Source organism: Falco rusticolus, chromosome 11 (genome assembly GCF_015220075.1).
Source record: "Falco rusticolus isolate bFalRus1 chromosome 11, bFalRus1.pri, whole genome shotgun sequence".
NCBI classification, from domain to species: Eukaryota; Metazoa; Chordata; class Aves; order Falconiformes; family Falconidae; genus Falco; species Falco rusticolus.
In genome coordinates, this window is record NC_051197.1 from 15,279,807 (window position 1) to 15,550,061 (window position 270,255).

Genomic DNA, 270,255 nt, shown 5'->3' on the forward strand with positions numbered 1-270,255 from the left:
TAATCACTTCCATAATATAGAGAGTGCTAAGATCATGTACTAGGAGTACTCTAAATGTTAGTTACAGAATCTTGAAGTCTATTCAGTATTACATAAAGAATTAATTCAATGACCTAAGATCAGATGAAATATGAAAAAGCTTCTTAGTGTGCCTTTGTACCCTGATGGAGCACTTTCAAGCGGAAATAAGTATATTCATTTACTTATAAGGAAGTTATTCAAAAAGGGAATTCCACTGTGAATCATCTATGGACAAACTAATCTGGTGTCTTTCCAGGAGAGGCAACCATCTAATGTCTGGAATTCACAAGATAAAAGACATTTTTTTGCTGATACATAGATACATGCTGATGGTGATTGACTATTAAGAGATATAAAGGAACAAAAGTTTTACCAGAAGCTTTTGGTGCTGATAGAACATATGTCAGTTCTGGGGAAGGACAGGGGATGTAGGAGGAGCAGGGCAAATCATAAAACCACAGCATGCATGTTATGGATAACAACTGAAATACACAATACAATAAGAAACAACCCAGAATACAGCAAATATTAAAAATTCCACCAAACTTCATATAACATTAAAGCTTTGAAATTATCAGTGAATTTCCCCTAATCTGCTGTTCATACAGTATGATCTCAGTCTTGCCAGTGATTTCATTAGTTTAAAGCAGATACGTTTTGTAACAGCATTTTGAGTATTATTCTAAGAGCCCAGCCAAGCATCTTCATTTACCTTTTTCTGCAGTGTTTCTGGATTATCTTGTTCTGTGGAATAGTCCAAATGAAGCTGCGATAAGCATGAAGTTGTAGAAATCAGATATAATTAAGGGATTTGTTCCATTCACCTCCCATGTTCATCCAGTTGAGTTTCACATTGAGCTCCCATATTCAGCCAGTTTGTCAATGTACTTGAGAAGACCTTCAATATGTCACTTTGGCATTCATTTTAGAATACAATCTAGATCTCTTCTAATGTCCTATCTCAGTACCCTCAGCAATTTACCTGAAGAAAATAAAACCAGGAAGGAGACAGTGTTGGCAAGCGGGCAAAGCACAGAGCAGTGCAGTTTCAGGTTTTGTACCCGGCTTAGTGGCTGAGCACTGCTTTGCCTTCCTGTGGTGCCATTTCTATGAAATTTCAGTTAACTGATTTCTTCAATTAATTGTTCTTGGTGATCTACATGTGGAATACACTATGAAAGACAGATAGTATTTATTATTAAGGATATGTCTACTCAGAAATTAAATATTTTCATTATAAATGCAAGTTTATATTGTTGTACAAAAATGTTTTCAAATCCCTTTTTTGATGTTCTTGCATTGATCTACAAGTGGCTGTTTTCAATTTTGCTTAAATTGATTAAAAACAAGTTAAGAAGCTAAACCAAAACAGAACATTCTTTAACCTGGGTTGTACTTTTTTAATCAAAGCAGTTCACTTTTTTTTTTTTTTTTTTTTTTTTTAACCTATTGAGGCAGTTGATGAACATGAAGCAGAAAGAAAGAAGGCAGAGTACAGGACAGTAAAGAGGTTAATGACAGGAAAGACTGAGAGACTGATAATGGCAGACCAATGTAAGTATGGAAAGAGAAGTTTGTGGGCACAGTAAGACATCAAAAAGTTTTCTATTTAGAAATATAATTTTCTTCTTTTTGTGCATGTGTAAATGATAAAGGGGAAATATAATACTCAGGTCTAAGCTGTTGAGAGCTCAAAGTATGCAAAGCACCATCAGTAGAAATTATGTCAAATAAAAAATGATAGAAGGAAAGGATGTGATGAAAGGTGATGTGAAACTCAAAGAAATTATATGACTGTATATTTATGTTTGGAAACCCAGAAAGAAAACAACCAAACAGAAACAAAAATAGTATGATTGGGAAAAGCTGTTCGTACTTGCTAAAATAGAGTGAATTTTGAAGGGTTAAGTATTTTTTGTTGGTATTTTCTATATAAGCTGAGTAAACTAGTTCAAAGGGAGCAAGAATTTTTTAGGAGTAAGAACTTTTCACAATCTTTTTTTTTTGCTGTTTTGTGGGTTTTTTTCTTCCTGGTCTAGTATTTCTTACCTCTTTAGCTTGTGTAGATTCAGAACAAACGTTTGCCATTTCTCTGCCTTGAAAGTCAACATAGCTACATTTTGATAGGAGTTTTTTCATGGTACATAGGGTTAAAGAATGTTGTTTTGTACGGAATCATGAAAGGATATAAATGCTGGAAAATAATTCTGTAATTAGATAAGGGTTATACTTGTTCTTGAATGGAAACATATTGTTAGCATTTTCTAAACAAATTATTGCGCTGCAAACTACTGGGAATCTATCATCAGCACAATGTTTACCAAGAGCTCCCTGGAAACACCCCGGCTGATTACTGGTATTCAGGGTGAGGTTTACAGCACTGTTTCTAGTCTGTGTGCCTTGCTGTGTACCTGGTCGATGCAGCAAATGGTCACTGCTTAAGTTAGACTCGTAAAGGTTCTTTGCTTGTTTGAGATTTTCCCATGGAGTTAGCAAATAATTGGCAGAGCCTTTTATGTATTAGGCAAACCACATCTCAAACCACATTTCATATACAAAATTTTCAGCTTTTCATCATTCCTATATGCACACTGTTTCTGCAATATGATTTGTCTGTATTGATACTGCTGTGATCAGGAGGGGCTGTTTGCTTCAGGTTTCAAAAAGAGGATGTGATTTTCCTTTTTAAATGCTCTGGGATTCTTCATAATGAAAGGTGCTTTATTACAAGAAGTTTTTGTATAGCTAGAGCATTGTATGTAAACATAAATCACTGTATTATATTGACATGTATAGGTACGTTAGGTATAATCCTCTGTCCACATCTGAGCAAAAAAGTAACAATATATCTGTGAGTTATGTTGTCATTGGGACAGATGTAACTGCAAACACATAGCCATAAACATAATTTTCTTATATCAAGGAAAAGCCTGGGAAAATTTATGCAGCTCTTAACCACAAAGATTTCAATAAGCCTTCACTAAAGTTACCTCAGGATAACTGAGCTGTATGAGTTTCTATCCTGCAGGGACTTACCATGTCACAACAGTGTGTGATAGAGCAGTTCCCACAGATGTGCTGCAGCCTTGCCTGTGTAAGGCAGCTGGCAGCGAGGGCAGAGATGGGCCTTCCCACCACCGTGTCCCGCACAGTTCAGATCTGGATGATATGGGTGCTGCTCAGGTCCAGCTGCAGGCTCTGTGGCTATTTACTACATCTGCGAAAGAAATCATAAATCGTAACTGCTTGTCTTCGATAAGTGGAGAAATAGCAAGTATGTATACTATCTGTATAAGAGATTGAAAAATTCAAAGTAAGAAATTTAGGTTAACATTACTGTTCTTAATTCAAAAGATTCTTTAAAAAGATTGAAATTTCTACCGTAGTGTGCATATTTACAATATTCCTTAATGTAGCACCTGTAACATAAGAAAACCAACCCAGGTGAACAGAACAAAGTGTACAGTACTTTGGGGTCATTCATGCTTCAGTTTCAAGATTTCTTGGTGATTGTGTATAAGTTTGTTTTGAATTATTATTTGATCAAGACAGGACTTACACTGATCTGGATGCCTTCTCCGCACTGAAGAGTTTACATACCTTGTAATTGCCTCCAATGTATTCCAATTTTTGTGTGTGTTTGTAACTATGACATCCGGGGTTTTGCCAGACTTTTTGGGTGGCATTACTATAGGCTTCATTCTCAAAGTGCTGAGTGATACATTCATGAAAAATACCTCCTCTTTGCCCATAAAAAACCCCAATCATATCAGAGATATTAAAATTTATGCTAAGTCTATTCAGTGAAACATAAATAGTCATCACTTGGAGAACCTGCTATGTGAGGCATGATCCTGCAATATGCCAGGCTCTTCCCAGATATTCTCAGCACCCTCAACTTTTAGTGAGTTGCCTGATGCTCAGCACCTTGTAGGATGTGGCCTCAGAGGAGCATGTACAGACCCAAAGCAAACTGGCATACATTCAGCTCTTCATTGTACTTTTCTTCTCTCTCAAAAGCAACAGTTCAAACAAAGGATTAATTTAGAAAGAAAAAAATAATTAAAATTGAAAGAAAAGGGATGTGTGAAAAAGAATGTTAATAAGAGTACTTGAAGAGGCAAAGAAATTAGAGAGATGGAAAACCTAATTTTTCTTTTAAATAACATTAGGAAGGTTGTAGATGTTGTTTAATGCTGTCCTTGAATATGTTGCAAGTGGCACAACCACTTCATGAGATGCCAATTGCTGAAATACAGAGTTGTGATTTAAAGTGAGTGTCACCTTAGTTTTAGTCCAAGTGATGGATTTTGTTTTGAAATGGGTTTTACCAAACCTAACATCGAGAGATGTGTTTTCATTTGTTTTAATTTCAATTAGAATTACTTTGGTTAAAAATACCACTTCCATAACTTTTTATTAACATATTGTATCTTCTGATGTGAACTCAGATTGGCCTTACAAAATACCAAGTATTCAGGAAGAGAGCTGATACACCTAGAAAGCCAAGACAGACACCAAAAATCCCAATCTGTGTAGACCACCTTTGGACATTTCTTTCCCTTTTAACTGAATGGCTATAAACAACACAAAGAGGTTTTAAAAATTGAGGAAGCATATTCTTAATAGCTTGCACCTGGTTTATGTGAAAAGTTAATATGGAATTCTGCAATACTGACTGATATCACTTTCTTTTCATTTTTTATTATGATAAAGTGTAAAAATGGCAAGGTGATGGAATAGGAAGCCTTAACTCTTTATTTCATTTGTTTTTAAGTAGCAGATTGCATAGTAAATCAACTTAATTTATGTACCACGTTCATTGTGAAATTCTCCAGATTCATTAAAGCCCTGGAACTGCATTCATATAACAGAATATGACCTCTTTTCCTGGCTGCTTAATTCATTTTCAAGCTGCATACACCTCTTTGAATATGTGTTAAAGTAGTAGTCTCATTTGACAGGGAGATTTCATAAAGCTTTGAAGTGTATCATTAAAAGGGACGCTGTCAATTTGAATTTTTTCAAGATGACCAATTAAAAAAAAAATCTCTTGGGTGTTGGGGGGTTTTTTTCTAATTCCTAGAAAATGTTTACAGGTTTTTTTTCCCTGTGAATGTTTGGAAACATCATGTAGAAGGCCAGAGAATATTACTATCATAGCCATCATTATTAATCATGAACACTTTCATATTCCCCCCAACACACGTCCTTTTCTCTAACAGGAATTAGCCCAGTGCATACAGCCAGCCTGAGCCCTGTGAATCATTTCTGCATTATTTTAAAACTTTGAAAGGGGACTTTGCTACAACATTGCTTTGCCCTGTGCACGGAGGCTATTTTCATTCTTTGCTGCCTGTTGTTTGAGGAGGTTTTTTAGGCCTGAGCTTTCCAGCGCCTCTCTCCAGCAGACCCCTGCCTGCAGAGACCGCGCTGCCAACCAACCTTTCAGTCATGGGTCTCTGACAGACAAGCTCTGCCAGACGTAGCTGCCATGATTTCAGATATTCATGCTCGCAGCTGTCCATCTTACAATTCTGCTGGAAATTACTGTCAACCTACAGGGACAAGAGAGAGAAGCATGTGCCTGTACTTGAGCCACTACATTCACATCACTGGTTAATTTAAACTGCCAGTGAAAGAGCCCTTGCCCTAATCTTCTGGGCTGTCAATGGGATTATGGCCTTCCAGCGGAGGGGCAAGGCATAAAGCTGGGAAGTGGTAACATCCAAAATTGTGGCAGCTTTCTACTTCAGTTTATGTGAGCCAGAGCACAAACTACCTGCACTAAGTAAACAGGGAAAAAAATTGAGAAAAAAGGTCTTTAATCTTTCCCAGCTACACCGTATGACAAGTTTTTAGATGAGAAAGTGGCATTTGAGTTCCCAGTGTCCTTTTAATGACTCCGTGAAATGTATTTTATTTTCCCAGTGAAGTTTTTAAACTGTGAATATTTTATCCAAGCGATTAAAGTTACTTTTTACTCTTACAAATTGGGCACAGAATATTTAAATGTAAGAGGGAGAGGGAGCACTAGATATGATAATATCTGACAGTTTATGGGAATGTGTTTCAAATTACAAGCAAAGCATGTGCGTGCACACATGAATATAGCTGTGGTTTATCTTCGGCATTAGGTAATGTTCTTTCATAAAAGAAAGGAGTGAAGGCTCCTGCTATTCTGTTCAAAGGGAGGACATTTATATATTTTATATAGCATGCTTTATACTGCTGTGTTATGGTATGTAATATATTGGAAGTTCTTAGTCTGTGATAGACCCCCAAAGGGTAGACATGTAGGTCTAAGAGATGAAAAAAATCAAAGACATGATCTCTTGACAGAATTATATAACCTTCTCACACTGCCTCTGAACTTCACTGAATCCTCGAGGTGACAGAAAGCTGGCAGGCTAAGTAGAAGCAGCTGCTTGTGATGGCATGCCTAAGATATATGAATCTGTTCGGTGTGATCAATGGCTGAATGCTCAACCGCCCAAGTCATTGATCACCACGATGACCCCAGTTCCTGCTAAGTCCATCAGGTTGCTGTGGAGGCTTTAAGGAGGAGGGAGTGAAAAACGGAAAGCAGGGCACAAACAGCAAAGGAAGGAGAAAGACAGAGGCAGGAGCTCTCCTCATAAAAGCTATTCAGGAAATTGCAAAGCTCTTTACTATGTGTGTGGTACTGATCACACTGAAGTTTTGCTTTAAGGTGCATACCTGAATAAATGCTGAGCAATTCTGTTCTATACATAGTCTGAGATTACCACAGGAGCCTGCCTTCCATCAGGTCTAGGGGTCTAGGTTCTCCATACTCCTTCAGCAGTCTCAGCTACAATATGCACATTCACCTTATTTTTTATATCCTTTCCACAAAAGTTCTTTTAAATATTGCATGTAATAAACAAAATATCAACCTACATTACATGCCAAATTATGCCAAAGAAAGCAACAATGTTATAGCATAAGCAGGACGTTTATTATGTGAACGTGTTATGTGTAAAAAGGGTACAAGTGAGTTTTATTAAATGTGTTCTACTCATATGCAAAAGCAATTTAACAATTGAACTGTTTCACAAAATGGACTATTTTAGTGTGGTTGCGTCATGAAAAATTACTTTGGTAGAATGGCAGAACAGGTTTCCACACATGTTGAGTCTCAGAGGATTTATCTAATTTCCTCAGTTCACTAACAAGTATCTTCTACAGCTTTTAAATACAAAACTTGGAAAACTCAATTGGGCTGCAAAAGGGCAGGCTGGGTTCCTTTTATCTCATGCATCTCGTTATTACTAAAGATGCTCCCAGTTAAACTTTAGCAGTTTTTCTGCTACCCTTCATTGGGATAGTTCAACTTTAGTATAGCACAGAATCTAAATGCACTGAGACTGCATAAATCTCATTGTTGATAAAGTAAGTAATGCCAAAAGAGAATTCAGTTCACTCCATCAGAACTAGGAATAAAGCCACTTTTTCCACTAAATCATATGTGAACGTGAATATACACAAGGGGCCTGATCCAGAATTAAAAATCTCTCCCAATAACTTGGAATCTGGATTTAGTCTGAAAAGCAGATCTGTTGAATGAAACCAGTACATTTCACATTGGCACTTTTAAGCTTGGAATTGTCCTATAAAGGCAAAGGTCTTTGAGGCTACTGTTTAATGTTAAGATTTGCTTCACAGAGCTCTGTTCTGAAGGAAAGATCGTCTCACATATACAAATTGTTTAGTTTCATATACCAAAAAGTTATATGAATGTCATCTACTTGCATTTAGTATTCATGAAGTGGTGGAAGTGGTCACCAAGCCACTCTCAATCATTTACTGGCAGTCCTGGCTAACCGGGGAGGTCCCACTTGACTGGAGGTTAACTGATGTGATGCCCACCTACAAGAAGGGCAGGAAGGAGAATCTGGTGAACTACAGGCCTGTCAGCCTGACATTGTCACCAAGGAAGATTACAGAGTGGTCAGCTTGAATGCCATCATGTGGCATGTATGGGACAATGAGGGGATCAGGCCCAGCCAGCATGGGTTTATGAAGGGCAGGTCCTGCTTGACAATCCTGATCTCCTTCTATGATAAGGTGACCCACTTGGTGGGTGATGGAAAGGCTGTGGATGTTGTCTACCTGGACCTTAGTAAAGCCTTTGACGCCGTCTCCCACAGTGTTCTCCTGGAGAATGGCTGCTCATGGCTTGGACAGGTGTACTGTTCACTAGGTAAAAAGCTGGCTGGGTGGCCAAGCCCAAAGAGTGGTGGTGAGTGGAGTTACATCCAACTGGTGACTGGTCCCAAGTGGTGTTCCCCAGGGCTCAGTGCTGGGGCCGGTCCTGTTTAAGATCTTTATTGACAATCTAGATGAGGGGATTGAGTGTAGCCTCAGTAATTTACAGACGGCACCAAGTTAGGTGGGAGTGTTGATCTCCTTGAGGGTAGGAAGGCTCTGCAGAGGGATCTGGACAGGCTGGACCAATGGGCCAAGGCCAATTGTGTGAGGTTCAACAAGGCAAAGTGCCAGGTCCTGCACTGGGGTCACACCAGCCCCACACAGCGCTACAGGCTGGGGGAAGAGCGGCTGGAAACTCCCTGGTGGAAAAGGACCTGGGGGTGCTGGTCAACAGCCAACTGAACATGAGCCAGCAGTGTGCCCAGGTGGTCAAGATAATGGCATCCTGGCTTGTCTGTGAAACAGTGTGGCCAGCAGGACCAGGGCAGTGATTGTCCCCCTGTGCTCAGCACTGGTGAGGCTGCACCTCGAACACTGTGTTCAGTTTTGGGCCCCTCACTGCAAGACAGACATTGAGGTGCTGGAGCGTGTCCAGAGACAGGCAATGAAGCTGGTGAAGGCTCTGGAACACAAGTCCTATAAGGAGTGACTAAGGGAATTGGTGTTGTTTAGCCTGGAGAAAAGGAGGCTCAGGGAAGACCTTATCATTCCCTACAACTGCCTAAAAAGAAGTTGTAGGCAGGTGGGTGTGGGTCTTTTCTCCTAAGTAACAAGCAATAGGACAAAAGGAAACAGTCTCAAGTTGCACCAGGGGAGGTTTAGATTTGACATTTGGAAAAAATTCTACACTGAAAGGGTGGTCAAGCATTGGAACAGGCTACCCTGGAAGTGGTTCAGTCACCACCCCTGTGGTTTTTAAAAGATGTGTAGATGTGGCACTTCGGGACATGGTTTAGTGGTGGACTTGGCAATGCCAGGTTTACAGTTGGACTCGATCTTAAAAGGTCTTTTCCAACCTAAACGATTCTATGATTCTGTGATGTACCAATTAGATTATATGACTCGAGCTTAGAGTCAAAGTGCTCAGAGCAGAAGAGATTAATTTCCATTTTCACCAGGAAAAAGCCATATCCTTATTTGTTGTATTATTCTGATGCATGCATTAATATTTCTTTTGTTTTCATGTTCACCTGTTTCCTTTCATTGTATAGCAGTTGGGTTATAACCACAGCCATTAGTAAGAGAGAGTTTCCAAGTACACAGAATCAGAGGAAGTCCTGTGTTTTTGTGGGTTTTTTTGGCAAATTATTTGGCATAATTTGGAGGTTCTGGAAGACCAGAATTTGTTCTGGTGCAAATTTGGAGTACTTCCAGTGGCACCGTTGGGATTACAGTATTGTAAAAATGAGACATTTCCTACCATGCCTCCATATCCTCATCTCCAGGTCAGCAAAACTACCTGTCATCACATTTCTGACCTGGGTAGATCTCTGTCTTATTCTTACCTTTTCTGAGCTCTTCTGTTATGTATTCCCACCCTACCTCTCCATTCAGTCCTGTAGCTTAATGCATTTGACAGAAATTCCCTCCATTTTTATCTTAAAGGCAGACAAAAAAAAGTTCAAGTCATTTTGCTTGGAAGTCACAACACCTATATGTATTTTTTTTGAAATTGCATCTCCTGCAGCAGAAATGGGAGCAGTCAGTTGGCCCAGAGGAACTCCTAGACACACAGCTGGACAAATTCATGCTGTTCACTTTCGTCTTATGCCTGTAGGCATTTTTTAACAGTTTTCAGTTCGAGTGCACTTTTACCTCTTGTTTAGTTTTAATTTGTCTAACAACATAATAATACCTTTAGGGAATATTAGTCCTACAGCAAGAACACACATAAATTCTGTGGATACATATATGTGTGTGTGTGTATGTATAACATATATAAAAACTGAGCAGTGCCTCCTCTGTAGTAGTGCCACTCTCCAGCTTTGTTAAGCTGTAAAAAAAATAATAATATAGTCACTTGCATAAACAAGGGAAATGGACTTTGTATTGATTAGGCTTTATAGAAAGTTTCCTTAAACTTGAGTAGAGTCAAAACTAAGTGGCTAGAGAACTGAGTAGAAATTTCTCCATGTAATATACCAAGCAGTGAGTCTTTACCCTGGAGAGAGGGAGAAGCAGAATGTGTTGAGCACCTGGGAGTGGGAATAAAAAAAACATTAAACTCTGGAGAGTTTTACTTAGCTTTTGAATCTTACTGTTGTGCTATCCTGTCTTTCTGTCACACAAAGTTCTCCCTTCCTTGGCAACCATATGAAAAATGGAGCTGCAGCAGCTACCTGAGCCAGACTCCACGTTCTCTTCTTGAAGCAAGACATTCAGGCTGCAGAGAGCTGGGGTCCGGGGAAATGGGTGGCTCTCCCAAGAAAATGTCGGGTTTGGTGGCTCAGGAAGAGGCTCTCCGATGGATAGCTGGAGTGCAGCAGCTCTTGGAGAAGGCACCTGCAGAGAGCAGGGTGGTGCTGGGCAGTAGGAGGGTGCCAGGAGCTCTGCTGGTGCCGCAGGGAAAGGGGATGCTGCCAGACTGCTGAAGTGAATTTTTGGAGGTTAAAAAAAATGTAGGCTACTATACTCAGTGAGGGAAGGTGTGGAGTTTTCTTAAAACAGAGACTAAGGGAAAACCTACTTGGAGAAGGAATGAAAGGAGGGAAGGAGACAAACTGTTACTGAAAATTACAGGCAACCCATGGCAAAAATGTGCAAACTGCTGATCAGAAACCTAACAAGAACTGTGTGTCCCCTACAGAACTGTGTGGCATGCCATAGTTTATAGAGATTACATTGTACTGTACTCTCTTGTACCCTGCAGAAAGCACACCCTCACCAAAAAACTATTTTGAAAAAGTTAACTTTTGCTTAGTGCAAATATACACAAATGGGTAAAGAGCTTGATAAAATTTATAATTCTTTGTCTCTAACAAATCTGCTTTTTTTTTGTATAGGTAACTTATTCTTAATATTTGTTGGGTAGGACTTCGGTACAATCCTACACAAGAATCAAAAGGATAGGAAAATATTTTCCAGAACTGGAATATTGATACTGGAAATGTACATGAATATTCCCAAATATATCAGCCTTTAACTCAGTTATTTTTCATAAATTCATAAAATTAGCAAATGAAACAGGAATGTGCACAGGGGAATATATAACAACTCTGTCAATTTCTGTATTGTCTGATCATTTTTATTCCACGCATCTTTCTTCATATGGTCTTTGAGCCCATAAAGTCAAATTTCTTCTCTGCTGCACTGCAGTAAAATCCCACAAGGTCCAAAAAGCATCCTCTAATAACAAGGCACTGTTCTGGGGGCAGGAAGGGTGTTTGCAATATCTTTTATCAAAGTCTCCAGTTTATAAACTATTCAAAGAAGGAATATATTGTTTGGAAGAGATTTCCAGTTGCATATGGCATAGATAATTTCAGCACTATTAAATCATTATTATAAAGACTATGCACCAGACTCTCAGCTGGTGGAAATCAGCATAGTTCTTCCCATGTTACATGAACTAACTTACGTTAATTCTTTAAGTGGAACAAGTTATTCTACAAACATTTTGAAATCTTTAGCAATGCATGCATATTGGATTTTTTAGACATAAAGTTTCGGGGGTTTTTTGAATTTTAATTTTAGTGGAGAACAGCAAACTCTGTACTGTAAATGATCTTTGCAACCTCTATGGCACAAATGTCATTTGGATACATTATTAAAGCTTACAGTTCTATAATTATACATAAAGCTTATATTATATACAGAAAGCTGCATGGAAATACCTATTTTAAACTACTGGGACCAGCCTTGCAAACATAAATAGTTTTCATTTATAAGATCAGACCCATTGATTTCAAAGGGTATATGTGTACATCTTCCAAAGTACTAATGTGAAAAAGCATTGTAGATTCTGTAACTTGTAGCTTCTCCTTCAGAACTCTAAAAATACAACAGCTTCACTGATGGATTAGGAGACGGTGCTGTCATATGACACGGGCCCACAGATGTTAGGCTTTAGCACCTCAGTTGGAAAAGTCTTCCCAGATCCTCAACAGACATCCCATGTAACATGGACTTTCATGTTATATATGATCAGATGCCCCATCATGTATGGAAAGCATACTGAGCACATTTTTTCCTGTATTTTCTTAACCAGGCAAGGCTTTTACATTTTTTTAGTATCGGCAGTTAGGAAGCCTCTAGAAAAGCTGCCTTGGCTCACATGGAGATAAACTGCAGAGAGTGACTTTATACTGCACCGTCAGGGGGGCTGATCAGACTTCATTACCATTGACAAGATGTAGGGTGGTTCTGACTCTAGCTCCATCATACCTCTCTGGGACAACAGTGGCCCAAGTCAATTCTGTACCTACTCAGGGTTTCCAAAAATCTTTAAGACAGCAGTAGTCTGAGACCTTATTTGAAATGAGTTGTGATAGTTTTCTACATTTGAGTAGATGAACAGCTATGAAAAATGCACATAAAAGCAAAAAGCAGTGTAGAATATTTTCTTTAATGCAAAAAAGCAAAATCAACTAATTGACTAAAGACAATCTTCAGAATATGCAGAATTATGTTTTAATGCCTTATGTTTATCATTTTTTCCTATATGTCTGACTGTAACCCAATCTCATTCAAGCTATCTAATGCATTTCTGATGTGTTTTTTACCATAGAAGTTAGGCAACCTTATGAACTTACCTCTGTTCCCACTTTACCTTGTGGGTGATGTGTTTTCAAACCAGATGATACTCTATGCCAGAAATATCAAGCCTTGCCATAACCTGAATTTAGTAACCCCCATGTACTTCTAGCTTCCTGACTCCTCTTACTGTCTGCATTTCAGTACGGAGTCCCCAGTATCTGCTCATCACTCCTAATTACTTTTATTTTAGCCTATGTTCCTGATTTCTGAGCCAAGAAGTTTAACGAGCTATGATGTACTCTGACGAAGCATTTAATCAGGGCTGAGTAATCAAACAAAAAGCTTTTCAGGGCAGGGTGCAATATGGGAGGAACCATACTGTCTGCCTGATTACGGTGTTTCCTGTTCTCAGGCCTGAAAGAGTCCCTGCCCATGGCTTGACGGGAAGAGCTCCCCAGTAGAAGCCATGTAAAAAGGGAGCAGTGGCAGAAAACAACATGAAATCAGTGAAGTAGGAAAGATTTAAAGTATACACACTTTTCATCTCCTAAAGCCTTTGTCATCAGGGTGCAAAACTCTCTAGAAATATTTGTGGCTATGGGTGAGGGGCAGGGGAAACCTAGCCATTAATTCCTAAGAGGTGTTATCAGATGCATCAGGGTTTGGCTGTAAATTTGACTACATTGCTGTGGTGCACAGAGAAATGAGTGAGGAAATATCTGATTAAAGTGTACATTGCTGCTGAGGCAACTGAATGTTGCCATAGCAATTGAGATGAAATGTGCAAAGAAGTGAGATAATTAAATCTAACCCCTTTAGTAGTTTTGATAGTCAATGCACTGCCAATAGGAAAAGTTATCTACAGTGTTAAAGATAAAACATATTCCTTGTGGAAGTACTCCTTGCTGGTATTTTGTTGCTCTCTTTCTAAATGCATTGCTTCAGGTAGCTAATTTGAATGTTCTCTTTAATAATCAAATACAGTTTTGACCTTGGTCTGTAACAGCCTAGAACTTTTGCTGACATTTTATCATGGGAACTGTCTACACAAAATATCCAGAAAGTTTTTATTCCCCCTTCCTCTGTGTGCAGTACAGTAAAGCCCAGGTTGTCATCTCAAAGCTTACAGTTCAATAATATCTAGAACGTGCTGCCCTCTTCAGGAGCTAGCGATTAAAAATAGGTGATTTCATTTATTGATTCAAAAATTGTAGTGAGCAAACGGGATCTACAGAACTGAATAAGCTGGGGGTGGTGGTGGGTGTTGCCATTTGCAATGCCAATGCCAGAGACACTGAAAGAAGTTGCAACATTAACATACAAATCTGATTTTAAAAAAGTAAACAAGTAAAAAAGTAAACAAAAAATGTGTTAACATTTCTTCAAATTTGAGAACCGGGTGGTCATACTCGCATCCACTCAGGTTATTTATTTCAGCCAGTGAAAGCAAAACCTAGGAGAAGCCTTGAGTCACTTGTTCTAAAGTAATAATTCCATACTGTACATACCAGCAAATAGCCTGTTATTAAAAATTATTTGTGTCCCAAAAGAGCTCCTACAGTACAGTCACACTAAACTTATTTTACTTTCAGCTGCTATGCTCATCTGAATCCATGTAAGAATTTAATCCATGATTTAGCAGAACATTAAAACGTACACTTAACTTTAAGCACAAACATTGCCGCAATGACTTCAGGGGGATACTCGTGTGAAAGTATTGGACAATTTGTGTATCAGCCCAGAGGCCTGCATACATGGCTGCCAGGTAGGTGATAGGCACACAATTTTCAGTTCATATCTCACAAAATCATAAGCCAGGTTGTAGAATCTTAGTTAAGCAGTGAAGAACTAGAGGCAGAATCTACCCTTTTGTGAACGTAATTCCTTTCGAAGTCAATGAGAACTTCTGTTCATTTATGAAATGGTGGTATTTTATTGGTTTACAAATAGCTTTTGAAAAAAAATTATTATGGCTTTGTGGCAGGGGAATTCCAAAGCTGTGTGGAGGAAGGACAACTACTACTTTGCTGAAATGAATGGATTTTTTTTATGTAGCAGTTCTGAACAGGCAGTGGATTAATGATCACCTCTCCCAAACAGCAGTTTGCAAACTGTGAAGGCTGAGGAGCAAAGATCTCTAGGAAGGGTGCAGAAGCCAGTGCCTTGTGGGAACATGGCTCAACTGAGATGGATGTTCAAAGGTTTCTTTTTAAGTTTACATGAAATACTGTTTCTTTGGCTGAGGGGGACCCTATTTTCCTGCATTTCATAAATGAAACAAAAGAGATATTCTGTGCTACATCTCACATGAAGCACCATGCACAAGATTTAGCCCACAAAGAATAGAGCAAAAGTGTCTTTAAGACATCTCTGTAGATGCTCAGATTCAAGGCTGGATACAGGCCAATGAATCTCCAGTAAATTAGAGCAGCCCTCAGGGGTTGCTCTAATTTACATTAGCTTTATCCAGGCTTCCCTATATCTTGTGCTGTGCTGCAACCTAGATTAAGTCTGAATTTCTGCAGCACTGAACACCCTGGAAACTCCCTTTTTGCCCAAGCTGAACTCCTTGAACGGAAATAACTCCTGCACCGTACTGGGGAATTCTTCTCTATCTGGACACTCCCTTACCTGTAAATACCTATATTTCATCCAGCAATATATGCAGTCATGGTGAGATCCTGGAATCAATCTATCATTTATTTTAGCTTTTAGGTTTTTTCTTTAAAGGTAATAGCCCTACCTAGCTAGACATTACATTTTTTTTTTCTAAGTGGTTTGTGACTCTATCTCTTGGTTATAGTACCATTTTCTAAACATACTTTTTTAATTGAACACCTTAATTCTCTCCCTTGTATGTTTACTTTAGGTTTTTATGCATGTGTATTTTTCTCAAAGAATTAAACTAGTTAAGAATTAACAAGTGGGTTTTAAGTGTTGTCCCTTCTTTGGCATAAATCTCTTTTACCTCTGAAAACTATGTATCAGGCAGATAGGCAGATTCTGTATCTAACTGGCCACTTCAGCAGGAGTAAAGTTGTATTCTGTGTGAGAAATGATCGCAGACATTAGCCTATTGTCCTGAAAACTTTTTATTCTCAAACTGCACAGTTGGGACATACAGCACAAGATGTTATAGAAAAGTGAAAATCCTCACTGGGTGAATATTGAGTGAAAGAGATCATTCTGTTCAGCCTTTAGTTAAAGGAACTGGTAGCAGTGATTTATTTCTTTCTAAAGAAAACAGAATAGCTACAATGTCAGGCATAAAACAGACTGAAAGGGATAATAGAAAAGAAGGAAGAAAAGGACAGTTAACTAGTATCCATTTTTTCATTTCCACATCAGAGTTAAAGCACGCTGATGAGGTGTGTGGTGTACTTAGTACTTTCTCAGTACCCTAGTCTAACCACTGCAAACTTACAACCCATGAGTAATTTTTTTCTAAAGCAAAATGTAAAGGCAGTTAATTATTTTAATAACCGTGAAAAGATTTTTTAAGAAAATCATAATACAATTTTTTTAATGAGTTAAGAAGGAAATCTTTAATATTTCATTGATTATTGTCTCTTCTCACCTTAACCCCTTATGCACATGCCTTACCCTGTTTTCTCCCACTCTGTAACAGTGACAGCAAGCCCATGGTTTTATTTTCAAAAGCACAATCACAAGTTGGATGCCAAGATCCTATGTCTGTATTTTATGAACACTATGCAAATAAATTCCAGCTGGTATGCAGTTCTAACTATGGATATACACAATAGCCTGTGCTTTTTTCTAATCCAGTACCTGTTAAATACATGTAATGTATATTCAGAACTGCATTAAAATATTGATCTATGATTTGAACAGATATTTTCATTTTTTGTTTTGATGCTGATGCATTTTTTGGCACCTAGAATCCCTGCAGATAACAGTATAATAACCAATAACATTTTCTTTGCTTTCTAGGGTCTTTATGGCAGAATGATGAATTCCATCTTTTCCAGAATGGTAAGCAGAAAGCTATTTCTGTTTCTGATAACACAAAACATAAGGTAAATTCTTGTAGGAAAAGATTGCCAAATTGCTTGAGAAATAACTGTACTGAACAATTTCATAATTATATGGCTTATACAACTGAAAATATTTGAATATTCAAATCCTGTAAGCTACCTAGAAAAGATTTGCAGAACATTATGCTAATTATTCAAAAGAAAATAAGTTAGGATTTAACATCTTTTTTTAGAAATGCTGCTGACCCTGGCATGCTCAACTTCTTATTTTTCTTAACAATTTATTATAATGTATAAATTCTCATAAATACAAATACGTTGTTTTATCAGTGAAGAACATAAATATGTCTTGTCTTTGGGCTGGAAAAGGGTGAGTCCCATAGCATGCATTACTATTTGAAATGTATAAAATTGGTCTTTATTTATGTTTCACTAGGGCTTTGCTGTATCTGTGAATTTAAAAATATGTAGTTTCCAAACGTAGACATCACTTCTGCACGCTATTGTGTTGTTTAAAAAAGATGGTTTCATTTGTCGTTCTTTTTTTTTATGGCTGAAAAAGGCAATATTTATTTTTCCCCTTGATCATAACATCTTTACAATGAAATAAAAAGAAAAATTCATCATACTGTATGTGTAAAGGTCATCCTAAAATAACACTTCTGAGCAAACTATACTGAATCCTATGAGTACGTTGCTAAGGAGAAATGTTTTCCGACAGGTCTTGGGCATTCACTTTACAAAAAAAAAAAAATTCTTTCCCACTACATAAAAATGTAGTCTGAAATCAACATGATGAAGACCATCATGAAGTGAAACTACTGTTAAAGTGGAAAGAAATATTACTCAAAGAGTATCCCATCAGAGCACAAATTCTGACTCAAAATGTGACTGCTTCTTAGGGTTACACTTGAAAGACCTTCCCTCTAATCCCAAAAGGAACTCAAGACCCTTTAAAAAAGGACATTATTCACAAACTTTAATGCATAAGAGCTTAAAACAATGATAGATTTAAAATACGTGGGACTGATTTCTTGTTGTCTTTGATAGAAACAGTATCAAAGTTGCCAGTGTTCAAGAAAAACCAATAGCAAACCACAAGTTTTATGATTAACTTTAAGAATGATGACTTGATTTCTGATGAACATGGAAAGTCAGAGTTGTTCTTTGAAACTTTTTTCTAGGAAAGTAAAACCTGCAGGTGAAGCTGTTTTGAAATACTTGTTTATGACTTGTAGATCTAGTCCTCTGACAATAACAATGAGGTCTGCTTTGGCAAAGTCTGCAATGTATTTTGACCTGCCTGCTAACAGAGGGAATTTCAGAAGTATCAGGGCTGAGGATCCTTCAGGGGCATATCTATGATTAAAGAGAGGGAAAAGTCATGTTGAACAAAGGGGGGGGACGGGGGACGGGGGGGACTAGGGTTGGGGAAAAAAAACAACAAACCAAACAAAAAAACAATCCAAACAGGCATGAGAACTACATTTAACCTCCTTCATCCACAAACACAAAAATGTTCGAGAAGAACTCGAGAGTCATTTTTAATCAAAAAGATTAACTATGTGACAGTTAAGTATGTTTGGGATTACAGCATCAAAGGGCCTGTCTCTTGTGTATATTTGCCTATTAGCAGTAGGTACTTGGCACAAGGATCGTTTGTAGGTTGCAGCCACAGACAGACACTTGGGCTGCATACACCCTTTTCTGCAATGTTCATTAGGCAATAATATTGTCAAAAGTAAGTGTTTACCAGCAGATTTAGTCTACTTAAAACCATTTTAGCCTGAGGCTGATCTTGTGAAGAAGGCTTGGGGGAAGGGCAGAAGAGAGACACAACATTTCATTTTTCATGAAAACAAATGTATTCACCCAGTATCCTGATTTGAGGTAATTTACACCTCTAAATTTGCACGTTAAGTGAAATTATTTTTATTTTGAGGCCAACCGTGTGATTTACACTATAAGCAAAGAAGATAGGACAAAAGGCTTGGACCTTAAGGGTTGCTACAACAAAGACAGTACTAGACTATTTTGGGAAGAATTAATTCTTGTCTGTATAAACATGTACACCTAAATGAATTTTCCCTGACTTGCTCCAGAATACAAGGTTACTTTGCCAATTATGGATTTCCTTTATGTAAATATTAATTAAAATATAAATATATTTTCAAGTCGGATGTCTTTTGTTTATGGAATGGGAAACTGAGCTTCCTCATATTACTCCCTTTCAACATTTCAAGGCTTTTTTTAAACTTAAAAACAAGATAAATATCACAGAAGAAAATAAATTGTTGAATATAATTAATATCACTTTAAGAAAATAACTTTCCCTCTCGTTTCTAACTCTAGCTATGTTTAATGAATAAAGATTAAATACACATTACTATGAACAGTCACAACATCTAGATTTTAATCTAAAAATGGACTTTTTTCTATATATGTTAATAAATTATCTTTTACCTCAAATTATTCCTAAATATGTAACATTTAGCGGTAGCATTTCATTATATATATCATCATATAACCATTTTGTCATGAATTTTTAATTCCACAACTTTTAATATATGGAAAATCATGTTAGATCAACTGAGAACATAAAAGACTTACTAATGTGGAAGACCATCTTGGCTAAAAACTGAAGAAGACAAAAAGTAGTTCTCATTTTCCTCTCAATTAAAACTCTGTGCAATTATTATTTTATATTATAGATCACTTTTGGGATTCTGGTTACACAAAACTTTTTGGTTCATTTCACAGGAATAATATTCATCTTAATTAGCAAAAACAATTGATGGGCTTTTCTCTTTTTTACAAGAGGGAGTTCACTCAGTGTACTGATTACAAGTAGTAGATTATCCTGATAAATGAAAAGTTCTTGTCTTTCTGAACAGCAGCTGAATATGTTATCTGTCTTCAGCCTTGTAGCTTCTTTGTTAGACGTCACCTTGTTGAGACAGAATGACTTACTTGGTAAGTGGTTGACCCGATTTTTTGTCTGGCACCCTAACGTTGCTGGGCATTATGCCAAGCTGGATTCTGTAGCTATTTATGACTGCATTCAAGGTTCAACTATGCAAATCACAACTATTAGCCAAAAAAGCATAGCAGATTTGTTTTTTAAATATTTCCATAGCTCACAAGGTCAAAGCATTTGTTTTCACAATTTTAAAATATAGTTTTGTAAGTAATGATCAGTAATGTTTAAAGAGATTGTCACCCTTTAACATTTTATTTAGACTGAATTAGACAGAACATAAACATTTTTCCTCATGTGCTACAAAATAATTGTATGGAGCACAGGAAGAAGAGACATGAGCTGAAGTGGAAAAATAGATATCATTTTGTCTGGTTATGAACAGCTTAGCTGCACCATACAGAATTACAATAAAATGAAGATGGACTATGACAAAAAATCTTTGGGGAGTGCAGTGTTCCTCCCGAAGGCCACCCTGATAAGCTGGCTGCGGGGAGCTGCAGGGACGGGCAAGCTCTAAGGCTCACAGCCTGGGCAGCTCCACGCTACCTGCACATCTTCTGTTCCCAGTTGGTATGAAATCAGACCCAAAGCCCAACTGAATCCCTAGTCGGTATGCATTCACAAATATTTTTGCCTCTGTTAATTCTCAGGCCTAAATCCATCCAGCGCCTTGTAGGTGGATTGTGGTTGCAGGCAGATACAGGGTGCAACGGCCCCGCAGACCCGTTCCTGCCTGAAGCTGCGGTGGTTTGTGAGCCTTCCTTCAGCTTGGGAGGCTTCTGCTGCCTTCAGCGCTGGCTCCCCACCCCTGCCCCCTGCCATTCCCATGACACTTGAGCAACACCGAGGCTGAAAAGGAAACCTTGTGCAACTTCAGACGGAGGCAGTACTATGAAGTTCTTTGGGTTGGGTTTGCCCTTTGCTCTGTGCGTTGTCCAGTATCAACCCTGATTGAACCCTTTGATAATCATACGCACAGGCTGTCCTTGCCACTGTCATCCTGCAGATCAGCTGTTGATTTGTTTCAGTTCTTGTAAGTAACAGTGAAAACATGTTTACAAAACTAGCAATGGTATATGTCAGGTATTAAGAACCGTCTACAGAAAACTGAAATGTGATTTAAGCACATACAAAATGGTTATTCATAAGGAGAATTTGAAAAGAGGTTGTGTGCACAAGGTGTCGCAAGACAGATTTGAAAAAGACATACATCTCTACCGTATCCTAATTTCCTGACAAACTTAATGAAACTATTAAGAAACCTTACACACATATCAACAGGCTTATCTATAAAAACCACACAATTAAACATAATAATTTACTAACCCAGTACTTAAAGATTATTTGACAATATAACAAATAGGCAATAGATAACATGTAATATGTAATATGTAATATAGAATATAGAGAGGCAGGTATAATGATAATATAGATTATATATAGTAGACAAGATAGTAAATTGATACATTTCCTCTTAAAGAAAAGGGAAGTAGATTTAAACACGAGCAGGGCAGATTCTGTTTTCTAATACAGATTCAGGTATACTTTGGATTAGGTCCACATTTTGTGACAGAATCCAAGGTGGGAGCACATGTTCCTTCATCAGGTGAGCATCCTTCACATCACACCAAGTGTGGATAAAGGCTGGTTAATTTATTGATTGTAACATGAAATTATTAACAAGGCTGAACCTCTGGTTCAGGGTATTTCTTTGTATGAAAATCAAGGATTAACATTAAAAAACCAAAATAAAAAGTTTATCTGTTTTAACATCTTGCTTTATCAGTTTGCAACAGTTCTCTTCATAGTTGTAAGGCAAAAAGCATTTTGTTAAGATTCTATTGACTAAGAAAAACAACCTGAGTGTGAGCTAACAGTGGCTGAGTGTAGTTTCCATTTGTGAGATACTTTTTATTCATCATCTGAATTTTATGGGTTGTAGTAAAATAAGTTGTTTCATCAAAAGTGAAAGAATTATGGGAGAAATTATGTGAATGAGTGCAGAATAGAGCCAGTTAAGATACACTAATCGGTCAAAGCCTGATTTCTCTGTTTTAGTTACCATCCACTCAGAGGAGAAGGATGACTCATTGATCTTATTAAGGTTTCTTCCCTTACTTACGAACTGAGACTGTAGGGCTTCCCTGAGTCATCTATAACAGTATTTCCCCACACTTCACCTAACAAGGTGTGAAACAGTCTTCCAACAAAGTAGGGAAAATATATTAAAGTGGGACAAAAAATAAAGGTTGAACTGGGAATATGGAGATATTCCATCGAATTCATAGGGTTTGTACAAAGAAGTAGAGTTTGAGCCTTATTAATACAATACAAAGCCCCAGAATTTATTCGTGGTTAAATTTCTGAGCTTTCGCCAATCCTTTTTTAAAGATGCCCTTCTCCAATAAAAGGTACACGACACTGTGTAAAGGTAAACACTAGCAACTCTGTCCACAATCAAATCTAAATAATACTTTAAGAAATTAAATCCAAAACATTACCAATAAAAATACCTAGCATGTATTTCTTTCCTGGGAGCCTACATAGAAATTGAATTCTACTGAGCTGCGCTTACACAGAACAGAATTCAATTAAAAAAAATCCGCCTGGATTCCATGCTGTGAAAAGCCCCTGCAAATTTATTTTAGGGACTCTGGGTGTGGAGCCTGGACATAGTTTTATTTTATTTTTTAATGGAATCAGTCTTAATGTCTAAGGTTATTCTTTACTTGCCTCTGCTGCACAGTTTTCACATACAAGCCAACTGAGGACAACTCGTTATTAAAGAAGTCAGCAGGTGTCCTGTGTTCTGAAACATATTAAATAAAGAACTCAACGGGATCATGTTGACTGTAAGCTCCACAAAGAAATTAAATAATGAAGACAGAAGCTCTTCAACAAAGCCCAGTTCTGCATAAGTAAAAAATGTCTTGTCAGAAGATGGAAAGTTCTCCTGCCGATTTTTACTATTGTTTTTCTGAAAACAAGCAGCCCATAGATTTTAGACACTTAAACCTTCTGACCTGAGTCTTATGCAGTAGAGAGCGATCAGAATGATGGGAACTGAATAGTCAAAATATGCCCTTCTCTACACAGCTTCATAGCTCAACAAAAGAGCCATTGCAAAATGGCCTTCTTATCGCTCTGAAGTTTGTTGCATTGTCTTGCCCATGTCAGTATTAATATGAAACAGCTCCAGTAAATACAAAGAAAAGAGTAGAAAAGGGTCTGTTGTATTTTTAGTTAATATTTGTCTAATGTATGAAGCCTTACAGCCACAGAAACGTTTAAAATACCGTTCCATTTAAGATTTAAATGTATTTTGGGATAAGGTAATTTTAAATCACATTATGAAGGTTTTAAACTAATATAAATACAGGTTTGAACTTCCCACTTATTCTGAGTTGCTAAGTAATTGCACCAAACAAATGTTTTTAGAGTGGGCTTTAATATAAGGAATCACAACATTTATTGGATTTTCAATTTTTCTAAAACGTCATGAAGCAATTGTTTGAAGAAAATTGACAATTAAGAAATCTAACCAAGTCTGGTTTTGAAGAAAAATTAAACTTGATTTAATTCTCTTTGAAAAAAAAAAAAAAAAAAAAAGAAAAAAGTTGACTTCAATAGAAGTAGGTCTGGGCAACTCAGAGTCGATTGGAAAATAAATTATGCTAAGTACATCCAGACTCACCGAGCATCTTTAAGAAACAGAGTGTTCATAATGAACCAAAGTCTTCCGACAGCTTAATATGACTTTAAAATAACTAATATGAAAAAATATTACAAAACCTTTGTTGACCAGGTGTTTTCCCTTTTTATCAATACAATATATTCCTATAATGGCCATCCCATGCTCTGTCATTAAAATGTGAGCTTTCCTTTCAGGTGCTTTGCCTCAGACATATGGAATTCTCATCTGCAGTTTTTACTTCCAGTCTCCAAGTTAGTCACACAGGGCTCCTTGAGCAACAGTTTGCTGCAAACACAATTCCATACTTTGGGGCTCAGTGAGTTAATATGTCTTTACCAGAACAATTAAAAGCTCCTTCTCCAAAACTCACCATCAATTTTAATGCAAGACATAAAGAGGACACATTTTCCTATATCTGAGATTTCCAAATTAATATTGTTGATAAGATTTAACAGGCATATTTATAGGACTGGGGATACAGTCTTGGTTCAGCAAAAGTTTGCTCACCTAAACCTGTGCATTTGCAGAAGTGGGGCCTCAGCTTATGTTAAGTTACAGGTAAAAAAGTAAGTATGAGGTTCCAATGTCCTGATGCCATTCATTCCTATCAGTAATTTATTCCATATACATATTCATTTTTTCAAGAAGGAAACAATTCTATAATATTAATTCTTCCCTAGACACAACTTAAACTTGAATTAGTTAATATGTTTGCCAATCTCTTGTTGTCAGCCTAACGCCGCTTGTATGGGTAATTATGTGTTTAATAGAAATATTTCCCAGAAAGTTCACATGAGACCACAAAACTAGTCCAGTTATATGCACTTCAGCCTCCCATATATGATGGAAATCTTTTCTCCTACCGTTTTTTCATTCCAGTTGCTGTTGTCACATGCCCCAGCAAAAATTCATAGTGATCCTCATCCTTTCTTAAAATGAAATATGTGCACATCAGTCTGCCTGGGTCAAAAGTTGTACCAGTGCTGCATTACGCCAATCCACAGCCAAATGCAAAAATACCTGTAACAGACCATATGCTATAGCTATCAGGGGGTGCACTGGTAAAACTGAAAGCTGAATTTGGAGCAACACACAGGCTGAGAGCTATGCTTGTGGCTCAGCCTGTACAATTGTCTAACACTGAAATCCCAAGTCAAAGAACATGGCAGGAGGGTGGGAGCTTACCCTTGGAGATCTCTTGAGCAAAGCACAAATGGCAGTCTGTAAGTGCACTGCAAGAGTGAGTGACCAAACAAACTGAATGCATTCAATCACTTTTAAGACATCTCATCTGTGTGTAGCGTTTTGATCCCGTGCATGAGTAAATGTATGATTAAATTTTTATTAAAAGGTAGTGCTCCTGTTTTAATGATAGTTAATTAAATATAATTAAAATGAAAGGATTAATAATATTAAACATTTCATCAGAGGTAAAGATAAATATAAATACATATATTGTAGTATGATTCAATACGAATATATAATACTCAGCCTATATTATCTTCAAGGCATTATGTAAAATAGCAAATTAATAACACAAAGCATGAAATAATATAATATTCCAGGTACTATGTAAATTAAAGGCCTGGTTCAGTACTTCTACATTCATAAAATCTATTTGATATTTGGGGGAGCAATATGCAAAGAATAGTTGAGGTAGCCTTAAAAATTATTATAGAAAGTCTCTATGAAACAGATGCTTACACTTCATTGCTACGTCACCTTTCCATGTGAAAAGTAAATTACAGTGCTGAATGACATATATTTGGGCCACAATAGAAATCCTTTTTAGAGTCATAGATTAGAATTTGGAAATACTTAATTTCTAGCTAACCCTGAACCCATACATTTTTATGGCCTGACTTACTATTTTCAGAATCTTTGAATCAGGCCTTAACTCTTCATACACAAGGTATTCCTCTCTCATGGCACTTACTTCTATCAGATATATCTAGTCTCATTTTGCCTCTGTTTAAAAAAAAAATCAGTATTTAGAGCAGCAACATGTTATGTCTACCCATAGATACCCTGTGTTTTAAACTATAACACTCATTCCTGTTGTCATTTCTGCCATTACATACACCAAACCCATATTTCCAGATGTATATCACTATGAACCTTTGACCTGTAAAATTTTGTGCATTAACATATTATAATAAGTAGAGAAATGTGTTAGCTTTTCAAGCAGATCTTTAAATTGTGTAGTTTCAAATCAGAGACATTTTTAGGTCTCTGCAGACTATAAGGAACTAGTATTTTTCTAACAAGATCTTAAGACCCTCCGAAGAATTTTAAGGATTTTTATGAACCTCTGTATGCATTCTTTAGCTAGATTTTGGCATTGTTTCAGTGTAACTCCAGTACAGCTCAATCAGTTTATTTTATAATTAAAAACAAGGAAATAGTAACAAAAATACATAATATATGGTACTCATGTTTATAATAGAAACATCCATAAAGAAAGAAACATGTTCTAACTCTTCTCATTACCCCAAAGGGAATTGCATCTTTAATCACACAAAGCACAACGGCTTTCTAATTTTGTTTAAAGTGTTTCAGTACTTACAAAAACCAGATCAGGTTATTGTAAATCTAGAGCAAATTAGAATCATTGGCCTCTGCTCAGCTGTATTCAAGAATACTATGTAAATCATAAATTTAATGGCATACTAAGACACACATCTGTTTCTATTTTGTAGAAGTTAATAATCTAACTTCAGAGTATTTAAACATTACTTTCATTAACTGGAAAATTGTGAAAAATAGAGACTGCTATAAGTCACAATGTGTTGCTGCATTATGCTAAGTGAAATATAAAAATTGCAAGTCTGTACAGTGAAGCATAATTTTCTGAGAGATATGTGCCATTGTCTGTTTCATGACCTTGCAGCTCCTCTGTTTACTAGGGAAAACATCACTTACACAAACAGAGCTGCATTGCTAAGTAGAATCTGCACCTGCACCTTGTAGATTTCTATTTATATTTTTAGTAGCAAATGTCTTTCACAACAAGGAATAGATGATGCCTTAATTTCCCAAACCTATACAGATATTGACCTAATGGCTTCTGTTATAGCTAGCGTTGTATAATCCAAGTAAATAATTAGGCTTAATATGCATATTACAACCTATTTTAAAGATATTTTTGTCACTAGAACTGATAAAAATGTTGTGCTGCATAGATCAGTTTTCAGTATATAGGTTTTTTAATAAAATTTACTTTTTGGTCCAGGGTGTACACTATAAGTTGCTTCCTTCTATAATTCTTGTTGATAAGTTTAGTTTATTAACAGATTAATACACTATACTATATTACACTGTATCATAAATTTGGCATCATGCACAATTTATAGGACTTGCAAAGAACCAATTGTGTGCGATTTGTTGGAGAAATGCATCACAGTTTTCAACTTTTGGTTGTAAACACACTAGTTTCCCCAAAGGAAACAAATCTATTACCATATATTTACTAATCTTTTTGAAAACATAGTTGAATTCAGTTGCAAGGCAGAATGGAGTTGGTCTGCCAACTTCAGCACTGTAATAAAAGGTCTAATTTGTAAGGTTTACTATGATAATGGACTCTAAGGTGATAAATTTTGACCAATAAATTCCTTGAAAACTCAAAACTGGGTTGCACTAAGTAGTGAAGTTAAGATATGCAGAATATTTAAAGTAAATCTTTATTCATAAAAATTACAATGTCAAAAATGTAATTTATTATAGAATTTTTTTCTCTTCCAATAATCTGTTTATTAAAAAGACTTCCAGTCTTTGGGAAGTCAGATGTCACTTAAGTGCTGTTTTGCTTGTGCTAAAATTACCTGCAGTAGTAGATGCTTTGCATTAAAGCTTAGGGTGCATAAAGCTGAATGGGATTTATGGAAATGACTGTATGAATATGTATCTCACCTTTTACCAGTGCTAATTTCAATGAGCTGTATTTGAGAGAGGAATTACATTAATATATACAACTGATAGGGAATTTGCACATTAATTTTAGTATCAACAAAAATTCTAAAGAAAGCAAATTAAACCAATGTAGCAATATAGAGAGGTGACGGGAAAAGAAAACAGAAAGGCCAAATTGGGCACCTCAATGGTACAGTGCACATTTACGGTTTATTCTTCTGTAAGATTCGGTGGTTGCATATGCAGGAAATTCTCCCATTCCTGTGTAAATGCATAAGGAGTTATCACTTTGCTTTCCAAACATGCAGTAAAAGCTTAAGTGTGTTGTCTTAAGGATATATTAAATGTAGTACTATGATTTACCAGATAGAATACGAAAAGATCATATTTTGGTGCTGATTATTCAACAAACGGTAGCCAGTGCTCATAGTAAGGTAGGGAATAGCATCCTAATTAATTATTGACTGTATTTTAATATTTATAATTAGCAGTAGTACTAAGCAGTCAATCGATGTTCCTCACAACAGGAGTATGGTAGTAATATCATTCTCTGACTGCAGTGTTTTTACAAAGGCGTAACCATACCTTCAATCAGATTCAAATACTATTTGTCAAAAACATTGAGGTCTGTCAGAAGTAAATGATCGTTTAATTAAAGAAAAAAAGGTGGAATATCTTTGATCCCTATACTTTAGTGATATTAATTCCCATGTGCTGCAGGTGTTTGTAATGTATAACAAATCATTACTGAAACAGAGGCTTTTATATGCAGTTTCAGTGAAGGAAAATGACTGTTCTTACAGCTGCCAGAGTTACACCTGGCATGTAACACAAGCATGACAAAATGTGAACTAGAAGATGTGAGCCTGGAAACAAATCTGGGTATGCCCCTCCATGCTCTGCCCATGCCAGCTGAGATGGATTGCAAAGCAGTGCTGATGTTAAGAGTTGGTGGGGAGGGGGGGAGACTGAATTTGCTGCTGTTTCTAGGCCCTCTGACCAGTGATCCATGATGCATCTCTGGTATCTGCTCCAGAGGGAGCCAATCACATAACTGTCGGCATTTCAATGGCAATCAGTACCAAGAGGCAAAAATACATTCTTATAAAAAAATATAAGGGACCAAGTCCTTGGTTTAAACTCCAAAACAAAATCAAAGCAAGTATAACCAATCAACTCAGGTTATGAGCACTTCCAGAGTTGGATGGGAAACTGAGAAGCAGAACCAGATGAATTGTACAAAAAGCACAACTTATACGTTGTCTTGATTAAAGGTACCAATTGAGTATTCTAAATTAAAAAAGAAAATGACAAAAAACCCCACTTATTCTTACAGATTAACACCTAGTAGCACACTGGGAAAACAGTAAATGGGAACTGAAATATGCAAGTTTGGAAGCAAATATGGCTCTCACGCCTTGCCATTTGATAAGGGAATTTGAAAGTTACAATCATGACGTGTGGAAGTCCCAGTGGGAGATTCTTTTCTGTTCCTGATTGATTGATCATGAGCACCCTGTTCTTTCTGGTTCATAACCTACTACCGTATCTCTGAACTTGATTATTGTGACTATGGACCAGATTTTCATGTAGGCATCGTACAGAATTCCAACAACAAGACTCCTAAAGAGAAACACGGAAGGAATTTAAGCTCTTAAGTTGAAAAAACCCTGTTTCAATGCTGCCTACCTGGGAAGATGCCTCTGTTCAAAAGGCACTTCCATGTTTTACATTAAATTTTCCTACAGTGGTAATGCTCATCATGCCAAATATGCTTTAGGTCAAGATAAACCAGACTAAGGAGCTCTGCACCAACATCATTGCCAATGAGCTGTAAAACAAAGCTGAGCAGTTGAAAGTGACAGTCATACTGTAAGGGCACCTGACACGCAACAACACAGTTAGCCTGTCACTAAACCCAGTGGTAATCACCACTTTCTTTTGAAGGTGTAGCTTTATTCTACAACAAGCAGTTAAGAGACTTGTCCAAAGTGTGTGAAACAAGATCAGTTCTCTCCTCTGCCTGAAAGGATTCAAACGTGTATTTCTCCCCAGCTAAACAGTTCTCTAACCCACAGCCTGACTGGAGATGGAGATACTCTCCACTTCTGCTAAACTCATACACCCCGCAGAAAATTATTCAGGATTCACTGGGCTAGAAAGAGAGAGCACCAGAGGGAATACAACTCTGTAGCTCAATGATTTGGGCAATCAATTGGAATGGGGAGGCCTGTGTTCTGGTTGGTGGTCCAAGAATTTGATGTATTTTATCCCATAACTTCTCAAAAAAGTAAATTTAACCTCACCCCCAACGTAGGCATCTAAGTCTTTATGAGTTTGTACAGCTGTGCAGATAAAGATTAATATCTCTTTAAATCTTAGCCTATGTCATCAAGGACATGGATTTTAATAGTGCCTAGGACGATTGTATTAGATGCTTGGGTAAGAAACGAAAAGCCTTCATGGATTCATACTTGCAAATACAATGGTTTGCCTTTGAATTCTCCATTTTCTGTTCATCTGTTTTGCATCACCTTCCAGTTTGCGGCACACAAACAACAGAAGAGTGGCCAAGGACCTGGGTAATATTATAGTTAAAAGCAAGCTAATGAGTATAAGTTCTAGATCTGCAACTGGAGTTTGATAAAGGAAATCATAGGAGGTATAGGGGTTTAGTGTAGACACCCGGTCTTTCTCCCATTATGTTATATCAAGCAGCTGTGTAGCAAGAGCTGAGGAGAGGTGGTGAGAATACACAGTGACCTCCAAATATGCCAGTCTGAGATATCGGGTACTTCTCTGGCTGCAAATTACCAGGTGAAAGAGATACAGAGATTTAGCAAAGTCATAGCAAAATTGTGTAATATAGTTGTGTAAGGGGGAGGAGGAGAAGGACCTCCCTACCTGCCAGGCAAAATTACATTTATTTTAAATAGAAAAATCTATTTAATTTGTTACTATTCTCTTGAGCTTTGCTTCTTTCCTTAAAAAACATTTGCTGCCGAAATGCAGAAGTAATGCCTATGCAGATACAGCAGTTGGAGAAAAGGGAACCTAGAAATGTGCAAAACTATTTGGAGAATTGGGATCTCATGACATATCTCTTTCCCCAAAAGCTCAGCACTGCAGTTCCTTTTCTGGTATGATCGTTTCAGCTTCTGTGCTGAGCTTTTCATATGAAAACAGGGAATTGTACTCGTCTCTTTTTAAACGTGTTCTGCTACGTGACTCCTAACAGCTCAATCTTGAAAACTCTTTGGCCTTTATAAATGCCTGCAGCACTAAACTGTAAACTTTTCTCCACCAGCATACACCCATAAATACCCAAAGCCCAAAGTAAGGAATGTACTTCTTCAACAACACTGAGCTCCAGCGTTATTGAAGCTCCCCCAGATTCACTTTTCAGAGTAGAAAGGCAACTGCAGTGTCTTAGCATGAACATAAAAACCTGTATCTAAAGTCACTGGTAAAAATCACATTGATCTCTTAAAATTATTAATTATAATTTTAAAAAATAGTTTATTAATTTTATACAAAATTTATTAGCATGATACAATTCTGTTTCAGAATACCTAGCTAATATGGCATACGCATGCTCTTGTTTCCTAGCTGCATTTTCTCTGAACAAGGTTGTTTCTAATGTTACTTAATTAACCAAAATCAAATTAATTTCTGTCTAAGAAACAAGAAACAACAGCTTTGTTGAATGAAATTATCTTCATTTTCTTGAAGCTATTTAAATTAAAAACATGAGTTTCTACAGTTGGGAAAAAACCATCCATGGTTAAAATCTTTGAAGCCCATCAATCTCTTTAACCACACAGCTAATGTGTTCCTTCTGTTTTCTTTGAATGAAATCACCATGAGTGGTTAGATGTTGATTTAACATAAAGCAAATGGAAATGGGTGTTTCCTTAGTCATGTGTAGAATTTATTTTTAAAAACAATTACCAAGTGTTATGAGTAAGTCAGTGATTTTGTCATTTCTTAAATAATGATATAGATTATGAGTTATTAAAACTGATTACTGAAGTAAACTATGTAAAATGCAAATTCATGTTACATTTATTTGTTAGGAACAGCTGCAGAATTCTCTTCTTTTATTGATGGGTTTCATTTTTTTCCCAAGCGACACTAAAATCAATTACTTAGTTTAAAAGACTGGTAATTGTCAAGATATTTTTCCAAACTTTTAAGACAATACACTGGATATTTTCTTTTATGGGTTGTATCATTCACACTTTATTTATATAAATTTGTCCACAAAATTAATTGGGGGTTTTCCTAAATAAAAAAACCCAAAATTTTGACTTTTCAGTTTTGTGTTGAAATGGTAAAATCATGTAATGTTTTGTTACTTTTCCACGTACCATGGAAAAACCCCCATGTCTTTATGCTGTACCAATTAAACCGCATCTTTATATCACACCAACTTTAGCTGATGCTACTGCACTACATACATACAACCTCTTCTGTCAGTCTTTGCTAACATTATGTCTAACAACATTACAACTAATATCTAATTATAAGTTCATTGATACGCTATTCAACAGGGTATGCACAGATAGGGAGGAAATGTCAGTTGCTAGTATTTAAAGTTCAGTCATAAAACTCCAGTAATAAAGAAATAGGTTGCATAAAATCTGTGTAAACCATTTCTCATGGGAGAACTGACACTTACGGCAATACAAAATATTATTTATCAAGATATTTAAACGTTTAAATTAACCTTTTTAAAAATAGGCAGATGTAAACTGCAATTCTATGGCAGAAAACCTCTAGTTGAGTCTGCAAGTTTGTATTACAGACTTCATAATTTGGCCAATTTTTTTCTGCAAGTTAAATCATCTTTATCAGATGCATCTTCTTCAAGTACAAGCTGACAGTGAAATTTTTTCCAGTTCTCAGTGTCCTACATGTTGGCCCTAGAAATGCTAATTGATACACAGTTCTTGTGATTATTTAAAAATTTACTATGAATTTGCTTTTATTTTTTCAAGGACATGATCCAGCAGTTTCACCAAAGCAATTTGAGAGCAATACACAGAACATACATGAAAACAAAAATTTAACATTAGTAAAAGGGTCAAATAAAATACTATCAAATTATTTTGCTAAGCTTATAAGAGTTCTCACAGTGTTTTCAAGCTAGCTATTTTGCACTGTTGCAGCAAAGCAAGGTTTTAAAGGAAAATCTACTTGTCTGTACTTACTTGGGGAGTATGTATGGAATGAGATACACATTTTATAGGGATATGGCAAAAAGTAAATAGGCAGCTTTAATGGTGAAAAGAAACTTGATTTGTTATAATTCTTTTTTATGTATTAATATGCAAATCTTGCAATAATTGTGGCCGGGTAAAAACTAAAGGATGAGATTCAAGTATGCCATGGGTGTATGTGTCTACAATTTTCCTGTTCTAAAGAAACAGATGCTGTTTCATGTGAAGCAAAATTAATCACTTGAATAATACTATTTTACTTGCCAAAGTAACATACACCTCTGCCAGGTATTCTCATATCTTAATCCACATTTAATGAGAATTAATGGGAGCATGTGTTTTCGAAACAATGGCTGAAAGGTCTCTGTCTGCATTTTTCCCAATTGTTTAAAAATCAGTTTTACAACTTGGAGCTGTAAAACTTACAGTTGTAAAACTCAATTTCTGCATGTAGAAAGAAATATGATTCCAGAAGTTTTTGATGAAAAGGGGGAAAATAAACCTCAGTCCTGCCGTTGAATCCACATAGGTGAATTCACTTCCACTTCAGCAAATATTAACACAAGGCCTAGTTCTGCAGTTCTTTTCAATCTTTTTGTGGGTAAAAAATTTCTACAGAAACCAACAGACATTTTGCTCGAAATAGAAGAATTCCTCTCTCTCACACCCTCTCAAAGGGAAACTGCCAACCCTATGTAATTCTTGTACTCTCAACTGTTTTGTGGCTAAACCCTGCTCTCATCAACTAAGCAAAAGGCTGTTACTTCCAGGCTATCACTGCTTATCTGCAATTACATTTATGTGACATTAAAAAAAAAAAAAAAGAAAAAAGTAGGATTTGTTAATGATATGTTTTAAAACTCTGGTAAAATGATAGCCAATCAATATGTATGTCTTTCTATTTCTGTGACCCTCTTTTAAAGAAGCATGTTTCCATAACAGATGCATCCAACCCTTTCAATGAAAATCAGTTTCTAATATAACACATTAAAATACCTGTATGATTTAATTCCATTAGAAATGCGTAAGAGGTTATTAAGGGTTTATAGAGATATTTATGAGGATATTTTCAGTAAGACAGGGCAGTTAGCTATACTAGGGGTACACAAAGGACTTAAAGAACTAGGGAGAAAATAGAGAACCTGCTCTTTTCTACATTTTGCTCTCACAGTAACCTATATTTTAACTATATATAGTAGGTACAAACTATCACAGGGACACAGGATCTCCTGCCCTGGCATGCTGAGCGTGGCTGCCAGGCAGCGTGCAGGTTTAACCCCACTGACAGCAGCCCCAGGAAGATGCGCCGCCCGCCATGGCCGAGCAACCTCTCCGGGCCCACAAGCCTGGGAGTGCTCTCCCCATTCCCGGTCCCCTCCACAGGCACGGTCAGCGGGGAAGGTCAGTGAGGCTATGGCATGCCCATCTTGCGGTGATTTTTCAGTACTAATCCCTGGGATTATTGCTAGTGCTGTTGAAAGTTTAATGTGCTCTCACAGAGGCCTGGGCCAAGGCTATCCTCCCCACTAACACTTCAGGTCGCAAGGGCTGATAGATCCAGTTTCCTTTTAACCGTGTCACGTCCCTCTTCATACACATTGCATTTTGCTAAGCAGGAACGTTAATTGCACAGGTATGCAGAGCAGTCGAGGTAATTATGTTAAAAAGTAAATCTTTGCCATTAACAAAGGCAACGATCCCGATTTCCTGCAGTGGTGTGGGGGATCCGAGCCGAATCGCCAACGTGCTTTGGACCCGGCAGAGCCGATGGGGCCCCATTGGTCCCCTGCCGTGCGTGCCACGCTGCGGGCAGGCGCAGCCCAGCGGATTTCATCCCAGCGCCGCAGCCAGGGGAGGGAGGGGGCGGCTAAAAAAAGCCCCAAAGGGCGGCGGGGGCAGGGGGGCGCTGCCAGGCCGGGGCCGCACCTCGGTCCCTCCCCGCGGCCGCGCAGCCCGGCCCTCGCCCCGGCCGCGCCCCCGCCCGCCGCGCCCACCGGCCCTGCCTAATGCCCAGCTGCTTCTGCCTGACCTTGAGAGCTGGGGACTGGGCATGTTGCGAAGCCTGAAAGGTCAGCGCGGATCCTCAGTATTTTGCATCAACACGGGGGGGGGGGGGGGGCGGAGGAACAGACCGAAAAAGCCTGCCAACAGTCCCAAACCTTGGTTTCTAAGAGCAGATTTTTGCAAAGAAACGCAACAGCGCTACTACTCTGCGTTTTGTATCTGAGCGCAGGAATGAGTCAACTCAGTATCCTTTAAATCGTTTCCAAGTGCCGTTTACCCTGTCCTGACACGCTTTCCCCAGCGCAGCGCGGTGCTTAGCAGCGCCGTCCCTGCCGGCTGCTGCGGGCGGGCGGGCGGAGCGGCGCAAGGAGGTGGCTGGGCAGGTGGGCGCCGGGCAGCCTCCGTGCGGGGAAAGGCGGGGAAGGGGCCGAAAGAGCCCTGGAAGCCTCCGGGAGCCGGGAGCCCCCTGCCTCCCGCCCCTCGCCTGCTCTGGCCCGCTGGGCGCGCCGCCCGGTGAATTATTTTTGGGTGCAGACGCCGGGGGGGAGCACGCACGGTGGGTGCAGCGCGTTGGCCCGGCCCGGCAGCACCTGAGCAGGGCCCGGCGCACAAGTTGGGGTGCGCGGTGGCGGTGCGCGGGTGGCGCGGCAAGGGTACGGCCAAGGAGAAAGTGCCGCGGAGACGCCTGCCGGCCTGCGGCGCGCCGGCAGCCGCCGGGAAGCGTGAGGGGGGGCGGCAGGCCCGAGGGCCCCAGGCCCGGCGAGCGCCGGGGCCCGAGGCGCCGGGCAGGGGCGCCCGGCGGCTCCGCGGCGGCGGGCGGGCGGCTCCGCGTCGGTGCGCGCCCCGCGGCAGCCGCGGCGATGGAGCGGGGAGCGGGCAGCGCTGGCGCGCAGCCCATCGGCTCGGCCTGTGGTGCCGAGCGGCCGGGCGTTTGCTGTTAGCCTTCACCCCCCCAGCTGGAAGAAAGGGAGGAGGGTGCGCGGGGGGGGGGGGGGGGGGGAGGAAAAATTGTCCTTCGTCGGTGCTGCTCTACGTGATAATATGTTTATATGATTAGCTGAGCCCAGGGGTGGGGAGCGGAGGGAGAGGGGGTGGAGATTGGAGGGGGAGGAGGCTGGAGGTGACTCCAGTTCAGCGCCGGCGGAGAGTCTGTGTCAGGACTTCGCAATCCCCAGTCACACACGGAGAGGTGCATGAGCAAAAAGGAGGCTGCGATACAATTCATTGGGATTTTTTTTTGTGTGTGTGTATGTATTGCGTTTTTCCCATTGCTGCGCGCGTTACTAGCTCAGCGGCCGGCCTCCAGTCGCTGGCGGGGCAGCAGCACCGGGAGGAAGAGGAGAAAATCCGAGGAGGGGCCGGACCCGCACCCCGCCAGAGGCCAGAATGTCATCCCGGGAGATGTAAATCTAGTCGGTGCGAGCGACAGAGACACAGAGGAGGGGGGGTCCATTGTAACATTTTCGAGTTGTTCCCCGCTACTCCCGCTGCTGGCATCGCCTCCCGATCGTTGCACAGAAAGGACTCCGAAGGCTGGGCACACACTGCGCGCTGCGCCCGTCGTCCCCTCCATTTCGTTTTTTTTTAAATTTAATTTATTATTTTCGTGCGTGCGGGCGGGAGCCTGGCTGCATCGTGCGTTTCGTGCGGAGCGGAGTGTCGGAAACTGCAGGAAAATGTTGACTTAGCCCCAGAGAAGCCTCCCGGCTGGCTGCTTGGAGGAGAAGCCGCCTTCTGGTCTGCGCTGCCCCGGCCCGCCGCGCCGCAGAGCCAGCTGCCGCCCGCTCCCCGCCCGAGCCCGGCGCTCGCCCGCCCGCTCCCCGCTCCGCCGCCGGAGCCCCGGGACTAACTCCGCCGCGCTCCCCCGCAGCCCTGCGCTCGGCGGGGTCACCCGGCTCCCGGGTCCCGCCGGGGCGAGAGATCCCGGCCCGCCTTCGGCTCCCAGACAGAGGTAAGCGGAGCCCCGCGCTGCAGCCGCGCCGCTCGTTTCGTACGGCGCCCGCTCCCCACTTCGGCCGGTCGCCACCGAGCCGCCGGCGGGGAAACGCTTACTTCGGGGTCTGCCTTGTCTGCCGGTGCCCGAGGCCTCTGCCCACCCCCGCTCGCCCGCCGGCCCCCGCCGGAGCCGGGGCGCGCCCCTCGCCGAGGCCGCGGCCCTGGGGCGGCAGCAGCGCGGCGCCGCCGACCCGCACGGCCGCTGTCCGCCCGCGCGGAGCCGCCCCCCCGCAGGCCGCCCCCCCACCCCCACCCCTGCGGAGGGGCCTGCGGCAGCCGCGGCGGGTCTGTGCGGCCCCCGGCCGCTGCCCGCCCCGCCTTGGGGCCGGGGTGACCCGCGGAGCAGGCCCGGCCGCCGCTCGGCTCGGCGCGGCGCTCCCCGGCGCGCAGTGCGCAGCGGGGAAAGTTGCATCCGTTCGGTAAATAATTACCTGTTGCGGGTTTATTTTTGTAACTCGGCCCCGCGGCTGCCCACCGGCCTGTGCGGGGCGGGGGGTGGCCTCGGGGAGAGCAGTAAATTGCCCTTTGTCGGCTGCGGAGTGAGAACAACTTTTTTTTTTTTTTTTTTTTTTTTTTTAATTTTATCTCTATTTATTTTCACATGTAGAAATCTGGGGCCATCTGGAGACAGAAAACAAGAGTGTGTCATGAGCCTCAGTTGCTGTGTCTGGCTCTAAAAATAACATCTCCTTGTTAGTCTGCGCTAGCACTGCTGGGCTTCGACGGTGGCTTGTCGCACCGGGACCCGCCGGTGCTCAGGTGCGGGTCTCCCGGCACGGCGCTGCCCGGTGCGGGGTGGGGTGTGGGGGGGCGCACAACAAATGTTCCGCTGTTTGGTTTCCTCAGACGCCCCGGCTCCCTCCTTTTGTTGCTTTGCCACGAAAAGAGGTGCCATTTCGCATCATTCCGCAGAAATTGTTTGAATTAATGCAAGTGTGAATTCTTACCGTTTGAAGGAGGGTATTAGCATATCAAAGGTTTCTCGGCTCCGGCTCAATTGAGAAAACTTCAGCTTGTCTTCCATTTGCTTCCCAGCAGAGGCCCAAAGGGCAGAGGGAATTGTAAAGGGGTAAAATGGGGAGGTGGATGCGGGCTATGTTTCTCAACTTTCGCTGTTTGGCAATTGTGCGAGCGAAAAACAAGGTCCCATCGCTGCAGAGCCCTTGCGAGCGCTGGGACAATTACACTCCATTGATTAATGGCTTGTTCCGAGGGGAAAAAGTGACCTTTTCCGCCGGGCAGGGCTGCGTGGCTCCTGCCGCCCCCCTCCCCTCGCCAGGGGGGCTTGGGAAGCCCCTTCCCCCGCGCCAGCGCGCTGGGCACGGCCCGCACGGTGCTGTGCGGGGGCTGGGTGGGGAGCACCTTCTAATTACTTCGGAAAACAAATGCAATCTTGTAATGAAAGACCTATCGATTCCAGACCTTTGAAACAAATACGCTTCCCTCCTTCATGGGTGGGTAGGCTGGAATAATAGATATTTTTATGGAGAGTTGTAGAAGAAGTTTTGAACGCCAGCGGCCATATGCTTCCATGTCCTTTCTGTTCTAGAAAAAAAGTGAAAATGAGTGATTCTTGTAATCTCATTTAATCAGGGATAGAGTGTTTACAAAGATAACCTAATTTGCGGTTAGTATTACCCTGTAATAAACAATTTGAAACCAAGTATGGAGTGCTGTTCTGGTGGCTGTGTAGAACATCTATTCCATTGTAAGTTGTTTTACACGACTACGTATTTGCAGGTTTTTAGTCTTTTGTTACTATTTCCTTGAGCCTGAAAGGGGATGTGGCCCGGCCTGCCCTTTTATTAGCTTTGCAAATCAGTGTTCATAATCTGGCAACCCAAAAGCCAAGCAAAATCCACTTACCTGTCAATAAGTTGGGACCTTTTCCAGGGACCAGATGTTTCTTGGGGACTGTGTTCTGGTGTATATCTCGGGCAAAAAAAAGAACTTTCTATCCCTTCCTTGCCAATGCTGTCCTTCCAAACCTTTTACTTGAATGATGCAGGTACTAAAACATAAATTTTGTGTTTTTAAAAAGTTGGTTTAAGTGCTTGGTATGTAGTGTTTGGTCTGTTTATCTTTTTGGGGTTTTTTGTTTGTTTTTTTTCTTCCGGTTCTTCATTTGATGGTTTGGGGTGTGTGTGTGGTGGCTTTTTCTAAGCCATGAAAGTGATGTGCCTTTAGAGTAGGTCGTCTTCACTCATGCTTCAATTTCCTTTCATTTAATGAAAGAACTGAGTGTATATGGTATGTCTGGCAAACCCCGTGCAGTTAATTAAATAACTTTTATAGATTTCTGTTGTTCTTAAGTGGACACGACCATTTTTTTAGTGGTCCTAAAATCGTGTGTCATTACTTTCCAGGTAATTTCCAGCAGTTTATTTACCTAATGTCTTCAGCTGTCTGAAGTAGTACCTTTTGGTGGTATAAAAGGAACATATTGATGTAATTGCCATTATCACACTTAAGTTACTGTTAACTAGTGTGCTTTGAATGTAGAGTGCTATAAAGAAGGTGCTTTCTTTCAGCTATTAGGGATAATCTAAAAATTGTCTTGCAAATGTTGCTTTTCGGTTTGTATGATGGCAACCTCAAATTCGGCAAATCTCTAAAGGTATATATAAAAAACATTTAGTGGAAAGAAGATTTTCAACATCCAGATGACAAAATTGGACCACTTAGAGAAAAATTAATGTGCTGCAGCAGCACTTCAGCTGCCATTTTCAATCACTGTGGGTTACTATGTGTTGGCAACAGCAAAAAAGCATAGACGTTCAGATAGCTCAGGGAGCTGGTAGTTGGGGGAATCAGGATATTGAATCATGTGGGGTAGAACAAACCAATTACTTCAGATTTTGACTTGAGAATTTCCAGTGAACATTATTTTCTGGCTTTTGGCTCCCCTGCTCATTAATAGACCAACATCAAAGCAAGCAACCAAACTTCGAAACGTTATAAAAACTAATGTAAAGATACAGATCTCACATGTAGTCTTGCAAGTCTTAATTTAAGACAAGCAGTTGGAGTTTTTATTGCTGCAATTTTCACAATCAGCAGAGACATTAACACCAGACTTCTGGGTGTTTCCCTTCTTCAAATGAGCAAGAGGAGAGCTTTAAAAAGACCCAAAGTTTGCTTAGTTAGTTCTTATTTGATCGCTGCTGAAGCTTTCTCAATGTTTTATTTATCTCTTACTGCTTTTAATGCATAAAGTCAGGAAAGGGGGTTACTCAAGAATTCTAGTTTGTAGTAAGGAAGCACCTTATTAAAATTTAAATAAGCAGGGTAGTGTAGTCTTAAGAGTTTGTAGTCTTTATGGTTAATAATACGTCCTAATATGATGATTTTTATTTCTTAAAATGCAATATATAGACATGACATTTTGATTTATGTCTTTTAAATGGAGGTAGTTATGATGAAGAAAAAATGCTACAGTCTTGAATGACAGCTTCGTAGAAAGGTCCATCATTTTCACTTAAGGCTGTTGGAAAGAGAAGTTAGGCAAAATATTTATCAAAGTTACATTTGCAATACATTTCTATATCGTGTGTCACAAATTCATACAAATAATAATACCCATCCAGTATAAATAATTGTTTAATGTTTAGAGAGGTAGAAACATAATCATAAGTTTTAAGGAATTTTACCAGTCAAAAAAGTTTTATGTATTTCCAAGCCCTTGCTCATCCTGTGTCCGCCTAAGATGTTGACATACATGGAAGAAAATACTGTTAACTTCTAGTATGGCTCTTGCTGAGGGTAGCACCATGCCTAATAATAATAATAATGATGAAGAAAAAACTACAAATAACCACTTGGAGATATTTTATATCAAAAAATGCTTTATGTCTCCTCTGCATTTCCACTGAGGAATATCTGTGGATGACTGATAATACAAGGACTGGAAGCAATGATTAATGATTTTACCTGGTCAGCTGCAAGAGAAGAAGTTAAACTGCGTCTGGTATATAATTGAAATCGTATTAATGCATAGGTAGACAAGCAGTCAGTTATAAAGCAATATACTTTAGAGTGCAGGCTAGTGAAATTTATAGTCAGGCATGTTACTTGGAGATGTCATGTTAAAAAGACTCTTTCGAAGCATTTTTTAGGATTGATGTTTGTGATGTACAAAAGCGATTTGAAATCGCAAGAAATTCACCTTTTAAAGTATTTATGTGCAGCTTTTAAATTTAAAAGCTGTCTGTTATTTTTTTAAAACCCTCAATTTGAAACAAGTAAAAGATTTAAACCATCATAGTTATAATCTGATGTCAAGAAAACTGGAAAAAGGAAAAGCTATTTTAAGGCCATTCTTGATACTCTTCACAATCATGTTTAATATTTAAATAGTTTTCAAAGATAGCTGCATTCTGTTTCCAACAGTTCTTAAAATAAAAGTAGTAGGTGGAATATCGGTAACTTGCAATTTAATGTGCATATATACCTGGTTTAGAAAATACTTCCAGTCTTTATTTAACAAATATGATTCTTTCTAACCGTCTTCATTTAAAAGGTGAAAGATGACAGGCTTAAAGCCCTTTTCAATAGATCATTTTCTTGGAGTTCATGTTTTTTTCAACCTGTAGTGTACAGAGATGTATTTCTACAGCACAGGCTTTGAAGATTGTGTCTCTTTCTATAAGCGATGTAGTTATAGAAATATACTTACTGAATGTTAAAGTCTTACAGCATTCTCTAGATACAAATAGGTAGCTGACCAGAAATTGATTCCTTAGGAAAAGAAACCCAACAAACAACCCAACCTTCAAATGCCAAATCATAGCATCTCCAGGTTATGGATCATTACATTAAATGGATTATTTTATGGGTTTCAGAAGATTATGTAATCTGCATATGTCATGATTTCTTTCTTTTTGATTTTCATACGGTATTGTAGTGATTCAATTTACTCTAGCCTGCTGTTTACCCAGATTATTTAGAAAGGCATGATAATCAAAAACATTGCAGCCTGACTGAAGCAAGCACAGTGCTTAATACCTGGAGGTGGAGTGCAGTCCCCAACAAAATGCTATTGATTGTTACCCTAGCACAAAGCAAGTTTAAATACAGCTTGCTTAATTTAAAAAAATAGGTTTTATGAGTGATGTACTTCATGTTTGGGGAATGTTTTGTGTGTTGTCTGCTAAGTAAAATCCCATCACACTTACATAAATTCGTTCAATTATCAGAGCAGCTAAGGGGGAGGAGGGGAATCAATTTACCCTGAAAAGCACCAGAAATAAGATTACCTTGGCTAGTAGGAACTTGCCAGCACTGTTTAAATTGCTTAATATTGTCAAACGTTGCCATTTTTTATGTTCAGCAAGAAGGATATTTACTATTCTACATGTCCAGGTCTGCTATTCGGCTATTTCTTTATAAGGTATAAGCATGTCTTATTTTTATTCCTACAATAGCAGTTACAGATAATCGGAAGATCTAACAATAACTTTATAAAATAGATGGAATAATACCATTCACTGGAGAAATAGTATTTACTTGAGATAAGTGATCACAACTAGTTTTTTCTCCTGTCTAGCTTGTTGTTCTTGTAACAGACAAATGTAAATACCTTAGCAGACATTTCAGAGTGAAAGGCAGGAGATAAAATGTAATTACTTTTCAGGGTGGCCCTGACGATGCCCGTGTTCTTGTCTGTAATAAAAAAAAATAAAAAGTATCTTTGCTCATCACCTTAGAATATGAAGGCCATTGTTACTTCTGAATATAAAACTATTTTCTGATTTTTAATATTGACCTCAGTATTTATCTTTAGCTCTTCTGTGTAAGGTGGAATCCTTGTAGCCATAAATCCTAGTTGCTGGTGTCCAACTGAGCATTTAATAGAGCACCTAATGGACTCTGCTCCTGTATTTTTCTTGAATGCATAACATCTTGCTTCATTCAGTCACCAAAACTAACTTTGCCACAAGGACAGGCAACAGGACAAGTTAGAATCAATGGACCATTTGTAGGTCACAAAGTCAGTTTACTGGAATTTCAGAGGAAACTGGTTGAAAAGAGAGGACAAATGTCACTTTGAATAGAGATGTTTGAATCAGGCTTCTGCCTTAGGGTAAAATTTAGGTCTGTTGTAGCCTAGATGTAATGTCTCCCTCTACAGAGCACAGCATTAATCATGGCTTGACAAGTGATCATGGACTGAGAAAAATAGGGCCTGTCGTGGTTGTGTGTTTTGTGTTTTTTTTCCACCTAATCTTAATCTCTGAGGACCACATTATAAACACTAACATTTACACAAAAAGATTTAAGTGTCAATGTCTGTATTTCAATACTGAAAATAGCTAGCTTCATAGAAAATCTAGTCATAGCTGATAAGAAGCTATTTGGGTTTCTTACGTAGATACAATATTAAGAATGTTTTCCTTTTAATGTAATGCAGTGTTTTGTCATAGGAAATTTGTCTTACGCCATTTCCTCATACAAATATGGTAGGATGTAGGTCTGCCTGTTTTGGCCTTTGGTATGCTAAAGACCTCTGCAATGACTGTGTTTTTGCTTTAACAGTGTTTTACAGTGTGTTTACCACCCAAGGAAGAGAATTCCTTTTGCTCAAGTGGCAATATAGGGAAAAAGTAGAATAGTTTTTAAAATGTAATGCAGATTGACTTGACACTGATCGATGTATCTGAGTGTTTTGTACTATGTTTGTATTTTAATGATGTGTTACTTGGCCACAATGAACTACAAAAGCTGGAATGAAATAACAGAAATGAAGATTGCTATTTAAGATCCTGAATTCTGATACTGTACAAATAAAAGTGTGTTTAATATGTTAATTTTTAAATTAGGGATGGCTTGGTGCATAAATTAGGTGTTGGGAGTGTTCATACCTTTTACGGCAAAGAAGGGAATTTTCATATTTCTTGGGCTTCTTCACTGCTTTGTGTGGTGGGGACAGTGCAGGGAGCAGCTGAGCACTGTGCATCACCGCTAGAGAGGTGCATCTCCTTAATGTACGCTTAGATTTCTATCTACAACTGTTGAAAAAACCCCAGATAAAATCAGCAAGTAGCAGCAAAACAATTTATCACTGGAGAATCGTGCTTTAAAAATTAGGCTCCTTCTGTTTATTTAGTTGCCTCTGGACATGATAAAATCCCAAATCTCTCATTTGGGGTAAGCTGCTGCTTTCCTTTGTGCCCTCTGTTGGTATTTTCCTACCAGTCGACACCTCAAACCGATTATTGTTCTGTATCTAGATGGCAGAATGATATAATGCCAGTTATGATTAAAAATTGTTTCTGGAGGCTGGGGAGGGGATGACCGACCTTGTTTCTGACTATCATACTTGCTTTGCTGTTGGTGGGATCCGGTGTAAATAGAGTGCGAGCCTTACCCTGAAATGAGGCTGCAGTGCTGGAGAGAGATCACATACCAGAAGGAGACTTTAGTTCACCTCCCCATATATTCTCTTACAGTATCATATTTGTCCTTTTTTACGGCATAGCAGTCTACGCTGGTGTGAAGAGTGTTCAGAAACAACTCCCTCTCCATAGGCAGCGTTGCTTCTAAATAAAGTGGCGCTTTAAGAAAAGATTCCCAAGAACAAGTTCTGCTGTTGACTCTGCATTTCTCTGGGAAATTCCCGATGTCTGTGTTGACAGTAGGCAGGATTCTTTTCATCTGATCCAGGCATACTTGTATTCATTCTTCTAAGCTTAATTTAGACTTCTACGCGAAGCAACCAATGTGGAAAACTTCGCTTTCCCAGAACGAACAAGGATTGCATCCTCAGTTTGAACAAAGTGAGACTTCTCCAGAATACCGATCTGTAACTATTTCGTTGGTAAATTCGTCATTTCAATATTGAAGGGCAGCGTCTCCTGAGGCTTTGATTCACTTCATGCTAATAAGTATTTCTTAAACGCAGACTGTCAGTCGGTGAGGCTGATTCTTGTGTCAATCGGTATAAAAGTGCTTAAAGGAGGGAGGTTGCCTGGGCAGTGGAGGCATTCCTGGCTGAGCTGCTGTGCCGGGAAAATGGGCTGAGGCTGGGAGTTTAGAGAGGGAGTGGAGTTGCATGCTGACATAATTTGAAAGTAAGAAGAAATCCTTTTGCCCTTCAGGCAATAATCTTACCAGGTGCTTGAATAGAGCATCGTATCTTCAAAATGTTGCCTTTTTTTTTTTTTTTTTTTTTTTTTTTCCCTCTCTCCTGCTTTCTTTACTTCCTCATTCTTTCCCTCATTTGAGGAGGTGTATAATAGTATATGATAATAACTGGTTGTTGAGCCAACTGTTAAAAGATATTCCAGCAGCAAAGAAGAGCTCAGTGTGGAGCAGTCTCATTGTCTTGAAGTGAACACCCCAAATTTATCCTACATTTGTCCCATGTAATGGCTGTAGCCATACTAGAATATCATGAATATTTTTCTACTTTTTTTTAAAAGCTGACATTGAAACCTTTTGGGGTTTTTTTTGGAGTTTTTTTTTTTTTTTTTTTTTTTTCCAAGTGGAAAGTCAGGTCACATGGGGCATATGTGACTTTATGCCCTATACATGTGTATTTATTTTATGAGTATTCTTCATGAATCTAATGGCACTACTTGCAGAAGTAAAGAAAGTGGGATTTGGCTCTGAAGAGAAACAAAACCACAGGCATACTTTCATTCTTTCCCTGTTAGAAGGGAAATTAATGTTGCCTGATGGCTTTCCAGTTTTTTGAGTGTGTGCTAAAGGTTAGGTAAGACGAAGGCTCAATTTTGATCTGCTTAATATTTATAGCTTTATTCATTGAAGCTTTTTCCCATTTGTGTTGGAGGGATTCTTTTCTAGAAAGCTCATGCTATTATGGCGAACAACCTGAAGACATTTTAAGGTAAGGGTATTTTGGAAGAAAAGCGTTTTGCCTCCAATTGGATGAAAACTACATTGTTACTTCATAATTTGATATAAATGGATAGAGACTTCTTTAATTTTCAAGATAACTTACCATTCAGTTCAATTACTTTTTAAACTTTTATGGGAGTGCATATGTAATTGTATCTCGAAGTGGCATTGGATTTTATCTCCCAGCAGTAAATAGAATGAGGGATGCTGCTGTTTGTTTGGTTTGGGGTTAGGGAGATGCATCAGATAGGATGAATTTGTTTTCTTGTTTGGGGTGGTCTTTCATTTCTATTTGGTGATTTTTTTCCTTTCTTTCCTTCTCTTTTTTTTTGCTGCCTTGAAAGCATTTAGGGGACTTTGAAAAAGAAATCTGTGTATTTTTATTAAGGAGAGACTAAAGCTGAATATTTTAAGTTTTCTGAGGGGACAAGAAGAGACACAGGGCTGGAAAAATGTTTTTTATGTGAACTCCTTATTTCAGATAACATTGGAGAAGGATTTTTGGGGGAGTTTCTTTAAAACGATGATTGATTATTTGCGTTCCTATGCTGACTTTACCCACATTTTCCCCATATTTTTGCTCATTCTTCTTATTACCTGCAGAGGGAGCTTGTATATGAGATAATCAGAGTAATCAAGGCATTCAGGGCTGAGCTGTTTCCAGTAAGTACAATTCCATTTCACAGTGCCTTCTCTGTTATGCAGAGCAGAAAGGCTCCGCAAGATAGCTTTTAAAAAGCCTGTCCGTCAGTAACAGTAAATAACGATGGGCAAAAATGATAAAGTGTCAGTAAGCAAAAGCTGACTTTAGAAATACTTCATATTTCAAAGTGCCTTTTTATTGGAAGTTTAAAAAGAAACTGTGGAAAACAATTCTTATGTGTCGAAGTGCAAGAGGACAGTTTTGGTACTCTATGATGGGAAGCAGATTTTTCTTGCATAAACTGTCTTCTCTGAGTCTAAAAACGTCATGTCAGCATGAGAGAGACAACACAGTACTTTCAGGTCTTCAGTACATCTCGTGCAGTGTAGTGTGCTAGCAAAAAGCAATAGGTAAGTCTTTTCTATTTATGCAAGCAGTGTTATCATAATCACGTTGATTGCAGATGCAAGGCTAATTCTCAGTTTTGCTTTTTCTCTATTAAAAAAACATAAAAAGGTGAATGAGCTTTCATCCAGATATAATTGATGAATTCATACAGTCGGACTAAAGCAGACAAACAGTGGTAAGGATAGCTGTCTTGAGTTTTTAAAAAAAACATTGACAACAAAGAGCAAGGAATATCATAACCTAAGTTTATTTGTAAATTGTAGCTTAAAAACTAGCTTGAAGAATCAGAAGCATTTTAGATAATGATCTTCTTTAATCTAGTGCAATGAAAGAAATGATCTGGTGTATTGCAGGTTTTGTAATCTGGATTCTGGTTATCTGGATGATGAGAGTGTACAATCCTTCAAAAAGTTAAGACTTCAGAGAAGAAAATAATTCATTTATAATACAGTTTTGCTTGCTGAGCAAGAAGCATAATAGACAGTACTTAAATGAATTCTGCACTATTTATCTCTGGAAAAATGGTGGCAATCCTTTTACTGTAAAATATTTCAGTAAATTTAAAGATGATTTGCTATGATGCTGTTAGGAAATAAAGCAGTATGCATGCACATTCCATAAAGCAGAAACAGCTCTCCATAACATACTGTTCTGTAATAAATCTGCCCCATAAATTGGTTTGAGAGTTGATCCCCACCCCACCCACCCCCCTTTTTTTTTTTTTTGTTAGTTTAAACTAACAGAACTTTACACTTAACACATGTTCAGGCTAACACGGTCTTAGGGTTTTACTTTGGATTCTCTTTTTAAACACCAAGAAAGATTTACCATATCTAATAGAGCAGCAACTCTGTGTCAATTTATTATTTATACTGGCTAATCCTTGCTAATGTGAAAAGTCAGCTTGTTATTGTAACACCAAATGGCCCTCTAAGTAGGCAAACAGTTAAGTAGATCTCCTGTAATAGGTTGTTGTCTAATAAAGAGATTTATGGTATTGGCAAAGGCTATTGTATAGGTATTACCCTCTCACAGCATGATCATGTATTATCTTAACAACTCAGTGCCACATTTATGTTGAACATTTTCATAACAGGGTAAGAATATTAGCCACAGCAATTACACTCCAATAGGATTATAATGGTAAGATTTACAGAAAATACATAAATTATGTCTTTTGTAGAGATTTTGATAGGTGCTACGAGTTGAAAAGTTGCATCATCCTTTTTGCGTGGGAAAATACCGATGTATTACTTGTGATGAAGAAAGAGAGGTTTCTCAGTTTAATCTTGTTGAGGAATTATGGGGAGGCACTGGGCATAATCTTTCTTTACACAATGTGTCTTTTTCTTTCCCAGTGAGGTAAAGATGTTTCAGAAATTCCATTCAGTGGAGATTGCCGTACAATGTGAAAATCAAGACACGAATGTAACTTTAATTCTGTTGTGAGGATAGTACAGCTGGGATTAAGATATATTTTTTTAAAACCTTGTATTTTGAAGGTAGAACAATGGTAATTTACTTGCTACATTGGAAGAGCCTGCTTGAATAAAATCATGTTACATTGTTTTAGCTGTAGCCTAACACACTTTTTCTGTTTCATTAGCACCAGGTTTTTCTGGTGATAAGTAACTTGGATACTTTTAAAAATTACTACAAGCAACAAAAGTGACAATAATGTCATACTTGTACAGTTTTCATGTTAAGTGACATTCAAGCTGTTCCTTAATTCTTAAAATTTTCCATCTGTTTTTGTTTTTTTTTTTTTTTTAAAGCAAGAAAGCGAGACATTAGTACTCATTTACTTGGCAGAAACAATGTACCAGTAACATTTAATAAAACATAATTATGTTTTATCAATAAAAAAACCAGTTATGGGGTCTGACTGAAGAAAATATATTAGGTTATATAGTAATTTTTGAATAGATGCATTGAGCAGCAGTCTGAATGGCACAGTGTGACAGAATAGCCACATGTTTTAGGATGATACCTTGAGGTATAGTTCAGTAAATACTGGAATAATGAGTGCTTAGACAAACAAAATACTTTTCTTTCCCTGATTTACTGTAACAAAATGATAATTAGGTCATTCCAAAATTCAGAAAAGGTATAGATGGCAGTTCTTGCTGTAGAAGAACTTCCCAATACGTATTCCATGCCATGTATAGTGTACAAGCATGAATAGTGTTAGTTAAATTTGTAAGACACAACAGTTCCTGGATGTTTTGGATTAATTCTATGTGTAAGACTGTATGTAGAAAGGTCCTGTACCCATCTGTTTTAAATTGTTATTAATTACGAAAAGCCAGAGGAAGGGTGCACCTGTTTCTTTTGACATGAAATATTCCACTTCTGAAAATGTGCTAATAGAAGGTAACGTTGCACATAGTTTCATGTTCTCTGGTGGATTACTGGAAAATAATTGGGGCCTCAAAACTGCATTAAACCATGAATATTCAAAGCTTGAATATTTTTGTAATGATGACAGCAGTGTATGACTTCATCTGTCATCAGTAACTCATACACCTTGTATTTACACAACTAGAGCGAAATTCTGGATCTTTGTCTTCAGTCTTGTGTTCAGAACAAGAATTATGACCTATAGAATAACATTTTCTATTTTAGAAAAGCTCCTGTATGTTCTTAGATTGGCTTCACATTTTATTTATTTTGAACTGTGGAAAACGATTGTATCTTTTGTCTGTAAGTAAAAAGAAAACACAAAAGGACGAATGTTACCCCCTGATGAACGTGGAGCTCCAGCCGATTTAAGAGCGTGAACTGTGACTGCATTGTTGAGGGCAGTGCTTGTCTTGTATACCCTAAGAAGAAGCCAGTACTTACAATAAAAGGATGAATAATGCATAAAAAAATCAGTAAGAGGTAAAGCATTTTTATCAATGCTTTAAATATTATTTCTAATTTTTTTAAAATTTATTAAAAATAGGGTACAGTGGATTTGTTTTACACATTTATCTTTATCAAAAAAAGTTTTCTAATGCTTGGGAAGGTAATTTCTGTGTTTGAAAGAGGAAAATATATGCAGAAATATTCTTAGCAAGTTGTTAGCCTTATGTGCTGAAACATTTTTTGGAATACGTATATATTGCTGTAAGGTAAAGGTAAAGATGAACCATTTTTATTTTTGTACAAATGCCATAAGGAATGGATTCTTAAAATTAGTATTCTTCTGTTGGCAAGACAATAAGTCAAAGCACAAATCCACACTGTAGTCATTTTACTTGTAGTGTGCATTAAAAATGAAGCCACACTAAGTCATACTTAACTGCCCACAGACAACTAACCCTGAAGAAGGAATAAGTCTGTCTTTCCCCCCCGCCCCGTCTTTTTTATTATTATTTATATCTCTTTGTCTGTTTGGAACAGCAGTGCTGTTATGACTAATAAAGCTTTTGTGTTTGGCAAATGGGATGCAAGAAATCAGCAGTTCTTGGCTCAGGACTGAAGAATCTGCTGAACAGAGCACATAAAACCAGTATAACCTTTGAAGTATACCTGTGAATGAAATTCTTTCTTATACTTCTGTCATCTGTACAGAATTCCTATATTTTTAGTACAACTTCACTTCTAATGATATTATTTCTGATTATAGTGACATTTAAAGCAGTTTGGACAGACTCATGATTAGAAAGTACTGTTCTCAGCTTGCTTCTGAACGTATAGTCCCTTAGATTATTATTATTTTTTCAAAGGTACTAAGATAGGGACTTACAGTGAAATCAGCATCTTTCTATTGCCTATCTAAATAATGAAAAAATTATTTGGTTTATTTTAATTATAATTAGCTTAATTTTTTGTCCAACTTTGACTGATCTTTGTATGTGATAGATTTCTAAGATTCTGTAAACAATTAATTTCATAGTTCTTGTGTATTTTTCACAGAAAAACACTCTATATATGAAACAGTTATTTAAAACAATTCTTCTTGTGCAATATAGGTTGTGTGTATATATATCTATCTATATATAGAAGTTACCAAAGTAGTGTATCTTAATTGAAAGAAAGTGAAATAAATAAAATTGTATAGTAAGTCTGCTGGAAGATAGGCAGTAAATTATCTCTATTTGTGTTTTAGATAATAATAACAAATACAACAAATAAAGCTGCAGCATTAGCACATTATTGAAACTAATCAGTAAGGATTTCTGAAAAATACGTGGAGCAGTGGGAAAATCGGTTGCTGTTTCAGTGCTGTGGTTAAGCAGTTTGCACAACTGTGTTCGCTACTTTGGCACAGCTGAGAGATACGATTAATATCTCCTCAATCACTTAATTACAACCATTATTTAAGTTACCTAACAGAACAATTGTTCAGGTATTGTACATATAGGAGATATTAGCTGCTGCTAAAGCAACAGAGCAAATATGCTCAGTGGAATTTTATTATGGCTCACAAATGGTATGAAGAAATAGCTCCCGGATTGTGCTCTTAAAATTCACTCAAGTCCATCTGATGATTGTGCAAATTCTGTTTGTACTGCAGTGTTAGTGAATAACCGTGAATGACAATCTGTACAAGATGTTTCCATCCAAAAAACCCACAACTCAAACATCCAGAAACCCCAACTTTTTTACTGTAGGCTTGTGATTCGGAGCTCTCTGGTGACATGGTCTGGTACGGAGCTGTCACCACCCTGCCTGCAGTGGTGGGCTCTGTCATGGCTGCCGCACAGGTCTGGGGAAGCGCGAGTCCTGTGCCACACATCCAAATTTGTGGCTAGATTCCTTCAGTTGTTTCATAATGAAAAAAAAGGTGTAATTAGGGCTAATTTAGCTAATCATCAGAAACTGGAGGTAGTCTCATCTGCCCTTACCCCTCAAAAATTGTCTGTGATATGAAAGCGCGATCATGGCAAGACAAAGAGGGGAGCGTTGTATGTGCTGTCTGCAGGTGAAGATCCTGGGAAACAAGGTTTGTCCTTTTTCTGCTATTCACAGCCAAAAAGTCAAAATCTCCATTTTAATGAAGACATTTCAAAGAACAGACGGGTTGAGAAAGATATTATTTCTTTAAATGCTCCTGCCTCTTAAACATGGAAGTACCCTTAAGCTATAAATTAGAGTATTTTACCCTGTGCGGTTGATCTCAGGCTGCCCAGTAGCAATGAAGAGTTAAAGTTTTAAAAAAAAGAGTTGTCAATGGCTTGGTGGTTTCATGTTTTTCAGTCTGTGGTTAGCTTATGTCCCCCTTATGTCCTGTTTTTGTCAATATTTTCCTTTCACCTAAGAACTATAGCAAGTGGGAGGAAAAGTAACTTGAAAGAAAATAATTATCCCAGAGATGCATTTTCATGTGGGAACCTTTATAATGCCTTCATGTAAATGACACTCACTATGGAAAACGTAAGAGCATTTATGAGTAGAATGGTTCATCCTGTGCTCCATGGGAAACACCATTTTGCTTATCTCTCTTCCCGGAAAGGGCACACCTGTGTGCCGGGGCTGGGGGAGGCTCCGACCAGCTCCCCATCCATGGCTGCTGGTGAGCAGTGCAGGGACCCCAGGAAGCTTGCAGGAGCATCTTGAGTAATGGCGTGTCCTGAGTCCGTGCAGTTTTACGAATGTGTAGGAAATGGAGCCACCTTAGAGGATAGTTTTATTTTGCATTTTTAATTTTTGCATGGTGGGTTGTTCTTTGTTTGGTGTTTTTTTGGTGTTTTTTTTTTTTTTTTTTTTTTTTTTAAGCTATGTGTTCTCAGGCATCCTCACTAACATTCACTTTAACTGAATGCCTGCTTCTGGTGGGGGAACCTACAACAGAACAGCTTTAAGATCAAAAAACCCTTAGAGTTGTGTTGACAAAACCTTATTAAGCGGTGTAGCACAGTATATGGCACAAAGTACTCCAGTGCATACTTGGAGCAGCAGCCTGGGTCACTCACTGGTGATGCTCATAGCTTTGCTGGCTGGATTCCTGAGTTGTGGTTCCCAGAGTCCAGGCTTTTTAACTTGGAACAAGAAGAGATACAGATTTATTTAATTCAAAGGCTTTGTATTTGTAAGCTTTGTGGATAGTTCTTGTAAAATTTAAAATTGTTCTGTGATGGTTGTTGCTATCCTCACCACCATCTTAAAAATTAATTGTTTTGTTGAATAGTGTTTTCCAATCAGCTTGAATTATTGATATTTTGGTCCTTAGTAGAAGGGTAGTGGTACTTTTCCTCCTATACCATAGCCTGTTCCACCACAGTTTAATGAGTTATATCCCTGTATCTGTAATAGAATAACAACATGAAAAAAAATATGTAATTGTGGCTTATTGAATGGGGCTCAAAATGAAAAAGCGGGAGATGGACTTTTGCATTAAGTCCAAGTTTTAAGGAATTGGTGCTTTGAATGCTGAAGCAATTGGTACCTGCTGTTTGGAAGTTAGAGCTGTTAGTGGTAATTGCAAGATAAACAACTTCGTAGAGAGGAATGCATGTTTAGTTGGAATATTTGAAACTATGTAGCCAAATATATTCTTAGCTATCTTAAGCTGCTATTAGAGACTGTGTTTTTTGTAAATATTTTTGAAAGTGACGGAAATAATAACAAACGTTGGAAAACAGCAAGTGAATGTCTGCTTATGAATATGTGTACGGTTGAGTACAGGTGTGTGGGAGTGTTTATTTATATCGTACTTACTCATAAATGCAAAGTGTCCAGTTTATCATGTGCTAAAATTGTGAGGCAGAGCAAAAGAGGTTCTTGTCCGGTCATGGCCAAAGGGGCTGCCAGCCAGGAAGAGCCTGCTTTCCTTTGTTCTGCTCCCGGCCAGCTGGACTGTACCTGTACATGTTCTAGTTAGTAAATAACAACACTGTGGAAAAGCTAAAAAGTGGTATTTACTTAATTGTTATAAAATAATATTGTAACAGTGAATTTGGTTTTTATTTTGGTGACCTGAAATCATTGAGGTGAAGTGTCTGGCTGTTGAAATCTTAAACTGTGCTTGCTGCAAGCTCTTCTTGTGTTGTGCACCATAGTAGTCTTGAGTTAGATATTTTTATTTTCAGAAGATCTATAAAGCTGCTATTTTTAGGTCAAAAACGTCAAATCGCCTTTTGACTGAAGAGATGTTAAAGTAAAACTGAGCAACTTCTGCAGAGTATGTTGATAACCAGACAGCATCAGGTGAAGTATTCTGTCATGCCTGTGTCTGTCGCTTCTTACGTATCTGAGAATATGCGCCTTTAGGTAGGGTTGGTTTTTTTTCCCCTTCCATTTTTGTCTGTGTTATTCATCCTTCTGTCTGTCTTTTTCTCTTCCAGAAACAAAATCTTAGTTCAGCCCAATAGTGACCCATAAATAAGCTGTACATTTATTACTGTCACAACCTCTTCTGTATTTGATTTTTAAACAAAAAAAAAAAAAAAGAAGCCTGGAATACGCAATAGATGTGTGGAGATTGTGGTCATCTTTTTAAAATTAGTATTATTATTCTGGGACTGTGAAATCATCAGTCATTTATAGAATATGATTACTTGCAGAACAGCAAATGTTTCTAAATAATTGTATGCAGGTACACATGCAGACGTGCATCTCAGTGCACGTGTGTGCTGGCCCCTCTTGTAGCATTTAGTGCCAGCGTTGTCTTTTTCTGTCTCCGCATTTATTACTCCTTTGACTCATTCTTCAAACAGATTTGTGGCTTCTGATGTGTATTGGTGGGCCTTTCATATGGATTAAAAAGTGAGTATTTGCAGTTAGTGTAGCTTGTGTTTGTGTCCCAGATAGAAGAAAGCCTTGTACGTTATGTTATGAGAGTGCGGCAACTGATCCTAAATGCTGACGGTCCACTTGAAGGAAATCAGATTACACTCAGATATTTCATAATAGCAAGTCCTTCCCTTTTCTGTACTGTGCTGCATATTTTCTGTTCCCTGTTGACTTGCATTCCTTCGTTGTCAGTCTTCCTCCGCTCCTTCAATTGCCTCTTTATTTTGCACAGGCTCCCGGACACATCCACCCATGGCACGGCAGGGCGGGCCTGCCCGTGCTGCTGCATCTTTCCTTGGGCCTTCCCTTTTCCATCTGCCTGCTTTCCTTCTGTGCCCTACCCAGAGGCTTTCCCACTTCCACTGCACTTGAAACTAGCTAGGGGGGATGCCATCTTCCAGCTCTGCCTGCTCCCTTTGCCTTTTTTTTTTCCCTTTTCCTTTTTTTATTTTTTTTCACCCTTTCCTTTTTTTTTTTTTTTTTTTTTTTTTCTTCCCCCCTGGTATTTTTTCCCCCCTTTTTTTTCTTCTGGCCCTATGGTGTGACTCTCACTGATTTCTGGTGAGTAACTGACAGTACGGGGGAGTCTACCTAATGATGATGATTTCATTGTGCATCTGATTTGTAATCTATTGCAGAAGTGCCTGCAATGCAGAAGGCTTGATAAGTGTTATTTAATGTTAGAAATCTAAAATTTTAAAGTACACAGATCACCAGTTAAATCAAGGTATCTTGTTGACTCTATGTATAACTTGCACGGTTTTGTGATTGTGAAGGTTTTGTGCAGTACGGTACCTTTGGGCAAGCTGCGAAATACATTGATCCAGACTAAATCTGGAGTTTTTCAGTTTGCTGAATGAGGAGTTGGTAAAATGGCATGCATTTTCTAAACAGGGACAACTTCTCTTAAATTTACTATCTATCTGTTGAGCTGTCAGCCACTCTGTCACTTCAAGGCTTAAAACTATATTCATGAAAACAAGTTTTCTGGATTTCAAAGAAAATTCTGTTTTTGTTAAAAGTAGCAATCAGACCAAAAGGTTAGACTATCATCAAAGTGTCTGTAAAAATATGTTTAAGACCTTGTTCTGTTCATTGCTATCACAAGAGAAGATGACTTGTAAATTGCCTTTCATAAAAGTGAGCTTGATTTAAGGTATTAATAAAATCTAAATTTGTGCATTCTTGCTGTAGGGACTGAAGATTTTAATTTAGTGAAATGCCAGAACAATTTTTTTGTGCTCAGTTTGATGAGTGTTATGTGAGAATTCCATCTTACTAAATTAGGGCAGACATATATATTACACTGTTTACAAACTGTTATGATTAAAATCTGTTAAATTTCATATTGAATATTCAGTCATCTTTGAGCAAAAAAGAGACACCTCGTTTTCGTCTCAGGGCTGTTGAATTCTTCTGTTAAAATAGATTAAATTGCAAATGTTAATCTGAGTAACTGTGGGAAGTTGTGACCTGGATTTGAAATAGCCATGAGACTACTACAGCAGCAGTAAATCTTCAAGAACATGTAAGGCTAGCACATAACAGGGGATATGTCTGATGCGAGAATTAGAGTGCGGGTGGAGGAATAGCCTGAAAACAAAGTCGTGTGCCAGTATCACGTTTTCCTATTCTTATTTAAAAAAAAAAAAAAAAAGAAAAAAAAGGTAAGAATTTTTCACTTTAAAGCTGTTTTTTTTACAGGCAGTGCACAGGAACTTCACAAAATTTTATTTAAAAATGGTAATCTAAAATTTAAGCTGTATTTAAGGAAGACTGTTTGTGGCACTCAAGGCATCTGGGTTCTTAATCCCCATGTGCTTCCTTCAGTGACAGTGATTCCAGTCTTTGAAATATCTATGGGAATTGCAGGTGCAGACTTCAGCCTAAGGAAAGCATCTGAGGAAGTCTGAGGAGGAAGTAGATACTAAATGTACTTACCTTTTGTTTTAGGTTTTTTCCTTCTGTCCTTAAATAACCGGTTTATTTTTTCTTGGCTAAGGCTGGCTTCAGCCCTAGTTCTGGGTACTTTAAAGCCTAATAGCATCAAAAGGTCCCAAGTGTTAGTTATCAAGCACTGGCATTGCTGGAATCTTTTATTGTCTTATTACTTTTGATTTGCTTCATCGCTGTTATAACATGTCAAATAAGAATGTAGGCGATGTCAGGAGAATATGATAATAGTAATTTTTAAAGCAATGTTTTGACTTAAAAAATAATGTTAAACCAATCATTTTTAAGCAATTCTTAATGAAAAAATCAGGAGAAATTAATTGCTAATTAAAAAAAAAAAGATTAAATATTTTTGACATACTTATTTGATCCAGTTTGCTGTACTCTTATATCTCTGGATATATTTGATACAAATTTCATCTTGCGTAAAAGAAAGAAACGAGCTTGCAGATAGTTGCCCACATGTGTCCACGCACCAAAATTATCTTGGAGTTCTGTACGAGGGTATTGTAAGTGTTACAATATCTATTATTGCAAAATTGACTTTTTTTTTCTTTTTTAGTTTCTAAAAAATACTAAGATTGTAGGGCTTATGAAGTAAGCCTGTAACACTTTACCTCTCCATTTTAAAAAAGTCTTTTAAAAACTGCTTTATGATAGAATGTAACACCAGCTAGACTATGACTTTGTTCATTTTATTTGCTGCAGAGGAAGGGTGATTGGCAGGCTCTGGCATTCAGCTGTCCGTGGCTGAACTGCAGGGCTTGAGTTGCATTGGCAGGGCCGCGCGTAAAACTTTGTACCGTGTTTGCCAACTGTGTTCTTGGCTCAAGTTGATGTTACATGTCTCTCGACTCCAAAGCATGCTCATTTGCCAAATTCTATCTAAAAATGTATGCTGGAATTCCTAATTAAATAAACCCCTTGATATTTATTTTATGCCTTGGAAAGGCATGCATTCTTTCAGAGTAGATGCTGCTTTGGTAGAAATACAAATAAGAATTAAAAAAACCCAAGGTGGATTAAAAAGCTGTAACCAGGGTTAGGAGAGAAATGGTCTCTTGCAAACAGATTGGAAGCTTTGGGTTTTTGTGTTGAAATTTTGGGACTTTACCAAGTTCTTACCTGCAATTTTTTGCATACCTACATTATTTGTTTATTTCTCAAGTGTTTTTAAAATTGTTCCACTACAAATGATAATTGCAGTCAGTATATAGTGTCATTGTTCTTTCCTGCTACATAGCAATATAGCTACCTTATTGTTGCCGTAAGCTAAAGTTACCAGTTGAACGGTAAAGGTATAATTTATGCCAAACCGGTCTAGAAGCTGTTTCAGAAGACTGATAGCAACTGCTTTTATACATATTGCTATGTAAAATGCTTATTAATGTTAGCAGATGTTGCACTTTAATCCCCCAGAATGATTGTTTGGTAGCAGCGGGAGATTTATTAAGCTTGAGTTGTGTGAAATTGTGTGTGCATAAGCTGCTATTTAGATTGTAAAAATGCCATTGAAAACTGTTAAAAAGTTCTGACTGTAATTGGCAGAGAGGTATTAGCTGTTCTAAAAGAAGTATATGTGTACCGTTGGCCCTTATGCTGTAACCTCTTTATCATTTATCTTCTTGTATTAATGTCACTGAATTATTAATTCATGAGCAGGGTTGGATAGGGTGAAGGCACTATTTAAATGTGTGGCACATGTATCCTTATCGCTGGAGACATGAAAAGAGTCATTTTGTGTTATCTATAAAATGGAAAGGACATTTAAAATTTCATTTATGGTAATCCACTTCACTTCCCAGTAAAACACCTAGATTATTGCTACTATGATATAATGTTCTTATTAAAATTTTGTAATCTTTCCACTCTGTTTGCTTATAAATATTGTTGATAGACAAATGTAGGCTTACTTTATTTTTCTTTTTAGTTGCAGATACAGTTCGTGAACTGCAGCAGAACATATGAAGAGCAGGTTTTTTAATACAAAATAAAAGCCATTAAGTGTATGTAATTGTGAAAGGGGAAATATATTATTTAAAATCGGAGCATAGCCTAAATAACGAAAAATACAATTTTTTTCCAAAGTAGCAGTGTCATTGTCACATTGAGCTACCAAGACTTACATTATTTAAAAGAACTGTAAATGAGTGACGCAGAGATCTTCGTATGCCTGATGAAACCACAGAATATCAGAGGTCATGTTGCTGTTAAAATATGTGTTAAAAATGGATCTTAAATTTCATCTATATGGATGCTTTAAAAATGGTTTAAATATGGTGCTATATGGATGATTTAAAAAAAATTAAAGTATATGGGAAATACAATGTATTCAGTCACTCCAAAAGAGTAAACTCTTTTATTCATTGAATACTTTAAAAAGTATTAGTTCTTTCTTAAAATTCTTTGAAACAAGCAATTTAGGGATACTTTGTCCTCAGGTGCTCACTGTGGCTGGTGTGGCAGTGCTGGAGCTAACCCATATTCCATTTTGTTTAATAGTTAGAAAATAACACTTCACAATTCCCTTTTCACAGTGCATGGAAAAGGCCCTTACTGTTTCTACAATACATTTTTGTTTTTCTTGTTTTGTCTTTCCCCCCCCACCCAAGGAAGAGAAAAATACTGTGTAGGATGCTAGGGAGAAGAGCTTTAAACAATGGTGCGTGCAAGTAGAAGGAGCCTTTCTTTTGAATTACAATTTAGAGCTCTTTTTGTTCATAACTTCTCCAGATGTAATCGTTATCTTTTTCCGACTTAGCCTTTTTACAAAAGGAATAAAAAATGAACTGAAATACTTTTATATTTTTCTATTATAGTTTGAATAAATAAGAAAGCCCACAGTTCACGCCAGTTACAGGAGCGGTACAGCTCTGATGAATGACTGGTAGTCATTCAGCTGCCTTGCACAGTTAAGGGTAGCCAGCTGAATGTTCATCGCTTATTAAAATGTACAAGAAAATACTCTTGACTATAGTTGCACCATTAGATGCCTAGGCAACTCGTACGTCTTTGCAGAGCCCATCACCCTGTAACAGAAGTGAGTTCTGTGTTTTGTTGCAGAGTCAGGCCCTTTCTGAATAGATACTGAAGATTTATTTGCCATATTTATTGCATATGTTTTGCACGTTCTTGGTGACATGCGAGCAATAGTTACATGATTTGGCCATGTATCTGTGGGCAGGTGCGAGGAAGAGAGTTAGTGCTGTCTGTGCAGTACTGTCATGTATGGCTTCTCACCCTTGAGTTCCTGTTTTCACCATGAATATGTGCATGAGAAAAGGCAGTTACAAGGGAAAAAACCCAAAATCTTCATGATATTTGAGTTTTCAGCCTTCTACTTTTAAGTGCTACTGGTATGTAAAATTGGTGAACCTGAAAGATATGGCTTCTGTCAATGTGTGCTGCTTATTTGTACTTAATATACATACAGAACTCCTCCAAAGGGTTAAGTAAGTTCATTGAAGTTTCTACCTGTAAGTCATACTTGCCTGGAGAATCTCTTGTATGCTTAGAAAGTAGTTAAGGACTATTCTTAGTTGATTATTCTTCCAAAGGTGACATATCTGAGGGTCTCCATCATGCCTTCCCTTCTTTTGTTGTCAAAATGATGAATTTTGATGTTGTTTATGGCCATGTGGGCTGGCAGTGCACAGCACTTCTTGGGTTTCTCTGCAAGACATGATCCACTACCTTCTAAATAACTAGATGGTTGGTGAATGGTTTGGAAAGTAAAGCTTTACGGCATTACTCTTAGGCATTTGTTTGTTGTTGTTAATTTTTAGTGGAACTAAAATGTGGTCTTCTGAAGCTCCTGACTGTCAGGCTGCTTATAAGAAAATCCTGTTCTCTGATCACTGTAATATTTATTAATTGTGCTTCAGGGAAAAAGAAACTTCTTGAAAGTAGAAAAAAATGCTTAAGCACAACATGTTTTAAAATGTAATTAAAGGCATGCACTATTGATATGGTCTTTCATAAAATGCATTATTGTGAAGCTATTGTAAATTTTAATACTTAAGGTTACAATGGAAGAATAGGTATTTCAAAATATATTTCTCCTGCTGTCTCTGTATTTAGTCACAGGTTTTTCACATTTCTTTGCACACTCATCTGATCTATTTTATCCTAGATTACCTCATTGCTCCCAAGAAATCCCTTTTGGTAATATTGATAACCTAATATGTGACAGATTTTGGTCATTATTATTTCATTTAGTGGTCATATGTATAGACCAAGAGGGAATCTGAATATTGATTCACTGAATGGCTAGTAACAATGATTTATGAGTCAAGGATTCAGTGCAGTGAGCCAAACACAGCAGAGATTACATCTTATGTGCCGCCATTGATTTTGTTTCATATTTCACTGCACAATGATTAGGCCATGGTCTCACAGATGTTAACATCAGAACCATATTCTTCTCTAAGCAAAAGATATGCAACAAATTATACCCAGTGCATTGTGTGTATGTTCCTCCTGCTTCTGCTTTTAAAAAAAATATAAATATTTTCCAGTTACTTTTTAAAGAATTGGTATTTCTCTGGTAACAACAAAGGGTTTTGATACGATTTTTAAAAATAATCAAAAGTGACTTTGCTGCCCACACAAGCTATGTCATTTATATTGAATGTAGACCACACAGACCAATCTCAAATAGAGCTGATAGAAAATGGGATGCTTTAAGGCAGATGCTAAAACAGCACCTTCATGAATCTTTCTGATAATATGCTTTGGCACATGCCTAGAAAACAAGTCTCCAGTGCAGTAGTTTCCAGGGGTTTCATGCTACCAAACTGGGGTTTCTGCATGAAAAGCAGATGCCAAGGCTGCAGCACAGCCATCCCCGACCGTGGCTTCATTGAAGATCCAATGTATTAGGGCTGTACAGCCCCCATTAACCCCGTTACAGCATGGGTACAAGTGCTGTAAATGCATACATAAAAATCTGGGGGTTTTCTACCCTTGTCTGTAACTTGATTTTGTTTTGAAAGTTAGTACATCACGGTTTTTGGCTGGTGGCTCTGTGTTGGTCTGGTGAAGTTGTCTTACTTCAGTGTGTCAGCTGTGAAAGGCATACCATACTAGAATCATAGTGGTTTCAGTTGAAAGCAACCTTAAAGATCACCTAATTCCAAGCCCCCTGCCCTGGGCAGGGACACCTTCCACCAGACCAGGCTGCTCCAAGCCCCATCCAGCCTGGCCTTGAGCACTGCCAGGGATGGGGCAGCCACAGCTTCTCTGGGCAACCTATGCCAGTGCCTCACCACCCTCACAGGAAAGAATTTCTTCCGAATATCTAAGGTAAATGCCCACTTCCAGTTCCTATCACTTCACGCCCTTGCAAAAAGTCCCTCTCCAGCTTTCCTGCAGGCCCCCGTTAAGCACTGGGAGGCTGCTATAAGGTCTCCCCAGAGCTGAGCTGCTCCAGCCTGAAGGGCCCCAGCTCTCTTGGCCTGTCTTCACAGCAGAGGTGCTCCAGCCCTCTGATCACCTTTGTGACCTCCTCTGGGCTCGCCCCAACAGGCCCATGTCCTCCTTATGCTGGGGGCCCCAGAGCTGAGCGCAGCACTTGACATCTGAGTTCCCTGCTCAAGCCCAGCGGTAGCAGCCACGAAGCAGACGGGGTGCGCTGAAATCCTGGCAGTCAGCTAGAGAAGCACCACGCTGCTGCACAGGTACGGGCATGTCTGACCACAGTCCCAGGATTTAGTTCTGGTTGTTTTGTTTTTCGGTCTACTTCCACTTCAAACAAGTTCTTGGCTGTGAAAAACACTGGATAGGAGGAGAAAAAAAAGAGATCAGCTAAGTGGCAGAACAGCTTTGAGAAATATGGGCCTTTGCAAAGCCTTGTCAAGGCTGTCAACAAACAGTTTACTGTCTTACAAGACTGCAGTGTCTTTGGTTGATGTTAGTCTAGTGATTTTTTTTTTTTTTTTTTCTTCCAAGGGAAAGGAATGATCTCTTCTAATACAAATAGATTATTTTGAGGATTTCTCTTCTTTGAGAAGTCTGAAAAGCCTTTGAATTTTCTCAGCTGTTACGATTGCTTCTTCTGATTTGTCATATGGTTCTCAGTGTTTTTTATAGCTATTCATTATTTTCTTGTTTATTTTTGATGTTCGTATAATCTGTCCTATGTAGGTTTGAAAATGAGAGCTATTTGTTTTGTAGTTTAATGAAGGGAATGGCAGACAGCCTCAGACTGTGCCTCTGGTGTCCAGAGTGATCAGCATATTTAACATGCTCAGCGTGACACTAAGATATTAGCTGATAACAGTTGTAATTGACTTACAGCCTCTCTTTCCCTACCCACTTTGTTGGATGCTGGGGATTTATCTTTGAGACCCCAGGAAGATGTAGCGCACAGAGGGCAGAAGTGTTAGAGGGGTTTTACCTGCTCTGTTGGAGCGGAGGTGGTCTGATGTAGTGGCACGGTGTCGATCCGGGTGAAATGCAGGGAATTCGCAATGAGGACTGAGTGACAACTCCCCCCACCCCCGTTGGTTCTGAGCATTTAGCAAACGCAAAAAGAAATTCAGACTTGGCAAAAGGAGAGTGCCTGGAGCCAAAAAAAGCCATTCTTATTAGCGTTAGCAAAGGTTTACTTTGCTGGCTTATTGAATGAAAACTCCCTAGAGTGTCCAGGCTTTATCCTGTGTTAACAAGAAGGGGCAAAGCTGGCTTGTCAGGAATGGACTGCCGTGTAAGATGTCTGTAAAACACCAGAGTGAGGCCAAGCCGAACTGGAGTGCTGATGAGAAAAGAAAATCTTCGTCTTTTCCTCTCAAATCCTATTTATTTTCTCTGTGAATGATTGCGGTAGACCACTGGGCTGCTGTGGACTGGTGAACTGAATTGTGATGTTGCACTGTTAAAACAGTGTCAGTGAACTGTTCGGTGCCATGCCTTGCATAGGTGGGTCTGGCATTTTGAATGATCTGCTGCACTAAGGAGCTGGGAACCTGGGCTGGGCTGGGCTGGGCGTTCCTGTGGCCATTCTCTATTGGGGGTTCACATTCACTGCACACCGTTTCAGGTGTTCCTCAGACGTGAGTATGTCACTTCAGAGCACAATGCAGCTGAATGTATTGAAGTAATTCTTTTTGTTGCAAGATTGGATGACCTTGGTCAAGTCTTGTTCTTACTGTATTATTCCCCTCTCTGGTACTATATTCCTTCCGTGCGACTTGGGAAGAGATGTTTTGGGTTAGAAATTTGTGTTCAAGGTGACAGTTAATAGGGACTGTTGAATACAGAATTGAAGGTAAGACTCTGATACATTTTAAGCATTGAATTGCTTTTAATGGAAAACAAGCTTTTGTTAACCAGTTTTAGACAGAGCAGAGTAGGCTTTCCTTTCTTCTTGCAATATGCAACTTGGTTTAATTGGAACAGATGAGGCATTGATTTTTTACCATAGGTAGTAGAAGGATGATAACTAAGTCAGCATGGGGTCTTGCTTGTCTTCAGTTTTTCTTGTAAAATCTTTTAACTTTGCAGATTTCCTAGGATATGGTGCTGTTACATTAATAACTTCGCATTAGTGCTAGTCAGTTTTTGGATAACTATATTGAAGGATTAGGAATAACTCAAATGCATCTGAAGAGATGTTCAATGTTGAAAACTAGAGCTGGGTCTTATTGCAGGTACATATAAAACTGTAGCTGTTGGATCATAGTATTAGTCTCATTCTAGTATTTTACTAATGTGGCTTAGTTTTACTAATCACACGGCACTAATTAAATTCTTATGTTACAGATTATGGGAAGTTTAACTTCATTCTTTTTTTAAATTGGGAGAGCCTCATGATGGGAAAGCACGTGGACACATGATTTCTCTGGAGACTAAATAGTCTATTATATTGTATGAATATATACCTACTCACCCTTGCCTCTTCTTCCCCCTGCTTTCCTCTGCAGAGCGTCTCAGATATTACAGAATTACTTAGTTTCATAAACTGGGTTATGAAAGGCAGTGGGGGTGCTGCATATGTGGCAAGATAGGTCATACAGGATTTATAAGAAGGACTGACTGGGTCATGCTGGTTCCTCGGTGCGTCTGAGCTATGCAGCTATGACTGATGTTCCTTACCTCTCTCTGCCTCATCACTGTAAAGCTAGTGTAAATTTTATTTCTGTAGTAGGGATGCTAAAGCTTGACCAATGTCGCAGGTGCTTTGTGGTGGTGTTCCTAAGATGATTCGGAAAATTTAGCATCATATTGTAAAAAATATAGTTATTAATTCAGTGTTAGTCTGAAAGACTTTCAGCTAAAGAAAAACATCCTTGCTTAGCTGGAAAGATCTCTGCATTCCCCTCTGTCTTAATCACCTGGAAAGCTGGATGGAACAGGAGGAAAAAGGCAGCTCTTGAGCATGCTGTGTCGGTTGCCCGGAAGCTCTTAAAAGACCCTTTTTTGGCTTTTGAAAATAAAACCTTGGGAAGGTTAAACAGTAGAGTCAGGACGTGGCAGTCTTTTAGAGGTCTTTCTCTTCAAAGATGAAAGTATATCAAGGAGCATGCTTGGAGCAGCTTTCTCTTATCTCTGGGGTGCTCTTGAGCAATGTTGCGGGGAGAGGGATGGCCAACAGTGGCATGTATTCTGCAGCGCTTGTGTTTCCTCTGTAAGAAGTTTCAGAAGTACAGAAGAACAAGGAAGCAAGGCAGGGGCACTAAGATATTTAGAACTTGGAGCACAGCTTATGAATACGGTATGAAGAGAGAGAGGCCCAATGCCTTTGCAGTGTACGGGTTTGAACATTAACATTTCCATTACTGATCTAGTCATCTTTAACAGCAAATGGGCAAAGAAACTTAACAAGGTGAACTGCTCTGTTTCCAGCGGAGGGCTGGCTTTTTTTTTTTCTATGGGAGACTGCAGTATGGCCCAGAGGTAGGGATTTAAGTTACAACTGAGTTTTTTCTGGGCAGCTTTTATTGTGCTCTGAAATTCAAGCAACCTTTTGCTCTAGGGAGTTTCTGCCTGCCCCACCCACAAGCCCAAGCAGTCAGTGATCCAGAGAAAAAGTTTATTAAGGTCTGAGGGGAAGTAAGTTATTTGTGCAGGACAGCTGCTCACCATGGTCTCCTTTTTCTGTTTACAAAGAAGTAACTTAACACAGTTTTTCCTGGTCTTACTTGTTTAGTTTGGGCTTTGTTGTTGTTGTGAGATGCCACTGACAGTCTCCGTATCGCTGATGGATGGATGGTCAGAAGGACGTGGCTGACAGCAGTGTCTGTGGCCCGAGTGTTCTCTGGCTCCAGCTCATGTCTGGGTACCTTTTTCAGCATTAGCTTTTGTCACACTGATGATTAGTTGGTTCAGAACTGCACTGTTCTTTTACTTGGAGCCACACAGAGTTTCGTAAATATGTAGGTTGCATTAAAAATTGTTCACTGTGAAGCTGTTCATTTTTATTTGAAAGAAAAGAAGCAAAGCCAAACCCTGTTGCATTAGTTTTCAAACATTGCTTAATGTTTTCTTGCTTTTTTAGAAAAAACATGTTACTGATAATCTGGTATGGGCTGGTTAGTTTATTTTGAATTCTTTTTGCAGCAGCACACTGAGTTAAATTCTGAGTCTGTAGGCTATGACAATAGAGAGAACAATATATTGCACAAAGCACTTAAATTTGTTCTTAAATTGTTTTGCATTTATTGTTGAATAGTTTCTGCTGGTTTTAGTATCACAAAAGCATCAACATTCTTTCAGAAACTGTTTTTTTATTAAAATAGTTAAAATAAATCCATTTACAAGGTCAGGAACTCTTACCGAATTTAAAAGAAAAAAAAAAGTCTCTGCCATAAAGCTTGTAACTGTTTCCTAGAGACACATTGGGTACTGCAAGTGGTGCTTGATTATTGCTTTTGTTTTTAACAAAACCCTTCCCCCCTACCTCCAATTAAAAAAAAAGCCCAAAAGGAAGCGATGAATTTAAGCATGATAAAGCACAGGTACGTCGCTATCCACTTGAAGGTGAAGGAAGATGTCTCAAAATCCGGGTGTGCAGTGATATGTTATGGAAATAATGATAAAACTTGAGTCTCAGGAAGTCAAAATCTTCTGGACAGACTGGGAGCAATCAGAAGGCTGACTTAATTTCCCTTTTAGCCATTATTGTTCCTCATCTATTCTCTTGGATTATTCTGATTGCTTACTGAAATTATGCTGATTAGTCTGTAGTGTCTGTGAAATAGTTTTATGATTTTTCCTTTGGGTGCTACAGGTAAAAAATTAATCCAAGCTTGTCCCAAGCTTTTAGCTGAACTATCTCCAGGTTTTTTTTTTTTTTTTTTTTGATATATCATGGTGGCAATTTTTCCTTCTTTACTCGGCAGGAGCTCCTTTGCAATTGTAATTTCTCCTGAATGCAGTGCATCCTTTGTGAATTTTTAGATTTATTTTTTTTTTTTTAGTTGCAAAACTCTTATCAGCCCAGTGTGAAAGATCTAGTGATAAAATATGACTGTCTCTTCATAACTGCTTCTGGCTTGTCCTGTAGCAGCTGGTGTATCACCACCTAAATTGAGGGCACATCTTTTACCCCTAGGCACATGGGTCTGTGCCAGGGAGAGCCGTGCTCTGGCTGTCCTGCACTGAAGCACTGTGTTTGCTGTTGCATGCCCTTTGTTGAAATATGTGCGGATAAAAGCGCCTGTGATTGAAGAGCACCTGCCTGTAGCTGGAAATTGGGAAAAGGGTTTGTTTTTATGTATAAATAAACATAAAATCAGTCAGCCTCAGATGTCGGTTCTCTTTCATTTCCCCGTGTGAGAAATCACAAACACGCTTGTGTTGTGTGCGCTACACTGAAATGGCATCACTCCTCTTAAAGAGGAGCCAAGTAAAGAAGCCTACTTGGCTATTTAATAATCTCCTGCCACAGTCACATTACCTTTATTGAGAGCCAGAGAAATTGTTCCATAATGTTTTCTGTTAATTCCCATCTTTCTCTCCTTGGGGAAAAAAGTGAGTGTCAGTCTTGTTGCTGTCTGTGTGCTCAGGGAACAAACTTATAATTGATTAATATTAACAGTGACTAATACAAAAGTTACACATTCTACTTCTGAAAATGATCTACAGTTCACAGAATTTCTTTGTCTGGCATTTTGTGCTCTTCAGCATTTCTAGTTCTCCTTGTCAAATGGGTAAATGTATTTTTAAAGCTCTCAACATGCTCCAGTACTCGTAAGGGTCATAAGTGGCCCTTGGATCCTGCCACTTAAATGTGTACATAGTCATTGTTATGTTTTTAAAGTAATGTTAATTTCAGCTATCTCAGAAATACTTCCACACAGTTCTGTCTGTTGGTCTTGGAGAGACCAAGCCAACGTGGCACCAGACTCAGCTCTCTGGATCTGTAATTGCTGCAATGAGAGTCATTCTTCCAGAGTTGTTCACACATCTGTAATATCTAGAGCCAGCTTTGTAGTTAAAAATAATTTGGGTTTGTATGGATGTTAATTTTTCTCTGTCTCCCCAAACTCTTAATAGTAGGGGCTGAAGCATGATCTGGCCTCAAACAGTGAGATGTAGAAGAGGATGTATGTAGTTACTCAGTTGTCTGGTGAAAGAATGAAGTCATTAGCAAAAGGGAGCACTCTGCTGTTGAATCTTCTATCACAGCTACTGCACTCTATCACTGTAATTACATTTTTCAAATGCAAATGATAGCTTTAAGAATTCTTCCTTTGGTACATCGTTTACTGGAGCAGTGCAATTCATATTTCTCAGTCTGGGACAAATCTCGTCAGAGGCTAAGGACAGGCGAGTCTCATCCATTGTCTGAAGGTGTTTATTGGGTAGAAATATGGCAAACTGTAGAGTCATATGAAGAGGATTTCTCACCAAGCAGAGTATTATGCAAAGTTGCTGTTAACGCTTCTCTTCAGAGGAGTGACCTACACGTAGCAAAAGGGAACGCCAGAGCCGTGGCAGGGAGGAGACCTGCAGAGCCCTACTGTTAAGTGGTGTTGCTCTGTTGTTCTTAGCCACTCCATGTTTTGAATCCCTAAGAGATAAGGCAGTGCCCTAGATTTAATTTTGTTGTTCTTTGAGGTAGAGAAATGCAGGTTGTGTCAGATTTGGGGAGTGGGAAGAGCTTAGCCTAGTCATCTGCAAATCCAGTGCCTTATATTCAGAGAGAATGTTATCTTCCCCCACCCACCCAATGTGTTTTAGTGCAAGTACGTCACTAACATTCATACTTCCAACTTTAACACGTATCATTATTTGGCATTCTGTTTAATGATCACTGACCTTGCGTGATTACATCCCACAAACCTGCCAAATTCCCAGCTACAGTACAGGTGTACTGTCAGTTTTTATTAAAAATGTCTGTCTTCATGTCAAGTAAAATTTGGTATTCCAAATTATTGGTGTTCAGCTATTGATGGATTTTTTTTTTTTCTCCTTTTCTTCCAAACCCTCTGCTTCTCCAGGTATGAAGATGAATAATGCAGACCGCTGGTTTCGATGATGCTGGGCTTTTATAACTGGATTCATTAAGGAATACAAAGAAAATTCTTACAGGGATCAATAATGGTGTCTTCTGGCTGCAGAATGCGAAGTTTCTGGTTTCTGCTCATTATCAGCTTCCTGCAGTGTACTGAAGGTAAGCTGTAGTTTATTTTTTTTTTTACTTGAGTTTGCAGATGTGATGAATGGTCTGTACAGTTAATTTCTGTTAGATGATTTGAACTTTTAGGATGTTAAACTAGAAGTATCTGTAGTGTGTTCTGGGTTTAATTTCTAAGAATCAAATTGTCTCTTTTAGAATGAAAAAAGAAAATACATTTTTTGGTTTTGATATAGTGTGGTATGTTGAAACTGAGATGCAGTGTTCAGGCAACTGAAGTGACATTGTTAATATCCTTGATCGGTAGGTGCCTTGTTTTTGGACTTTCCCTGTTAATTCGTTTTTCGGTTCTCATTGTGCAGCCATTTATCAACAATGTATAGATATGTTAAATGTGATATAAAATAACTAAAAAGTGGAAATGAAATACCCGTTTTACTTTTGTAATTTGGCTGGCTGAAAATAAAATGGAAAACACTTCATTAAGATTAGAACTATGCAAGATAAATTTCAGGAAATAAAAATCTAAGTGCATACAGAAATAGCATCTACTTAAAAATATTTTTGCTTTTTTAAAAAAATGGGGAAAATGCTTCATTGCTATCAAATGTGGTGTTTAAAATAGCTCTTAAATTGAAGAGATGAGGAAGGAAAAAGCTTTTTTAAAAAAGTATCCTCTATCTCATTTTCTTCATAAACTTTATTTCATCCCTTTAGTCTGTCTCCCCAGCTGTTCTTGTGGCCCTTTTAATAGACAGAGAAACACCAATGAATGATCAGGAAAACATGGTTTATGAATTTTTAATTACAATTATTTGTATAGAACTTGAGGTTGTTCCTGGGTGTAATCATTTTGATTGACTAGATTGCAGGTGAAAAGAGTGGTTGAGTAATAAAATAGCATCTCCATGCCTTATTACATTATTCAGTAGTCAGTATATAATACATAGGCTTCTTTGGTGCATCTGTGGTGTGATCACACCATCTTTTAAAGCAGATCCATACCTTACCCTGTTAAAATTCTTTGAATTTTAAGGCTAAATTTTCAGAGATACTTCAGGAAAGCTGCTCTGCCTCCCCCTCTCTTCTTTCTGAAATCTATACAAACATAAAGGATCTAGTCCCCAAAAATGGCAAACCCCAAGATTAAAAATTTAAATATTGTATACAGTCTTCCACATTCACCATGTAATTTCCTAAGCATTTATTCTAGACTAACACAGCTCGGGTCTTGTGTCGTAATGATAGACAAGCTTTACTGAAATAGGGTGTTCATATCTATGTGTGAACGTACACATGTACCAGGGAGTGAGTCCTAGGCGTCTTCGTGGAGGTTTCTGAATGTGGGGAAGTCTCATTTCACTTAAATAGCATTCACAGTCAGTTTTTCCTCCCTGCCCTCTTTCTTCTTAAATATTGCCAGAATATATTAGAAAACTGGCATTTCCCACAGCACACTGCTGATCTTGGATGGTTTCATCACTGGTGGGGTTTCTGGTTTGCTAGCTGCTGTACTGACTGCTCTCTTGGTGTCTGTTGAGTCAGTGGACTTGTGTAAAATCTCACTTTTATAGGAAAGTAAGTGCCAACAGCTGGGAGGCAAAATGCTTTTCAGCCTCTTTTCACAGGTAAGGAAGGTAAATGTGTATTAGGAGAATAGGATTATAAATCTTAGAACTGGCTGGTTAGGTAATCACTTCTGTTAATTATAAATGCACTTACATTGCAAAAGTGGTTGCACTCCTCGAAACCAACGGTATAGGAAGTAGAGGCATCTGTTTATGTATTTTCTGAAGTTTTAAAATACTAAGGATTTTATTTGTTATTGCAGTTGTTTCAAATCCTTATGTCTAGTACATTTTACAAAGATTCACGTACTTGCAGTTTCATGCTATGTGGTGGTTGAAAATATTTGAAAACAGAAAGGAAAAGCAAACAAACAACTCTTGGTTACAGTAGCAAACAGCATGCTGCAAAGAGTGTTTTATCTGCTGAGTTTGGAAAGGAAAAAGTCAACTGAGAACTTCTGCAGATTGAATTTTTGCCATTTCAGAAAGCTAATTTTCATTGTCATCTGTAATATTTCAAGTTCATTTTGTTCTGTCCCTGTTTTTTTTTGCTTTTAGTAGCCAGTAGCAATCTTTTGATGCTTCAGTTGTGAATTTACTTTTTAAAAGTCTATACAAGAGCTGCTTTTTCAGCTAAAAGAAACAGGGAAGGAAATTGGGAGCAGATATCAGAATCGTACCAAATTAATTGTAAATTCTTAAAATAAATGAAATACTGTGTCTGTGTATACTGGAAATGAATATTAATATAGAGTTGGCTTCCAGCCACAGAAGCAAAATGAATACCGCATTATTACACTTTCTCACAAGATTACATTGCCTTCTGCTTCAGTAATAAGAGATGCCAAGTGTAACGTGCTTTAGTAGCACTTCATGCCTGGAAGTATGAACATGAACAAAGGTTAAAATAAGAGCAACTAACTTTTGCTAGAAATAAAAAAAATATCTTTAATTCTCTCACTTGCAGCTTAGGGGTTTTTCTAGAAATCTTATGTATATATGCAGGTTGTTGTAGTTGGTGGGGGAGAGGAAACGTGGCTGAATTCCCTACTGTTCTATTTTAATGTTTCTGTGCAATTAGATGGGACGGGGGGAAGATCCTGGATGTGGACAAGTGAATCGTTTGTTCACATAATGAAACATTTTCCAATCAAGATAAAGACTTTGTTACTTTCACAGTGCCTTAACTTTAACTCAGCAGGGAACTAGCAAGCAGGCACAGTTATATGAAGGCTGCAATTTTCTTTTAGTGTCAGCTATCCAAACAGGGATCGTATCTTCAGTTAAGAAGGTCTTGGTTTAGCCTTTTTTTTTTTTTCCTGGCTAGTGCAGTCCAGGTAGGGTTGTCTTTGAAGCAGTCCACTTGTTCAGGTAGAAGGAACCTGGAACAGATGAGTGCTAGCAGCTGGAGGGGAAAGCTGCACCGAGTTATATACACTGCTGGTATATTGATCAACAACAGGTCAATATTGTTGTGTAGAGAGCTGAAAAACATCATTGCTACCATCATCAGCAAGCATTGCAGCCTTAAATAAAGAAAAGATGAAAGGCAGGAAAAAGGAATGAAAAGCTAAAGTTAAAAGCTTGAATATGAATGTCATTTCCGAAGGTATCTTCTGTCACTTTTTCTAACATACTCTACTATAGGTATGTCTTTAAAACTACAGTTTTATTAGAAAAGACAGACTGAAAGAACTACCTTGGGAAGTAGTTTGAGTTGGAGTTACAGAGGTAGCTGTGCGCAGCCTGGCCTCGTGCTGTGGCTGATGGCCTGGGGGAGACGGGAGCTCCCGCTGGCGCAGTGTCCGTCCCCATCCCTCTCCCCGTCCCTGTTCCATGCCACCCTGGCTCTACGGTCTGGCAAAAGGAGGGTGCTCGTATTCCTGTGGGTTCCATGCAGTTGAGCCCCGCACCTTTACTTACCTGTTTCCTACAAACTGTAGGAAATGAATTACTTCTGACACCATCTTTTTTTTTTTTTTTTTCTTTTCCCTTCCTAATTAGGTGAAATCATCCATCAAGTTAAAAATTATCTGAGAAAATACAGAAAGTCAGAGAGTGAGATCACACATGCCTTGTTTCCATAGCAAAGCAGAGTAAAAAGCTTATTATACATATTATTGGTTTCTCTTCCAGCAAGTTAAGACAGATAGACTAATATGCATATGAAAAAAAGATGTCAGAGCTAAACATTCTGATTAAGATTGGTTTCTGGACTGTACAAGTTTAGATATTTTAAGTTTTTATCTTGCTTACAAAGTCCACCTTTTTGACTAGCTTTAGATGCCTTTTGTTCTTATTGTCTACTACTGCTTGAGAAGCACAAGTGCTTGGGAAGCACTGAAATAATTTTAGTTGCTTGCATTTTATTTTAATCAGGTTTTAATATAATTTTATTCATTTTATTATGAATTATTATCTAGACTTTGTCCAAAGAAGAAGCATCATGCTGTCATTATCTATTCTGTTTTCCTAAATGGCATTCATGTTTTTTAAGAAATCCATCCTGTCTTTGCCTCTGAATGTACATTTTACTTAACGTTATGCCAAGAAATACATGTTCTTGTAAATTCCGATTGTGCCAGCCAAGGAGCTGAGTGTTAAATTGGAAGCAGTTGTAAGTGTATATCCAATGTTAGTGCATTTACTGAAGAAGTCATATTAAATACAGACAATATACACTGGGCCACTACAAAGGTATTTGATATTTTAGTGTATTGCTTCAGGTCTTCAGCCTCCTGTCAAGCCACCCAGACTTAGAACATCTAAGACATACAGCACAGGTACTCACATTTACTAGGAAGTATTAGTAGGATTGCCCAGGATAAAAATTTAAAAAATCTTGTACCCTGGACTTGAGAAGAAATCAACTTCTGTTAATTAGTGGATTTAAGTTCTGCAAGGGGTGAAACCCATTACGGGGTCATGCAAGAGCAAATAGGAGCACTAATTTAATTTCTAGCCAGGGAATTTGTCACAGTGAGAGCTCTGTGAAGCACACAGTTAGCAGGCAACTACTTGGTTTAACAGAGGTTGCAAAGCATCCGTAAATGCAACCCAGCGTGCTGAGGCCAGCCAGTTATTGCTCACCCTTTGGAGAGTCAATCTAATAAGCCTTCCGATACTGTCTTAATTTTTATCGTGTATACCTAAAGTGTTCTGTGATTCTTTAGCAAGTGTTTTTTCTTAATTGGCTGGAACAGATTATGCAGAAGAAAATATCTGGGTGGAAGGAGCAGTTAGGTTTCTGCAGAAAGCAACTGCTGCGCTGAGTCCTGTTTTCTTTCTGGGAAGAACATGCGATTTTTCACTGGGATATTGTGGTGCATACTTACCTGGGACATCTCTTTTTTAACTTTCCTGAGGGGGGTGTAGGCCCAATGTATTTTCTAAAAAGGAAATTGATCTAAACAGTGAGACCAAACTTCTTGAAGAAGAGTGTCTGTTACACTTCGCAAGTGCATTTGCAGCTAATAGAGACTGACAGACTGCCTGGAAAAGCCAGAGATTCTTTAACATGCTGGCAGTGAACATCCTTTTGTATATTCCCTGAACAGTGAGGTCTGCAGGATCCTGTGCTGTAACGTTACATTTTTGAAACCAAAGCCAAACCACCACTATTTTAAATTGAGAAGAACTGTGTACAAGAATGCGTGAAGAACTATTTTAAATATTATACTAACATTTCTATGAGAATTGCTACAAAATGTTAATGTAAGGGTCTTATAATTTAGACAAAGGAAAAAAGCATAAATGCAGAATAACTATGCAGAATTACTATGAGGTGAATAATAGTACTACTATTTTGATATGCTGTCCTTTTTCTCGGTTACTTAAAAACATTCTCCTTTATGAGGGGAGATTTTGTATCTTCTTGAGCTCTGTATTCAGAAGAACAGAACCCTGTACGGTGTAAAGCAGTAGAAATGCAGTTGTGTTGTGCTAAGGGCAGATGCTGTATTTTCAGAGCCCTCTAAGCTATTACTTCAGTTTACCATCTTCCGTTGCTGTAACCTTGGTGAGTCTCGTGGTGAGGCGAGCCATGCCGCTGACCACTGCAGTGAGTAGAGATTGACTTAACCTTCAGCTAATCTGCACTGACACCACTGCCTAAGGGGCTTTTCTTTTATTAAATATAAATTCAGGTATATTTTAGATTAGTTTATTACGGGAAGGTGCCTTTCCAAGAACACAACGGCAGAATTTGGACATACATGTCTTTTAAAAAACAAATAGGCTTCATTAGTATTCTGTTACTAAATATAGAAAAAAAAAACATTTATTTTTATTAATAGTTGTATTTTAAAGTGTTTAATTATTTTCATTTCTCTTTTCTGTTAAGTGGAAGAATACTGTTTCTATCATAAAAAGGTTTTTTATATAGCTTTAACAACGTCTGTCTTCATATTGTATTTTTAGGTCATGGTGTAAAATGGAAGTATAACTGCCTGAAGCATCTGCTATCAGTGAATACCGCAGCACTGATTTCTTAGTACATTTAGTGTCCTTATGATCAGATTATAAAAATTACCATCAAGTATAATGATTTTAGATTTAGTATTTGTTGACAAGTTCTGCAAGCACATAATGCGTTTTCTACTTGCAAGTAGATTCATTGATGTTCATGGTCTACCTCTGTGAGTAAACGGTACATAAAAGTAATACGTTTTGTGCTGTGTGTTATACAGATGTCTTAATAGCAGCAAGTGTACGTAGGATGAAAGGGCTACAGAAAAGGGACTTAGGGGAACAGCTGTAATATGTTTCACATACGTGTTACGTGCCTGCCTCCATGTTTGTAATAGCATTCCAGGTCGTGTTATGTGAGGAAGAGGAGATAAAACAATTCACAGGGAGGAGTTTTTGGCTTGTTGTCCATCCATACTCTTGCATAAATGCACTTAATAGTATAGGAGCTCCCAACATGTTGTCATGCAGTTGTATATATTTATACAGTAATCTTCATGGAAGAGACACTTAAAAAATGCCTGGCCTTTTACAGTGGCTAAAGAAGTGTTGTATTTACTCATCAACATTGGTTGGTCAGAAGAATATTTATAGTTATTCCCTCTTATTATTTTTTTATTATATGACTTTCTACTTGGATAATACGGCTCTAAAGCAGCACTTCATTGTATTACATGCCGTCCAAGTATAAAATGAGAAGAAAGGAAAATAAGGAAATAAACCACACATGTAGTTCAGGTTCATGAAAAATTTTGTTGTACTTTCAATTTTACATGGTACTTCTGTATCTGTGTTGGTAGAATCAGTGCTGGTGTTTTTTCTTTCTAATCACTTCAAATTTGATAAGATCTCATTCTGTCAAAGCTGGATCAGCTCCAGTTTTACTCACTTCTATAAATAGTACTGGTTTATGCATTGATGGTTTGTTTGGATTGACATTTTGAATGAGACACAGGAACGCTGGGTATTTTTCCAATCATTGTTCACTTTTTTTCCAGGAATATTAGATTTTTTACATTTTTAACCCAGGATAAATATTGTATGTGTGATTCTGTAAATAAGCTATACCTCAAATCCAAAGACACCATATGATAAATTGAATATGCCGTTCTTTCTGATAGATAGGAGCTGAAAAAATCCTTTTGCTTGAAGGTGTCCCCAAATTGCTGCCTTTCCAGAAAGAGTCTTGACTACCCCACTGGCTTTCAAAACCCAATTGTCTAAAGCTCTTTGTGTTTCTATAATCTCTGTCTCCTGGCTTTCTTTTGAAGTGTAGGGAAACAGAGATGTATGAATGTTGGCTCGGTTCGTGGGTCCTCTTCTCAATCAAGGAGACAATTCATCCGTGTCCTGGTGACATTAAGGCAGCCCATGTAAACGTACGTGAGTGTGCTGGTGTTGGTAGGGGAGAATCCCTGGCTGTTCCTCCTGAGCTTGGACCAGTCCGTGTGGTTGGGAATGTTTTGTTCTTTTTGTTTTCTCAATTCATACTAGTATAATAATCACTGATGTTTTCTCGGTGTATAAAATGTGTGTGTGGGAGACTAGTTGGGAAGCAAAATGAAATTTTTTTTCATCTGTTGCCTGAGCAACACATACATGTGAGAAGCCCAGGGGGACCACATAACTTTCAGTTGTTGGATACAGCATTTGGCAAGTTTTATGAGGGATCTTGACAATGGAAGGAGAGCTGGCTTTTGTGTTCTCCCTTGTCAGGGATTTTGATGTCTCTCTCAGGAGTTTAGGTAGTTTTGTTCTGTTCTGGCAGAAAGTACAATTAATGCAAGGTGCTGTTTGAGCAATTTTCCTGTTAAATTTGAATTCAGTAATTCATTTAGTAAACCTGAGAGGAAGTTGACACTGAAACCGGATTCTCCTTTCTACTGCATTTTTAGTTGGAAAAGCAATCAGAAATGTTTGCTTTTTAAAGACTTCAGTGCTCTTTCATATCACTTCTGTTTTAACCATCTTCCTAGTGAGCTTCAGTTGCATTTGCCTGTTCACCACTGATCCTGTTTGACTATGCATGTGACTTGATCTGCCTTTCACAGTATTTCACATTAATTTCTCCTGTTTCTCCCCATTGAGCTGCCCCAGTTCTTTTCTCAAACTTAGGCTTGCGGGTTGCCTTTAATATTTTGTCTTTTTTTAATTATTATTATTATAAAATGTTACTGCACCATTGTTAACATTTACCATTGAAAGTCTATTGGAAAAATGTGAGTTTATGCCTTAGAACTGATCTTTCTTTTTAGTGGCTTAAGATAAATACGCTTTTCGTAAACAAAACCGAACAGTTTGCTGCTTATGCTTTTGCATCATTTAATTTGCAACAGATGAAGCTGGTGTGTGTGAAGAGTGAAGCATGGAAAGTACTAGAGGGCAAACGGGTGGTTTGTGATGTGGATTATTACCCGTAAAGATGGATAGAGTCCACAAAGCATCACTTCATGTATTAATGTACCAGCTGGAAAAAAAATTAAATATATCAGCATAGCATGTCATGCATAAACTGTTTGGTTTAGGCCTTCAATTCAATCCCACTCAGTAATAAAAAAAAAATCAAATCTTCTATTACTTTATGCTAGTGGAAAGAGATAATATATATCTTCATATGTATAAAAAGCATCTGTGCAAATACATTTAAAAAAATTCAGAATACAAAAGTTGGGAAGTCATCCATATGTAAACTGTCTTGAAGGTTTTAAAATATACAGTATTTTGTTCTGCAGTGTAAACTAAGTGCTGACAGAAAAATGGTTGAGAAATTAATCTAACCACCAGTGTTTTCTTTACTAGTTACACTGTAATCTAGTAATATAACAATTATTTTGTTATATGTATTTTATATAGCAGTGTAACAATTAATTTGTTGTATAAATTATTTTGAATTTCACTCTTTTAAATCAGCAATGTCCTAACTCAGTGGTGGCAACAACTCTAGTCCCAATATATAATCTTACTTTGATACATTATTTTCTATTCCTTGTTTTTGTTATGAATCCATTTTACAGCATTTTTATGTTGCTTTCTGCTTACAAAAGGTTTTTTGAAGTATGAGGAGAGACTTTCTGAATATTTGCTATTAAAAGTTTGTCATCGTGTTGATGCCATTTGTAAGACTCAATATTTACTCCAAAGCCTCATCTGTTTTTACTCTTTTTAATGCCTTTTTTTTTTTATTTGGCTGATTTTAAAAAAATAAAAATCTGGTGGTGATAATATGGAAAAACTTTACTAAAGAAAATCTTTGGTGAAGGTACAAATGATTGTGACCTGACCAAAATTTATTCTCTTGATCCTATTTCCATTTGGAGTAAGGGATGAAATCTTAACTGGAGTGGGGTGGGGGGTGTGTGGGGTGTGTCTTGCATTTCAAAGCATTCAAAGATGTTAAGCAACAATAAAACTCTGTAACTATTTAAATGACAGCAGCTGACTATTTGAATTAACTTTGTGTTTGGCTTAATTTGGGGTTCTAATTATTCCTAACTTACGTGAGTAGATTTCAATTATACAATACTGCAGGGATTTGTAGCTAAGGCAACTGAAGGAATCATTTTACATAAAGTACTTTTGTTCAACCGATTTGGCAGGTTGAAATGGAATGATAGAAAGTGGGAACTCTTGTCTGATAAGGCCCAATGAATTGTTTCTAGTGACACGATGAAGAAATGAGTAAAGCTTACTATTGAAGATTTTGAGAATTTTTGTGCAACATGTTTGTATTTTGATAATGTGGCATTAGTTAACCACTCATAAGCGGGTGATTCTCATGAGTATTAATAATATATCTGTCGATAAAAAGGCAGTTCACATTTGTGTGGTACCTTAGTTTGGTCTTCCTGAAGTGACTTTTCCTAGAGCTTATTAACTAAAAATTTCATTCTTAAAAAGACTTTAAATATGTATTTATGTATGACAGCCTTTTAAATAGGAAAACAGTTTACTGCATGGTATTTCATGTTTTACACATGAAAGCATTTTTAGACATACAGCTCTCATCTCCAATAGCCCATTTATTTGAAATTGCCGTTCCATGAAAATAATTCTCATTTATGCTACATCCTTAAGATAACCTAGGGGAATTAGAGGTAAAGGAGGTATTGGAATAAAAGACTCCGGAATCAGTTTCTGTTTGTATTACCCACATAAATGTATACTCTTCATTTGGACTTAATTTTTGAACAAATGACCTGCATAGTTTCAGCTTAAAACCAGGTATTTTTAACAATGTGCACATACATGCTCAGCTAATATTTCATTTTTGTTCTTTGAGCATTCATAAAGTCATGCTTTCTAAATGAGATCTGTGGCACAAGTTAGGTGTCTCCTTTTGATGATGTAGATTCACATCGCTAGACTTAGAATGCTTGGTTTTGTTTCTCTCTGGGTTTTCCACACTCACCTTTTTTGGTTTCTTCAACCAGAGTATTGAAGGTTACAAGAATGCTTATTCTGCTGACTCAGAGGAACAGGCAGCACAATAGCATACCTGCAACCTAAACTGATAAGTCTGGTTTTAGAGCTGTCAGATTTGCCTGTGTCATTTGACTTTTCACCTAAACCTTAGAGACTTTTAAGAGAAGCATGGCAGTTGTTTTCTGTGTATGTTGAGTTTAGGAGATCAGATCTTGACATACTTCTGATGAGGTCAATATAAGACTTTGATGCTGTTTAAAGGGAGCAACAAAACCTACTTAGGAAGCATATGGTTAGAATGTATAACAGTAATTTCTAAATTATATTCCAAATAAATACTTTGGAAAAAAAATATTTACACAATAAATAGATCCACATGCATCTCTCTCCCCACCCCACCTCCTGGCCAATTTCAGTTTTCTGTGGAAAATACCTATTTTTGATCATATGTCTGCTGTTAACATATTAACACTACACACTTTCAATTAGTACTGCTGACAAGTTATTTGGGAAAGTCTCTGGAGCATGTGGAGGTGTGCACAGCTTCTCAGTGTCAGGTGTTTGCTTTCCAAAGTGAAGGTATTAAGATTTAATTCTCAGATGTTTGCAGCAGACAGTGTGCCTTTGGAAGGCTGTGAAGGGCAAGGCTGCGGTTGCCCCCCGTGCACCTGGGCAGGAGGACACCTGCGCCCGCCCCGGGAGCCAACGTCATGGCAGCTGGGACGGCTGCGCTGCTGGGGACACGCACATCAGCGGGGTGAGCCAGATAACACTGAGCTCCGGCATCCGTGTGGTGGCCCGATACGGGGAGCAGGGCTGGCAGGAGACAGTCTTTCTTTTAGGGAGATGTTTCCCCTAGTCACCTCCCTGAACAGTGTCACCTGGGCGCTGGGAGAAGTGTAGGTCATGGGAGAGCTGTCAGCGTGCTCCACCCTTAAGTAGATGATAAACACGGTGAGATCTGTGCGTGCACTGGAGCCTGGGAAACCATGGCGCAGATGAATGGGCCTTCTATTTTCAGGAGGGAAAACAGATGTAAAATGTGTCATTCTTTGGTCTAGTACCAGTTTGACTCTTCACAGGATTAATGCTACTTGGTGGGACTCTGTCATCTACAGTTAAGAGTATCTAGTGCCTGCATCTCCTTGATTTAGTTACAAAGGTGGTGAAACGTATCCCAAATTGTCAGCAAGTGTTTAAAAGTGTATATATGAAGGCTGTCTTTGTGGCTTCATAAGGGTGTGGTTGGGTAGATGTCAGAGTTATATCTGATTTTTGTTCTGAAGAGGGAAACAAGATTTTTCCCAAGGTGTCATTTCCCAGATTAGCTAGTCCTTTCAAAGGTGCATTAGGGCTTTTAAGATTGTGTACAGTTTTACAGGAACTGAAATTGCCTTATTGTATCTTGGTCCTTCTAGTTCAGATTTTTTCCTTTCACTAGTGGTCAGTATTGGAAGCTTCTGAGGAAGGTGCCAAAATACTAAAATGTGCAAAGTAGCCTGCTTACAGTGGACATTTAATTATCCTCTGTCATTGAGTCCCAGTAGATATATCCTAACTCATTGCTTAATTAAATACTTTTTTTAAATATCCTAAGTTGTATCTTTTAAGTTTTGGAGTGCATTACTGTGGTCAGGAGTGCCCTTGTCCTTTGTAGACTTCACTCTTTAAAGACATTATCATGGAGCAGATTTCTTAGTCTCTCTCTTCTCACCTCATTTCCAGATCATTTAAGGAGCATACTAATACCATTGCCTTGTAAATTTTGTCATCCTGGTTTTCTCCCCCCATACTCTCTATCATCCTTTTCTGATGATCTATGCCACCTCACAAGCCTCCACTGTGCAGAGGAAATCATTTAGCTTCTCTGCATTGTCTTCTTTAGCCTTAGCTGGTCACCTAACTCAGCAAACTCGTCACTTCTCACACAAAAGTAGGCTTCCTACTTTTGTTGTACTTGAATTTCTGGTTATATATAGAAAATGTTTTGGAAAAACACCTGTGAGTTTAAGATGTGCATAGAACATAGGAGTAGAAAAAATACAGCACAGAGTCGGGAGACAAAGCAGTCATATTTTGCTGGTTTGGTTAACATTATATAGCAATAGAAGTCAGACACTTTAATTTTGCAGCACAGTTATAAATTTTGCTATATCTAATTGCAGCAAACTCTTCCTGCTCAGCAGATTTTTCTTCTTGCTGAGCAAGTAGAGTGTTTATATGAATGATACTTGGGTATATAAACTTGGTTTATGGATGTTTAAGGACTTACAGTTTTCTCTGTAAAGTCAAACTTAATTTTTTTTTTTTTTTTTTTTTTTTTTTTTTTTAATGAAAAGACTTTATGGCCAACACATACCCCGTGAGAAAAGGAAGAAGTTACAGATGGTCCAGAGGAGAGGGTCTGCTTCATATATAAAACCTTCATGTCAGCATTTCAACAGAGCATTTTCTTAGGAGATCTCTGTTACCACTGACACTTTCACATTGACAAGCATATGGGATGTAGTGCTGAATGTGTAAATTGAAATGATCACATCTAGCATTTCCCTCTACCAGGTGCCAGCTTGCTGCTGCAGCTCTGCACTTAATGCTGAAGGAGGAGTGCTAAGAGTAGTTTCATTTGCTAATTACCTCTTATCTCCAGTACATAGTCCTTGGGCAAACAGCTTACCCAGATGTTTTTGAGAACACCTATCTGGACAGTGCAGGATTGCAGGTGGTCCTGTGGTGACAATACAGTGTGCAGAACATGGAAGAAATCTCCATCCATCTGTGGTTTTTTTTATTTTTTGTTTTTTTGGGGGGTTCTTGTTGTTTGGGGTTTTTTTTAAGTCTTCAGTGAAGAACAGAAAACAAATTTGAGAGGTATATTCTGTATTTATCAAATTTGTCAGTGTGAAAAGCAGAAGGCTGCTATTCTTCATCCCAAGAAAAATGTGTGCACGTGTTTGTTATGTTGGTTTTTTTGATAACAAACCTGATTTTCCTGTCGTGTAATTTCAGCAGCAAGGAAAGTATGTACATGCCAGTAAGAGTTTTGCAAGGACCTGCAAGTTAAAATAAATAAATGTGGTGGTTTGAGGAAGTGGTAGACTCTAAACTGCCTTTCAGTACTCCTTTTCCAGGAACCAGTTTAACAGGATTATATAATTTTACTAATACCACTTTGATCTGTCATTTATACAAAAAGGCAGGCTTTCCGAAACATTTGCCTTACATGTTCTTTTTGGGCTAGACTTAATCACTTGCAGAACTGATAATATTTTCTCATTCTTTAAGAATTCATATTACAGTCTTACACTTAATACGACTGTGGTTTGAGTACAGAATGGTAAAAGGAGCCTTTTAATTCATAATCCAGTAATTCAGACAGTTAAATTATGCCTCCCTTTACCTGATACTTATTAAAATGAATCCAAAGAAACTTTAGAAGTGTTGATGTTATCCAGTTGCCCTTTTAGGTTTCTTTAATGTTGTTTATAGAATTGTACATTCTTTACTATGAGTAAGTGCAACACCTGTTTCTTTATGATTTTTCCTTGCATTTTTCTCACACTTGCCATAAGTCACAATTTTTATTCTCAGGCGTTTACTATAGAGTCCAAAATTCATGATGTTCACTTAAGCATCTCAGCTACATATGTATATGCCCAAGATAATTTTATTAGTAGTTGCACCTTCACGCTTGTTTTATTTCTTGCCTCTAGTTTGCAAGTTAATATTTACTAGCACTCAAGAATCATTATATAGAAACACATCCAAAGAAACAAAACCAAGAAAAAAAAATAGAGAAAACAACCCAAAGGAAAAAGGAAAACCACCACAACAGTACTGGGCAACAGTACCTTCCTCTTGAATGGAAAAACTCAAACCAGAGCTTAGAATCCTGGTGAGGACATTTTAGGTGCTAACAATGCTCTTTTTAAAATCAGTTATAAAGAGTTAATAAATACTTTAATACATTGTTAATTGATAATTACAGAATCTAGCAAATGGACAGGATTTTTTTAAACTAGCTTGAAAATAACTCCTACCATATCTTGATATACTCTTGTTGAGCTCATGCTGCTTTATAATTATATATGGTTTTAAACATGTACTCATTTATGTCTAAAAGTTATGGTCTTAAGTGTATTCAAAAAACATCAGTATCAATCGCAAAGCCTATTTTGAAGGATCTCTGGTTGTTTAATTCTCATATGTTTCTGTGAAAACAAATCCACGCATATCTCTGTCTTCCTCTCTTTCATTTCTTCTGTAACCTATTTGGTTTGTAATGTTACTGCAAGAAAACAAGGAAGTGCTTTTTCAACAGCTGGAAAAAAAATTGCCATTTCATTATCAGTTTGAGTAGGAGTAAAACTGTTCAAGGTAATAACTCTAGTTAATAGATGAGGCAAGGCTGACAATTATGGGTGCATTTCTGAATGTGTTAGGTGCCTAACTTCTGTGCCAGTCAGGGAGAATGAGGTGCTTTAGAAACCTTAAAGAAATATAGCACTTGTGAATTCTCACTTAACTGAGAAGTGCATCCTCATAAATGGATGAGCTTCCCTCTGCCTCTCTTTAGATTAGGAAGACCAATGAAACTTGGGTTGCATTTGTCATGCACAGGTTATGCTGAATTAATAATTCCCTTTCACTCTTGCCTTGGCTGTGTTCATCCCCTGCTACTCTTGTGCTGGTCCTGGTGCTAACCTTGGAGGGGTGTTGGCGGGGCTCAGCAGAGGCAGCGTGCTGCAGGGTCAGGTTAGCTGTACTGAGGACCTAACCCCGCAAAGGGAACTGAGCAGGTTAGCTGAGCAGCAAGGTTTCTGGAGCTCAGAAACCTTCCTGTGCGTGCTCTTGTTGAACCCATTAGCTGGTACGTTCCTCTTCCCTGTTTCTCTGTCTTCTGCATATGTCTCTGGAGAATAAAATAAAATTTTCATAGTAGAAGAGAACAGCTATGTGCATCCACTGAGATTTATCTCCCCCCTGCTAAAGCCTGGTCTTGTATTAGCAGGTTCTAAATTCTAAGTAAATTTCCTAACAAGAAAAACAAAATCCAAAGGAAAAGAAAAACAAACATAGCTTGAAAGCTTGGGAAGATGTGCAGTGGAGTAAAGCACAGCTCTCCACTTCATGGTGTCCTCAGAACATTTTATGAATGGGTATCTTCTTGTACTGTTGTGTTAACATTTCTTCATTTTATAAATGAATAAATCATGGAATTAAAGGTCAAATTACTTGCCCTAAAATACAAAGGGAGTAAACACTGGGACCCTGATGAGCGTTCAGAGGTCCTTTCCTCTCAAACTAAGGATGTTAAAGGAAACGTTATTTTAAAAATAAACAAATTCACTTACAGTCAAGTCATTTCCTCTGGCATCTGTTGCATAAAATATACATTTATAGATTAACAGTTTTGACTAAGAACTCAGCGGGTACCAAAAGGATGGTTATAAATATATGTATAGATATAGATATCTTTTTGCCTCTTACAGGTGGGAAACAACCCTGACTGTAGTCCTAAAAGGAATGAGTCTGGAATAGTACCTGAGCGTGCAGTTACTCTATGCAAATCAGACTCCCTTAAAAATCAGTGTGTGGGTTTTGATGTCAAGGATTAGATCTTTCTCTTCTCTTTGCATATCTAAACTGTTGGCAATGCATGTTTCTGTTAAAGCCAGTCTAAAGTAAAATAATTATTCATGATAATTGGATCCAGCTCTCTAAAATTAATTTAAACATTCTTCATGTGCTTAATCTGTATTGTTTTCTGTCTCTGAGTTTGTAGGCAGCAATTCAGCAAGCTCAGAGAACAATTACTTTTTCAAAGGATTTTTTCAATCAATTAACTAATTTATAATCTTAATCTGATTCTAGAGGTAGAATTTTCTGGCTAATTTGTGAAGACTGGAACTTAATTGACACGCAACAGCAGCACTGGTCAGTTTGCTTCATGGGCTTTGGGGACGTAAAATGGGTATCCTGGATTCTCCATGAATTCAGTGGCAGCAGTGGTCTGCCCTGCTGTTGAATGAGGGATGCTCCCCCTCCACCCCAGCCCTCTCCCCGGTGGGCACGGTCGCCCCTGCAGCCCTGTGCTGGCAGGAGCCGGGGTTCAGCCCCCAGCACGGTGCTGACCCAGATGGTGTCCCTGCCCTGGGGGTGGCACAAGTGGCTGGGCATTGATGGGGACGTGGAGGAGAACACAGGGCTACCCAGCGCAGTTTTATGATGGAACAAATGAACTCTGAAACTATTTCCTTAATCTCCTGTTGATGGCCTAGTTTCCACAAACCTTCAGTTTTCTCTCCCAAGAGCAAGATATTTTTAAAAGTGTTGATGTGCTTAGAGATGGAGGTGACCGCTTCATTGTAGGTGCACGCTGTAGGTTCCTAGGTGTTACAAGAAGGATGTTTATGGATGCCGTTAGGCATTGTATCTGTATTTTTGGTGCATAGGATGTAGTCATGGGAGACTACGACAGTGGCGTTTTCCAACTCGTGTTTCTGCCGAAGTGCATGAACCCAAGGGGAATGGGTAAACTCAAATAGCATCTCGCACCTAGGAATTTATTTCAGGCCTCTGAAGAAGTCCTTACCTTGTTTGAGGGGTCACTTCTCTAGATGACTCCTAGATCAGGAAAACCAGTATTTTCAGCAAATACCTCCAGGCTAGGTAAGGCCACAGACCTTTTAACTCTGATTTTCATTATAATGGTCTCCCCAGTCCAGGCATCTGGAAAACTGATCTGTGCATCATGAAATAGTCTGAGCAGAAAGTGAGATCAGCCGTTTCTTGTCTTTCTGATACCTGTAGCTGTTTCATAAGTTTCAGTGTGAGATTTATGAGCTCAGCTGGGATTGATCATGTAGAAACTAACTGAATTTAGAGAAAACTGGACACTTCCATAAAACCATGATTTTTTTTCTACTCCTTTCCAAAATTCACAGCAGAAAAAAGTGCCTTCAAATGAAAAAAATAGGAACTATTTGTAGTGAAATATTTCATCTTTGAAAAAAACCGAGTTATTTTAATAGTAATGTTTATGACATCATAAGCTAAACAATAATTCTTGAAAAGATGAACTTCAAATAAAAATCAATGTATCATATTAACTGAATTCAATTTCTATATTCTGCAATTAAAATTTACTATTTGTCTTTAGTACTATACTGTGTAACTACAATATAATGATTATATGAAGAATAGTTTTGTTTTTTCCCATTTTTTTGCTACAGTGCTTGTTTCTTTTGGGTCAGCTTCATGCCATTAAGACCATGTTCACGCACTATTTTGAAGAATATAAATATATATAGGGAGATAGAGGTTGAGCTAAATAAATAAACTCACTGTTTTCATCATGACTGATGTTTGTGATGGTCAGCATGTAATCTCCTTTGTTACTTGGTTTGTTGATGTATTTAAACATGTCATTGTGCAGTTTGATTTCTAAGTATAGTTGTCACTATTCTAGACTATCTTATGATTCGATTATTCATAAGGCAAGCTGTTGGTGCCAAGGCGTGGCGTTTTTGATGTATAGGTTGCCCTGTACCATGCAGAGGAGGCTAGATTCATGCAGAAGGCAGTAGATTTTGGGATGTGCAGGAAATATTTAAAACAGTTCAAAAAGAAAACCTTGCTGTTATTTTAAGAAACATGGACTGTTTCTTTCACCTCTTAACATGGAATATTTTCTGTTATTGGAGCTTAGCAGATCCAAATCTGAACAAAGAAATTGGATGTTACAACAATACCAGAATTACAGGTTTCTTATGTTTGGTGGTTTTGCTTAAGATTCAGCTGGACGTAACTGCGTTTTGTAGTGTCAAGACTCCCAAAACGATACAAAACAGTAATGGACAGTGATCTGGAAAAGGCGTTGTAGATGGTAGGCATATTATCAATATGTTGCATGTGGCCTTCATAAAACACTAAAAAGAGGTATTAGGTAATAAGCCATGTATATGTTGAATACTTCTAAATACGCATATGATTTATAATCTGGAGTTGTACGTTACAGTAAATCTTGAATCTCATTTGAATGAAACGTGATTCCCTAGTGCAAGGAGAGTGCTGTCCTACTTAATTGCATTTTTTTAAAAATATATTTTTACACCAGAAAGCAGGCGGGAAAAATACAAATTTCCACAGCCACATTTGATATGACTAGTGCAGGAAATTGTGAAAGGCAGAGATGCCTGATAGGAGACTAAGATACTCCACTTTGATGGAAGGGAGAGGAAGGTAGCCCTGAGCAAGTGCTGTGAGCAGCCCTGGGGGGACTCCATCTTTCAAAAAGGAACAGAGGAAATGTAGCTCGGAGTGACTCTCTGGAAGCGAGTTACAGCTGTGGGTAAAGGAGGAGCTCAGAACCTGCCGAGTGAACCAAAACAGTGCAAGAGCTAGGAAGGGTTTCCTTGGGAAGCAAGCTCTACAATTTTGCTTTTATATTTTACTTTTCTTTCTTAGCTCTTCCCAATTGTGTAATCAAGAACGTGACCTTTTCACAGTCCTCATTTTTTTTTTTTTTTTTTTTTTTAATTATCTACCTAAACAGGGAGTGTCCAGAACATCAGACCAGCAGCAGTGGGATGCATTTCATTCTAAGTTGCCAGTGTCAGCCTGGCAAGTGGTATTGTGAGTGTCAGGCAGGAGGAAGATGCTCCCCTGGCTGATGCCCTGCAGGCAGCAAGGTGTCCTGTTTGGTGAGAGGCAGGCAGCAGCAAGGCAAGATATTCCTGCAGGATGGGAGGAAGAAAATACTTCTTATGCAGGAAAAGCTGCAACCTCTCAGTCCAAATAATTATGCGCAAGAGACATTTATAATGAGTAATATGCAATTTCTCACATGGAACAGGAAAATAATGAAAAACAAATTTTGTACAGATTTTCTAGTTATTTTTTGTCAGGTTGAGAATATTTGGAAGGTGTCAGAGTGAGAAAACCCAGTCCAGGTTTCTCCACAGTGATGAGCTAGAGTGGGGCTGATGCAAAAACCTCCCAAACAAAAACATTTAGCCATAGGAACACAGAGTCCTTTTGAAACAAAGAGTAACTTTGTATCACTATAATGAAAATATTTACCTGGAATGTTTATTTTTCTACATTGTAGCTCATTGGGTTTGTTGATGCTATAAAGGGTTAGAAATGGTAACATGTATCTTGCATCTCCCTGAATTGGGTTGTTAGCCATAATAATCTCATGAGAGATCTGAACCCTCTCAATTCCTTATCATCTGTAGTAGTTTCATTTTCTTTCTAATTTCCCCTTCAGCTGTTGTTCTCTATTTCTGGCTTGTCTACAATTAAAAAAAAAAAAAAGTTTTTAGAACTGTCTTCTTGTTAATCCCTTTCTTTTGGAGTGTTTCCCTTTGGGGCAGTTCTTAATCTCCCAGAAGCATCAAGGCATTCAAATTAATGCTGGTTTAGTGGCCAGTCCGGATAAGAGAGCATTCTTTAGCACATGTTCTTGTATCTTTTTTTCCTCTCCCTTCATCCAGCAGGATTGTGGATTTCTAGAAAGGTTTGGAGTTGAGGCTGCAGATGTGTTCTGCTGCTAGTCTCTGCCTCCCACTATCCTTCCTTGTTTCCTTGCCAATTCAAACAGCACTTTCCAGATTTTCTTAATGAAATTCAGTTCACCTTACTCAGCCTAAAGTGAGTAGTAGTGGGATGTATTAATTTAACCTGGAAACTTGATCTGTGAGTTATCTTGGATCTATCAGCCTAGGTGCTTGTTGGGACTTGGATTCGAGTCGCAGGAATGAAAATTTGTTGCCAGAAATTCTAACTGCAGTCTCTAAGCATAGCTAGCATTATCCAAACATGAAACAATTAAGTTGTCTCATTATTCTTCACTTTGCAGAGGTGAGAAGCGTGTCAGCACCTTCCCACAATGAGTAAAAGTATTTAAGATCAGGTATATATTTTTCTTATTACTTAAATTTAATCTCTTCCCCAGGTGCTTACAATTTTTTTGTCGTCTTTGCCTGTTTAAGACTCACACTGAAATAAATAAGAAGCCGTGCTGTGCATCTGGGGACAGTGCTTGGCCCGTTGGAAGTGTTTTGCTGTGTAGGGTTTCTACTGCTGTGGTACAGGTCTCATAATTTGAAATATCTGCTGTGCATATTAAACCATAAGAGAAGTGGGGAGAGGGGAAGAGGAAGACATGGTTATGTTGGGGTTTTTTTCATCTGTACAGAAAATGTGGTTCTCTCATTAACATTGTTAACACAGTTAGTAAGGAAAGAACCTGGCTGAAACAAAAATATGTATCAGTAAAACTCAAAATAATTGGCATCAAGGTAGTAAAAGAAAATAGTCACTGATATATAGTTTATTTTTTAAATCAAGGCATCGACTTTTTTAAAAAATTGTGAGTTTAATTTTGACATAATTAGGTAGACGTTACCAGCATTTCAGTGAAGACGACATTTTCTGAAACAAAACACACCATTTATACAGGCTGTTGAAAACTCAGCTCTCAAGTTATTCTGACTTCAGCGGTATGAATTACGCATATAAGCAGAGCCTTTAACATAAGATGACTGCGGCACCAGCATCATCTTTCAACTGCTTTCTCTCCCCTGTCTCAGACTTACTCCTTCATTTTGAAAAGGTCATATCTGTTAGTGTAAATGGTCTTGTACACCAGTACCAGTCATAATGGAAGGTAAAGGCAAAGGAATCCCTATTGTGGAGAATTGTCAGTACTTGTTGCCTTGTCTATATTTCAGTTATTATTAATTTAAAAAGTCCTTCAGCTGCTAAGAGTAACAGAAAACTGAGATTATACTTATTTGTGATTAAAACAAGCCAGTGTGACCACTTAAAAAAGCATCCTACCCTTCTCCCCCACCCCTGGGTACTGTTTCCAACTTCAGTTTGCCTCTCCCTACAGAAATGTGGTCTGAAGCTCTGATCAGTTATGCAGCATGGGTGATCCACTTGCACTATGACAAAAATCAAAAACAAAGCACCACATCACAAAACACCTAGCCAAAACAAGGGAGGAGCAGCAAAGATGAAAGGCAAACTATTTTCTCCCCCCTTTTTGTGGTGGTGCTCGTTACACCATTTGAAAAGACAGCCTTGGTCTTTTTACACTCGGTCTGTAGTTGGAGAATCGGATTTTCCCAGTGCAACAGGATATGAGAAGACAAATTACAGGATAGAACCCATGATATTTTTTACTCCCACTTTTGGGAGGAAATGAGAGATTTTTATGACCCTTTTTATTTAAGGAGAAGAATAGAACCCAGGTTGGATTTGATGTTGTAAGTATTCCCTTGCTTATACTTTTGAGGTATTATCAGTTTTTATTGGTGGGTTTAATTTCCATGGAGTAAAATCGGTGCTAATTTCAACATGTGGCAGGCTACTGTAGTGTTATTTCTTTTGCTGTTTTACAATTTCTTTTTCTGTTCTACTGCTTGATTACTTTTATTGTAAACCCACAAAACAGCTGGCACAATGTGCAGATTAAAATTATGCTTTTACAAGAATGATGAAGTATTAAACTACTTTTACTCTGACATTTGGGGCAGCTAGATTTTTAATTATTTGTCTAAAGTTGTTAATTCAGCTCAATAAAAGCCATTTCCACATGATAGATGTAGATGTCAAAATGCCACAAAGGGTTCTCTGCTTTTGATTAGAGGTGTTACTATGAAGTTAAACCCAGATTACAAGAGCATCTTAAATTCTATTGATTCTGTCATCCTTCTTTTTAATGTGCTGTTAAAAATCAATATTTAGGGGGGGGGGGGGGAAAAAAAAAGAAAAAGGCAAAGAATGACACTGTATTCCCCCCTAGACCTAGTGGTTTCTCAGTATGTTACCAAGAGACAGTCTCCACGTCTTTCAGTCAAGAAAGGACTCAATGAAACAGGGATTTAGTCTGACTCGGCTGTCTTGCTTTAAGTTTCATTTTGTTATACATGCTTCACCCATCTTGGGACGTTGTGTCGGAGCATGTGCTTGGGGGATGCAGCTGTCAAGCATTATTCCAGATAAACAGAGCCCAAGCTACATCCTATCAGAGGAACTGTCCAGAAAATCAGATACTGCTTCTTTTGGGGTTAGCTTGACTTCTGCTTACATGCAACACAAAGGAGCTTACAGAGAGAAAACACAGTCCTTGGCACATTTTGACTAGTTGCAAATTCATGAATACTCTGTATTCTGTCTTTGTTTAAGGCTTAGTCCTTATGACCCCAAGCGTTCAGTTATTCCCTTCCCTTTCCATTACCTTGCACTTCTTTTCTCAGGGAGATAACAATGGTAATTCTCCTATGCAAATGACACAATTCTTAATGGCAGTATTCTTTAAAAAAGAACTGGTAGTATTTTAGGAATAACAAGAGAGTAAAGAATGAAAAAGGCTATCAGTATTTATGGGAGTAATCCTGCAGAGGACAGGTCATACAAAGTGGTTGAATCTTTTGCTTTAAGTATGTCTTCCAGTGTGTTTTGTTTGAACCTTAAGGGCATAACCTTTTTAGAAGTTAAAGTTACAGTTTATAGGATAAATATACATATCAACTTTCAGCATTTGAAAGCAGAAGTGCAGTTAGGAAATGTGATATTTACTGTATTGAGCAGAATTTTTTACTTTTAGTGTATGTGGTTGTAATCTTAAATTTCTATATCCTGCAGAGAAGACTAAAAATTGGAACCAAATCTTATTCAGTTCACACTATCCTGCTTAAAATGAAAATTTCTACAATCTGATTTTTTTCCTAAAGACAAATACTAAATCACCATGCCTAACTTTTAAAATTTCTTTTACATAGGAATTCTGCAGAAACATAATGTACATGTTATGTACTGTGACTTGGCATTTATTGCATTTCAAATTTTATGCCTCAAATGGATGGTTTCAATAGGAATTAAGACTTTTTTTTTTTTTTTTCTTTCCATTTAAGTAGTTGCTGGGAAAGAGGGAATAGTCTGAAAATACCATCTTGTAATCATGAATTAGAAGGAGTTATGCCAAGTAGCTGCAGAGGCCATTTAGTATTTCAGAAACACAGCAGGGGAGCTTTTTTAAAAGACATAATTAAAAACAACAGATGATATAGGCTGTTATGGATCTTAGGTCCCAGGCTTCCAGAATAATTTTAAGTTCCCCTAAAATACCTCTTGCTGTTGTTGCCTATTAGCATTTATCTGCTATTTCCCTTTAGTCAGTGTATTTGAATAGGGAGATTTCAGTAGGTCATACCTGTGTTGGTCACTTCCATCATATTTTGGTCAAATACTGTTTGTTTGGTTTTAGGCAATGGACCTTCTGAGTATTTGAATAACATTCATAAGTTTCGCTGGTTTGAAAACCTTAGCTTAACTAGGAGAAAGATGATACCATACCAGTGTAGGTGAAATTATTTCTATTGTTATAAATGACAAAGTTGTTTAACTGACTAAAGGTCAGTATTCTTCTTCACTAGTTACCAAATTGTGCGTGAATTGTTTGCAATCGGCTTTCTAGTGATTTATGCTTTAATACGATTCTGCATTAACTACACAGGCATATATCTTAAATTTCCTTGTAGTATCAGCATTTTTTACTAGGGATTTCAGTATTTTCAGGAAAAATGCTTTGCCACTAACAGTGAAGACTGATGTGCATTTTTAAAAAATATGGAACATAAACCCATGCATAACCTTTTCAATACTATAATGATATTTCTGAAAAAAACCCCGTTAAATAGGATTTTGAATTGAAACCATATTCTTTTCTTATTGCAGTGTTGATCTGTAATCATTACATACTGTCCTCTAAATTCCAATGACATATTCACCACCGTAGACGTGGGTCAGTAATGCTGTGACATCGACCATTGGCATCTTTAAACAGGATATTGTCTAATACAGTTTATAGCTTCATTCCCTGTACCATTAAATAAATAAAGCATTCAGTGTGTGCATCAGTGCCATCAAGCATGAATACCCTGGTGGACTGGGAATTAAATGCCAAGTGAGGGTCAGAAGCAACAAAGGCTGAATAACACTCAGCAAATGTATACATATTAGGTAAGGAACAGTGCTCCTGATGCAGAAGAAATTGAATAAGCACCTTGCAACATCTAGATGGAGCATAAAGGCTTCTTTTGTTTGCCTGAGCTGCCAGCATTGACCCAAGTAGAATATTCCATTACTGAATGAACTGAACAATAGTTTATTAGAGGTAGAAGGAAATCTTGGGATCCCAGATTCCTCTATGCAAAACAATTAGGCCTTATCGTTGTACAGTCTGAACATGGGCTGGTAAAATATATTTCGCAATATTTCTCTTAGCAGGCAAAAAATATTATAATGGTTTTGCCAGACGTTCTTTCTGTCTTAAAATACACACCTATAGCTTTATATTCTTACAGATTAGGAGTAACTTTGACTGTGCTAATTGTCCTGGTTTCCCTGTTACTAGTAGTTCAGTTTTGGTTCTAACAAGTACTTCGCTTTTTGCAAATACAAAATGTATATGTAGGTGACAGTATTGCATTCTGGTTGACCAGCATGAGCTTACAGCTGAAGCAGCTTTTCCTCATCAAACTTAAACATTTTTTCAGAAAATATCAATTACGTTTTATGATCTAATATAAATGTAAAACAATGTGTCTAGCAAAAGTTCCCAGAGGCTGAATATAGTTTTTTTCTTTCTTGGGTTATGTTTGAGCGGTTCCCATAAAGAGACATATTTTTATAAATACTTAAATTGGTTATTCTTCATTATTATAGTTTGGCTTGCTTCATATTACTCTGTAGTATACAAATATCCTAGAAATATTATTTTTTTTCCTAAGATTTAACAGGACTGAGTGCTTAAAAGAGTTACCTTCTTTGCTCTGCTTGCCTGAGGTACGAATAATGAGCTTTTTGGCTCATCTAGTATAGATCATTTTATTTTAGCATTAAAATATCCTTTGTAAGCAACTGAAATGAAAAGGCAGAAATTGTATTATGAAACCTTCATTAAAACAGAAGGACAAAAATTAAACAGGTGACTTCCTGGTAAGCTGAATCAAGGGATAATTATTGCTTTGGATGAGTAGTAACTAGGAATGTTGGAGTACTGATAACTGTCTGTTCCTGTAAATTTTTTTTTTTCCAGTTTTTGTATATAAAAATTAAGTTGATTGTAACGCTGTCAGTGTGTTGGGAGAATAATTGCCAATAGTTAGAAGGAAAAAGTGTGGTTATGACAGAATTTTCCACTCAAGTTACTTAAACGTGTTCTGCACAAAGAAATTCAACAACCAAAAAAGTTTGTGAATTGCCTGGGAATTAAATAATGAAAATTAAATGAAATTTGTTTTGGAAATAAAAGTGGAAAAAAAATCAATAATGCATCAAACTGTCATAAGAGGCTATTCAGTTTCTTGCATAGTTTTAGTAATTTATCTCCTGAACTAAACTGGTGGATGTGCTGATATATGATACTACACACTTACCAAATTCTGTAATTTAATCCACACTGTAACTCAATAGCCTTCTGCCTAAGATGTTGTAATCTCTTTAGGATGTGCTTATCCATGAAAGTAGAGCCTCCCAGCCTCTGTGAGACTATATGTGAGTGCAGAATATAGTGCCCATTTAAGTAGGCTGATGCTCTTTTCTTTAGGTAGTTTAAGAGATCTGATTTTGTAAAGTTTTGTTTCCTTAAAAAAACCCAAAAAACAACAACACCACCTGAAATTAAATTAAATCAAAAGAATAAAATTAAAACATCATGTTAGTTGTTTATTCCTGCAGGTGAAATATTTCAGACCAGATCCTCATTAAATTAGAACAAGTTTAATTGCAATGACTTCACTAGCCATGAAATCAGTGTTAGCTTTCTCTTATTAAGATTCATTTTTATGACTTTGTGTAAATATCTCCTGTTTTCCTGAGAGCCTGAAAACATTCATATGAACCCTAGAACTGACAAGCATTTCGTGCCTCCACTAATTCCTACCTCTGTTTATGTGTTCAGAGCTAACAGAAACATAAACAGGTATAATGCTGAGGACTTTCAGGCTTTCCTGTAATCTCTTTTAATGCTCTTTATTTGTGAATTGGATAACAGTTCGGAAAAGGTCAGGCTATTGTCTTTTGATTACTCAGTAGCACAGTGACTTCATCCAGAGTTACAGTAGGTTGGCATCTGGTCACGCAAAAAAGGTATTCAGTGTTCATCACTCATAGCAGCTGTGAAAGTTTGATTCAGATGTTGAAACACAGTTATTTGTGTGGTCATAATGAGGGGTGGGTGGTGTTGAAAATATAATAAACCAAGACTTCTATGTGATTAGGACTGCTCACTGCCTAAGCAGGAAAAAAATTCAGGTCCTCCATATTCTCCCATTTTAATGATTATATTAACAGTTTCATGGAGTAACTGGACTACTGGAGTACAGACAATTATAACTACAGTAACTGAAGTGACTGGAATACAGACACATTTGTATTTGAAAGTAAATTCAGAGAAAGTAGATAATGAGGTTTGACTATTTTAATCTAATGAATAAATTAAAAAATTACTTAAAAATGTAGCAGTAAGAATAGACAAAAAATAGACAAGAAAAGAAATTATCACTTGACTGGATGTAAATGCAAACTGCAAAATCATGTAAGATTATTTTTTACTCTGTATTTGCAAAGTCCTTAAATTTATGAAACAAGTAATGCAGATGTAAAATGTTTTGTGGGAGGACATCATCAGGGTGAGTTTGTGGACGTGTCCCTTCTCCATCTTCACCAGGGTCCATTGCCTCACATGGCAGGGCTCAAATGTTCTTTACTGTACAATGAAACTCTGAAGAAAGACTATAAAATGGATTTTTAGGCTCTACAGTTGTGGGTCAATAATATTAAAATGTGCTATGTCTTCACTTAGAAAGACATTTTCCTCTTAATTTTCAACCTCTTCAATCTATGTGTAAAAGAAGGTGCCATTTTTGGAGCATTTTTGTGGAGCTAATAACTATAAATAAAAAAACTAATTTGTGTGGGTTCTCAACAGCATGCAGTTTGACCCTATTAGATTCCTTAGACCCTTTTGTCTGTCTACCTCCATTTGTACCTGCAGTTGTTAGTCTGTAAAATGATAATTAAGATTTTGGCAATTAATTTTTTTTTTAAAGTTCTGATAAGTGTATCGTACCACAATAATGAACATGCTCAATTTGTGCTTGTATGGCACATTTTTTCTTAGGCATCTTATAATCTCTGCTTCATTATCCAAACAAGATTTCAACTTCCTTTTCAAGTACATCCTCATGATTAATTGGGCTATTAGCTCGAAGGTACCTCATGCAACTGAAAGGGTAATGTAGCGCTGATGTTTTGGGCTGTGTGTGGTGTCGTCCAGAGACCAGAAGAGGCACCCCCAGGATTATGTCTATGACAGGCTTGAAGATACCCTGTTCGTGCTTTAATAAGCAATTGGAATGGGTAATCCAATAATGCGTCATTCTAAGTAGCAAGTAGTAATTGCTAGAAAATAAACGGAGATCTTACAGAACAACTGCTTGCATGCACTTGTGGATTTTCAGTGTAGATCTGGAGCCAGGTGTTGAGGCAGTCCTGTTCATAGAAGTCTCTTTCTACTGAGAAAATAGAAATAAACGTAAGTGACTAAGCTTTGTAAAAACAGTGTTGTCTCTTTAAGATTGATAGTCTGTGTCTGAATTTACATTTTTTGTGAAAAATAATGTAGAATAACAATAATTTTCTCATTTATATTTTCCCCAATTTTAGGAATAATTGAAATGCTCATGCATACATTTAAAAAAACAGATAACACTAAAGTGTATCAAAAAATATTTTATGAACACTGATTGGTATCTCTTAAAATACTGATAGTGTTTGAATTACTTAGCTGTAGCTATAAACTATACTAAAATATGTCTTATGTTAAATAACTAAGGAAAGGTAATTCTGATGTTCTTTGCTATTTTCTGCTGTCTTTTTTTTTTCTTTAACTTCATTATCAGGAGTGGTGGGCTCCACCACTCCACTGAAAGATCCTTAATCTGATAATTTAACAAAAAACCTCTGGGACTGTCTAACACTCGCTCCCCAAAAAGTAGCCTTCTCGAATCCTGGATAAGGCTGACTGGTTGGTTGGTTGTCCTCTACAGAGAAGTTCAGGGATTTATATTATACATGCATATGTCAAGCGTGTATCCTGGATGGACTTTGAATTTCAGAACTGGTCAGAAGGAACTGCTTGTTGTGTTCAAAGGACGGTGAGTGTTCCTCATTGCTTGAAAGCAGGATGCTTCTAAACATGCACAGCTCCTGGTGTCCTTGTGCTGTGTTGTGCTTGCCTCTGCCTTCGCTTGCTGTGTTTATGAGGATGGTTATTAGCAAGCTTTTCCCTGCTGTAGGTACTTACACATAAATCACCTCTTCACCCTCTGTTGGATTGATTTTGGTACCCCATGTGATGGAAATTCATAGATTCTGAGCCATTTCTGTACTGTTGTAATAGACGTTTCGTCTCAGAGGAGCTGCAGGCTTCCCAGGCGGAGCCCCTCTGCCTCCGGATGCTCCCTGCGACTCGCAGCAGCCCACAAGCTCTTGCACAAACCAATTTTTTTTGGTGTGGTTTTTTTTTTGAGAGGGGCCTCGAAACCCATCGGCATCCCAGCAGAGGACAGTTCTGATACTCTCTCCTCCCTTGTTTGAAATCCTACCTCCTGGCTGGTGTGTTCAGCCTTCTCTGATCAGAAACTTCAGTGTGGATCCAAGAAAACTTTTCCAAAAAAATATTTAAAAAAGCCCAACAAACAAATCAGTAACGTTTACAATAAGTAAACTGTCGCAGCCCCAGCTGCATACCTGCGTCCCGCAGTCCTGCCCTTCCCAGTGCAGCAGAAATGCGGCATTGCAGCCGGCCTGGCCAGGTTTTCTAAATGTGGGCAAGGTTTACTTTGATGTTGACTGTACAGTTTTATTTGTCTTGGTTTACATAGTAACTTGAACAGCTGCTGGAGTATACTATGGCATAAAAGTTGAGTGTACCCAGAGCTGCCCAAGTGTGTAACTACTTGATGTTACGTTGTGCTTCCTCACCCTCCTTCAACCTTGAAGAAAGGCACTATAATATTTTATAAGCTAATTGTGCTTGATCTTGTCAAACTGTAAAACAATAAAACATAAACACTGATTTTGGAATCCGAGCTGAACAACAAGCAGTTTAAATACTGTCTGATTTTGAAATGGGAGCCGAAGAACAAACAGTTTTGCCCAGGCATGCAACCTGGAGTGCCACATTAATTCACCCGATCTGTTCCCGACTGTTCCCTCCTGAGGTGTTGGGGGCTCTTGTCTGTGTCATGCCAGCTGGTGAGGTACACTTGTTGGGTTGAAGATGGCTCTTGGCCAACCTGTATCGCTTCCAAACATGTTGAAGTGACTAAAATTTAGATTTGAAGTATTTAGTTACTCTGAGCCAGCTCTTTAAGGTTTTCTTTTTCTCGTCCCCGGTGACACACCCTTTGTTTCTTTGTGCTGGAAGATGCAAAATTTGTGGGCTGCTGCTTTGAGACTTGAGCAAAAGTTTCTGATGAACACCAGATGAAGAAAAAGTCATCTTTTGTAAATGTTTATGTTACAGTTAAGAAATAATTTCTTCCTAAGCACCTGCAGTTTTAGACAGTAGAGTCTACTTACAGCTTGGGGATTTTTTTTTTTAGTGCTTATTTGTGCTGTTGTTGTGACTCTTGGGCTCTCATTAGTTTGGCAGATGCCTTGCTCTGAAACTGTGTGATGCCCTCCTGGATATATAATCGAGTCATATAAAAACGACTGTACAGATTGTTTGAGATACTGTATGGGGTGTATTTTTAGGTTTGGCCTCTTTTTGGGGCATATATATGTATACAGTTAATCTTTGCATTTTTTCTTTTCAATATCACTTTATCAGTAAATAATTGATAATTCCAGAAGCCGTATTAGACATTTTCAACATTAGCATGGGAGATTGTGTCATTATATGTTCAGTTTTGTTCTTGCTTAATGTTAGGTATGTGGTCCCACACTCTTAAGATCACTGTGCTCCTTGCACATTTGGTGGTACTGCAAGTGGGATCCAGAGTCACTGGTGGCCTGACCTGGAGCTGTCCACTGCTAGCCAGTAGGAAAGGTGTTTTTCTGGGACTTAGATCTGAGTTAGCGCTCAGGACTACTTGCAGGCATCTCCTTCCATCTGAGATCTGGAAGTCAACACTTGTTTCCTGGACTTAACATCTTTCTAAGGTGAACCTGCTGGGAGTGGTTCTGGTTTCGCTGCTGGTGCCATCTCCCACCTTTTACACAAAAATACGCCTGTGCAGGTGTGCTTACACAAGGAGCTGGAAACTTGGGGAGTGTCTTCTGTGCTTGACAGAGGATAGGTGAGTGTTTATCTCTTCTGAGGCCACCCTAAGCTTCAGGCTGAAGGGGTCTGCTCTGCCCCTCCTGTCAATAATTTGCTTGGGGAAGGTGCAAGAAATCCTGCAAAATGCTGTTCTAGAATAGCCTGATGCTGGTGTTAGATACATATCCTCCAACCTCAGTCAAATATAAATTGTCCTAAAGCATGAAGACCTGCTGCCAGTGATCTCAGAAGAGAACAAAAGCTTCTAACTAGGTCGCTCAGTTCCTGGTCATGCTCCTGATACGATGCAGTATTCTGTCTGTGCTCAGTTCTAGGCCAAGTTACAGCAGTAGTCATAGCCAGAATTATTTCTTCAGTCCTAAAATTAATGAATCCTCAACTGCCTTTGGGTTAAACTTGTATAATAAGTCTCTGGAACAACCTGGTGTTGAGAACTCACAATGGTATTAATGTGTTACCGAGGAAATGCTAATTAACCCACACATATAATTTCCACGAAAAGCAAATGCTGAGTGGTTTATTAACCTTTTGTCTGAGGGAGGTGGAGAGAAAATGTAGGCCTCACCATTGATCTACCCTCCGAGAGAGATGGGCAGAGAAGAGGTGGAATTGCAGAGTGTATTATTTCTCCCCAGTAAGAGTGCCAGTGCCATACACAGAGTTTATTATCAACTTCTGCCCACAGGGAAGTAGGAGAAGGGGGTGGGGAAAGAAAAAAGTCATTAGTGTCTGCTTAGCAGTAGTGATGTCAGGTGTCAGCGCTGGGTTTGTTAATTCCCGGGTGCCTGGGGAGGGGGGAAGGTGGGCAGGGGGAGGCCAGGGAGCGGCGGGCAGGCACTCCACTGTGCCGCTGGCGCTGCTGTGGTTCTTGCAGGCACCTCTTGGTTTGCATTTAATAAGAAATGTTCAAGCGCTACCAGTTTGCTTCTTCCTTCCCTAAGAAAGAGGAATGGTGAAAGCATCGATTTCATCTGGAACAAGACTCTGGGAGGTGCTAAACTAGCTTTAGCCATGAGTACTGCGGTCTGCAGGCATGGAAATAGTGGGGGATTTATTTTTAATTTCCATTTATTCTGTTTTTCCCACTTCTCTGACAAGTTTGTTAAAAGTTAAAGTTTTCTAGGAACACTGAAAGCAGACAAATCTTTTTTTTTTCTTCTGATCTCTAAATTTTTGGATGTAAGAGGATGAGATTAAATTGGTTCTCAAATTTTGCATGACTTGGTCACCAAACCCAGACAATTCAGATTTTTTGTTCCAGAAAATGCTGTGCTTTTTTAGTATGTACATTTGTAATGTAAACAAGTTGGATAACTTAATTTAAATGGCAATAATCCACCAGATTTGAAGAAGTACATGTTTAGTTGAATTCCAGTATGCTTTTCCCTGAAAAAGGTCCAACATAAGTAAGGGTAAGATTTTATACTCATTTAATTAAAAGGAAAAAAAATACAGTATAACAAAAGAGGAAGAATGTAAAAATCTCAGTGGAAATATCATTGAGGTAGATGTATCTACAAATTGGCAAAGGGAAGTGCAAATTCAGTTTAAAATCAATGTTTATCAATATATTTGGTAATCGGTGAGCTATCCTTTCTTCAATAGTAAAGATACAGATGTAAGGAAGGATAAATTGGTTGTCTAAATATAGGTTTCTTTCTGACAATTTAAGTAGTTGAACTTTGATCTAAACAACAATTAAAATGATTCTAAACAGTTTAATTTACATTCATCTGTTCTGTTTTTAGAGGTGTGGACGGCAGTGGCTCTGCATGCCACCCATTCTTTGCCCATGCAGTTATTCCTTGGCTTAGCATTTAATTATTATTGTATCAACAGACTCTTCCCAAATCTCCAGTATGTAAACAAGCACAAACAATATTGCATATCATACACAGAAGCACCATATGGTAATCGAAACCAAAGACTTCTCTGAGCTTTACTCAAGGTTTCCACCTACGTGAACCGGTAAAGCAGAAGACCTTCTGTCCATCCTGGGAGTGTGAGGGATCTCTCAGACAATCCTGTCTCACTGCTTGCTAAGGAATTTCTGAGTAATGCTTGTCACCAGAAGGGATCTCTTTTATCTTGGTTGCTGCCAGCGGAGCTTGGTGGAGGAGTTCTGTTTTCCTGTCAGGTACTCTTGGGAATTTGCTAAGCAGCATGGAAGTGACCTAAATCTCTGCTTTTATCATACAATTAACATCATAACTTAGGCACGGAACATGCCTCATTGTTTGGCCCTTGCTTTGAATTCACCTTTTAACACCAAAAGCTAAAAATGACCACAGGATGTACTTACCAGGAGGCAGCAGATTTACTGTACAGAAGTAAAATGAAAACATTGCTTGTGTGTACCAGTAATTTAGATAAACTCTAAAGGGGTTTCTCTTATCTGTCTCAAGCCAGTGGCATTTTGTGCAGCCCTGTGACTGGGCATCAACCTTGCATACATTTGCTCAGTCCTAAGGTTTCTCTTCGTGGAGGAAGACCCACATGTGAGGATTGGTACTTAGACTGGGGGATGTCATTTAAATTTACATTCCATTCCCCTCTCCAAATTTCTGTGAGTGTAACTTAATTAGTAAGTTGATCTTAACCTTTTCCTGCTGCTGTTTAATTCTTAGAAATGCTAACAACCTTTGGGAATGGTTAGGTGGAGCGATTCCTGTCTAGACAGTAAATACAGCTTAATGACTGTCCTGGTCTTTAAACAATCTTTAACTCATTGTGAAGTGCATGCTCCCTTATGCTTGGTTGCACAGGGGGCACCTTCAGCATCCTGACCTCTTTCCAAACAGGAAAATCCCCTTCATATAAACAAATATGTGTGTGTATTAGCAACGGAACCTTACCCAAATCTTTAAATGTGAATCGTGCGTGCCAGTTTTCACTGATGGTTAACCGAGGCCAGATAGGCTAGTAAACGAACCCTCCCAGGCTGTAATGGATTTGTGGGGACCAGCCCTGGCTTCATCTGTCAGGGATACTGGGACAGTGTACTACGCTTTCTCCACCCGCTCTCCAAAATCTGGGAGCTAATTTAGCATAATCTGCAGAGTCTGGGGAGTTGTTACTGACCTCTGCGTTTGCTTTCAAAAGGCACCATTCTTTATAGAAGTTTGAAGCCAGACATCAAAGTATTAATCTTGGCGGACACTGAATTGCACAGAAATTCTGAGGGAGTTGTCAAAACGTGAAAGCAAACATCACAGAGGAAAAGCAACCGAATGCTGGTTTTAGTTACTTTAATCTATTCTGGTTTTGTATAAACACATTTGTGATGTTGCTTACTGCTGGCTGTGTACTCTTTTGGGCATGAAGATGTCCTTGATTCCTGTCTTAGGCAGTGTTTCTTCTCACATCATCAGAAATCGGTCCTGATTGACAACAGACATTTGTGTTTTTAAACTGGCTGTTAGGAACAGTCACAGCGCCACAGAGAAAAATAGGAGACATATGTCCGCGGATGTGTGTAGTGAATGTTATCTATTCAGAGTAGTAGCTTCCAGTGGGCTAGCAGCAGGGAAACTTAAACACATGTACTGAAGGATTCAAGCGTCAGTCTTCATCTGCTTTTCCTAAAAATGTGTGCTTTTTTAAAAAAAAAAAATCATCCCTAGAAATCTTTAATAATCTACTGCGGATTTTACTGAAACCTTTGCAAATAAACTTCTGTAACTGGCTTTGCTGAGGTGGTTATGTCTGTGACCGTCTTTGCTAACGTTCAAGATTAAGGTGTCTAGGTTTATGTATAAAACTTATTTTTTAATGTAGATTAAAATATGAACAAAGTAAGTGCCGTACTTATTCATGTTCTATTACAGCCCACACAAAGAAAACAGGAAAGTTAAGACTCAAGGTCTATTCTATAATTCAGGGTTTTTACTGAAATTTGAAGGCAATTTAAACCACCTACTTATTTCAAAGGTAGTATCGATAGACCACCTGCTGTTGACATGCACTAAGAAAGATGGAAGGATGTAAATGAGTTTTAGTGATTTGCCTGCTTTTGAATACTGATGAGGCTAACAACCTCCCATCCTGCACTCTGGCAGTCAACTACCAGGATTCAGCATGCCTTATTGGAAAGTGAGTGTTGTCATCATGAGCTATCATTAGACTTTGTTGTTGTTGATGTCTGCTTGTTAGCAGAGGATAATTCAAGTGTAATTCAGTTAGAATATTTCAGGTATGTCACTAACGATGTCTTTTATAACCGGCATTTGACAAGGGAAACTACTTGCAGCTGAAACTTGGGAAGACTTCTCTTCCCTGCACGTAGGTGGCTGTTGAAGGATTTGTTGTGAAGAGCGAGGTTTAAGCTGAACTATCTGAAAGAGGGAAGAGAGGAGAAGGCTGCCTATCCCCATCCTATGGTCATAAATGTAGTCTTCCAAGCTCAGTCAGAGTTTTCAGTCTATCCAGGGAAGATGTGTAAACTTGCCAAAAGGTTGTCGTGCTTTTTTGCTGAGAACACCAGGAGACGTGGAAATTAAATCAAAGATTACAGAAATGTCTGTAAGTTTTTCTTTCAGTGCGGATGCAGAGGCCTTTGTGATGAAGACATTATTTCTTCCAGTGGCCTAACAAAAAACTAGGAAGCAAACGATTAAGAGCAGGAAGAGTTCAGTCACTTTTTGGGCTGATGAGATAAAAGCCTGAACAATCGGGTGGGACTGTCCCTTCGGAATAGTGCAGTTGGCTGCCGGGGGAGGTTTTTGGATTGATTTCCATTCATTGTTTTCAGTGACCCTCCTTGAAGAGCCTGAAAGACATTTTTAGAGTTAGCACCTATTCTGTCTTCACTCGTAAATTTTGAAAGTGCTCCACTGTGATTCATCTGTGGTTGCAGACAGCCACTGGCTGTCTCCTCCCCTAGTATCAGCCATCCCTTTGAATATTTACCACCTATTCCTTGTTCCTGTATGGCTTCAGAAGCAACAGTTGTCACAAAGAAGCAGGCTGTCCTAAATGACAGCTTTCACTGTCTTTAAGATCATAGGTCAAAATGTAAAATGAAGGTTCGGGATGATTTGATAGCACCAGATACTATCCTAATGTCTTCGTCAACTGATTTTACAGTTTAATTCAATGCTATAAAAGTTACAAGTCAAAGAAATGTCTGCTTGTCCTTAAATGGGCAGCTATCATAGCAGTAATTTGCTTATGAAATGCTTTTCTTTCTGGAAGACTAGTCTGTCTCAGTTCCCATCAAAAATAAATCAATTTCCTGTGGAAACGGGCATAAATCTTTCAGATTGTTTCTTCATGTTTTTGCAGCGTTTGTCGGAGTTGCTGTTAGCTATAGCTGGGTATTGTCTCCTGATGAATTGTAGTAGCGGATGAACAAAACAATATTAATCTGTTTTTGTTAATCCTGTTTTGTAATTAAATACATCTTTCATATAAATCCTGTTAACATTTGAATGAAAGGGGATTTATGGAAACATGACTTGCTTTTTATAAGATAGTTTTAGGATTATGAAATCAACACAGGAAAAAGAAAAGTTTGACTTGCTCACATAGCAAAAGATTTTCTCTTTGTTATTCTTGCTTTGCTGGTGCTATGAAAAAAAATATAATAAGAGCATTCAAGCTGGGTTGCCTGTGGTTTAACTCTAATTCTATAGGCTGCATACTCTTTCTCCCCAAAATCCCCACAGCAAGTGACCTTGTCAAACAAAAGTGTGGAATAATGGGAGGCAGCCCAGGGACTGTGGCTCATTTACAAGCAGCTGTTTGCTACTGTCAGAACAAAGGCAAATCAAAGTTGCATTAACGGGGTATGACAGGCACAGTGAGCAACTCCCCAACAATGTTCGTCCTCTCATGTTGTTCTGGTTATAATATTGGTTTGCCTGAAGGAGAAAATGGTCATAAGGTCAAGTCAGACATGTATGTTTTCAAAAGCCTTTCAAAATTGCACATATTTTTCAGCTGATCAACTATTGACGTTTTTTAACAAAATTAGCATAACGGCAAGTAAATACTTATTTATGTGTGTGTCTGGCTTTCTGTATGAGAATTAGAGCCACACAGAGAATTAATAATGCTGTCTTCACAGCAAGGTAAGTTTGTGCGTCATCTAGCCTTCCCCTCTTGTCTGATTCAGCCAGCCCGAGAACTAAGGCAATCGTAGGTAAAAATTGCTTTTGAATTCCTACATGGCATCCAAGCACGTTTGGAGGATCACTCCATCTTCTGCATAGCTTTTGCAGTTTACTGCTTGACTAGGACTTTTCTCTGCACCTTGCAAAACACCACCCAAATATCTGACCCTGTGGTAAAGAAGCTACATGAATGATGTACAGTCTTCCTTGAATTTCTATCAGTAGTGTACCCTGAATCCCAAGAAATGTTGTGAGCAAGGTCTACTCGACTAGTTGAAACCTGGTAATACATAGTTATTGGGAAAACTCAATGCCAAGAAAAGAGCACAGGAAATTTCTTGTGGAATAGTGCAAATTTTTAGGCAGAAAGGGCCAGAATCCAGCATAGGAGTGAGCAGTACTCCGTACTTGTGACTTAACGGAGTACAGAGTAGGTGAGTTTGTAGCCATGTGAATGAGGCTGTTGCATAACTTGAGCCTGTACTGCTCAGCACCAATCTGTCATACAAAATCATTAGGAATCAGTTAGACTTGCTGAGAACGTGTCTGAGAAAGGCATGGGAAGAAAGGAAATTCAAGCAGAAAGGGCAGAATTGCTGGACAGGAGCTTTATAACAAGGCACACAATAGGCAGCACATTTCTCAGTGTTTATTGTACCTCACGTAGGGTGATAAAGGCTGAAGGCAGAGCGACTTTTAACGGTCCCTGAAGTGCAGTATTCCCTGAGAAATACACAGTTTAAAGTGCCTTACTGCCATTATGAAATTTATAAATAAAAATAAGGAAAGCGGTAAGACTTACACATTTATTGGGCAAATAGATATGACTACATCATTAATAACTGGACAAAAAGATCTGTGTGTTCCAAAAAACAGCTGAGAAAGTCTTTTATATTTAGCAGGTATTTTACTACTAGTGTAAATTCCTGAATTGCTTGATTATTTTTTGATAGGGAGAGAGAGACTAGGAAGAGGAAGAAGAGAAAAATGCTTTTAAAGTAAAATATACTGCAGATTTAAGGCAACTGTGGAATACATTTTGGTAATGGCATTTGACATCTGCTATATTTCACAATTCAAGATACTATAAACTCTTTTAGAATTTAACAATTTGAAGTGCAGTTACTTCGTTTTCAGCCTAATTTGCAGTTCAGTTAGGTATGTTGAGAAAGTACAGATATGAATAATGTGGATAAAGACCGATTAAGATACGGCCGGTGTATCTCCTAACCTTTAGAGACAGTGTGCTTGAATTCTAAACATTTAGGGTAAAACTTTCAAAAGTGCAGTGGCTTGCATGCATGCAAAGTTGTACTGACAACATCTTTTAAAGTGCTAACATGAATGTGAATTTAATTTAATTTATTCTCACAAACTTGCAGTTCTAGCTGTATGTGTTACAGTATCATGTACAGGTGCCAGCCAAGATTATGGCTCCATTGAGCTCTACTCATCCAAAAAGTTCTATATTTATCAGCCTGGAGAGCTTGCCGAGTTCCCTCTTTCACTGCCATTATCAACTGTTTTGAAATATTCAAAACCTTAAGTGATACTGAAAACTTACCCGGTGTCCAAAGCACATTGTGTATTGTGAAGTGAGAAATAGAACTGTACTTGTAAAAGTGTGCTTGCATTTAGCTGAACGCTCAAAATAGAAGAACACAATTTGCATAGGAAATTTGATAATACTAAATTATTTCTTGGAAAGGTTCAGATTTCTTGTACTGCTCTAGGTGTCACACAATACACAGCAGTTTTGTATCACCAAGTATATTTAGCAGTAATTAAAGACATTGAGTTTTTATTTTGTTGCAAATCAATCTGTTAAACTCACATGACAATATCCTAAATTTCTCTCAGTTAATGGTCCTACTCTTGCTGGGAAAGGAGGACATTTTGTGCATTACTTTGCTTGAATAGTGCTAAGAGACTAGCAGATGGTCACTTTCCAACTGGTTTGCCTTGAAAAAAGAAATTAAAATATTATAGTGCCGGGGAGAGATGTTGTAATGTGTCCCTTTCAAATTAACAGGTCGTTTTTTCTACTATTTTATGATTGTAAAATAGCTCAATGTCACATAAAAGGTTAAAAGCTGGAGTAAATGGCATCATGGGAAATTTGAAATAAATAGGGTCTCATATGGTTTATGGCTCTATACTTGAACACACAAGGAATATATTTCTTTCCTTGAAAAGGCGTTCTGTAAAGAGCTTGCCATGTTAATATGAATTGTGGTCACAATGGATTCTATTTAAAGTAGTTTTAATTCACAAGGTATTTTTTTTTTGTTTACTAAATTACTCCTTGTAAAGGCCACTTGTGAAAACTGTTTGCAAGCCTAAGAGAAAATATGATATTTTCAGAAAAAAAACTTGAAGCCACAGATTCCACTTCATTGAATTATTCTGCTGGTGTCTTAGTGGTTACTCTTCATAAAGCACAGACCTTCAGAACTGATTAAGTTTTAGACTCCAGACTGTCAGGTATTTCATAGTGGTGCCAAATTTGTTTTTTGTGGCCAAACTGCCTCGACTGTGATGTTCTGCAATGTCCTAGTTCCAGCAACCCTACTGAGCAAGACTTGAACAAATTTAGCTCCTGTCTCTGTCCCATGGGCTGGTTTATTGCTATGCAGGTGAAGAAAGCTGGTGGGAGAGCCCTCGTAAAGCTTCTCACTAGCTACCTGGGTGAGATGACCCTCGTTTCTTCTTCTGATACTGTCACCTGTGGCTGTTACAGCGTTAGTGTCCAAAGACTAAGAGAAGATGCTTAAAGCTGAACTGTAAAAATTGAAGGGCTTCTGATTTATAAGTCCGTACAATTCTCATGACAATGGGAAACATTTTGTCTTGCAAAAGCATTAGCAGTGGTAACCTTTAAAATTATCAGTCCTGTGTATCTAGGATGTTTTTGTGTTGAATCTGATACAAGGAAAATTTTTAGGTTTGTTTTGAATGGGGGATTGCAAACTATATCTAATTCCATCAGGGGCCTGGAAGGAGAATTGGGAAAGGAGAGTCACTGAAACATTGCCCTGTACCCAGAGCTTGTTCCTGAACATAAAGTTTATGCAGTTTTCACAAAGGGAAATGCTGTGGTTTGCTGTTTTGGAGTTTTCAGTCTTGTCCTGTTCTCCCAGAAAGAGGCCTATGGATAAGTTGCCTATCAATGAGCATCACAGCCAGTTTGTTTCAAAGTGCCTTTAATTTTTAATTTCTGTTTTGCTTCCAGCCATCTTTGCTTAATATAGTTGGTAAGCTGTGAGGAAATACAGAACGTATTGCCTGTATTTCTTAATAGGTGAATAGCAATGGTAACTGCAAAAAGAGGCTATTCAGATAGGTGATGAAGCCTGAAGATATAATTTCCCTAAAAGCTAGCTTAAGCCAATTAAAATTAATAACCATTTCTCATAACTACTGCAGGAGAGAGTTGTGGCTATTTCTGAATGATACTGTACAGGGACATATTAAAATTGCATTTCAGCTCAGAACTGTTTAGAAACTGCTTATCCACGGCATAGTAGTACCTCACCCAACCTAATAAACCCAGGTGTGGCCACAGTTGGTCGGCTTGGCGCTAGCTCGCAGCGCAGCTCTTGGCCACTTTGAAGCACGAACGGTGCACTGGAGCTTGCGGCAGGCAGGGAGGCACCGTGCCCGCTGCTGCACCGTGCAGGCTGGCACAGCCACCAAGGGATGGGACGCCCTCGGTTTTCACCGCGACAGGACAAACTGCCTCTGTGCCGGTTCATACCATACGAGTAACAAGTTGGTTTCAGAGTAAGACCCAATAATGCCTTACAAAAACTCCTCGCATAACAGCAAAGTTTATTGAAGTCCAGGGATTAGTGTTGCAGAGAGTAAGAGGTTTGAAGGCTTTTGTTCAAAATCGCAGGAGTCTAAGGAAAAAAGGTGAAGACAAACGATGATGGATAGAGACTGCTCAAACAGAGGACATAAAAATTATAAAGAACTGACAAATCAAATTGACCACCTGGAAAATTGTTCAGAGGAGAAATACCAGGTTGTTATGGCTTCCTACCAACAGAAGAGATGGAGGTATTTTTTTCACAGTGGATTATGATGGAGCAGGGTCTGGGTAATATTGAACTCCTTCTCCAGCATGTTGTGTCACTGGGAAAGCCGGTTACACCGTTCTTTGAATCTTGAAGGATGCAAAAACTCTTGGATGACAGAAATAGATTGTCACAGAGATGTTTAGCCCTAAAGGTTCAAGATCAGTGAAATTTAGCAAAAGACATAAAAATAAACTGGTGCTGTCACTGTGCTCAGGAATCTAGACTAATTTTTCAAATAAGAATAAAATAGTGGTAAGAGTGTGCCGTAGTAAATTATCTGTAAATCAGCTAAAGGCCTTTTTCCTTCTGATGGATGCTACATGTGTATTTTGCAAATGAGCATGTTTATACCCAAATGGCATATTCATTTGCTTTTGCATTATCTTTTCTAATGGAAACCTTTATTTATCTTTTTCATTTTTTTTTTCTTAAGGTGATCGAATTTTAGAGGCATATACAGTGATACAGATATTAATAGGCATTATTGTAATTTGCTATAATTAATCCATAATTGTGCCTTTTAAACAGGGATGACAAATATAGGGGCTTCAATTTTTAAATTATGTAGGAATAATTCTTCCTATATGTAATTTAGGTTTTATACCTGGATGAGGTATTTGGATTAAAGAATATTCTGAGCTAATAAGAAGAGGCAGGAGTCCATTTCAGCCTGAATTATCTCATGATGAACTATGATCCTATGAATTGTTTAGGAACAAAGATCAAAGATGAATTTGCTTGAGCTCTCATAGCTACAAACACCTACACTGTGCTTCCTGGGAAGAGGAATATGGATGGGATTTGGGTTGGGTTTGGGGAAAGGTTTATTGTGTTTTGACTGAGACCGCTCTGCAACAAGCATTTATTGCTTTTTACGTATTGCTTGTCTACAGATCTGAGGAACAAAGGTTTTTACTAACATCCTTAGCTTGTGTTGGGTTGAATATTACAGCAGAAAAACTGTGTGGCACCATACATTTTCTTGAGATGCTTGGTTTATCTACCAACCAAAATCAAAAAAGGTACGACAGTTGCTAGAGTCAATAAAATGAAATAAATAGCTTTCTTTGAGTAGTAGCCAGACAGAAGGAAGCGCTGTTAACACGTTATACCCCTTTGAGTAATGGATAAAAAATAAATTTGTAAATGACATTTACCCAGGTGTGATGTCAAGATAAAGTTCAGGAATTATATAGCAGATATCCAGAACGTTCCATTGAAATGTGGATCCTGAGCTGAATCCTTTGCATTCTTTAAGTACTGAAAGAAACAAAGATCATTGGAATGGCATACACCAAAGTATTAAAATCACCGGGATTTATCAGCCTTGTTACTTTTAATGTATTTTGCTAACACTGAATTTAAATATATTAAACATTTAAATACATTAAAGAAATTGATGGTGGTGGTGTTTTGCTTGCAGTAGGATTAGGATTTGAAAGAAGATTTATCCATTGGTAAAATAACAAGGAGACAATCAACTAGTTGCAGCATTTCAAACAAGAATCAGTTGCAATTCTTCCTTTAGAAACCTATCTGATAATCTTTTTCTCTCTGTAGTTCCGAAAAGGAGATTTTAATTTCTCTTCTTTCCCGCAATCCTCTGTCTCTCTTGATTTTCTTTTGCTTGAAGTCAGCTGGGAACATAATGTACTTGCCTGTTGTTCCTCCTATTTCCTTACTTTGAAGATACTTCCTTTAAAACCAGCTTCAGGATTTCTTGAAGGATGAGATAGAGACACTAATATAGCTTTTCCCCCTTTTTGGCCTTCCTGGTGTTGAAGTACTGGGAATTGCTTATGCTCAAAGTTTGGTGCGTGTCCAGCGGTGATGTGTGATTACACCAAAAACAGAAGGAAAAAACAAGTTTGGATATGTTTATAAAAGGTAATTATCATCACAGAGGAAAAAGACAATGATGCAGTAAGCTATCTGAACAGCTTGGCATGGAGTCAAATTTTAATCTATGTTACTGTGCTTTTGAAAGCATTTATTTTGTCTTGTACTTCCCTTTCCCTGTTCGTCTCTTTCACAAGCATCTTACGTGTCCATGAGTGAAACGAAGGGCTGTTTCTTGCTTCCAGAAGGATGTGCTCTGGGGAGCAGGGGTGCAAGGGAACTAGAAATTCCTGGGACTTGTGACAAGCTGCGATAACGAGGCTTAAGACGTTAGCAACAGTGGGTTAGAAGTGCCTTTCTAGTAAGCACAGCTGCTGAGACCTTCCAATGCCATGGCCAGGCTGGCCGGTCCCATTTCTCATCCCCGGAGGTGATGGCTGTGTGCCGGCGCTGCCTGCTCTGGTACCCTCTGTGGGCGGGAGGCGGATGGTGCTGAGCGCCGCCGTGGTGCAGCCCTGCTCGGGCGAGCTCCCTGCTGGTACAGGGCTGCCTGAGAGGAATGGAAAAGCTACTTTCTCAGTCTCTGACCAGAATGCATGATAAGGCTTGGTGTCAAAAAGGGCAAGATTGGGCTCACAGCAATTATGGCAGAGGCATACTGGTTTCCTTGACAACCAGATTGAGGATTCTTTGTGATTTATTATTTACCACTTCAAACTCTCATTCTCTGATTTAATTAAGGAGAGAGATTTCCATAACCCCCCTCCTGTCCAAATTTTAATACCCCCGTGCTATTGTTACAACCAGCTACACCTATCCCAAACTGATGCAGCTTTAAACCAGCTACAAATTAGGCTGGGAATTTAGCATTTGGAATTTTAGGCAGGTTGCTTAGACAGCAGTTAACTGAAGTTGTGGGTATTATGTTGGGTGATGACTTGTTAATCTGCCCTTACTAGCAGCGATAATAGACATCTGCACTCACCACCTGCCCGTCCACCCTCCCTACCCCCAGTTTTTCAAAGGCAAGGACTGCAACAAGTGATACTTCTCGATTGTCCTTAGAGCTATGGGAAAGATAAAATGGTACCTGCAAGTGCTAGTTTCTCTTGCTTGGGCAATTCACATTATTTTCTCCTTGAAGGCTTTATTAGCAATACATCAGCGACTGTTGTGTAAACAAAGATACTTGGGAGGTTTTTTACTACTACCGGTTGGATAGCTATTTGAAAACAGAAATTCTCTCCTAAAATGTGGCTAAAGGTGGGAAGTGCAGGTAGTCTGCTCTGCCTTCACATGTATTTCAAATATGCGTTTCCCACATTTATAAAGCATTGACTGAATCGTGATCTACAGGGCCTGTTCTAAATTTAGTAATTCAGAATAGAATTTTGAACACAATAATATATATAACAGAGATTTTTATTCAAATGTCATAGGCAAATCTGTGTCATTATATATCAAGACTGAAACTGGGTTCTCCAAAGGGCATTTTTTCTTAAAGTACTTTACTGGGTTGCATATTTTTTATTTCATATTCAGCACGAGGTGTCTGCTGCATTTAATAAAATAAAATGAAGGTCACAGAAGATCACTAGTTTTCCCATAATGTGTCCCAGTAGATGACTGGAAAAAAGGTAGTGATTGAAATGGGTTGAGGATCCTGCATGCAGACCATATAGAAAAAATGTGTCATTTTTTAATTATAGGGAAGAATTTTAGTTCTAATTGTGTTTATTTCACTACATGTACTCTTTCAGATGTACCACCCCAGTTTTAATTTAAAAAATTTATACACGTTTTGTCATCTTTACCTCGGGGAGTTCCTGAAGTGAGTCAAGAGGTGTTGCTTATCCCTTGGTGGGCTAAGCATGAAGCTCATTGAGCTTGCTGAGTCAATAAAAAGACTTGCAGTGACCTAGCCACTCTTGTGTCGAGTCCCAGTTCAGAAATGCACCAGTGCCCCATTAGGCTGTTGAGGGAAACTGGCTGCTGAAGATGCATCTTTAAAATGGAGTAGTCTAATGAAGCTCGTTAATGCATTTTTCATTAGAACAAGAATATTGAGTGTCCAGGTTAAATTCTAAGGAATCTATCCTGCACTCATTGAGGTTAATGACAAAGCTCCCAGTGACATTAGTGATGCAGGATGAGAACTTAATTGGGGTAATTAAGATTTTGCTTACCGAAAATTCCCTATTATTTTCAAGTAGATAAAATATTACGAAATTACTACTATGAAGAGTTGTATAATGTTGGATCTCAACACATCCTTCAGAGATGACAGCATTTCAGTGAGAGATAATACTATTTCTGTATTTTGCATTTGATTCATAAAGTATCCTTGTAATCCTCTAGAGGCTTGTGTATGTGAAAACCATTGTGAAAAATAGGGTTCTTTGGTATTTTGGAGTTCAAACGTTGTCCTTATTGTGTAATTAAAGATAGCATGCGCCCTACATTGCTGAAAGCCGGTAAAGATCTGGACTTCAGGTTCAGCAGTGGCAGAGATGGAAAGGGCACTGCAGTAGTACCATGGGATAGTATAAGTCGCAGAGAACAGTTTCATTAAACACAGCTTGCTTTGTGGCAGTGTAGACTTACTAAAATTACTGTTTGTGCCGAAAGAAATGCAGCTTGCTTACTGAGTAGAGTAGATAGGATATCCAGCTTTAGTGCCTTCCAGGGAATCTAAAGCCTCCATTATAAATGATTATGTCAGGATTCCTAATTTAAATAGTTACCCTAACACCTGCTCATTCCTGCCTCCTTTGGACACCCCTAACCTTTTCCTTCCCTCCTTGGCATCCCCAGCAGATTAACAACTCCCTCCTCAATTACGCTGCCATAACGACTGCTTTGATCACGCTCTGAGCTCGCTCTGGAAATTATCTTGATTAATAAAACTCACCGCTGTAGAAGAAACAACAATGTAAACGGATCGATGAGCGCAGGGACCCGGTGGGTTCGAGCAGAGGCTGGCAGCAGGCTGGGCAAGGCTGGCTTTGCTGCTGTGGGGTGGCAAGGAGGCGGCAGCCCGGTGGGACCCGCAGCTCCTGGGCAGCCCCGCTGCTCCCTGCCGGCCCGGCGGTGAGATCAGGAGCTGTCCCCCCCTCTGACTTGCAGAAACCGTCTGTCTGTTTGTACGCCTAAATAATGTATCACGAGAACACGGTGCTTTCGGTAGGAAAGTGTTGGTTTAGTTGGTGTGGAAAAAAGTGGAGCAATCAGATCTTTTATACTTCACAGCTGCCTTCTCCTCAAACACTTGCTTTAGACACATAGGGAAAGATTTTTTTAAAAAGAGAATGGTGTGACCTGGTACAGTGAAGCACTATGCAAAATACGTTAATTACTGAGGAAATTACCTTCCATGTCTGTAGTAACGGTGCCGTACTTCTGTTTTGCTAGTTATTGAGCTTATACTTGAGCACCTAATGACGATTTTTCTGCGGTCTGGTGCAGAGCTTTCCTAGTCCTTTATTATTGGTGGTATGAAGATCAATGAACAACTTTGGAAGCACAGTCTTTCAGCTATTAGATTTGTGCTGCTAAATAGAAGTAATTAGCAAATGCAAAGTTTTCCTTTCTGTGTTGTTTTACAGTGTGTATTCATCCCTTTTGTTACTTTCTAATGTAAATAGCATTAATTATGGAACTCTTACGACATAATTATGGAAAATTGTTTACTTTCTGTCTTAGTACTCGGAGAGAGATTTTGGGGATTGTGATTTTTCATTTCTTTCATCTGAGCTCTCCTTAGCTAGTTTGCTAAAAGCTGAGAGCATGCTTACATCCACATTGCGACAGCTGGGGTGGGAGACACAAATTCCAGGATTAAAAACCAGAATCCAAATTCAGAAGCCCTGAATTTGAGTCCAGGTGGAATTTAGCTATCCTGTCACTTTATCTCCCTTGTCTTTCACATCTGCAGTGAGGCATATGGATATGCAGTTCCTTTATAGGTGATTAACAGCAGTTTGACAGGGTTGCTGAGGTGCATATTTCCATTATTTACTCAGGAAATGGTACCTCGGTTGCCATTCTTGCTCCCTGCTGCCCAAGAAAGATGTTAGAACTGCGTATATTCCTTAGGACTTGTTGAATTACCTTTTTATTGATAAACAAATAGTTTTCCTTTCTTCATGCAATTTATTATTTAGAGCATGCTGTCAAGTATCAACATAGGATTATTCCACAATTCCTGGAATGAGCCAGAACTTAAAGTATGTTGTAAAAACTATGCATGGTATATACCTCTCCGCTCTATAACAGTCTTTCAGAAATCCACAAATGTTTCAGAGAAGGTAAGGTCAGAAAGAGAGCCTTTCGCTCTGACAGGCATTTTCCAAGATTGCTTGCTACTCTTGTCTCATATCTATTTGTGGGAATATTTGAAGTGACGGCACATTTACCTGAAAGTACGTTCATCACATTGCCCTTCTTGTTTTCAAAAGGTGATGGCTGTGTATTTTGGTTTAACAGTTTTCGCCTGCAAGATCTTGAGCCTTTATGTTTCCATGGGTGGTTCGAGTCCTCAGAAATGTTTCAGAAGCTATACTGAATGAGGAGGGGGATTGCTGTGCTATTTGCATACTCATAAGCACTCTTTAAGTGGCTTGCCGTCATTAAAATTAACCACATAATTTTTCCACTGTAAATTATACTGTGACAATTGACTCCACCCCATCATTTCATTGAAATAAAAGGGAGTATATGAACTCTTACATTTTTGCTTGATTCCATTTCTAATGTCTGTATAATTCTGTTTGTAAACAAGTAAATGCCCCTTTGTAATTTTACAACTGTGATCTCAAATATTACAATGTGGTAGAAATCATCCAATATTTTTAATTAAATCTGTGTTAATTTTTTTTTTAGCATTAGGTCTGTATTTGGTATTTTAAACTCTGGCACTTTAGAATAAGATTTTCTTTAAAATGACCTAGAATTATCAGGATCTAGTTTCTACATTCTAGTGAGATCTAATGTTTTGCTTTCATAACACAGGTTAGGGTATAACCCGTTCAGGAAGGCGATGCACACAGCACACCAAGGGTTATTTATTGGCACCCAGTGTGTCACCTGCTGGAATGATTTAACTTTCACCAGTGCACATATTCCCAAGGAAATGGTACACCTCTGCATGGTTTCTATCAACTGCTGAAGTGACAAGGCTTTGGGTTTCTTAAAGATGAAGCAAAAAAACCCATGTTTCTTTTGTCAGCTGTTCACCCTGAATGCTGCTGATGGAAATTCCCCTTTCTTCCTCTTCCTCTGCCCCTCCTCAACCCAGGGTTTCCAATCAAAAATGAATAAGATAACTGGAAATATAAATTGTTGTCAAAATACGATTTTATAGAAAATAAAAGAATATTTATTTTTATTCTGCTACCAGTATCCTGTGCAGAGGAAATAATTCAATGGGAAATCCTGTTGACACAACGTTTCTGACACCAGCCTTTGTGTGTCTTACCTCCCTGTTTCAGAGGTTGTTTCTGATTCAGAAGCTTCTCCTTCCTGACAGGTGGTGTGCTCAGAGTTCACAGTTGGTAAACTGGAGATAACCTCCGTGAGGGGGATTTACAGAGACCATGGGACTTATTTGCCTTGAGAAATTTTGAAGATGCAATGTGTTTAACGGCAAGAAAGAAAAGGGTAGAGTGCTTTTTGCAAGCTGGCATAGGATCAAGCGTGTATGATCTGAAGGAAAAAAGGAAGGAGATTCTTGCAGCCTGAGAACAGACATCTGGCTGGCAAAAGAAAAGAAGTATCATTGACAGATGAATACTGTTTCAAACTGGGATAATTTTAGATATGAGGGCAAAGTTTTGCTCTCATGCATAGAGCTCCCACTGAAAGGGATGGGAAAGGTGCATACATATGAGAATAAATTTGGTTCTAAGTGAGAACTGAACAACACACATATTTTTACACTAGATATTTAGACTTTCATGTTTAGATCACATGGTTTCCATCTGCCTTATGTAGGCATTGCTAAAACGCTGCCAGGAACCAAGCTTTGGTTTGGTGACGTTCATTAAAGGAATTACTGGTTTCTGTCCCATTTCAGTGTGGCCGGTTTCAAAGTGCAGAAGCCTGTTTTCACGTTGAGCATTAATTAGCACTCTTGTGGCAGCCTCAGCAGGCAGGTGAAAGATTAAATGGGTCTGAAGACCAAACTCTCTCTTTTCCCATAGGCTTGAGACATGATGGACTAATGTGGGGATGTGTGCATGGCTGCTGTCTGGGCTGTTGTTGTTCCAGATGATTGAAGGACTTTGGTGTACTTGTCTGTCAATGTAGCACTCTTTTCTCTTCTGCTATTAACAAAAAAAATAAATAAACAACCCCAAAATCCCGATCACCAAAAAAATCCCAACAACAAAAAAAAAACCCAAACACCAACAAGAACCCACAAACCCCAACAAAAACACAATCCAGAAATCCCCTTAATTCTGCTACCTTGGAGAGGCATGTTCTTGCCCTGTTGAATGAGAGATGAGAGCTGTTTAGGAGAATTTGAATGAGATCCTTGCCAGTCGACGGTGTTACATTAAAAGGCTGAGGTGCTGCTGCTCACTTCAGGCTTTGCTGAGTCATTCAACAAGGTGCAGAAAGCAGGTAAGCCCTGACTCGTTTTTTGCTGAAGAGAGCCTCACAGGGATGTTTTTGAGAATTGCATGGAGACTGGAAAAGGTAAAAGGAAAATTGTAATAAGTTTCAGTGAACCTAGAAGGCAGGAGCTGTCCTGGGGTGAGTCAGAGGGCGTAACTCAGAAGTTTGTCCTGAATTTCTTTAATCAGACATACCTTGCTGTATGTTTATGTACTCCGAGTATTGAGTATGTAATTACAGAAAATTACGTACAGTTGTAATTCTGCTGCTCACACTGAATTTGAAAAACACTAAAATTTGACAGATTTTGAACATCGTATTTTTTTAAAGGTTAAATCAAAATCTAATAACATGTAAAAATATTTATAAAAAGCCACCATTAATTACTTAAAATTCCTAAAAGCTTTTATTGATAGCAATTCCTATTTCAATCTTTTAAGAGACAGGCTTCCAGATTTTAGCTAATTAAAATATGAAACGGGATGTCTGAGAAATTGAATTCTAGAAACCAGTGTTAAAAATCACCCCTCACAGCTGATTTGTTCAATGAAATAGTTGTTTTGCTTCAGTGCAATTTAAACTGTGAAGTCTGTTCCTTAGGACTTTGGACCTCCTTGTTGAAGTTCAAATAATGAGCATCCTTTCATGTACCGTGTTTTGAGTTAATTCCATTTCTACGAATGAGTTAAAATGAGGAAGATGTTTCTTGCTAGAAAATAATTTCCTTCACTACATAATCCCTTTTCTGTAGTTGTCCCCTCCTTCCAGCATCTTAAATGAAAATGGCAAAGAATACAGCTGCAGGAGAATATTTTGGAAATGATCGTTTCCTGCCTAATTTGACCCTGACTGAACAGTGGGGTTTTGTCTGCCGGGCGGCAGCTCGGGCTGGCTGTGCGCTGGCTGCCGGGTTTCCCTGAAAGAAGAGCTGAGTGCTGTGAACTCCAGACCTCTGTGCAGTATCAGAAGCTCTTACTGTGCCAATGTAATCTTTTAATAGACATGCTTGCCAGGATGACTTTTTTCCTTCAAAGATAGAATTAGAAAGCACAGTTGTCATTTAAATTGCCTCTATCTTTGTAGTATTTGGTAGTGATCTGTTGACCAGGATTGGATAATTTAAAAGCTGTTTAACAAAATAACACGCTTGTCTGTGTGAAATTTATACAGTGCTGAGAGATGGGGAGAAAAGTCTCCCTTGACAGAGTTCATGGGTTTCTTTAGAAACTGCAGGGTGCTAAGGCTTTTCTGCGGAATTATAAAAGCTTTGTGGAGCCCATGTTGAGCATTTGCATGATTTTCAGATGGCAAAGTATGTTCAGCTGTCTCTGCACCCTCCACGCGCTCACGTACGCGCTTCGTTGGGAAAGGGAGGGGATTCTCAGCAGAGTTTTCATCGGGCTTTGCGTTTGTTGAACATATATTATTGAAATGCTGCCCCAGATGCAGCACTTCATCTTGTGTAGAACTTGAATCATCATGTTGCATGATTTCGTAAAATAAAAGAGATTGTGAAAGAGACAACTGTAAACATTCTGTTTGAAAAGATGTGCTCTTTTCAAAAGACCTTTCTGTTAGAGCCAAGTAACACAAGAAGTACTATTTCCTTGCTTGCAGAGACATATATATTTATTTCTGCAAAGATTTGTTTTGGATTCTCAGTTCTTCCAGTATCTGCATTCTTTGAAATAATTTTATATTTCCATGTTGACTTTCTCTGTGCTTTAAGTTTTAATCAAAGGTTCCTTGCTTCTGATGTTGAGGAGTACTGATGTTAGCCTGTTTACATTCCACTATTTTTCCTCTGTATGGGGTGAACATTCAGATGTGGTGGTGCCTTTTTGCTTTTATCTACCAAACTTAGCACACACTCTTAATATTGACAGCTCAAAAAGATGGCATGCTAGTGGGCAGGATGCTGTGAATTATTAACTTTTCTTTGCACTTTGACAAATTTAGGTTATCTTTCTAAAGACAAATCGTCTCTATGAAGGAACCAAGACAGTAAAATAGTAAATAAGGCATTGCAAACTTACATGAAACAATTTTTAGCCAAATGTGAATTTAAAATATCTCTGAAACACGGTTCTGAGCTACATTTCTTTCATGGGACTTGTGTTTTTTCCTTTCATGGACTAAAGTATAAGAGGAAAGAGTTTTGTTTGTGATGTTTCATTTACATTTTTTTCCTCTGTTTTTCTACATGGATTCTACAATAAAGCATTTAAGATTGTATATTGCCACTAAAAAACCCCTCTACCTTTTTTTCTTAGAAATGTGATTTTGCAAAAGCAGTTTATTTTTTTCTTGCAATAAAGAGTCTGCACTCAACCAATTTGTGAGCAGATAAAATGTGCAGGAAACATATGTTTGCCAGGAAGCTTTTCTATAATCAAAATAGTCAGCGGGACAGAAGCCATGCCCTTTTTCTCATTAGGTATTAATCTTCTTTCTTTTTTTTTAAAAAAAACAACAACACACACAACACTGATTAATATATACAAACGCAAATGAATCAGAGATGGCATATGTTGCATCTGGTAATAGATGCTTACTTGAGTTAATGTTTAGGTTGCGCTGGAAGTCCCAGCCCAGGCACCAGAAAGGTCTTTGCAGTCGGGAAGCACTTTGGGTTTTTTGGGCGGCAGACAGCAGGGGCCGTGTCATCCATGGCACAGTTTGCCTTGAAGCAATTAGCAGGAAGATGAGGAATGTTGACTTCAGCTGCAGGAGGGCAGCCAAACAAAATAGGTTTATGCAAGGTACAGTAAGGCAAGCTGCAGGTTGAACGCAGGATGGTTAGAAAATACAGTATTGAAAATATTCATGAGAAATTGCACTGGAGATAGAAAGTTACCAGTGACAACAGTAATTATTGACAGAGCCACATACTTACATTGAAAAAGCTCTGGAATGATGCAGAAGCCGGCAATAGCATTCAGATGCTGGTCGTTCAAACTTCCATCCTGTGGCAGTGCATCTGTTTATCAGGAATTATCTCCTGAATGTAAATGAATTTCAGTCCTAAGTCATTGCACCTGTTGCCAAGAGGTATTTATTCCAATCACTTGCCTAAAGCGCAGGGAGTTATTGCTTGATGTTTTATAGCTCCAAAAAAAGCTGTCGTTTCAAAATCATTTGTTCAGAGAGGAGAAAATGGAGCAAAACAGTTCATTTTACCCTAAGCACTGCTATTTGGCAGTATTCACATTTGCACGGCACAAAGCTGCAATATTGATTTTTCGCTCACAGGGCCTCCCACTAGTTCTTTCTTCGATTGTCAGGGTTGCAAGATGGATTGAATTACACTTTGTTGATACGCTTATTTTTTCTTTGTTGATAGAAAAAAATTACAAATAAAACTTCACCATAAAGATCACGGCAGCTTTGTTAGGAGACTTTACATTTATTTCGTTTATTTAGTTAAAATTCTTTTTGTGCCATAGAGATTCCTTAGAGCAGTCTTCCCACCTAGCGCATGCTGCACTGTTTTGCTTTACTGCTTGCTGCTTTTGCAATCTAACACCTGCATTACAATCTCAGGTGTGTCACCTTTTGCCTGCGAAGCGATCTAACCTTGCTCTAGTATTTTTAATGTTTATCCTAATACAGAACTTCTCATGGATGTCTGCAGGGAGGAAAATTGCAGGATAAACCACATTTCTAGTACTTTTAGCACTTGCCATAGATGATGAAATAAGGTTTACAGGCAGCGGATCTCTGTAACGAACTGCGGAGGTCTTGTATTTGAATTCAGGGTATTTCCTAGCAGACATGGAGGCCGTGCTGCAGGATCTGCAGTAAGGGTTTTGTGCTTGTCACAGGTAGCTCGGTGTGGGTCTGTCAGCCCCGGCCCCGTAACGATACATACGTCTGACCTGCTGCTGCAGCCGCACTGCATGCGTAGCCACCGACACCTCGGTAGCTGCATCCTACCCACCCTGCCCCTCCCCGCCTGCCTTCTGCAAAACTCCCCTTTGGACAACCAAGGCTGCTGTTCCCCCCGCTTGCTGCCCCAAACCCAGCAGTCTGGGGGGGCATGGGGACTCCCCCGGCCAGGTCCTGCTGATGCCGGAGGAAGCCCTGTGGAGTGCAGGAGATACAGGCACCATTGCCGCGCGATGGAGGGGTGAGCTTTATGTGGACGGCATTAAATTTGACGGGAGTGGTAGGATGTAGGAATGACAGTCACTAGCAGCATTATATTTGGTCCCACCACGCCTGTCGTGATGGTAATTAATGAAAGGAGCTGCTACATGCATGCGTGGGGGGGGCTTTTGTGCGTACCCCTCTCTGTGCCCATTTCACGCCCTCACTGAGCCGTGAGCAGCTTCTGTCTTCATTGTATTAATTTGCTGCATGGGAGGAACATGTAGGGTGTTAATGTGGTGGATTCGTGTTTTAGCTCTTTCCAGCTTTCTGCTCATGATACTTCAGCAAGCCTCTAATAACAGTGTTTGCGATTGCACACGGCATGTGCAGCCAAACCGACAGCCAGGAGTGATTTTGAGATGGAACTCTGTGGTGCTTTCCACAGTGATATGGCTTCTTCCCTTATTAACAAATACTGAAACATATTGGCAGAGTGACAGTACTGGTTTCATGTAGGATATGGTTCCATGAAATGTAAAGTAAAGGCAGACCCGGTTACTGCGCTCTGGTCTTCACCTTCCCCTTGTGCTGGGGTGGATTCCTGCCTGGCCAAGGAGCTGGTCCTGAGAGACCTCATCGGTTCTTCTGCAGCAGCGGGAGGTTAGTGTCAGACCAGCCCCTTGCATTAGTTTACTACACAAGTCGGACAAAAGCTGGTGCTGGTGCAAAGGGGAAGGCAGGGCCATGCAGGTAGCGGAGGGGCAGACGGGAAGACGGGCTCTGGCTGGCAGGGAGCCACATCCCGACACTGGCGTGATCTTTTCCAACAGCTCGTCTTTGCAGTTCTAACAGATAATCGTCTTTGTACGGTAGGCGTTTTAATCCACACATCATTAATTCAATAGAAAAAGTGACAGCCTCTGGTTCGTGTGAAAGTTTACTATCAAGGGGTTAGTTATCTCAGGTTGTTCTTGATCTTTTTAGATGCTTGCTTCCTTGCCTTTTCTAATGCATCATACTTTTTAAGAAAAGTTTATTTTCTTTGCCTTCAAAACACTGTAGAACTCCAACTTCCCATACTTACTAGCTGTTTGGTGTCACAACTTGTCTTCAGCAGCCTGCACTGAAATATTAATGACCTTGTGCTGCTGTATTAGGATGATTTTTTGTTAAAATAGGAAACATAGGTAATTCTGCTGAAAATTTAGAAGGGGTTCACTGTTTTAAAGAAATAGGTATTTAACACTACCACGTTACCCAATTTGTCTTCCAAAAGGCAGTAATGCACACATTTTGTGAGAAACAGAAATAATCTATGTAATAATAATCCACCAGTAGCTGTGTACAAGAAAGTGTGGTATACAGATACATTGTTCTAATGCTATGTATTTTTTGCATAAAGAGGTGTCTGTAAAAGACAAAACATTGGGATGAATATCCAAATCATTGTTTTCTTTCTAAAGTATTTCATACAGCTTCATTAGAGAAGGTACCTATTTTTAGGAATTCTCTCATGCAGAAAAACATGTTAAAAATAAGAATTCTATGAAACACATCTATCATTTTTGGGAGGGACAGGGAGATTTAATATAGTACACATCTGCAGTTTGCGGTACTGATCATTTATATATTTGTTCAAAATCTTACCTATCTGTGGTTTAATTTATGTAAAAAGCAACAGTAAGGAGCACTGAAGTTCGACTAGGTTAAGTTACAGCATGTGTATTAGATCTAGTGGCACAAACATGTCCGTGCTGGGGACATAAAATAGCTATGCAAAAGAAACAGACTCTCCCTGGAGAAAGTAAGATACAAATTAAGAAAAACTAATGAAGTTGGAACTGTGGCTTTGGGTTTTTTGTTGGGGTTGTTGTTGGGTTTAGGTTTTCTTGGTTTTTTTAAAGTCATTCCTGCATTTGCAAATCCTGCGTGCTCTGCTGCTTCCTGCTTTCAGACACAGCCTGTCTGGCTGTGCCCAAAGAGGGGAGAAAGAAGTAGAGAGAAAAGAGAGGAAAGACGAACATGCAGTTTAGGCATGCAGACAGGTATTGCTGTCTGCCCTGGCCAGGGTTAGAAGAAGTGAAGAATTTCCTCCTTTCCCAGAGTAAGGACACAGCAGCAGCAGTGTAGGGATGTGACGGTTTCAAGAAAGATGCCTCACTTAACATGGTACCAGGTCACAGTGTTTAAAGGTGTACTTCCTTTAGCACACTGGTGAGAGTTAGTGCCTATGTGACAGAAAAGTTCAATGCAATATATCCTTTAGGCTCAGTTCGATTTTTTGATTTTTTTTTTTTTTTTTTTTTTTTTTAAGGTTTCAGTCGAGCAGCACTACCGTTTGGTTTGGTTCGGAGGGAGCTCTCCTGCGAAGGCTACTCCATTGATCTCCGGTGTCCAGGAAGCGATGTTATTATGATAGAAAGTGCTAACTATGGACGGACAGATGACAAAATTTGTGATGCTGACCCTTTCCAGATGGAGAACACAGAATGTTTCCTTCCAGACGCCTACAAAATTATGACACAAAGGTAAATATATGTTGTTTTGAGAACTGAAGAGGGAAAACTTCTACATTCCCTGGCAGAGTTAAACATTTCCTATGAATGCCGTAGTTCCCACCTGTAAAATGCATCCAGTGGAAAATGCCAGAATTATTAAGTGCCAGGGTGATTATATGTCATTATGTATGTGTACAGAAGCATATATGCATATAAGCACAAGTTACATTATGCCTTAGTGACAGTGACTGTCATTCAGAGCAGACAATCAGTCAGAAGAGCCAATAATAGAATCATAGAACTGTTTATGTTGGAAAAGATCTTTTAAGGTCATAGAGTCCAACCATTAACCTAACATTGCCAAGTCCACCCCTAAACAATGTCCCTAAATGCCAACACAAGTGGTTTTAGTACAAAAGGTGCATTGGAATGAAGATTCACAGGAATTACTGTGCTCCAGGCCACACACGGGCAGCAGTCACCAGTCACCTATACTGACAGTTGTGGAAAAGCCAGCACAAATCAGTCATGGGCATTGCTGCTGGCTTACACTACAAGCCTGAGTAAGTTCAGGATTGGTGGGAAGTATTCTTCCCAGTGCATTTTTCCTAGGGTGAGGAATCTGAACAGAAAGGGGATGGGAATAACCTGGGAGTTTCCTGGTGCATGTGCACAGAAGTGTCAAGTGAAACACGCAAGCTGTCCTGCAAGTTGTGCTCCGTTTACTGTGTTCGGTTTGACTGTGGTAGCACTCAGTAACATATAGTCACGTCTGAAAAATAATCTTCCATATTGATTTCCCAATTCACTCAAGTTGTCATGAGTGTGACTTTAAACTTTTTATCATTTTCCTGTGAATATATGGATGTTCTCTATGGTAGTCAAATATTTGGGCTAAATCTCAGGCTTCAGTTTCAAATGCTGGAGGGAAATTAAGGGTATTGGGCCTTTTATTCGTGTTCTGTGTTCAACCTGTGACTTGTTCTGTGATCAGTAAGGGAAAGGCTCCATTGCTACACTAGTAAAAAGATAATATAACTTCTTTAAATCATGTTTGAATTATCTTTCTGTGGTTCTAGTTCGTTGTTAATTAGATCAAGCCAGATTTCCATTGAGACTGCAGCAGCAGTGTCATCATCCTCTAATCTGTCAACTCCCTTTGAAACCACCTTCAATTGCTTTTGTAAATGTAGTGCCTCTCTGTAGACTTCCTTGTTGTGTAAAATGCATGTTGTGTTTTGATCAAAGTCCTCCTTATGTTCACTGCAAATATACAGATTAAGGTAGTCAGAGACAAATATAGAGGCACAATCTTGCTTAAAGTGACATCGAACTGTTACTGGAAAGCTGAAATTTCAGTCCTCCCCTTTCAATTAATCAACTGTAAGTTTGTGATAGGAGAGAGTATTTTTTAACTTCCCCAGTCTTCCACTCCTACCCTTTTTCAACAGATTAAAATGCATTTGTGATCACATGTGTGACATTGGTTCAGTATGTCTATGCTGAGAGAGTTTCTCATTTTTGTTCCTTTTTTTTTGTCATGAACAAATGGCAAAGATCATTTGACACTTTGCTTTCTATTTTTGTCTGGCATTTATAGTAATTTGGAAGTTTGCTTTTGTAGCTCGCTCTCTCAGATCCTGTCATTAAGTAGAAAAGCTGTCTCTTGCCTTGTTTAATCTTTTCTCAAAATTGCTCAATTTGTGCTGTATTGCAAGCATAGAAGAACGCTGCAAATTTCTTATGAAAAGTTCTTGTATCTCATTTATTTATAACTGCATTGGTGATCATAATTTTTTGTCGTCTAAGGCAAACTGTTGTTTGGTACTCAGCACATGTCCTTGATCTGCTATCTAAAAGTATCACATCAGCTGTATTTTGATGGCAGCAATTCCATAGAAAAATCTCACCTGAAGGACTATCAGATTCACTGGGTTTTTTCTTTTCTTTTCTTTTTTTTTTTTTTTTCCTCCCTAAACTGACCAGAAAAATTATCTGTTAGAACATTTGATCACAGGGGAAACTTTTCTAACGTACCTTCAGCAATAAACAGCAGTAGTTTCTACGTTGCTACTTAAAATCTTACAGTGTTTAAAGACTGATGATATGTTTTTATCACTTCAGCCAGCAGTGTTTTTACCACTGCGTTGGACCACTCAGTTCAGTTTACACCTACATTTAAATGTAGTTCCACAGCAATTATTAAATACTCATCATTCATTTGTGACATTACTCCACAGCTTTTGTACAGCAACTACATTTGCTGCAGTTCCAACGTGAAAACACCAGCTTAATGAGATCAATACTGTGAAATCTGAAGACTGAAAAATAAGATGAGGTTTCCAGTTTAACACAAAGTCGTGTAATCCAATGCCCTGCTCCCCTTCCAGAGAATCTGAGATACTAGCATACAAACTTCGCGTGTCCACTTGTGCATCATCTCTGCTTTCTCAGAACAAGCTGCTACTTAGCCTTTTCTCCCTCCCTTTTCCTTCTTTCCTGCAGTTCTCAACAGATTTTTAACTTAATGTTTTCCTAGGAATCCTGACTTCATTGCTTTGCTTTTACCTTTGTAAAGTAGTTATTAAATTTTTAGTTTCTGATTGAAATTACATCCCAATTATTCCAGAATAAAGTCTTTCAGATGTATTTAGATTCCATGTCAACTTCAGACTGGCACGGTTAAAATTAAAGCTTTGAAGAAAGAGCCTAGACCTTTAGAAAATCTGTCTCCCCTTTCACAGTTCTCTGATAATTAACCCTGGTATTTGCATACAGTCAAGTCTGAGAGATCCTACCATGCGTATAGATACTACCTTGAGTATAGAAATAAGCTTATTTCTAGAATATTTGGTGAAGGAGTGCTGTGTGTGGCAGAGGACCCATGTTTCAGGCAGTTAGATCTTAAAATAGCCGCTCCTTGGTGCTCCGCTGTCCTTTAGCGGGGACAAATCTCCTCTGTTTCCTCTTTGTTTAAAAAGAAATTAAACGAACAGGAAGCAGAAGATGCAAAGGAGCCTGAGGACATTGCTCTGGTAGTTGCGCTCTTATAAAGTGTGTTTGTTTGGCTGTAGCCAGAAACTGTCACAAGACTTTGAAGTTGATAAGGCTGACTAGTACTACTTTTTACAGGTATAGCAGATGTTTGAAAATTAACATGATAAAATTTACTTATGACCTAGTCTTAAGTCCACGTCCATTGTAAGCAGATTGCAGGTGGATTGTGTAAGTTATATTCAAACCACCTGTGTGTTTATAAGGACTTTCTGCTTCCAGTGTCAACTTCAAAGCCCTGCTCTGCAACTGCAGTTTTTGTTAGGACGGGCACCAGGGGTTACATAGATACCACGTAGTCTTTGGACTTCTGTTTTATTACCTTAAAATAATAACACATATTTATAGGTACTTGTAAATACATACTTAAAATACATTTCAAACACAAAGGCATGTTGTGTATGTAATTTTATAGTGGAACAATAAGGTGGCAGGATGCATTTTTGCATGGTGGGACCTTTCTCTTCTGAATAAAAATAGGGTTTTTTTAGTAGGAATCATTTTGCCTAGACCTAAGCTTTTTCTTCAGGAAAAGTTCCGGATTATTTTAAAAAGTAGACACCATAACTATCTTTGTGTTTTCAGTACAGTACAATTAGATGGATTTTTTTGCCTGTGTATTTAAATAAATACTTGGGTAGTATGGCAGATAATAATTTTAAATAACCTAATTCTAAATCTTGAGAAACCCTATATTAAAAAAAAGTCAGGTCCATTCCAATCTATACGCATTATTTCTTGAGTAATGTACAGTTAGAGCTGTTGGTGGGGTTTAAAGAAAATTAACATTTTGCATTTAAAGAAAATACAGCCTATTAACTTGGAATCTATGGAATCATTTACTTAGACACAAAATTCAAGCATTTATTGTTGACAGCCAAAGTAATGTTAACTTCAGAGAGGAAATACCATTTCCCTCCTAATAAAGGCTGAAATTCCTTGAACTTTTAGATTGGAACTTCTGATCTGTGTTCTGATACTGAGAACATAGTTGTAATCATAAAAAAGAGGAAAAATTCAAAATGTCTGATACTGCAGTCTTTGCCAACCATGCAAACATCCACATTAAAAAGTATAATCTTACAGCTGGTCGGTTAATTTTTGATCTGCAACAGAAAGGAGGTTACATCAATCCTGCACTGAAATGGCCTTGAAATTCAATTTTCATTTACAATTTATACTGTAATTGTAGCTTTATCTTTACATCTTTACCTAAACATATTTAATCAGTATCAGTTTGCTTTTTAAATATGCACAAACAAAGCAAAACTCATTATATTATGTAAGCATAAATAGAAAAATCTGTTAGGTATAATAGATGAACTTAGGGAGCTAATTTTTTTAAATACCCTTCCCTTTTAAAGCATTGCTGCAGAAAAGGAAAAGTATTAAAAGAGGAATAAATCTTCAGCAGTGAGTGTTTTTTTCTGTTGTACATATCCTGTCCTATCTATAGCACATGCAACACATGTACCTTCAATTACCGTGTCCATCATGACACCAGTGAAGAGTTCATGCCTGGTTTTTTGTTACCATGAGCATTTCTCACGTGGTAATACTCTTAACCTGTTACGTCCATCATCCCTCTGCAAGACAGCTGTGCTTAAATGGAGGGTCTTCAAAATGTAAGCAAAGTGCCTCCTGCCTCACAGAGCGATCAAGGGAAAATGAAGGAAGCAGCATACCCATTCCTTCTCCTGAGATTCTATTTTTTTCTTAATCCTTCCCAACGGGAGAGTGGGAGAATGGAGACGTTCATTCTTTTCCACCTATTCACATGTCCAAGAAATATGTCATTTTGAAAGATCCCATATATAAATGACAGTGAGGCATTTTTGAAAGAAAACAAAATGAGTTCTCCTCTGAAGATGACACATCTCTCAAGCCCTCTGTCTTGTTCCTGCTTGTCAGGTCTGCCGAGGAACCACTGTCGTGCCGTATTAGTGTCCTTTCAAGAGAAAACAAGTTTGGTCTGTTCCATAATGTGAGTGGATAAAGAAAATCTTCCACTGGACTCCAGGCTTGGATGGATAGGGGGTAAATCTCCTGTAACTGATTAATGTCACATCAGAGTGAAAAGGTCTAGCCAAAAGCAAAGTTTGTTTGGGGTGTCCTTGCTGGTAGAAGGCAAACCCTGCTGTGGGGTCACTGCAGAGCTGAATTGGAGCCTTTGCAAGACTTCCATAAAGAAGCATTCTAGTGCCTCAAAAATAGCTTCCTCAGACAGAGCCCACGGTTGATGCAGTGTTTAAACTCTAGCATGCTTCGGATTTGCATGTCTAACGTGACTTGAAACAGTTTTCACGGGCAGGATTTTATCCTCTGCCACTCACAAATGACTGTGATTGTGGTAATGGCGCACTTCACTTCGAGGGGCTGCCAGGCTTAGTCAAGGGCTCTGCTGACCCCTGCTGCTATTCTTGCTTTTTCCTTTGCTTTTCCTTCTGCAGCCAAAGATTGCCTCCTTTTGCTAAAGATATTATGCAGTGAAAAGTGTCTCAGAATAAAAGATACACCTGGCTTTTTTCTACTTTCTGGTCATTAAGAGTTTGCATATCTGCCCTTTTTGTATCAGAGAAATACTGGTGTTGATGATGGCACGGGCTGATGTGGATAACGTGCGTTCTCGGAATTTATGCACACTGGAATTGCTGTGGTGCTGATGCTGATCTCATGTACGAGGTCCTTCCTTTGCTTTGGCGTGCCAGCAGTTTCTCTGTCAGCCTCCTGACAACTGCCTCACAAAACGTTTACCGTACAAAATTATCAACATTAGATATCTTTCTTTAAGCATCCTGTAAAAATGAAAGCTTCTACTCATCTGAAACAGACATAGGTCTTAGTACAGCAGTCACCCCCATGAGTGTTTTGACGTAGCAGAAGCTTAAAATGCTCTTTATTTTTAAACTAAGCTTTTCACAATACCAGGCCATGACCCAATTGATTTTTTTTTTCTGTTTTGTTTTGTTTTCTGTGTGTTAGTCACAAGACTTAGTTACGACTCAAATGTAAAGAAAAAAGCAGAAATGCATGTAGCCTGTTTTCATCAACTAGGCAGAATCACAGAGCCTAGAATATTCATGAAGCATACCATAGTCCTTGGCTTTATTACAGAAAAACACAGTAACACCCATGACTGAGAAGCACCTTATCTGGCATTTTGCATTTTCACTATCATTAATTCTTAATATGAAAGTAGTAGGTCTAGTTTACTCATTAAAAATAGGGGGTTTTATTCATGGCGTCGTTCCATCATGACATTACTTAGTAAATTAAATACAAATCCTTGTATTACGAGACTCTGAGCAGTAAAGTAAGGTGCAATAGCTGTCAGTGGTACTTGATCATCTTTTTGCAGTATGTTCTATTATTGCTTCCTGCAGAAGAGAGTATATCACACACACACAAGCACATAACACGTGTGGTGCTGTAGTCACAGTATTGGACAAGCCACAAAGGAAACAACACAAGGGTCACTGATACAAACTAATGACATATAAAATTTAGATTTAGTTTAAAAAAGATTTGATTCATTATTTTACTAGGGTGTCGCTTCGTATTTTATTTAGTGTTTTCATATCTTTTATTTAAGTCGGGTTTTTTTTCCTTCATTTTTGGCAAAACTACCATCAAATCCTTTTTAAGTCAGTGTGTATCTTATCTGGCAGGATAGTATATACATATTCATCAGTCTTTCCTTGTTGTTCATGTGTGAAAATAAATATAAATAACTATATATATATATACATAAATTCTTAAGTATTATACACTGTTTCTTGTATATTTGAGCATCATATATCATATAAAATACATGCTTCAGCCTGTGATGTTCTTGGGATTTTTTTGTCTGATTTCTGAAATGGGTTCTATTAGGTGCGCATAGCCTATAGTTAATCATGTATGTTTGGGGTATGCAGTTACCTCTCTTGGTAATTTACTAATGTTTTTAAGAACTTGACTGAGACAACATTGCTTAACCTTCAACACCTTTCAGTTGAATTTTGAGTTCTCTTGGACAAATTTCTATGAATTTTGTATAGTTTTTGGATTTCTAGTCTAGCCAAGATACATTCCTGGTTCAGTTGCACTCAGAACTTTATTATGAAAACCCTCTGATTTCCTTACTTATTGCTGCACCAAATTTAGTTCGTATAGAATAATACTGTAATAATTGAAGCCTATTAATTCCTCCTACCCCAATATATCCTCTATAATACTTAGCCAATACAGCTACATTATCTGATAAGTTGATTTAGGGCTTTATACATGTGTTCATATAGCCATTTATCTCAACCCTTGCTGAGGAGACCTTTATTAAGCTGTGATGACTGCTGAATATGAAATGTAACCAAGATTATTTTTTTATTCAAATATAATTTAAATATTCATCAAAGAGGAGTTATGCTTGAAACTGACAGAGACTATTACCATCAAAAAATATAATTAACTGCACTGGGTATCATGAAGCAGAGTTAGCCAAATAGCCGAGAGGTCTAATTGCTCTAGAGTCTGAGAAGCAATAGTTTTATTTTATACTGTTGCTGTGGAATTAATAGTGATGTGGTTTCCTATGCAAGGCAATTAAAAGCTGCCTGTTAAGGTTCATTGCACTATAGGAAATCTGTTGAATATCACTTAGTAAACAGAACTGACATGGAAAAGGAACATGAAGACGGGCAGAGCAGGGTATAGATCATAAATTAGGACAGATTAATATGAATTAAATATGTGTAAGTAAATTATGAGTACTTTCTAGTGTTGTAAAGTCAGCAGTAGCGATGAAAGTGAAAAGTTTTCATTAGTAACACAAAGGAAATAGAATTTAAAGATTATTACAGTGAAGCTATTTAATTCAGAAGAAAGGAGTAGAAGAGTAACGTGGGTTTAAAAATTTAAAAGTAGCTACAGACCAGTATAGAAATGAGTAGATCTCATATACTGGAAAATTCCTTCTGCCACAGAATAATCTCCTACTTACAATAAAATGAACCTTCTGACCTTTCTGGCTGAATTAAGCTTTTTAGTTGAATTCAATGAGAAAAAAAATAATATTATTAAATCCCATAGATTCTGCCTATGCCCAGGGTATACAATCTAAAAAGGGGTGGGCATATTCGTGGCATTTTGACGTCAATGACGTTGCTGAAATGGAGAAGTTTAAGGATCAAAGATACAAGCAATAACAGTATTTTACAGCCTTTCCTTTTTTTCTCTCTAACAATAAAATTGCAATCTAATTGCTTAATAAATGGTCCATGATTACTGAAAGACATAGATAATTTCCCTCATTGCATTTCCCCTCTTTGCATTTTGTTTTCTACATATTGCAGAACAATAATTAGCAAAAATGAATTTTTTTGTTAGGCCACAAATGAAAGAAATCTTTTGTTTCTTTTTTTTTCTTTTTTCTTTTTTCTTTCATATAATAACTGTGAATGAAAAGAGTTTATGTGTATGTTCTTTAATTTAGTATGGTAGTCAACTTCTATGTTTTTTAAGAAGCAGTCTTAAAAACTAGTGTCATACTACTGGTAAAAAAAATAATCAAAGAATCCAACTAGAATTCCTGTTTTATATAAAGATTGGCTGCCTGTTTCATACATTATTTAACATGCTTACCCTGTTTATATCAGTGACATAAGAGTGCATGCTGCTTTCTCAGAAGAGTACTGTCTTTGCCGCTTCACAGCACAGCGTCTTGTACTCCCAGGCTTGCACATGGTGTTAGCAGATATTTAAAGCACTTCAGTCTAACATTTTATAGGTCATGATGAACTGAGCCTATAAAACAAGCTACTGCAATGAAGTTAATGCAGTCTTAAGAGTGTTACATAGACCAAATACTCAGTATTCAGTATATTTTTAGCCTGCTGTAGACACATCAATGGGGAGGAAGGGTTCTCACCAAGTCAAACCTGTTTTGTAGTACATTTGCAGTGCAGAATCTTTAGTACAAATTTACTGTTGAAAGACATATTTTTCTTCATGTTTTCACTATAATACAGTAACTATCAGAACCCCCGGATTTCAATTTCTTCTAACACACACGTAAACACACAAAGCAGAAAAATAAAAGAAATTAGGTAGCAGAATCATTTCATTGAGCAAGCTGCCCTGACCAGAGTCATACGATTTGAACACTATGGAGGAAGGAGTCTAATCTTACTAGTTGTTAGTGACACCGAGCTGTATAACGTTTCATCTGGCAAGATACATATTTTGCCATTGTATGTGCAATGGCATCTATATTCTTTTCTTAGTAGTAATCAGTGATCTTTAACCTTAGTGTTCGTTGCTTCTCAGATACCTTGCTTCTTGTGATATATAGCTATATGATCCAGCAATTTTGAAATGGATTTAATATACACATTTTTCCAGCACTGTAAAATTGTTGTTTCACCATAACTCAGTTTGTACTCTTCTTCCTCTATTTAATACATTAATTTAGGCTGAGTTGTAAGTGTAACAATAACATAACAGCTCTGAATGCATAATCTTTCCCTGTTTACTGAATTTCTTAACAGCATTGAACTCAACTGTGCTGTTACACTCATGAAGCTGTAGGTGTTTTCTCATCTATGATGTAGTAGGACTGATACTGCCTTCAGTATATTATTCTAGTGCCAGCATCACTGGTGGGTATGAAAAACATAATTTACTTCATATATTTAGCTTTCTTAGATAATTTTGCTGCCTTTGTGACAGAGATACAGCAAAAGAACACCTCCTGGAGTTGCATTTAAAATAGGAGCACTTTGGGTAATGTACTGTGGACAGAACACATATGAGTTAGTGCTCAGTTATCATGAATGCCATCAGCAATGCCTTGTTGCTTTCTTATCAGCCACTTCCTGCTGTCAGCCCAGTGCTTATTTCAATAGAAAAGGATTTGCATCAAATGTAATACAGTATTATGTATGGCTAACATGGGGTTTTTAATTGTGCAGGCACATGAGACTCCTTCAGTGGGAGATAGTTTGATAAAAGGATTAGATCATGAATATTTTTGACACAATTAAAGATTATCTGTGCATTGATGGAGTCAAGCCAGTGAATTTTCTGATGTGCTTTTTACAGCAGTGAATCCGCTTGACTTGGGTAAAAACCAGCTGCAGAATACACAGGATGTTTGCAGATAGAAAAAACAAGCAAACAGAAGCAGCCCCCTAAACTTTGTTGGACTTAAAACTGGAAGTTCCAGAAGTGCACAGATCAAATCAGGAACTTAATCCTTTTAACTCTGAATCACAAAGAAGAAAGTGGGATTGTGCTTTCCAAGTTAGAGCAAAAGGATACTTTTTCAGGGGAAGTCCTATACCTGGAAGCCCTGCAAACTTTCCAGATGATAATTAGATCCAGGCATCACTGTGGGTAATGAATAACAGTGCTTTTGTGACAGGCGTTCCTCTCAGAAGAAAAGAAAGTACTTGTAGCGAGGACTTTCAGACACATTTTAATAGGAAATGACACCACTGTTAGAGAGTTGATTAAAGACCTACCAAGGGACAGCACTTCTGGAAAAAATCAGCAGATGAAATAAGAAAAGTTGTAATTTTATTATTAGTTATCAGTTAAATATGTATAACTTTAAAGCCATGAAATCTGCATTAAAAATTACGAGAAGGAAGACTGTACCATCTTGCTAACAGATTGCACTTTTATAAATCTCATAAAATAACCAAGTTGTCTTTTGCCTCTTGCTCAGCATTTTGCTTTGAGATCTGTTCAGCCATAGAAGCCAGTCACTCCGTAGCCCTGTGGAATTGGTAGATACGCAGCAGTGGGCACATGGCCTCTGTTGATGAAAATTATAACCCAAAAAGGGGATATTCCCTGAGGCAAGTTTACAAAAAACAATTTATTCTTTTTCACCCTGTAAAACTCATCTTACATGCAGGATCTCTTGCATTATTACAAACTCTAATCCTCTGAGTGGGTAATTAACGGACCAGAAAAGCCATTTGTGGAAAGGAAGAGCCATAAGGGTGAAAAATATTTCTCCACTGAATGATCTTTAAGGAGTAAATAATTACAAGAGTGAGAGGTTTGGGATGACCAATCTAAATCTGAACATAATTAGGATGAACACAGTTTGAAAATCGAAGCAGTTGGCATGTGCAACAATTCTCATATCAGAAGACTAATTAAATATTTAAAAGCCCAAACCCCCTCACTATTCACAGAAAAATAACCTGCCACAAAAGGGTCTGTAACTTTGCAGATAATTAGGAAGGGTTACAGGGGGAAAAAATCACAGATTGGCTCCAAGGTTCTGCAAGGTCACGTCTTATTATGGTGTATCTTTTATATGGTCTGATAACGTTTCTTGCTAATTTAATCTAAGTAGGGCATCCCATAGCGATTTCCCATTTCCCTTGTTAAAAATGTGATCGTTTTCCTATATGAAAACTGCAATAGGTGAACATTTTTATAAATAATTGCTCCTAATTGATACAGGCTATAATACTTTTAATTATTCAGGGGGAATGCATGTGTAAAAAGTTCAGTTAGGGTTGCCCCAACCACACCCCCCATTTGAAATTGTCTTCATCCTCTCTGTTGTAGAGGGAAAGCAAAGTACCCTATGAAATCATGTTGCCTCAGCAGCCAATTCTGTAAATTAGTAAGTCTTACTTCCCTGTTAAGGCTAAGATACATTTATGTTGCATATGCATTTCTGCAAGCAGAAGAGCTGTGTTAAACTCAGGAGACCCATAGTGAGTCAAGCTGAATTTGCATTGAACTGACCTGGAGGTCCAGGCAAAGCATGAACATTAAAAGTGTACCATGGCTTCTACATTTCAGAAGCTGCAGTAAAAAATCACAACTGTCATTTGAAATACCTTGTTTTGGTAATTAAAGTGGGTGATTTTTTAAACCGTGTTGAAGATCTGTGCAAATTAACGTGAGGGGTAAAGCTACTTATTTTCAGTATTGTAATTCTTCAGGTTACTCATTTAATAATGACTCAGAAGCTATCTTAAGTTACATAACTTTTAACTACATTATGAATATGCTGCATGCCAAGCCATGGATAAAAAAGATTGACAGTGCTGCAAAAAAGGGTTTTTACTCTTATCCTATGCTCTCTAGCTGGGAGTCTCTTCTGCTGCAAGTCTGTTGCAGTGTTATGCCTGAGGATCAGACACTGTGATTTAGGATTTTCACTTGGATTTTCTATACGCTCCACTCTCGCACTGCGCCTCAGAAATAAATGCCCCTTTGTAAAGCTGCGGTATTATTACCAAACCCTGCGTTTCTCCCCTGAAACCTGCTCAACCCACAAGGCATGACACTGTGCTCACGCTCATCCAGTGTGAATAATCTGTGTAAATCACTCAGATGTTATGATGCTGCACTACTAAAGTTTTTGTTAGTAAATAAGCATAGCTGCAGGCTATTTATTTTGTCTAAATGGTGAAACATTTAATTGGATCTTTTTAACTGATTACTTTTCAGCAGTGCGGATCTGCTTGGCTTAGTTGGTGTACGAAGGCATGCGCTGCCTGTAATCCCATGCTGCATTTTGCTTGCAAATACACATGCACATAAATAGTATGATAAAATTATGAATATGACTTTATTTCCATTTCTTCTTCAGGCGAGGTCGCATTAGAAATGTTTTCTCTAAAAAGCACGTCTCTTCTGCTTCGTACTGTTACAAGGTTTGGGTCTGCAAACCTCACTAGGAGATTTTTCCATTTACTACACACACATCGTTGCATCTTTTGGTACCTAGCTTTCCTGTCCTTGCTTTACAGTCATCTCCTCACAGGCTCGGGCAGTTCTAGTAGGCCTTTCATCCATGTGGTAGAAAGTAGCAGGGATAGAAAGAGGGGATTATAAAAGCACTCAAAAATTTACTGTGAGAAGGCAGGAGTTATGTATCCCGCTGGAATCTAAATTTCCTTTTTCTTTCCCCCCCTCCCTATCTTACGTGATGCTTCAGTTTCAGGTTAGTAATAACGCCATAATAATAGCATTTGCACCAATAAACAAAGTACTGGAAGGAGGATCAATGGTAACAAGAAAAAGTACCTCTGACAGCTCAGATGTGAGAAGATTCATCTTTTTAACAGTGACTGCTTTGAACTTGGAGAACACAACACTAAAAGGCAAATGGGTCGTAACTAAATGTATTAAAATTGTAAGAAGAATTCGTAAGCAAGAAATACCCCATTAAATTAGTTTGCCATATAAGTCTGATACACATTCATTGATAGTAAGTCAGACTGGGTAATCCTAAGAAAGGGATTTCCCGTTGTGTTTTCTTGTCTATTTGGAGTTTTCATCCTCAGTGCATACCCCTAGACTCCCACAAGATTACACTGTGTAAAGAAAACACAATTAAATATTATTGCCTATTTATCGGGCAAACGGAAACAAACGCTGTGGTGCACCATCTACAATTAATTATACACTGCTCGGCTTCCTTATGTCATGTTTACTCAGTAATTAGGAAGATTCAACAAACTATCAATATTATGTTTAAAAAGAAAATAGAAACAATTTTCTCAGTTCCCCCCCCCCCCCAAAAAAAAAAAAAAAAAAGAAATAAAATATTTTTCATCTGAAGCCACCAGGTTTATTGCTGTAGCGGTCATGTTGCCAAGTGCATAGAAAATCCCAAGACTGGGCTGTGAATTTTCAGACCGAGTTCCAGCATGCCTTACTGTTTTAGCAGTCACAGGAAGATCGCCAATATCTAGACACAATTCTTGTGGCCAAATTCTGCTTTCATATGTGCTTATTTATCTCCCATTGTTTTCTTAGATATGAAAACTACCACCACAGCACACTAAATCTGTTTTCCCTTTAAGCTAGGTAAAATTGGTGCTATTTTCTTTTTGCATGCTCATTTCCCCATAATAGTTTTGGGGATTGTAACTTGAAAATATTTTTCAGAAACGCTTACACGAGTAAGCAAAACTGCCAGTGTGGCATCCTGGGTTTTTAAAAGGCCGGTTGCAGGATTGTATGTCTGTCTTCAAGCAAGTGTAGCTGTGTAGGGATGCGTGTGCTCACTCTTCCTGCGTGGGTAGGGCTGTGTTACTGCTGCTGGAGCACTATGAATATTGCAGTGATGGCTGGCCAATGCTGCTCCAAATTAGGGCTTTATAGCAAGGCTGGTTTTTTTAGTAGGTCTTGGTTTTTTTCAGGCTTTGGTTACACCCAGTTTACTTACTCATTAGGTTTCAGTATGTAATAATGTATTTCTTTTGATTTGAATTTGAAACTCCAAATTTAAATACATTCTTTTAAATAATTTTATCTACTGTGGGGTGTGCGTGTGCATAGGTATGTATCTACACACCCCTGAAATAGAATCTCTGTTCTGTGGCTATTTTGTATGTAAGTTTTGTACACACTTTCTAAGACCAAATTAATAAAACATAGCATTTAAGTAATATCTGACATCTTCATACATATGTAACTTTCAGTTTAATAACAGGAGTGGAGGTCTAGTGAATATGCATACAAAAGCAGAAGCACATCTCATGTGGCTGTTGTAGACCATTAGGAATACATATGTAAAGACAGCCATTTACACTGGGTAAAGAGGTACAGGAATTTTTCAATTTAAAACATGCTGTTGTTAAAAGTCAATACACGAAGCATAGCTATCCGACATTCCCATCTCTTTTTACTCAGGCTGCAGCTCACCCAGGGTGATTAAGTAACAAGAAGACCATATGGAGTATGTGGTGTTACAACTCAGAGTTTACGTGCTTCAAGTGGTGTTTAAGCAGGTTGCTGCAGGCAATATGCAGGAACATGTCATCGTGCTAGCTTTTAAGTATTTAATCAATATGCTGAAAGAGAAATATTGTCAGATCTGACTTAAAAGTTTCAAAACATTCCAAGATAGATATTTTTAAATGTATTGACAGTTTTATTTAAAATTAATCTTATTTATTAAGCGTGGCTTTGTATTGTATCTTTTTTTTTTCTTTTTAAAGTGAAATACATGACTGTTTTCTGTGTTTTCCCATTTTACCTTACTTAATGAAACACTTCATTCACGGAAATGCAGCGTTAGGAATACCCCAAATTATTTTGATGGCCCATTTCTGGTTAGACATGAACCCCTACCCTTCTCAAAATAACACGATGTTTCTTTTATGTTACTATCTTTGTCAAAGTTATGTATGCAAAACAAAAGCATTTTGAAGGACAAATTGTAATGTTGACATTATTTTCTACATAGCGTGATTTTGCAAAATACGAGAACCACTTGGAAAGGACCTGTGTGTATCTTCATGTGACGGATGTGACTGAACCATAAAGATGACCTCTTCTCTCAGTCAGCCGGTTTGATCCACATAATGCCAATGCCTTTCCAGAATCTGCTGCTCAGATTCCAGTACTTTACTTTCTGGTCCAGTCATGATACACTGTTTTTCATTTTAATGCTGGAGTATTTGTTCAAGTCCATAGATTTTGCATTTTTAATCTTCCTTAGAACAGTGGTGAATAATGGCCCTTGGCAGGAGATAATGAAATTTTCTTAATTTATATTTTCAAGCAGAAGCTTCAATTGAAAATGGCATCCTATGGCCTGGAGACATAGCTCTAGTGCAAGTTTCAGGGGAGCTGTAATAATAATGCAGTGCCAGCGGTGACGGGGAATGATAGGACAGTGAAGAAGTAATTTAAGAAAGAAAAGAGAATGTACCAAAGCTTTATTGTAGCATATCTAATGATCTGCTGAAGATTCCCAATAGCTTTTGGAGCATGACAGGAGAAACTAATGTAATCTTGCCAAAACAGAAGCCCCTGCTTAATCAGCAGAACAAGATTATTGATTAAAACACCTCACACAATAGATTGCACATGGAATCTCATCTCCATACGTTGCACGTGGAAAAGTGCACTAATGAGCATACGATAATAAAAAACAAGCAAAAGCAATTTGTTGGGAATTGTACAAGTCAAGATTAGAGTTGAAATGCAAACAAATTATCATGGCAAGTGCAGCTGTCCTTAAAGCTGAGCACAGACGGAATGGATGCAGCAGGGACACGGCTACGCTGTGAGCAGAAGAAGGTACTTGCTAACAGGCCTGCTGGAGCTGCTTTACTTTCCTTTTTTTCTGTATTCATCTGAAATGTGAAAGGGCCATTCCTCATTTGCACAGTCTTCTTCCTGAGGTGAGAGGAGTTCAGACATTGTACTGTAACTGTTAATTAAACACTCCATTTGATTTTTAGATTAGTCTAAGTGATGCATCTGCATTATGAAAATGTAACCTTTCTTCATTCATACTAAAATACCGAAGAAACTAGTGTTACGAGTACACAATTGCTCCTTGCATTTATGAGAACGGTGATACTTTCTACATTTCCACTTGCAAAACTCCTGCCGCTGCTGGCACAGGAACCTGAACTGCCATTCCTTCAGTGCTACAGTTAGTCTTTTGCTAAATAGGGTTTCAAATTTAATTCATGTATTACCTTTCCTAAATCAACTGTTACTGGGTTTGATTAGAGTTCTTTGCAGATCTGCTTTATTTCCTTGTAAATGACAGTCAGTGTATCATAAATCTTTGTGAATATTGTGAATGACTTAAGTGTGAAGACATTTCTCAGTGTGAGAACATACGAATTATAAGATTGGATATAAAACCTGAGAATCTGAGTATTTTAACATATGCTAGGGAAGTATGCAGTTAAGTAGATTACAGAACACTTAAAAGGTACTTAAAACCTACAGAACACTTAAACACCAGATTACAGACACTGATAAAGTATTTGTGATTTGACTTCTTAAATTTGCAGAAATTAGAGCTGGTTTGTATCATGTTTTCATGGGAACAATTCTAAAAGCATTTGAATAGATGGACCAAACTAATAGTATATTATGTAGAAAAAATAATGTTGGTTAAAATTAATGAAGGACTTGCCAGTTAAGGTTTATGAGGTTTGGATTATATTTTTCCCCCGATGGTGTCTAGGCCAATTTTGCAAATCGCCAGGTACTTCATTTCCACTATAGTCTGGTTTTGGATAATACCATGAAGTGGGTGCACTCAGAAAGGCCTTGCCCCTTACAAAAAAAAGTGAAAATGGATCACAGGATTGAGCTGAAGGCTGTAACAGTGTAATATCCTCTTCTTTGGGCGTAGCGTAAAGGTTTCTCAGAATTAGGAAGCTCTGCTATGGCAGTGATGCAGTTGCTTTAATAATCTGTAGCCATGTAGGATATTCTGCTGTTTAGTGCTATTTTATGGAGAATGGAGTATCTTTTGTCCGATACACCATGAAATTCAGTGCCTCTTATCTTAAAGAAGCTAAACGGAAACCTTTATCTGTTTGTAAAACGGTCTTTGCAGGCAGCAGCAGAACTGTAGGCCAGTAACTAATAGAGAAGTTGCTACCCCTGGTTTTACAGGGGAAAAAACCAATGCAGCAGGCAGAAGACTTTCATTTATTCAGAGAACGAACTGCAGTAGTGTAAATTCCCTGAATTACTTGTCTCAGAACTACTTCTACCAAGTCCACTTACTCTGCATCTCTTCTCTCTAACCCAGGAATTGGGATTGACAGCTGCTGTAGTTGCTGGTGGTGGTTTTTGAAGGTTTCCCTGGAACTGAAATATGACCACTTAACTATGAAACAAATAGTTACCTGAATACTGACTTTTTAAAATGTGAATATTTTAATCAAGCACCTTTAATTTGAAATCTTAAAAGTGCATAAAAATCAGAACCTTATGTGGAAATTAACTCAGATTTTATAAAACACAACCAGCAATGCAGAAAAATCAGTGATTTGAATGTAAAACCTGCAGCTTAAAGCACGAATCCTTCTGTTCCTCTAGTTATCCAAGTAATTGCACTTCTTGGGGAGGTGTTGGTGTGCTTTGTAGCACTGCTGGGTGCTGCAGCAGTGGGCGTAGCTCATTGTTTTGGAATAGGAGTCTCCTTCATTTTGGCAGAAGGTGACCATCTGCACAGCAGGTGAAATCTCGCATGAAGAAATAGTCAGAAATTTTCAGACAGTCACCAACTTCCTGTAAACACCACTCAGTGCCTGAAGTTTGATGCTGGTACTTACTGTACAAAGAAAAAAAATACTGCCTTTTCTTCTGATTTACTATTATGCAACCTTTTGGTACAAACATGAAGCTCTTCATTTCCTGACTGACGGCAACATTATGAGTCTTTCACTGGAGGAAAATGAAAGGGAAGAAAACAACTTTTTGTATGGAAACAACCGTCCATCTTTTTCATAAGATTTACAAATACTGCTAGTAGAACTTTTTTTCCCACAGCTAAATATGACCTTCATGAGTTTCATTCTCAAGCAATTTCTCCCAATATGTATCCATTTTATTTTGTAACAAATCAATATTTCTCTCTTAATTGCCACTCATTCAAGTGTAAAATGAAATTTTTATACAGCTCAAAGCTGTGGAAACCATTATACTGAATGATGCACTATGCAGTCTTTTTGTAGGAATTATTTTGGCTTCGGTGTAAGTTTTTCATTAAAGAAACAAAAAGAAATTTAAGGAAATTACTTACAAAATCTTAAATCTGAGGTTTTCTCATGCTGATTAGTCTGGCCTGAGATGTGTGGCATAAAAAATCCCGTACAGGGTTTAGAACAGAGAGACCTATGAGGTTTTGGGCTGTGTTGCCTTCTGCTTTTACAGCCTCCTCCTACACAACACATGAGAGCAGCACTTTGACCTTGGTGTGAGTACAAAAAAAGGACTGGATTGTGCATTTTCAGTATTACAGATTCAGTACAGTGATTTTCTCTGCAACTTGGGTGCACATCTCATCACTTCAGCACGAGTCTGAAAGCCACTGGATGCATCACACTTGTTCCAGACTGTAATAAACTGCACGAGCTGTTGCAGTGAATGATGGTGTTACTGGGGGTGGCACGGTGTGACCTGTGCGATGGCTGTACAGGGAACCTGCCTGCGCTCTCTGGAAAGTCACTGCCACAAGCAGCACAGAGGTGATAGGTGGATTCCTCACCATCTATCTGTATCCATGGTTGTTCATATATATAGAAATACCTGGCAATTTCCAATTAGTTCTGCAATTATGAGTCTTATGAGGCTAGAAATAAGTAGCTTAAAAAAACAGGGGGGGAGGGGGGGGGAAGAAAATAATTAACTGATCAAGTCAGAAGAGTTGTTGTTCCTGTGTTTGCTCAGCAAGAGGCACAGCATAATCTGACCAGCTGTATGCTAGTTTGATTAGTATATAAAAAGGAAAGTGATTTATATCAGAGTTCTCCAGATGCACTTGCTCTGCCTTTTATGAGGTAGCATGAATTATTCTTATACCTGTTGACAATGTACAGCTGTGGAAAACCGCTGATACAAGATAGATTATTTTAGCTTGGGATGTGGGGATGTGGTATTCAGGGCGTGTGGGAAGTAGTAGAGTAATAGAGAAGTTGATGTACAGCTGGAGTCAAAGGCTAGACTATTACTTTGGTTCAGACTTCTGTTACTCAGTTTGCTGACAAACAAAACTAACCCCTGAGAAGACCAGCCAAGCTCTCTTTTTCTTTTAGTCACCAAACTCTCTGACCTTCTTTTTTTTTTTTTTTCCTTCCGTTTCCTTCTGACTATATTTTCTATATTACATTTTGACCATCTCTTCAGGGTTAGGTGGTTGTTTTTCCACTCTTGAAATTCCAAGCTTTTTTTTCCCTTTTTTTTTTCTTTTTTCTTTTCTCCATCCCCCCCCCCCCCCCCCCCCCCCGAATAGTAGTCTAAAATATCTTGGTGGTTATTATTATTTTAAAAAAGAAAATCTTCAAAAACCATGACATTCAGTGGACCCTTGTGGTTAGAGGCTTTGTTATCAAATTGTTCTCTGTATCAAAATGCATTGGCTTCCATTGTTAAGCAAATAATATATATGCTTCTGTGTCTTCTCTAAAATACATTTTCATTAATTTTTTTGCATTTCTTCCTTTTAACTTTTTCTTATATACTCAGATGGTCATTCCTTACTTCTTCCTGTAACCTAACAGAGGAAGCTTAGAGTCCATCAATTGCTCCTAAAATAATTGAAATGGAAATGCTAATGCTCTTTGTCTACGGTAACTATTCAACCAAAATAATTTCCGTGAATCACAACAAAAATATCTCTGAGATGTAAAACCATTCAGCAGTATGTCTATCTCTGAAGATGGAAGGAATTGCTCATTTCTGTTACTGTACATTTTTCAAAAGTACATATTTTTTCATTTTGTATCATCATTACATTTTGTTTTGATTTTATTGAACACTAGTATCAAATCAGTATATGCTCGGAACAACTGTCTCTACCAGAGGGAATGAGTAACATCTCCTCCAAACTTAACAGTGAAAAGCCTGAACTAAGATACTGTCTTGAAGTCTTATTTATGGACTTTGATGTAGTATTAATTAACTTCATTGTCGTATGGGTTGGACTGGCCAAGTGTAAAGAGAGTTAGCACTGCATATAGTACTTTAGTATGAACTTGCAGATTCAGTGTAATTTTAAATTAATTGGTTTGCTTTCTTTTCCCATTACAGGTGCAACAACCGAACACAGTGTATAGTAGTTACTGGGTCAGATGTGTTTCCTGATCCTTGTCCTGGAACATACAAATATCTAGAAGTTCAGTATGAATGTGTTCCTTACAGTAAGTATAATCTTTTTATTCTTGTTCACTTCCTCTGGCCCTCACAATTAAAGCTGGAGTGCTGTTACATGGAAAAGAAGCATATGTTTATGGCCCACAGACCCATTATGCATGCAGAGCACTTGCAGACTAGGGCCTCCAATTAGCTTCACGAAGTGTGGAAAGAAGCCATGGTGTGGTGCTGGCCAAGTGTCTGTCTGTGTTCTTAAGTGTTTGGCTTTTAAGGCTACTGTTTTTCCAGAAAACAAACTCAAATTAGCTATTCAGTAGGCCAGATAGAAATTTGTACTTTTGCCCGCTACCAGTTGCTGACAAATTGGCTTGGCTCACAGACTTCGAAAGCAGGAATTGACTTCAATTTTAATCATGATCTACTTGAAAGGCTACCTGCTGTTGTGCTGACTTTGGGTGCGTAGCAAAACCCAGCGCTGACACTCAGAGGCGAATGCCCCAGTTGTGGGACATTGTAAGAGGACTTTGTGCTTCTGGGGCACATTATAAGTGAATGTAGATTCAGAGTAAATAATTCATCAATAAGTTACTGAAAGTTGATTCTTAAAAACAATGGGGAAAAAAGCAAGAAAGAAAGGTTCACTTCTGATGTAAAGAGAAAATATGAACCGTGCCTTGAATCAGCTGCCAAAACAGAATTTTTCACTGAAAACAAAGTAAATACTGAAATCATATTGAGATAGAAAAAAATGAAGTTACGGCTACTTCAGCAGTTTTGTACAATATTCTTTCTAATGCCAGAATTCAGTAGCTTTAGACATACTTCTTATTTCCTTGCAATAATTGATGGTTTTTTTTCATTGACATGTATGCATGTTTAGAAAAGTTCTGCAGATTCAACAATTTTAACTGGTTTTGCTTTCTTGTAAGGTCATTCTTTGCAGTGACTTCTCCCTCGTCCTGTAACTCAACAGAGAAATAGCTGTGTTTGCAATGGAATTTGAGCAGTGCACTGATCATTCCCTTAAGTTATTATTAAGCGTGAATTTCTTGATCTGCAGTAATCCTTAACCAAAGTCACATTTTCTGTTGATACAGGAAACAGGCCAAGTCTGAGATGCAAAAACACTGTGGTGACAGTATATATCCAAAAAGGAAGGAAATGAGTTCTGGCATAAGCAAAGCTATGTCAAAACTGTCCATACTGTTTCCTGCACAATTTTAAAATTTAGACTTCTTACACCGAAAAAATAATACTCTGTACTGTTTCACCACATTGAACCTTCACTGTTGTTAAAGGCCAAACACAGATCATCTTTTTTCTTCATTTCTGCTGTGTCACTGTGAAATGGTTGCTTGCTGATTTTTTATTTTTTTTCTGTACCATTTGTAGGATTGGAAGCCTACTGCATACAGTGATCCCTAGTACCATTCCTCCTGTGTGTAGTATCGGTGGCTTGTTGTAACTGTTCTTCTCGTGCCACTTTTGAGGAGTGATGATGTCTTACTCCAATCTAACCAAAGTTTTGTTCCACAAAAATCACTTTTGCTTTAGCGCTATTTTCATTCCCAAATTCTCTGAAAGGGGACAGTGCATCTGATTCCAAACCATGAGGTCAGTCAAATGGCAAGAGGTTACGTTTCCAGTTCCAGTAGGCTAGCTCATAGAGAAAAAGTGTAATGTGAATAATGTTCAAACACAACTTTTTATGCTGTTTTAGGAAGAGAAGTGTGGATATGTTCTACTGATTGGGTATTGCTATCTACAGGAATCTTTTCTTTTCCAGTTTTCAGAAGTATAGTGCCACACCGCGGCCTACCCTGTGCTCTAACATGTAGTTATTCTACTTCTAAAATGTTTATTTTTGTTTACTGTCAATTGCATTGGCCTACCATTTGTAATTCTGTGTCTATCATAACCCAGGATTCTGGATACTTCTTGCTTTTCAAAGTCTGTAAGTTTTGGAGTTCGTCAACTGCAGCATTTACAGTGGTGACACTATGCCCAATTCCAGGACTGTAGGAGGCAACACCTGTCATTACCAGCAGTCATTAAAAAGGTTGCTAGTTACTAAAATCAGTTTTGAAGTTTGATTTCAAACCACATTGTGCTTCAGTAGCAGTTTTGACTGTTGACCGTCTTTCTTCCCTGTCCCACAAAGCCTATCCTGGTATTTTTCCAAGTTTCTTTGACAGAAACTCCAGTTATCAAGTCTAATTTTTTCCTCCCTTACTTGTTCCAGTGCTCCATATCTAAACGTACAGAATGGCTGAAATCATTAGGTTTACAAATAGCAGCTGTCCCAGCATAAGAGACTTATTAGGAAGGTGGATAGGCTTTTGTGGGTCTAGGAAGGAAGGTTTTTAGTGATCACAGCACTTCAAACGAAGATTGAGTTCTGGTTCTTACTTTTCCTGAACTTCATTCAGTTACTGCAAGAATGCAAAATTTACTGTGTTGCACTGTGGCACCTTTCAGTCCACGAGAGATTACAAATAGCAATTGTACAGGTTTTGTGGTAAAACTTGGAAGTTCTTACACACTGGAGTTGGTGTCACCCTTGTACAAAATGCAGTTTATGAGCTCCTCTTATGGCTTGCTGGCCTCCAGAAATACATAGCTGCTTTGTTGATCATACATATTAATTGACCTTTCTCTGGGTTCCCTATTCATCGCCCTCATAAGAAATTATTTAATAAAAAAGCTTCCTTTTTTGCATCTGAAAGTGTAGACAAAAAATATCTATTGAGATACTCAGTTGGATCTCCAACAAAACTAAAATTCTAGACAAATTTGATAGGCATTGCTTTGTCCTAAAATAACAGTGTTATTGATTAAGTTACAAAGAAATTGAGAGTACCATACTTGACATTTCTCTCAATTACGCTGCACAATGTATGTTGACACTTCGACTGAATAACAGAAGTCAGCCCTTTCATAAAGAAGAACATCAAAAGTACCATTTTGTACATCTGTGCATTTTTATTTTAAGCCTTTTTTGGACTCAGGAATTCAGTAGAAAACATTTTAAAGTGTTTTATTCTCTCTTTGTCTGCATTGATTGGACTTTGCAGCATTTGTTTATTTCAATAAGCCCATCTGTCCCTGAAAAATGTACAGCTGTACACCAATGCAGGCAAAGCAGACATGCCAGTAATGATCTGAGTTATCCCTATCTTTTTCCTCCTCTCCTGTTATTAATTCTAAGCAGGTACATTATCAATATTGCTCTTTGGCAAGGAATAAACTCATGCATAAAAGTTCACAAACAGAATCATCTGAAAGTCATTAACACTGATTGTGGAACCCAGGAATTCACCTCAGAATACATCTTCTGTTTACTTGGATAACTCAAGAATTACAAATTGCAGAAAAACAAGTATTATACCTAAAGATGTATAAATGAACAAAGGCTAGGAGAACTACTGCTCATTTTGAGGCTATTAACCGCCTCCCACTCCCCCATAAAGTTTTGGAATTGTTCCCTGAAGAAACACTAGATCAGCTCAGCCAATACCATTCTCTCAAAATAATCATATGTAATTTTGTTAAATGAAACTGAAAATCCAAAACTTTATAGGAAACATACAAATACATTCTTCAGGATAATACTGTAATACTGAAACTGTAATAGCTGTGCAAATAGTTTTGATACACTTCCTTGGTATCAGCAGCTACTGTTACACAGATCGGTACATCTGTCATTTTCCAGGTCATTTTATGTAACTAAGGGAGCATACTTCAAAGGCTACTGAGTATATGAAATAGATTTTATTGCGAATAATTATTGGAAAGCTATTTACTAGCTGGACTTCAGCTATATGTCTTCCTGTAACATGTTCCTTAAAACTTCCTTGGGGAAAAATTGCTATAGTAATGTAACTTCGTTAATCAGGTTCGGTTTATATTTTCCATGTACGGTAGTGGGATGGATATTTGTTTTAAACACTTAGTATGACTGTTCTTGCATACTAGCTTGCTGTTTCGGGCTTAATCGATGATGCTGGAGAATATCTGAATGATCTTAATGTTAATTTTTTCTTCTCTTTTCCTCTGGCTTACTGTGCTTTTGCTTCTTTTTTTCTAGATGATTTGCTTATTCCTTCTAGTCTGATTTTACAGTTACAGACTAAGAAGTGGCAAAAGTTCTCAAGAATAACATTCAGGAAAACAAATAAAATAAAGCCTAAGGAGGGCTAAAGGATGCAAGCTGCTTTCTTTACAAGAAAAAAAAAGCAGAGGGGTGGCTGGGGCGAAGATGGGAGAAGGTTTAATAAGCACACATACAAACCTATAAAATTAATATATTGCATTTTGAATTTATAATTATCTAATTAATATGTATATGTGCACTCGCACATATATGATAATGTGTCACTTAAAAACCAACTTGATAGCATTATACTTTGAGAAGAAGAAGAGTATGTATAGCATGCATTAGTAAAGCAATTCATTATTTATTCAGGTTCACTAAGTGAAACTACATGCCAACCTATCTGTATTGCCTCCTTAATCTACTAAAATGATTGATCCATGTTCACTTGTGTAACCGTAGAATCTCTCTCCTGCTAGGTTTTCCTGTTGTCTGTTTCTCTTTATCCAATATAGTGCAGTTCTTATTCTCCCTATATTTAGCGTCTGTTACTAATTTAATCTTTAGATTAATAGTCAATTTATGTTAATCTTCTTTCTTTTTTCCTTGCACTTTTTTATTTTTCTTCCGATGCTTAAAATAGAAGTGGAGCAAAAAGGTAAATAACGTATACAGTCCAAACCCCAGCTCCTTGTTATGTGCCTTATGGATGTTAACCTCTTCCCTTCCCCTCCCCACAACACTCTTATATTATGATAATCAGCAGGATCTCATAAGTACACCTCATAAAGAAGTCGACTGTTTGCAATAAAGTGACTTGGCTGCTTAAAGTAGGTGGCGGGGTATAGTGTCTGAAATACTTGGGCTGGAGGGAAGACTCCCTTGCTTTTTTCTCTCCCTTTCTCTTTGTCTTTCTTTCCCTCTCTTTCTCTCACCCTTGGGTAATTTCTTGTTAATCAAGTGTCATCTTGCCTGGCTTCCAGAACCCTCTCCATAGCATGCCATGGTTACAGGGTTTCCTGGTCTGTTTCATTCATTGCTTTGGTTGTGTTTTGTTTTCTCTGCTCCTAATTGCTTTCTCTATATACCTGATGATTTGTTTTGTTCCTTTATTTATAATCGAGGCACCTCCTTTTTCAGCCTCACCACTTCTTAAAGTTCTAAACAAGTCAATGTGATATTTTTTTTTTTGACTGAAATGACCTAGCGCACTGCTGCACACCAGTTAAAAGCTCTGGAGCGTTAATGCGTACTCACTAAAAGTCTTAAGACGAAAATGCAAGAGTAGCTCTACATTTTCAGCTGTCTGTGTATGCCATTGAGCCTTGGTCTGTACTAGTGAAAACAGTTCCCATCCACTCTCCATACTGGTACAGCAAGAACATGGTAACTTTAAGAAAAGTGGATGATAAAGGGTGATAATTGCATTAATTATAACATAAGGTATAATCTAGTGCCAATTAAATTGATTTTTTTTTCTTCCTGACACAGTCATTATGATTTACCTACCTTTTTTTCTTTTTTTTTCCCTTTTTATTATAAGACAATCTTAATTTGACGTAATTCTTGTCTTACTTCTCTCTGTGACTGTTAGTTTTTGTTTGCCCGGGGACGTTGAAAGCAATTGTGGACTCACCGTATTTATATGAAGCTGAACAAAAAGCAGGTGCTTGGTGCAAAGATCCTCTCCAGGCTGCAGATAAAATATACTTCATGCCATGGACTCCATATCGCACCGATACTTTGATAGAATATGCTTCTTTAGAGGACTTCCAAAACGGACGCCAGCAGACAACATATAAACTCCCAAATCGAGTGGATGGTACTGGATTTGTGGTGTATGATGGTGCTGTCTTTTTTAACAAGGAAAGAACTAGGAACATAGTAAAATTCGACTTGAGGACTAGAATTAAGAGCGGAGAGGCCATAATCAATTACGCTAATTACCATGACACCTCTCCATACCGATGGGGAGGAAAGACTGATATTGACTTGGCGGTTGATGAAAATGGCTTATGGGTAATTTATGCTACAGAGCAAAACAACGGCATGATAGTAATTAGCCAGCTGAACCCCTACACCCTGCGTTTCGAAGCCACCTGGGAAACGACATACGACAAGCGGGCAGCATCCAATGCTTTCATGATATGTGGTGTCCTGTATGTAGTGCGGTCAGTGTATCAGGACAATGAGAGTGAGACCGGTAAGAACGCCATCGATTACATCTACAACACCAGGTTAAGCAGAGGCGAGCACGTGGACATTCCTTTCCCCAACCAGTACCAGTACATCGCTGCAGTGGATTACAACCCCAGAGACAACCAGCTGTATGTGTGGAATAACAACTTCATTCTGCGATATTCTTTGGAGTTTGGCCCACCTGATCCTGCCCAAGGTAAGAATTTGTTTTTTCTCATTTTTAATCTTTTTGTACTTCCATTCAGATAGCTATGTTATGATATCTTCGGTCCTAGATTTAGCTCTTGGCAGAAAGGTGAGGAGGGGTTCTTTGTGCCATGCTCAGCAGCACAGCGTTACAGTGATGCAAGGCAAATTTGCAGAACCTTTGAAGAGAGATACGATTATTTTATTTGGTTTACAGGCTTGTGCTTTTTTGTTTGGTTTTTTTGTTTTAATACAGGCATGCAGCTTTTCTGTGTTTGAGAATGAGATGGGGAATTGTCTATTCACTTTACACCATTAGTCAGTTTGACTTCTGTAGCTAAACTAAGTTTGAGTTCATTCACACTAAGCCAGAAGCCTGTTCCCATCCGTTCAGTGTTACCTGACTTCTGAATTGATTACAACATATATGTAGACCTTTTAACTTCTTGCCACCAGCAGCTGAGAGCATTGTCTGCTGGGAGGTCCCAGAGGAGATCTGTGGGGTTAATGTGCAATACCAAGCATAAGTTTTTTCCCACAGCCCTATTTTCATGGTTCCTAATGCCAGGATAGACAATTCAATTATTATTCCATTGGTTATTATATATTATTCAAATGATTATTCAACACCTTTTTAGCAGGTTTCTCAATAAGTCCATTACAATTGCAATTCAGCTCACTTTAAGTTTGGAACAAGTACCTAAAAGGAAAGACACTGAAAAAAGAGGAAAGAAAAACGGAGGTCTTTAGGTCTCAGAAATCCCTAAAAATTATATGAACAGGCACAGCCACATAGTAACATCTGCAGAGAGTAAATACCAAGAGCAGTGCTCCGTGGCAGAAGATGCTCGCAGGAAGGAACAGAATGTTGATAAGCTGCTTTAGCAATGGAGGTAATACTTCACTTCTCTCACTGGTATGCGTGTTTAGCAGCCATTTTTTTCTACCTCAAAAAAAGTAGTAATAATGGCTTCTCCACATGAAAAGTAGCTATCCTGCTTCGGCAAAGCTGATTCATGCACAGCAGGGCGATCTACATAGTGTGCGCACAGTTATATCAGCGTACACACCGCTTCTCCAGGTACAAAAGTACATAAGATGCAGCAGAATGAGGCAGTTTAGAACCAATACATTAAGGATCTCCAGAGCCAAGTGGCAATCTGTCCAGTCTGTCTCCCAAAGACCTCCCTGGCAATACATGGCCAGGGTTGAGGCAGGTTCCAGGTGTTTGAGGACCGAGCTCCAGCTGCGAGGGCAGCCGTCTTGGCAAGCTTTGCTCACTAAGTCAAGCTAGTCCGTTCCCCAGGGAGGCTTAGGGGCTGCACTTAGCAGAGACATACCCACCTAAGTAATTAGAAAAAATGGAAAGCTTTCGTGTTCATACATTCTCATCCATGTCATTTTCATTCGGTTTAACTGTGATGAAAAGGCATTTTAAATTCTCCAAAGCTTTAATAGTAAGAGGGGAGAATGGAGGTGCAGGCTCTAAGTAGCTTTTGCAGTACAAGCAGCTGCCATGAATGTTGCAAAAGCTAGTCTTGAAACCATTGCATTGAACGAAAGGTATTAAGGAAGAGCAGGGAGAGAAGAAAAGGCTTTGTGGAATGCTTCCTTTGCTTTAGCAAACCACCAAAGGTCTCCAGTAAGACATTGCATAGTGTTTTTATTATGAGAAAATCTCCAGGATCCTAAGTTACAGCACGTGTGCTGGCCACATCCCATCTGATACCAGAAAGAGACCTGGGCATCCACCAGCACCCCATCACGTTCCTATGTTCCTTGCTGGCACGCAAGACAGGGAGAAATAGTTTGTTCCAACCAGACCTAGACGAGAAGGGGTCCAGGACACACTGCAGGGTGCTTGCCTCTCAGCTAAGCTTTTTGCCCATTCACCCGTGAGGACACAGAAGGAATATTTTTTGAGTGATTTATGAGCTTGGGTTTTAAATGTGTTACAACATCAGTAAATGTATTTTGATTATGCCTTTCTAAAATATAGAAACCATATGAAAACACCAGGTTTGTGTGAATATGTGATGCATTTATTCATGAAAGGTGTTTTTCCTGATATGAAGCCAATGCCCAGTATTTCAGTGTTGCATGGATCTGTACATAGCAGATCTAAGAATACGTTTCAGTTCATTTCCTCTTTTGCCTAGGACATTTGCCTGTAGTTAAAGACTACTACATTAAAGGAAAAATTACCTAAAATGATTGTCCTTGAGATGTACTGCTATAAAACCAAGAAGAGATTCTGTACGGTTTCTAACTCTATATTTTATTTGTATTATATTCTCAGTTCCTCTTTGTTTCGGCATAAAGTCTGTATAAAATGAAGATCAGTCCTTCTGTTGTTAAGACAGTTAAAGGATCTGTATGTGTAATAACACACTTGAAGTTTTTTTCATATGGAATGAGATTAGATTTTCAGCACATTCAATGAAGGACATTTTTGTGTTTCTTTTGTTCTGGTTTGGTTTTTTTTGTGGTTCGCTCAGATTTCTTAATCATCTACTCAAAGACACAGGTGTTAGGATAACATTCTTTAAGTCACCTAACACAAGAACCTTCTTTTAGTGTCTTTTGCAATGGTACTTTAATATCAAGTATTTAATGGTGTCATAAGGTCAGTGCCTCAAAATTGGAAGTCATGGCCTTTTCTGTTCGAATGGTTAACTTGGGACCATTGTGGGAAACTCAGCAATCTGTATTCCTTCTGTTGCCGTGGGAGCAATAATGATATATAGACACACACTGATTCTTTTTTTTTCCCTCATCTATCTGTCTTGGCTATCAGTTCTTCTCTACACCATAGCACCCAACTACCGAGCGCTTCAAAAACAACAGTCTTTCTTCCTACATGAAAGATGAATTTGTCACATTTGAGTCACACTTTCGAGCTCAAGGGTTTACATTTGCTCCCAGGGCCAAAATCTTGGATTCATCCATGACCCCAAACCTGCCTTTTTTTCTCTTTGTTGTTTCTTTCATTTTAAAATCTGCCTATTGAAACCTCTGAAATACCACTGTAATTAACCTAATGTTGACCTTGCCCTTGCTGCAAACCTACACCGTTTTCTCCTTTTGCAACTGTCCATGTTATGTACTCCCCATATTCTTATTTTCTTAATCTTCAGGAGAACTCTTCAGATCTCTAGAACTGCAGATGCTGCAGCCTGGCTACTGTTTTACCCTGACAGTGGGGTCTGCTGCCCTTAGAATTCCCCCTTAACCTCATTCTTCATGTGTTGTTTTTTTCTTCTCTCTTCTCATGGGAATTATAGTACATAGATGTAGAAATGGTTTTCAGACATACAGCTGACAAGTACCACTCAGGTATTGCAGAAGAGCACATTTTCTAAGGGTAAGTGTAAAAATTGCATTTAAAAGTGAAAACTTTATTTTAGAAATAAAATAAAATATATTAGGCCTTGCAAAAAGCCACTATGAAAATTTGAAACAAACCTGAGGTTTTATATCCTTGGTAAATTTACTGGATATGTCCTGTAATTTTCTTTCTAAAGGAGGTATCTGAGGCACCAAATGAATCCTCACTGAAATAGGATTTTTAAAAGGAATTTCAAGTTAAAAGACCAGGAAGAATGAAGGGAATTTTCCCCCTAAAAAGTGAATATGAGCATTACATTGTAAGGTTTCCTTGGTAACAAAAAGAAGATAAATCCTTTTGTTCTGTGTTAGTCCGTTAGGGAGAGATTTCATCTACACTCATCCCAATTTGCGCTAACTGTGCAAACTGTTCAAACTGAAGTTGTCTCCCCCTTTGTACCATGATACCCATCATTAAGTTTTATTGGATCACTGCAGGAAAATATGGATGTTGTGAGTGTGGACAGAACAAAAACTCAGAGAATACTATCACCAAGGGCTTGAAATAATAGGAAACTAGTGCGACTAAATCTTTGTAAGACCAAGAATCTACGACCAAGTCATGCAGCAAATTGTTAAGTAAATTAGATCTTTACTGTTATATCAAATCTGATGCACTACAGGTTGATTAAAGAGTGGTTGTACAAGTAAAGACAACATAATGGGGACCAGATAGCACAGTTCTTGATCATAGATATTTTGCTAATTTTGTGGTGTATTTGTTATAAATTTCAGGGTGTAAATTTATAAATGGCTGTGTAAACATTTGGCTTTTGACTAAATGGAATTTGGCAGGGTCAATGGAGTACGGGCTAGCATAATAGCTGGAACCTATAGGTAATTAGGTGAGTCCTAGCAACTTCCCTGCTATTCACTGAAGCATGAAAACAGGCACACAGTGGTAATAAGCAGAAAGCAGGGAAGTCTGGATTTGCACAGGCTTCTGGTCGCCATTGCTTTACATGGCAGCTCAGTGTATGACACCTTTTGAAAACGAAGGCGGGCACATTGATTTTCACATGTCCAAACACAGTGAAATACCTCGCCTATAAGAGCATATACATTTAACTGCAAAATCCATGTAGCTGATTTCTAATATTACCTAGATGCCAGAGATGAAAATGGGACCATTAGTGTTTTCAGAAGTGGCACATTATCTGGGCATTTCAATACAATTTTAAATCGAAGGTTAGAGTTGTATTTTGGGTGCCGATTTTTTTTTTATTTGGCTTGGTTAGGGGTTGTTAAACTGTATTTTATGCCAGTTTAGAATAGAAACCTGTTGGCAAAGAATACTAGATAGCTTGTGTGCATTCTCAACGTCTGCTCTTCACTGTCAGTTGGGGAGACAAAGTTACTATTCCCCTGCTGTCCTAGGCAATTGTGTTATGTTTTTTATAGACATCACACTGTTAAACAGGTGTTAAGTTTTACTCCAGTGGTGTCTTCATTTTTAGAAACAGATAGTGTGCATAACTGTTTACATCAGCTGTTAGGAACTGCATGAAACAAATGTAAATTAATTACCCTCAACTTGAGTCTTTGAATTTACTTCCTATGGCTCTTCTTTTTTTTTTTTTTTTTTTTTTTATTTTATGAAGACTGTCTTCAGCGATAATAATACACACTTATTCTTAAAAAAAAAAAAAAAAAAGGAAGAAGGCACAAGAGATTTTCGTTTTCTTCTAGGCTTGTTAAGCCTAATCAAAAAGTCCAAAATAGAATCTCACATTGTAAAAGTGGCTTTCTTGGTGTTGGACAAAAATTACATATCTTCAGCCTTGTAGAGGCTCACCCCTGCTGCTTGGAACAATAGGTTAATAACCTCAACATGGAGTATGTTCTTCTTTTTAGTTTCAGTATATTAATCATCACTGCCATTATCTTATACTGATAAAGCACTCCGCAAGACAGTGCATGGGAGCTCACAGATGCCACCACCCTCAGCTTTCGGAACAAGACACATCAGGTGGTGGCAGCTATCATGTGTCTTCTTGCAGCTTAGAAGAACAGCCTTGCAGATTAAGTTCCCCAACAGGTCATTAGAAACAAAATGATCTGCCTTTTAAAAGCTACATGTATTCCTTAAAGTGATGTGTTGGATCATTTCTTATTTTTTCAACCTTCTTCTTCCCCAGACTTCCAGCGCTGTCTGAAGTTTCCTGGTACATTCTTAAATATGCTAACTTGTCCATTTTAAAATTTAATTCAAGAGAAAATCTCTTAGAAATTATCTGTATTTATTTCAGTTTTGTGGAAGAAGTTGTCCTTCTAAAATGTGAGATTACAAATATATTTCTAAAATATGTACTACTACTAAGCTATGCAGGTCATTTTTGAATCATAGGTGATATTCTTTGAAATTTATTTCAATGGGTAGCATTAAAATTGTTCTACCTAAAGTTGTGTAATGACGGCAGGATATTTTAGCTCAGGGTGCAGCACAAAATATGTTCTGAAAATGGTTACTTCAGAACTTCAGAGAATTGTTATGAATTCTTACAGTGAGATTTTGCTCATGAGATAAAGCTATCCTAAACATTATAGGTTTTGAGTAGTAATTGCAATAATGCTAATACACATTTCAGTGATTAAGTATGTACTAATTAGCACGATATGTTAGGGGATGGATAGTAATAATTGGTTGTCCCCTGCATCGTTCTCCATCCCCAGCAGTCGCCCATTCTCCAGGACCTGATTCAGCAGACTTTGCCTGACACTTCTGCAAGTGATTGCAAATGCTTTTGACAAATGTTAATTGGGAAAGCACTAGAAGGCTGAATGCATTGTAATCAAAAGAAAATTACAGCAGTTTCACAAGATGTCAGGCAAGCACCTGCAGAACAGATCCGAGGATTTAAATAGGTTTCATAGTAGCTGGGCTGCACCACAAGTCCGGCACAATTACAGAGTTTTGAAGCAGCCAAGAATGAGACTGAAGAGAAGACAGCCGCTGAAGTTGCTTCTTGTTTTTGAGCAAAAGAAGGATGAGAAGCACATTGTTACATTTAGTCTTTAAAAACAAATCACGATGTTCAAAAACTCCACTCTAAATTCATATGAAAATAAATTCAGATTTGAGACTACGTATTATAACTGAAATACAATTGAAAAAGGATTTTGAAATAAATGTTATCTGCTGACCTGCTGAAAGTTAATCTTATTCAAAACACTAACTTTAAAAACATCTGCTGAAATGAAGTGAGACAGCTCTCCTTTTGTTTTTTGTTTATGATTTAATTTGGAGAAGTTGCATTGTCCAGTAAGTCAGGGTTCAAGGGCCTAGCAGAAGAACGAAGAAAGAAAAAAAGAAGCCACTTCATCTACTGAAGTTAATCCTAAAAATAGCTTAATTGATTTCTATATCAGTTAGGATTTAAAAAATACTTGATATGATCTTTATTCTCAGCACAAGGATCTGTGCTTTTGTGTGCCTATAACGCACTGTTAACACTAATGAAGATTTGGAAATAAATAATGATAAGTCTTTCAGTTGCTTTGCTCACTTGCATTGTTTCAGTCATTGCTCAGAGTACATTTGAAGGCCATGAATAGGAATTCCAGGCCGTCATCTCCACTAGCATTAACTGGTATTCTCTCTCCAAAGCCCGAGCCCTTGGCGCAGCTGGGGCTGCACCTCGGCAGCGCCCGCCATGTGCCCCTGCCGTGGGTCACTGGAGTCCCAGGCAGAAATGATTTGGCCTAAGCTGATCCTAGTGTTCTATAAAAGATTAAACTAGGCACTTGCCACTGGCTTGAACAAGTTGTGTCTTCATACCTGCTTTTATCAAAAAAGGATGTTAAGGCCTGCAATGTTCGAACATGAGAACACCACGTACATGCTAGCGCTGCCTCTGTTTGGAGCTAATCGGGCATGCTGCAGCTTTCTCAAGCAGAATGACTGCCGGGTAGGAAGATGTTATCGTAATTATTTTCCTGGAAGGTGTGTACCGAGTGACTTGAAGTTTTGGGGTCTGTCTTTTAAAATGTTCTCATTAGTTACAGCCCACTGCCTTTGTTGTTAAAGCTGGACTGCATTGTTTACGGCACACTGATTCCAATGATTCTGTCTATTGAGTTACTCCTGCAAAAGTGATTAAGTAATCTTTAATTGCTTTAAATGTGCTTATTATATACTGATAGCTCACTAGTACTGCCTTTCAGCCTTTAGAAATGTAACTATCAATTTTTATTATGGAAGGGATTATTTGGAGAATGTGCTGAAACATCATACTTGGTATGAGCTGGGAGTATAAAAAAAAAGGAATCAAAGTTGTATCTTAAGCACCCAGAATAGCAATAAGAAAAGAGTAATTTTAAGATAAAGGAAAGGAGACACCAGAGAGTCCTTTAAAACTACATAAATAACATGTAAAGAACCTTTTTTTATATAATTCTGAATTCACTGACTTTATTATTACTCTAATTTTCTCTGTGCAGTGCCTACCACAGCAGTGACAGTAACTTCTTCAGCAGAGCTATACAAAACCACAGTGTCAACCACTAGCACTACATCACAGAAAGGTCCCATAAGCACAACGTTAGCTGGAGGAACAAAGGAAGGAAGCAGAGGACCCAAGCTGCCACCACCCGTTTCCACAACCAAAATTCCTCCTGTGACAAGTTTTTTCCCTTTGCCAGAGAGATTCTGTGAACCGACTGAGGCCAGGGGGATTAGCTGGCCTCAGACACAAAGAGGAATGATGGTCGAACGCCCTTGTCCCAAAGGAACACGAGGTATTGCCTTTAAACATATATCTTGATTTCAAGTAGACATTTCAAAAGCAATGTGCCGCTCTCTCATGGTGAACTTTTTTTTTTTTTAAATCTCAAACTGTCTGTCACATGATTCTTTTGTTACTCGGAGAACGCAGTATCTACAGGCAATGGTCAAGTTTTAATCTGCAAACAGCATTTGAGCGTAGCCGCAGAATTACCTCGTGCATGCGCTTTTGAGAATCCAGGTCAAATTCTAGGGCTTTGCTTGAAGACTGTTGTGAAATATGCTTACAGCTGCCTTTCTCATTATGAGCTCCCCTCTGGATGAGCTCCAGGAAAAATCAAGGGCTTTTTGTTTGTTTGCAGAAAACGTCTGGTACTTTTCACTGACTTTTTTATTGCTGTTTGTAATCTACATTATTTCCTTACGTTTTTGTCAATTATTGTCAACTACTGCCATTAGCAGCATTCAGAATTTAACATTGCTTAGGAGCACAGTGCAGCCGATTTCCTGAATGCATGCAGAAAAATGGTTTCCATTTCACTGTAGTTTTCTACATCTGTTGTAGGAACTGCCTCGTATCTCTGCGTGGTCCTAACAGGAATGTGGAACCCCAAAGGCCCTGATCTTAGCAACTGCACCTCGCATTGGGTAAATCAGCTGGCTCAGAAGGTTGGTTGAAACCTTTTCATCTGGTGTACGCTGGTGATTAAGGATTTTAACTCTGAGCATTAATAATTTGGTTTATTGAAGCCGTCTTTATTACTCTGTGTTCATTTAAAGTAGGGGTTATGTGTACTTTGTGTGCAAAGCCCTGGCCAACAGTTGGGCTTCTATGTGTGTTTGGGTACACTCTCCCTCTAAGTTCGTGTATTGAATCTGTGATTACATGGTTTTATCGCTATTTAAAGCAAAGGAGCCTTGCTGGTGTTCAAAAATCAAAAGGTATATTTGCTTAGTAAATCAAATATTCTAAATCACGCAGCAAAAACTGTGGTATACAGCAAGGTTTTTTGGTTCAGCAAAAATTATACTGTAATAAATGGATCTTTGTCTGAATGCGTTAACAGTATGATTAGAGCACAGAGCCACTTTCTGTGTTTTCCCTCCCTACTGAGATTTACTAAGTTTATGAAAACTCGATAATTTGTTGTCAGTACCAGGCTACTTGACTTTCAAATGCCTCAAGCGCTAGTATGAACAAATAGATTTCTTACTGTCTGATAATGGCAGTAAAATAAAAGTGAGGATGAATAGAAGATCTAGCCCAAAAGTCCCAGTCTGATTTCTGGGTTTGATGGCTGTTAAGAACTGCTTTTGTGTGTCACAGATCTAAGAACCTTTAATCTTCTGAGATAAAGAGAACGTTATTGGTCTCAATTAGTTGCAGATTTCAATGTATGTGCAAATGGTTATTTCACCACAACAAAGGTACACGGGGAATTGGAATTAGGAGCCGCAAGCAGAACAAGGGACCCTGCTGAGATAATATAAATTGTCATTTCAGATCAGAAGTGGAGAAAATGCTGCTAGTCTGGCCAATGAACTGGCTAAACACACCAAAGGACCGGTCTTTGCTGGCGATGTTAGTTCCTCAGTGAGGCTGATGGAGCAGCTTGTGGACATCTTGGATGCTCAGCTGCAGGAACTGCGGCCCAGTGAAAAAGACTCGGCTGGAAGGAGTTATAACAAGGTACACACCTCCTGTCACCTTCTCCTGCTGGGTAACCATTGCCCTCGGGTTTTTTTGTTTTTTTCCTTTCAGAAGTATTAATCTATACTTTGTTCCCACATGCTTATAGTTCTGGAATAAACATGTAAGAGAAAAGAGCAGTAAATATACAGCAGGAAGTTGCAATTACCTTCTTTAGGGAATAAGATATAATTCACAATAGCTGACTAGTCCTAAAATACATAGCTGTGTCCCTTATTAAAATCTGGAATGCGTTATAACTAGCGTGAGGGAAATAGGCATTAGCTCTCAGAAATTCTGTAACAAATCAGTGTGTTTATCCAGTGGTCCTTTTAACCCTGAACATATAATAAAATCAGTGGGATTCTGCATAGGTGCAGGGGTTTATTTTAATCTGACTTCCTGCAGAATAGTAGCACTTCCTTATCTTTTTAAAGACATCAACATCACTTGCAATTGAACTTTATGAATATGCTTTAATACGCATATCTAAAAAACACAAATAAGTGTTTTCTCCAGAATGATGTTCAGAGAAAACTTACGTCTTTGTGGTTTAAATACAAATCACAAATGTTACTACCATTCCTCATTTTCTCACAGGAAATGCTGTATTTCTTGGCCTCTTTCTACATCAGCTTAGTCAACAAGCTACAAATAAAACATTTTTTCAGCCTCCTTTAGAGAGAGAGCTCCATGCACTCCTCTATTGTTTTGGCAGTAGTTCTACGTACAATCCCTAGTGGCCCTTAAAAGAGTTTTCCCAGAGACAGATCAACTGCACATACAGCGATTTTCTCCTTTGACCTTTTCACACAAATCCCACCGTTTTGGCAAAGATACCTGGGCACTTGCATAAAGGTTGGGGAGAAACGTTTCCTGTGTGGTGTTTTTTTATAGTTGTCACTGGACAGAAACTAGCTTAATGTCCAGGCTGTAGTTCAAATTCGGGATTTGAAACACCAGACTAATTTTTTGATATTTCTGCAGCTTTCCAGAATGTGTCTAACTTCTGATTTTCTTTTTTCTTACTAAAAAGCTCCAAAAACGAGAGAAGACATGCAGGGCTTACCTTAAGGTATCTCTCCTGTGCTGTCACCCTGCTTTCTCCCTGCTTCAGCAACCTGCCACGCTTTATCATCTTGCTGCATGATCCTATGTATTTCAGTCTTTGATAAATGTGTATTGTGCCCCATATCAACTGTACAAATGTTGGCTTTGCACAGGTACAACACTCAGAAAAAAAAAAGATCAAAGTTTATACCTCTTTTACCTCAACTTGTTCAAAACTAAAGAGCTGAAATGGTTATTATCTGAATTGGAAGTAACATCTCTCTCTCATAATACAGCTTTGGGTAGAGGGAAAAAGCTGGCAACTTAATAGAAATTATTTCAGCTTGGTAGTATTTTATATCAAAGACTGTTTAGACTTAATTTGCTTGCATGAAAAATGTACATTATACAGCCTGCTTTGTTCTTTGTGTATTGTTATACCTAGTAAAATCACTCTTTCTTACAGTTTTAAGAGTTGTTACAAAGGCCAGATTCAGTGACTTCCGGATAAAATGTAAAGACAAATATTTCTCTAACTGTACTAGTAAAATGTGTGCCACATGTCCCGTTAACCAGGCTGTACGGAAGGCACGCCACACATTGCTACCCAGCTTTCAGTTTCTTTCATCTGCTGTAGAATGGTTGTCCATAGTGGCCAGCTCCTGCTCTGCAGTACAATGCCAATAATGCTACTTCGTGCCTGTGAAGAGGAGAAAAAAACTCCTAGAACAGATTGTGTGTGGCTCTGAAAAATTTTATTGCACATAATTTCAGAGTTTCTTTTAAAATACTGATTTTTACTTATACCCTCTGTGATAAATGTTAGAATGATTTTTGAAAAGAACTTTGAAATACGTTGTAACATAATAAAATAATTCCGACTCCTACTGAAGAAAAATTTCTCTGTGCAGGGAACTTCTGTCTTTTATCCTGCAGCCCTGGAAGTGGATGGGAGATGTCCAGTTAAGCAAAAATTTGACAAAAATAAACAAAGATCTGGGGAGAAATTTTCTTCTCAAATAATAATAATTGTAAAATGGTTTTATGAGAAAATATTTTTTAATAGTAAAGGGAAATCCAGCAGGTGTGGTTTGAGTAGGCTGAGCTTTCTTACTTCATTTTCAATGGTAAACATGAACGTCAGAAGAGCAGTAATGGGCTTGTTCCAGTGGCTGCATCACAGGGCTGTGCGGTCTTCCCACTGCCCGCTCACCTCTGTCTGAGAGGAGGGAATGCCTCAGAAACATTACTGGGCAGGTGATCATTTCCCACAGGAAAAATGCAGAGTTAAGATGACCCCGTAATAAATAAAAAGTGGTCCATATTAATGAACGCATACCATCAGCACTATATGGCGATACACAGGAAACCGTAGCGCAACCTTAATTTCCAACCGGTGTCATTTTCTGTAGGTCTCAAATGGGCTTCTCTGCTTAGATAAGACTGATAAACCTCTTGAAATTACAAATCAAAAGCTGACTTACGCTATGCAAATGAAGCAAGTGCCCACTTTGTGACAGAGGATTCATTTGTACTTCAGATTAGAGGCTCCAATCTGTATTTCTTGGTGACTAATGAATCTGGCCTCTGCAGACCAATTTCTGTTCCACTCTAGTTAATGGCTGCGGCAGTATCAGTGTGAGCATTTTGCCTATTCTGTCTCCCATTAGAGAAAGAAAAAAGGCTTTAATGCCACTTCGAAGTATCTTCCACCTGCCAGGAAGGTCATGGTCACTCACAATGCAGGCAGAAAGAGGATATTAAAATGGATTAGGCTAATTAATCTTGCTCTGACAATAGCCTTGACCAACTTCTCCTATTCGTTTATTTGCACGATACAGTATTCCAGACCAACATCTTTCTGTTTGTACAATGTGTTCTGTTTCCATTCCCGATGCTTTTAAATTGATCAAACAAATTATATATATGCTTAATGACACATTATGACTAGGTAAATGGGACAGAGTAAACAGGGTGTTTCAGCAATGCATGGCGTACTCAATGCACAGCATACTCAATGCACAGCTACATTATGCATTAATGTAAGAGCCTGCCTTCAATTGATTAACTGATTACTCTGATTGATTGGATTATTTTGTAAAAATAATGTAATCATGTCGTTGAATTCTTCTTCTTCCTTATTTACTGTTACTTTATATGCAGCTTAATGAACCTTAAAACATGATGATAGAGTTGTTACAAGAAAGACTTTTTAAAATGGCAGCTTTATTCAGTTTTACAGTTTTGCCTTCACTGATAACAGGGACAGTCAGTGGACATCTTGTTTGCTCTATTGATTTCCTTTTTTAACTGACCTTTGTGCAGGAATGGGAGTTAGTAATCCTTTTAAGTATCTGTGAACAGGTACAGGAATAGGAGGGGGAGTGAGAGTGGCTGGGGCTAATTTATATCCACTGAGTCAGCTTCATTTCATGCCTCCTGTAATAAAGAAGGCAGTTTGTCATAGACAAGGAGTTTATAGTGCTATGGCTCTATGAGCTGGACTAAGTTCCTAGAAGAGTATTATTGTCATTTTAGCCTAAACTGCAGAATGCCATTTTTGGTGTTCGCTTTTTGAAATACAACTTACACATTTTGGCATTAACTTTAAGATGAAAACTTCAGGCAAAACTTCTGGCATTTATTCTTACATTCTCCAGCACATTAATAAGCGTCTATATATCTGACACAAGACAAGTCAAATCTGCATGTTTACCACGTAGAGACCACACAGTGCTAGTGGCTAACTGCACTTCTATTAATGCTAATCCAGCGAGAGGATGGAAAATATTTTTATGTTGAAAATAGTTTTCTAGTGCCATTAAATCACAGTAAATCATTCTGACAGTTAAGTATTATAATTGTCACCAGATAACGCTGGAAATTTTCCCCAGCTGCCTAGGGCAATCAGACCTAATGATAGTTTTCTAATGAATGCAGGCAATTGTGGATACAGTGGACAACCTGCTCAGGCCTGAAGCTCTGGAGTCCTGGAAGGACATGAATTCTTCAGAACAAGCCCATGCAGCCACAATGCTACTTGATACGTTGGAAGAAGGGGCTTTTGTCTTGGCTGATAATCTCTTAGAACCAACCAGAGTCTCAATGCCCACAGAAAATATCGGTAAGTAAAATTCTTTTCAAGTGTAATTTAAAGCGCTGTGCGTTGCTTTGTGCAAAATCAAGATAAAGTAGTCCAGACAGAAACATACTCTTTGAAAGCCAAGCCGCACAGCATTTGGTGGAAAGGTAATGCTCCTAAGCGGGGGAGACATGCTTTTCTTGTTCAGTTCTTCAAAATTAGCATTCTTCTTTAGTGTCATTAATACAGTGTAAAATGGAAAGTAGTTGATGTTGCAGAGTTGATTTACCACTGAAAAATCATTAGCTGAATGTATGGATATGAAGGGTGCTTAAATGGCAGAGTATGGATTTTTTGAGGTAACTGCTTTCTGTAGAGCTGCAGAAATGCTTTCCTGTTACTTATAAACTGTTCCTAATGAATTTAAATTACTTTTTTGCAACATACACTGCCAGTTAAATATTTTAGGCACTCGGAACATAGACCAAATGTTTATATTAAACATGACTGCCTTCAGGTAAAAATGTGCTCAGTGAACTACATCTCCCATAATGCAGAATAACTATGCTCCAGAGACCACAAAATAGCTGAAGATAGTTGGAGCATAATTTGGAATTTGAGTGGTGACAGAAAAATGAAGGGGTTTGGTATTAGAGGTGTGCATATATTGGTACGCAAGATGTGTTAAAGCAAAAATAATTGCTATGCATAAAATTAAAATTCCTTCATCTTATTACAGAGATTAACGTAGTCTCAGCGAGGTACAAGGAATCTGAAAGTTTGCTATTTTAAGGGGTACTGAGATGGAGACTTGGAATAGACTGCAGAAATGAGGCTTTTCACATTTCACGTCTGCATATTTCTAACTGTAGAAGATGATTCTGCCTATTTTTTGAGTAGGAAGATACTGGGATGGGGAGAAGTGTTACAGTCCATTTTCAAAGTAACTGCACATTTATTTCTGAAGGAATGTGTGTGGATTCACAGAAGGTCTCTGTCTGGATGTACACAAACAGTTCCATGGACCTCAGTTGACTGTCTGAACATCACTTTTTGTGATAAACTGTCTTCAAGTCATAGTAACACATTACTGATGCCACGGAAGACTGAATTCACAGTGCACATACATATGCGTGGCTTAAAGAAAAAGAAATCATTCCCTAATTTCATACCTTTTGTCAGTCTATAGTTTAGATCTGTAGTTAGACCACTACCATTGAAAGCTAGATTTCCTGGGATATGTAAAATCATATAGGTCAAATTGACCACTCTGACCTATATGATTTTACATACCCCAGGAAATATAGCTTTCAATGGTAATCCCATGAAAGCTCCCTAATATACAGTGTCTTATAAAATTAATACTTAAGTAAGGCTGAGTGGCATCTAAGTTTTCAATTTAAATATTTTCTAGCAGAACCAATAAAATGGTTTCCTATATACTTTTATACACAATTAGATTTAGGGGAAAAATCAGATTTTTTTTTAGATAAAAATACTGATTTAGCTAAATACATGGCATAAGTATACTTAGGTATTCATTTTCTGACTTAAAAAACTCCTTATGTCTTAATCAGTACTTAAAGTTCTACATTTGTTAGCAGAGCATAGACCTCAGGATCTTCAAAATTAACATTTCTTTGCAACTTGTGTGTGGTATTTTTAAGTCGATGTTTTGAGGGCATAAATTAAAACAAGGTTTGATTTCATTTTATTACTATTAAAGTGCTGTCATTTCAGTAGTGTGCACTGTGTTTAGCTAAAGAAATTAACTGTGTGCTTAAAACATGCCGTACAGATCTGTCTTACAGCGGCAAATGAGGACAGCAGTGTGGGAAAAAGAGTGGGGGGAAATATCGTCACGTGGCATATTGCAGTCTGGCCGAGAGACTTTCTCTATGTTCTCCTCTTTTTACCACCTTTTTTTTTCCTCCTCCTTTTTTTTTTTTTTTTTTTTTCCTTTTATTTTTTTCCCCTCTGGTCTGCTTAGTTTTGGATGTTGCAGTGCTCATTACTGAAGGCCAGGTGCAGGACTTGAAATTTCCTCAGGGCAGTAAAGGAGGCAACTCAATTCAGCTCTCTGCGAGCACCGTGAAACAGAACAGCAGGAACGGTGAGTCTTGGGCACAGAGCACTGAAACTCCATTAACTTTTATAAAACTTACATTACCTCCCCTAGTTAAAATATCAAAACACAACAAAACTGCTCTGTGGCTTTTTCTGGAAGGTTGTGGGTACCTGGTTGTTTTCCTTAAATCCATAGCCTGAAAATGCGTCTCTGTTTACTGATGCTTTATTGTTAGTTCATTAGAGTGCAGGTTGCTGTCTTTTTGTAGACCTCTGTGGCATGACGATGGCATTTTTTTCTTCTGTAGGATTAGCAAAACTGGTTTTCATCATTTACAAAAGTTTGGGGCGTTTTCTCAGTACTGAAAATGCAACCATAAAGCTAGGCAGCGACTTTGCTGGGCGGAATAGCACGATCGCAGTCAACTCCCACGTCATTGCAGCCTCTATCAACAAGGAGTCCAGCCGGGTGTACCTGACTGATCCTGTGCATTTTACGCTGGAACACATTGATGTGAGTTACACTAATGAATTAATGGGAAGGTCATAAAATCAGCAAGAGAGAAAAGCAATGCAGAAAAACAACCTTTTTTCCATTTGAATTTTAAATGTTGGGCTAGGTCAGAGACACAAGCTTAGTAAAGTCTGTGAACATAAAATTAAATGAGCCTGGTTCAGTGATTATTAGAACTTAAGTGTATTCTTAATGAAAGCTAATTCAGTAATCAACATGAAAATGTAAATGACTAATTTGTTTCTAACTGAAAATTAACTCTTACCTTAGTAGCAGGGTAGAAAATAACAAAATTCTTGATTGTATGCTGTAGCAAGTTTTAATGACGCTGTAATTTTTTACGTTCATTTTGGACAAAGTTCTGGAAGCCTATACAAATTGCTTAAATGCATTTATCCAGTGAAGAATAAATATTATATCCTGGCTTGTTATACTTTAAATTTGTGTATGTTTTCTTCATGGTAATTTATTTAATATTTTTTTTTGCTTATTTAGTTTGGTTCTTTCTGTTTTCACATCTCACATGGGGAAAGTAAATAATCACAGCCATGATAGAGAAAATATGGTTTGGTTTTGCTCTAATTTTGCCTCTTTTTATGAATCTGGTTCGATTGTTTTTCATCAAAATAGATAGGCATTGAGAAATTAACTTTTTTCTGAAGTCTGTTCACATGACCTTGGCCTGGCCAAAGGTGAGAATCAAAGGAGAAAGATCATGTTTTCAAATTCTCAATTATACGAAAAATATCTTCAGAATAAATTTGCAGTCCTAATGTTGAAGAAAGCAAAAATGGCTATAATGTACCATCAGTGCATAAAATCGTAAGATGGAAATTGTAATTGTTTAAAATTGGATCTACAGTAATTGAGACTACACTTTAGAGTGTTTCGGACTATAAAGTCCCTTTTAAACTAGATGTCTTCCTTGTATAACATAGTCCACAATTTTGCTGATGAAAAACTTTATTGTCCGAAACATGCAAAGTTTAATCTAAATTACTCTTTACACATATTAAACAATTGTTATTGGCATCTTAGTGTGTGAAATCCTCATTTTATGTTATCCTTTTATCTCCCAGCCTGACAATTATTTCAATGCAAATTGTTCCTTCTGGAACTACTCAGAGAGGACTATGATGGGATACTGGTCAACTCAAGGTTGCAAACTGGTTGACACAAATAAAACTCATACAACATGTGCTTGCAGTCACCTAACCAACTTTGCAATTCTTATGGCTCATCGGGAAATTGTGGTAGGTAATGATGTTTCTAGCCATTGGCAGGGAACAAACTTTTAAAGATTTAGCTTTAAATTTTTAGCAAGATTCAATATTGCTGAAGTTTCCTAACTATCTGTAGCTTCTACCCACTCTTGCCAAAGCAGTTCACTTTCTGTAGTACTTTTCTTCCTCATCAATAAAGTTACAAGCAAAATAGCAGGAAAGAAGATGAAGGAAGGACAAGAGTTTTCTTCAAGTCATATTTTAAAGTTACTGACCAACCTTACAACCATTTTACTGACTCCCCATCAGTACAGCTGGAGAGTATCTGTAGGGGCAGCTGTGCAGGCTGTTCCCTGGAAGCGCAAGGGCCAGCTCTTCTGAGAGCAGGAAGGTCAAGGAGCTTCCATAGGGGTTGTTTAAATGCCTGCTCATACTCTGAGATTTTGTTGTCTAGTTGAAGCACTTACTGGATGTCATGGGGTCTGGAGCATGCAATATTTGCAAGGATATGAGACTTCTCATAAAGCTATTGTATTCAGAAAGGTTGCTGAAAAGATAACCAAGATGACAAAAGTGATTATGTTCCAACTGAAGCAAGGAACCTTCTTTAGCTAAATGTGAAATTAGAGTCAGAATTACACACGTAACATATTCTGCATTTTGTCCTAATTGTGTGTAAATCATTGCTTTCTTCTCAACTTGGAGTTGCAGGTCTGTAGGAAAGAACGTGTACTTTTATAGGAGGTCCCAGGGAATGCTTTCCTCTTTGTTTATATCGGAGCCTAGAGGTACTTTCAAAGTGTTACTTCTACTTGTTTTTATCTGATTGTAGAAAAAGTAGAAATGCGATCTGATCTGGCTAAAATAGTCACATCTTTTCTCTCAGACCTGCTCCTCTAGGAAGCTGACCTGAAACTGAGAAATTACTGAGTACATTTTGCCCATCTCATGTAATGAACAAGTAACTTTTCTAGATGCTACCTGTGAAAATAGGTTTTTGTTTATACTCATAAAGAGTCATATTAATTTTCTCCATTCTTGGTTATTTCTAGTACAAAGATGGAGTGCACGAATTGCTCCTCACTGTCATCACCTGGGTGGGAATTGTCATCTCTCTTGTTTGCCTGGCCATCTGCATCTTCACATTCTGTTTTTTCCGTGGCCTGCAAAGTGATCGTAACACTATTCACAAGAACCTTTGTATCAACCTATTCATTGCTGAGTTCATTTTCCTAATAGGCATCGATAAGACAGAGTACAAGGTAAGTTTTCTCTGTGTGTACTGATCTGGTTCTCTGAAATGACTGTTTGAAATGGATTTGAATTAAAACATGACAACACAGCCAAGCTTTCGGCATTCTGACACAGCAAAGCTGAAATAAAATCTCAGTATGAAAATAAGACAGACGTGTTCATAAATAGTATTTATACCCATCAAAACTATCACTGTGGCCTTAATTTCCCACTTACTGCAATGTTTGTCATTTTCAGTTGAGAAATATTGGCTGTGAAGGAAGCAGGTGGTTAAACTTTTGAAAGAGGAGATGAATGTATATATCTTTTCTCTATATATTCATATGTCTCAACAGCTACTGACTACCTTATATATATATATATACACACACACATTAGTACAGAGCCTTATCTATATATTTACGTTTTCTACACTGCACGTTCATGCAGGTTTTTTGGCAGTATTGGTGAAATTTAATTCTGAAGTGATTCATTTGGGTTGAAATCTAGTAATTCAGTGTAGTTTCATCTAGAACTCAGCCAAAGGGGAGAGAAATTGGATTGATTTCTGTTACGACAGTAGAGGCTTCCAAATTGCATCAGATAAAAATGGCTTGGTGGCCGCTTCATAATTTTAAATAAGCAGTATTACATTATGCATCTAGAACCAACTGTTATGTCCTGGATTATCTAAACTGTAAGTCCTAAAAATTAAAGAGTGGTTTAGAAAATTGAAAAGTCTACTCTATAATTGAAGGGGGTGCGGGTGGGGGTGGTGGCAGTAAGGGCACAATTTCCTTATGTTCATTCACACTGTTTAGCGAATTTACTTTATGTAGCTACTGAGCACACACTAGTATTTTCAAATGTTCAGTATCTGTTTTCAGGTAGGGAAAATGCTCCTGAATTTGTGAAAGATCTCTGATAGAAGTATATCCTGTTCTATTACACACTATTGGAGATGTAACGATGTGAAGATTTTATGGTTCATATTTCCATCTTTCTTTTTCTTTGCAGATTGCATGTCCAATATTCGCAGGTCTCTTACACTTTTTCTTCCTGGCAGCCTTTGCCTGGATGTGTCTAGAAGGAGTGCAGCTTTATCTAATGTTAGTAGAAGTATTTGAAAGTGAATATTCTAGGAAGAAGTACTATTATGTTGCTGGCTACCTCTTCCCTGCTACAGTAGTTGGTGTCTCAGCAGCTATTGACTATAAGAGCTACGGAACAGAGAAAGCGTAAGTAATTGCAAGTGACCTGAGTGTTTTTCAAGTGAATAATTTTTTAAAGCCTATTAGCTGTCAGAGGGTCCCTGACAGACTAAAATACCATCTGAAAGCTTTATTGGTAAGAGAATGGCAATGCTGTGCACAAATTACAATCAAGTCTTTTGTAATTCTCTAGGTTCAGAGGATTTATACTCTAGAGAAGCCGATTCAAAATTATGGTCTTTCTTTTAACACAAAAGATTGACCTGAAACAAATTGAAAAAGTAAATAACTTTTTGGTCTCAAATGTATATTAAGTAAAAATTCTCAGCTTAAAGTATCTGACAGGCCTAACCACCCATTTTTAAGCTAATGCTTCATTAGATCTCTTTGTTCAGCTGCCCCTCTAGCTAACTCTTGCCCTGAATTGTAACAGTACAGTATTCCAAACCGTATGTTTCATTTCCATAATATTTTACCAGGCAAGTATAGCAGGATTAAAATTAGCCACTGCCTTTTATTTACAAAAATACGAAATAGAAAGTGACAGAAGGTAGACAGAAAAAATTTCTGAGGATCTGAGTTGCTGGAGGCATGAATTTGCCTTCCCATAGTGTTTACTTTGTCCTTTGATGAAATTAGTTACAAAATAAGAAGTTACTGTTGCCTACAAGAAAGCTGCTTGATTTTGCTACTGATGAAAGACAAGTAAGAGCAATTCAACTGGGACGTAGGCTGTATGAAAAAAGAATCACCAAGTGAAGTTGGCCCTAATAGGTTTACACGTCATTTAGTCTGGTATCATATGTATTCTTTCTCTACTGTTCAACTCCCGGTTGGTGCATTTTATTTATACCATTTTAGTTTTCAGCAGAACATGGCATCTGAACATTTTCTGTCTCGTGTTCCTCAGGAGTAAGCACTTTGGATATGATACAAAGTTAAAAGTAGGTTTTGAAGATTACATGGAAAAGCTGTGAAAAATATTTACTGTTGTTAGATTTATTAGTCCATGATAGCACCTGTGACCAAACCTTTTGACTGAAAGGAGAGCAAGCTCATTCTGATTTTGTTTCTTCTTATGTATTAACTATTTCTGATGATGTAGTTTCAAGTTCAATAGTGTTATTAAACAGGACTCATCAGAAGAGTTTCAGGTTGAGAGAAATTGTCCGTGGACTAAGTGGTACTGTGCAACCTCTATCATTTACTGACAAAATGTTAGCTTCAGAAGTATTTTTGCACTTTCCATGTACTGAACTAAAGTTCTAAAGCAATTCACTTCTCATTCTCTTTTTTTCCATGATAGTTGCTGGCTCCATGTAGATAACTATTTTATCTGGAGTTTCATTGGACCTGTTACCTTTATTATTCTGGTAAGAACTTTGTTTTTTCCCTTCCTTCTAGATTGCCTCACAGCAAAATTAAAAAGATTGAATAACATCTGTCAATACTATCCTTATTCACAAGACATTTCATGAAAATGCTTACAAACAATTTGTAATGTGACCAGTGGTTATATAAATGTTTAGAAATCTTTAAAGAGTGCTGACGAAATGATTAATTGTCAGAGCTGTGGTGGCACTTCAGCATAGCCATTTTTTGCTAATGGCTTGAACTCTGAAGGTCATATTGACATGTGTAGTCATAGTCATATGAAAAATCAATGAAGTACTAAACACAAGGGTTTTTTTAAAGAAACCATTGTTATTGCTTTCAATTGCGTCACTATTGTGCACATTCCAGAATTTAACTGCTAATTATCCAACAGAATTATCTCTAAAGGGCATTCTAATGCACTGGATAATTAAATGAACCTTATATTTCATTACACTTACACAGTATTTGTATGTGTATTTGCATATGTGTATGCATATTTTTCCATGACTACTTCTGTGTGTATTTATGCTACATGTAATGCATGTCAGGTACACAGTTCATCTGTTTTAGTATAAATAGTAGAATATTATGTAACCAGTAGAAAGCATACACATGTTCTTGCAGTCATTTGAGTAAAGTCGTATGCATGCACACCCATCTGTATACCCACAGCTGTGTGCCCCATTGTCCATTTAAGACTGAATGTTTTGTTCATACATCAATTATCCATTCTCTGAGCACTTCCAGGTAAAAAGCACATAGTCATCTGTCAACCCAGGGAAAAAACATCTCTCTGTTATTTCAGACTAATAATACCAACACCGCACAACATAAGAATTTGAAAGGAAAGTGAATGCAAGATGCACATTTTGGCTCATGTTGTTTTTCTCTGCTAGTTTTAAAGTCTAGTCTTTAAAGCCTGGCTATACGTGGGAAATATTCTAGAAGGCTGGTGCTGGGAACATAGACTATGTACATAGAGAGTTGATAGTTTGGAAGGATGAATTAATTTGTTTCCATGCTTTTGAAAGTCTAAATAGTTACCTGTTCCCCTGCCTTTATACAGTAGTAGAGTTGTGAAATGTTAACAGAAGCTCAGTTCCCTTGAATTTCGAAATTCAGAAATTGTATTCTGTCATAAATATCTTTTAGCCTGAAGTACATGCATCGGGCATAATTTTGAAATTTCTTTTATAGATCTATATGCCAGATGTACTCTTTCAACACTTTTTGTAGCTTACAGTTTACATTACTTTTCCGTGTAAAAATAAACTGATACTTTGTTTATGGATCTTTCTGTAAAAAAATGTACCCAGCCAATCTATTGTAGTTACTTTATTCCTTCCTGGTATCTTCAGTGTTGAAATAAGCTTATGTATATTTAGGATGGTTTTACTCTTTGTTTATACCAAAAACTATTTCGATCCTTGAGCAGTCACTTCAGAAAAGATAGTTGTGCAGTGTAGAAGTTGTCTGAGTTCATTGGCATATTTTCAAAGAATAGGCATAGATGCCAACACTTGTGTGTATGAGTTGAATTACAAAAATTATAGTGTTTGTAAGACTTAACTATAGGCCATAAGAATTGTACAGAGTTTATTCTAAATGCATTTAAATTAAATCAAGTCTCAGGATGATAGGGATTCTTTTGTAATTAAACCTACAATTACAATTGAAAAGTATGCTTAGTATTTTCTATATGATAGTATTTTTCAACACAAAGTTGTTTCTTGCAGTTGTAATCATTACTAGAAAATTGTTCTAAGTTTCATGCCATGATAGTTCAGTTACCTCAAGTCTGATTGTGTGGTGATAATTTTGCTTTTTGTGTCTAGCTTTTTGTTTTATCGTTACTTGGGAGTATTTTGCTAAGTCACCTCTATTTCTCTCCTTTGCTTTAAAATAACATTTCACATGGGAGGCTTTGGGCTTTGCTGACGGCTTTTTCACTTCCTCATAACCAGGTCAGAGTGAGAATAGAGGTGAAGGACATTTAATCATATTGACCATGTACAGACATAGTTCACTATTATTTACTGGCCATGACATTATTATCCTCCAGCAAATCATTTAGGCTGAGACGCAAAAGGCCTTTGGGAGCAGTATTCCCAACTTCAAAAATATGAAACAGCAGGTAGCAATCACACCACAGTTCCTGGGAGTAATTCTTCTCTAGCAATTGCTTTGCCCTCTAATTGTCCCAACTGAGAAAGCAAGAGAGACCAGAGGAAGAAGTGTGAGAAGTGTAATGGCTGAAAAATAGTAAGTCAGGTGCGGTGCAACCGAAGAGCCATATTTGTAGTGTAGCTTACTTAGTGTGAGTAGCATGTGAGAATTTCACCTTGGTAAGCTTCTTAGCACGTTAATCAAATCACTTCTGATTCCCAGTTTACTAGTACTGTCAATGCACATGAACTCTTTTTTGACAATATTGCTTACTACTTTTATTTACAAATTCTTCTCTGAGTTTAGAAGCATTTGCACTTGTATACAGGTTTGTACAAAATGAGGATGGGAAGTATGAAATTCCTCAGTACGTCTCTTCTGAGGAACTTTCAACTTCACTGTTTCCATAGCCTGTCATGCCTTTGGGCACCAGGGTTATCATATCTATGAGAAAAGAGCATGTAAGTAATGAGCGGTGGGAAACCATTAGTATGCCTGAAATGGTTTAATGAAAGCTTGGATCATGATACGTCAGGAGCTGTTCTTATCATTTGGACAGCTCCATCTGCATCTTTAATAATTAATTCAGTTCAGTGAGAGTTCAGTGTGCACACTCATTTAGAAGCCTTCAGAGAGCACCTCTCTCGCTGCTAGTCCCAAAGAGAAATAGGCTTCTGCATGGCTAAGAGCAAAGATCTGGAGATACAAGAGCAGTTTTAGAGCTGCATTTGCCAGGTAACAAAAGCTCTGGGGAGTTCAAAAAGGGTCAGAACATGTGCAGTTCAGCTAGGTTACTTCAGAGTGGTGTTTCTGTTCTTCTGTCTTATCATATCCATGTCAGCACTGCAGGCTGTGTGGAATGAATTTTAAGCTGCTAAGCTCAGGCGGACGTGATTCAATTGAGCAGGTTCATGGCTATAAAACAAACAGTGCACTCCTGTAATCTGTGGTCAGAAAAGCCTCAGTATTTTGACTTCTGTGTAGATCTGTATTCATTCATATCCAAGGAATGGGTGATGTTGGTTTGACTTTTAATTCAGCCCAAACTACTGGAGTTTGCTTCTCACAGATGGAGCAAACATTGGGCTACCAAAGGTTGTTTAAGCAAAAGATCCTAGGATGTTCTGTTTCATTAACATAAGAAAGATAGTTTATTTTTTCAATCAGGTTGAGGCATTACTTCACCAAAGTCAGTGGGTGTATACATACAGATGCACAGATAATCTAGCTCTGCATATGAAAATGGACTGTATTTGTAAGCTTATGTATATAAATAATACAAGTATATCTTTCTGTAGTAGACACTTGATAAATGGTATTTATCTATTGCTCACAGAGGGAAATTTATCATAATTATTGCAAAATCTAGCTCTGTTTGGCTACTAATTCATTGTACCTGCAACTAATTTGAATCCATTAGTCTTCAGTGCAGGTTATTACATTCACTTTTAAAAAAAGTTAATTTGACTTGAAGACGCTCCCTCTCTGAAAATGTCATAGGTTTCAGGTGCTAGAAAGACAGAATTCTTACTGATACCATTTTTCATGTCTAGTACCTTCTGATTTCCAAACCAGAAATGGCCCTCTGTGTGTTGGCTATGAAAGAAGCATGATCTTCCAGGGTGATGCATTTGATTATTACCTTAAAAAATTCTTAACATTTTGTATTTTTAAGTAGTTACTTTTTATTTTTTAATATATATCCAATTTATCCAATTGTCTTTCTTTTGCTCTGTTCTGTCCAATTACACCTGTCATACTAAGAAATAAGTAGGAACTGGTATCTTAAAAAATGCTCTTTTTTTTTTTTTTTTTTTCATTTTACATACATTTTTGAAATCAGAATCTGGATTAAGCTAGTTCGCTATGTAATCCATTATCCTGTCTCATAGAGTGGATAATACCTTTTAGAAATTACAACAAAAACCTAGCATAAACATTAATGAAATTATCAGTCCAAGTTTTTGCTTATTGTTATCAGCTAATGTTTTAAGAGATCTCACATTATAGCTCCATCTACTGAAGCTGTGCCTTTTGTCACTCTCAGTATCACAGCAGAATCTTCAAATCCGACCCTGATGCCTGACCAGACTTAAATTCTCATTTTTAGCCTTCAAAAGAGTGTTGTTCTGATTCTCAGAAGTGCAGCGTGGAAGAGATTTTACTGACTATCAAGGGTATAATTTCGTGACTGTTTGAGATGTATACACTGTGGCTGTGGGTGTGTTTACACAATACATTTATATTTTTTATTACGATTGAAGGAGAATGGTACTGCTCAGGTGCAGGGGTGAATGCAGGCCAGTTGTCCGGATGAGGCCCAGCCAGTCACTAGCCCTTTATGTTATATGAAGTGATCAGAAAGCCCTCATTGTCAGAGGTCCATTTTTTCTCCTACAAGTTTGCTTTCAAAAGCCTGTCTTGCCGTTCACGTGGCCTTTGTGTGACCCCAGAGTACTGTGTGTTTTCAGTGAACATGCTTAAAGAAGGGTGTCCTACACAGACCATCTGTCAAGCTTGGAAAACATCTACAGATTCATTTGCTTAGATCAGTAACAGTTCAGTCCTCACACAGTCATGAAACAATTCAGGTTGGAAGGCACTTCGGGAGATCTGTAGTCAAAACTACTGCTCAAAACAGACTCTGCTCTGAGCTCAGACCAGTTTGCTCAGGGCTGAAAAAACTTCCCTTATACAAAGTTGGTACAAAAGAATGCAAAAGCACTCAGTGTGTTTCCTTCTCCCCTCATGTACTTCTCACCAAGGAAAGTAATTCAGCCATTCCTTCTAAAAGCAATTATTCTCCAACACGTTCTTTTCCCTCACTGCTTAGTGTCTTGTGTAATAAAATGGCAGGATGCCCAAAAGTCTTGAACTCATGAGTTCCTCCAAAGCAATCAATTTCTAGATGAAAAGCAGTAAGGGAGCCAAAAGAGAATCTATAGAAAGGTTTGGTTACAGTATTTGTAAGCAGGAAAAATAGGCTTTTGATAATGATATAATGTGCAACAGAGATGCCAGCATGTTTGAACAAGTGGCAAACCGCGGTCTTTTGACTGGTGAAACTGAAAACTATACAGTATTTCACAGTGATGGAGAAACAAGTATGATATGCTCTGATGTCAAAGTAATTTGTCTTCAAAGTACAGTATTTTGCTTTTTATCTTGGAAGGACTTCTTCAGCTACTGTGATACAGCATTTCTGTGGGCTGCTTTTGGGGGTCTGTACCTAAATCAGAATTAAAGCAAATTAAATTAAGAACTAATTTCTATTAAGAAACGGCTATCTACAGTTACCCTCTAGTCCAGCAAGGCCATATATACAGACAGAGCTGAGTGTCTACATAAAACCTGCTTAATACGCTGGAGCTTGGCTCAGGCTCTGGGGTAAGGCTGAGTATGCTTGCACGTCGCCGAAGGAAACTCAGTATATAAACACAAGCTTTTGTTTTTCATATGTCAAACCAGCACTTCTGTCACACAAAGAATCAGAGGATAAAAACCTTGCGTTTCATAAGGCAGTCATTTATGGGCTAAGCCATATCTATGAGTTTTTGATCCAAGAACGATGTTGCTAGTACAATGCAGGATACTCCAGGGTAGCTACTTAGGCAAGGATTAGCTTCCAGCTGTGCTATAAATACTATTCTGAACTGGATTGTGCACTCCCGTTTGCATAGGTTGCAGCCAAAGTTGATTTACGTGTTAGGATTGGCATGGGGCATGTGTCTTAGCTCTTAATCTGTTTGTTTTCACAAAAAGTAAATTGAAGTTTCTTTTTTTTTTTTTTTTTTTTTTTTTTTTTTTTAAGAAGGTCTGGAGAAGTTCATGTTATGTCAGCTACCAAAATGTGTAAGAAACTTTTTCAGATATAGAAAGTTTTCCTGCAAAGGCATGGAACTGAGAGTGAGGTCACTCACAGAGCCCCTGTCCTGCCTACTGCAAAGACCAGGGAGAGAAGCAACTTGTTTTCTCACCCAAGGAACTTACACAGTGCAGTGGGAACCTAGATAAGAGGAATAAAATGATGGCAATGATGTTATGAAGCGTTTCTCAGCTGGTTAGTCATTAAGTAAGAATCATAAAAGGTAATCAGCATGGTCAAGAGATACTGATGCTTCTGTTACATTTTGCGGCAATGAAAATCGTGCTTAACCTACCCCATGTACATACCTCCACTTAAAGGTCAAGTATTTTCTATCAGTTCTTGACACACAGACAGAAATAAATTATAAAAGCTTATTTTTGTTATTTGTATCACATGCACTTTTTGTATTAATCTCAAGATACAAGTGTAAAAACGTTTTACTTTGAACAAGGACTGATGAGGTCAAAAGCTGACAAACACTGTTCTGGTGTTGAGAACTGCATTGCAGTTCATGCCGTCCATCCTGATTTTAAGACAGCAGCAGCAGTGATAACTTGATTGCCCTTAGCAGTAGGAATTATTTCTATAATACATGTCATTATTAACAGACTCTGATCAGAGCCTTCAAAATACTCATCTTTTCAAGATTGTTAAGACCTGCTCTTTATTAGGAATTGAGTGACATTTATGACCATTGTGGCACAGCTGTAGGAACACATCTGATATGAAGTGGTATCCTCAGTGTTACAAAAATGGTGAGGATTTTGATGCTGTCTCAAACCAAAGGCTCCCCAAAAGTAGAAACTGGGCTTCTCCTTCAGTAACCAGTTGCAGATGTATACGGAAGGCTGTAAGAATGGATTTATAATCTATCTAATATATGTGTTATAAGGATGTTTGAGCATATTCTCCCATCTTCCCTTAGCTATCAATTCAGCTATTTCTTGTGGACCATTGCAATAGTAGATGAGGAGGTGTGTCTTCTCCCTGAAAGGACATAGCTTTTACTGTTTTCAAATGTATGACTTTATTTGAATTGTTTGCATTGATACAGGACAGCATGTACTAATTACTCAACTTTATAACACTTTTCGACCCATATTCTGTCGGCATCCTTGTATTTGGCTGACCTGTGCTCTTCACATGCTTTGAAATTGATAGGAGAAAGGCACCTAGTATCTTTGGTATCTGTGATTCTGTTTCACAGTAGGAAAACAATATAAAATTATCTTTTTTATACTTCTGTATCTTCCCCGGTGTCATCTATATGAATGACACAACAAGAATGAGACAGCATAGTCCTTCCCTTCAAGTGGCATGCAGTCTTGCTTCAGCAGAATCCAGACTACAAAGGGAAAGAGGGCAGTAGGAGGGTGCACCACCAGCATATGCCTATGGCACTGCTAAGTTTGATGCGTTTGCTACATCTTTGTGTTTCTTTGTCTTTGTCTGGTTTTTTTCTTTCGCTTTTTCTTTTTCTTCAGTTACATTTAAGCTGTTTTTCAAGACCCCAGTGGGATTTGTGAGAACAAAAGGGAATAAAAAAAAAACCAGAAAGGGAGAAACCAGCAAAGGTGAAAAACATTCCAGAAGCAGGACAGGGTGATAAAACGACAACTAGTATGGTGCAGTAAAGGGGTGACTGTAGTCCTCAGAGAAAGTCAGTGAGCTAGAGAACAGGGCCAGAGGTGACAGGCAAAGGTGAGCAGGGGTCGAGCACAACATGCTGGGAAGCAGAGCTAGGCTGACAATGACAGGTGTTGGACATGAGCTAAATACGGTCATTCGTGATGATGTGGTGAATTTGGAAAATAAAGTGAAACAAGGGCTTTTAACATTTTTTTCCTCTTGTCTGTATTTGCAATCACCTATCACAGGCTGTTTGATAGAGTTACGCAGTTTCACTATATATTTGAAAATAAATTACAGAGTTTTTGTTTAGTCTGTAACATCATCATTATTGAGCCTATTACTTGAAGTAGTTTAATTTCATTCTTATCTGTTTTGACAGCTGAATCTTATCTTCCTGGTGATCACATTGTGCAAAATGGTGAAGCACTCAAACACTTTGAAACCAGACTCTAGCAGGTTGGAAAACATTAAGTAAGTGCTTTGTGTTCAAGTATGAGAACTATGATTATTTTCTGATTGCTGAACTGATTGAAAGCTACTCTCCATTAGGAGCACATGCCATTGTCTCCCAGCAACTGCAGATGTCAATTAGAAGCAAACAGAGCCAATCCTGCTTTCGTCACATTGTTGCTGTATGTCACAAATGCTGGTCAAAATTAGATAATTTCAGCCTGGAACTAGTGCCAATAAACTGTTTCACGGAAATGCCACGGCACTGTAGTAATTTCATTTGCATTTAAAATGCAGTTCAAAAATGATGTTCCTGTTTGCATGGCTGATACGATTATATTAAGTTTGTTTTGTTAAATGACTTTTTGATTTAGGGATTCTGAGCAGTTTCTACTCGTAATCCTGTTCTCCCAAGAGAATTGACTCTATTATTATTGTTAACTTGAAGATTATCTGCTGTTTTCATGCTAATTTAACAAATGTTTATCATGGTGCTGTACTGCAGTATCCCTTTTGCAGAGTAATATTGTGTTATATAATTAACAAGGCTTTGGCAGCTCGTGCTTCTTTAGATAGTCTTTGACTGTATTCTGTATAGCTTTATGTTGTACTGAAGGTTTTTGTTATCAACACTGAAGGGATGTTGCAACTTTCTAACACTGAGGGTTGGATGTGAAAGGGTCTTACAGATTTGCTTTGAATGTTGAAAATGGTGAAGGGAGATTTTCAGTAAGGCTAACGTTGTGAACTAGATGTTCTAGATAGGTCAGTATCAGCTTCATTGCATGTTGCATGATGAGAGAGAGAGCTAATCTTTAGCATCTCTCTCTTTTCTTCCTTTTCCTCTTTCTGTCTTCTCATCCACACCAGTAATTACCGTGTTTGTGATGGCTACTATAATACGGACTTACCTGGGTAAGATAGAACCCTACATTAACAAATTTCTAGCATGATTTTTAACTTTACAAACTCGGTCAATATTGTGGATTTCCCTTAATTTTAATTAATTAGTTTTGAGATACCTGATTTGCTAAAGAATTTTTAACTATTATATGCCTTTATAATTTTAAATTGCTTGCCTCTGCATTTTGAATTTCCTAATTTTGACTAATTTTTATAGACAATTAAAAATGCTCTTATTAATTTCTGTTTCAATTCTGTCTAATAATTTTGTTTCTCTTTTCTGCTTATAATGCTTTCTAGCTATGAAGATAATAAGCCATTTATCAAGTAAGATCATTAGTTAGATGTGGAATTCACTGACTAAATTCCCTTTCCCTTTCATTCTGTGCCGTTCTCTACAATTCCTTTTCCTTAACCTATTCATGATGGAATCTTTTTTAGACTATTCTGTAGAGCAGTATCCATATTTTTGTCACGTTTCAGCAGGGTTTCTTCATGCGGAAGTTAGATCATCTAGCTTCAGTTTAGCTGAGTTTATCGGAGCATTAAAGATTTGGGCTCTAGGCTTTTAATCTGCTGTTTAACCTTTGTGCATTTGTGTTACGTTATTTGGTGTCATATGGCAGCACCACTGTTTAAAATCTATGGTGTGATTAGTGGCTAAGCCAGATTTATCAATCTCTTTTCTAAAAGCAGATAAAGCAGTGGAGTAGCTGGGGCTTGTGCTATACTTCTGCATTTCAAAATAGTTTTGACATCCTATGCAGTTCTTGAGAAAGAAAAAGGTCTATCTACTCTTGCTGTTTTCACTGGAGACTAAAAGTGCTAAATGGAATTGTTCTTTCTTTAGTAGATAAAAGGTTAAACCCAAGGAAATTTTACATTTGAATATGAATCTAGTAAAAGTCAACTGCGGGAACTGAAATGTTAATATTGGATTTGGTGATGGGCATTCTCTTAAGTAATGTTACTAAAATGAATTTTCTTTTACAGATCCTGGGTCCTGGGTGCGTTTGCTCTCCTGTGTCTCCTTGGCCTAACATGGTCATTTGGCCTGCTGTTTATCAATGAGGGGACTGTTGTGATGACCTATCTCTTCACAGTATTTAATGCTTTCCAAGGAATGTTTATTTTCATCTTTCATTGTGCCCTTCAAAAGAAAGTAAGTTACTGAAAACACAGATGTGTGTTCCCTAACTCTTTTAAAATATCACATATATTTCTTTAAAAATAGCGTCAAGAACTGGAGTATTTTAAAGTAGTTTGGGGAGAGGACTAGGATTCAAAAGCAGTTCTTGCTGGGCATAATTGTGGGAGTCATATAACTCCTGCCTGGCCTGGGGGGGTTTAAAAGGGATGCAACATTTCCAACCTGAGCCTGGAAAGTTTTGAGGCTTTGGGAAGAAAATTGCTATAGAAAATGCACTGTTTAACATCAGTAATGTGGTACATATTAGTCTGGACTTACAGCCAAAAGTCTTTTATGTGCACCTGAAACAAAACCTTCCTTCGCTGCAGCACTGCAAACAAAGGATCATTTACAGTATCAGCCCATCTCAAACTGTCTCTCTTTCTCAGATCAAGACAGAGGACCTCTCCTGAGATCCCATTAAGTTGCCACATAAAGCTATGGGTGATAGACAGAGATTATATTATGAGTGCTTGTTCATTACCAAATTAAGCGAGATGTAAAAATTAATTTTATTATGAACTTCGACACACACATTTTTTAGAAAAAAGTAGTAATTAACACTAGGCAGCTGCTAACGGGGAGAGTTTTCCAAAGACGCCAGCATGACTAGTTTTTTCAAGTGTTTGCCTCCCCTAGCAATCCAACAGCTTCATGCTCTTAACTGGAAAAACTGGAATCCCCTGGCACGAGGCTTCCTTCATGAGCGGGATGTGCTAAATTTGTTCCGCTCCCCTTTGCCCAAAGGGAGCAGATGAGTCCAGAAGAAGCAGATGTGCTGGGGAGAGAGGCGGCTTGCAGGGGAGAGAGGAGCGAATGGCAGAGAAGAAAGTGAAGGGCACAACTGAGTGGGATTCTCTTTGGGTTCACTGCACCCCTTCTCTTACCCAGACTGAGGGTGGGGACTGCTTCCAAAGATGTCTTAGAGGTTCTTCAGCGAAGGATGAAATAAAAAAGCTCCAAAAGTGTTGGAAGGCATGGCAAAGGAAAGTAACAAAAGTTGAGAGGAAGGGTAAACATCAAAAAATCTCTCCCCCAAAAATTTAACATAAAATGCATAAAACGTCCTATATCTGGAAATACCCAATTTGCAATATTTAGATTCCAAATATTTTTACCAGTTTTAGGCTGGAGACCTAGCAGTTATTAACTCCCATTATAATTAGCTCACCAGGGACATAATTAACTGATATTTATAAAATGGTTGGAGACCATTGGATATAGTATTGCTGTGTAAGTACAAAAATCACATTCTTGCATGTTCTCGACTGTACCAGCTCCAACAATCTCAGCATCTCTAAATCTGGTGTAGACAATGGCATTCAGCCATGTTTTAGGAAAAGATCTGGTAGACAGAAAGAATTTTATCCATATGAACACGGCAGTCCTCTCGTTTTGAGAGAGCAGAAGCACACTTAGAGAGGAGATGAAGCCTAAGAAAAGAAGAGAGGGAAGAAAATGCAAACATTCTCAAAATGCAAATAATTTTTAGATTAGGGCTTCATATAATGTTGCCCTTTCTACCACTTGTATTGGACTTGAAAATCAAAAACAGATTTCCTTTTTATTTCTTTTTACAGCTGTGCATTGTTTTTCTATTAAGTGGAGTCAGCAAAAAGCAATATTAAAATACCAGTCAAGTGTGAAAAAGCATAACCTAGAGCAATAAGATTTATACCTGAAAGAATGTTAAAGCTGCCATTTAAGATTTTTAAGTTTTGATGCCTTTGACGGGATATCATCCTATTCTCTGTCTGCATAGCTAATGTAGTCTTTTTATTCTGTTATTACTGGTTGGTCACTAAATTGAACAGAGAAATAGAATTGTGAAAGTGAAAACTATTATGTTTCCAGTTCTGACAAGATGATAGTGCTGTTGCTTCCATCAGTTTCCAACAAGCTATAATTTAGAAATAATGACAGTGGAATGCACAGTACTGACAGATAATGTACATTCACTGCAATATAGGCATTAGGCAAAACCAGCCCTGGAGGGTGGTATTTGGGTAAAAATACAGTTTTGATTGCTATTGTCTCTGCTATGTAGTGGTTTAGAGCATTTAATATCCATTAGTGTTCAGGAATGTATTTTCTTAGGTGTTATACCATCTAGTGATGATATATATATAGATTTAAGTTCTTCAGACTACAGAGTTAAAGATTATAATTCTATGTCTGTGCATTTCTCTTTCCATTTTTTTATGTGTCTTTTGTGCTGATATGGATAGGGCTTCACTTAAAATATGAATATATACTTTTATAAAAAGATAAGTTATTGTCCCTAGCTTGAAATTAAGGCTTTTATGTTCTTCATATGTTCTTCAACCTTCCAGTTTATAGAAACGTCACATGTATATTCCATGAGTAAAATTCTTGTAATATTGGAAACAACGTATGACATGTAAATCTTGCATTTTCCCCTCTCCCCTTTTTACATGCACATAACTTACTTTCTATCTTGTATTTTCATAGGTCAAGCAGAATTTCCAGATTATCTAAAATCCCACTTTTCCCAGAAATGTAGGAGTCTCATTGATGTAGAAGTAGAAGAGACATTTAGAGTCCCATGTACTTGGGAAGATTTACGAATTTAGACCTACACATCTTCACGAATTTTATCCACTGTGTCCTTTTACTGATGCTGTCATGCTGCCAAGATGTGTATGCGCTCTCCTAGTACGCACTATAATAGCAGTCAGTGTGGCAGTCACTGAATACGAGAGAATTAACTGCTCTGTAAATTAATGTTGAATACTTTCATGACAAACGTTAACACAGAAATTGCAAAACTAATGTTTCCAGTAGGTCATTGGAAACAGGAGGTGAATAAATGCAGGCCAAATACTGGAATCATTCATCAGTTTTGTTGCTCTGTCAGACAAAAATGTCATATACGTAGGTATATTCAGTTTTCTAGGTTCACCAAAGGCAGTAATTAGGATTTTAATTTTTGGTTCTAGAAGTGAAAGATGTTTCAGTTCCCAGCCTTACGATTCAAAATTTGACTCTGGAACACTGACGGTGCCTCTGCCGGCAGAGCTGGTGCTCTGCCTAGATTGGGGCAGCGGTGTTTGTGAGCTGTGTGCAATCCCAAAGCAGGTGTGACCATATGAACTGGCAGCTGTTTGAGTTACGCAGAGTAACTTTATATGAAAATGCCTTTATAGTCATTGCAGGTTTTCACACTTTCTTGGAGGGCTGACATAATGGGCAGTACCGAGTAGGGCAAAGGCTAGCTACCTCAGCCCTTCTTGCATGCTGGGATGGGAAGACAGGATTTATGTGGCTTCTTCACCAAAAGCTCATATAAAAGAGACCATTTTCAGCCAGCATTCAATTCAAATAAACTTAACTATATTAATCTACAACATGAAAACAAGATAAAAATAATCCCATAAATTGTTCAGTAACGGTAGTTCAGAAACATCTAAATGAAATGTGTATAACTTGGAAACAACTTGTTCAAAAATTCTGGATACCTGATAATGCTGCCACCAAGTAGGGAAAAGTACCTGATTTTGGTAACAGCCAACAATTAAACAAGCAAGAATTATCCGTTCGCTTGAAAAGTGTGTGAGTAGTTTTAATGCAGGACTCATGTGTTTTTGCCAGTGGAGAAATTTTAACACTATTTTTGTGTGCTAAGTAATCTTTTCTTCCCCCACAGGTACGTAAGGAATATGGCAAATGCTTCCGACATTCCTACTGCTGTGGTGGACTACCAACTGAGAGTCCCCACAGTTCAGTGAAGGCATCAACAACAAGAACTAGCGCTCGCTATTCCTCTGGCACACAGGTAAGAGAGATTTTGACAGCATCTTTTAATTAACCTTATTTATAAAAAGCCTACTGAGATATGTTCCAATCAAAGCACTAATTGTCTTCTCATTATTATCATTTAGATGGCAAGTACATACTTCTGCATAGTAGAATTGATTTCTTTTTAAACATTTCCTTTTACTTTGGTCTAATGCAAACACCTTACTTTTCTTGTAATTAGGGGCTGGTTTGTAGGAAGGTTTATACCATTATGCTTCATTTAAATGAAATTTAAAAAATTATTTAATAATAACAAAAGAAGGAGTTTCACTAAATGCTAAAAGAACAGCTTGCTTTAGGCCAGAATAAACACAAATATTCTACATAACTACAAAATGGTGCATTCTAAAAATCTTTTTGTAACTTACTATGCTTCCGTCTCGCTGCTTTATGTTAACAGAGTCGTATAAGGAGGATGTGGAATGACACTGTGAGAAAACAATCCGAATCGTCTTTTATCTCAGGTGACATCAACAGCACTTCAACACTTAATCAAGGTCAGTCACTGGGAACATTTCAGTTTTAGAAGCCTTAAATTTTATGAAGATTTTATATCATTTAATGCAGAAGAATTGAAAAGAATGTTTTGGAAAAAAAAAAATCTGGAAAAAACGTTCTCTAAAAGCAGAGTTTTAAAGTCATCCACCAGCACCTTTAAACTGTGTTCCCTCAACTGGCCCCCTGTTATAGAAGTTTAATTCCTCCATTCGTGGGAATGTATTTAAATAAGTCTCATCAATAATTTAACTTAAAAGCAAGATCACAATTTTAAATCTTTCCTAACCTTTATAGGTTAAATCTGAAACAGAAATATGAGTGCAGTAACATTTTAATGCATATTTGACTATGATTTTTAGGTGCAGAAATTTTCCCAGTGAAAACTAATTGATATCATTTCTATGCAAAAGATGTCTGTGAAGCATTTATCTTTTCTATTTCAAAGAGCATCGTGTCTGTCACATGGGATAGAATCCAGATTTTCAGGCACAAAGAAGCCAAAACTCAAAATTTCTCAGCTCAAATAGGCTTTGAAATTTGTAACCTCATTCTCATGTCCAGTTAGAAAACAAGGGTATTAACTAAGACAGAATGTCCCTTCCTTTCTCCCCTTCCCCCTGTGTCTTTTTGAGGTAGTTTGCGCTAGCAGAGGAGGGAAGACTGCTCTGTGCAAGCCAAGTTCAAAGCCTGTTCTTCCACCCACATCCCTAGAAGAACACGTAGCCCTGATCTCATTGCGACCAGCTCCTGCTTAACTCAGGAAGTTTCCAACGGAAAATTCCCCCGTCAGGGAGCTATAAAGCAGTCATCAACCACAACTAGCAAGTTTTCTTCCCTTGGGTTTTTTGGGGTTTTTTTTCAAGATTTGGTAGTAGGGACATGTACTTAATTTACATTCACTTTGAAAGTAAAAAGTGTGGTATTTTGCAAAAGAAAAAATTTCAGAAAGCATGATTCTATTTTTGCTATTTAGCTTATAGAAAGTGGGTAAGACCTGTGTGTCTCACTGCTCCCCTCCCCTAAATCTTGTATGTTCCTCTGACAAAGTCAAAATAAATAAACCCTTCTAAGTAGAAAATTTATATTTTTCATGCCCAAGAAAGAAGTACATTCCCTTCCAGTGTCTTACTAAAATCCTGTAAATACAGTAGATAAAAGTCTGGGATTTCACCCTAACTGGATGTCTCTGAATCCTGAGGTTTGCTCTAATCATGATGCACCCTCAGTTAATTCAGAGTTGAACAGAGGTCTTGGAAGTTTCTCCCTATTTCGGAGTTCTTGTCTCAAGCCACTGGCAATGTTCTGTCACTATTAGAAAAATTGATACAGTTTTTATTCAATTATAATATTGTAACTATCTCAGTGATCCATACATATAAGCTAGTTTAATAATTAATGGCAAGTGTCATTTTTCCTTAAAAGTCAAGCCTTTAATGGTGGCAAAAAAATTTGGATTGAAAATAATAATTCTCTTAACTGTAAATTACAAGTAATAATTCTAACCAAGATTAAACATAGTACACAAAAAAACCTCCCGAACCCCAAGCAGAATATATTTCAGTTAGTATTTCTAGTAATAAGTATATTACAACTGAAAAAAGCTACGATAAAACCTTTTTAGTTGTTCACAGATACAAACTTGCCAGTGAGATCAGCATAATCAGGCAATAATTCCCTGAATCTTAGAATTTTCTGCTCGTTTGTGCTACTAAGTATCTAGAGTAAAGTATCTAGTAAAAAGCATTAGTATTTGGAATATATACTGTCTCATCCTTGCCAAATAAAAATATCCATACTATAAAAATGTAGCTGGCTCTTTGGCAGTGCTTGGGTCAGTAATACACTGATCCTGATATACTGCTGTGCAATGCAATAGAAAAGAAAGTGGAATTTTACTTTAATGAAATGTTTAAAGTAAGTTTTAAATCACAGCATTTTACGTGGTTTGGTTTTTGGTGGTGGTTTTTTGGGTTTTATTTTTGGTCATTATTCCAACACATTTTTCTTCTAGTAGCTAGAAATCAGAGATTAATTGACTTTTTAATAATTTCTCAAAATAGTCTGATTATTTTCCTAATTATTCCAAGAGTTGTTTAAATGATGTTGGAATAACTTGTAAAATGGGTTTTTAAAAAAAAAAAATCTGTTCATGTAGTATTTTGCTTCATCTTAACTTTGTTTGTAAACTGATTGTTTAAAGAAAATTTGTCATTCAGGGAATTCTTTTTTAAAACCTGGCAGATAAATTTGCAGCATGAATGTCCCGGGAGAAAATGTGAATGCTCTGATTTCTTAGAGCAAATATTTTGCTTTCCCCTCAGCATGCATACTTTTGCATATACTAAGATATGCTTCTTGCAGTTTGTCATCCACTGTCTGTTTGAAAACAGCAATTCCCTTCCACTATCCGTGTGTTTTTAATAAAGCGAATAACAGCTCTGATCCTGTCATAAGAGATTTTTCAATACCTTTCAACTCAAGAAATTCAGTTCTCTGTATTCTGGACAGCAACGTTCCATATGATCATTTTTAAAGTTACAATAGCTTTATGTAGTACCTTGATCTCTACACATTTAATTGCTATTCTTGTGTAACAGTGATTGTGTATACATTAGTAAATGTCACTCTCACCAGATGTTTACTTTGGGGATTGGGACAGCACCTGTGAATGACTGGGATCTTAACTATTTTCCTGCTCCCATTTCAAATACATAGCTCAAATACATTCAGAAATTTTCAGCTGAATTACATTTGACAAGTCCTACATGATTCATGATGAATAAAAATATTCTTTATTGAAACTGTCAGCCTCAAATTAAAGAACTGACATTTTTTTTCTGTTTCTTTTGCTTTAGGAATGACTGGCAATTACCTACTAACAAACCCTCTTCTTCGACCACACGGCACTAACAACCCCTATAACACATTGCTCGCTGAAACAGTTGTATGTAATGCCCCTTCAGCTCCTGTGTTTAACTCACCAGGTGTGCTTATACTTCCTGAATAAAACCGCTTTTCTTGGCTTGCTCCAAATCCCTTCTTTTCCCTAGATAGAAACTCAAGTTGCAATACCCTGAATTTCTGTCAGTTCGAGAAATACAGTATTGCTGATGTCAGCTTGTAAAACTGCACTATATTATAGTAATGCCTTTGCCATAACAGTATTTACCAATAATTATCCATGTTTTTAACACAGGTGGCATAAATCTTAATATACTATTACAGGACTGACACCACATGGTCCGAGAGCCCATCTTCAAGATATTTATCACTTAGAGGTATCATGTCTATGCAATATAAGGTTGACTAAAGCTTGCTGAAAAAAACTGCTTATAGAACGGATTAGATACTAAAGCAGTGCAAGGCATCTTGACACCTTTGGATACGCCAGCGCAGAAAATTGTATCCAGCGTCAAACAGATCTAAACTATAGTATAGTGCAGCTTTATGGTAGATCATTTTCCTGTAGGAAAATCTTGAGATTAACATTTAGAACAGTTTAGTTCTGTAGGAATAAAGGGTGTCATCACTTACCTATGCAACATTTCGTTGTTGCATTATCTAGTTGCCTTTTTTAACTACGGTGCAATTCATCAGTAATATCTAGCAGTTACTGTTTGATGAGTCATAAGATCACTTTAGTATAACTGGAATGGTAAATCCTTGATAAAGAGATCATAAAACCTTGTTTCCAGTTTTTATTTCAAGTTTCCTTTTAACTGAACTGTAGTTTCTATTTTCATTCTCTTGTTTTCTTACTTTCCTTATGCTTTCCTCTAGCAACCTACAGAGAGACAAGTATGGGAGTAAAACTTAACTTTGCCTATCAAATGTAAATTTTTTCAGCATGATTTTTAATGGGCACAATTAAAACATAACTAGCGGTCATGAAGTAGACTCAGCGGGCAAGTGGTTCACAATTTGCAAATGAAATGTTTCCACATTCAAAAAGTACTTGCATATTGCTTTTTGGGAAACAACATGAGTCTGTAGCAAACCCTATTGGTAACAGAAGTTACGCAATGCTGAAATAATTTGCTGTTTAAAACCAAAGCAGTGTCAAGCAGAAATGCTTAACAATTTACTTACATTTTTAAATTCCCACAGTAATCTTGCTACAGGCTATGAAAAGATTTCAAATGAATTACCTGATCATGGGCAACAAAATTTACCTCGTCAAACCAATTTGAATATATTCTACCGTGCTTAACTCTGCAGTATATAATAGAAAACTCATTTTGGATTATCAGATATATTTTGGTATCTGTTTAGCAGACAAAAAGAGAATTAAAATTATAGAATTAAATCACTTTCACGAGGGAAATGAATGCCAGCATGTGGTCCATGTGTTGTCTACTTTTATAAATGCCATATGTTCTGCACAGCTAAATCCATTGCAAGAAAAATCTTGGAACATATATGAAATTGCAAAACTACAGAGTTGTTTAATCAAAGCTAAAGAGACCTTTCAAACAACCCTCATCACTGTTTAAATCAGTACACATGGAGAGGAGTTAACAATAACAAAAATACAAAATGATTTGCAAATTATTCAGAATTTATTTGGAAATTATTACTCTTATTTTTTAAAGTTGAAGACAAAAATCTTTTCATGAGAAAATGCAATTACTTTTTAATTGAAAACAATATTTCCAGAGAAGATTGAATTTTCTAGGATAAGCTGCAGCTTTAATTATGAAAAAAAAAAACAACCCACAAAATGGGAAAATGTATAATCTTTTTCCAAAGCAACTTTTTTCTCATACTCCTCCAAGCCTTGCATATAATGCAGCAGCCTCACAGTGGTCAGTCTCATTTCAGTAAAGTCACTCCATTCTTTCTTTACTTCAGACATATCTGTAGATAAAGTGATTTTCTAGGAATGCTCTAGCCATCTGACTTTCCATGGTTCAGACTGTTTAATTTCTTTCAGTCGTCTTTTTTTTTTTCTTTCTTTCTTTTTCCTTTGCTTGGGAAGCACTGTGCTGTCATAGTTTACATGTCTTTGTGTCTATAGGAAAGCCTTTTCTTTATCCTGTTACCAGAAAAAAAAAAAAAAAAAAAAAAGCCAAAACCAAAAGCATAAAGACTTTAATCATCATAAGATTTCATTTCCCCCCCCTCCCCCCAAACTTCTTTTCATGTTTCCAGCAGACTTACCCAATCTGTCATTCCTCCAGCAGCTATGAGATATCAGCCATGGCTGATTTCCTCTTCCCATTCCACAACTAGTATTTATTCTTTGGTTTAATTTCTGTGACCCATACGTACAGAAATTCCTAACATTTCTGCATTTGACTTCCATGCCCATAGTAACTGTGGGCCTTACTCTTAATTAACTATTCTGTTCATTCAGTGCTGTCACTGTGACTGATGCAGACTGCAGGCAAACTTTGACCTTTAGAAGCCTGGGGCCGTTGTTGGCAGACAGAATATTAGTGCAAAAAAATTACATTAAGTGGGAAAAGAAAAGCTGTTATTGCTTAGTAATCTAATTTGCTGAACCCTTGCTCTGACTAAGTTGCTGAGAAGCTCAGTAATTCTTCATCATGTTACAATAAATCATTTTACTTTCTTTTATATATCAGCTACTCTTAGGCCAGATAGCCTGAGCAGACAGACATGATGTGAGTTGTCCAAAGTGAGTCATTCCACCGGCTGTCTATCGTGTTGTTGGATGGTGCTTGTGGGCCCTGGTCCCTGTAGTGTGAAAGATGGCTGTCCTTGTTTAACATAAATTCTTTGTATTTATCCATTTTTTTTCATTCTTTTCTTTACTTCATCTCAAAAAAAATAAAAAAGGAAAAAATGTTAGAAATGTTGTTAAAGTAGTTGCTTGCCAGTTATGTGGGTTTATGTTGTACATTTACCTTCAGTTATGTCTGTGATTTAATTCCTTTTTAGTGTCGTTTAGGACAAATTCTGTTAATTTTCTTTTTCTAAATCATGGTGGTGTACTTCAAAACATAGATGTTTCCAAATGAATTGCTTTGCATTACATATGCAAGGGCATGGAGTGAACGGTTCCTTGTGGAAGAGTCACAGGATTGACACTAAATTAAGAAATTAAAATGCTGTTATTCCCCACAGGAAATACACGTTATTTTAAAAATGCATCTTTCCTATAAGGTGTGCAACTGTTAGCATTTGGGAATGTTCAATAACCTAACTTTTCTCAAGTCTTACTTCCAAGTACAACTTTGTCCTGAACTACATTAAAGAATTTTGTTAAAAAAAAAAAAAAAGTGATAGAAATCACATCAGACAATAACCAGACCTGTCCTTTTCCATTTCAGGACATTCACTGAACAATGCCAGGGATACAAGTGCCATGGATACTCTACCGCTAAATGGTAATTTCAACAACAGCTACTCATTGCGCAACGGAGACTATAATGACAGTGTGCAAGTTGTAGACTGTGGACTAAGCCTGAATGATACTGCTTTTGAGAAAATGATCATTTCAGAATTAGTGCACAACAACCTGCGGGGCAGCAGCAAGAACCACAACCTGGAGCGCACGCTACCAGCCAAAGCTGTGATTGGCGGGAGCAGTAGCGAGGATGACGCCATCGTGGCAGATGCTTCGTCTTTGATGCACAGTGACACCCCCGGGCTGGAGCTCCACCACAAAGAGCTGGAGGCCCCACTCATTCCTCAGCGGACTCACTCCCTTCTATACCAGCCCCAGAAGAAAGTGAAGACCGAGGGAACTGACAGTTACGTCTCACAGCTGACAGCTGAGGCTGACGACCACCTCCAGTCCCCCAACAGAGACTCTCTTTACACGAGCATGCCCAATCTCAGAGACTCTCCGTATCCAGAGAGCAGCCCCGACGTTGAAGAAGATCTCTCTCCCTCCAGGAGGAGCGAAAATGAGGACATTTACTACAAGAGCATGCCAAACCTAGGAGCTGGCCATCAGCTTCAGATGTACTATCAAATCAGCAGGGGTAATAGCGACGGCTACATAATTCCCATTAATAAAGAAGGATGTATTCCAGAAGGGGATGTTAGAGAAGGACAAATGCAACTAGTGACAAGCCTTTAATAGTGTAGCAAAGAAATATTAAAGGCCACATACAAGTATTAAAAAGACTTAATTGGCCCCATGCAGGCTCCCTCATATCTGCTTGAAGAGACAATTCTGTTGACCCTGTGGTTCTCCAGTAACAGGGATGACTGGACCTCGCAGTTCTGTGAATTTTTATAAAACAAAAACTTTGTATATACACAGAGTATACTAAAATGAATTATTTGTTACAAAGAAAAGAAATACCAACAAGGTATTTTAAGATATCTTCTGCTGCTGAATTTAACAAAATTGTGAAAAAAATAAACAAACACTTCCCAGCCATTTTACTGCAGCAGTTTGTGAACTAAATTTGTAAATATGGCTGCACCATTTTTTTTTCTAGGCCTACATTGTATTATATACAAGGCGTAGGCTCTAAAATCCTGTGGGACAAATTTACTGTACCTTACTATTCCTGACAAGACTTGCAAAAGCAGGAGAGATATTCTGCATCAGTTTGCAGTTCACTGCAAATCTTTTCCATTAGGGCAAAGATTGAATACATGTCTAACCACTAGCAATCAAGCCACAGGCCTTATTTCATATATTTCCTCAACTGTACAATGAACCGTTCTCATGAGAAAATGGCTAAAGAAATTATATTTTGTTCTATTGCTAGGGTCAAATAAATACCTTTGTGTCCAACTGAAAGATAATTGTCATTAAAAAATAATTTTAAAGGGTTTGAAGAAAATATTGTGAAAAGCTCTTGGTTGCACATATGTTATAAGCTGTTTTTCTTACACTCTGTTCATAGTACGGTAGTATGTTTAAAATGCAAGTTCTACCCATTTTCACTTACTTTTCACTGTAAACAGTGTTCTGCTTTGACAAGTTAGTTTTTATTCTTACATTTTGAATTTTTATTGCCAAAAAAATAAATTTGGGGAGAAAATTGTTTTAGAAGCCAATTATGCCAAGCCTTGCACAAATTTGGTTTAGCTAACAAAGATTGTAACTCAATTCCCTGTTCATTCTTTAATCGGGGTTGGGTGGTAAAGGGGACACTGGACACTTCTCACAAGCTTTCTCGTGAATAAAAGGTGCCTGTCCTTTAAAAAAATAAATAAAACATAACTATTACTCTTCCATATTCCTTCTGCCTATATTTAGTAATTAATTTATTTTATGATAAAAATCTAATGAAATGTAAATTGTTTCAACAAAATTCTGCTTTTTTTCATCCCTTTGTGTAAACCTGTTAATAATGAGCCCATCACTAATATCCAGTGTAAAGTTTAACACCTGTTTGACAGTAAATAAATGTGAATTTTTTTTCCAAATAGGTAAAATGTGCATTATTATGTACGAAGCATAATTGGCATCAGCAGTCCTTCAACCCAGCTGCATCCTGCTTAGAATGGCTTCTTTACATTTCATGATTCAAGTGTCGAGAATACAGTAGAAGCTGTCTATATATCTCTAGAGAAGAGAGGTCATTTTACTATTTATTACTCTAGGCACAATTGAATAGGATCAAACTCATTAGGAAAATGTACTGTAATATCATATATTTACATAACTTTTAAGTAGGCATCTGTACCAAAATTAAAAATAAGGTGGTAAACACCACTATCATATTCTCGGCAACAGTAATTAGCAGTTAATTATTAGTAATGAAGATATATTGTTGCAGTGGGGAAAACATGAATAAGCAGCATTTGGATAACACTCTGAGTGGTATCTAAATAATTAATCCATCACGGCACTGTTTTGAGTTAGATAAATAAGCATGACTGTCCCTATTTTTATCAGGCCTGAGAACTGCAGAAGGCAGCTGATGCCCAAGATGTTATCTACAAATCAGTGGCAAAACTGGAAGTCTGAAGTCTTTGTTGTGTTGATTCCCAAGCCTCTTCTGTCCCTTTCAACCAGGGCCTCTCAAACCTAACACCAAGGACTTCATTTGTCACCACTTCCAAAATGGTGTTCTTCCAAATAACTCCAAAATTAATGCCCTGTCACCACAGAAGCCATGGTTTCACCTGTGGCCACTGTGACTGTTTGTATGGTAACGGCAAAAATTCATTTGAAAGCTGTATCATTTGTTACCTTCTAATGCATTGAAAGACCATTTGGATAATAAATCAATGCACTTTGAAAACACTGAAAAAGAAGAATATTTTGGGCAAGACTCCCTGCTGTTGAAACAATTCAAATTCTGTGGAAAAAAAAACAATAATAAAATCCAGGTTGAGATGGAACTGTGGGGTTCAGGTAACCTCAATGTATCTGTAATCAGGACTGTGACACTGTAGCAACTCTTCCTGAAGAAAAAGGCATCTTTCACCATGGACCCTACTGGGAGCTCTTGCCAGTATGTTCCTTAACACTTAAACAGTACTATGTTTGCAATAGAGTCACTGGAACATTTAAAATTTAATCAGAAACTGTTTACTTCTGTTTAGTAGAGATGCTTTAAAAATCTGAAGTCTCTACGAAATAAGAATTTGTTCTGATTCAGGGTATACAGCAGACTTCTTTTTGAGCAAAAAATATTCCCTTGGACTGTCTGGCAACTGAAAAGCATACTTGCTTCCTTTTACCTTAGGAAATCATGTCTTAGGGATTTAAAAAATGTGGTGCTCAAGTAATTACAGTACACATGACCTAATAACATCACCAACTTTCAGCAGAATCTTCAACCCTAGTTCAAGCAAATACTCCTTTGTGTCTAACTAAAGGTGGCAAAACTACATGCTGGAAAAAGGTTTGTAGCATTGTGATCTTAACTATATATTCAATTGCAAATGTAACAAGTACTCCTAAAACAAGAAAATGTAGCTGATGAACCTAAGATGAACCAGCTGAACCTAAGTATCATAAGGGAATTCTTTTGTTAGCTTCTTTGTAAAGTAGATGTTGCTTTTTAGTGAGCCTGCTTTTTTTAATGCTATGCTAGTGAGTGTCCTGTGTTTAGCTAGCAGCCAATACCTTGCCAAATTTCTGTTGGTGTAACTTCTCAGTGTAGTAGGTTACAGTATAATTATATAGCTGACAGCTTATTGTAATTTCTTTATGTTCTCTTCTCACGTTCCTGCCATCTTGTCTTGGGATCAGAAGGACAGAAGAATTCAGAGGAAGAGTTCGAGAATAGCAAAATAATGACAGAAGAATTAATGGAAACAAGTGTTTCTTCAGGGTCATCAGTTAACCAGTTCCTATGATGGTGCCAAGGATATGCTGCTATTTTAGGCACTGTCTTTCAGAAGAGCTGTAATTTTTTTATGGCTAGTAATCTCCTGTTAGTATCAGTGTTAACCCTACTGGCTCAGTTCAATTCTTCCTTGTAACTTCAGTCCAGTTATATTAATTCCTACAAAAGATTAAATGGGATGTGCATTTAGTGAACTGTTGTATAATGGTGCTATGCATTGTTTAATATAAAATACATCTCAATTCTACACAAGTGAACCATAACATGAAGAAATGCAACACTGGTAATACCTTTATAGTTAAAATTAACCTTTATCTGTGAATTCTACAATACACCTTTGCTTCTTTTAAATTTGAAATGAAATTACTAATAAAGTTTACATATATTCACTTATGTAGGCAATAAAAGGTGTTTCAAATTGACGTAAGTTATGGATAAAATATGTGTCATATTTTATGTCCTAATTGTTTAGGATTTTTTTTCTGAACTACTCAGAACAGACATTAACAAAAGTAAACAGTCCCTGTGTAGTGCTGGTATTGCACTTTGCCTCAAAACTGACAAAACTTGTCCACTAGACTTGATTATACAGCAACATATGCTAGTGTAAAGTTTTATCCCTGAATAAAACTATTTTTTAAATCCAGAAGCTACAGGTAGACAATTATATATACACAGCATGTCCACTGGGGTTTTAACTCACAAATTCTAGGGGACAATGAAGAACGAGAAGTGATAGGACACAGCAGTATCTTCAGTTCCACCTTAGCTATAGCCCTGCAAAGGCACTTAGAGCAGGGAGGTCATTGTAAAGCATACCTTAGATTTTTATTTTTAAATAGATGGCAAGTGTCACTCTCCACATCTATGAAGAGCATTGCTACTGTTTCAGTAAGCAAGACTTGCTGTATGGCTGCACAGTGAGGTAAGGACCCCAGATTTATGGATGCCACTGGCATACTGGGTCTCTACTCACAACTACACCACACATTGGAATCCAGCTTTGCACTGAGCTGGGGATAAAAATTAGCACAGCCACAGCCCTGGAAGCAAGAGATCTGTGCCTCTCATTTATATGAACACTTTGTAAATTAGTAGGAATTCAATTAATGGATCCAGCTCAATAATCCAGCTCTGACAAAAAAAAAAAAAAAATGGAGTAAAGGTTCATTAGGACCCTGTCTTTTTCAACAGAGCATTTGGTTTTGGTTTTGTTGGCTTTTTTTTTTTTAGTAAAATCCTTCATGTGGTTTTTAGAACGACAACTTCCAAATCCTTTTATTCATGCAGGATAAATTCTCAATGGTATTTTCGTTAATTCATGCCTGAGAGCATTAATATCTCTTCTTACTGTATTATGTCACCATTAATCTCAGCCGCTCCCCATCAAAGTTCCTGGCATGTGAAACAGATCACACCATGGTGCAGCCCGAGTGGTTATAAATGCTACTGAAAATCATACAAGACTCTACTCAGCAGCAAGGAGATTTTAAAGGACCATTCCATATAATGCACCAGCTGCTGAAGTCATCAGTCCAGGATCCCAGACAGGGGAAGTCACAGCTGCAGAAATAACATTCAGAATAGGTGGTTTTAGCAAAAAACCTCTTCTACAGCAAAGTTTATGTAATTCTTAACCATTTCTTCCTTGGGTGCACACCTCCTTCTGTGTATTGAAGTAGGAGCTCTGGCACAATATAAACTCTGCACTGCCAAGCAGTTTAGAGACAGCAAAGCAGAGCACAAAAACATCTATGCACATTCAAAGGTCCGATTCACATATAGGAAGCAGCAGGTTAGCATCTGTACGGGCTTTTCTAACGGAGAAGCGGGATCTCTGAATAAGCAGCATTGAATAGCTATCTGGCATAACTGTTCCAGTCTTCTTGTAGCATAATGCTGCTGAACTTTCAGCCTCCATGATTGCTTACGAGAATGAATCCCAAAGGTTAACGAGGTTTTTATGAAAATAATTCATTTTCATTCCCTTTAAATATACCACTCTCTATTTATTTTGCTAATGCAAAAAAGAAGCAAACTTCTTCACTTGTATTCTTTATGCCACTCATTATTTTAAATACTTTGCCTCCTTTTACTTTACTCCTTTCTAAACAAATCCTTGTTTTCAGCTCCTCCATTTCTTTAATCATTTAGTTGCCAGTCCATAGAATTCCTTTTTGTCAGTATGCTTTAAAAGATAGGGCAAGGAAAAAAATTACAGGTGAATTGTTATTGTTAATCTATGGATGGAATTGTATTTTCTAGTCTGTAGTTCCCCCCCCCCCCCCCCCATGGTCTCACATCATCTTTTGTTTTCATAGTATGCCTTCATAACACAATTTTTTCCACCAAGCTGATCATAGCAAGTAATGACCTTAAATAGTTATGGTTAATTTAGAACCCTGCAAAGCCTACAAATACTTCCGATTGCTCCCCTGAATGTGTGCCCAACCTCATATTTGTCAGCATTGCATTTCATCTGCATCACACTGTCTATTTATTCACTTTGTTAATCCAGGTCATTTACAATCTTCCCTAGTTCTGATTAACTGAAATAATTCTCTGGTAACAGCAAACAGTGCCACCTTTCAGATAGCATGTTCATCCCATTTCTCAGATAGCACCAGTTTGAATACAGCATGTTGGGGCACTATAACATTAGCCTTTTGCCATGATAAAAAAAATTGACCATTTGATCCTGCTCCACCTCTTAGTTTCTAATGCACAATTACTTTGGCTCTCACTTTCTCAGTACTGCTTCTCTTTAATGTCTTCTTGGTAGGGATATTTTTACAAGGACTTTTTTTTTTTCTTTCTAAAATCCAAATAAATTACATCAACCATTCCCTCTACTCTCAGCAGCTGCATGATTGACTTAATTTTAGTATGTTAGAGAGGCACAATTTTCTTCTAAGCTTTTCTAAGCAGTTACATCTCTTTCGGCAGTGTTCCCACCGCACTGTACGCCTGAATGTGGAGCTGCTAGATGTCAGACTCCAAAAGCACTTAACTGTTCAAAGTGAAACTTAGGTGGAATCTAGACACTGAAATCCCAAGGTACATCATCCACAGGTACAACAGGCATTACTTCAGGGGCATAATTAATTCTAATCTGTAGACACATACATTTTTGTTACTAAAGACATTTTTTCAGCCCAAGCTCTGTTACCGCACATGTGCGGCCACATTGCCACAGCAGAGGTGAGCCAAGGCAAGCCAAGCACCACAAGCGGTGCCGCTGCCTCGTCCCGTGTACTAGCAGAGCCCATGAATGCCATAATCCAGAATTTAGCTTACAAAGGGGCTCCTTCCCTCCCCTGCTGAAGCTACTGTCCTGACAATAATTCTATTTTGTCTGGAGATAAGAGATAAGCCCTGTGAGTCTGTGTAACTTCTTGGTGTAAATGCCACCACTGAAGCCCTGCAGCACCTGCTATCTGCCCATACCTCAGCTGGCTCATTGCAGCAGGAGCTGCACTTGTGAGCCTTTCCAAAGCTCCGTGAGCCCACGTGTATCCCCTTGCTATGGAAAACAGACTGCAAAATTTCTCCCAGCTCTTTGGTTTCATCACATGGCAGCTGAGTTCTCTGACATCAGGTTTACCGTTTGTGTTGTGAGTCACCCATGCTGCCTGTGTATGTAGAACCAAAAACTCCACAGGTTTCGGCATAACATACATCACACACAAGGGAGCAGGTGAAGCTGCTGAAAGGCCATGTCATGCCAGGTTCATGGTACCAGCCACACCATGGGGCCTGCAGGGTGGCATGTAGATGCTCTCCAGCCAAAGGTGGGCACCCTCAGGGCCCTCCATGTCCCACACACAGCCTCTAGCTGAGAAACTCAAGGTATCAAAATTGGGCTAACCAGAGTAGTTAGCTCCTCAGCATGCCACTGAAGACCTGCTCACAGCAGCCTACTTCCTTCAGTATCCGTGTGTATTAGGTTTCATGCCAAGGTTTTGATAGCAGTGGAGGGCCACAGAGGTGGCTTCTGTGAGAAGCTACCAGAAGCTTCCCCCATGCCCGATAGAGCCGATGCCAGCCGGCTCCGAGACGGACCCACCGCTGGCCAAGGCTGAGCCCATCAGCCACGGTGGCAGCACCTCTGTGACAGCATGGTAAGGAGGAGATAAAAACTGCACAACAGCAACTTGCAGCTGGAGAGAGGAGTGAGGCTGTGTGAGACACCAGCCCTGCGGACACCAGGGTGAGGGCAGGGGGGACTCCAGGCACCGAAGCAGAGATTCCCCCCAGCCTGCGGTGAAGTCCACAGCGAGATCCCCACCTGCAGCTCAGGGAGGGCCCCACGCCGGAGCAGGGGGTGCCCGAAGGAGGCTGTGACCCCGTGGGCAGCCCGCGCTGGGGCAGGGTCCTGGTAGGACCTGTGACCCCAGGGGCACCCAGGCTGGAGCAGCCTGTGCCTGAGGGACGGCACCCCTGGGGGGGACCCTGGCTGGGGCTGTGTGTGAAGGGCTGCAGTCTGTGGGAAGGACTCATATTGGAGAAGTTCAGGGAGAACCGTCTCCCATGGGAGGGACCCTACACTACAGCAGGGGAAGATTATGAGGAGGAAGGAGCCACGGGAACAACGTGTGATAAACTGACCATAATCTCCATTCCCCTGTGCTGCTCAGGGGGAGGATGCAGAGAAATTGGGATTGAAGTTAAGCCTGGGAAGAAGGGAGGAGTTGGAGGAAGTTGTTTCTAAGTTTTAGGTTTAGTTCTCATTTTCTTACTCTCATCTGAATGGCAATATATCGAACTAATTTCCCCAAGTCAACTCTGTTTTGCCCATGATGGCAATTGCTGAGTGATCTCCCTGCCCTTACACTGATCCACGAGCGTTTTGCTATATTTTCTCTCCCCTGTCTACTTAGGTGTGTGGGGGTGTGATAGAGTGGCCTTGGTGGGCACCTGGCACCCAGCCAAGGTTAAGCCACCACACAGTGCTGGGTTACAGTCGTGCTACTGCTGCAAATGTTGACCCTGGCACTCGGCTCTCTATTTCTCTCAGGCAGGAGTAGCTTAATGTGAAGCTACTGCTCAAAACCTTCCCGAGGAGAGCCTCAACCTAGCTGAAATGGCTAGCAACAGGGTTGTCTCCATGAAAAAGCACAAACACATGCAAGTTTATATGAAACAGTTTCCAAGCACGTTAGAGGCTGCTGGAAGAGTCTGAGCCTGGACACTTTTTCAAATGCTTGGGAGGGAAGAGGAATACAGACAGATGGAGAAGAAAATAAAAGGCTAATATGAATCAAATGAGGTACAGAATTAATTCTGCCCTTTCTCATTTCACTCCTTTCCAGCACCACTAACTGCTGCCCCTTCAAGGCAAGACAGAAAAATTTACTAGTGTCCATCCATCTGGGTAATTTGACAAAATACTTCAGCTTAGTGGAGCATTTCTAACTCTTTAAACTTGTTAATTCATGTTTATGGCCTAGCATTGCCAGCTCACAATACGCTTACAGAAAGTGGTCTAGAAATTTATCATTCCAAGCATGTCTTGTCTTGAAATTGTCAAAGCACACTTCAGTTGCAATTTGAGTTAAGATGGACAACAAATATCGCAATACACCCATATGGATTAGTTAGCAACAGCTCACCTCTCACGGTGCCTGTTATAGGTCACAGGTTCTCCCACTTGTCTCAGCTACACTGGGCACCAGTTGTCGTAGTCCAACTCAGTCAGGCTCACACGGGGCACCAATTGCTGCAGCACAAACAAGCTACCAGGCTGCAACAAGGCTTTACCATCAGTCAGATTCTATCGTCCATGCTGTTTCTCTTTCCTCCAGAGGCCAGGCCACATTGCCCCTCCTCAGTCCAGCCACCTCCCCCTGCCTACTCAGGGCTATTTAACTACTTAGCAGAAACGAGCTACAGCTGCACATCATCCATGTCAATCAACCCACTGCCTTCGAGGCGAGGCCACAGCTGCGTATTATCAATGTTAATCAACCCACTGCCCTCATTCCTCTACATACTTTCAAAACTGAATTTAACCAAAACAACTTATTTTAAGGGACCAAACCCCTACCACTCACAAAACCACTGAAAATTAAGAAAATAGTCAATACACCTAGCAAGAGTTGGATGGTTCAGGCATTTGCCTTAGCATTGGCTTCCTGTAAATTATCTAGCTGAGTTTTCTAAAGCTATAATACACTCTTCCCTGAGAACAAGACTGTTCAGTACCAGCAAGGCAGTGTGACCTATTCAGAGGTGCTGATAATATGCACAGTATCGTACTACTCAGCATGACCTAAGGAATCTGGTCTATGTCCAATCTTAAAAGCTATGTATCTGCAGAGACAATATTTGTCTCATATGTGAAGGATTTCTGGCCTGAATTAATACTGAAGAGTAAGTAAGCAAAAGTGTGAGTAAAAGAGACACCTATACATAATGACGGCTAACCTATATTTATGGATAAAACTGCTCTTAAAAAGTGCTGTGTGAATTGCTGAGGACCATTCATGATCCAACTCATCCAGTGCACGTGGAAGTTGTTCTTGATGCAGATGCAGAGAGTACAAGAAACTACATTCTGGATAGTCTGACATCTAAAGTAAGCAGGTAGCTGCGGCAGGGGGGTTCTTCCAGGTCTCAGCAAAAGTTTGTTGTAGATTAACTGGCACTTAGGGGACTACTTGGTCTCCCCACGTCAAGATAAGAACATGCTACAGGCTGCTTAAAGTTATAAGTGTTCTAATTAGGTCGACTTGATTATTGTTCTGTGGTTTGATAGATGCTGTATTTAAAGTAATTTCAGATACTAATTTTTAGACCTTTTTTGTGAACTAGTAAATCAAGTGCAATTTATTCACAGAATTATTCTTTTCTTTCTTAATGCCTATTCCCTCTGGCTTGTAACTTTAATTAGAACCTGCTATCTGTTCATACTGGTAATGGTAACAGTTGTCGCTAGAGTACAGATGCATAGATGCAGCTCATATTGCCACTTTGACTTTATACTTAAAGCCTAACAATCTTCCTGGCTATACATCTGAGAATACATTGGATACATTAATGCTTTATTTCGCTGCCACCCTGAACTCCGGACTCTAAACACTAACAACCTGATTATTTTTAACCATCCAATAATGCATTTTCTAAAGAATAGAAACTTTACAAAAAAATAGCTTCATTTGGAGATAAATATCTGCTTGAAAAGGTTATTCAGCCCATCCAGATTTCTCTTTTATTACTCTAGATTTTCCCAAGGCAGTATTATTTCTTGAATAATTATCGATCTAAGCAATTGTGTGCTAAAGTAGGCTGATTCATTCATTAAACATACACACAGAAAAGCTCTTGGTTGCCCTGATAAAAACAAACAACTCCTCTTTTTCTTTCTGTCTGCACCTCAACCCTTCCCTAGAATATGATGATTACATTGGAATATAATCAGTTACTATTTAGTTTGCATTTGTCAGGAAAAAGAAACATAAAATATATTTCTTTGGAGCAGAAGAATTAGGATCTGGAAAGTTGTTCAAATAACATTAGCCTTGTTTGGTTTGCCTCTTTACACCTGATTTACAAGTTTTGGTAATTTGAAAGGAGTCTTCCAGCAACTTGTTGCAATTAGTGAGGTTCTAAAAGCTTGCCAACTTATTATTTAGATAAACTTTTACTTCAAATAAAAACTAAGTCTTTTTTCATTATGTGATACAGAAAACCACATCTGTTTCACATTTTTCTGATTAAATATATCAGGAATAGAATAACTTTCAGGGGTTTTGTTCACTACAAAGATAAAGACAAGCTGCTATTGAAATGGTCTCCATACCAGCCAGTATACTTTGTGTAAGAGTCAGCAACACCAGCAGGGAACAGGGTTAAGAAGGTATCCGTTAGCGAATGCCGAAATGAAAAGGACCTATTTTTCATTATGTACTCCATGGATGGTACACAGATGCATTCAGCCTAGCCAATCTACATACCTTCAAACCCCCAGCATCACTTGCTTACAGAAGAAAAGCATTTCTCCTGAACAAATGGTCATGATGCTAAAGCAGGCAACGGAAAGGATTCCTGCACGTCAAACATTTAGTATTTGGTTACCCTCCAACACATGACAGAGGAATGTTCTAAAGTTTCTCCCTGTGAAGTGGTGGATCAGCATGCTGCTGTCTGCTACGTGCCCCAGAAAGGAGTACAATAGGTTATCATCTCAGCGAGAAAGAAGTTGTAGATCCAGACAACCAATGGATCAACAGCTGTGAATCTGCTCAGTATACTGAAAGTTGTGTGTCCTGGGCAGCAAGACTTGCTGAAAGCATCCGGTTGAAAATAGCTGGTATAAGGAACGAAACTTAATTCTGTAACTCCTCCATTTGAGAGATCATTAAGGTATCTGGTTGACTTTGGCAAATTATGGGAAAACACTGTGCCCTCCTGATACAGCTCTCTGTAAATATTTTTCCTGAAATACTGAAAGATCATCACAATCATTCCATTGTAGCTACAAGGCAGTACACAAGCAGGCGTTCTGTTACAACAGGCAGTGGCAGAGCAGGCAGGATCTGCCTAAACAAGTTTTGGTTCAGTTTATGCCAATATGAAACTAGCAGATTTGAATTGAGGTCTGTGAGATTATTCCAGACCTGCACCGGTTAATGGGAATAGAGTGAGGTTTGTTGTCTGGTATGTCTATTTTCTGCCATTTCTCTCTGTTTCTTATCCCCTCTGTTTTATTACCTTATCGCAGAGCCAGTGCTGTTCCACATCCATGCTCTCCTTGTAGAATCATTGGTAAATGTAATGCTTACTACTTAATCACTTTTCTCTCAACAGGTAAGGAATAATTGAACAGTTGGGGGTGGGGAATGACAAGATTTAGTGCATTATTTCCTTTTAGGAAACAAGACAACTCATCCATTTATATTTATGGATATTCAACTTCTTCCACTAGCAAATCACCCTAAGAGTAAAGGAATCCAGATCAACTAGTCCAGTTGTTAGAAAATAGCAGGTACCACGTACTCCAAGCCTACCAGCACTGGGCCACAGTAATACCTTCAACAGGAGGAAAAGTGAAGAGAACAGAAGACAAGAGCTTTTGCATTATATCCTTTGTTGCCATGTTTCGTTCTGCCATCAGCATCAGATTACTGTTCATAACAGTAAAGCCTGCAGTGAAGTCCTGGCCCCAGTTAAATCAATGGTAAAAGTTTTTGCTGACTTCAGTGAGACTATGATTTCTTTTCTGAATCATTAAGAGGATCTTTTTGTGTATCAGTTTGTTGATTCTTAGACTTGGGTACTAGACATTAAAAATAATAACAAAAACGACCTGTTTTTCAAAATGCTTTCCAACCATGGAAAAATGCTTTGTTTCTCTTCACTACTTGTAACCTTGTTCCTGCGTGCATCACCCCCCAATAAGTGCTATTTCACAATGGAGAGCATACACTTTTTTTCCCCCACTAGATCAATACTTGTCTAAAAGTATTTACTCACCAAAAGGGCTGTGATCCTTTTCTTTGTCACCCTTGAACTTCTGTTCTGCTCTTGAATATTGGGGTTTTTTTTGCTTTTTGACACAAGTTCTTCTTTTACTTCCTGGCTATTCCCTGCCTCTAATAGGACAGGTTTTTCTTCTTTGCTCTTCTATGCTGACATTTATTATAGAGTATACATCACAGCTTTTCCACTTGTCTAATCAGAGGGTTGGTCCAGCATTGAAATTGCAGCTATTTTAAAATGCTACCTAAATACACACATTTTATCTTCAGTTCCTGTTCACAGTAGCTTAAAGGAGACAAGAAGATGATGATCAAAATAGCAAATGGGAAAGAGAGATGAGAGACTTCTTTTATAGAAACAGAAGAAGAGTAGAAGGGCAAGCAAGACATATAGGTAATCCATTCTATATTGGAATAGGGCAGGAGTTACTGTATCATACTTCTGTGAATGTATTCAAGTGAACCACTTATATTCTCACTAGCAAAGACTAAAGTGATGAAAGAAGCTGGAATAAAAGGATATTAAACAAGCCCTGGATAGTTGACTGCAATATTCACAGCTTTTGGAATCCTTTATCTTTCCTGCAATTGGCTGCTGACACATCATTTGTCTTTAGAGGAGCTTGTGCTTCTGTCCAGCTGTCTGAAAAACAGATAAACCATGTTCACTGTCAGTAAGGACTGAAAACCTCTATTCTTAAAGCAATATCTGGAGCAGAAAAGCAGTTGTTCACTTCCTCCAGTGCGACTGAAAGCTTCTTGCAGAGATGAAGATACAACAGGAAAATTAAGGCAGTCACCCTTTTGGCACCTTGTGTTTGAAGACCCCGCTTTGAATCAGGTAGAAAGGATTTAACAATGGATCCTTCAGCTTGAGGAAGATTACACCAGTTACAGCAAAACTGGGTGCCCAGTACACACTGCCAGTGCCACTCACCTGCCCCCAGCTCCTGGGTCCCGACACAAAATGACCACCAGAATGCCTGGTTTGGGAATAAGTCTCACAACAGAGATGTTTCCTTTAGCTAGTACCCCAGATTTGAAGTTTTATGTAACATACATCCCATCTGAGAACATACCTGCTACAGCTTATTAAAAGAAAAGGGTAAGAATGCCTTATGTCACATTCCAGACAACATACTCTTTACTTATGCCCTGACCTCACTTCTCCTTATGCTGATTTGTATCCAGAGGCTACTAACCTCCGTCGTACTGCAGAGAGGCAGCACCATTTACAGTCCAGATTTTGACATAAGAAACATATATGACTTTGGAATAAAATCTGAAGTGAATCTTCATCAACGTAGCTAAAATAATAAGAATTTTCTTTTTTTTTCAAAGGGCAGCATTTTAGCGTATCTCTGAACTTGACATAAAATGGGAACTTTGACAGTGCACTCCTACATAACAAAATGTTTTAATTAATTCACATTTCCAGATTTCTAATGGCAGTTACCTTTTTCAACCTTAGCAACTAGTCAGATTGCCATAATTGCAAAGAGTACATGGTGCACAGCATGTGATCAGAAGCATATAGTATACTTGAAGTGTAAAATGCTCCAACAATAAAGCTAGAATAAATGTATTACTTAGTTATTGGCACAACTGGTACATTTATAGCTGCATCCAAATAGCTCTGACTCTGAAATGAATGCCTGTGCATAATTTTTGCAATTTGGTGCATATTATTTTTCATTTATTAAGCCATAGGTTAAGCTGGAGAGAGGAACATTCTAAACTACAAAGATACTGTGGTTTATACTATTACATTCATACTGAGGGTTTTTTTTTTTTTTTACTCTGTGTGTGTGTAGAGGGGGGATAATGAAAACCTTTTACCCATGCACATCAGACACCATGATGAATAACTGCATAGAAATCTAACTAAACCAAAGCAAAAGTCAACTGCCTTCCCAAGTCCCTCGCTGTACTTTCTGCCCCAAGCCTACTGAAGGATTAGGTAAGTCGACACATAAAAACTGAAATATCATCAGGTTTTTTTCTTGCATCATCCTTCTAGACTCCAAAGACAATTGCAGTTAACAAGCATACCAGCATATTGCTTTTGATTTAAATCGGTTTTAGGTCACCATACTGTACCATAAACTCTGTGTGTTATTTGCTACTCACTTGTTTGACCTCATCTACAACTGTCGACTGTAAGCTTTCTGGAAGTGACTGCATCTTTCTCTGTATGAGGAGAAAAGACAATAGATGTTGACAACCTAAACACAAACACTGATGTGCTATCATTTGCATTCATTGTCTGATACCCCAGCAAAAAAGTCTGAAAAGTTTCAGTATCTGCTCCAGACCTCATAACAAGGAAAGTTCATCAAGTCAATGACTTTGCCATAAAGAGCAAGGAGTCTGGTGTCTTACAGCATTGCAAGAAGGCTAAACGACATTATGCATAGTGGGCGTTCAAGAATACTTTCAGTAATCAGGACTGTAAGAGGAGACGGCGGGCATATTGACATATTTTATACAGCCTCTAAGCTAGATTGCCATACCTGTTATACCAAGTTTTCTTCATTCCAGAGCCAGGAGCAAACTCAGGTAAGTCTTACCAGGCAGAAACGTGCTCCTGGTTTGCACCATTTTCTCTCTAAGCTCCTGCAGTAGCAGTGTCTAATGTAGCACAAATGACTTGAAGCATATAACACTTGTAACCTAGCAGCTGCACAGACCCTTCTGTCCCCTAGCAATAAAATGGCTGCAGCTGACCTTGTCTCAGCCTGGTTTTAGAGATAGCAATGAGAACAGTATCATACCAAGGCCTTCATTCTACTGCTGTAGAAATTAGCTGTTGCAGTCAATACAAGTTCTACCAATGTATCTTCAACTTCTCTTACAACTTGGGTTTCTAACTTGTCTGCCAAAACCCCTCAACCCGCTGCCCTCCCCAAAGAAATATTAAACTTACTTCATGCATGTAAGACCTGTTAGAAAAGAAATCCCTGATTTCAGGATTAAAAGTAGCTCAACAAATTTGATCAGCTAAAACTTGAACCAAAAATAAAATACCCTACAATGCATCCATAGACTACTCAGAGACCAATTTCAATCCTGTAGTACTTAGGACTACATTATTTATAGTATTCAGTAGGTTACAAGCTGATTTGCCCATATTATTTCAAGGTGACTGCATTTTTATGTAGCATATGCCTAACACCATGGGTATGATTATTACTACCATGTAACGTCAGTTTTCATGGGTAATTAATTGATAAATGACAGCCAACTCCTTCTTAGCTGCTACATCAGTCCTTTATTAACACATTTAATTCAATAAAGAGTGTGATAGTACAAATCTTACTGAAGGACAGAGAATCAGTTCATTTTCATACACCGACTTCTGCAGCGCTCAGTAACAGGGCATGGCTCATTGCTTCCTCTTACATTGGGTCATCTGCACTCAGGAGAAAACAAAAAGTAAAACCAACAGACGCCACTCTTTTCCCAGAATAGCTTAAAATTAAGCTGAGGAAAGGACAGGAATCTCAGAGGCCTGGCCTTTAAGGTTATTTGCTGTGGCTGCAACATTACATGAGGAAAGGCAAGTGAACACTCTGAACATAACATGAGCCCCTGGAAAATAAAAATTGACCAAAAGGAAGCAGGATGACAGCAGAGAAAGAAAAATCACAGAAGAGAAACAAAAATTTTGGGGAAAAAATCCCACCACAAATCAAACCCAGAAAAGAATGGGAATGTGTTGGCTAAGGAGGGTAAGAATTTTAATGACACACTGAAATAAGCACAACTATTTGTCCAGTGAGAAATTTAAGCATGAAGACATAATGGCACTGAAGGAGGGATCCAAAACAAATCCTCCTTCTGTAGTGTGAAGAACAAAGAGGTGGTGGAAACCTTTACTGTATCTAATCTGTATATTTTAAAATAAATCAATCCTGCCAAATTTCAAATAAAAATAGTCCACTAGCATCGATATTACCAAACCTCCTGTTTACCTCTGTGAATCTGAATTCTAGTTCAACAATGAAAAAGGGCTACCCAGAAACATTTGTTATATTGAAGTTGTTAACAGGTTTCACAACAGCTGCATGAAACTAATACCCATATACCCTTCTGAGGCTAATACTTGTAAAATGGAGTTGCAAAATTAATATATGCATTTCTAAAGTGTGTCAGAACTATACTCCTGACAATGCTATGTATAAACCATTCCCTCCCTGGAAAACTTCTGAAGAAAATCTCCCCTAAAGTTTCATTCGATACCTAAAGAATAATACAAAGCTTGCCTGACTGTTCTTCATTCTAAAATAAACTGATTTTGGTGACCTGACAGGCTGTAAAAGGTATTTCTCTGACTGACTTTTTGGTAGAATGCCAAATTGAAAGAGGTACATTTTAACAAGTGCCTTTAGGTAGCTAAATATCTTTAAAATATTTACAGCAATGAAAAGCTATTGGCCAAATTCCTGCCTGAGTCATGACTACAGTCTTGCTGCAATACTGTGGCACTATTAATTAGAAATTATAATAAATTGGCTCAGATTTAGGAAGATGATCAGGCAACTATCTAACAGCTTTGTAGAGCTTTTTAATTATTATTTCAATACAAAATAAATAAATGATAACTGAAGTGATTCTAATGCATTATACTTTTTCTTTTTTCTCACACCGGTGTTTCTTTGGTGAAAAATAAGTTCTGCATTTCCTGTTAAAACCAGAATGAATGCAGGTGAGCTGCAGTTGTGTTTTCACTTCTGAACCCCATGTTGAATTCTTTTTTTTTTTTTCTATGTTTACTAGATATGAGCTAGATTCCCTTCTCATATACTTCTTCAGACTTATGTGGAGATTCAAAATCACAGTCATTCTGCTGTATTAAATGCACAGGATACAGACAAACTCAGTGTGCACTTGCTGCTGTAACTCAGAAGCTAAGATGTTTGGGAGAACACAGTGCTTTTATACCAGAAAAATCTCCTTCAGTATTTTTGTTCTAAATACTTTGCCAGAATTATGAAACAGACACTTTTACTAATGCTTATTGTATTTAACTGTGCGTGTTCTCTTCCCTGGAGCAATGTGTCCAAAGAAAGACTCAGTCAAGGAAGTCCCTTAAAACATGCTCTAGATTGAAGGCTGTGGGGCAAAGTCCTTTTGCACAGAGGATGGACCAGCGTAAGCAAACCGAGGAAGAGTCCCCTGGTGCCGATTCCTTTTAAAACAAGATTTTTAAACAGCTGCTTTCCACCAGGCCCTTTGCAAGCTTCAACTTCAGGAACAGCTGGGAAAAAGCCACAACTTAGATTTGCACTCGTAGGGCAAATCTCCAGGGCTGTCTAATTACATTTGAGATTTCTCTGCCCCTGTAAGACACGAGAAGCAGCCAAGCAATAAACAAAGAGAATAATTCTGTGCTTAAACAACGGTATCTAGTGTCATTTTAGACACTGAGTGAAGACATCTGCACATAGAGCATCCCAGATGGGACTTTTGGGGACCATTCTAAGAGACAGAGCAATTGCTGTTACATGTCTAATTCCTTTAAACAGAAAACAGAAGTTTAAAATGTTTCCATATTTATTAGTTGAGGCCACGATCCTTAAAACATCGCACAATATTTAATATTAATCACAGCAAAATTATACACAGATAAGGACTTACACTTCTGCTGATTTGAAGGCATTAGTAAAATATGTAACAGTACTTGTGAAGCTCACAATTTTCAAAAAATCCACAAGACTTTCAATAATTTAACCTTATGTTAGAACTTCTTGCCTCTCAAACATTTTCCTGTTAGAGATACACAACCTTATGAAGAGGTTTAGCAGAAAAAAGTGAGATATTACAACCTTTGCTATTTTATATTCAAATACATTACCATTCACCAAGCAAGGAGATAATCATAAAAATCCTTTCATGTTTGTATTTAATTCTGCAGTTTAAATTGGAAATATTGTGAATTACGAGTCTTCATCTTTGTTTCAACTATATATGTATTCTTAAAGGCTTAGAATACTTACCATATGAATATCATACCATAACAAACAAATTCTGTGCAATTACTAAAAACATTATGGTTCAGTGTCATAACTAAATACAACATATGAATGCATACCTCATATACCTTTTAAAGTCCCAGCCTTTATTCTCAAAACATCAGCAGCTCTTTTAATGCCCATATCCTCAGCCACTGTCATCTGTAAGAGGACTGGTACACACAGAAATGGGAACTTAAAGAAGGGTGATAGAGAAGGTGTAATAACTGGGACAGAAGAAACCATTACTTGCTGGAGTCCTACTAGATATGGAAAATGAGTGCTTTAGAATGATTCAAAGTCTTATCATTTACCTGCTAAAAAAAAACCCAACCAACAAAAACCAACCAAACAAAAACCTGAGATCATTCCAGGACGGTAATAAACTTTTTCATCTACAGAGTTTGAACATGAAGAATAATCCTCCATGGATGTGCTCACCTGTACTTCTGGAGTTCAGGACCAACCATGGAGGAAAACAGATGTTCCTCTTGCAAGATGCATCTTCCTGAGTTTACCTGCTTTTCCATACAGACCCAGGTTGCTTGTAACTGCCAGCTCAATCACACACAAGCATTTAAGGGTACACTTTTCTATTCAAATTGCCCACTCTAAAAATAGAGAATTTGGAAGATGATAGCAAAACCTACGTGCCTTCTCTCTAGCACCTGCAAACTATGGCATGGCAACTTCTTTTCCTGTTGCTAAAAGAACAAGCTGGAAGGATTGGGTTAGTCTCAAGCTTTGCTCTTCATCATGAAGGTGGCAGAGGAGAAGTTCCTCCAGGGAAGATTAGCCAAGTGTGTGATTGCCACCTTTCACTATATTTAGGAATGAAGTGAAAGAAGATGGAATTTAATTCTGCTGATATCTTGAGAGTCTTGGTTTTCATCTCCATCTTCTTCTATCCTACAATTTTATCCATTACAGTGTGGGGAAGAAAAAAAAAAAAAAAAAGAAAAGTCGGTAAAAATGCAACCTGACAAATTTTAAAGCCAATCTTGGCCTGCAAAATAAATCCCAGGTCAGGACTATTGATTACTTAGCATTCATTGCTGACAGTGTCAAGTAAGTAAGATAAAAACCTATCTTGAAAGCATTGTTACTAAGGTTATTAAAAATAAAATAAAATCCTGCAATGTCAAATACAACTGTAAGAGAATGGATTGGACTATATTCAACATTGCAATGCCACTGGACGTCTTGAATCTGTGTCAAAAGCTAGAAATAAATCTACTTTCACCTGTAATTGAAGAATCCTTTTTTTCCAGGCAACTGTGCAGCCAGATAAAAGCTGATCTTTCAATTTTACAGGCAGTAGAAACTAAAAAACTTACTGCCAATGAGAAGACAGGAGGCTAGACTTAAGTCTTCAGGAAGGTTTTTCTATAGGTCTACTCCACTTCTGAAGGAATGTGTCCATTCATGCTACGATCATTCTGTCATAGGAACTGTGTTGTCTGTGCTTTATATGACACTTTAAGAAATATATCAACTATCTTTTACTGAGTTCTGCTGAATTATCAGATGTACCTATGCCACTGTGTTTGTGTATGTACATATATATATATATATGACCTTTGGGTTTACTGCTTTTGGCAGGAAAAAGTTAAATCTACTCCAACAGTAGAAGATACCTCTCAATTCCAAAGTCCATGGGTTTTGAAATTATTTAGGTGGTACCAGCTTGTCAGCAGCTATTATGGCTGAAAATGCTATGGTTTGAGAATTCATTTTATGACAGTGATTCACTGTAATTCTTAGCCACAAAAGCCCATACAGCATTGCCTAAGAGGTGATGTTCATCCCATGCTGATATCTGATGTAAGTGTAGGCAGCTTTCAAGTCACTTCAGTTCAATGCAATTAAGTGAAATTCAGTGGTATACAAACGTCATATATGCTGCTTACACAGGACTAACATCTATTCTGCACATAAAATACAAGCTTGCTGCTCAGTAGTGAAAGATAAGGAAGAAAATACAGCAAAGATCAGAAATGGAGAAAGTTGTAATCAATATAAGCAGAAGTATGGCGTAACATACAAGACAAAATTGCCCCTTGGAGACCATGGGTGATTGTTTATTAGCAGTTTCAGAAATACAATTTTACACTTCAAGATATCAGCTCAACAGCCTCCAGAGTCAAGGCTTCTGCTTTCACTACTAAGCTGCTCTTTGGCTGAACATTCCAGTTTCCAATTTGATCCTGCCTAAAACAGAAGCTTCCACGGCTGGTAGCACTAAGAATGTAAAGTAAAATTTATATAATTACATTATTAGAAAACATTCCCTCTTATATACCACAGCTTTGTTTTGAGTCAGGCTTCCTTGAACACTCTCAATTTAACCATTTACATCCTAGAAGATTTTCCATTCTCCATACTTACTCTTAAGGGGCATGCACCATCACAGGGTCTCCACTGTTACAGAGGAGGTGGGTTCTTAGGAAGTTCTGAAGGAACTAAGGAACTAAGATGAACTCTGAAGGAACCTGTGAATTGAATAGCTAATTGATGGGAGCTGTATAGTCATACCATTGGGCACTTGGGCTTAGCAACTCTGATGAGGAACACAACATATTTATTCTGGCAAAGGGCCACTCTGCAAACACTTTACTGTTTCTTATACCAGCTCTATCTTAGTTAACTGTACAGCATCACACTGCAACATAATTATGTTTGTGTGATTATGGAACGGCAAAAGGTAGAATTGCTTTCAAAACTTCACAATGTCTATCTGAAATCTATTTCTATCAAGTATAAACTGATTTTTCAAAAGTGTTTGCCAGAACTACCAATTCACCATGAAAAGACTCCCAGGAGAAACAAAATATGGTTTTATATGCAAATAGTTCTGAGCTTGCTAACAGGCAAAGAGATACATTATCACAGAGTAGACTGGGATAGATCTCATCTGTTGGGTTTGGGCTTTTTTGTACACCTATTGCAAGTAATTGATAAATGAGGAATATTAATAAACGTATCCACTAAAAAAAAGTATTCTCACTCTTTCTCATCTTTACTGTTCATGGAAAGATTTCTTGTTAGGGCAAAGAGAAATTAAATGACTACTAGAAGTACTCCTTAAACTATTGTAACCCAGCCTTTCTTTAGATGCTCCAAACTTTGAGAGGTTTAGTCTGAAGACTGTATTATCACAGCCATGCCAAGTTAAAGAATTGTTCTGGTGTCACTAACTGCTGTTACACTGCATTCAGTCAAGGTCAGTAGGAAGCTATAGGACCCTTGTCTTTGTCTTGAACAAGAGAGAGGTGTGTTTCCTGATTTTACTTCCAAGTAGCTACTGGACATGAGCTTCACCAAAACAAAAGAGAAAAGCACACTCCAGTAAAAGTCAAGGGCTTGTCTCTGATCAAATGTAGAGGTCAGTATCAGTCTGCTGTGGCTGACCTCTCATGATCCGTCTGTGAGGCTGCTTTATCTTCAGCATGTAATGGGGGAAAGGGCAATTTTTTAAGCAACAGAGATGAAACCTAGTAAAATAACTGCCACAGAAGAACATAGTAAAGTGTTGATGGCAGCATAAGATGACTACTTAGGTCTGGAAGATCATCTTTTCCTAGGCTCAAAGTAAGTTGCACATAATTTTAGGTGCTCGTATATAAAACAAAGATATTGAATATAGCCCTCATTGTAATTAAAAATACATAATAAAAAAAAATAATCTACACCAATAGGATCATCAGGAATTCAGCAGAAGCTATTGCTTTCTTCACATTTCTGCATTTCTAGAACAAGCTACTGGATCCTAGCTCAGGGTCTCTTTAAGTTTACCAGGAGCTGGGAAACCAGGTCTTCCTTGACCTGGGGATCACAACCACCCTCACACTCTTCAAACAAGATGCTCAAACAAGATGAAGTTGTTGAGAAAGGCACTCTTCAAACAAGATGAAATTGTACTTTGAGTATAAGAGGACCTAAGAATACTAGAGGTTGTGAAATCAACAGGACCAGTGAGAGACTGATGCAGGATTTCACCTTTGAAATAACAGCTGCTCCTGACTTCCAATCCAAACTGAACTCTGCAGCAGTCCAGCTGCTAAACCCCATTTCAGGACTAAATTAAACTCTCCCTTCAACTGCTGCCTTGTATACAGCAAGGAAAGATCACAGAGCAAATCAAACGTTACACATATAGCAGCTGTACTAGTATGGTTCCTATTAACTTCTCTTCCCTCTACCCCCAAAAAGCCTTCTAATTCCTGGATTCCTCTCAGCTTGTAGGGAATTGTGCTGACACAGGTAAAGGGGCAAATAGCAGCAATCCTTTGCTCTCTTGCATTGATTCTGCCACAGAGAAGCATAAACAAAGCCTTCAAAAGGCCTGATCCAACCTCTCACTAGAAAGCCAACCCCATTCCTCACTAAATACATAAGTAACACATGTCTAAAGGAAAGGTCAAACATCTGTGCACAAGATGTACATAATCCTACACAAAACCACCAATTCATCATCCTCTAGCAGATAATATAGATATTTTACTATTAAAGATTTAATTTCTTAGTTCAGCTAGGAATATACATGAGTTACTTCGAGGTCTTTGGGTAGCTGTAATACAATGAACTCTAAAGTGACAACCCAAGTACAGGGAAGAGCAGTGTTTAGACCAAGCCCACATGATACTGTGGTTAGTATGCCCTATGGAAAATGAAAGTTAAACTCAGTAGTTTGGCAGGGTGAAAATCTTGAGATTTTTATTTTATTTTATTTTTTTACTTCTATACAATAAGGAAAATTCATTTGAACATAGAAAGGCAAAGTAACTCAGAAAAGTGGCTTAATGGTTCTACATGGGTTTGGCCCATCTCAAAGCCTCCAAGATGGGAAATATTTAGCATTCTACCACTCCGAATAATCACCCAGCTTCATGTCCTGGGTCATAAATTTATTAGAAAAGTCCAAGCAAAGGATGGCATTGCAATGGTCTGGGTCCTGGGAAGAAATGCTTCCCGTCACGTGTTAGACCAAGAGCACCTGCATATGAAAAAAGGAAATTGTATTTAGTGAGAGGTAATATATATACAGTCTTGCAGGAATAATCAAATGCTGTCTTTGCCTGTGCTTAGCTAGGAGAGAAAGAATGAGAAATGGTCATATTCTATGTTTCTGCTGTCACAAGAGGTAATGTAGCCAGGCTTCATACACATTTTTCTCTGCTTTTCTTGTGGCATAAAAACAATAGCAACAATAATGAGAACAATTAGAAAAGACTCAGAAAACATGGCAATGGGGCAGGAGAATGAGGGGCCATACAAAATAAATACAGACCAACAAGTCAGACCGCATCAATAATGTAGGTCAGCAACAATGTCTAGGAGTAAGCCTATGTAAGATTTCTGCAATTAAGAAATGAAAATCCTTTGACCTCATGGCATGTCTTTTGAGATGAACATCCCATGGCTACAATTAAAAATATTGTTTGGATTGGTTGACCCTCTTTGTATATATACCCTGGGCTTTTAAAGTATTTGTTCTTTAAGGTGAAAGGAAGAGATCATGATGGTGAAAGAGGTCGGGTTTAGAACTGAACTGAAATGGAAATTGCCACTGGGAAATTTCACTTCACTTTTTTTTTTTTCTTAATTGCTAACTTGACTGTTTAAAAATAAAATAAAAGACTAAAAGATTTACTTCAAGGCCAGATTCATATTGTCTCTTCCCCTCTGTTTATCAACAGATTTCATTTTGGCAATTTGGTTTAATTAAATCAGCCTACATACCTCTTAAGCTTAAACACTTTGGAATATTTAGAATCCAGACATACATCAAATGGCTAGTAGGGCTCTCTCAATAGAGGCTAAATACTCTCACAGCTACTTATAGTCATGCCCTGCTTTTTCCAGCAATACCCACAATCTTTGCAAGACAACCATAAGGAAAGCAGAAGTCACAAGCCACTGTTTAGTGAAAAATAGTAATATGATTTTGGTTTTCTCGGTCTATTGTCCAATGACCTACAGCAATGCCAACAATGTGTGTAGGACTACATCTGTTTGACATAGTGCTATGTGTTTCCTACAGCCTTCCATATAGTTGTACATAAACTACTTTAATAGATTAATTAATTATTTCTGCAGTCAGTATAAATCAACATAGCCTCATTACAGTTAATAGAACTATACTGATTTATGCCAGCATACATTTTAATTAAAAAGTTTACTGAGCCACAGTTTGTTGTGGAGTCATTGTTTAATTTGTTCCCTTTCAGCAAATTTTCTTCCCTATGAAATGCAACAACAGAATGCTTATAGTGAAAAACTAGAAGTGGCATGGACACACCAAGAAAGGATGTACAACACTCACAAAAGATGCAAAATAGTGCTGATCTTCTTCATTTTATAACTAACTTTTTTAATCACACCATATTTCTGTATTCTGTCAACCAAACTAACATCACTAATATTACTTAAGCTTTGAGAGGGGTAGAATTGTGGAGGCCATGGATTTTCTACGATAGTTCTTTTCACCAAAAGCCTCCTCCTCTCTTTTTCATGATTCTGTGAACTAAGAAGATCAGGTTGATGACTGCAAATGTGCAAAAAAGAGAAACATCCGTCCATTAGTCTGGAGGTGACTGGCCTTCCATTGCCTAGCTTCCCATAGCATTTCACTGTGCTGAAGTAATCACATTTTAGTTTTTAGAAAATGCACCTTTAATTATACAGTTATCTTCAAGACCAAGAAAAAAAAAAACAAACGACAGTTTTTCTTGGCTCTCAGAAGACAGCATTTCATGCCCCGATGATTTTTTAAAAGGAATTGAAAAAGTAAGTCTGAATAGTTTAAGAATAAATTACTCCAACATGAAGTGAGCTCTCATTCACCAATACTTACAAATAGCTTAAGCAAAGATAAAATAATGTGTATTGTAATTAATATTTTAATTTGCTAAGAAAAGCTAAATAGTGATTAAACTCCTTCCCCTCCTCCTTCCCCCTGATAATAATGAAGCTAGGCAATTTCAAGAGAAGCAGAGCAGCCAGGAGTTTAATGTCGTTGATTAAGAACATGTTTCCATGGTGGCTATTATGTCCCTCTTTAAAAGAGGAAAACAAAACCAAGCCTTATTTCCTTTTAGAGCTACAGGGTTTCTTCTGCCTTCATAAGACAGACAACAAGAAAATGTTTAGGGATAATTAAAGGCAATTAGGCTCATCAAGGCTCATTTCTGGTCTAGCTCCACTTCTTCTCCCTACAATGCGTGCTAATTGCTGCTTCAACATACCAAGTAGCATGGGTTATTTTTTTTGTACTTCCACAAACAAGACTATTTGGTCATTACCAGCTTTGACAGTGTGAATAAGAGACTCCTGATTAGCTTTTTGTTTGCTTTTGTAAAGATTTATACTACGTGTTGTATTGAATCCAACAATAAAGAATAATAAATTAACACAGAGCAATTGTGTAGTACCTTCTGCTAGAGGACCTCAACGTTCTTTGCAAACATTAATGAATTAATTCTTTCAATAGTTGTGTGTAATAGGTATGATCATCATAATTTGGACTGCTGAACACAGACACAAAGAAGTTGGGGAGCACATTTACTGTTACAGTCAACATGTTATGATGTTGATCTCCTGTTCACACACAATGGGAATATTAGCTTGTTTGCCATAAACATGCCTGCTGTGTAACTTCTTCTGTTGTATCTGGTTTTGATTTTTTGATAGTCAGGGAATTTAAGATATTTAAATGTCTAAACCTCAAAGTGAAGTTTCTAGTGGGAAATTAGTAAGAGGTAGATATTCAGAACTAGATACAAAAATATTCAAGTGCATCCACGTTGGGTGCTGCAGTAGAAGACATTATGTAGTTTAAGTATTGGAAGCAGAAAAGGTTCATTAGCACAACTTTCTGATTATCAATTCCTGACAGAGCAGTTATGACCACCCAAATCCCACAGACCCCTTCATGTAAAAGCACAACCCACCTACCCAACGCTACCACTCTCCAGCCTTGAAAGCAGTTGGGTGCCGGACACATTTGATTTTTCCACCAGAAAGTTTCTTTCTTTACTGCTTGTAAGTCCAGATCACATAAACAAGAAACTTCATGCATGACTTTATTATCTTGAACGTGCTTTTATGATTTGGAATATTTTTGAATGCCAAGGATACCTCTCCTGAACTGAAAGATGGGTAAGATCACTTGCATATACAGCACATAAGAAACTGCAGCTGATGCGTTAATTTCACTTCTTTGTACGGAGCAATTTGTTCAAGTATCAGACATTTGAATAACTGTGAAAGGAAATAGGTGCCAAGCCCCCACCAAAGTCCAGTCTGGAACCATAAATTAGACAGTTGTTCAGTCTTCTCATCTTCTAGGCCTGTCTAGTACATATAATCAAATAGATTAGGCTTCTCACAAAACAAGTGCTCAATTCACCACATGTAAAACCTGGATACAGTTCTCTGCCTTGGAGGGATTCATGCTCACACGTCCAACCTCCCACCTCCCAATTTACAAAGTCACGAGGTATAGAGAAAAAGATACCTAAACCTTGTTTCAAGAGTTTTTGCGTTGATAAATATTTAATAATTAAAAGAAGAGTACTGGTAACCACATGAGCAAAAGCAATAGCTTATCTGCCCTTTGGCACTTAAAATTGATTACAGTCCCATCTCTACCACTGATGGTGGCTAGCACACTGTTTTGAGAGGTAAGTGAATGGCTGAGACCCACAGAAGGTAAGGAGAGAACTCTACCCACTTTGCCGCATGCTGGCTGGCTGCCCCAGCTACACAAAAACCATCTAACAGGGTACCACAATGTTACCCACCATCACACTGTCCTGAGAAGAGATTTAGGATCACAAAATTACAAACACATGACAGCACATGTCATTTCAGGCAGCCTCAATGAGTGAATGGCACAGTAATTTCCTATATCATCTGGATTTGGGTGTTCTTTGAAAACCCATCCAATAAGAAGGATCGTGCTGCTACTTTTTTGTCTTTCACATATCCTACTCACACCAGTTCTGCAGCTTTTAAGTGTCCCGATTCATCATCTGCTCCCAAGTAACTAAGGACACCTAGGATTTTTACTGACATCAGTTTAGCTACACTAATTATGATTTCTCTATGGTCTTGAACAACAACAAAGGAAACAATATGGACATCAGGCATTCTGAAAGTCTTTTAGCTAGTATTTTAAAGCTCATATGGGAATGGATTCTATGCAAGTTTAAATAGACATGGCATTAGCACTTCCTGTAGTGAATTTCTTCAAGTAAAAAGGGTTTATTTGGTGCACAAGTGTATGCTTTATAACAGATAGAGTGTAGAGAAGCAGTTTGGCTGGAAATTTCAAGCAGTAAGCTGTGCTTTTGTGTAGCCACAAAGTAAGGCTGAGAGCCACAATCTCTAGCTCTAAGCACAGCTGTCTCTGCTGCTATTCATCAGGCTTTGCCCAAGGCAAGTAAGAAAGACCATGAAAAATGTCTTGGCTGTGATCAGTCCATTTCTCTCCTGATAATAAAAATGAATGCTCTGTACAAACTTTACTGGCTACACCAAAATCAAGTCATAATTATGTTGCTTTAAATCAGAATGAATTTTGGACCTACTTACACCCAAGACCTTGGCGTACCTTCATTTTTCCAGACAGTTATATCTCCCTAAAGACATTAGTACAACCACACATTGCCTTTTACTGAGAAAAGTGGCACAAACCTTGCTTTGCAGGTTTGAATATGAAAGTGTAGTTTGTTTACAACTCTCAATAAGGTATACTTTGGGATGAAAGCAGAATGTTTTTTTCCCTCCTCAAGTGAACTTTAGTGTATTCTACAGTATTGTGGAAGCAAGAAGCATCCACTCGGATTTTCTTAATAAAAGAAGTATGATTTAATAAAAGCATATGACACATTTGAAACGTTTAGAGATGAGTAAGACAGCATGACCAATGTTATAAATAGAAATACTTCCCTCACTTCTCAAAAGCTGCTCCCATTCTCTACACATGCCCCTCCACACTAACAATATCTTGGTGCAGTTAAAACATTAGTCACAAGGTGCACTATATTATTTTGGTTCCTTGACATTTATAACCAGGAGACACAGAAGGTTTTTTTCAGATTCATAAATCAAATCAACTTTTAAAAAACCAACTTTACAAAAAGACCACTCCAAGTATTTCCACAGTCCTTTTTAGCAGACCTGCTAAGTACCAGTTATCATATCTCACATACAAACTCCCTGAAAAGTCTGATTTATGTCCCTACTCAACCATACGTTGCATACAATATTCTACATTAAAGATAAAAAATTATTTACTTGCTTCAAGTTCTCCTTAACTGAACAGGAGTTTAATACCCTCCTTCTGGTCAGTCCTCACACTGTTCAGCAAAGAAAGCCTGGCTAAACCAGTCTTTCTAGCTTCCCTTTCCTCTAATACATCTGCAAACTTTTGTTTTGTATGGCTGAGGGGTATTTTGAGACCCATAGGTTGCAATATCCTCCTCAGCCACTGCTTTAGACCTCTGTTCCTGAGTACAAGCACATACCTCACTGTTTGATTAGCCTTTCAGATAAGCAGCCACTGCTCTGGACTCACACACATAATGCTGTGCAGTAGGTGGGAAGGAGGCATCTTCAAAAAGGGCTTTAGAGCAGTTTACAACAGAGATGCACTTAATGCAGGAAGGCAGAGAATTAAACAGCTTTTGTTATTTGCTAGTCACAGGGACCAGATCCAGTCCAACAGTACTTCAAATCAGTTACCATGGTCTTCCTACATACTCAAAAAGCCAGAAATCCTTTTGACATTTAGGAATGGAATCCATGCTGCTTTTTATCTAAGACTCCCTGAATCCTGAATGGTGAAAGGCACTGTGGAATTTCTGCCATGTAAAAGCTCACATGGTTTTCCCCCACTAAAGCGGTAGGATACTGGCAGACTTGTACAGCAGATTAGAGTTAGTCATCAGTTCAGAAAACAGTTCACTTGGAGTTTTAAAAGAAGTGTTCTGACTTTTTTTTTTTACTGTTTACTGGATATGCTTCTGAGCTCTGGCTAGCTCACCAATTACTTTCCATTGTTTTTGAGGTGGTTTTCTGATGATGACAGCTTGAGAAGTCCTTCCACTACTCTGACAGCTGATTAAGTGGCATTTTAATTTTCAGACAAATAATCAAGGGTCCCATGATTTTTCTGCTATACAGAAATTCATTTAATGTTCAGATATTTGTCTTATCCTGTGAAATCTGCTACTGCACAAGGTAAGGACAGACAAGCATTGTGCTAGTAAACCCGTTTTTAAGGTAAGAGCTAGAACATTATTTCTAGAAAAGGTTTTTCTGTTTTGGTCCATTTCTTTGAGATACTGGATGTTAAAAGGTTAGGCCTTTACTACCCTCTATGGCATCTTATTGATATTTCAGACACAAACATACCATAGTTAAAACATCACCTCTGAAAAGTAGTTTTGGCTGGTGAGGTACTGCATAAGGATTCAGTCCTTTCCAGTGATGTTCAAATGTCCTGTTACATTTTTCAGTTTTAACCAAAGAACTATTGATTTTAAACTACAGTGTCATGGATTATATTACTGAAAACAAGTTAGGTAGAAACTTCCTTTAATAATTAAACAGAGCTGAAAAGAGAGCTCAGTTCTTTGATTACCTGTGACTTTGCATTCTGCTTCAGCTTTGATCTGGACAAGCAGGTAGATAAATGGTTTACATAGAAAGTCACACAACTTCATTCACTTAACACTGGGAGGTTGTGCTACATATACGTGTGCACACACACACATATACCAGGCATTTACCTGATGTTCACATTCCAGGCTTTTAACTGAATCCAATGCAAGTCTGGAGTGCTCTTTAGCTCATATAATAAAAGCAACCTAGGGTAAAATTTTCAGAGCCTACCTTTAGTACTCCATCCACTTCTAAGCTTCCTTTATCTACTATACTTTTGATCAGGGACAATGGATATTTTCAAAGGCCTCAGCTGAGACGATTCCAAGGTTTTTCGTCTCCTGAGAACACGAAGTCCATTAGCAGAATCCCTGTTCTCATGTACTCCCTTGAAGCTGATCTTTTCAGCCTTTACCTACAGCAAGCATCAGCCACAAGTTATTATGAAATAACACGCTCATGTTTTCTAATATTAAACTTGCTGGGTCTTAACTGCTTTCAACTCTATTACATTGAAAAATTAAAAAAAAAAAAGTTTCCCTTCTAATCCCCCAAAAGTGATATTATAGACACACGGAAGATGGAGGTGGCATGTTTCCAGTTGGAACTGTTCAAATACTACAAAAAAAAAAAAAAAAAAAAAAAGAAAAAAATATGGGGCAACAGGGTCTTGAAAGATCTAGAATTTAAATAAATGAAGCACAGCTAAATTACTAATTGCAATCAGTTTAACTAGTCTTTCCTCCCCAGTCAAAGGGAAAGGTAATTTCAGCATCCCAAACATGCTTTTATATCCCCATCCCTTCAGCCGGTATCATACCTCCAGCTATGCATTCAGCATCACCCCCATGTTGACTGTAAACATCATGTCATTTTATTCCATTACTTTGACATGAGCTTCCCATGGGAGTTTATGATGAGGCATTTTCAAGACAACCTGTTGGAAAGCATCACGAGGACCTAGTATTCTAAACATTCTTCCCTTCCTTACCTTTCTTAAGAGTCCAAGTCAGGTTTATTTTTAATGATCTATATATTAGATTTTCTGCAAGGAGAAGTCTATAGCTGTCTCATACTTTTCACAATACAGACACATCCAGTACAATTTGGACTGTGCACAATTGGTATTATTTTTAAAAAACAAACAAACAAAAAAAACCCTACACCCCCCCCCCCAACAAACATTTTACAGCCAGTTTCTCAAAAACAATTCTTTACATAAATATGACCTTAGTACTTATGAGGACTTGGGGTTTTATGCCTTTTAAAAAACATATCAAATGGACAAGTAACATTTTCATGCTGTAATAAAAGGTATGCATCCCCATTTTATTTAAAAAGAATAGGTGTTTTAGAATAAAGGCTACAGAACATCTGGTACCTATCACAGACATCACCGTTACTGTGAAACAAAGCACATACTTATATATCACTGGATGGAGGCAGTACAAAAAGGGCAAAAATTACACTACCTGTGAAAAAGGAATAGTCAGTGCTTCAGATTTCTACTTCCAGCTCTCAAGTATGACACTTCCATTTTTTATAGTATATGTTTTACCACACATTTCTTACATTACAAATGAATCCATTCTAGGGTTGCAGAGGCTGGGTACAATATGACTAGATACATGGCAATACAGCAGGAGTGATTTACAGCATGTCATTTGTGTGAAACAAATTGGCACCTAACCTGCAGTATCTATGTTTGTATCTGGTTGAAGGAGATAACGCTGTTTGTGAAGTACATCACATTTGTTATCTTGCTATAACACGGATTTCCCTTGAAATGACTTGCCTTTGTATCACTTGTGAATAGATGGAAGAAACTTAGTAATCCGTGCTTTCATATGAAGAAAGGAAATGGATGTCCTTACACTAAGATCTCCAATTTAATTCCTAACATACACACAATTTCAACTTAACTTCACCTAGCGAAACAACTCTGACTTGTCATATACAAAAGCAGTTCTTGAAGAGATCCATAACGTTTTTTTTTAATTTATCCTTGATTAAAATCCAGCTTATGATCCATGATTAGAAACCTGAGTGCTAAAATCACTCATATGACTTCAATTGCAATTATTACTCTATTGCATATGAGTAATTACTCACGAGTGGGAGAAATGTCTATAAGCATTTCATTTAACCTGAAACTTTTCTCCTCAGACTCTTTCAGCTGAAGCTTCTAATTCAGTTACATGCTGAACTTCTATTCTACCTGTCCTGTTCTTCCTTGACATTTTTATTCTTGTTCTTATTAAGTAAACTGACTTCAAGATACAGTTAAGAAAATTAACATTGCAACCTGGAGAAGGTGATTAAAGTTGTTAAAACATAAACTCTCTTATGTAAAACTTTTCCCCCACTTCAATTTCATGTCAATAAAGGAAAAAAAAAAAAAAGAGGGCCAGAAATGCCAAATTTTATACCAAGAAAATAAAATTAACTGAAGCCAGCTGGCAAGACTTGGAATTTAGATTTTCTCCCAGTTTATTTTGTGGGGTTTTTTTATTATTATTTATCTTAAGATGGAGTTTATCAGTCAAAATTTTTAGGTCACTATCCATGGAAAACAGGAATGGAAAAAGAAAGGCAAAAAAGAAAAGTGAGGGAAGGCTTGAAACTGCACAAAGGCACCTCAGTAGAAAGCAACCTACTGTACTTCACCGTGATTTGAAAATGCCAGCTGCAGAGCCCAGATATTTTGGTTTATTTGTTTTTTGAACTAATAAAGAAGGCTAATGTAATCCTGGGCTGCCTTTGGTGAAGCAGCACCAGCAGGTCGAGAGGGAAGATCCTAACCCTCAACTCAGTACCCGTGAGGTAGCACCTGGAGCACTGTGTCCAGTTCTGAGAATCCCAGTATGAGACATGGACATACTGCAGAGAAGGGCCAGGAAGGTAATTAAGGAACTAGAGCAACTCTCTTACAAGAAAAGGCTGAGAGCTGGGACTGTTCACCCTGGAGAAGGCTCTAGGGGGTTCTCATCAATATGAGAAGTACCTGAAGCGAGAGTGCACAGAAGATGAAGCCAGGCTTTTTCCAGTAGTGCCCAGTGATGGGACAAGAGGTAATGGGCACAAACTGCAATGCAAACATCAGGAAATGCTTTTTTACTGAGAGAGTGACTGAGCACTTCCACAGGGAGGTTGTAGAGTCTCCCTCCTTGGAGATATTCAAAAGCTGTCTGGACATGGTGCTGGACAACTGGCCCTAGATATCCCTGCTTGAGTATGTGGGTTGGACAAGATGACACCCAGGGGTCCCTTCCAACCTCAATCGTTCTGCGATTCTGTGATCTTTCTGATCTGATCTCCCAACTTTTCAAATAGCCCCTGCTACGCCTTCTCCTGGCTGACCCATACAGTGGCAATCCTAGGCACGTGTGGCGCTTGGCATTCCCACCTCTGCTTATAAGGTATTGCTGGAGGTATTGCCATGTACTGTCTTGGTGAACAAAGTATTATCTCATTCTTTCCATTTCCATTCTTTTTCTTTGCAGCCTTTTTGACATCTGTTCACTCTTGCCTTGGCATATCTCTGACAGTTGGCAACAGTAACTTTTGTTAAAGATGGGTGCTTCTGCATCTTTACAGAAAAGTTTACATAAATTAAATGGGAACTACCATTTATCTAGAAAAGTTAGTTCAAAGATCCTAAGTTTGTATTCCCAGCATTTGGAAGTGGGAGTCCAATAAATGTGTACAGGCCACAGATCACAGGTAAAATTCTCATTCAGGTAACTGGGGGAATCTGGTTTTAGAGGATGGGTACAAGCACATCAGCTGAGCATTTGCACATACCCGTGATTAGTCAGGAAAACTATTTAAATTTGCTGTCACAAACAGAAGATTTGCAACATAAGTGAGCACACAGAGTTCTGGCCATATCATGCATAATTAAAAAACATTGGCCAAAGGTTTCTTCCCTAATGAATTTTCCCTAAGAAGGAACAGTCTTAGAACCTCTGTTAGAAATGCCTGGAAGCATTATCATTAAAAATCAAACCAAAACAAAATGGATTTTTATTTTAACTGCATTTTTTTCTTTCAGTATAGAAAGTATAGGCACAGCTAGTGTACTTCTTTTCTTGCTGTCTTTACTGCAAAGCTTTCCCAGGATGCTCTATCTAGTCAGACCCCATTAAAATCATCAGCAAATAGAAATGTCTTTAACGTAGATTTAAAACCACAGCCTGATCCAGTATTTAAGATCTTGGCCAGGAATTTGTTCCACAGTCACCATCCGTAATGACTGAGAGGTCAGAGGCTACTTTGCTACTCACAAGTGGAAATGGAATAGCAAATGTACTGGAGTTCACTTGCTGCCAGTTGTAAGGCCAAGGTTTGTTTTGCAGTAGGGCATGGAAGATTAAAATAACACAGGAAACTTGGCTAGAGGATAGGTCCAAGTGGACCTTGAAGGAAGTAATTACTTTGTACTACTGTACTCCCTCTTCCTCCCTCTGCTCCTTCACTTCTTTATGTGCTTAATTGTAAATTACCCTCCACTCCTTCTATCACTGTTTTAGTTTTCCCTTGTACCAGTGAAGCGATACAAAAGTGCTGGTACTAAATTCCTGCTGTAAAACCAGTGCCAATACTTAGTGTCTATGAGCTCCAGAGCACTTTGAGTACTGGAGCTAGCGTCATTACAAAGCTTGTTAATGTAAAATCTTCTTTGTGTTACATTTTTGCAATACATTTTACAGAAATCTACCCCAGGGAGCCAAGGGGCAGTTGCTTCTTTATTACATTTTAGAAGAGACACATTATTAGCGTTCCAGTCTATATATTATGAAATTAAGTGGATACCCTTGGGGTTAATTCCTTGTTGTAATTGTAATGAAAAGAAACAATTTCTAACCCTCCATTTAAGATCTATAACTATTAAAATCCACTAGTCTTAGTGACTCCTGGGGCCAGTGAAGTACTTCAGTGTATATGAAAAAGGGCACTCCTACAGTGTCCAATATCAGTAATTTATAAAAATAACAGCCTCCAAGTGGGAAAACTAACAAATGAGTTGCCATTGAGCCCCTCCCTGCTGTTTACCATTGCACGCTGGATTCATCAACTACGTAAAATTATATGAATATCGAAATTATGGAGCTGGGTTCCAAGATTATATTTTGCCTAGAGTAGGAAAGGTAGAGCAGGAATCACGCAATACAATGATTAAATACAAGGAAAAATCACACAATACATCCACAGAGAATCCTCTTAGGAACAAAAGTTAAAAAGCAACATTTTTTTTTCAGATTATTCTCTCTCATAAACAATCCCACTTGCTTCAACACGTTTTAACTGATAAAAACCACCTGGTTTTAAATAATAAAAACTTAACCATCTATTTCAAAAACATTCACTTCCCTCTGAATATGCTTAATTTGTTCAGTTTGGGAGATGTACAGTAGTAACAATGCCATTGCCTATATGCAATGTCTTCATGGTGTACATGGCTGTACGTTTCTTGAGAATTCCTGCTCACTAGTGTTCTCCTACTGACTTTAATATGGCCAGCTTTTACGTCATCATACGTGGCAGGTTTCACCATCTTTCCTATATGCTTATACCCCTTTTCAATTTTCATAATGCTTAAAAGAGAGAGAAATATTTTCATAAATGAGGTGAGAAAAAACGGATTTTAAAACCACAGTAGTTAAAGGGAGATGCAGAAATACTGCACTACAGGAACCTGTTATTAAATCATTTTAATGGACTGACTAGGTTTCAATTTGACAGCAAACCTTTAGCATGTAATTCAGTTTGTTAGTCGCAAAATAATATGTACATCATCAGATAGAGTCTTCCAATTTAATATGCTTATTAAGGTCATTGTTTCTATTAAGCTAAAAATTCTGTAAGTGCATTATTGTCTAACACAGCATAAATTCCCATTTTGTATGCATGCATGCTGAATGGACATACTAATTTAATAGCAGGAGAGTTTTCTAGGACTTTGTTAGAGTTGTCTTGTCAAAAAGACTATGCCTTTAAGATTACAGGAATGGTCTGTCCTTTTGACAAAGGTACTTGTTTAGCTGTGGTTGACATAGTTTTAATACTACAAGATACTATAGAGATTTATCTCTCTCCTTTTATACAGCATAGTATAAACTCCTTAGGAGGAAGGAAAAGAGTCTTATCAGACATGGAAGAAAGAGCTGTTGTTTTCAAAAATACCATTCTACCAGCTCATAAAATATAAGTTGCTGTGTACAGAGGAGTTTAGACTGTATTGGTTATCTTTAAGAGAAAGAAGGAATGAGGCATCATTTTATAAGTCACTGATCAGAAAAAATGGGTTTATTTTTCTATGTATTTATTTTAAATTCATGTAATGTCACCTGGTACTATTGGCAAGCCATACTGGAGAACGTCCTTATTTCTCCAGTGTTTACAAACCATTTACAAATCTGATCATTCACAGCTTGTGCATTCTCTAGTCATTGTGCCAACCAGTGAAACCAGCACCACCATCTCAGAGTGGTGTCTAAGTGAGACTTAAATTACCAGATGGAAAGGACAGAGACCTGTTACTCTTTCCTGCTTTCAAAGGATTGCAGAAAGTTGTAATACAATAATTGCAATAGAAGGTGAAATTGGAAGGCTGATAAGGAACAACAAATACTTTCATTTTTATTATTGGCACTGCTTAATGTACTGAATACATTGGTCTTTAGCAATTGATGATTATTAGTACTTACATAAAATGAGCAGGTGGCCTCCATCTCAATGGACAGATGTTAGCATCACATCTAATGAAGCTAAACAGAACCACTGTCAATAGAAGGCTGTAAGTTTAACACTTTTCATAATCATTACATCCCTTTTAATAAATCAAGAGCTGTTCAGAAAATACATGGCTATGCCTAGGAAGTGGAACACTTTCTAACATTGATTATGCAGATGGTAGAAAGGGCTGCATTTCTCAAGGCCAGTTGCTAATTATCCTATATCAAATACGGATAGGATGACTGCTGGGCAAATAACTGAGCAGAATGCTGATACTGGGAACCTTGGCAAGAATTGGAAATCATTAAAAAATTAAACAGGAACGTCTGACCTTTGAACTTCTGATTGTTTCTTCCTTATGTCTTCATAGAAATAGTTTATTCAACTCTGTCTATCTGCAAGTCCCTGCAATTTCATTGCCGATCATGTGCTGAAGGGAGCTTTCCTGAAGTGGGACAGAACAACACACTGATAAGGCTGGGGTGCTTGGAAACTACTGACTTAATTTGCAATAAGAACCATATTATTCTAGCATCATAAATAATACACAGAATTTCAGCATTAAAATGCTACCAATAAAACCATGTAAGTGCTGAGAATGGGTCCTTATTATATGTGAGGGTGCATGCATAGGGTGAACATTAACTCTGTTTAACAGACAAAGATCATATAATACCCTTGAGATGCTGAGTCTGTGAATTATGCCTATTTACTGTGATAGTTGTAGTAGGGGTTTTATTTGTATTGTATACTGCATTTAGTAAAGGCAAAATTCATGTTAGGAAGTTGAAATTAAACATAAAACACAGCACAGATGCTAACATCAGATTACAACTTGAATAATTGCAGTACAAGTGCCTAAAAATTTCTTGTAATTTCCATTCCATAATGTGCCCTTAACTTTTTTCTTACTCATATCCCTTACTTCTGCAAATATAAACATCACTACATTTTTGAAAGAATTTATTCACCATATGTGTCTTTGCCAGCTCTGAATAGCAAATGTATGAATATATATAATTATCAGTGTTGCTTGTCTAATACTGAACTGTAACCTGATAAAAGAATTCAGAGCAAAGAGCAATACTGGAACATTGTAAAAAGGTAGAGACATGCTTATGTTTAGTTATTATTTACAAAATAATGACCAAAAGTAAGAATTTGCTTGTTATATTAAAAAAAAAAAATATTCAAACAACAAAACCCAACCAAACAACACAAAAGAAAGATTCAGCTTAAATGTCTTTTGTTCAATTCTAAAATTTCCCATCTTAGCTAATCGTGTAATCTCTTTTGAATATATACCTAACATAAGATAGCTGTATTTTGCAGACTGTATTTTGTGGAAGAGGTAAAAGTAACAAGGTAGAACCCTGTCTCTCTAAATATGCACTGTTAAACCATAAAGATGAGAAACACTGCAGTGCTCTTGGCTTGTGATGGAAGTTGGTAAAATGTTTGTATATAGTGAAACCCCCAATAAAATACCCAGCATTGGTTGATTCAGTGAAAATCAGCATAATTTTTTTCCAATGAAGTGAAAATATTTGCGTCCTTGAATAAATGGACAAATCATATGCATATAATTTGCTGTCACATCCTAACTATGAAGCCACAGACATAAGGCAGAAAGTAAGAACAAATATCACTCCAGAACCTAACTTGTTTCAGCATTCACCTGGAAGAAGGGAATTCTGGCTTCCAGTTTCTGCATCCAATTAAAATTTGGAATATCTCCATCCTAAATACTTCCTAGCCACCAGGGGATGAGGATTCAATCATCAAGCACAGACAGAAACTGAAGCCAGGACTCCCACATTCCCGATGGACTCCCCGCACCACTGCGCCTTCAGATAAGATCGGGCACTTGTGAGATGCGTGCAAGCCCAAAGGGCAGACTGGGATTGCCTTTGATGCTTTTGGGAAAAGAAGGGGGAAAAAAAAGGCCTAGCATTGTAGGCCAATGCATACAATAATACTATTTAAAGTTATATCTAAAATATTGAATCCAGCCAAGCAGCACAGAGGTAATTTGCCCATAGGTCCTGCAGGTTAGCACCATCATGGCATGCCAGGTTTGAAGATAAACTATCAAACACTACAGCTGAATTTGCTCTAGAAGGACTATCTCTCCTTACTTTCTGATGAGCATTTTTCAAAATGTGACTGCCCCAGCTGGGAGAACTCAGATCTGGAGGAATCACACACCATTCATGCTGGATGAGAGTTTTAAATGGGCAAAAGGGGCAACTCTGCAACGCAAGGAGCTTTTGCGTCTCTTTAATATCACATAGTTTCCATTGTGATTAACATGCTACTTGCTTAATCCATGAAGGATTTTATTAAAAAAAAACCACAAAACAACACACAAATGAATAACCTGTTACTTCCTCACTGACGAGGAAACGGTTCTTCAGTGTGGTAGATATTGGAGCCATTTACAATCCAGGGACTGCAAGTCAAAGAACTAGTATGTTAGACAAGCACTGCCTACAACCACCTCATTCAAGTGCATGAGAAATTGCCTCTCTTCATACATTCTGCTTGGAAAGTGTAACGGTCTGAACTGCTTTGTTCTCCACATATATTAAAAGCAGATTCATCACCGAGTTAAAGAAAATAACCAAGTACTGTCTCCACAGACTTTTAAATAACAGTTCCTCCCCTTTTACTCCTGGCATTGCTACAGATGAAAAACAGAATATTGGATGCTTGCTACAGATACTTGGGCTGTTCCATTTGCAAAGAAAATTTGCGTTCTTTTAAAGAAACACGTCATAATTACAGTAAAAAATATACCACTACTGAAGTTTCGTTTTAATTGCTGGATAAAGTCATGGATCTGGCCTGGTTTTGTTTTCGTTTTTACATTGGCACTGTGGAAGTTTCTTATTTATACCCTGTAAGAAGCAACTAATAAACCTGTCTCTGATCAAGTTTGTTAATTTCAAATCTGAAACTTAAAACAATTAATTATGCTGTTAGGGAAACATTCTAAAAAAATAAATCAGAAACGTTTAACCATATGTAAAAGTAGCATTCAATTGTAAATTATAAGAGGGGTCACATAAGCTTTACCAGAAGCTTCATACTCCACACAGACTTGTTTCAGTGACACTTAGAAGTTAAATGCAGAATATCTATCAGATTTTCTTCCTGTCCAAAGCCTGGCACTTCTATCTTAAACAAATGTATTCAGCACTCTTCTTTCAGGCCAGTTATGGATTGAATCATTCATTAACTCTGGAAGCCTTCTTCAGGTATCCTGAAAAACCCTTTTAGAATTCTACTGATTTCTAATTAGATTACTAATGACTACAGTTTTGAGTTACTATCACTTTATTTACTGGAAATATTTTTTTTTTCCCTAGCATATACAGTATTTTGACTATTCTGTCAGGAGTTTTCGATAGCAGTAAGTGCCAAGTTCTGAACTCAGAGTTCTCAAGAAATGGAATTAAAAACAGCTCAATACCCACCCACGCCCCCGCCCAAAAAGAAAAAAACAACAAACCAACACCAAGAAAAACCAAAACCAAACCAAGACCAAACCAAACAGGAGAAACAAGTATTTTCCTGGAATCACTCACTGGACAATACGCTCCCACTTGCAAATAAAAGTTTTGGTACAAAACAAAGAGTTTCATTAAATTGAACAGGAACACAACATTAGTTTGGGAAAGCAAGCACAGCAACAGAGCATGAAACCATTTAAAAGGTAAATAAAACATACCCCCAAACAGAATGTAGAACAAGTGATTGTTGGTAGTGCCCCAAACACATTTGGACAGGCTCCTCTCCAGGCTGCAGGAGAAAGCACTACTGCACTTCTTGTCACCTCTACTGCCTGCTCAGATCTCTCCTGCTGGGTGATCTCTCTAGCTGAAATATCACCTCTGAGTGGAGTACGCCTGGCCTCAGCGCTTCTATAGGTACTGAGAGGGACGTTTGTGGTGCTGAGTAGGTGTCCTCTAGGGCACTCCCTGCTGCAGCTGCGAAGTAAGTCCAGGTGCTCACCCGATCTGTTACTGTTGGGGAAAGGGAGTTCTCAGGACAGCTCGTTTAGATCCTGAAGGCTGCAAACTTCTTACTACCTCCCACCATCCTGACAAGTCTCTCTCTTCATTCTTGTCCTTATACTTTGGAGGAAGCTTAACAGAACACTAAGAGTCCAGTCTACTCAAGGTACATTTCTGCAATTAGGCAAAGGCTCTGAACTCTTGTATACATCTATAGTGCATCCTCTGGGCCGAGCATGGTAAAGTTGCAGTACAGCGCATGCTTCCATTCATTACTCAGAAAAATAACATACCAAAAGCCCGACAGTCAAAATTCAAATGGATGTTTTCACTGTCACAGGGCTTGTTATTTGATTTATTTGTTCTGTCTCTTGCAGTTCATCTCTACATGAACAGATTTTCAGCTATGATCTACACACAGTAAACTACTTCAAATAACCATTGCAATTAAACTTAACCACATTTTCCTTTAAAGCTGATTTAGATTGCATTGTGATCATTTTGGATAAACTTTTTATAGTATTACACTGATGCCTCATATATATTTACCACTTCATTTTGTGCATGTAGGTACCTTTCAAGAGTTTTTCCTTCGTGACTTCTCATCTTGTGGCTATTTTCTTAAGAAAATGTAACTCCAGGCATATTTGTATCAAGAAATACAAGAATAGGGTTATGAGTAAAAACGTATAATGCAGTTGGAAAAATATAACTTCTAATCATCCAGTAGGATATTACTTTGAGAACATTGAGTTAATAAAACATGCAAAACCAAAATAGATATTGTTCATTTCTTAATATTTATTTTCATTCCAAAGTCTTGTATTGGCCACTCTATATATAGAGTTTTGTTACATATAACAGAGGGTGTTAAAAGTCTTCTCTAGCTTCGTATTATATGAGTCTATTTAAGAGAGGCTTGTAGTTTTCAGGGTAAGATCACAGATATCCATAACAAAATACACTGAAAACATACTCCAATTCCTTTATTTCTGCCTCAGAAACAGACTGAGGGTTAAATATTGCAGACCACAATATCAATACCAAGATTTTTGAAAGAAGCAGCACAGCATTTCTGCCACTCTCCCCATGTGGGTAACAATGAGACACCAGAAAGTTTGGCACATAGCTCATCTTTTACTGTACTAAATAAAGTCAGATCACATTTCCTACAAAAAGAGGATGACAAGGACAAAAGAAGAGCTGAATATTTTTAAAGTTCCAAAGACTGTGAAACCGTATTTGTTGGAGGTGGCTTCATTCTTGTTGTCCCATTCCTTTCCATAGATTTTTTGATAGCTCAGAAAAAAATAAAGTTTCCAAATATAGGCCAGAACATCTGTGGCCCAGATAAGGAAAGTGATAAACAGTCCCATGATAAATGATATCTTGGGGAAGGATACCAGATTATCTTGATGAGTACTAAAGAATTTCCATGTGGAGAACAAACACTATCAGAAAAAAGGAAGATATGGTAAAATTAAAAACATTTCAGGGACATGAGGCAAAAGGGGAAGATGAGGAAATGGAACAGTTGTCTTTGAAACTGCACTGAAAGTGATTCTTTCCATGTTAATCTTTTTCAACCAGGGTGTCTGTAGCTTTTATGGAAACCTTCACTATTTGCATTGGACTATGAAAATATTTCAGCTAAGATGGATCACAAGTGTTTTCTTCCATTTGAATCCTGATATTCTGTGGATGAAACTGAACATTTGCAAGAACTATTAGAAGTGCTTCCCTCCTTTCAGAAAGTCTCACCTTCAGTAATGTTTTTTTCTTCCCCATCATTGCTAACTGCAGTAATGCCTATTTTTTTCCACTTTTTAAATGGAAAGTTTAAAGGAAAATAGTTTCAGAAAAACAAAATTTCCATCATATGAACAGTTAATTTAGAATTGCATGGCAGTCACTTTACTGTCCTCACAATGCATAATTCCCATTTAGAAAAGCCTTAACCCTAGAGTTATAGTAGAAGAAGCGGTGCTTACTTTAGTATTTTTCTTCCTTAATCCAAGATAAACCTCTATAATTAGAATTGACTGCTTTTTAAAGGAACAGAAATGGCAAGTGGCTCTATCTTAAATTAAAAGATCTATTACCTTTGGTCTTCTAATTCTTCTCAGCAATGTGTTGTCTCAGGAGTCACTTCCTCATCCTTATGAAAAATAACTTACTGCAGGTGTAGAGGGAAAAACACATCACTGGAGTTATGTACTAAGTGACTGCATAAGGAAGATATATACAAGTTTAGAGCAATGGAAAATAATTGCCAAGTATGTCATGTATGAACAATTTATTAAAAATTTTCCATAGCATAAGCTATTCGTCAAGTAAGACATTTATATTGAAGGCTACATTTTCATTCCCTCATGCAAATGGGACACAGGAAAGTAAAAAGTAGAGGGACTCACCATTTCTTCTTTCATGCGTTAAAGGCCTAAAAGCTTAGTGGCACTTCTGGTACACAACAGCTTTGCACAGCCATACCCCAGAAACCCTCATGGCCAGCAGTAAAAAGGGGTATGCCCTGCCAGGATGTCATGACATATATTTTCACCTGTTCATTCTTTTTGCTCCCAGGATTTTCTTTTTTCCTGTGTCCTATAAGCTTCTCTTTTGAACTTCTCTGTGTTAGTGCCCCTTTCTGTCCTGCTCTTTACATGGCTGTGGCTTTAAACCTGGACCTTAATGATCCTCTGATTTTGTACTCTCATCAGTCTTTCTTTTCCTAGACAGACAAGCAGCAGATGTCCTAAGATCTTCCAGATGATCTGAGATTTTCAAGACCTGTTGTACCCTGGAATTAGCGAACACTGTATTGCAGCATGTACAGCAATAACAATGCTGGAAGCTATCTGTTGGCTGATGCTTTGCTTACAAAGTCATTTATGTAGCAGTAACCAATATAATTTGTCTAACTACTTGCAACATTAGGTGGATGGTATGTACCTCATATTAAAAAGACTTGGATCCAAACAAGTCCAACTTTCTTGCACCCAAGATTAAAAAAAAAAAAAAAAATACAGAAAAAAACCCAACCAAACAAACCAGAAAAAAAAAAAAAAAAAAAAAAAAAAGAGTACCTCATTAAACACTGCCCAAAAGCAAAAGCAATTCTCTCACTGGTCCCTCCTTCAAATTAGTAATACTGACAACTATTTAATCTGGGTAATGCAATACATTCTATATTTCAATGCCTTCTGGTTTTCAGACCTGTATATATTGCCCTTTAAAACTAACTACACTGTGCAAGCACACACTAGCATTTGCTGCAGGGATTTTAGAAGTCACCAACAGGCCAGGTAGCTTATGGTTGCTCAATACAAGCTATTTTGACTCTCCTGGCTAATTCTACTTATTTCAGCATAGCTGTGCCAACAGTGGATCTGAGCCCTCTATCTAAATTTAATATGCTCATTACACCCAAAGAGTATTGCAAATAAATAGGCAATCAAGTAGCTAGAAGGACAGAAAAGAGGGATATGGTGTATAATAGGTAACCTTAGAGAAGACAATCAGAGCACTGATTCCTTTCCTTCCAAACAGCAGACAATAATAGTTCAAACTAATCATGATTAAAATTTTCCTTTTTACATTTAATTGATACTCTGGAGACTTTATTCAGCTCACTCTAAATCAGTCCCTTGGTAAGTGCCTTCACCGATAACTGGATCAACCTGCAGGTAAGAGCTGGATTGGGATCTGTAGAGCATAAAGCCGTCTGCTTTATACAGCAGTGAAAGCTGCTCCAATATATACACAGTGTAAGCAATTGTCAAGAAAGGCTTCAGATGCCCTAACAATATATTTTACCTTGAACTGGTCAAACAAGCTCAATGTTTACCCAGTTCTTGGCTTCTTCACTCCTGCTACACTGAGACTGACATTTGTCAAAAGGATATCTTTCCCCAGGGAATGAAGTTAAGAACAATTCAGCTTACAACCTCTAGGCTAAAAAGGACTTTTCAGGTAGTGTTTCCAGTGAGGACTGACTGGGATGTCTCTTTACCTGGAGTACACAAATCACTTCTACACTCCTATGGACTCCTGCCACACGTCTGACATGTTCTAGTTAGTACCAAATAATATTCTATCTATTCAGAAAATTTCAATAGACATTGCTATTTAAAAGACCTTCCAAAGCCATAGAAGAATGTGTCTGTGGGTGAAAGGAGAATGTTATCTCAATATGGTTTCTAAATCTGTAAGTTTTTCTGAGGAATGGAGTGTTGAAATCTGATTGCTGAGGCTGTGCAACAAGAATGAAAGCTAAAGAGAAAGATTAAAGGTGTTTAAAGTTCAGATATATCTTTACTATCTTTCTCAGCACATTGACATAGGGATTAAATACAGTTTCTCAGGAAAAAAAAGTAATTTTAATAGAGTCTAGTCAGAATTAGGTAATGTAAGGATTGTTATCCTCACATCTAAAAGAATATTATATCCTGAAACAGAATAGCCCTTGAAGTAGGATATTCAATAATGACATTCCTAAAAGTGCCTGTTTAGTTTTGATCAGACTTCAGAATTTATTTATTTTTTCCCACTTTTCAGGGGAACGTACTAAATTTTGGTGTCCTTGTTCTGCTGTCTCTATCTTCAAACTGCTTTCCTTCAGCAACTATTTTTTTTTTTCCTCTGTCCTCATAGTCAATATCTACAGTGCCATACAAAGCTCTTTCATCTTACAACAGTGGTGGAGATCAATCACCTAATGTGGGGCATAAGCTTCCATTTTACTAGATCGTCTTAGCCAAACTATTTAGCCTTCGGAAGCTCATGAACACGGCTAACATATGGCTAATGACCAACAAATGATTTAAGTTCACTGGAAGAAAACCATAGTCTTGTCTACTACAGCTGCTCCAGAAACCTCCAGCATAAATTTTGTGAGTAACCCAGAAGGGTAGGGGCAGGCATAAGAATAACAAACTCAGACTGGCCCATGCCTACACAGCATTTCTCTTAAGCAAATATGATTTTTTAACATAAAGCTATTAGATACCCTAATATGAGTATCTGATCCTTTGAATAGTTCTCTTTTCTGCCTAATCATTCATAATGGAGTTAATTCCCAGCCTTTTCCATAGTTGTTTTCAGCAATTGAATATTCAATAAGAAAAAGTGTGGGGAACAACTGCGGAGGAAAATGGTGAACTGTAAAAAGGGAAGGGCATTTTAGTCTAAAATACACTTTCATTTCAAAAGATAAGAGTAAATCATGTGCACTTAACTGGTACTTGCTTTTTTAATTTAATTAATGCTAGAAAGACACTTTAAGACACAGTGCTCTAAAGGTGCTTAGAAGGAAAAAATTGTCCCCCAAGTGTCTGATGTAAAGAGCCCCTGGGTGACACTCAGAGTAACACACTTTTTGAGCACTTCAACTTACTTGTGTCTTTCAGCTCTTAATTAACATAATTTGACACAATTATAGATATAAACACTTTATAAGCACTTGGTACTAGGAGTGTCAAAAAAGTGTTGATCTCCATCAGTTTATACTGGAAACAAAAAGCTTTAGCACAGCACTCAAACAAGCGCTTAGAACTATTCCACACTATTAATAACATTCAAAGAAGCACCAAAAAGAGAGAGAAAAAAGGAAGTATTTCCAAAGTGTTCACTGGACAAATTCTTTAAAGATTTTACACATCCATGTAGCAGGCTTCCTAACCCAATTAAAACTATGAAATGCACAATCAAAATTACTCTGTTCTGCTGCTCACTAACTAGCTGCAAATGACTGGGTGAGTAACTCAGCGGTATTTTGGGGGAAAAAAAAGGAAAAACAAACTCCATGTCATTCAGGATAACTATTATCATCTTATATATTATATTTACATGTTAGATCTTCTGAAAATTGATTGGGACTATGTAGGCTGGTATGTAGCACAGGCACAAGTCATAGTGTTTCAGTGTATCAAGACGGAGCACAGGTATGCCATGTGACACTGCACCTCAAGAGGTTTTTTTTGTTTATACTCCTAACTTACTTGAAAAAATATTTTGGAAAAAAAAAGCCTACACGGAATGAACTGTTCATTTTCTCAATACAGCTAGTGAATCCCCCACTTGCTTAATGCACATGAGAGTGCTTCTTTTGAAGACAACTGTAGTTCTCCCAGAAGACACTCTCGAGGAGAGGTTCCAGCAGGTAGAGTTTGGCCAGCAGTGAGACCACATCAACTGCCTGCTACACACGCTCCATTTCTTATCTGAGCAACAGATCCAGGTTCTGTGCTAAAAGTTATTCTGTTCAATGGGGGAAAGAGTAACAGCACAAAGCTCAAAGGACACTGCAATGTCACCTCTTCCTCTCTTTTGATACATGGATTTTCTTTCCATGGAAACCATTCTTAATAATTAACTTTTCAATCAATAACTTCTGTGCAATCCAAAATTTCACATCAGGGTGATGACCATGTTTTTTGTAAACATATGGTAAAAGGGTCTACTTCTAAATATTAGTTTGAACTAAAAAGTTAAAAAAACCCAACAGCTTGCTTTTTTCTTTCCCCCTTCTCTTCATATTTATAAACTAGCATGCATTTACTCAAGTCAGAGGCTGTGTTTTGCAAATTGAGTGAAGCACACAGACCCTGATACATATTATCTCTTTGTATGTGAGGTAGGTCAGCTAAACTTATGAATATTTCACCTGACAGTTACATTAATCATCTTAACACTTTGCAAACTTTTTGCCAGTAAAGTAGAATGACAATTGTGTTAAAGATGTCATCACATTAAGATACTATCCATGTAAACTAAAACAAAAATAAAATGTAAAAGATGACATTTTCAAAGTCATAACTTACTTTCACTAGGGTTAACACATTACTGCTTCTGAAAATAAACCATTAGAAATTGTCCCTACTTATCTTGTTAAGTGTCGGAAGTGTGTTCTTGCAAGATCCATCCATTTTGATTTAGGATATGCCTGATTTGCCTTGAGATTTTCTCTGTCATGTGTAATTGCTGAAACATTGCTTGCCCAAACCAGACCAGAACATCTCTTCTTTTAGGTTTGGAACCAGTCTGGGAGTTGTATATAAATGAGGATCCTAAAAAGAAGAACAAAATAACTCTAAAAAAAGGCACCAGAAGAATAAAAGAAAATCGGAGGCAGTACAAATTACAGGATCATCTGAAAAAATAAAACCAATTTTTTAGGCACCTACCAGCAGAGATTGCAAAACCTGTGTCCTTCCTTTCTCTGTCTGAAATTCGCCATCTACCAATTTAAGGCACTGTCTCAGCAAAGCACTTAAGCACTGCTTAAATCCTCTTGAAGTCAGAAGGATTTAAGTAAGTGAATAAAATTATGTGCATACTGAAGGACTTGGCTGGGCTGGGTTGCATTGTTGAATCTGGCCATGGTCAATTTTAAAAGATTACTCCAAGACTGAAACTGTTATCTGTAATTTCCTTTACAAAAGAAGACATATTCTGCCTTTCTCCCTCTAATACATGTGAGATAAATAGAAGAACAGAAACAGCTAGAATTGGTTATTTTTCAGAGGTGGTGGGGAAGGAGAGGTAGTCTCTAAGAGAAAAAATGCAAGCTGTTTTTTATTCCCTTTCTGGATAAATATGATATCCTTAAGGTTCTTGTTCCATCTTTTCCAACACCAATGTCTTCACAGTCAAGAGATGTCCCTCTATGAAGTTGCTCATTACACCTCTCAACTTCTGTAGTGTTGCTGTTAAAAACACTAACAGATAGAGATATTTTTTTAAAAAAAAAAACAACCGCACACCCCTTCTCCCCTGAATTCAACTGCAGTTGAGGAAAAGTCTGAAATGGTGTTTGAAAAAGCTCCATCCTCCCTACTATGTAATCACAGAAGCATTTCTTTGTTTGACTTTTAGTCTAATTCCTCTTGGATCTAGGAGTCTGTTTCAGAGCATGTTCAAAACTATTCCAGTTTTAGCAGTTCATTTAGGTTGTCTTAAGCTTGATAGGAATCCAAAAATTATGCAAAGGATTGCTTAAATCCTTCAGGGTGCAATCTAGGGGGTGGTGGAAAATATACATAATGTACAAATAGAATTTACTTTCAATGAAAGTACAGCTAAATGTTCTTTCCTAATGAACACAAGAAAAAAAATGGTGTAATAACCTAGAAGGGAGAGCACTCACTACAAACAGCAAATGTGTTGAATTCCTTCTTCAGCCTGAGAGGGTTTACATGTATATATAGCACAAAAAACCCCACACAACTCAACCATGAGGGTTCTTCTCCACAGGTGCATTTGAAAAGAAAACCACTAACTTTGTTCTGGTCTTCAAAGAACAGTTCTAGGTATAACACAGGGAGTCTGGGGATGGCAGATCTCAGGTAGGTGGAGTTCAACCTTAAAATCCTAAACCAGGCAACTTAGCTCTAGATAGAGGAATTCAAAGCAGATTCCTGGAAATATGTCTCCACATAGCTTCATATGCCTCTACTTACCATGCAGGTGTTCAGACAACATGTCTTAGATCATAATTCCACCTTGTTCTAAGTCAGGTAATATAGAAGAGATTAGATGTCCAGAGATTAGACACCTAAAACTTAGTTCCTAAGTAAACTCCCTTTTGGATGGTTATGGTTTACATTTAACCTACTTATTAGAACCTATGTTTTGCCCTCCTCATGCAACAAATGGTTTGAGTGTAATGATTGTGACTGTTTTGTTGTTTGTTGTTTTTTTTTTTATTAGAAAGAAATTACAGAAGCAGCTTTTCTTTTTCTTTTTTAAACAAAAATAATTTAAAGTGTTATTGTTACATTACATTAGTTTATTCATCTATTTCCACTAGCAAAAAATATCTTTTCCATGTCTGGTTAAATGTAAATAAAACTTTTTGATGGAATAGTTGATCTAGATGACAACGATCTGTCTGTTATTCCTCAGCTGCCACTATTTCATCAAAACACTCTGGCATTGTGGGACTATGCCAGTTATATGACAAATAGGGACCATTTAAACGTGGACCTTATGTATAGCACAATGCCATATTTTTTAATAGAAGCAGTCTTGGAACAATCAACCTCATCCCCTTGCTCATTTGCAAACCCTGAATTCATTCAGCATATATTATAAATTACTTTCTTTCCCAGACAATAAGCATTTGGGATCCTCTGGCATTCCAAAGCTCTTTACTCATAAAAGGTCTCATTTTGTTCCACTCATAGGTTGTTTGTTTGTTTTTTTTTTTCCCCTCTCACAGCTTTAGTCATAAAATAACCTTTTACTTAGAATAAATGCATTAATTGAATACATAAATACCATTAACGAGTAGGAGGGGATATGTAAATGACAATATAATAAAAAGACAATCATAACACCCAAAATTGCAAATGCATAAAGACACTGATAGAATGATTATGACAGTGCTAAACTATGTACATATACACACCCTGATGATGGAAATTACATATTACTTGGTTGGGCTATTTATCCTTTGACTCTCTTTGTCTTAATGAAAGGGTTACAGTTTGGCACGGATATAAAAACTGAATGCAGTACTCAAGTGGAAAATGTAAAGCAACTTTAATAGCAGCACAATCAGACCCACTTAAAACATCATATAGTCATCATATTTTGGGAGGCAAACACATTTGTTCAGCATCTATCTTAATACTTTGCATGTGATTAGCTTAGCTCTGTCACACTGTGTAAGCATGCCAATAGCATATTGTTGAAGTGATATCAGCATAAATGAAGCTTTTCTGTTTGTTTGCTTTTTGTCAAAGGCAATAAGAAGCATCCAGTAAACTGTGCTATATCTAGGCCCATAGCCTAAACTGCAATCCCAGATATTTGTGGAAATCAGGCACAGCTGAAGGTGGTTCTCATTTACCTTCCCTGTGCATCTGGATTTAATTCACAATTACCTTCTCTATGTCTTTGTCCAAAAAGAACATACTCGATGCTTGTTGCATTTTTTCTAAGACATCACCTTATGCAGCTTCTTCTTATCATTAGAAGTTTTGATGATGGTACTGGCAGGTATCATTTATTTTGATAGGCTGAGTTGCATTCAAATCTTCAGTCAATTCCCTGGTCTGCTTGATTTATTATCCTCCACACGTACGTTCCACTTCCAACTTTGCTCAGGTACTGATTGGCCAGTATGGACAAATAGCTGCTTACACCTGCTGAGGAGAAGGCAAGAAAATCCCATATTCCTTTTCCTTAAGCCTGTCATGTGTTGTTATTAAAACTTGACACTTCTCTCTTGACAAAGAGGGAACACAAATTTGCAATAATGTAAGCTTAAAATTGCTCTGCTGTGCAGATTTTTTCTCCCTCCTCAAATCACTCAAATCAATCTACTTGTTTGTTCTTTATTCTCTCCCTCCCCTCAACCCTACTGTTGATGATGACAAGAGTCTGCAGGCACACCGAACACACTGCCTAAGCCAATATGAGGGAAACAGATTTGTCAGAAGCACCACAGAGCTCAGCTACAGAAGCATGGCGACAAGTGTCAGATATATCTGCTGCAGATCTCATAGAAACATGATGGCTGGCTCATACACTGGAGCAGATTTCTGACTGAAATGGATGGGGAAAGAAGAGCTATGAAGGCAATCACGATCAGTTCATATGACGTGGGAGAGTGTGCTGTGCTCCCTTGCAGCACTAGGTGAGAGGTCGAGACTTTCTAGACACCTTCCAGAAAACCTGTGCCTTTTTTACAAAATAGAGGTTTTGGGGTTTTTGTTCCCTAAAATGCTACAACATTTATTAAATTATCAAATTTATTCACATTTCATCTTTAAACTTGATAAAATTTGCTCCAATTATAAAACATTCTCCCATAGGTACTGTATGAAGAGAGGTATGTAATACATAGTATTATTGTGTAATAAGTGTATCATAGTAAGTGGAATTGCAGAACTAAAAATTAAGCAGTCTTAGTGGCACAAAAATCCACTAGTCTGTGTTAACAAGGACTCTCTAGGTAGGTGAGACATTGTTTTAATAGATGATATCAAGGTCTGAACATTGTCCATAGTGATTTTAAATATTAATGAAGCATCACTGTGTAGCTCTGCATATCCAAAAATGAATTCCAGTTTAGTTTTATGTAGCTGAATATCTAATCTTTCTTACTTTATAATCCAGGTTCCAAGTTTTTTAACATTTACATGATTGATTCATGCATACAGGATCAATTTGCAGGTCATTCCTTTTTTTGTTTTTAACAATTTATTCCTCCATTATGAAAAATTGCCAATCTAACCATTGCTTATTGCATTGGAATTTAGGTTTTTTGACTTGGATTAGATCATATTTTCAATATTGAAAAATTACCTCATGACGGTATCTTTGGTGACAAGTCTTTTGCTGTTCATTCAATTCTTTTTTCAGATAAGAATAACAATTATCAGTTGCCTAAATGATCACTTAATACTCACAGGGTCATATTTACTGGGCAATTGATACAAAACATCATTGATAGAAAAAAACAAAGGCAAATATATTTCTAATCAAATACTTTATATCCTTATTCATTCTACATTTGAGGCATGGTAGATGAAGGCATTAGGCACAGACACCCACCTCTGTAGAACTGTATTCCCAGTTACTGCCTCCCAGAAAGGATTTCTGTTGAGCTTTTAGTGTTTTTGCTGCCTATATACATACAAGGGAGCAAGAATAATGTATAAAGGCACTGACATGTACAATATCTTCCAGAAGAATTTGGATTCAAGGCATGCCTGCATAATAATAATATCAATAATAATAAAAAAAACCCAATGGATGTCTATTCATTAACAAACTATCATCTAAATCTTTAATAAAGTTAGCAAGGCAATAATCCTTGTTAGCACTAGTTTTTACCCCAAAAATGGAAAAATATCCTGTCTACTCTATGGCACTTATCTGCAGCATGAAAGACACTGTACTTATAAGGGAGTCAACAGCAGCACTACTTACGTACAGGACGTATTGTCAAAGAACATGGAGATTTCCACCCAGAGAATTCTTTTCTTGGAGAATCTTTGGATAACTCTGGAGATCCTCTGGGTGTTGTGAAATGCTCCTTTATCTTCAAGTAAAACAACTCTGATGGAGGTTATAATTCTTAACATCCCGAAGTCTGCAAAGAGTTCAAAAGCACCACTTTAAAAAGTATTTTCTGGAAGACAAATTCCTTTAAAATTTGAAAAAAACTTAGGGTAGTTTACTAGAATAACCAGGGAATTTAGTAGAATAACCAGGGAATTCTAGCAGTGTAACTGCTTTGTCTGAACTAAAAAATGTTTTTAAAATCAAAATAAATGAACTGAAGAACCAAAATTTTAGCTCCTCAAAATCATTCATTCTCTAGATTATGTAAATAAATTTCCTAAACAATGGAGAAGCTCCTGCCATCTAAGACCTACTAAATCTTTGAAAAAATTCAAATACATTCTCTTAGTCATGTTGAAATACATCTCATATACATTTACATAAGGAAGAATTTAACCAGCGATTTTATCTAAAATAGTAATAGTGTATATTATATGATGACTTTCATTCACAGTGCATCACTAAGTAACACATACAAAGCAAAAGGGAAAGGTTGTACTTTCATACTGAGGGACATAAGCAGCTAACTGCTGTGGTGGATGAAGTCAAAAGGAAACCCTTTGGTTTTATAGACAAGACATTGTGAAAGAAACAGAGCAAATTCCATGAAGATAGAGCTTCAGACTTGAGTTTTATAGGCTTTTCAGATCAGTTGTGTACCTTCCTGTGTCCTTCCCTTCAGCTTTTGGAATAAAGGTCAGAACTGTGTGCATAGAGATGAGAAAATGTATTATACATATAATTGTTGACCTGCAAGGTATTAAAGAGTTAATATGGATCAAAGTATAAGAAAAATCTTAAGCTATCCACTCAGTTCATACTCATTTATCTCCCACAGGATGAATTATGACCTGTTGCTGTACTTTCCTGGTTCGTCCAGAGTACTGACTGTTAAAGGCAAACAACAGTCAACAGAAAGAATGTGCCACCTTAACAAAGCATTCAGCAAAACATCCAAGGATTTTGAATAGTGGCTAGTTCAATGAAGTGAGAATCCATTTTTAAATTCAGTGTGATCACTGCTTAATGCAACAGCATAAGAGACTTCCTTTCTGTAGTCCCTTTCAGAGACATCTGTCAGAACAAGATCAATCTTTACACTGTTTGCTATCATTCACTCTAAACAGACTCACTAACAGCTGGCAGGGAGGGATCAGGTCTAGCCTAGAAGTGGGGTAGGGGGGAAAACCTACCAGGTCAAATTACAATTGCACTCAGCACATGAACTTTCTTTGTAGGAAAGAGGTTTCAGATGCAGATTTTTTAATTGAAGAATATGGAAATGTCTTTCAAATGACTGTATTCATATATGAGCTCCATTGGATCCTGATGAAATGAACTGGGCAAACACTGTTAAAATTACATACAGTAAAAAGTAGGGCTCACCCCTTTCTCAACTTTAAAAGTGTTTCCTTCTCTAAGCTTTGAACTTAGTCCCATTATATCAGATGCAGCCATTAAAAAGGAAATCAATCCACATATTCAAATTACTGACATTACAAGGAAAATAATCAGTATTGTAAACTTGGGTCACGAGCATAGTTTCGTTGTATGTTACAAAGCTCTGGGTATCTTGTGATCACAGTTACACAATAAATCTAGTACACAAGAAACAAAGCCTTGTTATATTATGAAAACATCAACACATATCAAACAATTGAATTAGACTTCACAGGTATAATAATTAATATGTGCAAAAAGGAGAACAAAAGATCAAAACAACTTAATTAAATGTTGGACTTTACAAGCATATTCTCACCTATGATACACGGACTTAAAAGCATGTAGGCAAGACTCACAGTAGGAAACATTCTTTGGTTTTATTAATTACTGGAATAGCTAAATAGCATTTACTGAGGAAAATATAGGATCATTTAATGGAAATGCAGAAGTTCATAACAACCTCCAAGGTGCAAAATTAGAAGTAATTTGATCATGAACCAATTATAGTTGTTAAAAACATTCTTGGAAAACTTCCAAGGTTAATTCCAAAGCATTAAGTTTTTAAAGAAAAAAAATTACATTTTGAGTAACTTAAACAAAAATGACTACACTATAAAATTCTAAAAATACAAAAAGTAATTTCAGTTTAATTTTAAATTGGGAAAATATCTCAGATGTGAGCTGTGCAAATTAGAGCACTGTAGCAAGTTCTAATTCACACGGCTATTTACACAGTAGAAAATGCAAGGTTGTTTTGTCTTTGCACACTTCTGGGATATTTTCTAAATGTTTTCATTTGGAACTCTTTTAAAAATAACAGGCACAAATATATATTTCTTTAAAACATTAACAGGGTTTTGTAGAGCTGTGAATTAATTGCTTACATGTGTGAAAGGCTAATGAAATTATTTTAGGCCAGCCAGGTACAGAAGGACAGACATATCGAAGACTCCTGAATTCCTGTCAATGGACCTTCACAAGCCAAACCTTAGCTTCTTCAGTGAGGGCACAGGCATTAAACATATCTGTTATACCAAACCCAAGATCAGCTGGAATTTCAATTCACAAAACAAATGGCACCTTTCCAGTCTCTTAATTAGTCATTACAAAACCTCAGCCCTTAGGGGATCCTTCATGGGGAGACCAAAACATGATAATCCTACTTTACAAAAATATCATTCTCATTTAAAAAAAATAAATCCCACTTTAAATTCAGGTAGAGTTCAGAAATAGAACTGTAAGGGATCTACCCCCAAAATTAGTGATATCAGAAATGCTTTTCCATTGTATTAGAGGATATGAATGAAATTTGAGACAAGTAACCTCAGGACATGCAGTTAATTAAGAACTGAACTGGAACACAGCTCATGGCTTTCAAATCGGAAGCTAATGTGTTGCCAGCTGGAATGTATGGCCCCCCCATGATAAGGCTGAAAATACACATTTGTAAACTGTGTTTCTCCATGTTTTCTCTGCTCTGGAGAAACCCAGAATTCTAAAAGATACTGAGCGATAAATTGCAATTAGTGCACAGTTAAAGAGAAGGCTTTTTTATTATTATTTTTCCCTCTCCCAAAAAAGACAAAAAACCTCCTTCCCTCCGCGAAGGGAAAAGGGGAAGATAAAGGGGGAATGTCAGTTATTTGGGCAAGAATAGTCAGTAAAGCTTCCTCACCCACCCCAACCCCAATATCTCTTTCTTAGCAAATAAACTTGCACATAAATGCTGTCTACTTCTGCATAGGTCCACCAAAAGTTTTTGACTTTCTTAACCAAATTTGACATAAGGATGGAGTTGTTAAAGATCATTAACTGCACTCAAATTTTATAAAAACAGCCAGGCCAAGTGGTAAAGGAGCATCTACAAAAGTTACAGCATGGACACAAATGATGCCAGATGGAAGAAAGCCTTATAAATGCTCATCACAGAGCAACACTTCACCTCAATCTTGTATTTTTGTAAACATGAGTGTCAAACAACTAAAACACACAAATTCATAGCAAACTTCAATTGATTTATCCTGGAGCTTATGCAACTATTTGTCATTTCATTGTAAGAACTGAATGACTAGCACATTTTTTAAGTATCTATGGCAAAATGTGGTGGTCATTGTGGTTTATGCCTGTACGAGAGCACTGAGAGCTCACAGCTACACTGCAAGCTGTCCTAGCAGAGCAGGAATTCATAATGTTACTGGATTAGCTGCCTCTTGAAAATGGTCTCCAATCTTCTCTGACATTATGTATAATTATAAAAACAGTCTGGTATTCTTTCCATCAGCAGAGAATCCAGTGACCATAAAATATAACTGGTTACTGGTACATGAATCTCTTTGAATGTAAAATATTTCTATTATTTAAGTAACCAGGGAACTGTTTTTCCAGTTTCCTTTACAAACTCAGAAAGTTAAGAATCAGCTTTAGGAAAACCTTAAGAGACAACTTGCTGATTGATGTGCATTTACATATAAAGACTTGGGCAAAGACATTAGGTGTGGTTTAGATTAATTTGAAACAGATGTATAACTCATGATTGAAGAAAAGCATTACCTCAGAAATTTAATTAAATTATAAGATTCAGAGAAATCTGTCAATAAAGCCAAACATTCTAGGTCTGAAGAAATATAGCACTGTTGCACATATGCTAGCTGACTGCATGTTCGTAAAATGAGATGTTACCAATATACCATGTTACATTCATGAAGAATGACTTCCTCAATCCTTTAAAAAGGTCCTTCACTGTGCCAGGAAAGAAAAAGAGATCAAGAAAATCTCCAAGTGCTAAATATACATCCCTCTGAAACGAGATACTGATTCCACTTCCATATACTTTCACCTTATTCCTCCTAAACTAGTAAACTGCTAAAGATAAAAAGGAAGCTGCATTACAGTGCCATGAAAAAACAACCACTGTTTCTGCAATATTGTTTTTGCAGTATTTTTGCAATGTTTATGCAAAATAGTTTCAGCATAATTGGTGGGATACTATTGGCAAAAGATTTGCTAAGAGATTAGATTTAATCAGTTTTTATAATCAACAAATAGGATTTTGAGAATGATACCAGAACTTAAAGTAGTAACAAATCACTCCAAATGCATATTGTACTGTCTATTGTGCAGTCTGAAAAGAATATAAACTTTAATGAACAAAGAAATTAAATTTATTTCTAATTTGACAACTCAGATATTAATTCATTCATTTGCTCCAAACCACTTTTTATGGAGGTGTTTAACAAGCAAAACCCACTGATATTCAACCCATTATTTAAGTTAAACACCTTTAATTCTGTTAGGTCAAGTCACTTGCATTTCTGCATTTACTGTTAGTGAATCCAAAATGCCAGCAAGGATTTACCAATCCTAAAATGAAGTCCTCTGTCTTTCTCTAAAGCATTGCAGTTATCTAGTACAGAATAAATTAGGAATAATAGGATTCTTGTTTCTTTAGACTATAACTGTTTATTAATTTAGAGATAAAAACCAATTAGTATTAGATCCCTTTTCCCATCTCATTTTAATTAGTATTATATTGAACATTCTTCGTTGGGTAGTTCCACTAGCAGAATTGTAATAGCATGTACCTTTTAACTATCTGAAATGATTCCAGTAAGGGTAGCAGTAAGACTTCTTAGACATCTTTTCCTTTTATTAGTCAGGTAACACTGTAAGATTAATATTTAATGCCATTAATAATTCTCAAGTCAGGAGTTAAGGATTAAATAAGGGATACAAAAGACGGCTAAGTTTAAAACATTGTTTAATTTTGGTAGAGTTATCAAAAACTGAAACACCACCTGGGAGAAAACTGTTTAGACATGCTTGAATTTCTCTTTTTCTGTTTAACCCTCATTTTTTTCCCCTGAAAAACATTTGCCCTAATACCTCCTGTACAAAGAACAGTAAGAAAATCACCAAAGCTCCTCAAACCGTGTCAGCGACTCTTCCCAAGTTGTCTTGCAGCTACCATAAGTAGCATGAAAAGTATGATTTCTGCCACTGCCAACAGGTATCCAGCCAAAGTATTCAGTATGATGTCTCACGGCAAGAAATCAAGATCTAGAAGCTACATAGTACCTTTCTAAATTCAGTCTCCAGCTTCCAATGCTAGAAACATTCCTAGTACAGTTAATGCATGTAATTACATACCCTATTCTCAAGTAAAACTGTAGCTACAGGGTCTCTTTTATTACCTTGTGGATGAGCCCATGGACTTCTCCATCAATGACAGCTGTCAAGGGGAAAACAAAGATCCTAATACAATCTGATAAAAAGTTGTTTAGGTGGGAAATCCTTTTCCAAGAATTAAAATGCACTGTGGAGTAAATGCTAAAATATTATGACTTTATGTAGCACAATAAAATAAATTAGGTTTTTTAATACATTAAAAGGCTTCCTTCCTTGACAAAACCTTTAATTTTAGGGATAATGAGACAGTTTTTTCTTGGCTTTTACAGCCATAGAAACAATTATTGTGAGCCAGGAGACTGCCCTAGGAATACCTGGTGATTAAGTTTACTTTTGTAATATATACTTGGCCTTTTTAGGTCTAACATTATTTAAAATACAGCTAAACATATTTGAACAGAAAACAGATTTTTTTTTTGGTATATACATTTCAAAATATAAAGATAGAAAACAGAGTTGAAAGAATGATCATTGCCCTCAGTACTTGCAAATCTAGATTTCCAGGGAAAAATACCGCCATGATCTACAATTACATAAATAAATACATAGTATTCTTAGAGAATACAGAATAGCTGCTCTTCAGCCAATGACAGAGGAACAACAGAGGGTGATTGTAAATACTTGTTTATAGCAATACCATATGCGCCTGTGCTTATTGTATGCATTTGCTTTTGGCTCAGAACATAAAGCTTCCATCAGTTATCAGATGGCAAAACCTGCAATAACACATGCAATTAGCAAATATGATACAGATCAATTCTGCATTTGCTGAAGGTAAAAGAAGAGACAGAAACAGTCATATATACTTGAAAACTAAAGACTAAGTAAACATAAATCAGAGTTCTCCTTTGGAACTAGATTATATCTGTGACATTTTATCCAATTGTTTCTGTCTCCCCTGTTATTCTTTGCTGGAGATCTGAAGGTATAAAACTTCAAAAGTCTTATGGGGACAAAGCTCAGGGGGTGAGAGAGAGAAAAATAGTCTGGATAAAAGGTCACAAGTTGTGGAAAAGGGCATAAAGTAGAGTCCAAACACAAGTACCATGTATGATAGATTCCTAGGCATACTTCCACTGAAATTATCACCAACAAAAAATTTTGAAAATAAGTGCACACATGTATGCATAGAAAAAGACCAGCCAATAAATCAGTGTGAGAGTAAACACCAATGCCACAAGACAGTGAATCATCACTTACAACAAAATGTTGAACACATACACATGCAGTACATGTCAAAGATTTTATAGTTCTTTTGATTACAATTTTTTGAAGTTCAAATTAATTTCAATTTTTCTGTAGTAGGAATCCAGGGGCTATTTTAGCCTGCTTTAAAAAATTTTGCTTTAAATAATGTTAGCCAATATAGAGTGCTGTGATATGTTTATAACACCAATATTTCAATTAAATTTACACAACAGATATGCATATAAATATATATCTATAAAATTCAATTATCATCATCATTAAAGTATATCTGCTACAATTAATTATGTTCAGAAAAGGCAAATAATGTCTACATGCATTTTTTCCTTAAAATGAAATCCAGGAATTGCACATGATTTTTTTTTCAGGCAGAATAATTTCTCAATTGATCTATATATATGTTTAAAGAATATCCTTTTTTGTGTAAAATGATTGTTTTTACAGTTTTGCATTAATACCTCTGTATGTATAAGGGGCATTATGAACACACATTAGAAAATTTAATTAAACTATTAAACCTGTAACCTATTAAACTTGAGCTAAAAGTTGTCAAATTCTGGGGAAGCCATTCCACAGCTATAAGAATTCTTATAGCACCATTAAGAAAATAAAACTGAAAAGGGTTACTGAACACAGTTTCATAGCCACATGAAATAATATTTTTCCAAGTCTAGCACATAATCAGAAACCAGCCCATAAAATTCACACATACTTGTTAAGAGAAATAAATACCCATGACCCTAAAAGAGGACAAATCATTTCGTTTCATTAGTTACACTGTGTAAGGCCTTCATCAAGCAAAGATTGATGCACATGTTTATGCACACAAACAATCTCATGGATAAATTGCACACATGTAGTTCAAGACAGATTAGCTGTTACAGGATCAGATCCTAAAGAAGGGCTTCCTTAGATGATTGGGAAGCTCTTCCTGAGATTGATACTCAGCCATCCTCAATATTCACTAAGATTTAATTGAGTAATCCAACTGAGTGCATTTGAATTTGACTACTTGTCGAGTTAATGCTACATAACATGAGAAAAATGGCAGCATTGCACCATTAGAGATGACAATTTTTGGTTGATCAACCTGAAGGTATAATCATGCTGCAACATTAATGAGAAGTCTGAAAAAACCTCAGGGGAAAGAATCAAAGAAATGTTTCTTTAATTAAAAAATATGTTAAAATCTTTAGTCATTATTATCATCAAACTATTTTCATGCATTGTTTGAGAGAATTAACCAAGCCAATATTGGAGGTATCATAATGTTTTAAAAAGCTATAAACATGGAACAGAAAATTACTTAAATGTGTAAGGTTGACATACAGAACAAAATTCTTATTTGCTCAACTTTTTTTCTGCTTAGTTTCAGTCTTGCGGGGGCCAAGACGATTACCAAGCTCAGATCACAAAGAAACTAATTCTATAAAATGCTAACAATGATCCCTAAGTCACCATTTGCTTTTAAAAACACATCTATCCTGCCGTGCCATTGCCAGCTGATGAGTAATGATGAGCATAAAATCAAAGTAATTAAGGGCAATATAAGAAAGATGGTACATCTTAATGACAAGCAATATTAATTATGCCCTGCAAATGTAAACTACAGCTCAACGGTCACTGCAGAAAAAAATCCTACTAGTGGCAACTTACTCTTTGTGAGCCACAGTTCAATTAAATTGTATTTGCTCTCTTTCAAGTCCGTATAAACACTGATATGAATTGTTTTAGCTCACAGAACTGTGTGAGGAATTTCATGCTTGAAAACGTGTGTGCTTGATAACTGAGGGTAAGGCTCCCTGCCACAAAATGGCGGCTGAGACAGAAGGGCTGCGCCCATGTATGCAGTGGGGAGGGACTTCCGGGTCCTCACACCATGTGGCCGGAAGAGGGGCAGGGCCCTGGGGCAGGCTGCCTATGTGGCTGCCCGGAAAGGGCAGGGCACCTCTCACTTCTGATTTTCAACTGGGGTCCTTATACTACTTCTATTTATTATTTTCTTCATCATATTCATTTTATGTTTTTCTGTTTAAAGCAGGTGCAATCAAAGAAAAAGCACATCACGTGACACATTAGTGATCAGCCACACACCACACACAGTGCAGAGCATACGTAACCCACAGGCTGTTTCCAAAACACCTACTGAAAACAAATACATGAAAAGAAATCAAACCCCATTTGCTGGAATTCCTCACAGAAAACACGACCACTGTCTTCCAGCATACATGGGATGACAGTGGAGGATGTTTGATTGCTCCTCAGTGTGCTGATGACTCACAGAGGTTATACTATACTCCTCTGTTGGGGAGACTTACAGGATTCAAGACATACGGGGACAAATCAGTCTGGTTCACCTCCTTTTAAACCTTGGTTTAACTTAAAGAATTATATCCACTAAGGATTGCCTTAAGTGGATAAAAAGGGTGCTGGCCAACACTGGCAAGGTGTCTCCAGTCTAATCCAAGGTAATTTCCATATTCTTAATGTTTGGAAATGGTGTTTTGAAACCTGAATGAACCCAGTTTTAATTTGTTAAAATATATCTTATGAAATACATGAGTGTTTCTAAGCAGCAGTAAGAAGATGGACACTCCAGTCAATGCAGGAGGCAAGTTTCCTTTTAAGCCATCTGGAACTAACAAGGCTTTACTAAGTAAAAGAATGAGGAAGGCAACCTAGAGCCTTCCTAGTGTTGAAGTCTTAAGACAAGGAATGGATACAACAATCTATTTTGTGAATGAAGTTTTAAAAAAAGCAAATAATCCAAAAAACTTAAGCTGTTCCCAAAAGAAAAAGCATTTTAAGTTAATAGCCAAAGTGAAAAAGAAAGTCCCATATGGAATGAATAATTTTCCTAACACATCTTTTTTAATTTGAAATAAGATTTGTGATAACAATGTTAATGCTGGGGATTTTAAGTGACAGAATATTATTCTAACTCATTCCTTTAAAGTCTCAAAAAAACCCCCCAAAACCAAAAGCTCCTTTGTTAGGCCTAGTTTAGGCCACCTTAAAGCTCCTTTCAATCAAAGTACAGCTTCTCATTAAGGGAAAAATGATTATTAACATCCTCATTTTGCTTCCTCTTGTGAATTATTTGCATTCAAAAATGTGCATGGCATTAGTTTCAGGGTAAATGCAAATATGACAGCGGGATTTCTCACCAAGCTCCTTTTTATTATTAGCTCTTTTTATGCCCTCCATTTATTATTCCCTCATCATTTTTCACAATGTATTAAAATGTTACATTCCCTAAAATAATAATATTTTCCTTCATTTGGTAATTGTCGCAGTCCAGTCTACAAAAGTCTCCATCACAGTGCCTACTGTCATAAATTTGGAATAGTTTATAATAATTGTTCATCATTGCTTAGGGGAGCCTTGAGCATTAGCTATCACAGTTACAGAATCCCTTCTCTCCCACTGAGTATGTGATTATTTTAGGTGAAGTTCACGTGACAGGGGGAGAGGGCAGGGGCACTGGCAAAGCTTATACTGTGACCACTCATGGTAGACTCTCCATCTGTGGTCTGAAGATAAATTTAGATGTTTTTCAGTTTTTTGAGCTTCATCTGTCCCATGTCTGCCAGAAACAATGAGGCCAGCTCTGAAACGTATTTCAAGATTATTCTAAATAAAACACCAAAACAAAACAAATAAACTATTACTCTGACTCATCTTCCTGACATTTTAAGAGGAATGATCTTCGATACTGAAGATTAGTCAAAATATAGTGTGTTCAGTTAAAACAAAATCAAGTTACCAGTGGCATACTCTCTGCCAGGCTTGTGTTTGATAAACTGATTACAATTACTTCTTTTTTTCCCTGGTCATATTAAAAAAATGGAAATAGATCTGACTAATAAAAGCAAACTAATAAAATCGTTTGATCATCCTGATTCACCGCACTTCATCGTGCCAAGCTTCCCTGTTGACTCTCAAATTGTTATTGTCAAATTCTCAAGCATTTATTACGCTCAGGATGACTTACATGTCCCTTTTTGCTGTCACTGTGTTGATGTCCGTCATCACACCATCACCACCATCTAATTGCAGCAAAGGAAAGAGCACTCTGATATCACCCAGTGAATATGAGATAATTTTGTTTCAGAGTAACATATTCTGCATTAAAATAATCTACTGTGATCTGTATTGACATGAATACAGATAACATCAAATTCAGAGGTGCATCTAAACACGTTTAGAGAGAGATCTTAGTTGATACAGTTTTTAACTTTCCTGCAGGGGAGTCCCTAAGATTTATCCTAGGATCATTTACTAGCACATGATTGAAACACGGCTACAGAATTTGACCTACTGGTGTTGAAAATTATCAAAAGGAATAGAACCAATAAAGCAGTTACTAGCAGAATGCATGCTAAAAGCAGATCGTATCCTATTTATATCTTTCCTGTGCCTTATTCTGTCTCACTTGCACAAATGCGCCCATTTTGTACTCGTGAGTGTCAGTATGAGTAATCTGTGTAATTCTGAGTTCAAGTAGCGTAACTTACTGCCTCAGAGTTTGTTCCTTTTCTTAAAGTGGTTTCTGAGTTATGGTGGATTAGTTTTCTGCAATGTTTTGTGGGAGAGACCTAGGTTAACTTCAGGTTCATCATGATACAGGACCACAAAGAGCTGGAAGTGCTGAAAGAGGCAGAAACACACCATCCACATCATCTGGTGGTGACCAGATTAAAAGCAGCATACACAAACTCCAGAAATTGTTCTACCCATGTGAAATTAAGACACACATGTACCGGGGGGATGGGGGAGTGGGATGGAGAATGTGTGTAGCGGTGAATTCAAGACACTGCAGGCTAAAATTCTTTCTCACCAATCATCTGTTAACAAGGCTGCTAAGTATTAGCATGTGCATTTCTAGCATTTGTAACGGCCAATAGTGAATTTGACACTGAAGTAAGCTTTTGAACCTAAGAAATTCTAACAAGTGTGCTTATAGTCTCTTTTTCTCTACAATTTCTTTTCTATAGCATATTTTCATCTTTCCTTCTCTTTTTTCCTATTCTGATATAAGGATATACAGCAATTACCATTATTATATGTTTTTAGAGACATATTTGGCTCAGCATCGCTTCTTTCATTCTTTAATCATAAATAATTACATCAGTAACTTATATTAACAGAAAAGATATTGGTTGTACAGAGCGTATTCCCTGTTCTTTTTAGGAGGTCCATCAGAGTACTGAGCCTTTCATTTGGGCAAGTAGTACAGCTTAATAAAATAAATTCAGTTTAATGCCATCTAATTCTCAAATGATCAATTAATTATGGACTCCTGTTTAGTTTCCAGTCCAAGACGAAGGCATAAAATCTTCACCTGATGATCAGAGAAGCATGTTTCTATGATTTAAACTATACTGTAGTACTCAGATACACCATAAGTATCTCATTATTTCAGGAATAGCAAGGAAAGGAGCACAGGTTGCAGTGCAAGGCTGTATTGACTGTTCTAACTTTTGCCAGTCATCTCTGCATCCACTTCCTTCACCACATGAAGATTTTCTGAACAATGGACAGTAAAACAATGCCTACAGTACAGATAGGTTGCAAACACAAAACCTGAACTCCTGTCAAAACTCGTAAGATGATGCCATTTTCAAGTAATCATTGAAGTGATATCATTTGCAAGAGAAATTCTTTTTTGAGAGGAACTCCATACAATTGATATTTTCCCTTAAAGGTAAAACCACAAAAATCAAACAATCGTTCCAAAACATTTTCAGTTCTCTTACTTGGAGAGTGGTGGTTTTCCACCTTGGAATCTGACCTTTCCATTATATGCAACCATTGTCCTTACTGGAGACAGCAAAGGGTTGATTCAGAGTTATATTTCAGAGTTACATGTCAGGATCGTTATTCTGAGGAATTACAGTCTGTCCTGCATTTCTGTTCCATGAAGTAGAAAGACTCCCAACCTTTTGTTAGAGAATCAAGAAAACATTTACTCTAACCATGCCGATCTCTGTATTATAAATCTCTCTTCCTTTCCCTCTCAGCATTTGCCTTTAACTGTTCCAAACCCTGTCAGAATGGGGCAATAATCTCTGTTTGGACTTAATGGTACATCTAGATCACAAGCTGAACCACTGCTACCATACCATAGGTGAAAAAGGCCAACGAGATTCACTGGGGGCAAGGTCTACCACAAGGATAAGATACAAACTGTAGTTGGCAGACAACCTATCTATATCACATATAGGCTAAGAATATACGTTTTTTCTTTAGACCTGAGACCAAATCCTGACCTACACATCTTCTGGCTGCATAAATATGTTTCTCCAGGACCAAATTTATAGAAGTAAGAAATCTTGCACAGCTCCAGGCAGAAGGAGCAACATAAACACTGACTCAGCTTCGCTGAGGTCATAGTCTTTACAAAGCCGGTAGAAAGGACTGCCCATTAATTTTCTCTGGTATGATTTTACTTTTTTTGTTACGTGCAAGAGTTTTTCGTTATGTGCAAGAGTTTTGTTCCAGACTAGTAGGCTATGGCTGCAGGCTAGGAAGAATGCACTTCAGTGAGATAGAGCTCATAAAAAAACGTGACAAACTGCAATATCAAGGTTGTCTTGGTTGCAACTGATGTACTGAAATTAAAACCCATCCAAGACAATAGGGCCTCTTATAAACTCCACAGTGGGACATGGTCACAAAACCCCAATACACTTACCCAACCAGACATTTCAGGAAAACAAAAACCAAACACCTCAAACTAACAATTATTTCAACTCTGAAGCTATTTTCATTTACTTATTTCACTATTTTTCCTTTTGCAATCAGACCAGCAAGATATTCAACAACAACAACAAAAAAACCCAAGTTGTACCAATACCTTTCTAGTAACTGGAGGATGATCCCCATTCATACAGGAATAAGATGCTTCAGTGAAAAAATATCTCCTTCATCCATGATGCAATTGTATATATTCAACTTCATTTGATTTCCTCTCTCTTTTATCATGTATGCCGTTCCATCTGCCATCAAAGTTGAAATGTCTATCAGAATATGGCAATACATACATAGGAACAGTAGGTCTGGTTCTTTTATTAGTAGTCTTTACTGAAGATACACTCTCACACATCAGCAGGCTGAGAAGAGATTGATAGGCATTTTTCAATTCAATAAGATACAATTGGATAACATGATATACAAGAGATATTGAAGCAGGTATCTACTGATAGGTAACTATCTATGTCTCAGTTGAGCACAGCTCATCCAGGACAGAGAGATGGAGGTCAGGGTGTTGATCCCTTTGAGCCCATTCTTTCAGGAAAAGGTTTATTGATAAGTAACAGTTTGTTATTATTTGGAAGGGTGAGGAAAATATTGCATATCAGAACAGAGAAAAGGCAGAGGAAATTAGTGAATTACAGAGCTGAGAGGACATCCCTGGAAGAGGAGCAAGGAGTCTGTCAAGCATTTCTCTTTCTATGAGTACTCAAGAGGTTCAAAAATGCTAAACATAAAACCAATCACAATGACAATATTATTTCAATATTGAATTAGAAAATGATTACTTCAATACTAAACATATACAAATCGGCATTTTAGAAGTACATTCCCAGGGGAATTTCTGAGGGTCTTGGGTATTTTCATTGTCTCTGCTGAAAAAGAAATACTGATTTGACTCTATCAGGGCCAATGAATTCCTTTTCTGGTATTTAATGATGTCATGAAGAGTCTAGGAAGCATTTTCTATAAGAGAATAAATAATTATAATCACAAACTCAATATGCTACTTCTTCATGAAGAATTCCTGGAGTTTTACCAATAAAATCCAAAGAATCATACAAAATTGTTGTTCAGATTATGTAACAGGGAATAAACTATGTTCTGGTGTGGAACACAGAGATGTACCAAGAGCAAACATGAAAGTGTGGTATGAGGGAAGCTGGTCTCGTGTCACCTTTGAGTTGCCTACATTCCAAGCTGGTAAAAAGGGGTATTTTCCATTTCATCAGAACTACCTCAGTGTAACTCCATTAAAACTGTGACTGCTCTATGCCCCGTGTTCTCTCTTCAGTCCCCAAGTGCCCATGCATTTTTCTTGTACTTCTAAAACTTTTCTCTTGTCCCAATATTATGCTATATCACTACGCAAGTCCCAGCATCGTGCCCTATTCTGTCATAGGGCTGGAACTGGCAGAGTGCTGTGTGCCCAGTTAGCAGCAGACCTTACCCATGGAACTGAAAGAAACTGCAGCTACTCCATATTTTTCACCATGGTTTTATTTGGAGAACAAGGTTTTTCTTCTTGCTTTTCTGAGGCTGCAAGTCATTCTGGGACACAAGAATCCATATGGATCAGTGCAGTGTTTTTTTTAGAGGGGAGCTATAAGGCAAGTTACATATTGCCTGTAAGCCAAAATATGATGAAAAATAACAACATACAGTCCATATATATATATATATATATGTATATATACATGTATAAGATTAATTATTTTCACAGATTCTGCATTTTGCTGGGCAAATCAAACCCTGAAGCTTTGTCCTGACAGTCTCTTATAAAAAAGCATTTATTCCAACTTTTCGTATTAATGCCTTCATCAGATGAAACTTTTACTTAGTCATATTTATATTAATTTTAGTAGCCAGCTTAGTGACTCAGCTTTCTAGGGGGCTATCTTCTGCTTTCTTTCCTTTAAAAAATGGAAGCAATTATTTGTGCTTATGAGAGCAATGGGAACAGCAATGCACTAAAGACAAAAATATATGAAATTATCCACAGGAAAATTATAAAGAAGCTACAGCTGCAGTAAGTGTTCTCACTAACTACCCATTCACTGACCTCCTTCTTGAATGAATGACACAGCACAGAGACAATCTGAAAGATCCATTTGGCTATCGCCCACTGAAAATGTCAGCTGAGCTTGTTTGCTGAGGAATTCTGTTCATGTTGATCAATTGCTAAAAACCTTAACACAGTAAAGGCTTAGCAAGCACACAGCTGACTTCAATGACAGCATCTACATAAATAAAGGCACAGATTCGCTTGAGTCTTTGAAGCATGATCCCTTAACTTGAGATTTAGAAGCTTCCACTCCACTGGGAAAAAATAGTTTTAAATGTACAAAAATGCTACAAACAACCAGGAAAGATGGTGTCAAAACCATTTTCCCCCTAGTTTTTAAATAAAACTGTTAAAGCCAGAATTTATTAATGTAAATTAGTTGGCTATTGTACAAATGTTATTTGATATTAAAAAAATATAACCCAGATTACATAGTACAATAGAATGCTTTCAGAATCAAGATTTGATTTACAGAAGTGAAAGCACAGTATACTAAGGCGACAATGCTGTAACTGGTTTGAATGAGAGTTACTGGTCTTCTCAATGTTGTTACCCTGCTGCTGTTGCTAAGGCACCTTTCTTTATTAGTTATAAGATTTGTATGTGGATGAATTCATCCAGCAAACATCTTCTGCACTTAGTAAAAATGAAATGTAAGAACCATTAAAATGTAGGTGGAATGGTATTTTTTAGAAAAGACAGCAAGTTCAGTAGAACAGTTGTTCCAGCACTTATTAAAACTTTCCAAAATGGTATTTCATCTTGTGTCCCTAATTACTGAACCACACTTCATGTATCCTGACACATAAACCTGTTTAAAATTCTTGAAGAGGCTGAAGAGAAATGACGTATCCAGCCCAAAGCACCTTCCGCCACATCTCTGACAACATTCAGCTCAAGGCACTCTGACCCCTCAGTTGATTATCTCTGCCTTGACAGTGCTGTCTACAGAAAATGCCAGAAAATTAGCACTTCTGAATGCCTGTTTTGCATTCTTCAAGTACATTATTAGAATTCTTTTGTCAAAAGAAGCATGCTACATCATTGTATTCATAATAAATGCTCTTTGATTTGTATGACTTTGTGTTTGTAATACACCCAAACAAAGATCTCATTTGTTCTGCTGGCAAAAGCTAATCTGCACAAGGAGGGTTTTTTTTATTATTTTCTGCAAAAACTGCCTTTCTGAGCCTAGAGATTGGGTTAGCTAAAAGCTTCACATTCATTATCTTTAAGGTACCATGTTAATGAAAGGATTTTAATCATTGACATTGCTATGTGAATTATTATTACACAAACCCCTGCTGTTGAGTAAGACAAAATTAACCCAGTGTAAGGGGCATTAAAAAAAAAATCACAGCTAATTAGTAAGCTAACAGGAACAAAGAGAATGTATAACAAAGATGTTGAGAGGAAGACACTTATGTAAAAGCTGCAGCTTCCATTCCAGCATTGATCTTTCTGTATGGAAATCTTTTTTCTGTCTGATTTGTTCCATTAGACTTGAGCATTTTTATGTTTTGTAATTAGTTTTCTAAGCCACAGTGTCTCACTTCTCTCAAACTGTGGAAATCCAAAGGCTCATAATAGAAAATGGAAGATATTTAAAAATGCTTTTAAATTATTTCCCCAGCGATCTATATCAGAAGCATAAAGTAATTCTCTGGATTATTCTAGGAAATTATTTCCATATTCTCTGCTGTTCTCCATGAATTGCAGAATACTTTAACTAATCTAGCCAGGTTCCATTGGAATAAGCCCTTCATTTTAATGGCTTGATGCTATTGTCCAGGTTGCAATTCCATATGGAGCAGATAAATGAAGCTATAGGTTTAAATCACTGCATGGCTTCTCTTCTACAGTCCTAGTCATGCTGGTTTCCAATGGGCAACACATCATTGTGCTGATGTAAGAGCCAAGGATGAGACAATCAAACCTCAGAGAAGTATTCATGCTGGGTGCCATTTGTTTATAATTGCTCTTTGTAAGTTATAGTTTCAGATAAAGCTCTGAAAATGGAATGAAGAGGAAAATAATAATTAAGTCTGTTTCTCTTTTTGAGACTGACAAAGCCTTTAATTTATTTTTTTTTTAGCGTATTTGTCCTTCCGTTGACTATTGCACACAATCCCCCCTTATCTCTTTTGTTCATCAGCCTTTTCAGCCTGATAATTAAGACTCAAAATATTTGCTGCTGTTGTTTTTTTTTTCCAAGCCATCATTTGGTTTGTGTTGTAAATGTGGAACAACAATCATCTAGTTCTCTTGTGTGCCAGTAATTTAGTATTTCAATAATCTGCGATTGTTGAAAGGTTTAAAACAAATCAACATTTGTAGCAGTTCCCTTTTCTTTGTGGGGAAAAAATATGTGACCATAACATTTACAGCATATAGTCCTATATTTTCCTTTTTTTCCTCCTTTTTTTTTGGTGATCCTTATGAGGGAATTAAAACACAGGGCAATTGCTGAGCATAAAACAGAAGACTCACTTCAAAAAAAAAATAACATTCTTGCAGAGGCAGTTTTTACAACAAAGATCACCGCTTCATCTCTGTTAGTGCTGGATAGTTCTGTTAACAATTTTTATTCAAATTCAAGTAAAATGAAGGAAAGAGGTAGTACCTAATATATTCTGCAAGGGGCACTACATTTCTGTTATGTAGAAATTTCCATGGAAGGATCTTACAGTGTTTTAAAAATATTGGCTAACCATGCCAAAAAACAAAGTCAAAATTTTGTTAGTTCCACAATATACACAATGGATCCAGGAAGGTTAATGACAAAACTGGGAACTAGATGTTAAGCACCTCAGAACACATTTTAGAGTAATGAAATTTATTTTATTTCCAGAATCCCTGGGCAATGTTCTTCTCTCCAAGTAATCAAATCTGTAAGGAACTGCCTGAGTCGTCATATTGGGGAGAGCTGTGGATGTTAATCAGGCCAGCTGTCTAAAATGGATTTAGATATCCAGTTCATATAGCACTGAAATTGTTTGCCAGTTATTGGCCCAGAGTCCAGTAAATCAGTAATAACTCCCAGAACAGAACCTACCCCACAGTCCTCACTCCCAATGTATTTTTTTCATTTTTGGCTTTTCTTTTTTCATTCAACGTTGATACACCAGGAACAAAATACAGTTTTCCCTATATTATAAGTTTTCCTATAATACAACTTTCAGAGTGCAGAAAAGCAACACAGGAGGTATTCTAAAACTGTATCAAAACCCACAAATGATTCAGCTGAAAACCTAGGAAGGACATTCAAGCAACAGGCAAGAGAGACTCTGTGGACTTCTTTGCCTCCTTTAGAAATTAGAATTGATTCATTAGTCCGGTTGAGAAATGACTGGCAGTCACAGAAGACAGCACCCAGTCTCTCATGCTGTGGCTTTTCACAGCCTGGGGCAGCCAGTTCTCGAGTGCTGGAAGTGAAGAACTTTCCAGGGAGTGCAAGGAAACAAAGCTCCTCAGTAACGTACACTCTCCCTGCAGTCAGTATTCCTATATTGCCACCCAGTCTTCAGTTAGATTACATCCTCTCTCTTTAAAAAATAGGGCTATACAGATGTGGACAAAACTCCTTGGATAATCACACATAATTCACAATCTTCCTTCCAACTTTTAGACTGTTCCGGCAGAGACTTCCTATACATCTTCCCTAGCCACCAAAGTGGTTCCCTTTCCTTCCTCACACTAAATCAGTCAGCTTAATGTTGACCTGTTGGGAATCTTGCAATGGGGAGAACTATGGATAGCTTTAGCTGTAACAACCCCTACTTATATATCATTCATATGCTGTATTTGACTAAGCATGAATTGAAAATAAACAATTTTGTGAGAGGAAAGAAGCTGAATTAATTTTTCAGATGTCCACGGGGAATCTCTGTTGCCTATTGAATGTCATGTTTTTACTGATAGCTATGTATTTATGAAAATTAGATACAGGTCTATCTCTCGATGTGAGTAGGGCTTCACATATAAGTGTGTATGTACATTTGCCTGTAAGAACTGCATAGAAAAAACTGATTAGAAAAATAAGACTATCAACCCTGATCCATTTGTGCTTTTCAGTTTCATATGCTACACAATTATTTGCTCAGATTTCATACTGATGTCAATGAAAACTGTATGCAAGCAATGAATGCATGATATACAATAGAAACTTGTTACTTATAGCAGAAAGGTTTCTTTTCTTCTTCATAAATATTGTTTAAGCTAGTCACTAAAGTCTGAAAATATAGAGGTCCTGACAATACTGTGTTTGAACAAGTATTTCATATTGTTAAAAATGTTTCCAGCTCTGTTTCTTCAAAGAACTTATGTGTATGCTCCCGTATTAGTATGCATTGAAGTTTGTTGCTGAACAGGGTTGAAACTCTGCTTTTTTTGGTTTTTTTTTTTTAGATATATACTGACTATTCTAATGGTAAAAGATGAATTTTACACCACTTCTTTATGTCTTATACAAATTATTTACAAAAGTTTATGTATTTTCATCTTTGCTCTGCTGCACTACAAAGCAGTTACCAGACCCCATTGTGAACACTTTGGAAAAACACAGCCTGGCTGACAAATTAGTAGTATTTGGTGCTAATATTACTAATTCAACATTTGAAAGGGCTGCTCACTGGGGAAAAATAACATGTTCTCTAAGTCACAGGAGAAACTAGGGAGATAGTTAATGGGTGTTGGCTGTGCTGCACATATTGTGCACAATGCTGTTCACATTGCAGCTGACTGACTGCCAATAGATGTGGAAGTAATTGTCAACAAGATTTATTGTTACTTTCACATTTATACAGTTAGAAAGAAAAGGTTGAAAGAGTTCTGTGAAGTTTGGTACTGACTTCTACCGAACCATAGCAACACACACTGATTATCACTAATGCATGTCACTGAAAGAATTTTGCATCTTTGGAGGCCTTAAAAGTCATTCTTTCTTGTCAGAGCAAAATCCCCACAATTCTCAGTAATTTTTTTTCCAAGATCAATACCTGAGCTCTGACTGCACTTCTAGCTCACAAACTAGTGATTCTTCAGTATACAGTTGGATTTAGGAATGTCAAACTTTTTTAACAACAGAATTAGGGCACTCAAGGTAATTAAAAAGTAACCACTAGCGAGAACAGGTGTTTGTTACTTGAAATTAAGGGTGGTAATTGAGGGAAGTGGGGAGGCAGTAGATCATTTTTCGAAGTAAAGACTTTAGCTCACCAGTCTGAAAGAGCACAACACACTTGCTATATAAATGTATAAATTCTGGAGGCATGAATTTCAATGAATGCTTTTTTCAGCTTCTGTTCCTGTGGTTTATGATTCTAGAGAATGTTTTTAACCCAGCTTCACTAAGGCAAAACTGTTTGATTTACATATAATTTTATATAAATTTATATTTTAACTTTAAAAAGATAGATTTTTTTTTTACCAAATGCTATAGAATTTAATCAGAAACCAAGACTCAATATCTTGGGTATTTTTCTGTCTATCCAGACAGACAAAAAGTTTTACTTTGAAGGCTCTTAGGATTGTCCTGTTTGAACCTCTGGTGAGTTTTTTCTTTGTTTCAGATGGAAATCAGTTGAGGTGAACTTGGTTATATTTTTGCTGTAGAATATCCCTCTAGCTTTGGCATCTTCTTAACTAATAGTTTGAGACTATAATACACAAGACAGACTCACAAGAAACAGCCACCCATATTCTTTCAGATTTCTGTGACGACAGTCTAATGTGGAAGGGAGAGAGGGGCTACAATTAGAAGACTTACCCAGTGCTGCTGGATGTTGCTGCAGTCTGTATGAAGATCTCAGAAAGCAAACAGGGAAGACATTTAGACCCAGCTATTACATGTGAAATGTGCTCTTACAGCACTAAACAAATACATCTGTGCAATTACTCCATCTATGGTGAAGATAATTAACTGCTCCATCACTGAGGTGGACACCTACTTGTTCATTTAGCAGGATATTTTGTCAGTTTGTTTGCTCATAATTAGCACTATTAAAGGCTCCATTTCTATCTTATAGATAGCACTGATAAGATTATTTATTTTATTATACTTTAAAAGTCCAATGTAAATGTCCTAAAGACAGCAAGTATGTTTAGAAGTGCTCTGTTTGTAAACAAAAGTACTTATGTTTAAGCATTCCTGATACAAATTTTATATATATATATATACATAC

The 270,255-nt window shown here is 37.8% G+C and overlaps 1 protein-coding gene and 2 long non-coding RNA genes across 26 annotated transcripts; 1 reads left to right on the top strand and 2 right to left on the bottom strand.

Moving 5' to 3' along the window:
* Positions 1-16,917: 16,917 nt before the first annotated feature.
* ADGRL2 (adhesion G protein-coupled receptor L2) lies at positions 16,918-196,551 on the top strand. 21 transcript variants are annotated; one of them, XM_037404647.1, is made up of 26 exons: positions 35,904-36,706; positions 68,779-68,951; positions 124,799-125,012; positions 145,569-145,678; positions 150,368-150,382; positions 151,319-152,119; positions 159,937-160,233; positions 160,785-160,888; positions 161,724-161,909; positions 162,946-162,984; positions 165,900-166,083; positions 168,032-168,154; positions 168,417-168,622; positions 169,702-169,875; positions 170,898-171,107; positions 172,096-172,316; positions 173,596-173,662; positions 181,712-181,803; positions 182,653-182,697; positions 182,986-183,012; positions 183,679-183,847; positions 187,542-187,670; positions 188,094-188,190; positions 191,047-191,175; positions 193,780-193,832; positions 194,488-194,601. In XM_037404647.1, exons 2-25 carry the CDS (start codon positions 68,879-68,881, stop codon positions 193,815-193,817), a joined length of 3,750 nt encoding a protein of 1,249 aa, XP_037260544.1. In that variant the 5' UTR covers positions 35,904-36,706; positions 68,779-68,878; the 3' UTR covers positions 193,818-193,832; positions 194,488-194,601. The 21 variants fall into 21 exon arrangements, with proteins under 21 accessions (XP_037260528.1, XP_037260544.1, XP_037260546.1 ...); XM_037404631.1 differs by lacking the exons at positions 35,904-36,706; positions 193,780-193,832 and adding an exon at positions 16,918-16,941 and having other exon boundaries at positions 194,488-195,242; XM_037404649.1 differs by lacking the exons at positions 191,047-191,175; positions 193,780-193,832 and adding an exon at positions 191,388-191,469 and having other exon boundaries at positions 35,905-36,706; positions 188,094-188,157; positions 194,488-194,502.
* On the bottom strand, positions 101,214-121,622 carry LOC119155706. Of its 4 annotated transcripts, none has more exons than XR_005106811.1 (5): positions 121,289-121,622; positions 120,948-121,116; positions 118,240-118,464; positions 111,093-111,195; positions 101,214-104,508 (listed from the first exon to the last, which is right to left on the bottom strand). It is a non-coding gene; the product is annotated as an uncharacterized LOC119155706 (long non-coding RNA). The 4 variants fall into 4 exon arrangements; XR_005106809.1 differs by lacking the exon at positions 101,214-104,508 and adding an exon at positions 106,646-109,755; XR_005106810.1 differs by lacking the exons at positions 101,214-104,508; positions 111,093-111,195 and adding an exon at positions 113,181-118,094 and having other exon boundaries at positions 121,289-121,620.
* Positions 196,552-218,653: 22,102 nt separating the features above from the next.
* LOC119155824 lies at positions 218,654-239,341 on the bottom strand. The gene is made up of 3 exons (XR_005106855.1): positions 238,446-239,341; positions 232,656-232,769; positions 218,654-218,912 (listed from the first exon to the last, which is right to left on the bottom strand). It is a non-coding gene; the product is annotated as an uncharacterized LOC119155824 (long non-coding RNA).
* Between the last annotated feature and the right edge of the window lie 30,914 nt (positions 239,342-270,255).

Coding starts and splice junctions, on each gene's coding strand:
- ADGRL2 (XM_037404631.1), top strand. CDS start 68,879: ATGGTGTCTTCTGGCTGCAGAATGCGAAGTTTCTGGTTTCTGCTCATT. Junction 168,623..169,701: donor TTACGCTGGAACACATTGAT/GTGAGTTACACT, acceptor TTTATCTCCCAG/CCTGACAATTATTTCAATGC. Junction 188,191..191,046: donor CACTTCAACACTTAATCAAG/GTCAGTCACTGG, acceptor CTTTTGCTTTAG/GAATGACTGGCAATTACCTA.